At 42.4% G+C, this 280,091-nt stretch overlaps 23 protein-coding genes across 47 annotated transcripts in view; 12 read left to right on the top strand and 11 right to left on the bottom strand.

Annotated features, from left to right (window-relative positions):
• kif13a (kinesin family member 13A) overlaps positions 1-15,084 on the bottom strand; it is a 44,307-nt gene extending 29,223 nt beyond the window's left edge. Inside the window, exons 1-4 of the mRNA XM_071517491.1 lie at positions 14,868-15,084; positions 14,543-14,633; positions 2,213-2,225; positions 210-270 (exon numbers count right to left, since the gene is read on the bottom strand). Of these exons, the coding sequence (XP_071373592.1) occupies positions 210-270; positions 2,213-2,225; positions 14,543-14,633; positions 14,868-14,922 (220 nt within the window). The 5' untranslated portion in view covers positions 14,923-15,084. The remainder of the gene's footprint in view (positions 1-209; positions 271-2,212; positions 2,226-14,542; positions 14,634-14,867) is intronic.
• A 913-nt stretch (positions 15,085-15,997) lies between these two features.
• On the bottom strand, positions 15,998-17,245 carry LOC139642569 (E3 ubiquitin-protein ligase NHLRC1-like). The gene has a single exon (XM_071517450.1). It carries the CDS (start codon positions 17,243-17,245, stop codon positions 15,998-16,000), a length of 1,248 nt encoding a protein of 415 aa, XP_071373551.1.
• A 797-nt stretch (positions 17,246-18,042) lies between these two features.
• Positions 18,043-26,690, bottom strand: ptdss1a (phosphatidylserine synthase 1a). 3 transcript variants are annotated; one of them, XM_071517474.1, is made up of 13 exons: positions 26,349-26,690; positions 25,738-25,829; positions 25,096-25,140; positions 24,881-25,005; positions 24,597-24,755; positions 24,069-24,220; positions 22,982-23,123; positions 21,902-22,014; positions 21,707-21,772; positions 20,931-21,030; positions 20,605-20,673; positions 20,080-20,151; positions 18,043-19,873 (listed from the first exon to the last, which is right to left on the bottom strand). In XM_071517474.1, exons 1-13 carry the CDS (start codon positions 26,528-26,530, stop codon positions 19,784-19,786), a joined length of 1,407 nt encoding a protein of 468 aa, XP_071373575.1. In that variant the 5' UTR covers positions 26,531-26,690; the 3' UTR covers positions 18,043-19,783. The 3 variants fall into 3 exon arrangements, with proteins under 3 accessions (XP_071373575.1, XP_071373577.1, XP_071373574.1); XM_071517476.1 differs by having other exon boundaries at positions 18,043-19,867; XM_071517473.1 differs by having other exon boundaries at positions 18,043-19,884; positions 20,085-20,151.
• Positions 26,691-28,725: 2,035 nt separating this feature from the next.
• LOC139642593 (membrane-spanning 4-domains subfamily A member 4A) lies at positions 28,726-31,763 on the bottom strand. Of its 2 annotated transcripts, none has more exons than XM_071517502.1 (7): positions 31,627-31,763; positions 31,373-31,538; positions 31,072-31,182; positions 30,796-30,852; positions 29,378-29,476; positions 29,151-29,267; positions 28,726-29,066 (listed from the first exon to the last, which is right to left on the bottom strand). In XM_071517502.1, exons 2-7 carry the CDS (start codon positions 31,532-31,534, stop codon positions 29,028-29,030), a joined length of 585 nt encoding a protein of 194 aa, XP_071373603.1. In that variant the 5' UTR covers positions 31,535-31,538; positions 31,627-31,763; the 3' UTR covers positions 28,726-29,027. The 2 variants fall into 2 exon arrangements, with proteins under 2 accessions (XP_071373603.1, XP_071373604.1); XM_071517503.1 differs by having other exon boundaries at positions 29,191-29,267.
• Positions 31,764-31,798: 35 nt separating this feature from the next.
• LOC139642586 (uncharacterized) lies at positions 31,799-38,885 on the top strand. Of its 2 annotated transcripts, none has more exons than XM_071517487.1 (6): positions 31,799-31,915; positions 33,488-33,666; positions 38,044-38,163; positions 38,270-38,326; positions 38,420-38,527; positions 38,748-38,885. In XM_071517487.1, exons 2-6 carry the CDS (start codon positions 33,502-33,504, stop codon positions 38,844-38,846), a joined length of 549 nt encoding a protein of 182 aa, XP_071373588.1. In that variant the 5' UTR covers positions 31,799-31,915; positions 33,488-33,501; the 3' UTR covers positions 38,847-38,885. The 2 variants fall into 2 exon arrangements, with proteins under 2 accessions (XP_071373588.1, XP_071373590.1); XM_071517489.1 differs by lacking the exon at positions 31,799-31,915 and adding an exon at positions 32,252-32,334.
• An 850-nt stretch (positions 38,886-39,735) lies between these two features.
• On the bottom strand, positions 39,736-64,893 carry LOC139642570 (pleckstrin homology domain-containing family G member 4B). 2 transcript variants are annotated; one of them, XM_071517452.1, is made up of 24 exons: positions 64,675-64,893; positions 59,835-60,032; positions 57,382-58,663; positions 54,677-54,877; positions 53,850-53,973; positions 53,155-53,248; positions 52,542-52,628; positions 51,451-51,567; positions 50,612-50,710; positions 50,178-50,320; positions 49,903-50,041; positions 49,641-49,763; positions 49,312-49,476; positions 47,772-48,661; positions 46,918-47,167; positions 46,419-46,508; positions 45,950-46,174; positions 45,545-45,715; positions 45,268-45,445; positions 44,992-45,108; positions 44,058-44,330; positions 43,203-43,429; positions 41,867-41,937; positions 39,802-39,875 (listed from the first exon to the last, which is right to left on the bottom strand). In XM_071517452.1, exons 1-23 carry the CDS (start codon positions 64,741-64,743, stop codon positions 41,893-41,895), a joined length of 5,307 nt encoding a protein of 1,768 aa, XP_071373553.1. In that variant the 5' UTR covers positions 64,744-64,893; the 3' UTR covers positions 39,802-39,875; positions 41,867-41,892. The 2 variants fall into 2 exon arrangements, with proteins under 2 accessions (XP_071373554.1, XP_071373553.1); XM_071517453.1 differs by lacking the exon at positions 41,867-41,937 and having other exon boundaries at positions 39,736-39,875.
• A 12,753-nt stretch (positions 64,894-77,646) lies between these two features.
• nkd2b (NKD inhibitor of WNT signaling pathway 2b) lies at positions 77,647-100,598 on the bottom strand. Of its 3 annotated transcripts, none has more exons than XM_071517482.1 (10): positions 100,264-100,598; positions 100,115-100,141; positions 99,889-99,980; positions 82,127-82,187; positions 81,465-81,592; positions 80,003-80,098; positions 79,746-79,887; positions 79,384-79,468; positions 79,131-79,252; positions 77,647-78,933 (listed from the first exon to the last, which is right to left on the bottom strand). In XM_071517482.1, exons 1-10 carry the CDS (start codon positions 100,286-100,288, stop codon positions 78,311-78,313), a joined length of 1,401 nt encoding a protein of 466 aa, XP_071373583.1. In that variant the 5' UTR covers positions 100,289-100,598; the 3' UTR covers positions 77,647-78,310. The 3 variants fall into 3 exon arrangements, with proteins under 3 accessions (XP_071373583.1, XP_071373582.1, XP_071373584.1); XM_071517481.1 differs by having other exon boundaries at positions 79,399-79,468; XM_071517483.1 differs by lacking the exons at positions 81,465-81,592; positions 82,127-82,187 and having other exon boundaries at positions 79,399-79,468.
• A 3,970-nt stretch (positions 100,599-104,568) lies between these two features.
• Positions 104,569-110,490, bottom strand: trip13 (thyroid hormone receptor interactor 13). Of its 2 annotated transcripts, none has more exons than XM_071517484.1 (14): positions 110,398-110,490; positions 110,040-110,123; positions 108,362-108,512; positions 108,129-108,255; positions 107,805-107,860; positions 107,627-107,717; positions 107,289-107,361; positions 107,137-107,200; positions 106,957-107,043; positions 106,564-106,670; positions 105,968-106,121; positions 105,585-105,697; positions 105,388-105,457; positions 104,569-105,294 (listed from the first exon to the last, which is right to left on the bottom strand). In XM_071517484.1, the coding sequence occupies exons 2-14, from the start codon at positions 110,111-110,113 to the stop codon at positions 105,199-105,201; spliced, it is 1,263 nt and encodes a 420-aa protein (XP_071373585.1). In that variant the 5' UTR covers positions 110,114-110,123; positions 110,398-110,490; the 3' UTR covers positions 104,569-105,198. The 2 variants fall into 2 exon arrangements, with proteins under 2 accessions (XP_071373585.1, XP_071373586.1); XM_071517485.1 differs by having other exon boundaries at positions 110,040-110,115; positions 110,398-110,488.
• A 45-nt stretch (positions 110,491-110,535) lies between these two features.
• Positions 110,536-116,747, top strand: brd9 (bromodomain containing 9). 8 transcript variants are annotated; one of them, XM_071517456.1, is made up of 17 exons: positions 110,536-110,676; positions 111,197-111,417; positions 111,499-111,627; positions 111,713-111,842; positions 111,960-112,017; positions 112,208-112,352; positions 112,492-112,602; positions 113,195-113,319; positions 113,482-113,614; positions 114,444-114,519; positions 114,662-114,757; positions 114,908-115,040; positions 115,144-115,255; positions 115,408-115,464; positions 115,586-115,691; positions 115,780-115,950; positions 116,421-116,747. In XM_071517456.1, the coding sequence occupies exons 1-17, from the start codon at positions 110,628-110,630 to the stop codon at positions 116,519-116,521; spliced, it is 1,953 nt and encodes a 650-aa protein (XP_071373557.1). In that variant the 5' UTR covers positions 110,536-110,627; the 3' UTR covers positions 116,522-116,747. The 8 variants fall into 8 exon arrangements, with proteins under 8 accessions (XP_071373557.1, XP_071373556.1, XP_071373555.1 ...); XM_071517455.1 differs by having other exon boundaries at positions 113,192-113,319; XM_071517454.1 differs by having other exon boundaries at positions 113,132-113,319.
• A 747-nt stretch (positions 116,748-117,494) lies between these two features.
• On the top strand, positions 117,495-121,812 carry zdhhc11 (zinc finger DHHC-type containing 11). The gene is made up of 10 exons (XM_071517501.1): positions 117,495-117,677; positions 118,743-118,961; positions 119,549-119,727; positions 119,850-119,951; positions 120,070-120,194; positions 120,349-120,504; positions 120,644-120,806; positions 120,898-120,961; positions 121,051-121,129; positions 121,389-121,812. Exons 2-10 carry the CDS (start codon positions 118,743-118,745, stop codon positions 121,544-121,546), a joined length of 1,245 nt encoding a protein of 414 aa, XP_071373602.1. The 5' UTR covers positions 117,495-117,677; the 3' UTR covers positions 121,547-121,812.
• Positions 121,813-122,906: 1,094 nt separating this feature from the next.
• On the top strand, positions 122,907-137,271 carry LOC139642579 (tubulin polymerization-promoting protein). 2 transcript variants are annotated; one of them, XM_071517478.1, is made up of 5 exons: positions 122,907-122,962; positions 128,418-128,498; positions 129,345-129,680; positions 134,731-134,884; positions 134,999-137,271. In XM_071517478.1, the coding sequence occupies exons 2-5, from the start codon at positions 128,485-128,487 to the stop codon at positions 135,206-135,208; spliced, it is 714 nt and encodes a 237-aa protein (XP_071373579.1). In that variant the 5' UTR covers positions 122,907-122,962; positions 128,418-128,484; the 3' UTR covers positions 135,209-137,271. The 2 variants fall into 2 exon arrangements, with proteins under 2 accessions (XP_071373579.1, XP_071373578.1); XM_071517477.1 differs by lacking the exon at positions 122,907-122,962 and adding an exon at positions 127,799-127,815.
• An 810-nt stretch (positions 137,272-138,081) lies between these two features.
• cep72 (centrosomal protein 72) lies at positions 138,082-142,368 on the bottom strand. The gene is made up of 14 exons (XM_071517504.1): positions 142,263-142,368; positions 141,849-141,976; positions 141,579-141,771; positions 141,362-141,470; positions 140,702-140,862; positions 140,511-140,560; positions 140,377-140,419; positions 139,666-139,860; positions 139,375-139,550; positions 139,124-139,217; positions 138,824-139,002; positions 138,601-138,727; positions 138,384-138,495; positions 138,082-138,165 (listed from the first exon to the last, which is right to left on the bottom strand). Exons 1-14 carry the CDS (start codon positions 142,336-142,338, stop codon positions 138,102-138,104), a joined length of 1,707 nt encoding a protein of 568 aa, XP_071373605.1. The 5' UTR covers positions 142,339-142,368; the 3' UTR covers positions 138,082-138,101.
• A 3,846-nt stretch (positions 142,369-146,214) lies between these two features.
• On the top strand, positions 146,215-156,275 carry LOC139642581 (kinesin-like protein KIFC3). Its single transcript, XM_071517480.1, has 19 exons — positions 146,215-146,310; positions 146,559-146,655; positions 146,815-146,972; positions 147,131-147,383; positions 150,062-150,234; positions 150,628-150,693; positions 150,977-151,114; positions 151,247-151,444; positions 151,676-151,849; positions 152,678-152,825; positions 153,358-153,488; positions 153,614-153,725; positions 153,821-154,002; positions 154,091-154,195; positions 154,838-154,968; positions 155,069-155,189; positions 155,308-155,437; positions 155,680-155,909; positions 156,034-156,275. Exons 1-19 carry the CDS (start codon positions 146,215-146,217, stop codon positions 156,166-156,168), a joined length of 2,778 nt encoding a protein of 925 aa, XP_071373581.1. The 3' UTR covers positions 156,169-156,275.
• Positions 156,276-157,373: 1,098 nt separating this feature from the next.
• Positions 157,374-166,155, bottom strand: ccdc12 (coiled-coil domain containing 12). 2 transcript variants are annotated; one of them, XM_071517500.1, is made up of 8 exons: positions 166,031-166,115; positions 164,154-164,161; positions 163,055-163,128; positions 159,315-159,394; positions 158,995-159,056; positions 158,878-158,912; positions 158,675-158,751; positions 157,374-157,769 (listed from the first exon to the last, which is right to left on the bottom strand). In XM_071517500.1, exons 1-8 carry the CDS (start codon positions 166,098-166,100, stop codon positions 157,690-157,692), a joined length of 486 nt encoding a protein of 161 aa, XP_071373601.1. In that variant the 5' UTR covers positions 166,101-166,115; the 3' UTR covers positions 157,374-157,689. The 2 variants fall into 2 exon arrangements, with proteins under 2 accessions (XP_071373601.1, XP_071373600.1); XM_071517499.1 differs by lacking the exon at positions 164,154-164,161 and having other exon boundaries at positions 166,017-166,155.
• A 1,327-nt stretch (positions 166,156-167,482) lies between these two features.
• Positions 167,483-207,032, top strand: nbeal2 (neurobeachin-like 2). 4 transcript variants are annotated; one of them, XM_071517495.1, is made up of 55 exons: positions 167,483-168,072; positions 175,474-175,562; positions 175,793-175,954; positions 176,783-176,864; positions 177,285-177,397; positions 177,719-177,801; positions 178,432-178,517; positions 178,653-178,956; positions 179,284-179,390; positions 179,797-179,883; positions 180,881-180,964; positions 181,228-181,326; positions 181,598-182,256; positions 182,386-182,518; positions 182,892-183,011; positions 183,244-183,571; positions 183,859-183,941; positions 184,059-184,151; positions 184,597-184,768; positions 185,390-185,523; positions 186,802-186,961; positions 187,506-187,608; positions 187,792-187,942; positions 188,226-188,381; positions 188,605-188,764; positions 188,875-188,963; positions 189,101-189,817; positions 190,411-190,592; positions 190,762-190,918; positions 192,641-192,784; positions 193,668-193,991; positions 194,985-195,134; positions 195,369-195,526; positions 196,470-196,594; positions 196,695-196,812; positions 197,187-197,344; positions 197,445-197,578; positions 197,716-197,823; positions 197,920-198,015; positions 198,155-198,279; positions 198,409-198,549; positions 198,637-198,767; positions 198,916-199,025; positions 199,142-199,259; positions 199,438-199,535; positions 199,770-199,883; positions 199,992-200,078; positions 200,189-200,298; positions 201,172-201,344; positions 201,464-201,558; positions 201,987-202,103; positions 202,998-203,159; positions 203,275-203,423; positions 203,950-204,085; positions 204,267-207,032. In XM_071517495.1, the coding sequence occupies exons 1-55, from the start codon at positions 167,998-168,000 to the stop codon at positions 204,372-204,374; spliced, it is 8,457 nt and encodes a 2,818-aa protein (XP_071373596.1). In that variant the 5' UTR covers positions 167,483-167,997; the 3' UTR covers positions 204,375-207,032. The 4 variants fall into 4 exon arrangements, with proteins under 4 accessions (XP_071373596.1, XP_071373595.1, XP_071373599.1 ...); XM_071517494.1 differs by having other exon boundaries at positions 190,408-190,592; XM_071517496.1 differs by lacking the exon at positions 167,483-168,072 and adding an exon at positions 173,674-173,808 and having other exon boundaries at positions 190,408-190,592.
• Positions 207,033-208,890: 1,858 nt separating this feature from the next.
• On the top strand, positions 208,891-218,492 carry nradd (neurotrophin receptor associated death domain). The gene is made up of 6 exons (XM_071517486.1): positions 208,891-209,330; positions 214,131-214,263; positions 214,470-214,835; positions 215,945-216,167; positions 216,600-216,742; positions 216,902-218,492. Exons 1-6 carry the CDS (start codon positions 209,292-209,294, stop codon positions 217,213-217,215), a joined length of 1,218 nt encoding a protein of 405 aa, XP_071373587.1. The 5' UTR covers positions 208,891-209,291; the 3' UTR covers positions 217,216-218,492.
• Positions 218,493-219,694: 1,202 nt separating this feature from the next.
• On the bottom strand, positions 219,695-239,384 carry setd2 (SET domain containing 2, histone lysine methyltransferase). 2 transcript variants are annotated; one of them, XM_071517464.1, is made up of 21 exons: positions 239,059-239,384; positions 235,922-235,943; positions 231,596-235,758; positions 231,340-231,471; positions 230,844-230,972; positions 230,316-230,439; positions 230,130-230,207; positions 229,939-230,036; positions 229,587-229,731; positions 228,890-229,024; positions 228,409-228,537; positions 227,216-228,295; positions 227,024-227,072; positions 226,580-226,946; positions 225,296-226,037; positions 224,978-225,103; positions 224,352-224,488; positions 224,100-224,211; positions 222,541-222,615; positions 222,213-222,314; positions 219,695-221,541 (listed from the first exon to the last, which is right to left on the bottom strand). In XM_071517464.1, exons 1-21 carry the CDS (start codon positions 239,091-239,093, stop codon positions 221,380-221,382), a joined length of 8,142 nt encoding a protein of 2,713 aa, XP_071373565.1. In that variant the 5' UTR covers positions 239,094-239,384; the 3' UTR covers positions 219,695-221,379. The 2 variants fall into 2 exon arrangements, with proteins under 2 accessions (XP_071373565.1, XP_071373566.1); XM_071517465.1 differs by lacking the exon at positions 239,059-239,384 and adding an exon at positions 237,390-237,468.
• A 370-nt stretch (positions 239,385-239,754) lies between these two features.
• On the top strand, positions 239,755-242,281 carry LOC139642595 (tubulin delta chain-like). Its single transcript, XM_071517505.1, has 10 exons — positions 239,755-239,850; positions 239,945-240,042; positions 240,144-240,202; positions 240,293-240,430; positions 240,573-240,714; positions 240,823-241,017; positions 241,193-241,279; positions 241,378-241,453; positions 241,613-241,748; positions 241,850-242,281. Exons 1-10 carry the CDS (start codon positions 239,755-239,757, stop codon positions 242,074-242,076), a joined length of 1,254 nt encoding a protein of 417 aa, XP_071373606.1. The 3' UTR covers positions 242,077-242,281.
• A 174-nt stretch (positions 242,282-242,455) lies between these two features.
• rbm12bb (RNA binding motif protein 12Bb) lies at positions 242,456-248,138 on the top strand. The gene is made up of 2 exons (XM_071517479.1): positions 242,456-242,570; positions 245,753-248,138. The coding sequence occupies exon 2, from the start codon at positions 245,775-245,777 to the stop codon at positions 247,710-247,712; it is 1,938 nt and encodes a 645-aa protein (XP_071373580.1). The 5' UTR covers positions 242,456-242,570; positions 245,753-245,774; the 3' UTR covers positions 247,713-248,138.
• Positions 248,139-251,397: 3,259 nt separating this feature from the next.
• On the top strand, positions 251,398-258,164 carry gra (granulito). Of its 2 annotated transcripts, none has more exons than XM_071517470.1 (7): positions 251,398-251,466; positions 252,575-252,657; positions 252,798-252,856; positions 253,022-253,079; positions 256,738-256,844; positions 256,970-257,028; positions 257,383-258,164. In XM_071517470.1, the coding sequence occupies exons 2-7, from the start codon at positions 252,576-252,578 to the stop codon at positions 257,390-257,392; spliced, it is 375 nt and encodes a 124-aa protein (XP_071373571.1). In that variant the 5' UTR covers positions 251,398-251,466; position 252,575; the 3' UTR covers positions 257,393-258,164. The 2 variants fall into 2 exon arrangements, with proteins under 2 accessions (XP_071373571.1, XP_071373572.1); XM_071517471.1 differs by having other exon boundaries at positions 251,438-251,472.
• A 1,143-nt stretch (positions 258,165-259,307) lies between these two features.
• On the top strand, positions 259,308-263,591 carry upp1 (uridine phosphorylase 1). 2 transcript variants are annotated; one of them, XM_071517466.1, is made up of 8 exons: positions 259,308-259,416; positions 259,894-259,932; positions 260,402-260,513; positions 260,613-260,771; positions 261,090-261,204; positions 261,831-262,040; positions 262,387-262,533; positions 262,659-263,591. In XM_071517466.1, exons 2-8 carry the CDS (start codon positions 259,898-259,900, stop codon positions 262,805-262,807), a joined length of 927 nt encoding a protein of 308 aa, XP_071373567.1. In that variant the 5' UTR covers positions 259,308-259,416; positions 259,894-259,897; the 3' UTR covers positions 262,808-263,591. The 2 variants fall into 2 exon arrangements, with proteins under 2 accessions (XP_071373567.1, XP_071373568.1); XM_071517467.1 differs by having other exon boundaries at positions 259,312-259,412.
• A 1,472-nt stretch (positions 263,592-265,063) lies between these two features.
• On the top strand, positions 265,064-268,034 carry stmn2a (stathmin 2a). Of its 2 annotated transcripts, none has more exons than XM_071517469.1 (5): positions 265,064-265,082; positions 267,101-267,193; positions 267,370-267,542; positions 267,616-267,807; positions 267,975-268,034. In XM_071517469.1, the coding sequence occupies exons 1-5, from the start codon at positions 265,064-265,066 to the stop codon at positions 268,032-268,034; spliced, it is 537 nt and encodes a 178-aa protein (XP_071373570.1). The 2 variants fall into 2 exon arrangements, with proteins under 2 accessions (XP_071373570.1, XP_071373569.1); XM_071517468.1 differs by having other exon boundaries at positions 267,101-267,232.
• A 2,764-nt stretch (positions 268,035-270,798) lies between these two features.
• On the bottom strand, positions 270,799-272,765 carry LOC139642587 (hairy/enhancer-of-split related with YRPW motif protein 1-like). Its single transcript, XM_071517490.1, has 5 exons — positions 272,656-272,765; positions 272,372-272,447; positions 272,176-272,259; positions 271,948-272,029; positions 270,799-271,836 (listed from the first exon to the last, which is right to left on the bottom strand). The coding sequence occupies exons 1-5, from the start codon at positions 272,739-272,741 to the stop codon at positions 271,232-271,234; spliced, it is 933 nt and encodes a 310-aa protein (XP_071373591.1). The 5' UTR covers positions 272,742-272,765; the 3' UTR covers positions 270,799-271,231.
• Positions 272,766-280,091: the final 7,326 nt, after the last annotated feature.

Raw genomic sequence — 280,091 nt, 5'->3', positions numbered from 1 at the left:
TTCACTCAAAATGCAAATCATCTTACAAGGTGCTTTGCATAATGCAAAATTGCAGATTTCCATCAAGGAGGGACTTTCCTTACAGTATTAGAGTAGTAGAGTTGTAGCATTAAGCTCACCCGGCAGGTTCCTCACAAACCTGGGACATGTTTTGAGTTCTTTGGTGATGAGGGGAGGATTAGTTTCAACATTAACACTTCATGACTCACCAGCATACTTAGGAACGTTGGACTCATCCATGGACCAGAAACAGTGGTCGAAGGCAAACACCTGCAGAAGAGAAAGGACAGGCACAGGGAGTAAACACACACTTCACACACCTGTCCAAGCATGTGAAGTGCCGCACAACCTGAGCCTGCTTACCAGCTCCTGCTGTGGTTAGACACCTAAAGGCACAAAGCTAGGCTTATTGTGCTGTATCACGCCACCCTACAGTAAATCAGCAGGATGGAGCTTGTCTGTGTGAGTAAGATGAAGTCTAACTAAGTACTGTTGGAGGTAATGGTTGTTAGGACTGTGCCATGACTGCCTGCGCAAATCCACTGTTAGTTGCCCCATGTTTTGTCATAGCGGTCAGAGTTAAATGAATTCATAAATCAGGGTCAGTGCTCCCCAGTAGAAATTCCAGCTCCCAGTGACCCTGGTCTCCAAGGAAACAGGGCTGGAGCTGTTCCTGGTAGTGCAGGCTGGCCCTCTGCCCTCAGCCCCGGGTCTCACAACAGAGACTTTACTAGCACAGACCCCTTGTGTCACACAGGCACCTGCATGTGCTCTGGGCCCTGGATGGATAACATAGAAAGGATGCTCCCTGGGGAAGAGCAGTGGCCTCATTTACCAAGGCTCCCCTATTCCTTACAGATAGAATAGGATTGTGGCTCCTGCTGTGTACAGCATATATTTAATTCAACATATATTTTTTTCTTTGTTTTTTTCACTTAACACTCAAATTTCATAAAATTTATATTTTATCCCAGCCCAACCGCATCTCTTTTCAAGACTTCTTCCAAAATGCTGAAAGAATGGGAATCACTACTGCACTGTCATCCTGCAGTGCAAGCACAGCACTGCTGCACATGTTGCTACTGCTGGCTTTCACTGCACTGCTGGTCTGCCAAAGCGGCTTTCCCTCCACGAATGTCCCAAAATGATTGAACTCTTTTCTAATCATAATAAAGGGCATCGGCCGGGGAACCACTGGTTGCATAGTCAGCATGGGAAGGACTGAGATCACTGAATGCTTTGAAAGCAAGACCTCCTCTTGTGACTTTAGACAAGTGAGTGGGTGCCATTCAAAGAAACAAAAGTGCCATCATTCTCAATTAGGGCAGGCTTGGTAACTAGGGCTTAAATCTCCCCTGGTCTGTCCCTGTCCAGCCTCTGGGTGTGAGTGAGCAACAAATTGTTCTTGATTGGACAATTACTATTAATCAGCAGCACAAATAATGATGAAGGTGGGTTGAAAAGTGCAACGCTCTGTTTGTCATTTCTATGATGAAAACAGGTCAAACGTGATCAGACTGTGACCTCCACTTCCCCTTTAAAATGCAGGGAGGCTAACTTCAGTGCCATAATAACTTAGCAGACAGTCATGTGTTTTCGGCCGTCTAGCTGAAGGCTATAGGGGTAGCTGAGGTTCACAGACCCCAGGGACCGCGGACGCTCGCGGCCCCACTCACTGAGCACAAAGCCCCGTCGCTGGTGTGTGAGGCCTGAGCGTCTCTGAGCTAGTCACCAGTGTGTCGTCAAGGGGGGAGGTGGGGGTGCACTCCAACAATGCTGCTTTGAATGCACACACACACTGCCCCAGTGTCCGTGCTCATCCCTCTCTCATTGTAGAGCCTTTGTGGGTGTTCACGAGATCTTAGAGCGCTGACACATTCACACGGACATCTATCCGGCTCCTGCTGACCGACCAAACTACTAAAACACTCTCAATCATGCCCCTAGAAACCATGCCCCGACAGTACAGCGCCCTCTGTGCTGTGCTTCTCAGGGCTTCAAAAGGTATAGGGGGATACTGTTGCTTGTGCTGCATCCTGCTACTGAATTACTGCAGTATCTGTGACAATGCCAGGAGGGTGTTTGAGCAGTCACTACAGAGGGCTTCTTGCACTGAAAATAACTCCTGACTGTTTCTGCTGACACTGCACGTCAGTTATGTTGATGCTAGCCAGTTCTGGTGTAGCAACGGAGACAGAAGAAGCATACATACCTTAGGCTGTTTCCTGTTGAATGGGATGAGCAAACCGTAGCGGAATAAAGAGAAGAAACCCAGGGGTACATCAGCAATACAGAGAGAGAGAGAGAGAGAGAGAGAGAGAGAGAGAGAGAGAGAGAGAGAGAGAGAGAGAGAAGAAATAACATGGTGAGCATTAATACAATTTAACAGTCTGAACATGTTCACTCTCAGTAAAAAGCAGCTGCACTCCTCACAGTAGGAAACCTCCTATTGTCTCTGTTGACACAATTGGTTTTAGCTGAATTTGAAATGTTTGCATTGAAAATAAAAACTTTATTGGTCACAATATTAGTAACTAATCAACTTTTCTTATGATACCGCTTCGTAACTCTCTACACATCATAAATTCCTGGTGTGACTTCTTCATTCATTCATTCCTTCCTTCATTCCTCCCATTTATTCACTCACTCATTCACTTCCACACAGTGGTATTTCCTGGTGGTGGTGGCTGCTGTGATTGGGTTCATAATTGGGCCAGTGGAGCGTGAGGAAGGGAAGAGATTTAGGATTCAATGTCCCACTGACTCTGTTGAGTAAACAGCCCTTATGCCTGTGGACTTAACAGAGAGGCCAGGTTGGGGAGGCCGGACTCAGCATTACCCACCGCCGGAACTAAAGACAAAGGGCAGTATATGGGCCAAAGTTATGTAGGAGTATTCTCTGAAATGGAGGGGGACTTCCTTAAAGCAGAAAAATGAGAACATAATTTGAGACACTAAAAAAAAATGTTATTAATACCACTTGATAACACGTGTGGCTGAGAAATAATGTCTTACCTTGCATTAATAATAACCATCTCAAGCATAACTCAGCAAAAACATGACATCTAATGACTCTTTGCACTTGCCTGTTATGTTATCTCTGTGACTGTGAACATACCCCACTCCCAACCCCAGCACCACTCTGTGCCTCTACATCTGGCACAGTCACGTCCTTCAACAATCAGCAGATCCCTCCTGCAGGCGTCTCCTGGCAGAGCGACAGAGGTGGGCATCACCTTCACACAGTAACTAATACTGTGCAGGTTGCTTTGATAAGACTGAAACACTGCACCGGAGTGTCTCACACAAACTGAGCTGAGCCGCCCACGCTCGCACGCCCGGGAAGCTGTATGACAATACCCAAGGATGTCTCACAAGGACTGCTCTTTCATTACTCTCCTGCACTTTCAATTTACATTTTAAGCATTTAAAATGCGTACTGCTATTATGGCTTCTATGTGATGAGAAAAAATAGGACCAAAAAGCAAGGTGATCTCCGTAAAAGAAGCAAAGTAAAAACTGACAGAGGAGAAGTAATGGACACCAACTGCTGTCCTCTGAAGAGCTGTCAACATATTCCCATCTGCAGACTATATACAGGCCATTAACTGGGCTCAAGCTCATTATAATGAGTGGCAGAGAGAGAGTGAGGGGTAGAAGAATAAAATGAAGAGGGCCTAGTTTGGGTTCATACTCTGTCTGAATCTGGGCCACTGACAACCACGGTGACTAGGTCTTAATCAGAGCTGACAAAGACTGCAGGGCCCTGTCTGCTGGTCTGGCCCTCTACACTGGAGTTCAGAGAGGGAATGTCCATGGGGAGATATGGGATATGGACCAGGAGCAGACACCAGGGAGCAAAGATCTGAGACTTCCAGGGGAGAAAGTAGGAGCGCTGATCAAGTACCACTGACCAGCTCCCAGTGTCTGCCTCATCCATAATGACTGAATATGAATGAATAAAGGTAAAACTGATCCTAGAGCAGATCCAACCATCAAACTACAGTGTTGCCCAAAAGTAGAGGAGATGTTTATTGTTATATTACATTTAGGGCTTCATGATTAGCACAAAAAATCCCATTACTTTGCTTGATATTGTGGCCCAATTTATTAATCAAGATTATCATCTTTTTTTATATGTACATCATGACTATTTTCAACAACAGTGGGTGTTGTACATGAAAGAAACATCTGAGAGATCTTTGACAACAAACACAAACAGTCTCTTGAGGAAACAGAAATGGGTAGAGGAGGAGTACCAATGTATCACTATGGAGAACAAAGAGAAGAGTAGAAAGAGAGAGCCAGACACACACACACCACAATGTGGAGACAAAAAGATAGTAAGTTATGGCAGGCATGCAGTGTAGCCACTCTATAGATCATAGGTAAACATTCACTGACATTCTACCTACATCTGAAAGATAGATTATGTAATTACAATCATACATCAGAAGCAAATCAGAGTTACTGCTGCAGTTTGCTTTGTGTCTCATCATATGCGTACAGTATATGCAACCAAATTTGGTATGCTGGGTATGCTGAACCAGACAATGGGGGGAATTGTATGTAACTAGCTATATTTGGGCCTTCATAAACCTCTATTTTCCATGGAAATAATTTTCCAGCCAATTAACATTACATTTATCTCAGAAAACTATCTGTCCTTAGTTCTTCCCCCTATTGTAATATTGAGGACTCCCCTCAATAAGGTGAAGAATATTAAGCTCCAATTCTCCCACTTTAAGCCCAATTGCTCCCTAGATTGTCTCCCCAGAAATCTGTGCCTCTCTAAGCGATTCTGCACCTGTCTCCCTCACTTTGCTTGTAGAGACCATCTTTGTCCTCTCATTTAATGATTCTGTAAAGCACTTTATTGACTCTGTAAAGCACTTTGCAACTTTGGTTTGAAAAGTACTAGGGCTGAACAATTAATAGAAATTTTATCGAAATCGCAATATGGCCTACTGCAATTTTCAAATCGCAGGAGGCGCAACATTTGTTAAAGGCGAAATGTGTGTTAAAATGCCATTTTAAATGAAATATTGTCGTGCTGCAGAGATGTCCTGGCCTACACATCATATTCTACAGACTTAAGAAAACAACAACTTTGTTTGGTACAGATCCCCACAAAAATCACACCATAATCATTTTAATACGTTTTTCAATGAAAATGAGACTAATGATGTAAAAATTATCATTCCCTCTAATATTGCAAATCATATCGCAATTGTAATATCAGTCAAAATAATCGCAATTAGATATTTTTTCAAAATCGTTCAGCCCTAAAAAGTACTATAAAGTTTATTGTTATATTACATTTAGGGCTTCATGATTAGCACAAAAAATCCCATTACTTTGCTTGATATTGTGGCCCAATTTATTAATCAAGATTATCATCAACTGCAATTTTATTGCACTTTTCTTACATGTACGTCATGAATATTTTCAAATACAGTGGGTGTTGTACATGAAATGAAATGTTTAAATACTGCCAATATGGCAATATTCTACAATTATAAATTGTAAAATCTAAAATCATGATACATAATTATACATGATTATTGTTTAGCCCTTATTACGATATGTTTATTCATGTCATTCTAATTAAGAAATGCTAAAAGAGGCAGCATGGTCCAGAATTCTGTACTGTACAGTTCCAAACTATTCAAGCATGAAGCCCACAGGCCATTTGAACTGCAGTGTGCATGTCAAGTCGATGCCTGAGGGCTACTTACAGGCTGTGCTGTAGTTGTATGAGTGTGTGCACATGTATGACACAGAAGTGCCAGGCGGCATCAGAGTCTTCCCCCCTCAAGAGGCCGATGCAGGCAGACACCACAGCCCCAGCAGGGCATGGCTGCGGTCTCCAAGTCCCCACGGGAGCTGGTTCTATGTGCCTTAATGTGTGTGTCATCAAGGGAGCACTCAGGTTCACGCGCCTGGAGCTACCTGGTGCCAAGTCATCCATGAATGAGTTCAACTTGGCCAAGGGTGAAAATTGGCCTCTCACACTACTATGATTCACTCTGTACTGATACCATGCTGTGGCAGAGTTTAGAAGGGCACATTTTGATCTTCCATACTGAATCAATATTTTTATTTAATTAGAGGGGGATGACATGTGACAGAGGTTCTGGGCCATATTCGAACAGGACATCATGACCACATGGTACCACTGAGCCACCAGGATGACCATTGCAACCATTTTTAAGTTAATTGTTGAGGCTCAGATACGGGAAGCTCAAACACTGATGGTGGAAACGTGACATCTTTAGGTTCCCTCCAGCTAGGAGATGTGCTGGTGCCCAAGAGGAAGGTATGAAGAGAGGAGAGCACCAGTGGAATCTCCCCTCTGGTTGTGGAGCAGGATTAAGGCCACTGGGTTATTATGCCACAGAAAACTGCACTCTACTGGTCCTGCAGACAACGGCACAGCTGCCTAGATTAATCTACTGTATCATCCATCCCACTGATGCATCCGTCTACTCTTAAAAAAATGATATGGCATGCCCACACTCACACTTGTGTGTGCATTAACACAGTCACCCACAAATACATATCACAAAACTTCATGTGTCATTCAAGTTTTAATACCTCTTAAACTGACAGACTGGGAACAGACTGGCTCAAAACAGCTGCCAAAAATCATATAACTGGTATTATCTGTTTAACAGCCCAGAAAATGAGTTTTAAATCACAATGAAAAGTCATAAATCCAAATGTAGTAACGCACATGTTTTGCTCCCAATTTGCCATGGCATGAAGGAGACAGTGTCAAATTCATCACTGTGATTTAGCAGGCTTTGCGAGGCTCAAGCCGCCTCTCTAGCATTTACTACAGAGTTTGTGATGATGACATAATCCTGCATTTCCAGCCTGCTCAAATCGAATATGTAAATCACATGGATGAGGTTCACCCCCCATGGAGCTGACATGCTGCACACGAGTACATTCATCTGGCTTGTACATACAAACACATGCACTTGCACATTCACATCCACAATCATACGAAGAAGCACACAGACACTCACTCTCACACTCTCTCTCTCTCTCTCTCTCTCTCTCACACACACACACACACACATTGATACACACAGGTATGCTGGCACAGCACACATTAGTGATTGAAAGTAGCAAGGGCGTACCACAGTATGCCGTCTCTGGCTCTGGCATACCCTTCCCCCCCATATGTACTAATTCTTCTCCCTCATCTGTCGCTGAAACTATGTATCCCCCACCCTGTTAACTTCCATTCAACCGCACACATGATTCTTTCCCCTGTTTGACTGTCGACATGGTTCAAACAATTACAATTCAATAAGCTTCGGAGCCAACCACAACATCCAGAGCTCTCTGTGTGTAGGTGTTGGGTTACACGGCACTGTGCTCTCATAGGCTTCAAGCTAACATTTCAAATGGTCTTTCAGTATGTTTAGAACAGAACACGCTGGTCCCCACCCACTCAAAGCAGAGGTCACCCTGCGTAATGCTGTACAGACAGGAGAGCAGGAAAATGCCAAACAGAATTACAGTAGGGGGTGGGTCTCTTGTCTAACCAATAACACTCAAGTTGGGTCCAAGGAATCATACAGTCTTTTGACAAAGCTGCCACTTTTATTAGCCTAAATGATCCAAAAATAAACATGTAAAGTGGTTAAAGTCAGAGGTTTACATACATACATACAACAGTACGTTCTATTTCCAACACAGCACTAAAGGATGGCTGGTTGACGCTAATGACAGAAACAGACCTGCAGGATCCATCCAAGCTGCTAAGACAGCTAGCGGTGATTCCCACCATTCAACACCTTTGAATCAACAACATATTGAAATATAACTTCACATTTTAGTGGAACTTGTTGAGTCAGCCAGTGACCTCTAGTATACAAGATCTCTCAATATGCAACGTCTTGGCTTATTAAGCTATTTTGAAATAGTGTCCAAAGCAAATGTGCCCGAAGGCCGTTGTTCTACATGCTAAAATTAGCTTCCTATGAAAAAAACAAAACAAAACCACTGAAAAATGTTTGGGGTGGCTGGGGGATATCACATAATGGGTCATCATAATTCCAGAACTTTTCTGTATCCTGGCAACTGCTGTCACCAGGCAACTGTTGTAAACATGGAGCCAAGACAACCTACCAGCCTCATGAGTCAAAGTTCCAATATGAAAGCCAAGCTCGAGATCTCAAAACAGCCTTAATGAATAGCATTGCCATGAGCAATGCACATGATGCCTACATGGGCCTGGAAGATTTCTAAGTTTCCCCAACAAAATGTAAATAACACAACATATGACATAATCAGGTTCTACTTTAATCTTCTCTGGCATTTCTAACACCACTACTACAAGCTGGGTCAGTAGGCTATAGGCCAAGTTGTGTGTGCTAAACACAGGGACACTGAGAACATCTGCTCTAAGCCTTAAATCTGGTGAGTACCAAAGGCAAGAAACAAGCCAAAAAGAAGTGAAGTTCATCAATTTGTTCAATATGGCGCTGCTTCCTCCCCAAGGGAAATGAAGTGACACATTTACTGCCAGACCACACCTCCTTTGACCCTGTCTGCTCGGTAGATGTCACTTAAGTGAATAGATGCGCCATGTGGCTGGTAAGGACAAGGGACAACAAAAGCCAGAAACTAGCCATGTATAACATCATTATTAGGCCATGTTATGACGTGCAAAACATATGATCATATTCTTAAATTGCAGGGAGAAATCTGTCAAATATATTTTCAATTACATGCTTAAACATAGTGAAATCTAATAAGGGAATTATTTCTTCCCAGACAGAGAGACAACTTTTGTTAATGCTGCCTGGCTCCACTCCCCCTGAATGAGCCTGAAAGTGATGTAAACGCCTGCAATAAACTTATCCCACCATGAAATAAAACCCATGTAAACACAACAGCCAACTTCAAAAGTAAGGCCTCATTTAAGAGAATCATGTGAGAAGGAAAACCAGAGTCATTATGGCAGAAAACTCTGTGACAAATACACTGAGAAATGGATTTTACATAGACTGCCTTCAGAATGTGAAGCCACATCTGAGATTAACAAGACGCAGACTTGACATCACTGGAATCCCATCTAGTCTTAGGAACCTAGAGAGAGGGAGGACACCATCTTTTCTAATTTCCACATCACGATGTAAACATTGTCCCACCCCCTAAACAAACAGGGGGAGCAGACCTCAAGGGAAAACAATCATTTTATCAGTAACACACTATGCTTTCCCTTAATAGGATGTGTGAATAACGTGTTGTGGAGAAAGGTTGAGCTGATAGCGCAGGCCAACTCTGAGAACAACCTCTTACTGAATGGAAAGGTTGATTATTTGCACATAGCTAAGGGAGCAAAACGGAAAGACAAAAGGAACATTCCTGAGGGCAGCCATTGGACAGGGCCGCATTGTCATTTGGAGAAGGCTTGTTTGGAAAGCATGATGACACTTGGTCATATGTGTGACTCTTGACAAATGCGACCAACTTTTCCAGCACAGAGAAACTACAACTGTCATGTCTACTCAACAGCTTTACTTAGCAGGGGAAAGTTTAGTGTCTTTGACATCTACGTATCATAAGAGCCAGCACAGAAACAGAGATCATTAGAGGCTATCTGCAAAGGGCTTTAAAAAACACATGTTGACCACATTGGGTTGGGCTTTGGCAGTCACACAGGGCAGACACAGCCTCTTACCAATCTGCTCTGGAGAATGGAAGCAGCCTGGCCAACAGCACTCACCAATATTCAGAATATCTTTCTTAGTATTTTTAGACGGTGGGAAAGTAGAGCTGGAGGTAGAGCAGGGGAGACACAGGAGAGAAAGTTATGGCAGGACTGACCCCAGACCAGTGAGGCACGTGTGACTCCAGACGCAGGGGAACCTAATGACTCGGCTATATCTGGGCACACTTTCAAAAAAACAAAAACATAGGCTAGGAATCCAGCAAGCTTAACAAACAGTTTAGAATTCCAGGAGTGGAGATGTAAATTACAGTGAACATTACTTCACAGGATACAGTGGGCCCTTTTTTGATTGAGCCCCCTCTCCACACTACTTCATTCAGATTGCAATACCCAAGTAAGCAAGATAACACGTTCAAGTGGAGATAAGGGAGGAACCCCCTGGGCTCTTGAAGCCCTTAGTGATAAGAAAGAGATTAGAGGGGAAATTACAAGCTTGGTTACAGACATTATCAGATACAGACATACTTCCACTGATCATCCTGAAACGCTGGACCATGGAGCTAGCAGAGAGGACAAGAAAACAAAAGTTGCATCGTCACCCCGACAAAGACATGTCAGGTAACTACTGGGAAAGAGGATAAAAGGCAGCACCTTCCTCTAACATTAACCAGTCTGCAGTCTAAAGAAAGTGTTGTTATTAACACTATTTGTGGTTGACATGGCATTTGCAACATGCTTGTGTATGTAGAATAAGAAATACTGAAAAAGGGTTTATATGCAAGACATTTTCCTACTCGATGGCCTTGTTGCATGTTGATGGACACGTTGGGGCATGATAGATGTAATACGGCCCCATTGTGTGAGTTGAAGGGTATTTTCCTGTCATGATGCTCCACCACTGATCCCCTCTGTAGACTGCAGCCTCAGGTATTTCTCTGCCTCTCCACCCCCACCTTCATTGTGTCTAAACCCCAAAGGATAGCAGACTGGCGCTTGAAAACCAAACTGCTTTCCCAGATTCACGTTTCAAATATGCCATTCGTGCCAGCTCAAGACAGACGTAAGATGAAACTAGAAAATGTGATTACGAACATAAGGAAACTCAACCTGTCGCCCTGAAGTCACCATCCATGTTTCATTCGCCCATCATTGTGATTATAGTTAATTTCTCAGGGAAAAGTGAGAGGGGGGAGGGGGGTCACGAGTCTTGCCACAATGAGACATGGTGCAAAGAACGAGGATTAGCCATCAAAGGAAAACCCTTATACTTTCTTCACATTCTTTACATGTTTTCATGGTGCTGTGTGGTCTGTGCACAAAACAGATGCAATCTGCAACGCTTTCCATGCCAAATTAATGAGCCAACATGAAATTGAATAATGCAACATGTGGCTCCAAGTTCAACCCACTAGTGACTGTGTTCATGTATTTCATTAAATTGTGGTCATTTTTCTGAAAGTATTGACAGTATGTAACTTGGAGCAAAATTATTGAAGCAAAATGAGTTCAACAATCCAAATAGTCATTGTTTTCCTTTGTCACGTTCTTTGCTTCAAAATATACAGCCTAAGACTTTAATTAGATGGCATAAGTAGTTTCATTTAACCAAAATATGTCTACATGAAAATATCTATTACTGCTCTGCCTTTCATGAGGTTGTGCCTGAGCATTCCCATGAGAGAGAAAAGGTTCCCATGATCTTGGCCCTGGAGCCATATTTGGCATGCTAATACCCACTAAGCCTAAATCTGACACATTTCCAACACATATGAGCAGGTGTCCTCAAAACAAGGCAAAGTGTTAGTGATCAGGGTATCCCCCCTTCTGTGGCTCCACAAAGTGCAGAGAGGAAAATTATATGGTTTAGGAAAACCATGGCAATCTAAACACAGAGACCCTCAGCCTTTCCAAGTTCAATTCAATTTGCTTTCATGAACAGTACTAGCACTAACTGAGATGTTTAAGAGTTATTATTAGCCTTGAGAGAGAAAATAAAAGCATCAAACATTGGTACTCAAATGGTGACATAATAAAATAAACTGAATCATATGATACCTGTCAAGCTCAAGGTCATGGCCCTTTAAATATGCTGTGTACTGTATTATCTTGAGAAATACAAATGACACAATTGTTTGTAGAGAAGGTAAGTCATGCATAGCTATGGCAGAAGGAAAAAATGACTAAGTATCCACTGTGACCTTGGATAAAACTTGGATAAACCCAGTCCAGCTGTTAGAGTGAAAATGAACCCAGCCACAATGCAGCAGTTTTCCTACTCAACCATACAGATCATAGTAGTATAGAGGTGACAGTGTAGACGTTGTTGTAATTAGGGATGCACCAATATATCAGCAGACTCTAGTCCAATATCAGCTTTAAAAAGCAATATCGGTATCAGTCCGATATTACTTTTACTGACGATATTTGGCCGGTTGTGGAATTGTCATTTTTGTGACCTTTTTTTCTAGGAGTGTGTCAACAATTCAAGTCAGTTGGCAACAGAATAAAACCAACATGGTCTTTTGTTTACAAACCACTTAATTATGTTAAGATAGGTATGTCTGAAAAGCTTAACCTTTTTTGCACCAGCATATGTACTAAGATTCTTACAAAAATGCTAATTGGTATCAGTAACAGTATTGGTATCAGTGTCAACAGATATGGGTGGGAAAATATCGGATATCGGCCTCAAAAAACCATATCGGTGCATCCCTTGTTGTAGCCATTTTATAAAGGATAAAGACATCAAAGTCCATGAAAGGAATCTCTGTATTAATGTAATGCTAGAGGTGCCAAGTTGTTACAACATTCAGATATGGAAACTTCTACTGAATCAAAATGTGCCTTGAGCTTGTGAGTCTGCATATGGCTCGCTTGAAAATATGGCAGCAGGTAGAAATGGAAACATCCAGCATCAGATCCAAAGACTAATCAGCTACCTTAGAGAATATTGCAGACAGACTCATTCAGAATGGCTGTAGTGTCTGCACAGTTATTGTCATTTATTTGACCTCTCACCCACAACAGCCTTTTGTTCTATTGTCATGCATTCTGTTCCATGAATGTTAGCTTTGAGCGTGATTTGTTAAATTGCCTGGAACGGAGCTGTTGTGTGGCAATTTCTGTTCCGATAATTGCCTTAAATATAGGTTAATGTGTGGGCCCTAGCTGCTTGAGGAGCAAGCTCATTACCACTTAACGTTGACTGCTGATTACATGGAACAACAGATAAACTGTTACAGTTTAACAGGACTGGCTCTGGGCCATGAGAAAAGCCTTGGCTGTGGCATGTATATTGGTTACATTGACTTCATTTTCAGTCGTCAGTAGGGTCTGGTCAAACTGTATGGACCTTCACATACTGTGGCTGGAAGAGCTTCTTGTCCATATGAAATACTCAGTAAGTGAGAAAACAAGGACAAATACAATAATCCTAGATTCTTTTTCCCAATTGAGCATCCTTGAAGATTTCATTTGCATCCATGGGTAATCAGGTCAGCTGTCTAATCATGGGTGACAAAGGACAACGGTGGAAGAGAGCAACCAAACCAAGCATAACACTGTAGCAAATGCAGTCTGCAACTATGATGGGTGACTTATAATTATGATCTCTGATCATCGCTAACAGGCACAAGATTTAACTGACTTCCCAAGCTTACAGCCATTATTAGCCTACATGCTATGTGACTGGAGAGATCCCCTCATTACAATCTGAAAGCAAATCACATCTCTAGCCAGCAGAAACATGGGCATTTTTGCTGACCTTTAATACGCCGCCGGAGTATGAAACATTAGAGGATGCTTAGCTTTCCTTTCCCTGGAGCGTTCTGTACACTTTTCTCCACTTTTAGCCATGATGATAACGCCTGCTACAGTGTGCAATGTACTGCCATGCCCATTCAAAAAAGCCTGAATTCTGAAAACTGCATGACAAAGCAAACCGCTTGACATGTAACTAAAGTTCTGACTACTAAGACTTAAATAGTCCTTGCTGTCTGGTAGGTGCCAAACACCTTCATGTGTCAAACATGCTCTACTCCCTCCCCTGGCCTTTTTGTTTAACAGCAGATGAGTGTTATGATGTTGAGATGAATATTACTGGAGAGTTCACATTAATTATATAGTATAATAATGTAATATAATATTGGGCACTGAAAGATCATGTTTCAAGGAGCGGTTGCAAAGCAGGTGGGTTACAGCCATCATGTCCTTAGCAGCAGAAGGTCACTATTCCTATTAGTCCATTGCACTGGCATTACGCACAAAAAAAATGTTTGTTCTGTTTGAATTCAGGAGGAAATTCTGATGAGTTGATTAAGTTAAATCTTTATTTCTTAATCTGCACTGTAAGTACAACTATGTATGGAGCTATAATGTTATAATGCAGCTTTGTGCCTTTAGTCATCTGAGCTGGACCGGTCAGCAAATTGCTGGATAGATATTACATGCTAACATTGCATGCTAATGTTACTGTATTATGACCTGGGTGAGATAAAGTTATTACAGTGAGTCACAAACAGTGAGAGTGCCATCTGTCTTCTTCTGATCTTTAACTGAGCCCAACAACAAGCTTCCAGACATTTCCAAAAGACCCAGAATCCCCTGTTCCATTAAAAAAAAAACATATGTACACTAGTGGAGGAGTCTTCTTGCAGAACCCAAAGACAACTCTCCATCATAAACACTAAACACAGAGAGGCTAGAGGTGCAATACATACACTGAGCTTACTGCACTATACATGGGTGGGTATAATGTTATGACACAATGTAGGACAATGCCTATATTAACTGATACATTTGTTGCAAACACAAACTGCTGGCAACAATGAATGTTTTAGCTTTGTTTACCTGTTATCTCCTTTTGCATTTGAAGGTGGTGGGTGTAGAACAGTTTGGTTGTCCTCCATATCCACGACACATTTTGTATTCAGTTCAATTTCTGCAGAGACAAGTTGGGTTTGGGGAAAGTAACGTATTGTGGAGGAAAAAGTAAAATCCTACTTAACTTTGAACGTATCTTAAACTGTTCTCAAGTGTTACTCCGGGGCTCATAATTCAGGTTGAAGGCAGCAATGGCGATGAAATCAAAACTTTCATCAGGCAGTGAGAATGTAGCGCAAATCAAAGGCGAATAAAACAAATTTGCAAGCAGAAATCATCGTAACACACTTACCCCTGCGGTTCATGGGCCGAACTCTCACTGCAACTTTCACCTTTGTATCCGACATTTTCGGCCACTTTTTTTTACTCCCACCCTGTCTATGCGCGGAGCTATCAATGTATACTTGTAGCCTGTGAAATCCCCGAGAAGAAGCCCGGATTTCTGCCGGATAAAAGGCAGCAGACTCTAATCAAACAACCCCAAACGAGTCCAGGCCTCGCGGATAAGAGATAGAAATATGTTCATTTTTACTTTATATCCATCCGAGTTCGCTTCTTGTGCAAATCCAGCACTCGGTTCCAGCCCCAGACAGCATCCCCACCGCCATCTTCCACTGGGAGCACGACTGCTATCCTCTTGCAGACTGGAGACGGCTATGCCAAAGGGGGAAAAATGGATTTGTCTTAATACGGACCGCCGTACTTTGCGGGGGAAACCCGTGGACGTGAGATTTGAGGCACCGTGACAAGTTGTCTGCGTGCACCAGCAATAAGCATATAGCCTACAGATAGTTTGGAGCAGATAACGGAGAGGATAGTGTTCACGAGAAAGGAACTTTTAATTAGACTTGTGAACCATATCACCCGCTGTCTGTCTGTCTGTCTGTCTCTCTCTCTCTCTCTCTCTCTCTCACACACACACACACACACACACGCGCGCGCGCATTGAATTCTTGTGTTAAAATAGGTTTTATTATATTCTATAGGTTATATTTAACATTTGCAAAATTTGGAAATAGACAATAGCATTACCATTTCTTTGACATTTATGATTATTTGCATGAGAAATAGTCAATATAAAACATGTGATATCATTTCATTTTATGTTAAACAAAACTTTATCATGTGAGGCATACATACATCATGTGGCCTATATACAGTATACACACACAGTATATGTATATAGTATCATACTATAAACTATTTAGCAAGTGATAAACTATTTGACATACTGTTAGTGTGTCAAATATAGTTTATCACATGCTAATGTTTTATTTATATAAAATTACATTATATATACATTTACTAATACACAGAATTTGATATTGCAATAAACAACTTTAAAAAATCTTGTATATAAAACAAAATTTTATCATGTAATAAACTAGAGCAGACATACTTTAGACCTGATCATACATTATATTATGCCATGGCCATAGCATCAGATTTAGCAGAATAAATCTTCACTGCATGGTCTCCGCTGTCCAGAACAAGGAGTGTGTTGTTCTGAGCCATACACACCAGCCCCACTGGGTGGATCAGGTGGTCTCTTACAAGGGGAGTTAGGGCTGGGCCACTCTGGAGCTTCCCCAAACTCCAAATCATCCCCTGCTTGGAGTCAATCACAATCATGTCTCCCTCTCTGTCAAAAGCCACAGCAGACATGCACAGCCAGGCCGTGGACCCCAGGGTCAGACTGAAACTGTCTGTCTGATACAGGAGGTGGAAGTCTTTTGCAAACACTCTCAACATTGTATGTTGGTGCTTCCCAGGCAGATGTGTGTCATCAACAAGATGTTCCACCACCGCTATGTTCCCCGTCACCCGACAGCAGGCCACTGCTTTGGGATGCTGGAGGTCAGGAATGGCTGTCAGGTGCTGCAGCGTCACACCGCGAGCAAAGTCCACTTTGACCTGGGACAGTGTGCCGGCCTGCAGGTCTGAGACCAGGATGTGCCCACAGCTGTCTACGTCCACACCCCATGGCAGCTGGAAGGGCTCCTTGATCGTCAACACGTGGCTCCCCCTGGAGGTGAACACCTTCACAGCATTGTCCCCTGCGTCAGTCACCACCACGTAGCCACTGGGAGTCACCGTCACATCCAGTGGGTAACAAATTTCCCCATGGGCTCGTCCTCTCCGCCCAAAACTATGCAGCTTCCTGCCCTGAGGACTGAAGACCACCACCCTCCGGTCTCCATCATGCACAACCACTACTGTTCCCGATGACCCAAACACTGCCATCCCAGTGGGGTTGATCAGTGTCCCCCAACCACCAAATGCTGTGCAGAGCTGCAGAGCCCCGGACCTCAGACCTCCGACCCAGCCAACGCCTCCCTTTGCCCTGTGAGCAACAGGGGATCTGGGACTGCTGGACAACAGCAGCTCCTGGAGGTCAGTCAGGGCCTGGCAGGGGGAGGTGCTGTCTGCGCTGCACAGCTGTCGACAGAACGGGCACTCCAGCTTCTTCAGGAGAGGGTGGGACACAGCCGTGATGCATTCCAGACAGAGTACATGTCCGCAGGAAAGGTTCTGCGGCCTGCGCTCCCTCTGCTGGGTGCTGAACTTCTCAAAGCAGACTTTACACTCCAGCAAGTTGACCTGGATCTCTCTTAGAATCGCCTCAGGCCTCGGGCTGCCATGACTTGGGGAACCAGGAGTCTCAGCCATGACTGAAATATCCTGATGTATTCTTCAGCTACTGAGACTGTTTGAGCAACTGCTGCAGTCAGCATGAAGCTTAAGAACACAAGAAAGACAGACAGGGAAATTAGGAGAGATGGAGAGAGGGAGGAAAAGGGAGGTATGAAAGCACAGCACTGCAACGTTTTTTTTTTTTGACAACACACTCACGTCCAGTAGGCCCAGAAGGTCATGTGACAGTTTGCACACCACCAAGGCTCTTTGCTGCCCTCCTTTGGAAATCAGGTTACACACAAGTTGCAGAAGCAAGCACTCATGTTTGGACCATGTAGACTTTTCAGAACACAGCACTGTTTTTTGTCATAGCTACAATCAGGGAAAATAGAGAGTAGCAATAAGATTAATCACTATATAAACCATATTGACTAATTTGTTATTTATGTGATGATCAAAATTACATTATATTTTTAGGATTGTATGACCACATTTATTGCTGTTATTTTCAAAAGGAACATCAACCATTTCTTTAAATATATCTTGTTATAGGTCAGTACAAGGCAGCTATTTTAGTCTCAGTTCCGTGGTGTGCAGACTGAGTGAAATCCGATCCTTTAGAAACAGAAGGGCAGAGCTTGAGTCAGCCAATCCTGCTTTGCTTTGCTGCAGCACAGCGCTCTACAGAGGTCAAGCAAGGTGATTCCAATTTTCCTATTGTAAAGTACACAAATCGTTTGCTAGGAATATGTACTCAATAACAAATGACTAGTAGTAAAGAAATTGATTTGATGTGTAATGAAGAATCATTTATTGTTGAAAGTGGGGTAACTGACAGTATCAAGCATGTGTAGCACACTTCAACACTCAATATCTCAACAGTGTTTAATCTGGAGGAACAAGTGAGGGTAACGCTGCCTATCCCAGCCCTTCTAATTCAAAAACTAAAACATGGATAATCCCTTGAGAACAATAACATCACAAAGATTTTAAGAGGAAATGTAAAACATTTTAATATGTTTCATTAATTCACAGTGAAAAAATAACAACACAAGTCTTTTTTTTTTTTTTCAACAGAATTGTTTTGGCAAATGACATCTAAATCCAGCGACAATGTACCATTTATATTGTGTAGCATGGGAGCCTGGTCCATTCCACAGAGGTCAGCGTCTGGATTGTCTAGGGTTATGCGGGACATATCTGTGCTGAGATGATACTGACAGAGCAAAACAAACTAACTCTTCAATAAAGCACTCTGAGAGCACAAGAACAAAACAAACAACCCCAAATTTAGTCTCAATACAAACTGCAAAATGTTAGGAATAAAAAACAGAACATGCATACAGGCACGAGGGGTGAATTAAAATGTTACGATGACAGTGAAAGACATAAAAATAACAATACTGGCGTCCTGGTGTGCAGTGCGACACAAAGATCCTTTTTACGACTAGTGTAACATGTTCCTACTAAAACACTTGGGTTGATTTGACACAGCCATGCAAATGCAATGTAGGCAATTACAAGAATGTCGACACTTAAAACGAAGCCACCTGCACACAGACAGGTACAGCCTGAACACATGCAGAAATCTGAATGATTGCCCTCTGTTATCAGTACAGTAAAAAAAAAATGATAGCAGCCACAGATGTACAGGGAGAGTAAAATCACTCAAGGTCACAATGATTCACAAAATACTCAAACATTACAAATGTACAGTATTTCAGAGAAAACAAAACTTAACTGCCCGTCTAGGATATCCTAAAAAGTGCTTCAACTGTGTGCTTTGCTTCAATCCAGGCCAAACACAAACCTCAGAGAATCATCCTACAACACTAAAGCTGGTTTGCATTGAATTCCTGTTCACATTCCACTCTCTGTTCAAGTTATAAACACAAAAAAATGTGAACACCAACATCTGTGAAAACGTAAATTGACAACAGATGATTGAAACTACTGAAAAGACTGACAATAGATATTTGCCCACTCTGAGAGAATATAAGCCTTTCTGTGCTATAAACATACAGGCTCTGATTTATGTGATATATTCTACATAGCCTCTTTTAATATTGAAATGTGTTGAACCAATTACATACAGTAGATTAATTATAGGACCTAACCCGTCAAATTTACATTAACAATAAATGATATATTGTATAGTAGGATAAATGTAATTTGTAAATTACAGTTTACCAACTACAATGATCATGCGTTCAAATCTAGGATGGGCAGTCCTGTATTGCCATCTCTCATCTCTCTCTCTCACACATACACACAACACACACACAGTCAAACACCTGTGATCAGTGGGCTAGGAGCCATTTCTGTGACTACAGCCCACAAATAAGCGTGCATCTCTGTAGTCCAAGCCTCTCTGTACTCCTAACACTGCATGGACCTGCTCATCCACCTAGCCTCTCCTCTGTCTCCACTCCCTCTATTGTAGGTGAGGGTTTCTCTAGAGTTGAAATGCACCAGGAAGTGATCATATCTTTACCCCTTTCAACCTCATCCTTCTCTCCTGGCTCCTTGGTATGAGTTCAGGAGGGGCCCACCAGCCTCTGGCTCCCATTCCTACTGGCTATCCAGGCCATTGACGGATTTGGTCTTTCCTGTGTCCTTCCATCTCCGCCGGGTTGTAGGGCTGTCACCGTCCACCTCCATCTCCATCTCCCCTGAAAAACGAGGATCAAATGCTTTGAAATGAGATAGGAGTTTTTAAAAAGAAGTACTTGTGTACATCTATGGATAAAAAAGCCCAGCCAACCACTAGGGGTCAGCCATTTACAAGAAAATGGCTGAAGATACATATGTACTTTTATAAGTCCCATTTATTTTACATGGTTGATGATCAACAGAAAAACACAAACTGTACCTTTAAATCCTTCTGACACTTGGTCACCAGATTCTGTGTAATTACTGTCCTCACATTCTGAGAGGCTCTGTGAGAGGAGAAGAGGTCGAGACGCATTACACACATTCCTTTAACGGGACAGGGAACATATAGTAGCCAGCTGACCCGCTGCAGCCTACATGGTAACCTGAACGATAGGAATCTTTGAAGGGAAAAGGCCTGTGAGTTAATATTCACTGAGGCTCCTCAACGGTAAAGTCAGCTGACTCTTTGTTTTAACCTTAAACACTTGTCCAGGTGTGTAAACCAGCGTTACTTTGAAGTTTTTGGTAAACATGCCACATACTCAAACACTGGCTTGCATAAATAGAGCTTCCTGGTAATGCAATAATACACCCCCCCTGACAAGGTTTATTGAGTGTAAATACTGCAGGAAAAACCTGTGACTGTCAATCTGAAGGCAAAGTCGGTTTGTTAATGCTGCATTACACATTTTACACGGCCAAAGGGTACAAAAGTATACCTAAAGCGATGCACTTACCTTTTCTCTTGGACCATAATTTTCTGCATACCACACCATTCCATATAGGCAGAGGAATGTAATGAAGGCCTAAGAAGAGATCAAATGCAACAGAAACCAGTTAATGATTAATTGAGGATCTACAAACAACAAGGTTTATGAGTTACAGCATAATATGAGTGAGACATAGTGCAGAATCATTAAAACAGTAAAAAAGTCAAATGTGAAAAATTATGCTTATGGGTAGGATCTCATGTATATTAAGTCATGAAGTGCTACTAACTGCTATAGATCATAGAGATTCATTTGCGCACAGAAACACAACAGTACTCAGATCCTGATCTTACCACACACAGTAGCCAGAGGATCACATAGAGGATCTGTGTTTTCGAGAACAAGTCCTGTCCAAACTTAACACACGCCAAGGCCTCCAGGAAGGCTATTGCCCTGTGAGTGGGAGGGGGAAAAAATGCAAACACCTCACAACACACTCTGAGCCTGATGGGTATTCTGCTCCATGACCCACCCGCCGCCAAGGTGGTGACATGAGTGAAAGAGGGAATGTGAGAGCTTCTGAGGGGTGATGCAAACAAAAGCATATGTCGTTTATAGCACTGTAACTATCATTTGGAAACGTACACAACAGAGATTGCCTGGTGAAAACTGTATACCAAAAAACTAGGCTTTGCGGCAATGAACAAAATAATTAAAATTATACAATGTCTGTTTAAAGGGTCATGAAAGCTAGTCCACACATAAATGATCAGCGATATGCTTACTGACCTGAGCATGTTAATGTACACATAACAAGATTTTTAACTTTTGTGGATAATAACAACCCTAATATAGAGGTTGACTGCCAGACAGTTTGGGCCTGGAGGGAGGGAGTTAAATGCCTGGCCAACTACCGTGTCTCACCCCACTCAGCAGATCAGTTAACATCCACAACAGCACAGCTTTTATCTTCCCTCATCTGCTCTGCCTCACTCGCTCTATCACACACACACCACACCTACACTGGAGTTTATATACAAATATAAGGTGTAGTGCAACTGTGGGCACTTTTGAGGGGCTCACTTGAAAAATTTAATTTTATCAGGGCTAGGTTTTAGGTTTCACTTACCCAAACACCCAGCACTGGGTCCCAACTCTTTTGCACTGGGTATCTGTAAGGTATGCATAATACTGCCTATAGCAGAAAGAAAAACGACAATGCAAATGTTAGCAAATACTACCTATAACTGTCATCAGTTATTCACTTGACTGAATCGTAATAAAGGAGTTTTATGAGTTAGAGTATGTCCGTTGAGGTTCCTACCTCACTGTTGGAGCTGTGATGATACCAATGAACAGGATCCGACACCAGCTCAGAGCATGGCATGCAGGAAAGACGAAGATGTGCTTCAGGAAGAATGTGTTCAACTCTGTCAGCTATGAGCAAAGAAGGAGACAGACAGAAGAGAATAAAGATTATCGTATGTGTAACTGGTACATCCCACTTACTCCTGTTCATTGGTGCAAATAAGATTTAAACAAGCTTTCCTTGAAGATGAAACATTGATTCAAGGGGGAACAGTAAATGCCCTTGGGTTTAAGCATTATGTATTGTTGATTTTACCAAAATGTAGCTCTCATCACAACCAGTGGAGGTTGGGACACACACAGACAAAGATTCCTTTAACAATGTCACGCATGGATTAACACACATTGGCAACAATAATAACAGTGCATTTTGAGGGTCAAGGGGTTTAGATTAGAGGCTCGCACTGTGTCCAAGTTCCTCTCATCCACACTGGAACATAATGAGAGAGGGGGCCTGCTGCCTTGTTATTCCCTCATTTGGCCCGCAGCCTGTGTGGATGGACCCAGTGGAAAGCAGCTAAACTGTGGCCACTCCGAACAGACTGTGCCTTCCCCCCATCTCCAACTAACTCTCAAAGACTGGTAATTACTATTTAAAGCCTCCAGAGTGTTGGGAACTGCCTGAGTGAGGGAGGGGAGAGGACGGTTCTATTTCATCACCACACAAAAACGAGAGAAGCAGCCGCTTTCATCGCCATGGCAGCCAGTGACCGGAGTTTTGGCAGCCATGCTAGACTCTCCAGTGGAGAGCACTGGAGCTTACTCAAGTTCTCCATCCATGGTTTCCCCATCGCCATAAATTGCACCCAAGTCATCCAGCTTGTCTTTCACTCTTATGGGATTAGCTGTTAATGTGGAGACAGCGGGTCACTCATGCATTATGACACATGGATCCATCTGAGACAGGTTTCACATTTCAACAAAAGAGGAGGCAATAAGATTAGCCAGGACTTAACATGCAACACGCCGGATCATCCCTGACTAGTCAGCACTTAGTCACTGTGAGACGGCAAGAGAGGATTTCTCTCTGACCCACCTGCCAGATGATCATGAACAGATAGACTCCCGTCACTCGCTGCAGGGAAGACTTAGGGTCGAACCAGCGTACGTAGGTCCAGCTGGCCGGGGTGAACTGCAGCGCTGCTCGTTTGATCTTCCCTGTGGTGGTGTGGATGTCCCTGGACGGGAAGGCACAGGAGAAGGGTTACAAAGACTTGCAGACTGATTTACAATGAGTGTATGTTAGTACAACAGAGAAAGACAGATGAAAATAATACCATGACATTAATCATTTAAGTCTACTACACCCCTTCCTGAACAACACCTTGGATCATATTTCAAAACAGCAACAGCAAAGAGTTTAAGCATCTTAAAATGTAAAGTAATCAGAAAAACTTACTGACGGTTTGAGTATGTATATGTATATGTATATCTATATTATATAATCATAATTTGTATAAGTCCTCACAGAGACACTTTGAGGATGCTAGGAAAATACCTTATTTGGATATTTTTTGAGCTAGAAAAGGTGTTTGCATGCCTCTCACAAATTTAGGTCATCTAATTTTTTTCCCCAAGCATATATTTTGTTCAGAGACGTTCTGTGTCCAAAACTAATTTAATTTTGATGCTGCAAAATTGCCAAGATAAATTCAATACATCAGACAATGCCTGCTTGGCTTATCCTAATTAACACTTGCCAGACTTACACTGACGCTTACCCTACATTCTCTGACTTTCTTAATCATCACACATGAAGTTACACTTCAAGCAGGGATAAAAATAATCTCCCCTCATGTAAAATGGTTCCAAAATGGTTGTGATTAGTTTAATCAAAGCCCACTCAAATAGGTTGATAGCTTATTATTGCCAACGTATTAGGTATATTATTATTGGTGCAGGTATTGACTCATGAAATATATGTACCGAGCTTACAATGTGAACAACCCATTCCTTGTAATACACTATAAATGACTTAGAAAAGGCGACTGACAAAAGCTAGATTTTTCCTTTGGCATGGATTTGGATTCACACACATTGGCAAATAACATGTTGAAACACCAGAAGTACTCAACAATTTAATATCATCATAAATAAATACTTTCCAGACTACAAGGACATACTTAATACTGGCCCAGTGGTAGGTCCTCATCTCCAAAAAACGGCAGACAGTCATGCCAAGCCAGATTCCCCCTCCATTACACAGCAGAATGTCCAGAATCACCTGGTCCCACCAGCACTCAGCAAAGTTAGGCAGCAGATGCATGAAGAATAGCTGAAGTAGAAGGGAAGAGGAGATGAAGAGGGTATGAGACTGTGTGCCATACAAGGTCACCTGGATTACATTAGCATTACAATTAGAGTAGAGTTAATAGTAAACATTTAAGCCTACACTTCAAAATTCTAACATATATAATGCAAAATTCTTCAGGGTGGCACAACCCATCAGTTTCCGCTAGATGGCCACTTGCATGAATTGCTTGTTCAACCTTGCAATTTCACTCCAACCGGTTTCTCCATTATAATCAGAGAGAGGAGGGAGGGAGAGAGAAGCGAGAGAGAGGGAGAGGCTGGCAGACAGACAGAAAGACAGAGTGAAATGCCACATGATGCTGCAGGAAATGTGAAAACAGCCTTCATCTGGAGTGTACCTCAGTGAGCTCCCAAGTAATACTGATGGTCCAGCAGAGACCGTAGCTGCGAATGAGCAAGGCCTTCATGCCCCAGCCCCAGAAATGGCTGAATGCAAAAATGTCAAAGTGGCTCATGATCCTCTCCCAGGTGATCACATGGCAGTTCACTGCATACTCCTGCAGAGAGCAACACAGGTGGTTTGAGCTCAAAAGGATTGTTAATCCACATAGCAAACAGTAACTGGTGCATGTAAACCACTCTGAAAATTATTTTCTCAGTAAGCCGTTCTATGCGCGCTCACCATTATGTCTGCCTCGCGCTTGGCATAGCGCAGGTTTGGGTCCAACCAATACATTAGCCGCTTCACCTGCTCCCAGTTCTGGAAGATGATGAAAACCAGGAACAGGAAGTAGAGGACACTCAGACCTTAATAGCGGAGGGAGGAGACACGACATGAAGAATCAAGGGAAATCTAAGGTTCAAACAAACATAGCTTTGACTTTAAGCAATACTCACCGAAAACCATACGCCATATTGCCGGATGCGGTCTGGTGAATGGACCTAAAGTGAGGCATGTAATGAGAACTAAATCAGAGATGCAGTCCAAAAGGAGTGAGAGAATGGACACAGGCTACTCAGTAGTACGCCAGTCAACAGATAAAACCACATTTCTTCGTATCATTGTGGACATAAATTGTCCCTCTAACCCAAATGCTGTCATAACAGGACTCTTCCCTCCTAATGCCCGATAGTAGTTGTGGTTTGTGGTGACCGAGACAGCTGACATCACTGTGCAGGGTGTCATTCTCAAGATGGCAATTATGATGACAAAGATGACACATCTGGATGCTGACCCCAGCTTACATATTCTGTCGATTCAGTGTATTTTGTTTTGTTGTCAATATTTAACCTTTGTTTATCTACTCAGGGCATCCACTGAATGTCTGACTGCCCTGGTCACCTCTGAGGCCCTTCCAAAGGTTTCTTCTACATTTTTTCTAGTGAGGTTTTAATGGGAGTTTTTCCTTGTGCTCACTGAGGGTCTAAGGTTGGGGGGGTATTAGTATGAAGCACTTTGAGATTGTAACTGTAATTAAGGGCTATACAAATAAACTTGACTAAAACATAAGAATAGCTTCAGTGTGCCTTTTTGCTCACCATTGGGAAATGCCAAGACACTGATAACAAGGAAGAAGGAGGTGACCAGGATGAGCCCCACCCAGAGATTGCTGTCAGGATTCCCATCATCTCTGCAGATACAGTAAAAGGGAAGTGTCATCGTTGAATTTGTGGTAGACGTTAAAAACAAGAACAGCCCAGTTTATTTTGCTCCATCTCCCCTCCACAACTGAATGGATGTGCCTCACATATCTAAACAGCAAATGGCAAGCATTAGGCTACATTCGATTTGTTATTGAAGATAAACAGTGAGTTTGTAAAGCAGAAAGATGGAGGAACGAATAAGTTCCCTTGCTAGTTACATTGTTGTAGCTAATATCAGGAAGAAAGAGTGTCCATCACTGGACTAACGTTATATAACGCAACAACAATTCATTTCATTAGCGATAATCTTCAATGTTAAGCATACGATCGTCACCAGTGACACGAGTTTGCTCACTGTTTCTATGTATTTTCATAAAGACGAGAACATAAAAAGGAAAAGATAACCACTGTATACCTGGCGCTGTGTTGTCAGAGCATCATCTGCCCCTGTTAGCCAAGCGCTAGCTAAGCTAACCAACCTAGCTAACGTTAGCTGACCGACTTACCTTGTAAACGCAAAATACATCAAACTGAGCACTGTACATGTCAACAGCGTTATCGTGTGCGACTTGTAGAAAAAGTCAATCGTAATATCTTCAACTTGCTGTTCGTTAATCATTCGGAAATGCACTCTGTAATTCACATCATCCTTGCTCAAGGTATGGGATCCGCTATACACGGACGCCATAGCTGGACACAGGAGTGCACCTCCTCCTCCTCTAGAGTAGCATTAGAAAGCGACAACAACCACTACAACAGACAGAAATAAATAGAGTCAATGTCAGAAAATGTAAAATTACGTAGCAGCATAAACGTTGAGAGACGTGATGTGTCGACTGCTGGCGAGAGGGCGCAGCAGAGGGTTAAAAAGAGGGCAGACAGTTTTAGGGAAATTCTTAACTTTGAATTTTGATTGGCGTAAAACAGTAGGGAGTGTCCCAAGAGCGGAAAAGTCAATCATGTGCCTGTCCTGTGCTAATATTATTACCTGGTTTTCGCTATGACCTTAATACAAGGACTTATAAAACCACGACATAACTTTGACCTCTTGATTTACCTAATCGTTATAATCATTACTTTCAACTCTAAATAGTCACCTGCTAACCCCACCGTGTCCATTAAACAGCGTAAGGCGCTGGGAAAGGTAAGGTTACAGCATGGATGAGTCATTTGCATTTTGAATGAATGAAAGAGCACGTCCTCCACTCGGATACGCACGTCACTTTACTTGAGACTTGGTGTGTGTGCATCTCCCTCATGTGGTCGCTGATGTGATGGCTTCACATGATATTCAACCCAAAACAGAGCTACATAGCCCAACGGCTCCCTATATATTTATATATAGAGGGCAACCAAGAAGAGAGCTTTACACCACAGACACCCATTGGACCCCCACCTTCAGAAGATGTTTGTTGTCTTGTCTACTGTAGTTGGGAAGATAACACCGAAGAGATAACCTTTATTGTACATCCCCCATATTGATATGGGATAGGGGAGATTGGGGTAAACTGAGCCTGTAGGTAAGATGCAGACCCCTTGTATGCAGGCAACCTTACACGAAATGAATCATGTGACTTAGGGAGAGAAATTAATTTCCCTGTGACCCACACTGAACAAACATTCTGTTGACAGTTGTGTTGAGCCAAGTTTTGCATTAACATTTTGAAAATAAGAAATTATCACAATGATCTAAACGTATATTTAAGTAAACCTAAATTATGTTGTTTGAATTTGAAATGGACCCTGAAACTGAACTTGTGGCATGCTGGTAAGGCCCTAGTCAGAAGTTTTAAGTTGTGTAACATTTTATCCCCATGGGGTAAGTTGCCAAAAGATCAACTATATTAACGTGTCTTGTTGTTTCTAACTGTATAAGCTACAGAAAATACTTTAAGTATATACATAGCAATTATTGTTTGAAATAAATACACATTTATTTTGCTGCAGTAGCATAAAAAAGCTAATTTTACCTTGTTTGCAATGGAATGGAGGCACACCGTTATTTACTACTAGGCTACCTGTTTTTCTGCCTAAATTAAGCAGTTTTCAATTTCTTTGTAGTCCATGAGAAATTTCATTCTTGAAAAAAGACGACAGTAATTAGCAAACTGTATCACAGGTCCTACTGTTATCCATCAGAAATTACAGTGTGTTGGTCTGAAAACAAAGCAATTTTTTTCACGTAATGTTGTCTAAAGCAGACAGGTGTTTTGTTGGGGGAGATATTGTCCTGTCTCTTCATTTTGGCCTTTAAGAACACCAAAGAGCCATTCTGTTTTTGGTTTAGTCAGGTAAACAAAGCATTGTAGTAGTCAAGGCACAATTAAATAAAAACATGTAAAATCCTTTCTGTGTCGCTGAAATTTGGGACAAATCAATTTTTTGCAATGCTCTTTAGATGAAAAAAGCATGACTGAACAAGTCTTTAAGTATGTTTGCTCAAAGTTAAGGCACAGAGTCAAAAACAGCTCCTAAGATCTTGGAGGCAGACTTAATATGTTGATTTAGCAGACCGAGGACAGGTCAAATTAGGCTGGATGTGCACTCAGGACCTATAAGAAGAACTTAATTTTTGACCCAAATTGAATTGTAAAAAGAAAAATTGGACACCCAGACTTTGACATCTGTTAAACAGCTATGCAGAGAGGCCAACTTATTTAGTTCACTCAGCTTGTCTGAGAGGTACAGCTGGGTATCATTGGCATAACAATGGAAGGAGATGCTATGCCGTCTTAATTAAGTGATCTAGAGGGAGCATATACAAGGAAAAAAGAACTTCAATATGAATAAGCTTCATGTTATTATAGAATGATGAAATGATGCAATATAAGAAGGAATGTGTTCCTTTATTTTGGAAATTTGATATACAAAAATTATAGGCAATTTATTTCCAAAAAGTAGCTTTTTATATTCACATGCAATGTGTTGTTTGCATATTTATAAAGCTAAGACAATATTCATCAGAATTAACAACGCATTCTTAGTAGGTAGTATGATGAAGACTACATACTAATAATAATACTAAAGTTTATTTACATAGCACTTTTCAAAACAAGGTTACAAAGTGCTTTATAAAACAAGATATGTCATTGATATTATGCACTTTTTGATACTATTGTGAAATTAAAAGTAGCAAAAATAGGCTATGTAAAATAGCTGGCTGGTCGCTGGTCTGTTGAGCTCCATCAAGCCGTTCTGACCTCCTGTCTCAGCATTATAATGGGCTGCAAAAAAGAATGAGTACTATTAGTTATGTAACATTAAGTTACTCTCATATATAGCTATGTATGAGAAATGTACTGACATACCAGAGTGTTGAAATGTTGTCTGCATACTGTTTTACTCAACCAGTAGATCAAGAATAAGGCAATTATCATTTCAACAACCAGGAGAACTGCAATCATTCCCTTGATTCCATCAGACACCTAATAAAAAAAGTTGAGAAACTGCTTGAATATATATTTGTCACTGTTTTGTATTTCAGAGAGTTATGGGGTCGGGTCACCCAACCAAGTCTAATGGTATTTTTTCTTACCTTGACACCATGTGGGTCATGAAAAAGGAGAGCGCAGAGAGAAACAGCCACAACTGACCAGAAGAAGCTGATGATGTTCAGAGAGAATGACAGCTTTGTCTGTAGGGTGAAAAAGGCAACAACCAGTTTTGACTCAGCAACGCAGGAGCCTTTCAGAGTCACCTGGGCACAATTTGTCAAAACTATCTGGATCAGAATTATAAGGATTCTATAGTCCCCCTTTTTTGCAATCCAGGTTCAGACTGATCTTGCTGATTTTGAGTCAGTTTTTAAATTATCAGATAGGATCATATTAATCCAGATACCACAAGATCAAAATTACAGAATTCAGATTTGAGATAGAACTCTGTCTCACCATCTGTTGGGCAAATGACGTTATGACATAACATGTTATGGCAAAAAGAACTAGATGAAAAAGTATAAAAGACAGTTTGTATGTTACTTTTATGCACTTTTTGGGGTGTGTACGATGAATAAAAACTTTAAGACAAAATTGAAAGTCTCATTGGATTCATTAATTCAAGAAGAAAGAGCATCTCTCACTGACCATTATTGACATTTAATAGAATGTAAACATTCACACATTACTATTTCTAATCCATATTCAAGATGTATGCTATATTTTCCCCACATCCTGATCACAATTTCTTGGTAAAATGACCCTGATTTTTGCCATCAAAACTATCTAATCCTAATCTTCCTAATCTCTGTCTTTTAGTTTTGACACAACATTTAAGATTGATTAAAGGTAGAATTGGATTACCAAATCCAAATCCCAGTGTGAATGATCAGAATTTATTATTATTTATTGTTCTATCTGCCTTCAGGATAGTTCTGAGATATTGAGCTTCAAAGTTTTTAGCATCCATTGAGTTAAATGGAGATGGGTCCTTGTTTTAGAAATTACAGACTCAGTTTATGTATGTATGTATTTGCACATGTACATCTTTCTGTATACATTTTTATTTTGCCAATATTATTATTATTATTAGAATTGTATAATTTATTTATTTTAATTTCTGTCTATTAATATTTTTAATTTGTTATTTTTATTTATTTATTTATTTTTTCTAAGATGAACTTAGTATAAAATGTCAACCTCTTTTGCACATCATATTTCTGCTATGTTATGTTTACCTTTTTAACTGATTGTATGTCTTTTTTGTTGAAATTTAATAAAAATAAAATAATTAAATAAAATAAAAAAATAAAAAAGAAATTACAGACTCAAAAATCATTATTTTCAAAAGATAGCACCGCACATATGTCAACAGGCACTCTTAGAATAGGTTCATGCGACTAACTCAGTTTTGACAAAAAGGTCAGATAGAACCTTATAATACCAAGGTCACGTAATGCCAGTCGGTGGATATTTCATTTGGGAACACACTCTTCATTTTTAATTGAAGTTTACTTACCACATGCATGTTTGGAGAATGTCCCGCAGCATAGGACACCACACCAGAGATCACAAACTAAGATATTTAAAAAATATTTCTTCAAGTTATTATTTTATACTGAAATATAACAGTTATCATTTACATTACAGGATGACATTAAACAACACAAGCAATATGATGTAAACAGAACTTTACATTTAATTATTGTTTATTAATCATTCAGACATTTCAAAGAATCATCCAGAACAATAATTTAGTTTGAACAGTAAATTATTCATTTGAATTTCTCTTTACCAGAACACTGGGTATAGTGTAGAGCCAATCTAAGCCATTTCTTCTTGGGCAAGACTGGGCAAGAAGCAGGCCGAGACTGAAGACAAAGACACCAGCGATGGCTTGGGCTGCCTTGTAAAAAGAAGAAAATAGACAGAAAATAAATCAACAGAAAATACAACAATGCTAAATTTTTGGTGTAAACCAGATGCCAAAAAGGAAACCATAGAGCTGTCCAGGACAATATCTCTGTGCATGTGATAACTGGCTGTGTCACTATTTGTAAAAAAAAATAAAAAAAAATAAAAATATGTGAACCTACCCCAAAAGGTTTAGGTTTTCCCTTAACAACAAAGACCTTGTAGGTATCTTTGAACACACAGTGGAATTTCTCCGGGAGCAGCTGACCCTCTTGGGCCTCCTTGAGACTCCCAATGGGTATGGTGATGACCATAGATTCATCAGATTTAAATGTGTGCTTCATTCTCCTGTGAAGAAGCAATGAGCAGAGAATGCTAGATGAAAGCAAATAAAAACAGTGATGCTCTAAAGTTTAAAGGTTTTAGTGATACCTACCCGTTTTTCTTCTCTCAACTTGTAGACGGAGTCAGACCTCAAATTCTATGCTTTGTGAAATGAGCTTAAGGAAATGATCTAGCATGCCAATACACTACCACCCTCTCTCTCTCTCTGTCTCTCTCTCTCTCTCTCTCTCTCTCACCTCTCTCACACCTTTCTCACTGTCCCACGTACACACACGTGCATGACATGCATGCATGTGTACTCTATGTGTATGCATGCAAAGAGTATATGTGGGTCTGGTGAGGCAGGAGAGTGCAAAAGAAGAGCAAGAAAACTGTAGCAGGCAAGTTTATTACATGAGATTTTAATGTATTCATGCTTACAGTTAACAAGCCATACATCTTGTCTTAAAAACAAGTAAAAAACATTAAAATAAAATGAATACTATGGTATTTAACACTGATTCACTAATCAGCAAAATGTGATTTCAGCAAATCAGAAATACCACGCATATCTTAATATCATATATTAAGTGCATATCCCAAACATACTGTATATTCAAATTTGTAGTGAAAAATTGAAATTGAAATTAAATGCTCATAGTTGCAGTGTTGATATGGTCGCACCCACTGATAGAAGTTAGGCTGATGACCTCAACTTTCAAACTAATCTCAGGAAAGAGGAACTGATGCCTAAAGAGAGGTGCAGTTGTTTGAGACAGATACAAAGGGTGTAAAATAGATATCGATCGAGCCAAACATGGTAAGAATCACAATCTAAGAATTTACTGAATTGCACTGAAAAAAAAAGCTTTGATAAATGTATCTGCAATGCAGAGCTTGATTTCCCTCAGGGTCTCAAAATACAAACAAGAAAGAAAGTGTATATTCTTGTTTTTGTATTACGCCTGTGCATCATGATCTGTGTGTATGTTGTATGTGCAGTATGTGGATCTATTGTGTGTAGATCCACATTTCACATTAGTCTGCATATGTGTACATACTGTATGTATAGAATTGGATGTTTCTATGCTTGTTTGTTACATATGTCATTTGAGATAAACAAAAAGTCTGTTAAGTGGATGAGGACCAGAATGCGGGGACAGGCTGTTGACATACTGTATCATAACTTAAATTAAAAGCTACATCTTGCTTGTCAGTGCCTAACATAATGTTTGTTTATTGTTATGCACAAATTGCAGAAGGAGAAAACATCTGAAATACTTGGCATTTACATAAGGGTTAAAAAGTACATTGTTAAACTAGGTTAAATATACAATAAAAAGAGCTAAAAACAAAAGACAATTTTCTCTTCCAGGATGTTAAAGAACTGGGAAAGTCCTACCTTGCTTAGAATTATGTTGCACTTATTTGTTGTACCTGTTGATCATAATTAAAAACGTTCAACTATGAAAACAGAGGAAATTTGTATAATAAATTAGTATATTAAATTCAAATGTAATTAGTAATTATCCACTATGCTTAATGAAGACTATGCTGATGTGAACATACATCTGCTTTGTAAACCTGATAAATATGAAAAGCCAGTGATGCACTTTTCCACACCCTGCATATATGACCTTGCAATGGATTATACATTTCTAAAGCTGTAAACTGATTGCTGATCCAATGACCTAATGTCCCCTATTTTTGAAGTTTCACTGTTATTTATTGTATATTTATCTCTTTCCTATTTGTTGCTGATCCAATGACCTAATATCCCCTCAGGAATCAATAAAGTTAATTATAATCTTAAACTTCATTTTACATGCTTTTTATGGCTAATTACACTACTGTACAATACTGTACATTATTTTAAGGCTAATGGAGAAAGGATTTACAATAAAAGGTGAAGGGAATACGACGATGTTTAAATGAATCATTAAACAACATGAGGGAAACCATCATCATCCTAGGTCAGAGAGGCACCATGGCTTGTGCTGATATCGACATGGAGATCCAGGGAGCCGAGGAGGCGCCGGGCCCAGAGGACAAGATGGAACCTCTGATCGGTTATTACCAAGCTTCAGAGATCATGCTGGATGCCAAAGGACCGCTGCACGATCTGCTGCAGAAGCAACCCGCTGTGTTGGGGGTAAGAGAGTCGCTACAATCAGTCAAAACATACTGTAGGAGCCTTTAATAGCGGTGTGAATGTATAGCTCCACAGTTTATAATTTGCATCAAGTTTGTATATCAGTCATAGACAGTTTAAATTCTACTAAGATTTGGGATTTTTTTTCTTTTTTCTCTTCAGTCCCACACGCCTGACTATAATGGATATAAATTATTCTTTGTCTTAAATAGTAACTTTGTATTCCGGGATAGCAACTTATCCACTGGGGTAGTTGGGAAAGGGGTTATATTGTTTTTTAACAAAAATCCTCAGCTGTAAATATCGAAAGAAATGAGCACATGACAGCTTGTGTTTTATTGCTAGTTGCTCGAAAGATGCAAATATGCCATCCATATAGAGATCCCTAATAAAATGGATCCCGTTCCTGTGCCAAGCACAAAAGGCCAAATCTATCATAGCTGCAGTAAAGAGGTGGTTAGACATAATGGGTGCCATGACAGAGTCTTGTTTATATTTATTTATCAAGGGTGTTAAATTAAGTTTAAGAAGATGATTGAAGGCTCTAGGAACAATTATACCAAGGTATTTAAGATGAGAGCTTTCTCTCCTGAAAGGGAAGGCAGAGTGAGGAATATTTTTGAACAGGTAAATTGACAGGGAACAATAAATAAAATTTTGTCCAAAATCAAATCTTTCCAGAGTTTCAAAGAGGAAGCCCCACTCCACTCGGTCAAATGCTTTTTCTGTGTCCAGAGATATTACAAATTCAGGGGTAGCATACTGTGGGTCAGTATAAATGATATTGAAAAGCTTGCGAGTGTTAAAGAAGGAGCGCCTCCCTTGCACAAATCCTGTCTGGTCTGGGGATATAATGTGTGGGAGCACTTTTTCTAGGCATTTAGCGAGGCATTTAGGCTTGTCTCAGAGTGGGAGATAACTGACCCTCTAACAATGTATCGGAATACATAGCCAAAAGCAGAGGTGCAAACTTTTTATAAAATTCTACTACAAATCCGTCAGGGCCAGGGGCCTTTCCTGTCTGCATGCATTTTATGGCTTCCTGGACCTCCTCAATTGATAGAGGTTAGATCTGTCAAAATTATCTAATTGAGGTAGGATTAGACCTTCAAAGAAAGAGTCAGTCATACTTAAGTTGTTGCTGCATTCTGAGGTGTACAGTTTTTTTTTTTTATAAAACTCAAAGAACATATTTATCTGTTTATGGTCTGTGACAATGGAACCATAAGAGGTCTGGATTTGTATGATTTGCCTCAAAACCAAAGACTGGCGTGCCTAATGAGCACGGAGTTTAACGGATTTATCACCATACTCATACATCGAATGGCGAGCCTTAAGGATTAATTGTTCAGCTTTAGCTGTAGAGGCCAAATTGAATTCTGACTGATTCCTTTTTTTTTTATAAAGCTCTGGGTTTGGGGAGATGGCATAGGCTACTGTGCATCTACCTCTTCAATACCATCTGAAAGCTCTTTAAGTTTAGCAGCACTTTCCTTTTTATTCTTTGATCCATAGCTGATGATGTAACCACGCAGATAGGCTTTCAGAGTTTCCCATAGAACACCCTGGGATGTTTCTGAGGAGGTGTTAGTCTCACTAAAAAACTTGATTTGATCTCCCATAAGTGCAATAAATTTAGGTTCCGAAAGCAGGAGAGAATTCAGACGCCAAGATCTGCAAGGGGTGGGTTGTCCTGGAAAAGTCAGTTCAAGGGAAAGGGGGGCATGGTGAGATATTACTATGCTATGGTACGTAACCTGGTTGATGAGGGGAATAAACCCAGTGTATAGGGCATAATCTCACGGATCTATGATACTATTGGTGAGCTGAACCCCCAGTCTTTAAATATAATTAGAACACAACAGGATTTAGGCCCCTCGCTTTCTAATGAAACTTGGAATGCAATTCTTGAACAAATACACACCTCATCTCCTTGCAGCAGATATGGGCTTATTCAGTGCATCATATACATTTTACGAAAGTCAGATTGGCCAAAATATCTGTATCCCACTTGTGATAGATGTAAATTAGCACCAGCCACTCTATTCCACATGTTTTGGTCATGCCCGTGCCTGCATGGATTTTGGGGGTCAGTCTTTAAATCTCTGAATGAAGCCTACAGCATACAAGCTGAACCAGATCCTTTGACCGCTATTTTCAGTGTTAAAATGGGAAATTCTGTCTGGTCAACAAATACTTATAATGCTGTTGCTTTTACTTGTTTACTAGACCGCCAGCTTATCCTGTTTCACTGGAAAGATCCTAAACCCCCATCTCATGCTAGATGGATGAAAGAAAATCGAATTTACTTTAAATATATTGTGAGGAAAAGGATTTTTTATTTATTTTTCTTTTTTTCGGATTAAAGTGTTATAGAATGTAATTGTATGATGAGGAACTGAATGCCACCTGGAAAAGAAGTGAAGTGTTTTTCTCTTTTCTCTTTTTTTCTCTTCTGTATTCTTTTTCTAAATTTTATCTATTTATTTATTTTGTCCTCAAAAACCCACTGATGTGTGTAACCGAAAAGACTTGCTGACATAGACACTCCCACATGCTCTTTTCAATGCATACCCTGCCAATGTGTTGACCAAGGTAGTCTTTGTTTCTTTCTCAATAAAAACAAAAGGAAAAAAATAAAATAAATAGTAACTTTGGTCCAATCTAAATTGATCACAATATTCTACAATCTTCTGTTTGAATATGTACTTTACCTGTAATGTCAAACATTCTTTATCACAGTGGGGGCACAGAAATTAACTGGAGCTTATGTAATCAATATCAAAATCATTTTTACAGTTGTGAACCCTTTGGAATTACCTGGATTTCTGCATTAATTGGTCCTAAAATGTGGTCTGATTTTCATCTCAGTCATAACAATAGATGAACACAATCTGAAAAGACAACACACAAACAACTATACTTTTTCATGTTGTAATTGAAGACATTGTTTAAGCATTCACAGTCTAGGCTGGGAAAAGTATGTGAACCTCGAGGAGTCAGGTAATCCAATCAACGTGAACACATTCAGATATGGGTTAGAGGTGCCTTGTCCACAGTTTGGATACCAACAGAGTCTGCTCTTCACAGCAGAGATCTGTTAAAGTGAAACATGCCCCTGTCAAAAGAGATTTCAGAGGATCTCAGAAGAAGAGTTGATGCTCATAAGGCTGGAAAGGGCTACAGAAGCATTTCTAAAAACTTGGGCCTCCATCAACCGACAGCCAGACTGATAAATGGAACAAATGGAAGAAATTCAGACCCGTTGCTACTCTCTGTAGGCCAGGCCGTCTTGTAAAGATCACAGCAAGAGTGCCGGAACTCTAGGGTAACAGTGAATGAATTAATCTGCAGACATCTCTTACACTTGCTAATGTCTGTTTTCATGAGTCCACAGTAAGAAAAACATTGAAGAAGAGTGGTGTTAATGGAAGGATACCACAGAGGAAACCACTGTTCTCGAAAACAAAAACATGGCTGCCCGTCTCAGGTTTGCTGAAGCCCACCTGGCTGTTCCACAATGCCACTGGTTGCTACAATGTTCAATTGAAACAAAAGTTGACCTTTTTGGCAAAAAGACAACCTTATGTTTGGAGAGAAACGGTGGAGGGAGCATCATAGTTTGGGGCAGCTTTGCTGCTTCAGGACCTGGACAGCTGGCAATGATCGAGGGATCAAGGAATTCCAAATTATAGTATGAAATTCTACAGAGAGTATCAGAGTAATTGTTTTCAATCTGAAACTTAACACGGCTTGGGTCACACAGCGTCCGGACCTTAAGCCTATTGAGATGCTGTGGCGTGACCTGAAGCGAGCCGTTCATGCAAGACATCCCAAAAATATCAATGAACTGAAACTGTTCTGCAAAGAGGAAAGGTCCAAAATACATCTTAGGTCTGTTGAGCAGCTACAGGAAACATTTGGTTGACATTATTGCTGTTAAGGAGGTTCTACCATTTCCTAGCTCTAAAGGTTCACATGTGTTTTCCATCCCACACAGTGAATGCTAAGACAATGTCTTGACATGAAAAAGTACAATCGTTTGTGTATTTATTGTTTATTCAGATTGTGTTTATCTATTGTTATGACTTGATGAAAATCACAACTGCATAAAAATAATGTTGTAAACATAGGTGAATGAATGAATGAAAACAAAATTCATACTACATTATACAATAATACACATGGAAATAGTAGAACAATCTTACAAATCTTCACATGACATTAATATATATGTTATTAGCGGTGTGTGCTTCCTTGCTGATGTGAGTATGCTCGCTAGGAGGCTTGTACAATTTTATTTAAAAATTCCTATCAACTACATTACTTTCATTGGCAGATCAGTGCATCAGTCATTTATTTGTTTTCCTCTCTCAGTCTCTGCAGATGATGAGTGGCCTCCTCAGTGTCGGAGTGGGAGTTATTTTCGCTCTGACCCAGGAGATGGCTCAGTCCCTTTTCACTTTGTTCAGACTCTCACTTCTGACTGGGTCACTTGTAAGTTTTGCTCTAACCCTAACCCAACAGGAAATAAATTAAATGTTAAAAATCAATATTAATATAACTTATTGCTCAACACACGCATGCTCATCTTCCTCTTCAGTTCATCATTGCTGGACTACTATCCAACCTGTTGTTCAAATATCCAAGATTGCTACCTGTAAGTACAACACAATAGGCCTGCCAAGAATTATGTTACACAGGTTGCAAGTCAATAGAAATCAGTGTTGTATAATTTTCGTTTTCATTCCAGGTGTGCTTCTTCGTCAACTGCGGCTGTATTACTGTAGCAGCAGTTGCAGCTGCATTGATATGCACTGACTTGGCTTACTGGAATTCGCAAGATGAACATCATTTGAAGGTAGGGACAAATAAAGGCCATGCTGAACATATGACAACATCAACAGAGATCATGTTCTAATGAAATGTTCAGAGATGAGCTTACTGAGCATTTCATTTCTGCTAATGTAAAACTAATGCTGTGCCTTGTTGAAAGCCACACTGAAGATTAGATTAGATGAAGTCTGTAAGCAATTGTGAGTAATTTTTTCAATAATCGATGCTCTGTTTGTTTCTAACAGATTGAGGGGCTGCAGCTTCTTGTGCTGGGGCTTGAGGCGATTCTCTCCGTAGTGCTCTGCTTCTGGTTCTGCAAAGAGAGATCTACTAAGGGAGAATAGATCAGTGCTTAAATAAATTAAAATAAAGTCGCTGTATTAATAACACCTTCAAATGTATTTTTCTAAACCAACTATGTGGTTCTGTGTTCCCTCTCAGCTTCCTGTATCAGAGTTATACCCCTGCTGAATAGGTTGTGGTCTGCGTCTGATGTTTAACTCGGACTGAGAACACAAGGCTTGTGGTAAATAAATGTCACCTTTTCTGGTGTGCAGTAGAAACCATTCTTCATTACTATTTCCTACTCAAGTTCTGCTTCCCTTTGTGTAACGGCAGTAGTGGTTCTCATAGGGCTGCTCTATCTGTGCAGAGAGCAGGCTGGGCTCTATGTGGGTTGGCTGTTGTGCTTTGGTATCAGTGGAAATTATCTGCAGCTTGTTTTAAACCACATTTTGACAAACACAGGTGGTTTCACACAGACAGCTTTACCGAACTGTAGAGGATTTGCATCAACTGTAACATCAGACACCAGGAGAAGATACTGTACTTGATTTCATGTCAAATTTAACTGTGGCAAAGTCAATGAATATGGCAAAAAATGAATACAACAAAATGTTTAAAACATTTTAATACTCTGTACAGACTTGCCATACACACAGGACTGGTGACAACAAAAGAAAAAGACAGTACAACATTGCTGGTGCTTTATCCACAGAATATCTGGCAGTTTGTCTGGATTTGTGTGTCTGCTGTGGTTTTTCCAATTGTTTGTTTTGCTGTAAAATACATAATAAAAAGCTCATCTACAATATAAACACTGATTCATACCTAGTTCATTAAAACAAATGTACAGGGTGACGTACCATTATGACAGTGTTTAATATTATGCATCGGTTTCCATTTTACAGTATCATAATGAATGCCATATGATGGTTTTGAGGGCTGTGAGTCTCAGCCATGAGAGTCTTAGTGCTCCACAGTGGAGTCCACTTCTGCTGGACTCTCCTCTTCACGTCTTCTCCTCTCATCTCTTGTCCTGAATTAAATAACTGATGTGGCATCAAGAAACGTTCGGCTGGAGGACTTCAGAGCTACAGAGAAAGAAATAAGAAAAGGGTACTTAGAAAAAATATTTCAGAGTCAGTATGCAATATTGAGAATGTAACTTAAGTGTTTAAACCCCTTAGAATGTACAACCCATATACACACCATCAGATCATTTTAAAGATTAAAAATTCTGTCAATTTCTATTCTAAAAACAAATGAATTCCACAAAAAAAATCCCTCAGTAATGCAAGGACACCAGTGTTGCGTGTAAAATTAAAGAGGTGAACAGACTGTAGCTCTGACTATAAATATCACAAAATGTGTGACAGAAGAAGTTAGAAGTAGCCTGTCAGAGCCACACCAAATTTCTGGTAGGGGATTTTGAGGTGATTATCAACTAGGTGTTAAACTGATTTTTTTTATTTTTATTTTTTTATTAGATTTCGTGGGAAAACTAAAGCTGAACTAAAATGATCTTGTCTATTTTTAAAAGTAACAAATAAAATACAAATATACGTCAAATGTTTTTAATTTTTGTCTTTTTGTGTATGTGCAGGGTACAAAACAGAATGCATTTTGGGTGGAGAATTTTGAACTGGTCCCAAAAGAAATGTATGATTTATTGTTTGTATCAGTCATTATACCTTTATAAAATACCCCCACCCCTTAAAAAAAACTACTTAAAACTAGAGCTGAAACTAACTTAAACTAAACTGAAACTGAAATAAAAATTAAATTAAATAAAAACGAATAAAAAAAACACTAATGAAAAATCGAACACTATAATGACCCTGGTGATTATTTTATTTCAAGATTAGCTAAAACACTGCCACATTCCATATATTTTTGGAACAACTGACATTTGATTATTTTCCAAGGCTTAGTGAATGTCATTAGCACATTTTGAAAACTTTAAGATCATTTTCATTGCTGTAAAAATACAACTGCAATGATGATATTTGCTTTATCTGCCTAAAACGTGGCAACTTCAAATACATGGTGGAGCAAACAAACTTTTCTGTGGCTGACATGATATAATATGATTTAACATGATTAATATGTTTCTCCCTCAATTTAGTCAATATTTGAATCGATGGGGCCTTTAAGCCAAAAGGTTGGGACCTGTAATAGCCACAATGCAAAATTTTTAACAGTCAAAATCTTCCAGCTCTTTTGTATTGGGCAGTGCCACATTCTCCCATGGGGTCCCGATGGTTAAAAGTTAGTCATATATTTACTAAAGGTGTAACAAACCTGGCTGAAAAGTGGAAGTGAAGTGGGTTTTAAGTGTTTTGCTGCCATCTAGTGGCGAGAACAAACTGAAGCTGCATCACTGAAGTTATCATTTATCCCACATGCCCTAAACTTGCTAAACTGCGACTATACACCCCATTCCCCCCAATCTCCAAGTCATTCAATCTACTGCTGTTTCCACTTTTCCACTTAATATGTCTGTATGTTTCTGTATTTCATCTCTTTATTTACTGTGATCATGTATTGTGTTTTCAATCCAATTTTCTCTGTTAGGTACAATAAAATCTTGAACTTGAACATTTGAGAGAACAATATGGATATGGAGTTAAATATTTGGTTCAAATATCAGCCAACCATGGCATCTCAAAAAACAAACAACAACAACAAAATCTAAATGCATTCCACAGCCAACAAACAAGGTTTTAACATACCATGCATGGGTTCATTCACACACAGAACTATTACGGATATGCGGTATTTCCAACACAGACTTCATCCACATGTCAAAGGGACACACAGAGGAACATGAGGGGAGAACACCCAGGGGGGAAACGTGAGAACACCCAGAAGCTTGACAAAACACAGCACCCATCGGAGGGAGAGAGCCCTGTAACCCCGTCAGGACACTGCCATGCAGCACAGCACAGGCACACAGAGCCGCCGGGCCAAAGCACAGTTTCACACAGATTAGTAGTCAGGCCACGGATAGTTCCTCACAGTTGTTAATGAGGCTGTGAAGGGAACAACACAGATGTCCACTCTGGTGAGACCAATTACTTACTGAGCTAAAAACCCCTCAGCTCTGAGTCAGACCACTGTAGAGAGGCCTACTGCTATATGAGAGGTCTTGCTCTGGCAAAAACAAAACAGCAAAAAGGTGGTGAGTGAAACTGGAGCTGCCATGTTGCTCTCCACTCCGCTGAAGCGACATCACTGTTGGAGAGGATGGTGTGAATGGCTTGGGATTGGTTAGATCAGTGGTTCTCAGCCATGAGCCATCGAGGCCCAAGAGTCAGCAGTAAAAGTAACACTTGATTTGGATAGTCTAATGTTGATACTCAACTATCAGGTGGCAAAAAGTAGATGTTCAACAAAGTGTCACTTGCCTATTTGCTGAATCTCTACAGACTATGGCAACCCTAACCCTGACCTAATCCTAGTTTAACTCCAATTTTAACCTTAACCCTGACCCCATTTTTAATCCTAACCTGACCCTAGATCTAACTCAAACTCCAACCCTAAGATTAACCCTATCCCAGACACTGAATATCTATAGACTGCTTTTCAAACTATTGTGAGTCAACTCGGTAAACTTTTTAGTGACACATTATAGTCACTTGTTGAGTATCAGCACTGGACTATCCAAATAAAGAGTGACAGCGGATTTTCATTCCGACCAAAGTCAACACCAGGTGTTCTCAATTAATAATTAGTTCTCCCTCCCTGGCCCTGTGCTACTCAGTGAAATCACCTGCTATAGTTAGCTGGGACTTGCATGGGATGCAAGGTGAATGTAATTAACCTGGTAGGACAGAAAACCAGCGGTAAGCTTCTTTGGGTCCTGAGGACTTATATTGAGAACCACTGGGTTAGATCAATGTGTGAATGAAAAGAACTATATAGTATGGTCTTATAAGGTCTCTTACAACTAATCCATTTGAAGCCTGTAGACAAATAACCACCTTAGTTTTTTTGTTTAAACAGCCAAAATACTTGCTTTTGAGTGTGAATGTTATACATGAAAGTAAACAACTTCTATGGTCTTTTTGAATGAAGTCAATTCCCAAAACAGTCTTTAGATCAGGGATAGGCAACTGTGTGCCATGGAGAGCCGAGAGTCTGCAGGTTTTCATTCCAACCAGACGTTACAGCAAGTAATTTCACTGATTACTTCTTCCTCTCTGGTTGAAGTTGTGCTACTCAGTGAAATCACCTGGTGTAATGTCTGGTTGGAATGCAAACCTGCAGAATCTCGACCCTCCATGGCACATGGTTGTCTATCCCTGCTTTAGATAATAAGGTTTGAAAACATCACTCATTTGAAAGATTATTATAAACGCTCCCATGAATCATCATTGTTTTAGTACTTTAATGCAGGAAGATAATCAAACACTCACTGCTGTGATGAACTTGGTGCCCTGGGGTTGGAGGTCCTCGTCCTTCTGGAACATCGAAGGAGACGCTATGGAGGAGGGAGGTGTGGAGGAGCACAGGAAGGAAGAGGGCTCGTTGTTGTTGTAGGAGTCCATGGCTATGCTGGGATGTCCCGGTATGGTGAGGGTGCTCAGCCCTGTTACACTGTCACTGGAGGTGCACTGGGAGGACGTCTCCGAGCTCTCAGTAACTGTCACGCAACACACAACAGGATACAACAGGAACAGTGTTAATATTTGCTATGTGATGCTGAAAATGTACATACTCATGGATGCTTTGGCCAATTCTGGAACATTTACATGTAAATGTGAGTACAAAGTGCAAATTGTGCATTGTCCCTGTTAAATAAAGGAAAAAAAAAATACAGGTCACCGGATATCCATTCATTTCCTATCGAGCTGAGTGATCAGGGACATTTAGCCAATGTGTGGACAGCCAACAAGCTTGGCGGGGACTTTGGGTACTCTAACAGCAGTGGGTCTCAACCTGGGAGTTGGGACCCCCAGGTGGTCGCAAGATAATTTTGGGGAATCGTGAGATGATTTATGGGATAGGAAAACAACATATTTCTACTATACACATTTATTATCATATCTATTTCTGACTCTACTTTTTGCTTTTTTCCTTGTGAAATGCTGAATAGTTTCCAGCCTCTAATAATCACATGAAACAACCTGAAAAGGGAAAATCATTCTTTGGTTGAACTGTTCACCACTCTGCACATGCAGCCTGTGACAGGGGGGTTGGGACTAGGCATGGCTTTGTTGTTAGGAGTCATGAGCCAAAAAGATTGAGAACCGCAGAGGAATGTCACTCACTCATGGAGGGCTGGCTCCCCGTGTCCTGCTCCAGCTCGTCTTCCTCTATGCAGTCGTAGGGCCACTGGCTAAAGGAGGGGACGCTGCCCATTGGGTAGGGGTGAGGGTGAGAGGGTGAGGAGTACAGGTGGAGGTTGAGCGAGCCCAGCAGGGAGGAGGAGGACTGGCTGCTGGAGGAGGAGGTGCTGCTGTTGGAGATGGTGGAGTGGGGCCTCTTGAACGAAGTGGAGTGGTCAAACGAGGACACGGCGATGGACGCCCTGGTCCTCGACTCTGTCAGCAGAGAAAGTGAAATCACTGTGAGCATAAGTGGAGATCACATGAAGGGGGAAAGGGAAGAGATAGGATTCTCTGAAAATTCCTGTGGTTCTTAATGGCAGTTATTAAAGCATGAATCACTTTTTTTCAGAGGATCACTGGTTCCTCATGAAAGAGAGGTAATGTCATTTGCAAATTAGTTTACTGCGGTGGGAATGCCACTTCAAAAATCAGTACGGCTCCGATTACATCTAGTGTTGACTTAACAAAACCCTCAAAATATTTGCATTAAAACACCTGTGAGCGAGACAAGCCAAGACAATATCTTACTTTCAACAAAGTAGAATGCCAAGTAAGTGAATTAGATCTGCATGAATTTGAAGGTGAAATCATGCAGAAGATGAGTCTCATGAGCATGCCTGCATATTCCCAGAAGGACACAAAATAGACATGTAACTGCTTCAGACAGAATCAAAGGGAACATCGCCTGGTATATGCTGACATGTTTTGTCTTTTGCTGTATTTACACAACCATGCACCTCTATTTGAGATACATGTGTGTGTGCGTGTAGGCATTTTCATACTTTGGAAAGAAAAGAGTAAATAGAAGAGAGAGAGAGAGAGAGAGAGAGAGAGAGAGAGACTGAAATACATAATGTGTACAGAGATAGCTCACCTGACCCCTTCATGATATAGTCAATGGCTCTGTCACTGATAGCTGCATCACTAGGCTTGATGTCCATGAAAGGCTTGCTTCCAATCCCCATGGAAACCATCTCCTGCATGCGCAACTCTGCAGTTCAAATAAATATATCTTTTGATGGACAAAATGTCTGAGCTGGGTAAAAAAAGGATCTGAATGTGATCTCTGACAAAAACCAGGAATGCTATTTTTACTGAGTGGTGCAGGATTATTTTTATAAAGCTATAAAACCCCAAAATAGAAACATACCCCTGTTTCTGAGCGCCTGCCTCCAGAGGATCTTGCCAATGATCGCTGTCCACACAGCCTTGACCTCCGCAGAGCTGGCCTGGAGTATGAACGTGTCCTGGGACTTCCTCCGACGGAACCAGATCTCAAAACGCAGGCCGCTGTCCCCAACACTCTCAGTCATACCTATCTCTGCTGTCTAAATAGAAAAGGAGAAAGAAAACATAACATTCATCTAAGCTGTAATAGATATTGTCAAAAAATCCAATGTTAATCCTCAAACATAAAAAGTTCTTACTTTGAAGGATTGTTTGTAGATGTAAATGTCATATCCTCCCTCTATCTTTTTGGTCTTGCTGAAGAGGATGAGGTCTTCAAACAAGAAGACATGGCGGAGGTATTTCCTCCGTCCGCACCAGACAATGAACTCATCCTGGCAGCGGAGCTGACCCTGCTCTTTTAGGTTCACCTGGAGAGGAAGCAAGGCCATTTACATGCGTCAGACAGAACAATACAATGCTTGGTAGGATCCTGAGCTTAATATACTGTATGCAGGACAAGATGACAAAAATAGTGTTTTAATGGTGATTGCTGTTCCGCATTGCTAACCCATATCGTAACAATGGTATGTGATATTTAACTTTTTATGCTGACAATCAATGTCCCTAACACAGCCACCCAGTATTTGTGAATCACCGCTTACATCACAGCCCCGGATGGCGTCCATAGCCAGCAGGTCGTTGCCATGGCGAAGCTGAAACTTGACCATTTCCTCTGCGGTGCGCAGGTCACTGAGCTCCTGCTCCTGGGTCTGGCTGCACTCCTTGATCAGGTCTTTGAGCAGCAGGGCATATTTACTCATCCTTTGGATTGGCTTCAGCAAGTAGGACGCTAGGTCCATCTTGTCCCCCAGCTCCACCTGCTTATTCTGGGGGACAGAGAGATCAGTGAGGATCTCATGGTGGCATTATTATTATTTCATAAATCTATAATATTCTGAATATGATATAGTCATAGGGCTACTCATGCAATTGTCACAGATGTGGCTAGTCATGCGTACTGTAGGTCAATTCTATTCTGTTTCATTGTTTACTGCAGAGTTGAGCTGGGACTGATGACCCTGGGACCTGTCGTTCTCGGTGGAATGTAACCAGAGCCGTTTCCAGACGCACCTTAAAGAATCCGTTCCCATGGCTGGTGAGCAGAGCGTCTGACTGCGGCTTATTCTTGCTGTACAGAGCATACATTCCAAACTGATCCTCCTGCACACAAGAATAACAAGTTACAACACTGACTACAGTAAAAGGTACACTCACATTTCAGCATGCTCTACCAAACACTGTGAATGATTCAGCTCCCCAGAGATAGTACATGTAATTGTCTTGTTTCCCTCAAGAGCTATGTTCATCATACTTTTGGCTACAACATCTACAGTGAGGTAACATACATGAGTACAGTGGAATTCAAATCGTAACAGGACAGTGGGATATTGGGACCATGACAGTATCGCACCAAGCTCTGATTTCACAGTTGTTTTGGGAAAAGTCAGCAACCACAGTTCAACACTTCACTACAATCAGTGTAGAGGAGAGTCATTGGGCTTGAGTGCTGCATTTAGGCTGTCAGCATGCAGCCTCGGGGCACAGTGAGTGTCTGGGCGTCTGGACTCACATGTCTGAGAAAACAGCTACTGATGGACAGGGGGGAGTGGGCACACGACTCCAGCTCTTTCAGGAAGTACTGGCTGTGGAAGTCGCACAGTTTCTCCACATTCCCGAAAATGATGCTGCGCTTCCCACGCAGGTCCTGGGGCAAGTCCAGGCGCTCCATCTCTGGGAAATAGTGCTCTATAATGTAGTTGAGAGATCGCACATACTCCCTCTCTGTGGCAATCATCTCATCCATGATGTGCTGCACTTTACTGTGGAGCAGAAAGACATCGTAAGGTATCAGGGAGAGTCAGTGTCATTTTGGGTTTTATCAGACCCATACTATGATATTTACAATATCTGACTATACTAGTTATGACTCATTATACTATTGTATGCACAGTAGTATAATGATTAATGTAATACTAATAAACTACGAGACTAATACTAGTATAATGACTATAGTATCATATTGCATGGTATTATGATATGGTATAAAGTACAAGGGCTGGACAGAATAACAGACACACCACATGTGAAGGGAATTTCACTTTGAAGTAACTAAATCACAATTACCAGGCAAGATTACACAGGCAGGATTTATTGAACTGAATACCAAATAGCAGTGTGCCAGCTGTAAAGTTATGAAAAAAAACTTTTATATGTGAGTTTTCAAAGCAACATGAGGCAATGTTCCAACTGACAGATAGTCAGTGCCCAAATTGCAGGTGCATTGGTTACAAAAACTGCTAAATTATTTAACGTGGCAAGGGGAACAGTCTCGAAAATCATGACAACATATGCCAAACATATTCATGGGCAAGGATGAACGGTGGTTATGAGTTCAAGTTTAGTGTCACTGATCCGCTCTCTCACCTGCTCTGTTTCTTGCCGTCCCCCTCAGTGTGTCTGTTATGGGTCCTGGAGGGAGTGGACATGCTGCGGCTGCGCCCCAACGCGGGGCTCAACACATCCGGTCTCTGCAGCTTCTTCTCCGCAGACACGTTATTGGCCACCTCCAGACCCTTGATGTATACGCCTGTATAGCCATGGAGGTGACTGGCATCAGAGTGGCCGCTGTCCCTTGGCGTCAGCTCATAGCTCATGGTCTTCTTCATGATCTTCTTCAGCGGCTGCTTGCGGTGGCGGGCGGCCCCGGAGTAGACCGGCTCAGAGTGGCAGGAGACGGACGAGTCGATGGTGCAGTCACTGTCCGTGTCATCAAACATGGACGGACTCTGTCTCAGTTTGATGTCACAGTCCGGAGGGAAAGGGAAGTGTGAGGAGGAGATTGAACTGGAGGGGCTCTTGGAGAAAGGCCCAGCAGAGTGAGGCTTGGTTTCCTCATAATCCAACGGTGTAACCACCCTGTTGGAGTAAGCGGGCAGGTCGGGCAAAGTGAGACATCCGTTAGCACCGTGTTGCTCCGTGGCAGCGCTCTGTCTTTCCACAGCCTCCAAAGAGACCGGCGTGTCGACAGCTGCGGGGTTAGAGGCTGCAGCCACGGCCTCGGCCAGAGTCTCCTCCAGCTGCTGCTTGGTCTGCTGACACTTGTGCCACAGCGTGTTCCACTGCTGCAGCTGCCGCGGGCTGTCCAGGGAAAGCACCATCTCATTGAGGGTGCTGAAGTTGTCCACGGAGAACTTGGACGCCTCTGTGTGGTAATCCTGGAGGATCTGCACCACGGCAGGCGGGAGGCTGACACCGCTGCTCTCCAGGCTCAGCTGGCGGAAGTAGTCCTGGCAGTGCTCCATCCACTGGTTGGCCTACAGAGGAGACAGGCAGAGGGGTTGAACTATATCACAGGTTAAAAACACAGTACATGAACTATGAATACATCTAAGTCTTAGATGGCATCTGAATCAACCTGCTGAGATATTTATTTATTAATATTCTGTAACACTGTGTAATTCCTGACCCTTGCTCTACTACATGTAATGTTGGCAATCTACAAATTTAAAGTCACACTGAAATTAAAAATGAATTTTTGGCCTTTTTGGCTCATTCTAACCATCATACCATACACAATTTATGCCAAAAATAATACAGAACATGTTTTATTCTATTTTTATATTCTAATATTATATTAGAATCTCATTCATTTTACTTCCTGGAAAATTGAAAATCTTTAGTCGTGACTTCATCGTGTCCTTAACTGATATCGGTTTACACTTTTGAATGATCCCTCCCTGCATTATGTCCCGCAACAATATCCTGCTTCAACAGGAAATGCATCACATTATGGAAGCAAGATGCTCTCAAAAATGCTGTTTCATTGTGACTTTAAGCTTGGTCTTCTGCTGCTCTCATTGTAAGCCACTCTGGATAAGAGCATTTGCTTAATCCTAAAATATACATTTAGAATCTAGCATCACTTTTAACAGGATGGATATGTTAATACTATGTTAATACTTACCGAGTCATAGAACTCATACAGATTGGTGAGGATGTCCAGCTGGGCCTTCCTCCTCTCCACTCTGCTTAAGATGGAGCCCAGATGCTGCTTAAAGTCGAGGAGGACAGAACTGGGGAGCGACTCTGGAGACTCTTTCACCAGCTGCAGGCCGTGCCTCTGCTGGTGCTGTCAGGATAAGGACACGACTGATCAATTTAGCACTGACTCTCATCTTAGAATTAGACACATATGAGCCAGGCCACAAGCTATGTGTTTAAAAATAGATGCGATGGAAATGTATTGTGGTGATAAAGTGGTGAAACATTTTCTGTTTGTGTCAGAGCATTTACCACTGACTCCTCCAGAAACTGATCCAAGCTCTGCTTCATTTCTTTTATTGTGGCCGCAGAGAAAGTTAGCGAGTCCAGAGGTGTAAGATGCTTCTCTCCCTCCACACTGAACCATACTTTGATCTGGGAAGAGAAGAAGATCAAATTGTAACTACAATATGACCAAAAGTGAAGAGCGGTAGGTATTTTGTAGAGAGAACAGAGAGAATCTGCTGCACAGACTGAAATGCCTAAAGTAAAACAAAGTAAAGTTTGAGCCCACCTGTTGTGTTTGCTCCTCAAACTTGCGCACCTCCAGCTGGCTCTCTAACTGCTTCTGAGACTTGTTGGATAAAATCACAAGCTTATGGACCTCCTCATCTACTTGGTTGTACAGTGCATTCACCATGTCAATAGCATCCCTGAATTAACAAAGAAAAGGAACACAGAAAAAGGGCAAACAAATGATGAATAGTTGATTTTTCATAACTAAAGGTACTACTAATCCTCACCCCATTCCAATATGTTTGAGAGCCCGCCCCCTTACTCCTGCAGTACCTGTAGTTCTCATTCTCACAGGCCTCTTCCTTCCTGATGCGGGCCAGGACAGTGCCTCCCTCTAGTCGCAGTCTGTTCAGGCGGGTGTCATCTAGCACACACTTCATGAGATGCTTCTGCTGTTCCATCACCTCAGATACCTCCTGAATTAAACACACAGTGACATTAAAATGACATGAATTAATGACTTTTAAAAGTGAACCAAATTATAAATGGTAAAAGTGAAATGTGGGTTTTTTTTTACTCCAATGGCAACAGAAATCATGGAAGTGGAAGTTGCTGAAGTTTAACCATAAAAACAAACTCCTGAGCTGTTTACTCCAGTGAAGTTAAGATATGCAGCAAGAGGAAAGAGGCCAGCGGGGAGCTTATTGTGTGTCAGTAGAGACACATAAATCAGAGGGCCAGACTGGCTGCCGGGGGGCGGGTCTGACCTTGGAGGTCTCCAGGTTGCCACTGTTGTTCAGTGTGCTGATAGACTCCTGAAGGGAGGAGATGGCTGCACTGCAGCTGCTGGCAAATGGTTCAATTTTCTGTGAGAAGCAGAGAGAGAGACATAGACAGAGACAAAACGAGAGAGAGAGGGGAGCATGGAGCTGATAAGTAGTGTCAAAACATCACCAGTATACTGATTCACAACACAAGTACATTCACATTTGCAGAAATGCAGCTTGCAAAGAGGGTTTCAACAAGACATGAAAGGGGGGGTAATTTTTTGCTTTTACTACAATATTATATCATTAGCTTAAGTCTAAGAAACTGTTTTTTCATGTGAAAATACTTTGGAAATATTTTTAGTTGTTTATTCTCTATTGCCCCTCCTTCACCTAAAGAGCTACAGGCTGTTTTGGGAACAAAGCGACTGGGACTTTGCTGCTTGCCTTTCAGTCGTCACTCAGGGAATTCAGCCCCTGCGCCTGTTTCTAATAACCGAAAAGAACTGCTCTGATTGGCTGTCGTTACTAAAGGGTCCACCCCTCCCCCTGCCTCAAATATAAGATGATTGGTAGACTTTCCACATCACAAACCGACCATGTTCTGACTGGCCCGTTTCAGACGAGCCATTTCTTCTAAATTGGCAAAACAACAATTAGTACAATTTTCACTTTTTTTTTTTTTACTGTGAACAAGGAACATCCAAGAGTGTAGATCCATGAAAAACAGATTATCCATTTCTAAAGACCCCCCCCCCCCCCTTTAATTGAGATTACAAAGCTGGTTACTGTTAACTACGCTCCAGCCTCCTCCATCACATACAGTAAGTGACTCCCACCTGTCTGAAGTGGATCCAGTGGTTGTGGTCATAGTGGAAGGTGCCCTCCAGGTCTCGTGTGAGCTGAGTGGGGTCGATGTGCTTCAGCAGGGCCTTCAGAGATGACAGCATCTCAGTCTGCGGCAAGACAAACACAACAAACTCAGGTCTCTGTGTACCTCATTTCCTGCTTCAAAGCTACAGCAACATTAATTACCCATAGGCCACTTCCTGCTCGACTCCAATTTCTGTCATCATGGCCATGAATAAACATACATTTCCAATTGCCTGGAAACTAAGTATACACTAGACAAACAGATTGTTATGAAATGGCTGGTGGATATCATGAATGTGCAGAATATAACCCCGAGACAAGAGTATGAGCAGCCTTTCGTTCTCCACCAGCCAGACATTATGTGGCTTCATGCAGACACAGTTCATAATGACTATCCACCAGTATAATGACTCGTGGCAGAGCAGCAGCATCAACAGCAGTTTTAGATAAGATTGTCCTTCCTAATATTTTGTTAGCGGAATGGGAAAAACAAAACTTTTCTGTTGTCACTGATGATTACTGGTTGAAGGTATCAATTCACTTCATTTCAGTTCGATTTAATTTAATTTGATTTAGTTCATTTTCGATTCAATTAATTTTCAATTAAATTAAATTCAATAAGTTATGGCATGCTGTGGTATCGATTAAGAGATGCTGGCTGGTCCTAAACTGGTTTGATACTTCAGGTTTAATGTACTGTTGATATGCCAAGGGAGATCGTAATATCATCATATGTACTTTTCATTGATTCATTGATTATCAGTTGAATTTCAATGATTATATATAATGGCACGTCATTCATTCATTCCTTAACTTGCTGCTGTGGATATTTTAAGACATATTCCATATTCTGATTACTTATTCAGTGGATATATCTTTTGTGTATGTGGTTTAACACTTGCTGGCTGCAAGACAAATTGCACATTGGAGATATTAGAGTCTACTGTACTCTCTACTCTCCTTTCCAGAGTTCAACACACTATGTGAACATTGCAGAGGTTGAGGTTGTCTTTTGAAACTCATTTTACCCCACCAACAGAACAAAGTGTTTAATCACCTGTACATTGATGTCTCTCTCAGGCTTGGCCGCTGCCTCCTTGTCCACCAGGAACAGAACTGAGTAAAGTGCATCTGGTGCTAATGCCTGAGAAAAAAATACACATGGCAGTTTTGTAGCCAGTTAAAATGAAAATAATAAATTACAACACATGTAGAATTTTTAAAATAAACAGGGAAACAATGTGACATATGTATTTAAAGTGACTTATATGTGTTGTGGTTTACAGAATTATCATTCTTACATCAGTAAGTAACTCATCATCATAGCATGATGATATGTCTCTTGCAAGAAGGCTGCAGCCAACCCGGGCCCAGTGTGTGGTTAAAAACAGACAAGTAAGCACAGGTCTCTCCACACAGGCCCCGAGGCCAGCCTTTCTCACAAAAATGTCTTGGAACTATACTATCACTAGAAATTTAAGGTGTGCCTCTTTGAAAATCAAACTTTGTCAGAGAATGAGAGGGAGAACAATAGGAAATGTGTAAGGAATGCCATAGTGTAATAACAGTGAGAGAGCTTTACAGCTTAGAAGACAACGGAGATTCAGCATGACCTGAAAGCTCCTTGGGCGTGTGGGAAGGTAATTACATATTTTCCACTGTGGGCTCACCTGCAGTTCAGACAGAGATGACAACAGAGCTGGAACAGGCTGCTGCCTCCTGCTGTCTATCAGAACAGTCAGGCCTTGATCACGCCTCTCTCTCCTAAAACCAAAGACTTACAGTTACTATACAGTCCATGACGGACGATTGCAGGTAATACAGAGATTCCCGAATTTCCCCTAGGGAATCAACAAAGTGCGATCTTATCTTATCTCATCTTAGTATATAGTTCTGTAATTTCATTTATATCATTTTGACAGCTACAGGAACAGAACTGCATGATAAATGAGGAAGAGCTGATTATCCAAGTTAAACATTATTTTTATGACATTTATAGCGAACGTACTGTATATACATTTTTAAACATTTCAAATACATCTGAAATACATGGGTGTGAAGGATTTAGTTGTAATCTGGTACAACCTTAGTGAAAAAGGAATGTATTTTCAAGTGATTGGCTCCATCAGTAATCTAAACATGAACAAATGTCTAGCAAAGCCAACGACTTTTTAATGTATTTTGAAGCTCTAAACAGTTTGTTAACACTTGCAGCGTTAATGAACACTGGAAAAATTTAGAATGTTTGAAAAAAATCTGGATTGGGGCTGCAGTCGAGTTCACCTCGGGGATTACAGGGGCAGGTGTGAAAGTTACTGGGGTCATACTTAACACAGAAAACCCTGAGTGTGTGTGTGAGACTTACCGCAGTGTGGAATAGTAGTAGCCCAGTAAACAGGTGAGGTCACTGGCCGTGCAGCTCTCACCTGCCCACACCTGAGCCCTGGTGCACACCTGCAGCACTGCCCGCCCACTGCGATCTCTGGTTCCTGGAAGAGAGAAGGCCAGCGGGGGGTCACCACTCAAATATTAACGCTTGAATGTGACATGTGATGTATTTTCTGTGGGATCCTGTGACTGGGGAATTCTTTCCAGTGCATTCTGGCGAGAAAAATGGAGAAAACAAGCAAGAACGCAGCCCAAGTACTAGAAAATGTTGGCATCACGCAGCCAACAGTAGAAGAAAATGAAGACCCAACACAAACCACTGCGTCAACAAAAAATAAAACAACTAATATCGTAAAAAACTCAACAATGAAAGACTGGAAGATGGACTGGTTGGGGATGTGCGGTATATTATGATTTAGACATAAAACAAATTTGTAGTATAAATTGAGTGTTTAATTGCCAATATGCAGTACAAATCTATTATTTTATAGTTTAAAAAATGCCACCAAACAGGACCAAAATGCCCCTAAAAATCAGATCATGGGGGCAAAAAAATGTCCTCTGAAAAAATAAAAAGTTAATTTCTTACCCTGCCCCCTACATATGACACACCAAGCATGTTTTTGAACTTCGTGAAATAAGAATGTGTGACAGTTATGTTTGATTCAAGGAAGATATGAAGCTACTGAATGACTTGCCCAGATCAAATGTGTGTAAGAGGAGAACATATGCTAATCTGTGAGATAACCTGCGGGGCGGAAACAACAACTAATAACAGATGTGTCCGACTCACTCATCACCTACCGGGTAAGACCACGGCACCCGATGCCAGTAGCTCTTGATTGACCTCTGACACCAGTTTGGGAAGGTGTGACTGAGAGTCGTAGGAAGGGCTCGACGCTGAGCCCGGCCTGATGGCCGTCCCATTGGCGGGTTTGGGAGAGTGAGGCTCTTCTCCTCCATGCCTGTGCCGCCTGGTCTCACTGCTGATGCAAACATGTTGTCCTGTAGAGGTAATTATAAACAGTGAATGCAATTCTGACTGATAAGTGATATTTACTGAGCCAACTACTGCAGGTAGATACAGTACAGTCAATAAAATTCAGAAGCTTCCTTTCACCTCAGTACTTTCTTAGCTAATAGTAATGCCTCATGAAACCAATGTTCATTAGTGGTGAGGTAGGTGTGCTCTAGTAGTGACTTCACACTGACTCATCATGGAGACCAGGTGTTTAGTCAGTCTGACTCATGGGTTCTGCAGGGTGACTCTGGCGTTATTAGACTCTCATATCTCAGCCTCCTCCTCCTCCTCCTCCTCAGCTCTCCAGCCCTCAAGGCTCTGTTTACAGGAATGCTGCTCCTGACATTCCCAAGTGGTACCACTGTTTACAGACTTGATCCTATGCCTGGGGCCGCCCGACAGCCTGCCAGTTCTCACACTGAGTATCTCGCTATCTCTTTCTGCAGACTTGACTGTGCCATGGCCAAGGTAACACCGCAACGACTGGGGTAAAATGGACAGCACAGGTACATAGGATATACAGCAGATATCTAGGCATGAAAAGACAGGTCCTCATAGTTTTAGAAATATGCACCATGACCCTAGGTGGTTCATGGTGCATATCTCTAAAATTACAACTAAAATGTAACATGAATGTTAACATCAACAAAGTATGATAACATTGAAAATACTATTCAAAAAAGAAAAAAATGACAGCCATACGCTGATGACATGGGTCTTCCTTTTTAAAAAGATTATGTCATCTTATTATGTGAACAAACGAGAACTGACTCTGGAGATATTATAGATCTTCATAATGGTGACATTGGACTATAATATAAAGAGAAACTATGTTGGATGGACACCTTTTGGGTGTTGTCTTTTTAAACAGTTTCTGGCCTCTTGTATTGTATTGTCCTGCTCTGCTCTGTGACAGTAAACCCTCCCAGCTCAACCTCTATTGTCTTCCAACAGTCAGTGCATTTCCTGTGTGACTGTGTGGCCGTGCTCGTGTTTGGTCCATGTTTCCTAAATTGCTTTGTTTTCAGAGGAAGTGACAAATGTAGAGCAAAGCCTCCTGTGCATTGTGCTGTGTAAAAGTGTGTTTTGTGTACTTTGTTTGACACCATTTTAAGCCTTCAAAGACAGGCCAAATCTGTGCAGGTTGTTGTGGCTTGGATTTATTGATGGAAAAGCAAACATAGATCACATAAATCACAGAGGATGTGTTTTGATAGTGCAGTGTTTGCAGTCTCACATCATGGGTAATTCAATCCTTCTTCAGTATTTTTTTCAGAGCAGTGTGAGTCAGTGCAAGTTAAGTCTCATGTTTCTGGAGTGAATGGACCCTGTACAGACACAGGCAGAGTTTGAAAGGCTTTTGCTTGGATCCCTGGTGGCTGATTGGTTCACAAAGGAAACTTTTGTAAATGAGGCAACCCATGGGACCAGTGCAGCCCCCAGCCCCAATAACACTGGAAGGCCATCTCACTTGGGCCATCTCACTGTGGGATGCTGGGGTCCCTCTGGTTGGTTTACAGGGTTTACAGGATCCTTTGTTGCCTTTGAATTGTCATTGTGGGAAACCTGCTTTGCAATAGCTGAAATACAATCCCCACTGAGGTAATCTCAGGAACGCAACAGTGATGTGATTTGACTACTGTAGTTTAGCTGACTGGTCAGTGGAGTGATCTCATTAATGCATTAAAATAAGTAAGATAAAATCATATGATCATTCTCATTTAGAATTAAGAGAATGCACAGCCTAGCTACAGTCTGACATTGTCTGAGGCTACGGCACATAGATTTAAATAAACTCATTCAATGTTCACCTCACATTTCAATACACGGAAGAGGCTGTGCTTTGTAAAACAGCATGATTCCCTGGGCGGTACTCTCACATTGCCACTTTCCTGAACTACCCTGTATGAACCAACACAAAAGAAAACAGACAGACTGGGTTGGGATTAAAGTCCTGTTTCCAGGGTAGGGCCATACCTGTACCCCGAACATGCCAAAGAACACACAACGTGGGCTTTTAAAAAGCAATCTGTCACCAATGATAGCGTCAGAACAATTATGAGCCCTCTCATCATAGCAACTCACACTTCAACTCCAGCCAAGTGATGGACTATCTTAGCCAATCCCCTGCTGCAGGTTATTATTACACACCATGTTGAGAAGCCGCCACTTGGAGCGAAACCTGGTTTTCAAGCCCTCAGGTTGTATCATTTAATATGTGAGAACTGACGAGCCTTGGCCTTGTTATGATTCAACCACCGCTGGAGAAAGATGTACTTGTCGATACTGAGGAGGTCTGAGCTGAGAAAACATATTACTACTACAAAATTCAATAATATTGCCAAGATTAAAATAAATTAATTCAAAAAAATAAAAACTTGTAATTTCCCTGTAATAAGTTAGATTTATAGCCATCTGTAGTGGTCTGTTTAGTGATTTATCTACGCTGTAATAGCAACAGGTTGAGCAACAGTAGACCAGCACCTACCTGGCTCCTCTTTGCTGCTTCTCCTCTCAGAACCAGGAAAAGCTGCCTCCAGGTCCAGCTTCCCAAAGCGGAGGGTGTAGCCATTCATCAACTTCTTGGGGGAGATGCTGGCCGAGCCCCCAGAGGAGGAGCGCTCCCGGTGACCTTTAACCTGACCTGCCTTGTTAGTCCTCTCCAGTGACTTGGAACGCCTTTCTGCCCGTCTCTCGGCACTCCGCAGGCCCCTCTGTAAGTAAAGCAAGGGAGTGCTGGGCCTGGAGTCGTCTCCGCTAAGCCAGCCCCTGGCACCCAACCTTCGAGATATGTGTTCTCTCGAGGAGATGTGGGTGTCGGGGCTGCTGCCTGGCGTCACCGCTCTCTCTCTGGGGCTGAGGCCGGCACCGTGCTCTGGACTCTCCTCCAGGATGGACTCAGAGCTGGAGCCGAGGCTCATTGGGTTCTGCAGGGCCTCCATATAAGATTTCCTGAAAAGTCTCCTGCTCTCAAAGGACACTGAGTCCCTGGGGAGGCGGCGGCGAGGGCCCGGGTTACTGAGGTCCGTGCTAAAGGACAGCATCTTTGACCCTGGCCCTCTCTCTCTGCCACCACACTCCTCACCCACCTGTCCCATCCCACTCTCCTCAGTGGGTCTGTCTGTCTTAGTGCTGGGTGTAGCAGCGTCGGCTGCTCTGAGGCTGTGGCTCTCCGTTAGGTGGAGGCCTGAGTCCTGCAGGGCCCTGGTACTGCTAGGGTCCATGTGGGTTCTGTTGGGGGTGGTGGGCTCAGAGAAGATGGAGTCCGCTCCCTGAGAGTGCAGGGACTCTCTGGAGCTGCGGTGGCTGTCCAGGGTCCCTGTGGATCCGCTGGTGCTGCAGGCGCTGAGGTGGCCACGGAAGCCGCCTCCGCTGCGGCGGGCCTGCATGATGGCGTCCGCCGTGCTGCTGACAAACAGAGGGTTCACCACGTTCTTCCACGGCGTCCTGTACACGGCTGTGCCGGTGGTAAGCAGACAGTTCTGTAGTGGGTGCAGGTTTCGGTCGCGCGTTACATTCTGCAAGAACTCAGCAGAGAAGACGCTGCCATACATGCTCTCTGCGATGGGGATTTCTGCGATGGCCTGCCCACTGGCGGACAGACATTTTATCACCAGCTTGGCAGTCTTGCGGCCTAGAGGAACTATCTGTAGGTAGAAGTCTCCTTGCTTTAGTCGCACTTTGTGCAGAGGGGCAAGCTGCAGGACCACCTTCTCATGGATGCACAGCGGCCAACCCTCATGATAGAACAGCAAGCCTCGAAACCTCACCTGAGAGAAACAGAGAACTCACAGTCAATGCCCACTCCCATAAAACATTATTATCGTCTGTGTGTCATAGTTGAGCTGCGGTATGATTTGCAACATTTCAACTGACATCTGCAAGGCTGTGTTCAAACACATGTTTAACTTTAATGGAGAGGCAAGATGTTTTCATGGGACCCACTGGATGAATCACTGTCAACAATCATTCTACCAAGAGGAAAACCTGTCTGATCAGGCCTGGTTTCTTAGCAACCACAACACAAATCTTCACTGTGACACTATAAAAAACAGACCCTACGAGCAAAAAGACAGCGCTCTAGGCTTGGCTTTTTTTCATCTCTTTTCCACTGGCTTCCTATGAAAGTGAAGGCGAGCATTGAGAATGTGATCTTCCACTGAAGCCTCTCATATTGCTTGCGATACAAAGACTCTCATGCACAGCTAGCTGTTCTCAGGGGCTAGGCTTAGGTGAAACTATTGCTCTATGGCTATCGTCACAGTGTAATCACAGCAGAGATGAATAAGGAGGAATAAGGTTTCAGTACTTTGGTCATGGAGCCCTAACCCACAGCAATCAAAGCTTGTGAGAGCGAATATTGAGTTTCAGTTTGGACCAAAGAGCCTATGGCAGCCTCTCAAGCAGACCACAGTTTCTCTCTGTTTCCCTATTCAGAGCGAGATGGCTGGTTTTCAGCTTGTTTTCTGAACAATAATCAACTCTGTCTCAGTCTGATGCTCCCCCCTCCTACTCAGCAAAGATATTCACACTCATCAGCACTGTTCTCAAATTCTCTTTGTTTTCTCACAAACATTTTGTCTAATCACTTCAATGCCCCATCTATCAAGATGTGTATTATTCCAGATTTGAAGTGTTTAGGGAAGTAAATGGGTTAACATGGCCTGATATAGTGAAACACGCTTTTGTGGTGCTTTTGGTTTATTTTCTCTTCATCTTGTCCTCGTTGCCCTTTTCTCAGCCTTTTCTCTCATGCAGAACAGGAGCCAAAAAAAGATCTAAGTTGAACATCACAGCTCTAGCAGTCCTGCAGGAAATCACTGAGGTTAGTACCAGGCAAATATCTGTGTTGCTACCCAAAGGCAATTCCAAAACAAATCATAAGAGGAATTGTTGAATTCTTTGATTTAACATCAGATCCCATGTCTCCCAGCCACTCACACAAGTTTCTTGCTGGATGATCTGCAGGATCCTCTTGGCAGGGAGCAGAAAGTCAATGAGGCAGCGGAGACCGTCTCCGCGGTACTGCCTTTCCACCACGCTGAAGAGCTGCCACAGGACGGTGGCAGCAGTGGCACTGAAGGGGGGGTACAGGGCCGACAAGGTGCTCTGGATACAGTTGTCCAAAGACTCAGAGTCCTGAGGGAAAGAGAGCTGGGTGAGGATGGATATTCACATATTTTATCAAGTGAAGCCTGTGCCACTGAGGGCATGTTACCAAGATTGCCCGAGGTCTCTGTTCCACATATAAGGCTATTATTTTCACAAAATAGAACATAACATTTGAACATATGCCACAGAAAAACAGAAGTCTCTGAATCGAGACAGAATCTGTAATGCAAACTTATAACATTTCACAAAACAGCAAACAAATGATGCACAAATATGGGCAAAGTGTCCTTGCCATATTCTTATTTTTATTATGTAGTGGAACACAAATGTATGCAAGGGAACAAGTATCAGTGTATTGTGCATAAGCACAACTACATAAACACATATGCTCGTATACGCACATCCATTGCTGTGCATGAGCACACATAGCCACACAGTCAGGAAGTTTGAACATCACAGGAAATGTCAGCCATGATAGTCTTTCCATCAGAGAGAGGGGAAACACCTGGAGGGAGTGACGTCACTATCTGCGGACACAAACAGCAGAACTGGAAAGTCCAGACTGGACTCCAGTTGTGTTCCCTTGGCCAGGATGGTGGAACGCTACCCTCTAATAACAATCATGTCAACGCTGACTATTATCTGACCCTCACCTGACCCGGGCCACCACACCAGTGTCCCCAGCAGACATGTCCTACACCATGATAGGGGACGGTTACAACTTGTCCATGACTGAGACGGGACATTAGGGATTACAGTGGTCCTGGATGAGGTTGACCTGGTCTAGCAGTCATGTTCATAGTTCAGGCTGTGACCTTCCTCTCAGCAGCCACAGCCAAGGCCAAACATCCCTCTGCTATCTGTCTTTCCCGAATGGAACACAACAGTAGAATAGAGACATCTGTCTCCGATGATAACCACACAGATAGATACCACTGCCAGGGAACGTCCAGCACACTGACAACAGTGTACTGCATTGAGGAAGGTGGGGGCTGAGGACGCAGCAGGTCTGTTTTGGGACTTTTACTGTTGAATGTCAATGCCAAATTTGAATTTACATGACAATAAAAAGTGTGTATAAAAAGTATGCCTAGAAATCAAGGCATTGCCTCCTTTTCAGTGAATTTAGCCTGCCAGGTGCAGAATCCGTGTTTCATTCATTGTAGAAACTGTCCTGTTGATCTATGCAGTTCAGCACCATCAATTAGAGGAGAGTGACTAGAGTTCAGTGCATTGGTCCACATGCCACAGCTCTACTACAAGGCGTCCATTGTGCACTCCGCCTCTCTAAGTGCTATGTACTGTACAGTGTTGGTGCCCTGAAACAAAACGCCCACCTCCATTAGCAGCCAGCCTCTTAGTGAGACAAAAATGTCTCTGGGCATTAGTCACTGTTGCACCAGGGAGGAGAAGAATAACATGGGGTTTTATTGGAGGAAAGCTAACAATGGGAGGAAAGCCCTCACTTCATAGTTAAGGACAGCCCAACAAGTTGCTCCTCAGGTTCCCAAGGCAGAAAGAGCAGTGGTCATGACAAAAGTAGTGTTTTGAACAACAATTAATCAGCACAGCATAGACTTCTGTTTGAGCTCAACTATAAATCAACTGCTCATTCAACCTGCTGCACAGAACTGGCTGACCAGGGGTTCCAATCCTACAATGTGAATACAAAAACTGCACTAGTCCAAACAATGACTGCTTTACACAATATTTACATTTAAAGTAGTGGTTATATAGTGCATCAACACCCTGTACATAATAGCTTACATAAGATACAATGTATATTGCCATCCTTTGTCAAGGAGAATTTGAAACCATTCAGAAAGTTGTGTCACCTGGCTAGTGGGAGGCATATCTGCATGTCTCAGCAGAACGACTGAGCTTAGCCACCAGAGCTGAGCTTCCCATCCGCTCTGAGCCAGAGAGGAATGCAGTGTGTGGTTGTGTATGTCTAGCTTCAGACCCTCATCCAGGACAGCAGTAGACTGGGACGTCCCACCCTTTCTGATGCCAGGTATTTATAACCGGCTGGCTGTGTGGGCTAGAGGTGGAGGACTGGGTTGGTAATTAATGGCTTCAAGATCCAGGTGGGACACTGTTGTCCCTGCTGTCGGTAAACCAGCTGTTCCAGAGGTACAATGAATAAGTATAGTAAGTAGGCTAAACCACACAGAATACGTCTCTATGAAGCGAGCAAACTGTGAGACTTGATTCTCTGTAATATTCACATATCGCTGAGTTTGAGTTTTAATTGCTAAAGAGAAAATATTGCTAAATAACTGAGCAATATTAGAACAAATATAGAAACATCAAATGCACGTTGGTCAAATGTTGTATCAGCTACTATACAATGTTGTGACTCTAAAATTACAGCACCCTGTAAAATATGTGTCGGAAGGCATAGTGGGGAAAAGAAAAGAATCAGAGTCAGAGAGAGAGAGAAAGAGAGAAGGGGGCGTCACATAGAAAGAAAGAGACAGAGAGAGAGACAGAGAGAGAGAGAGGTGGTCACAGACACATTTAGTGGGTCAGGGACACAAAAGAAGCTGCCTACCAGGCCTCCAGTGGAGCATGAAGCCACCAGGGGAGTGTAACAGGAGCCCTGGAGCCCCCATACAGGCGGCTCACTAACCAACCTGCTAACAGCCTCAAAGGCAGCGGGCTGACAAAGGCCACAGGTTGCTCAGACCTGCCCCGCTGCCAGGTGCCAGCAGGCCAACAAAGGCCCAGTGAGACCTTACCATCAAACCCGCTGTTTGATTCTGCTTTTGATCTGAACCAATAGAAATCCTATCTCATGAGAGAGGGATAGGTGAAGAGAGGGGCTGCCAGGGCGAGGTGGCCATAGAGTGATTGTGTTTTGGCCAAATTTTTTGTGGCGTCTAAGGGCTGAGAGTGCTGAAGTAGAGAAATTGAATATGACACAAAACATTGAGGGGCTTCAGTTAAATCAAGATGTGGCACCATGGCATCCTGCCTACCTCTGTAACTTGAATTACATTGTTTGACAAACTCTCTTTCTCTTTCTCTCTCACACACACACACAAGTGTATGCACACCACAGCACACCACTCTTTAGTGGACTACAGCATAATAATGCGGCGTTGTAAAAAGACACCGCTGTCAATGTTATCTCAGCAGATAAACTTTAACCCTAGAAGCCCACACCAATTGTGTGACAAACACAACCAGGCCTGACAGCAAAATCAACAGTAATGGAGGTGATAAACTGGCCCACCCATCAATATCAAGATAGATGGATAATGTATATCAACCCAAAAGAATTTAAATATGATAAAGTGAGAAATAAATAATGCAACCTATGGTATATAGGTTGCATTATTCATTTCTCACCTATAATTAATAAAACCCACAGAGCTGTAAAGCTTCTGTACATTTTAGATAAGACAAAATGAAACTTTAATGTTCCCTGTGGGGAAATGAGGGAAAGGTTTGCAGATTCCCACATTAGTTATCAGAGTGACTTGATTCTTGTCATCGCCAGGCAACTAATGACTTTGTTCTACAGGATGTAAACAACACTGACAGGATATTGTTCCTGAGCAGCCACTGACAGACCCTGCTTACCCTATAGAAAGTCAGATTCATGTTGTACAGTATACAATACACACGCACATGCACACACACACACACACACATGCGCACACACACACACGCACACACACACACACACACACACACACACACACACACACACTTGAATGTGCATGTGCATAAAGGGAAGCCCAACACGAGAAAAAAGTGAATGGAGGTCTTTTAACCAATCAGAGCAGGGATGAGGAATGACAGTAGAGACTAACAAAGTCTGTGGATGTCTCTGCAGGGTAAATATAGAACGGGTGCATACCAAAACAAGTGGAAAGGTGATAAAGGGACCCGATTTGTCCAAAAGGATATAATCTTGTGGCTGAAGTTAGTGTACTTCACTGGCCGCTGGTCAATTGTCAGTCAATGGATGGAGAAAATGTTGAGGGGCGATCATTTGCAACAAAGAAATACACTCCCAGTGGCCTTCAAAGTGAACACAGAGAGTTCTACAAACAGGCAAATATCTGATAGGAGCAGACAAAATTCAGCTGAAAATGAAAAAGTTTACAAAGGCTAATGTTAAAAAATGAGAAAAAGTCCTGAAATATCTGAAAATGACTGAATATAATGAAATCTGGCTTATTAGTGAATCAATAAAGCAATAATGTAATACTAAATCAGCGTTCACCTCGTGCGCCCTATGTCAGCTCAGCTCACTCCTCTTGTATAATAAAAAACTACCTGCTTTGTTTGGGCTATAGAGCAAGACGCCAAAATATCAGCTGTCTAGAAGCTGTAAAGTGAAGGGCATTTATCTCTCTAATGTGCAGCAGGCGTAGCACAACATACTGACTCCTGAAAACAACACAGCTGCTGAGACTTTCCAAGAAACCAGGTTAACATCCAATACAAAAGCAAAAGGGAAAAAAAAAAGCTGAAAATGAAAACACACAAGCACAGCACAGCATATACACACACACACACACACACACACACACAGACACACACACACATAAACATGGCTAAACCTCACTAGAAAGAAAAACAGCACAACTGCAAAAATAGTCACAGTCAAACCATAATGGAGAGAAAAAGTTCAGTGCTTATTTCTCGCTCGTACCTTAATGCTCAGGTAGTTGTCACAACTCCGGGACTTCGCTCTGGAGTGCATTTTGCCCAGTGACAGCATTTAGGTTGCCAGACAAAATCCCGAACTTTAATAAATAAATAAAGCGTCATCAACCGCACAAGATAAAATCCAGCGTAAAATCCTCTCTGTAAGTGCTGTAAGTCATTGCTGTGGTGTCAACATGTCCAGTGCCAGGCCATTTTCCCCCCTCTGTGTCTCTCTCTGTGCGGTGGTGTGGGCAGCTTGAGCAGACTAAACTTCTGTTGGAGCGTGAGAGAGGCAGTGCGCTGGCTTCCCCGTCACCCCCCTCTCTCCCTCCCTCCCCCCTTCCCCTCCTCCCTCCCTCCCTCCCTCCTGCCCCCACCAGCGAAACCTCCCCCGCCCTGCTGCTCTGCTGCTGAAGCCTCTTCCAGCTGTATAATGCATACTGATGCAACTTCCCTCACCATTCAGAAAACACACTACCTGACCTGCACACCCACAATAACACCCCCACCCCCCACCCCCACTGCCGCCCCAAGCCCCACCGCTCGACCCAGCAGGGGTAGCACTCTGCCTAACTCCACTCCACCCCCCCTTGACCCCTCGCACCCCTACCTCCACCCGCACCCCTCCTCCTCCCTCAGTGTCTCTCTTTGTCCTGACAATACAAATGGACTAGGGTTTCAGCTTATTCTGCTGCTTTTCAAAAGGAAAAAAAAGAAAAGAAGACATCAGCATAGGATTGGTGGTTCGGGTCACTCACTACAATGGTGTCCCCTTAAATATTGTCAGGGGGATTCCCAATCCTTAACCTGCCCTTACACACCACTGACATATGGGACATCCTCCTGTTACAGAAGACAGATATGACATCTTTAAAACAGATTGTCCTTAAAAAAAGACATCAGCTACTCTACTCTGTCATGCTTTTTAATAGGGTGACGTGTATTTGAACAGGTGACATGAAAGAATTCTACTGTTAACATTCCTTGACAATAACATCTGTAAACTTGACTGGCATGTTGTGAATTCTTCATCACCAAAAACCTCTGCAAGACACAAAAACAGAAGCCAGCATGTTTTCAGCACTGGAATGCGGCGACTGACAGTTTGTCAGAGCTGCACATTGCCTTCCCATCTCTTCATATTAATCCAGAACCTAAACATAGGAAATCCTTGTTCGGGAAAACATGCCCCGTGAGAATGGGATCTTTGTGTGAAAATGTGAAGATCATATTAAGCCGGCCTGTGTAAACAGAGAAGGTAGTGAGGATGGGTAATTAGGTTGGGTTATATTTAGAGAGAGAGAGGCACTGGACTCTTCTCAGACGGTATTAGAGCCAGACAGCACAATGACCCAACACAGACAAGAAAACATGAGGCCTGTCGTTGGCCACAGTCACACACCACACTCCATTAAAGGTCAGTTACATGGGCTCACACAAACACATGCTGGAGTGGATGATCAAACAATTCAGAGAAATGTCTGCTTTGATGATTACATTTCTGTCAGGCAAATAAGCAAAGAAATGTTAAGAATGTAAAGTGAGTAGTGAGTATATATCACTGTATATTTTATGTATTCTTATATATAGATCTATAATCTTATGTACATATCTAGTGTATAATCTTATATATACACAGACACAGACATATATCACATACTGTACACACTACACACACATACACTCCTCTCTGTTTCTTTCTCTCTCCAGCTCACGCAATGTTTGTGCCACTGCTGCCCCTATAATTTTTGGTGCCCTGGCTTATCCACTGGGCTGCTTTAAATGTGAGGGTTGACTTTCTTCTTCTTCTTTTTTGCCTCTTCCCTCCCTTTTTTCCCCTTTTTTCCTTCTTTTTAATTCTTACTTTCGTAATTGGGTTGAAATTATTGTATATGGACAATTCTACCGAAACGGTTCAAATTGCAGTCCCTCTCTAACAAAATGGTTTAAAAAACAATTAAGTGTTCAGATTTTCAACATTTAATTAAGACCATGTTAGAGTCTATTTACGTCCAAGGCATTGATTGAGATAGTAATAAATTAAATAAATACAAAATCAGCATTTAGATGCTTTGTATTGGGAGGTGGCTGTGCCTACCTTTAACATCTACATTTCTGTTGATGAAAATCATGCTTAAAACATTTTTGCCTAATTTTACATTCTTTTTTCAATAGAGCTCTTTTATTTCTTCTGGAGTGAAGTTGAAAGATTCAGATCCATTTGTAAAAAAATTCTAAATCAAGAAACTTATCTTAAGACTACAAGATGCTGTCCCCAACTTTCGGATCACTACCAAAACACAGTCTGCACAGTGAGCCTGAGTTTAGTCTCACCCCTATAATTTTGACCAAAGAAGTGAGGCTGCAGTCCGTCCATCATGGCCACATGGTGAGTAGTTATGTCCCAACATTTTGGAGTAAATGTGCTCCATGTTCCATGCATGCTAGCTGTTTTTTTGTGTATGCTCAAATTAGCTAAGATTGTCACTCACTACCAATACAGTCACTCACTCTGGGTGGTCATTTGTCATGGACCAACACATGACCACACAGTGTAGCTCGAAGTCTACTATTCTGTACCTTACATACTGTATATCCCTATCTTCCTCCTGTAACTTGTACTATGATCCCTCAGTTTGTACTACAAGTTGTACTACTGTTGCAAATACGCCCAATGAAAGATTGATCACAAATCTTACATAGCGTGATTCTCATGTTCTAATTGAAGGATTACATGCTCCTCCCCCTTGGGCTTGTGAAACCTTTTCAAAATCAATTAGACAAACTCAAATATGCATGGTCATCAAGCTAAACACAAGGCTTTTTGTCCTTAGTTCCTGAAAAGTTGATATTTTGGTGATACAAAGTTTTCACAACAGTGATATATGGAGATCCAAACCCTCTCAATCAGTTGTGATTGGTGGGCTATGGAACAAGAACAACTCCTTCCCTCTATATTTTTCCCCTCTTTCCTAAGCCTGCCTCCCATTTGGGAGTGTGGACATCCGGCTCCTCTGTGACCGCTAGAGGAGGCTTCTGTCTGTATTTATACTCCTGGTGATTTAGGTCAGGAGCATGCCCTACTGCACTGGGACAAACAGCAAACAACAGCACATCACGGCCCCAAGATTTATATCAAAACTCAAGAAATGACCAAACACAAACTAGGACTAGAGTATGATATATTTCCCCATGTCACAGTGCTAAAGACAAAAAAAATACATACGTGGGCAAATGTCCTCGAATGTCCTAATCTTCTCTATCCTTCAACTTGAGACAGCGGTAAAGTTATGGACAGTGAAGCATGTGTTGCATTTACGCTAATATGTTTGTACAACTGCAAGAATTAAACTTTCCTGTTGTTTTTCCACGAGCAACCCCAGGTTTAAAAATAGCCACATTTGCGCAGGCTTTCTGGTAAACAATATTTATGTGATCTGAAACAGCAGATAGGGCAGTCCCAGGGGCGGCACACCATCTGATAGGGCTATCAAGGGACAAATTAGCCAGATGACATGAGAGCTGCAGTTTCATCATTTTTCATCATCATAACTTACGGTAATTCCACAGATAAAAATATAAGACAGATTTAAGGGGAGGATGGATACAGGAGTTGTTTGGATTAAGATGTTTTGGTAGATTTCTTCTCTCTATTTCACACACACACACACACACACACACACACACACACACACACACACATACACACAGACACACACACTCACACACACACGCTCACACTCTTCAGCCAAACTTTGCCCAGTACACGACAGGATGAACTGCTGAAAAGTGTTTGAACACACTTTCATTACTAAGATCAAGTATGTCTATGTACTGTTGTAGGTGGATGGGTGGTCATTTGTCATGGACCAGCCACACACACACACACACACACACACACACACACACATACACACCAAACTGTGGAATGTGACACCTTGGTCTACCTCACTTAGTACCAACCTCTTAGTGCCACACAGGCCACCCAGCCACAATTGTTATGAAGACTCAACTTTCAACTTCACCCCTCTTCTTTGTCCTACAAAGCAGGGCTCAACCTAAACTCCTGCACTGTATGTTATGTAAGATACCCCAAACTGTCACAAATTATGGCAGATCTTATCAATAATGGTTGCGTTGTAGTCATTTTAATGTGCATGCATCTTTACAGCAACAGAATGTCATGTTATTATATTCAGCTACTTTTTGATGATAAAACTGATTACACTGCAACAGCTGAGGAAACACATACCACAACTGTGTCTTGAGGTTTGAGGTACACTCTCTTACATTGCTCTCAACAGTCTCTGAATCAACTCTGTGTGTGCATCGCATGAGAATTACAAATTACATTCGACAATCAAAGCGGAGAATTCGACAATTCACATACCTCGCATTCCTAACAGGATGCAGTGAAGTAAATGACAAAATCACTGTTGCATGGGCAGACACCGCATCAAGTGAGAGCTGCGTAACTCAATGTAAGAAAATGACTGTCTTGTACTTACAGGTTCGGTTTTGGACAGCGGACATCCTTACGGCAGAGGAGCTCACTCCATATAGAAGACCAAGTGAATGAGTTATCTCTTGCTATCCCCCCAATCTGCCTCACACACCCTTGAGAACACACATCACATCGCCATCCAGGCTGGAGGCAACAGTCCAGCCTGAGCCACTGCCCCCTCTGCCCCCTCCCAACCAGGGTAAAAGGGGTAAAACAGTTAGCTGTGACTCTATCGGACTCTTCCTCCTCTCAGACATTTTAGGCACCAGGATCTTCAGATTGATGACCTCGTTACTCGAATGCACACAGCTATGCAAACACAAGCATGTACACCCACACAGCACCGCACCTTCCAGCCTCCCACCGCCAGAGACATGCAAGTGTGCACATATACATTTAGACACAAATGCATTTTCACGCATACATACACTTTACTAACAATTTCAAAATATCTCAAATATCCATTGAAATTAGTCTTTCTCTGATGGCTTTGTTAGGAATTAGATTTACCCCCCACCCCCAGCCTCCCATAACCCCTCCAGGGCAGAGCGCAGCTGTCCCACAAACAGCCCCACCATATTCATGTTCTTTACTGTGGGGAAACACAGGAAGAGTATGCCACCTGTCATAGCCCCCTAATGTACCTTGCCCCCCTGCTGTGCGGACGTCTCACTCCAGCACAAAAGCCACTGTTTTCTCTGAGCGCGCGAGCACAGGTGGCTGGAGGAGGCAAGGTCGAGTTACAGCAGCAGCTCCCGCAGTTCAGACCGTCAGCTCTCCCTCGGAGTCAAGGAGAGGACACTCACAGTCCGGCTGATTATATATGAGATATATTATGAGCTGGGAATTATGAGGTTCTATCTGACTTTTTTTTTTTAATCAAAATTATCCACATATTTATGATTGATGCTTGTGTAGTATTATCTTTTTCTTTTGGGTTACATATTTAAAAAGATAGAAGGTACATAAGAGTTTTGGCAGCTGGTACATCAAATCTTTGATGGTCAATATCTCAGAACTGCACTCAACCCAGATAGATAACTAATCATTCCAAGCTCACAATATACACATACTGTGTATGTAAGGGAACTATACTGTAGTACAAAATACTCTTCATACTGTAGATTCTAGTGTCCTCAATAGAGAATATAGAGTATTCTATCAGGAGCTTTGTATTTGGCACCATTAATAAATGTAATGCTATGTAACAGTAATCACTGTTGTATTACTGTATTATTGAAAGTTGTGGAAAATATTTTCCTCAATAATCTAATCTAATCTAATTTAATCTAATCTATACTGCAGGGCAAAATAACAGGCATCCAAAAATCTTTCCTATATCAAATACACCTATATTAGATTTTACTATCCTTGCGCAGACTTGCCTGGTACTAACGCAACCTTGAATCTGTTTCAACAGGAATTTAAAACTTACATGCAACTACATACTGTGGACTGTGGATATGTGCTGTGTATGACACAGAATACACACTGTGTCGTTTTCAGCCAAATGAGTCGTGTGTATTTATACAAGTAGATCATGAGATGTTTGTACATTACATTTCGATTAGTCTATAATTTGTCATGCAACGTGTGATCAAATTCTCTTCTCTCTTATCTAAGAGAAGCAGCAAGGGCACAGAGGCCAATGATATCCTGTTCTTTAGTAGCTGTTAGTTGACCCATTAGGGAACACAGAGGTTCGTTCCTATGTTCCAAAACGTGATTGATAAGTCATACAGGCATAGAGGGTCATTCCTATGCTGGAATGCGGTAAATCATAGGTATGGAGGTTCGTTCCTATACTGGAGTACGATAAAAGAATATTTATATTTTTTATTTTTACCCTTACTTACCTATTTTTATCTTTCTTTCTTTTATAATGCCATTTTACTAGACAAATTATGTATTTTATGTGTTTTATGTTAAGCACATTAAATTTGCCTTGTGTAAGAAATGTGCTATATATAAACTCACAAATCTCTACTTCACGAGTCAGAATTTCAAAAGTTTAAACTGCCATCCTCTCGATTAGATGTAATACCATAGCGCAACAAAAAGATATCACTCCCAGAGGCTTTGCCTGTGACAAACAATGGCTGCTTTTCTACTTCTCGCTGCGCTAGATGAATTTAATATTTCTTTGATCCCGAATGCAAACAACAGGCCTCAGCCTCAGAGATCTGACAACGATGAATGAATCTCAATGACCAATGAGACCAGCTTGACTCCACAACCCAATACTGAAGCCGAAGCAATCCGACAAAAGCTGTTCAATTGTTTTTGAAAATCACCACTCACCTTAGTGCGCTCTCCTGCCTTGAGCTCTCGGCCTAAAACAACACATGGGGGAGTCGCTGGCTCTCTGCGCTCTGTTGAGCTGACAGCTGTCTAACCAGAGAGGACCGGCCCCCAAGTCCTGGAGGAACCTGACATGTTCCATCAGACGCATTGCTTTGTTGACTGAGGAGAATCACAATATTAAGGCTAGCCAGGCACAAAGTTTCCCAGCCCCTCCAGGCATCCCAATTCCTCGGTGGGGCGTAACCCAGCCGTTTTATCTTCACCCATCTCCTCCTGTGTGTACACTGTCAGGGGAACCGAGAGCAGTGCAGCTCAGCCACCAGCATGTCAACAGAAAGTCTAGACAACTACACTTTACCTGGGCTTTCTGTTTCCCAGTTTAGAATGTATTTCATGTAGGCAAAGGGGTTGAATCCAAAACCGTTCCACATTCTCACCTGCACATTTTTTGCACTTGCCAATTTAAGTGATTCTGATCATATAAACTCCACAGTCAGTCATAACAATAAAGGGTTCAAGGCAAATGCCACAATAAAGTGATGAACAGCATCACAGATACTGTAGCAGACACACTGATCTGCAGAGACAATGCTGAGCCTGTCAGATTGCAAACTGCCCCAAGTCCTTCTGATGGCACCAGATGTCAGCCTGCATTGTTACATGGATTACCAGAGCCGCTCAGCAAACACCTCCAGGTGTGCATTCCACACCAGGAAGGGGAAAAGGTGGAAGCCACTCCTCTGAATCAATAAAAATGCTGACTTTTCTCTCTCTTGAACTCGGTGTGCCTGAGTAGAAGGAAAGGCTGCTGGAACTGGGTTAAGTGCTGCTGCATCACTCTTTTCTTGCTGTGAATGGAGAGCGAGGAGAAGGGGCCCCCTCTCTAAAAATGTAACTCACACTAATCTGTGCAACTTCACAGAGGCAGAATACGGAGCACGAGCGAGCCATTTATGTGGTGTAAGATGAAGGGGAGTGAGACGGGTGCCTAATCTTGGGTCTGAACTGTACACCTGGTCTCGGCAGGCTCTTTAATCTTTGGAGGAAGGAGCAGAAATTAGAGGCCCTCTCTCAGATCCTTCACGTTGGACTAACTACCGAGGGTGTGTAAACATTCACCACAAATGAATCACTGGCACTCAAAGTGAACGAAGGCAGGGTCATGTGATGGCGGTGGAAGAGTTTGGGAACGCTACGGTTTAGGCATCTCAGTTGAAATTATATGGCATATTAGTGCTTGATTGACATCATGAAGACTAAAGAGAATAAACATTTGCCAAAATGAGCGTATTTGCTTACATCTCTTACATTTATCACATTCATCACAGGGTGGAAACTGACTTCATTACAGACAACCGCCAACAGATGCAGGCCATGGTAGCCAGATTTTGCAAACTTGTCCAAACTTAATGTGTAGCTTGTTAATTGCTTTCAGGCAAATAAAATCCAAGTCAACTGCTGTTAGCTGGGCTGAAACTGAAACAAGTCAGCAGACAGTTTACGATTAAAGAAAAAAAATAATTTGCCTAACTACAGCCAGCCATCTCATCATTTCCAGTAAACCGAAGGATGCAAGACACAGTGAAAGCCATCACGGGACTTATTATGGGACATACTTCTCTGCACTTTACAACTTGTATAAATAAATGCACACGTGAGGAGAAAGGGAGAGAGAGAGAGAGAGAGAGAGAGAGAGAGAGGGAGGGAGAGAGAGATAGGGAGGGCGAGGTGTTTCCTGTTTCCATAGCTCTAATTATACCCCTCTCCTGAGGATAGGGGCTATCGGGAAGGGCTCCTGGAGACAGTCAGAGATCAACTCCTCAATGGCAAAATGCTGAGTTTCAACATTTCACTATGTCAACTTCTACATATCTGGCTTCGATATCACACAAATGAGCATAACTTTATGGATAATGCAAGAATCTAAGGCATTGATGAGCTACGGCAAATCCACAGTGAGCTTGACATGGAGCAAAAAGTGTAAAATAAAGAAAAAATTGTTTTGCTATTTGAATCTATCCAATGCAAGTGGACTTGGGCAAATCATTTACTTTGAGGAAATAATGTTTTGTGACGTAGGTGTTTATCTTTTTCATCAGAAAGTCAGTGAGTTCAATGAGTTTGACCAGTTCTGTGGGAACCTGGCAAACTGCCTTGATTCGCATTTAAAAGGACAAATGAATAAGACTAAAAATAAACAGTAGAATTTTATTGTCACTAGTTGACCATGATGTGATATTTCAATATGCCAACTGTTGGTGTATGAGACTCGCTTTGCAATTAAGAGCGCCTGTTCTTGTGTAAACTAAACTCTCACTCGATCTGGTTGTGAGTTGTTGTCGGAGTAATGACTCTTTCCTGTTTAAAGATGCAGTGGAGATAGATTCCTGAAATTATTATTTCAAAGATGCTGAGTCTGGGGCAAAGCTCTCTTAGAGCCCAAAGGCATTCCTCTACCATTTTATCAGAACACAAAACAGTTCACTGGGTCTACTGGTGTCTCAACAGCACTTGCACATTTGCAAGCAGGAGAAATCAGGAGAAGGCCCTCCTCTAGTGGACAACACATATATTTATAAAAAGTATTTATTGCCAACATAATAGAAGGGAACTACATGTATCCTATAATAACTGTGGACTGATAGAGTCGTTGTTTTGTCCAAGCAGCCCTACTGTACATCACAGTGCATTAGTAAAACTACAAATATTAAAAACAACAATAAACGGAGTGAGTTCCCAAACGTCTGTCCCGGTAAGCAGACTCCCAAAGTGTAGGATATTAATAATCAGTTTGACAGGCCTGGTTTGTAATCAGCTTTTATTCCATCTATTAGTATGCAGAGAGGGAGAGGCAAGCTGAGAGGAGAGGTGGGGGTGGGAGAGAGAGAGAGATGGAGAGAGACGCTTGAAGGGGAAAGAGCCATCTCTCTAACCCAGCAGCCTTCATCAACCGGCCCACATTGCCTGGCAACCTCACCATGAGGCAGGGAATGTGTACAGTGGTCTGGGGGCTGCTTTTGCTTTGTCTCACTAATAGCGATAATTGCTTACAAATACTTGAAAAAACAATCTTGAGAAGTGGATTCCACCATCTGCAATAATAACAGTATTTAGATTTGCAAAAAGGGAATTGAAATAGAATAAATATCGGTAGCGCTAGCAGGTTTTAAAGCTGTAATAAAGGGCCAATCAAAGTGGAGTTGTCAGAGTTTTTTGCTCTATTGTAAAATCCTGTCATAAACCACACTGGTGGTATTCACACCAATCCCAGAACATTAGTGTCCACCTCTAAATAAAGAAATTGTCCCATCATCAATGCATCTATATTGATTGCTTCATGCATAATGTAGGCTTCACAATAAACATAGATCTGTTCAATTACATTGTGATTTTAGTATAATCTAACACTGATAAAATAACTTATACCATATGCTCTTATTATGATAATGCCAAACTTGGTCATTACTCATTAGTTGACAACTTGTTATCAGGTACGTTGATTTACCAGTGATGCATAAGAACTATGTCATCAAGTTATAAACAACCTGTTGGATGGAGCTAGTGAAATTGAGGATGACTTCTACTGTAGATGCAACAATACACTGGGCACCCTAAGGAGTCAGTCCTTGCACCCAGGTCAAAGGTTTGTCTCTCTTCACTTGGAATAACCAAGCAGGACCAGCATGAACACACTGAAAGAATAAAACACACTCCTGAATTAGTTTGTTCTCTCTCTCCTTTCTCGCCTCTTCTCCCTCACATTCACCAAGCCTTGGTCTGTCTATTTCCCAACAATGTGGCTGTCGATAAACAGCGCAGAGAAAACTCTTGTCCGCCTGTTGAACCTGACTCAAGTGAGAGCAGATAGAATAGTCTTCCTCTTTTTGTGTCAGACTTGAGTCTTGGAATTAGTGGACCATTTTCCCTCCAGATTCAACTCTGGAGCTTAGGGCTTAATCAAGTGGAAATTGGGGAATAGGGGGTGTGGGGGTGGCCGGGGTTGGGGTTGGGGTGCGGGGTAGAATGGAGCAATTGTTCAGATAAAGGCCTCATGTTGAGTCTGCTTTGATGTCTCTCTGGGGGGATATGCTGAGATTTTACAGTAGCATTTCACCCAGATTAGTTTTTGATCAGCACTGGCAAAAATTGCAGACTGCATACATGATGCCAAGTGAGAGCTCAGACTTGACTTACAAGATCTGAGTGGATAGCTGGTGAAATTTTACCAAATGTTTTCAGAGACCTTGCTAAATAACCCACTTTTGAGCTAACACCAATGGGCCAGTCTAACATTTGGGGTTTAATATTTCTCATTACATGTTGTCTCTTTCTCTCACATGGACATCTGGCCAAGCTCTGCCCGACAATATCAACATTCAAGTGAGATTCCTCTGCGTTTGCCCCATGCCTATACAAGCAGACAGGCTCCCACTGATCTATTGTGTTGCAAAGCCTTTCTCATGCATGTCTTGAATGAAAGCCAGCGTATCGATGGTCTGGGGATAATCACGTTTTCCTAAGACAGGCTTAGCTGCACTAAATAAGCCGCACGAAAAAAAAAAAAGTGAGGCGAACAAAAATGTTGTACTGGTGAAAAACCTTGCGTCCCCGATAAGATGCTGGGAAAGCTACGTACACACAAATGAAAGTTGTCTCTTGAAGATAGCCTAAATATTGCGGAAAATAGACCGTGGCACTGGATGGGCAGGAGAGAGTAAAGGCTATAAATACACTTTTCTAAACTTTATAATGTTACATTTGCATTTTGTCACATGGTACCTTGCCTACCTCTCTGTTTTGTCCTTCAGCAGGTGCACATTTTACATTTCAGTGATGCACCGAGGCGTCCTGTCTCCGGGACTCTCCGCCGGTTGTCACCAAAGTCCCGACCTCGAACTTTTCCACTTGTTGCGGCTAAATCAATGCAGCCTCCCCATAAGAACTTGGTCCGCAAGTTATGGAAGTTTGCGATATTATAGTAAAAACCGAAACTGCTTTACGGTCAACTTCCACAGCAGTTAACTTACTTTAGGTGGAAATTGCCAGTTGTCAGTGTTGGAGGAGGTTCTCCGAGGCGCACAAAGTGGATATTTGCATTAGACCGACCCTCCCCTCGCTTTTCATAGCTGCCATTGTTTGTCCCAGTCGGGGCTCTGATTCAGTTCTTGCCTAAATCCTTGATGGCCGGAGCAGGGAATGCTTTCTGAGCCGCGCTGGTAATTACCAACAGCGTGTTGATATGAAGCGCCACAAAGAAACAATTATGCCAACAGATTTATCCTCATAATATATTAAAAATTAGTAGTTATAAAACAGTAGCCTAACATAACTGTGCATTACAGCAGTGCTTAAGTACCTTACAAACTTTGCTGTAGGAATAAGCCTCTTTTCAAAGTTTTATTTGAATGGATTGCACCTTTAAGGTCATGGGAAACACGTGTTCAGCAAAGTAACAGATCAGTGTATTTGAATTGAGCTCACAGAAAATAGTCTTATCTATGGAAAACTGGAGGACTGTTGGTTGGGACAGTTCTGGCTCTTCATCTTCAAAGGTTCTCTGTTATTTTCATGTGATATTAAAAGGCTCTGTGGCCTGAGAGTAAAGTATAAGGACCAGGTGAAACTGGTACATACATAGCCTACATGGTTTGGGTTTCTGGTAATTATAATAAAAACAGCAACTAACAGTTGCGTCATAGGCATGACCTTAACATGTCATGCTGCTCCTGATCAAAAGCACCTAAAATCACATTAAATCAACGGCCACACATTGTTGTACTATGATAATTTAACAAATTAGAGAAATCACAGCCCTATGACTCCTATATTTGTTTAGTATTAGCAGTGTTGAATTTGGCAAAGACCAGAAAACCAAAACATGCAGTTTAACCAGGTTGTTAGCCACCTAACCATCTGAACATCACCTGCAAATTACAGCAATTATCCTTTATCAGCCTGTAGTGTTGAGTGGTTTTGTAATGTTTGTTCTATTTCTAACCACACTGTGGCAATAGACACACCATTATCAAATGTAGCACTGACTGACTAGAAATGACGAGTATGAGTAGAAATAAACAACCTGTTGGCTGCAAGAATATGAATGAACTATATAACGTTTATTAAAATATATAAAAGACAAAATACATATATGCATAATTATATCCATGATGAAATATGCATATACAGTATAATAATTATACAGTAAAATGTGTTTACATATATAGATTTTTTTTATACATATAGCGAGATATTTTTGCATTAAAACTGGCAGTGGTGATTTCATATTTTTCCTCAGACAGGAAGCCCCTCAGTCCACAGCGGGGCTCCCAGAGGAAGTAGCCTTTGTGAAAAGCTCAAGAGCAGCAGCACCTTTACACCTGAGATCCATGGTTTAGAAAGGTCTCACACAGAGCAACACACCCACTCTGACACATAGCTTCTAGGGACGAGCACATCAACCAACAGCATCAAGAGGGAGAGGATGGTACATCAAAAGGCCTCTGATCTGTTCCTTTGAGGTGTCCCTTTCTGAATATGAGTAACGAGCAGAGCGGTCCAGCAGAAAATCTAACAACAATCAATTCAAAACTGTGCCACACATCTTTCATTGTTACACAATAACTTCAGAGAAACTCCCTCCATCAGCAGTCACACTACAAGATTCCTCAATACGTCTAATCTCAGGATATATCTGTATAGCTTGAAAGAGGAGGAGAACAAAAAAAAAGATCCTGGACAGAGGTGGAGACACTCCCGTGGGATGAGGTTAGGTCCTTCAGACTGGTGTGGTGGTTGGTCCTGTGCGGTCTCAGTCACTGTACTCTGAAGGCGGTCATGTCTGATGGTAATGGTGGTAGTGGTGGTGGTGGTGGTGTTCGTGGTGGTGGTGGTGCTCGTGCCGCTGGACCAGAGGAACCACAAACCCGGGGCTCCCCGGCGGGCCGGACGCATGCTCTCTCTCCAGGCTGGGCAGTACAGAGGGCACCGGGGGCTGCTGCTGGGGGTGGGAGGGGGGGGACAGAGGAGTTTTGGACGGGGACAGGGCCTCTCTGGCTTTGGCCCTTAGACGTTTGCTGTGGCTGTATTGCAGGGGGTGCTGGTGGTGGCCCGAGGACGGGGTCTGGTGCGGCAGGTGGTACACATCCTGACCCCCGTGGCTCGCTGCGTTGCCACCATGCAGCACGGACTGCAGAGGCGGGTGGTAGCCGTGACATTTGCTGGACTTGCCTCCTCCGCTGCCCCCGTTGTTCCCTCCGCCTCCCTTGTAGGTTCCTTTGGGAGATTTGAGGAATTGCGTGCCTTTGCTTCGAGCCTCTGCAGGGTTGTAGTTATCGCTGATGACCTGCGAGCGGCGATGGTGAATGACTTGGGGTTCAGGTTCCTGGGAGCGTGAGCGGCTCTGGGACTGGGAGCTCCGACCATGGGACTCCTGGGGGGGGAAGGGAGGGGTGGTACCTGAAAGGCAGGTGAGAGACAGCGGGTCAAAGGTTTGTCTAAGGATGATTTATGACACTGCACTTAGAATTACTGCTGTTTCCCCTCGCCCTCTCCAAGTTCACTTTTCAACTTCCCACTGTGTTATAATGTTGTGAATTTGAATGTTTTAACTTCTGCAACAAGCAGACTGTAATACAGAACAAAGAGGCACTAACCTTCAAATCTGGAGGTGTAGTTCTCTATTCCGGCCAGGTCCAGGTAGTGATTCCTCCTCTCCGTGTTTTCATCCACACAGTAATGTTGACCCTCTGCGGCCGGTGCCTCACTGCTCTGCCCTCTGATACGACAAATGAGCAACACCCTCATGATTAGTGGACAATGGAGAATACTAAGAACACCATCAATTAGTTAATTTGTAGGAATTAGAATCACTACAATGAACACAGTCCAGCCCCAACGCATGTATACTTGGTGTGTACTGACTTGATGTAGGAGGAGAGCCGTTTGTCAGCCGAGCGTCCGTCCTCCTGGTGACAGCGACCCTGCTCACGTTCTGAGGAGGGGAGGCACAACAGTTTAGTACTAAACCAGCATAAAGTGTGCACAGACATCCATACTGTATAGACTGAAACATTAGTTGGCAGTCTTTACATTAATTTAGCTGACGTGCTAGAACTGATCCTGGAATGGGCCCAGGACCAAACCCTGGTCTTAGAACCAAAATTACCCCCCACACCTTCCAAAAAAAATCTACAGGAAACACTGAGTTGATGCACTGAGTATTGGGATCAATGATAGATAGTATAATGAAATGCTGTTTTTTTTTTTACCTGTCCCTGTATCTCTTCTGTGGGACCTCGGCTCTGGAGTGACAGTCAGTTTGACACGCAGAGTCTTACTCTTATTGTGACAGGAGTGATTCACAGATGCATCCACCACATCATAAATGGTATGCATCAGGCTGGACATGTCCTAAAGTAGTGGGGGAAAAAAGTAGTTTGTACTGCACCTTTGACAAAATAGTATGGCATCTCACATTTTTGTAAAAAGGACAGAATATCAGGATCACAAGAATGATAATCATTACCTCTTTTGTAACTTTCCCGCTGTTGTCGAAGTCATAGAGGGTGAAGATCCACTCCTGTCGGTTGTCATCCTCCACAGAAACATCACACTCCAAGTCCTGTAAACACATTAAAATACACAAATATGTAAAAATTATGATACCGCACTTAATACACATCAACAATATGATGTTGTCAACATGCATCTTTTCACATAGTGAAGTATAGTAAGTAGGAGAACAGTAATTCTGTGTCGAAGCCCAAAGACAGTCATGCTTATGACAACAGGGGGCAGCAAAGCACAGCAAATTCAACCATTGTAGTGCTGCCATCAGTGTTCATTAAAATTTGTCAGCTGTGTGATGTGAGTGTTGGTTTTCCTCATGTATGCGGATCCATTACACCATCCCTTCTCATCTCCCTTTAAAATCACCCCTGGGTCAGTATTATATACAGGTAACTTTCACGCCATTCAAAGCAAAAAAAAAAAAAAAAAAAATCTGTCTGATTGAGCAGGGAGCTTGAAATGCCACATGTTTGGGTCTTAATGAATTCATACACCTTGGGAGCAATTTGCAGCGGACTACTTTTGTTCTAGGCCTTTCAAAGCAAAATACAAATTGGTAAACAAATCACATTTCAGCAGAAGCCATTTAGTTGCCTTTGCCTGGTGTGGGGGGAACAAAAAGAAAGGAGAGCGGGGGTGGCGGGCCCTACCACTATGACCTTGTCTTCCAGGAAAAAGAGTTTAACCACAATTCTCAGTTACAGCTCTTTGGCAGTGACTTTGATTCAGATGTATCTAGTAACATGGCTGTAATTGGAAAAATAAACGTTTGGAACATGGGCCCTGCTGCAGGCATGTAGGAGAGCCGACACTCTGTGAAAGGCGGTGCGTTTACGAGGGAGGAGACCCCAGGGAGAAAAGCAGCCCTTTATGGTTCTATAATATCTCCTCAGCTTACATAACCAGGAGTGATTACCAAGGAGTAGATCTAAGCAGTTCTTTAAAACATGCAGGTCCAAACATTACAATCTATTTATTCTATTTATTGGTCCCTAAATTCAATCAGGATATGGTCTGGAGCAGTGTCAACATACAGACAGATGTTCTGTACACATAGTGAAGGAATACAGTTGTAGCTAGCATAAAATTCCCCCCATCATGCATTTCATCGTCTATTCTCAGTTAACGCAGTGGATGCTGCAGCTAATTCTTACTCAGTGAAAAGCAAAACCGTTTCAACACCCAGATATTTTTTTAAGCCAAGTTGTGATGGCTTAAGAGAGATTTTTTCGCCCTAAAAATTCCTCTCAGGGGTGGTGCAACAGTAGTTCAATGGTGCATGTATTCATTTCATTCATTGTCTTTAACAGCTTATTCCTATTCAGGGTCACTGGGGGCTGGAGCCTATCCCAGCGTGCATGTATGGCTATAAATAAGAATGAAACTGAAGGACTGGGACTGTGTAGTGGGTTGCGTACATCCAGACTGATGCGTTTCTTCCCTGGAGCTTTGGTCGCATCCCTAGGCGGCTCCCGCTCCCCGTCCTCTGAGTGCAGGTACTGCAGGTAGCTTTCACAGCCCTCCGCCTTCTCTGGAGGGAGTACCACTGTCAACACAACACCACACACTTCAGAAAACCTGATTTCTCATACAGTAATTAGGCAATATTCTGCACGGTACCTACACTCCAAAAGAAAATCACGAAGTCTTCACAATATCATAAGCCTAACTTAGATGTTTACTTTGCCTTTGTTTGGAAAAGAGGCAGGCGCAAATGAAAGCCTGAAAATAGGCCAAAACGTCTGCACTGCACTTTTTTTGCACATCAGACTTAAGAATATGATCTTGAAGACCTACTGGATCTACCTTACCTATGCACCCACCAAACAGAAATTAGACTCATCCAGAAATTAGATATAGGACGGCATCTTGAAATAGTAAATGCACCCAGTACTAACATACAAGTCTATATATACTACCCTTCAAGTTATATTGTTTATGTCAGTGTACAACACACTTGCTCATACATTGCCTATCAATCATAGTACTTTAGATCTGTGGTCTACAGATAAGATGATGCAAGAATTGTTGTCATGCAAAGCTTATCAATGAGTGCTAAAACTTGTGCTTCTCTACCTACCCTCTAGGGGACAGTGATGATCTACAAATTGTCCTTCCTTCAGCTCACCATTTGGAAACTCCTGGGACAAGGAAAGAAACAGAGAGAGAAGAGAGAAAGAGGGGGGGGGGGGGGTGTAAGTGAATCTACAGTTCTTTGACCACAGACATAGAGAAAACAAACAGTTCCAGCTAAAGCATTTCCTACTCAGATGAGAGGGAGAGGGCTGGAGGCTCCACCACGGCCAAACACTTTGAACATCTGCACGCTTATTGTGTTTCACTGTCTGGGACAGCGTGAGCACTGCCACTGCCAAGCTTTCAAGATTCCTCCAACCCCTTCAAACGGACCCTCGCATCCATCAAAAAAGCCATAATGCACTCCATCATCTGAGCTCTCTCTCAGCCAACCTGTTTGTTCTCATCCTACTTGACAGGGAACGCAGTGAGGGGAGTCTGATGGAGGCCCAGGCTTCAGTAAAGGTTTACTACATTGCTCATTGTGAACTTTACTTAAGTAAAGTAAGTTTGCATTTGATTTATGTAAAACAAACTTCGTGATGAGCTCTCAGCAACATGCATGTATTTATTTTGAATTGAGTAAAACTGCCAGATGGAAAATTCCTTGCGGATAGGATGGGACTGATTAAATACACCATTCCATAGCCATAAAACAAAAGAGGGAGGGAAATAAAGGGGTGGGAAAAGGGAAGAAAAAATGTGAAACCTCTGCTGTCACATGTGAATAATCTATATCCTGCGTAAAACAGAACCACAATGATTTCATAACCATCCCACACATGTGCTAATGCACAGACACACAGAGGCAGACACAGAGTCTGTCACACACACACAAGCACACGCACATGCATGCACACACACCAACATGACGCACATAAATACACACAAACACATATACATACACGCAAATACACACACACACACAACTGTTCTTTAATTACGATTGGATTGTGGAAACAATGAAAATTAAGTGCAGCACAGGCCCTAAACCACAAGTATTTAAACAACAAATGATTCATCTCATTTACGTCATTCCCAGTCCATTTAGCTGGTCCACACACACTTTGAAATAAAATCTCACCAGATTGAATAAAGGAGGCACACTGAAACGAGACAAATAAAAAACAGATAGATGCTAGAAAACAAAAGAACTCCATGTACCTTCAACAGAGCCGAGGCTCAACTGGAGTCTGCACATCTGCATGCGTTTAGGTGAACGAGCCCCTCTCTCTCTCTCTCTCTCTCTCTTTCCCTCCCCTCCCCTCGCCTCGCCTCTCTCTCAGTAATGACAGTGCCAGGGCCTGTGGTGCTATTTAACAATCTCAGAGCCCGTGATTATTCCTCACTTCAGAGGATGATACCTCAGCCTGTAATCTGGCCCTGACCTTCACCGCTGAGGGGGAGCCGGTTGTGTGTCAGGGTCAAGGCTCGGACACCCTGCAAATTGGCCACCGGAGACATTGAGAGAAAACAGGGAAAAGAATGGGAGCCAAGCCTTGGGGAGAGGAGGGGGGCGGCGTGATTGGAAAGAGAGGGGTTAGCGATGGGGGGAAAAAATAGGAGGAACAGAAGAGGGTCAGTCAGGAAGTAAGTGGGAGAAATGCAGGAGAAAGGAACAGAGGAAAATAGGGCACAAAGGGTAGAGAGAAGAGAGGAAAAAGATAAGAAGAACGGAAGATGGGAGAAGAGAGAGGCAGATAAGTGTGTGTGGAGCAGAGGAGGAGACGGTTTGTTAGAGGGGAGATAGGGCCTATCTGCAGCTTATTCCCGTCACTGGGAGCTCAGTGGGAGAGTTGGAGGTGGAGGTGGGTTTTTAGCAGACTATGGAAGGCTTCTGGGAGAGGTGGAGACAACCGGTACCGCTCCCTGGGCCCCAAACAAGCAGCTGTCTTTAATCAGGACACACAAAATACACACACACACAGATATACACTCACTAGACAGTAGTGTGTGCATCTGTACACAGACACACACATATAAACACACACAGTTTCTATCTTTTGTGGTTTCTGTAGCCAAGTTGTTGTTTCCTTTCTGTGCTGGATGCTTTTATCTCTCCTCTTTGTACTACAGTCCCTTAATGAAGGGCAGTGTGTAAGGGAGAGGGAGTTCACACAGACACACTGTTCTGCTGCTCGGAGGAACATCAAAGACAACCATTGATTCTTCTCATCCTCATTCCCATAGGGGCGCAGAGCAAGGTAAGCACCCCTAAATGAAAGACAGAATTCACAATTAAATCTAATGAAACGGATCAATCAACCAACTGGCACCGGCGGATCTTGTCCCTAATTAAAATTCAGATATCATGAGACGTCTTGCTGAGCGTGCGGGGGACCGGCGGGACCGGCGCTGAAACACATGGCATCTCAAGAGAAAAGTCAGCCCTCCCTCCGTGCTCATTACATCCAGTGGGGGAGCTAATGAGAGAGCAGGCTGGGTCCGACCGCAGTCTGCAGTTTAACGTCTAAACACATGGCATCTCCATCCACATCGCCCACGGTGTCGGGCTTAAATCTGCCCGCCACATGTGTAATTAACTGCTATCTGGCATCTAGCCACTCTCATTCCTTCACTATCAGATCATGAACTGCTCTGTAGGCTATAAGAATGTGTTAGCATTTTAGAGCAAACAGTTCCTGTTTTTCCAATAGTGGCATACACCTGAAACCTGTGATGTAGTTATGGGGAAGAAAGATGAAAAACCGCATGTGTGGGACAGGCACCTCAACAAGAATGACAAGCAGACGATGAGGTATTAGATCTCCATTGTCTTATAAAGCAGTGCATTGGATATATGCACTGACAGTGTTCCATGTAAACAGGATCTGTCTCCCAGACGCCCTGACATAAGAGACAGACAGAGAGGTGTGTGATGTTTGTTCCTGCTTAATGCAGCAGTTCTGCCAAGCTTCCCTAAAGCCTCAGCCTACTGCCAGACTTTTATGTGGGATAGGGTAACCAGGGGAAGCTTTCATAGCTCCCTACCAGGTGACATCAGACATCCCCCAGCAGTCTCTCCGCCTGCCTGCCTACCACCCATCCTCCCACTAGAAAACACTGCACATCTTTGTTCTCCTATCCCCCCCCTGCTCTTACTCACCCCCTAAATATAAGCACGCACACTGCTTTTAGTCTATTCTTCAAACCATACGATACACAACTGATTTTGAAAATCGCATCTTCAAAAACAGAAGAGGCTAACATGAAGCTTGTTGACACGGTTCCCCTGGCCTCAGGGTATGAAATATGGCAACTTGATCAGATGTCTGGATGTGTATCCAAGTCCAAACATATGCTGGAAAAAAAGGATACTTTCTGGAAACCTACTCATATAATTTTGAAGCTATGTGGTTTTCTGAAATACTTCAGATAGCTTATTTTTACATAAAGATGTAATTAGCTTAAAAACAACTTAGTTGGCTATAGAGAAGGCGCTACTATATTTAATTATCTGTTTGGGTCTTTTTTCCTTTTTTTCAAACCTGATACTTCTGTATATTGTACTATGCAGTTCCTTGTCCAAACCAGACCAACAATCTCAGTTATTTCCTTAATTTGACTCTGAGAGTACCTTTGGAGACAAATACTGAGTGGCGAACAGTGGGAGTTCTCCAGGATGTACACAGTTTCTAGAAATACAAAGTCACCTGTAACTGACACTTAAGAAGGCGCCACAGGAAAGCCTTGGTGACCACCAGCCAACCAGTAACCCGGCATTCCTGCTCCCACTGCCCATTAATTGGGGATGATTGTGGGATTTCCCAATGATGAAAATGAAGATTGAGTAGTATCAATATAATGAAAGGAACACCACTTTGTAAACAAACTGCATACTCTTCACCACAGTATGAAACTGGAGAGGGAGTGGGGCCATTGAGAAATAAAAGCCCTCCATTCCACAAGAAACCAACCTGGCCTTGACTCAAAACCAGATGTGAGCTGTTATATTGAAGGGAGAGGGAGAAAAAGAGAGTGAGACGAGGGGTGGAGAGAGGGGGAAAGGGGTTGTGGCTGAAAATATGGGGAGCTAAAGACATGAGGCCTGTTGCACAACTTCTGTCTCTTCTCTTGCAAGAGAGTAAAAAAACAATATGTGGGTCTCTTGATGGTTGAACAGCAAGCTCTCTCCCACTGGTTGATCAAGCTTCAGCTCTCAGTCCAAGTCAGGGTGATTATGGTGCTCAGAGCCAACAGGCCAGATTGGCCACAGCCAGCGGATAATACTACAGAGTAGCCATATTAAAACAAACAGTGCTGCATATACTGCTGGATTTGAGCTAGTCTTCCTAAGAATATTCATCATTATCACAGCACAAAACCATGCCAACAGCACATTTCTATGATTCACTATAACCATGTGCCTGAAAGTGTATAGCAAGAATGAAACTGATAAATTCAGAGACGTAAAATCACTGAGGCGAGGACCTACAACATTATATAGTGGTCATACAGTATTGAGCTATAAAAACATGATGACTGTAGGTATTTGAAACAAATCCTCATTTATGAAGGCATCATTGTCAAGTCCAGCCTTAAAGATAGACCTCTTTCAATCCTTGCCATTGCTGGACAGCTGAGAATTTAGTTTTGTCCATTAATTGGGACATTTTATCTACGTATCACTGTGCCATGACATGTCTCTCTATGAATGGCGATGAGATAAGAGCAGAATGCCATCCTGTCATCTGGACGGGCCCATGTGGCCCAGATGGCCCAGATATGTCTCTTTCAGGGCAGCGGGACACTCTCTCTCTCTCTCTCTCTGAGGTCAAACAAGAGGCAGAACCTCTCTCTTGGCAGGACATGAATCGTCGGGGCGAAGCCTCTTCGGCCGCAGTGTTACAACAGCTGTGGGGAGAGATGAGCATGCTTGCCTGTCTACGTCAGGCGGCCTGCGGACCACTGAAAGTCACCCGTGCCCCTTCAATCAGGAGAGAACATCTCCTGAACTCTGCACGCTCCCTCCAACCCCCTCCCCACCCTATCACTGATCTTCCCCTCACTTTGATTATGACCTGCTGGATGTCATAAACAAAGATTAGTATCGCCGGCTGACCACCCTGCATCTGTCACCAGTGCTGTAATCAGCCTGCCTTCATTAAAGCGGGCTTTGATAGGAGTCTGATGTAATGGAGTGCCCTCCTCTCAGCTGTCACACAGGCAGCTACTGTAGGAACTTGGAAACCATATGCTTCATACCAGTGACTAGAATCACATTTATGGATCTGGGTTAGGCAAATGTATTAAATTATAGACGTATTTCCTACCATCATCCTTGATGTATTTGATCAATTATAGGCCCAGAGAAAAAGACCTAGTGGCTGTCGTGGTTCACTAGAAGAGAGCCACAAAAAACGGACTAGTCTGAAGTTCGGTGCCATATACAGTATGGCTGTGCCGCAGAGCATGTTGGATTAATTCAAAGATCTCAGGGCTTGGTGGTGTAATGCAATATTCTCTGGGTGGACTTTTATATGACCAACGCCATGTACAAGTGCACTCAAACATTTAATGGTCTACTCAAACAAAAGTGTAGCAAAATGGCTTATTTTAGCAGGCAGAAGTAGTAAGAAATACATTTGATAAAACACAGAGCAGTGTGAAACAATGTTTACTCAGTTTACTAAATGTAAACAAACTGCGGTGTAGCACCAGACATCAAAAGAAAACATAAGATGTACACAGGGGCTAGACAGAGCACACACAGACACACACACACACCCTGGCAAACAAGAGAGCAAAGAGAGAGAGCACAAGGCGACGGCATATCAAAGCCAGTGTGGGACAGGCGGTTAGACTCAAACAGGATGTTCCTCTGTTTCTGGCCTCCATGTGAAATTCTGTAAGCTCCCGCGCAGGCCCCTGGCTCTTAAGCCTGGCCAATGGAGAGCGCGCCCAGGCCGATAAAGCTGAGGGGATTTGTTCCACATTCCACAGGCCCTTTAAACAACACAGTGGATCTCAGAATGCCAGGTTGTGGGTCAGGTGGCCGGGACACGGATCCCATTATGGCCCAATGCAACCGCACCTCTCATGCAGCGGGGTGGATACTCTCAACAAGTGTCCAGCTGAGCGGTATTCGAAACTGGTCAACTGCAATGATCACATGTAGTTTAGTATGAATTGACTCTTCAACCAGTTGTCTGTCAATTACAGTCAACAAGGTTTCTACATTTACCACAATGCAAACAGTTTGTAAGCACCTTTCCACCTTGTCTACTTGCTATAAACAAAGGGTGACTTACTGCTGGGTGAAAGCCATTTAAACACAAACAATCACTCTCACCTGTAAGGGTGTATTTGGAACTGTAGTGCGTGTCGGCTTCCCAACCGCTTGTTTAGTATTGAGATGTCAGTTATCATCCGTCACCTGTGAGATAACCGCCAACACCACTGTTTTAACTGCTCTTTTTGTTAAGCTGGCTTTGAAAAGCAGGCCCGGCAGTTCATAGGGGCGAGGCTCTGTGGTTGGAGGCTGGTGGAGCTACAGGCATTACACTGCTCCTGCGGGTGACTGAGAAATGTAAACAAACCATGTTGGGAAGGAGAGCTGTGCACCAGGGCCAGTGTGGAAGATTAGCAGCATCGCCCCAGCTATATATGTTATATCACACATGCCTGATGATGTCTATCTAATCCTATGCGTACACTGACTTTACAGCTGCCCCCTTCATACATTCATACCTAAATCTGTGACACACGCACTGTAAAGGGCTAGTGGGTTGGTGGAGGAGCAGCCTGTTGCCGTGAGGCTTCCTCAGCATGTCTTCCAGCAGGACAGGCAGAAGGTCAGGGTTCGACCGCAGCTCTACAGTCCACTAGTTACTGCTCCCCATGGGCAACTCAGAACTTCCACAGAGAAGTGTAGATCCACATGACTGCCCACGATAAGGGGAGCTTATGCAGCCGTGACCAATCAGCCAGTAATGTAGCGTGAACTCTCAACACATCCATCTGGGAGGCATATTGGGCAAACAGAGACGGACGGCTGTTGTACTGTACTATTATTGCATTCAGCCCTCAGGGGGAATCCGGCTTGCCAGTCAGAGACAGCCAAAATACAGAGTACAGTACAGGAGGATGCAACGAAAAACCAAGATAGGCAGCCGAGCAGACAGGCAGAGCCTCTAACAACTCATAGTAAAGCCTAACTATTCTCAACACTTGCCAAACCTCAGGTCCCAGGAGACATCACTTTTTTGCATAATTGGTAGTGTTGCTCCTTACTATGAAATATGTAAGACTTGAGGCTATCATGCCAAGATAGTTTGGGTAAGACATTGCAAAAATGTCTTGGCTTTGTAAACTGCTGCACAGCTTTTGACACACTAAACATAATATCTGATTTAATTTGACATACTGTAAAAAAAAAGGAGCTTCTCAGTGTTCAATGTGGCTGCATCCTATTTATCTATTAACTCTCTCTGGACTGTTCTGTAACTCTCTCTCTCTCTCTCTCTCTCTCTCTCTCTCTCTCTCTCTCTCTCTCTCTCTCTCTCTCTCTCTCTCTCTCTCTCTCTCTCTCTCTCTCTCTCTGACTGTCCAACGCTGCTGTCTCCTCCAGCCTGTAGGGATTGCCAGTCTCAGAGACCACGGGAATTCTTGACACTGGTGCAAGAACAGGCTTAATTCCAAGCTGTGAAGTTCCTCACAGGCCTGGAACTGGACAGGGGGTCATCCCAGGGTCAACACCAAGCGTTTTCCTGAGGATTCCTAAAAATACTCTCCTGCTGGGCACAGGAAGTAGAGGAGACTACGTGATCTTCAGACGATGTGAAGGAAGCCTGGATATGTAAAATGGACCCTTGCCAATGGGCCACTGACTGCAATACTTTGGCATGTTACGCAACTTCCCATGAAATAAAAGGGATAAATTTGAGATTTGAAGATGAGCAGATGAGACACAGAAAAAAAAAAGTAGCACATGGACCAATTACTGATGCTGCGAATACCAAATCATGGCAAGCTCATTCATCCTTCTTGAATTATTCTCAAAGAAAATTACTGGTCGACAAAAATTGATATGAGGGTATCTGTATGATGAATTACATCTGAAATATCAGCTTCGAGACAAGAATTTCAAAACCTCGCGGCGTAAACCATGAATTAGAGGTTTTGCTAGTGACACAGCATAAACTAACGCCAATCTGAGATTAAAAGGCTGTAGTCGGTGAGGCCGTAACTGCTGTGGTTCTTCCTTTTGGACTCAGCCTGCCATGTGTGCACCTTAGTGACCTGACAGACTAGCTGTGTGTGTCTGAAACACTGTTCCCCAGTGTGAAATTCTGGAACGTAATTCATCCATGGCACAAGCAGAGATCAAAAGGCTATGGTGCAGAGGGCAGCTCAGCTCAGCTCCACCTCCTTCTCCAGCTCAGCTTTTGCAGCAGAGCGCACAGAGAGCGGCTGCTTTCACAGTCATAATTACTGTAAACCACGGCTGTGAGGCTGTGAAAGAGTATGCACTAAAACATGAGCTCAGTTCCTTCAGACTGCTTACTTAGACTGCATTAGCAATGAGTCTGCTTATATGTTCTTATCTTATCTCAGGTATTCAAAGGTACAAGCCTTCATACTGATGGGGTTGTGCTGTGTATCACAGCAGGGAATGAGGGTAGAGGTTAAGTCCAGGGGAATAAGCCCACTTAAAGGCACTTAGTGTGACACTCAATGTTTGATAAAAGTTTTTGAAAGTGGATTTGTGCTTCACAAAGTAGAGGGTGGTGATGTGTAATAACAGCATGAAAGCCATGAGACAATCAAGTGTTACCAGGATAGAGCGGTTCTCAAAGCTGAGCACATGACACTGGGGGTAAGAGTTCAGATATCCTGATACACTGGCATTCTTTAACTGATAGGATCAGTCAGGCCCTTATCAACATCAACAAGTAGGTGCTGCTTGTAGAGCAAGCTCCTTTTGAGATGGACTACATGTGAGAACTTTGTTGAAGCTCTGCAAATCTAAAGGTAGTTTTTAGTTTTCAGCATTTTCCTAGTTTGGGTTACTACAATAGTTTTTTTTTTTTTATATCTGACACTTATGTGATGATTTCACTTAGAACTTCCTGCAAAACCACTGAGGTATCAATAAATAAAATCCAGATCGAGGAGAATGCGGTTTCTCTGTGAAGCACCTCATGTGAGCAGATGGTGTCTCTCTGAAAGGCCCTCAGTGACGGGGGCAGGCATCTCAAGGAGAACTGCTGTTTATTTGAAATGAGCCTTTAGGTAAACATGTTACATGGCACACAGGGCCAGGTCAGCTTTTGAAGTGGACGGGCTCGGGGAAGAAACGGGTGGGGGAAGAAAAGAAGGCTGCCTTCAGAGGAAATGAGAACAGTGGCCTCTTTCAGCACTGTTTCATCCTCTCCCTCCCTTTTTGTCACATATAGAAGGAGCACAAAAGGGTGTATGGGTATATAAATACGTCAGCTCAGAATGTGAGAGCCTCTGAATTCTTAGTTCTACAGAATAAACCCTAATAACCATATTCCTAAGTTAACAGTCTTATTTCCCAAACTAAATTCCCACCAAAAATTCCCACCCATGACAAAAATCAACCGCCTACTTTTTCGAGGAGACCCATTGAGGGTTTTGATGAGGGGAGCAGGTTTGTGTAACAAAAGCAAGTTAGCAGCCATTCCCCATCGGAGAGGAATGTGATGTGCAGAAGGAGGGCCAGGCCTACACTGTCTGCGGAGCCCCGTTCCAAGCTTTGAAGCCGCTAGTATGTTTCAACAGCTAACCACTTTCAGATGGGACCATGGCGTTTTATGAGCTGAATAATAGCGATACCTACACATGTGCAGGCTTGGGGTCCAAAAGAGGGGGAGGCTCAGCTCAGAGCAGGGAGAAAGATGCCTAACTCTTCGGGGGTCGGGGGTTTGGGTGTGTTTGATAAATCTCATGCTATGGGCGTTCTGTAGATGAAACCGGAGGACGGGAACACAGAGGACAAAGATGAATATTGTTGAAAATCTATTAGCATACTCTCTATTCCACCTTTGTCTTTCAGGGTTACCTCCACCATCAAATAAACTTGTGCTTCACATTTTAAGGTACTGGTTCTTTGTGTGAAATAAACGAAAACCAGTGTAATACCCCTGAATCTCAAGGGACTTCTGGGCCATTATCAATGCATTATAAGTATACCAGCAGCCTAAGCAGAATGCTGGATCTATGTAAAGTCTACATTGGGACATGGAGAGTTTCACTCCCGCTGAGGCTGCCCACTGTTTTCAGAAGTGCTTCAAGCAGCATAGTATCAAAACAATGAGTAACAATCAGGGCCAGCAGCCCTCCTCTGGGCTTTTCGGACCTGTGTTGTGTTGTTTTTTTTTTCAAGCATACAGGAAGCCAGGGTTTGTGGTGTGTGTGGTGTTTCACTCTCCAGCCCCAAACCTAGCAGGGCGTCAGGTTCAGGAATGTGGAGCAAGGATGAAGTTTCTAAAGCATTCAGGAGTGACTCTTAAAGCCTTTCACACAAGAATAACACAGAAAGTTAATGTAACCCAGTCTGCCAAAGAGAGATGCACATTACATCAGAATATTGTGCAGCGCTGATGAGTAGCTCAGCATGTAGTTCAACTGTCAGCTTCTTGACGTTTTGCAGTAGTTTGGCGTTGGTGTCTTGGTGTTAGATGGAAAAGTTACTATTTTTCCCAGTAGTTGAAAGCATTTTGATATGTAGATTAGGAAGTTGGTTACTGAAACTCCATGCTCAAATTTTAGAATTTTTTATTTTTGTCTTGTTATTGCATGACTGTTTCCACCTCAATCTTTGATTCCATTTCAGTCCTTCCCTATTCTTTTTTCTCTCCCAAATAACAAAAGCAGAGGTATTCATGCCGCAGCATTATGTTCCAAGTCATGTATTGTGCTGCACACTGCAACTTAGGTTCCCCAGCAGCAGTACTGTGGAATATATGTCAGGTCAGCATCTGACCTTTGTGAAGACAATCTCAAGTTTCCATTGGCTGAATTCAGAGGATAACAAACTCACGTCCAAAACAGGAATCCCCTTGTCTCTTTAAGAAAACAAGCAAAAGACTTGATCTCCCGCTCAATCTGAAAATATTTAGAATAACAAAATATAGAACAAAAATAGATCTACAACTTTTATTATAATCATGTAAAAGTTATGTGTGAGGTCTGCGGCTTACTGTGTCCCCACTCAGTTCAACACACGCGCTATCATCATTGAAGGTCTAATTAAAACAATGTATTCAATTAACAATGGCTATAATGACAGCATATAATAACACCAATAACAACCATAACTGAAAAAATATAATATTCCCTTGGCTGCTCTAAGGCTTGCGAAATGAAGTCCACTTGGAAAAGAACTAAAGCTTTCTAAGGGGGAACAGGGGTTTATGTGGAAACATACCTTACACACTAAAATGTAATAACCTTTGAGTCTCCCGGTGTTTTACTTGGCTGGGAGAAGCACAAGATCAAACACAGACTTGGATCCAGCAGCCTTAGCCAAAAATGTCAGCGCTAAGCACTGGGCTCCAGCTCCAGGTATTTTCTTTCCTCTGGCAGGGAGAGAGCAGAGAGACAGACCAGTGTTAACCCTCGGCGGGGCTGCCCCAAACAGCCACCAGCACACTGCCTCACTCTGCTGCACTAACCATGCAGGGGAAGTGAGGTCTCCCTGCTGCCAGGCGCTTGTCAGTGACCACTCATGTCCCACTCACACACTGTCGCTGAAAGCCTGGGACGGTTTCATCCGAGGGAAATCAAAAGGGAAGAGAGGAGATCTTCACGTACGATTACATGTGTGACGACTTCCACACAATTCAGCCCATTGTACGACAAAACCGGACTGATCGCTTTGAATTAAGTAAACAGGAACGTCATAAATCTCATGAAAAGCAGTGACAAGCAGTAAGTTATTTCAAACTGCCGATGATGAGACTGTGAGATAGCTCCGAAGGCGACAGAACTTCATTCCATACATCTGCAGATAAGAGCGCTAATATGAAGGGAGCGGAGCGACTTTCATTTCTCTTGTCTAAACTCATACAGCTCTCCCTTTGAACTGTAGGAAAATTTAGAATCTGTGTTTACGCCATCTATTTCAGCTTCCCATATGGCATTTCTATAGAGGACAAGTCTATATGGTGCGACAGCAGTTGTCACAACATTGTCTCCTTAAACTCGCTAGAATATTTTATAGACCAAGATTGATAAGCTTTTCAATACTCTCTGCAAAATATAGGCATGCATTATGCTACTGACTATGCTTATTACATATAAATATTACATAAATCCTTAGAGACAAAGTTTGGGTCTGCCAGTGATTGTGAACCATGTCTGATGGCTCCTTGGTTCCTCCTGATGGCCAGAGAGAGGCCTTGCTCCCTCACTAGCGCTGGTCACAGGGGAATTAGGCTGAAAGTGAGCAAACAGCTTCAAAGTGCTTCAGACAGTATAAATATCCTCAGATAAATAAACATTTAATCTGCCTGCAGTGTTCTAATGTCTTTTTCCATGAAGCGCAGGCCACATAAACTTCTCTTTCCCTCTCACCCATTCATTCACACACACACATAAAGAGAGAGAGAGAGAGAGAGAGAGAGAGAAAGAAAGAAAGAGAGAGAGGGACTCAACCTCTGACTCACAGGCAATGCCATGTGGTGATACACACTTCAACATAAAGAATGGATAAAACAAGCATCTCACACTTGCGACAAGCGTCGGAGCCAACCAGGTGATGATGTTTACACTGACAGAGAAGTGAGTGTTTGCTCTGGACAAATGGCGACCAAGACACAAAAAGAAGTAGCTGTTAAAAGTTAACATAGGAGGTAATGAGATCAATGGTCAACTCCTGCTTCCCCACACAATGCAATTGAAGGGGTGGATGAGGCTCTCTATTATTCCCCTTCCCCCCACTACCTTCAAAACCCCTCAAATATCTCCCCAAGAAAAAAAAACACCCCCAACCCTCCTCCTCCTCCTCTTTTCCTCTTCCCTGCCACCCCCCACTCACCCCCCACCCCCCACCCTTTCCCACCACAGCCCCTCTCCCTGCTCCAGAATTTTGCTGTACAAACCAGGAACAGATGTCTGCCGGGGCCGTGCTGAAAGACCCCGCTGTTCTGGATGCCAGCCACATGCTTTTCATTCAGAGATGAAGGCTCACAGCTCGCCTTCTTGTGAAGCCAATTTCAAAAAAAGAAGGGGTGGAAAAAAACAAACTCTCCAAATGCCTTCAAGTCCCTTCAAAACCAATACATATATGAGCACACCTTGTCGTCTCCTCTCCACCATGCAACTCTCCCTGATACTACTTCAAAGAGGTTTTTTTTTTTTTTGTCATTTGCGGTGCAGGTGAAGCGGAAGTGAAAAGTCATGGGATGTTACTGACAGAAATATTGTTTTAAATGATACAGTCCTGAAACAAGGCCAAGACATACTTGAAGTCTTGAGGAGTTAGTGGGTTGTATTCACTATGCACAGCGCAGTATACTCAAAACTGAAAGAATGACCTCAGTATCAAGCTGGTGGCTCGGTATACTGAAGAATAAAATGTCATTTAGGGCCACAGCATTAAGATTAGCCAGATATCCCTGCTACAGAGCCAAATCAAATACTGGTAACTCAAAATTAACATGGTGAGTAGAAGATGTATGCAAACGCCCAAAGGCAAAGGTGTCCAAACAAAACATCCCTTTTTGAGCCAGATTGCCAAAAGGTGATTTTTATATAAAGGGAAAGTCTTATTCACAGGTTGAAATTCCAAATGAACGTTAAAAACACATTAGTTTACAATTAGTTTCGCAAGTTGCTGAGGAACTTTGCTCTCAAACCTAATTCATTATTGAAGAGTGAGCGCTATATAGCACTCACTCTTCTCCGCAAGTCAAAATAAATGTGCGTCTTTAAGCTTTTGGCACATCGTAACATCCAAATGAATCCCTAAGCAAGCCTTACTGTAAGTGTGATACTATTAACCTTTCAAAGTGAGTAATAATGGTCTTTGTTGTGGAATTTAAAATGTTGACACACTCCCTCTTAACAGGCTAGGTCTCTGGGAAGTTTTGAGACAAAGATGGCGTTGAAAGGTTGAATTAGCCTGTCATTATTTGGGCATCCAAGCATGTCTGTTTGAAGCTCCCAAATGAAGCACTGTGTGTGTGTGTGTGTGTGTGTGTGTGTGTGTGCATGTGTGTGTGTGTGAGACATGGTCAAGACTGTTGACGTTTCCAGAGGTGAAACACAGTGAACCTTCACACAGCTCTTCTACTGATGAACACACAGGTCTGGGGAAGTAAAGGGTTGGGACGCACTGCCTTTCTATACTTTACATATTCATCATCTACACACTGTGGTCATTTTCAAGAGGGGTGTGTGTGTGTGTGTGTGTGTGTGTGTGTGTGTGTGTGTGTGTGTGGGGGGGGGGGGGGGGGGTGACTATACCTGCTCCCCCTATTTTGGCTCTGAATTTCGCCTGTCACTTTGATCTCGCCTCTAGTGATAATTCTACATTACACCAGGTGCTTGGACAGGTATGACTTGTCTTGAACACCTGCAGTGAAGTGTCAAAATCTGGTTGACTTTTCGCAGGTCGGGCCAAGTCATCTTGCTGAATCATCTCTCTTTGTTTCTTCTCTATTCTCAGCCTTTGGAGGCCTTGAGGAGACGATAGGCTTACATGCTCAGGGCAGCCTGCCAGCTACAATCTTGCATCCTGACATGCAGCAATATCAAGAATTAAAAAACGTCTTTGATATTTTCTGACTTCTCGCCATAACGCCATATAGGGCTGACTAATTTTTGGATACATCAAAAAAAGATTGCTTTTATTCAACAGATTCATCTGCACAGATTAATACTGACTGATGTTGGGGATGGGCAACATTACGTCCTGTTTTTTTTCCCTGCTCCATCCCTCAGCCCATCCCCCAGGACAGGACAGGGGGATAGAGGGGTGAGGGTTCGGAGGCTCCACTGATATCAGAGCCCTTTTATAACTCCCAGCTCTGCTCTTTGAAGTCCCAGCCAGACAGCTCAGGAATCCTACTCCCCCATTTGACAATGAGGAGGGGGATGGTGAGAGCTAAACAGTGCGTTTGGCCAATCTCCTCCCGATATGAAATCATAAGCACTTTTAACTGTCCCTGTAGCTCATTGGTCAAGTCAGAACGTCCAGGTCCAAAATATCTGAGGACTAAATGGTGAAAACTACTATCTGGCAAGAGCTACATTGAATCATTCACGAGGAGAAATGGAAAAGAAGAGACAATGAATACAGTCTAGCTCTAACACTCAAAATGTGGTTTAAATTGATCTGAAACACTTGAACCTCAATTCCCGTAAAAAAGAAATCATAATATAACTGCTCTATTATGGGGATTTTCTCTTTGACTTTGACACTTTGAAACCCCAGACATCTAAGAACCCATAATCCAGTAATTATATCAGGGGGGAAATGACAATGTAATTCAATCCTAGCAAAGAATTAAGTAACAATATATGGATTCAAAAGAGGAAATGGCATTATTGTCAATGCAGCCAAAAGATGAACTCTTTCTGGTGAAGCCCATGCTATTGGATGGGTAACTGTACAGCATGAAAGAGATGCCCAGGGATCATCTATCTCCATGCAGGTGTAGGCTTTTTTCAAACGTGAATAGAGCTGTCACTGTATGAGCAGCTAGTTACATATTCCCTCTTCAATACCAGTGTGTTTAGTGAGCTGAGCTGAACGCATCATGGAAGTATCTATTAATTCATAATCACATGCTATTTGATACTTTGCATCATTGCTTTTGGGCGCTGTTACAACAAAGTGACAACTGTAAGAAGCAAATACATCCTGCACATTATCAGTGCTTAGAACATCACATCCATTGAAAGTAATGCCTTACATTACAAATGTTACTTCAGTTACAAGCAACACATTACACTACTTGTGTTCTACCAATATAAAACCCTTCAGCAAATGACCTGATGTTGGCGGTCACTCAAAGAAATGCAATGCGACTGCTCTTGGAATTAAAAGGTATAGTAGATCATTACAATAACATTAGCCTAAATTATATATGGCAAGCTATTCAAACAGAGCATGAAACTGACAATTCCCTAACCACAAATCCATCTGACACAGAACTGGCATGTCTAATTACTTGAATGGAAAAATAAGTGCTTGTGTTCTTGTACTTGTTCCCACAAAAAAAGCAATCTTAGTAATCAAACTTAGTCGTTACTTAGCAATATGTTACCATCAACACATATTATGGCCAATATATGCAGTAACAGATGCAACTGCAGTTTGTTCTGTCCACCTATAATGCCAGCTCCTTCACAAATTAGTTCCAAAGTAAACAGGAAAAGCAAAGGGGCTGATTTCCTTAATACCGATCCTTACGTGTGAATGAGCCTCTAATATACCCAGCTAATGACACAAAATAAATCAGGGACATGACTTTGATAGAAGCGAGAGTGGGACCCACCTACTAATAAGCTCCAAGCTTAGGCCTTTGGTGGTTTCCCTTCGGGGGAGTGTGAACTAGAATTCCTCTGAAGTAGAGGAAAGTTCTCTTTTACTTTGGCACGAGTGGGCGGTTTATAACCCTGATATCATCCATAACTCTTCAGCTATTACAGCCACCCACCTCACATACTGTCAGTGCCTCTGTGTGAACCTCTGGTAATTTCTGTCTGAGAACTCGGGACTCTCGCACCCCTCAAAATGACATGCTAATTGAAGTGATGTAATGTTATGCCACAGAGGGCTGCCCACTGGGAGCAGCGCTAGAATAGGAGGCATTGAAAATAAGACACAGCCCTTTAGTCATGATGCCAGCAGCCACAAGAGCAATCTTTATATCCCTCCGTCTGAGAAACGACTACCTTTCCATCCAGTGCTGCCTTGGGATGTAACATAGCTTCTGTGTGTGTGTGTGTGTGTGTGTGTGTGTGTGTGACTGTGCATGTGTGTCTGCTCCATGTTTGTGTGCTGCTGTGCCAAGCCTCTTCACGCACCAGGCTCATGGCTGTCATAACCTATCCAGTGTGCAGGCAGGGGAATAACCACCGCACTGTTGTGCCGGTGCCAGAAATGACAGAAACAACAACAACCCTACAACTCTGCAAAGACATCAGCGTGTCTTTGCACATGCTTGTGAATAACAGCTTGTTTCCCCACGTGAGTCAAGTAGATATCATCTCATCTTTCAGGCAGAGGGAATGTAACAGCTTCGTCCAGACAACTTTGAAGTGCCTGACAGACTCTACATCCCATCAGCAAATGCAAACACACACCTGGACCATTTCTTTTTTTCCAATAATGAGTTTTGTCAATGCATTACAGAGCTGTCAGTAGATAATTTAAACAAACATATGATGTACATGATTATGCTGCATAATCACAGGAGATGGATAGATTAACCTTTTTAGGAGCTTTAAATATATGACTAGTCACCACAGTTTACCATTATTAGAGAATTTCTTTTGCCAAGATGCTTCAAACTGCTTCTTGTTAACAAATGAATGAAATCCTATGTTTTTATTCTAGGAAATGATTTATAGCCTATAATTAAATTCGATTCAATGACGTCTAAGTAATTACTCAACGTATGTGCACAGGAAGCCTCGTGATCTTTTAATTTGATTATCATCGTGCATCAACTATCAATAAACCAGGCAATCATGGACGTATGTTAAACCATCGTCATTTGTTTTTTTGTTATAACCTCAGGCTTGCTATCACCAGCGGTAAGAAATGTGAAATAAAAAGGCTGATACCTGCATGTTCTTCAGCTTGTGATCCGACGCGCTGTACCTCTCACATTCCTCCATCCCTCTCCGGAGGAAGGCATTCACAACAAAACTGTCTCCTGGAAAATTGAGAAAATACACCATCAGTGGGTATTGAGCTCGCGATGATCCAGCATGTGTGGTAAAGCAGATTATCATCAGTCATATTATGCTGAACTCTGATCATGCGAAGCTCATCTAGGTTTATCCTCACCTTCAGGGTTTTCTCTGCGCTTACACGCTAGATCCCATCAACACATGGACAGACACAGGGATGTAAAACAAGACGATCGTTAGTTTGTGTCATCAATGAAACACTTTCCATTTTAGTTATCCAATGCTTTCAGCAATAGCAGGTCTTACCATGTTTAGACTGAAGTTTCCCCATTCTTAAGTCCCTCTTCCCTGGATCTATATAGGTACTCCGCGATCCGTCAAGGATAAAACAATCACTGACTCAACATTGTCACATTGTGTTTGTTTTGCAGGAAGAAGAAAACTCCAACTTCATCCAAAGGCCGGCAATTAAATCGGTTGGACATTGAAACAACAATTTTCTATCTGCAGAAACAACACGATATGTGAACGTACAGGAAAAATAATCAACGAGACAGACAGTGCACACTCGCTCTCTGCCTCCAGACTCGCTTCAGTCCAACTGAATGTAAACGCGGCTGGAAGACAGCAGCGTACGCGGCACCAGTGTAAAGCTAGCCAGAATGAAAGATAAAACCTCCGGTTATGACTTTCAAAATAAAACACCTTATTGACGAACGTTGCAACGCTTTTCAAGTTGTAGGCCTACAAAATAACAAAGTGAAAATGTATTGGAGGAGGAGTCTGTAGCAAATGAAAAAAACAATTGTTTTAACGCCCTTTGGAGGACATACGCTGTGTAGACATCCTTCCAAGTTGGTAGGTTATATGTGCTGTAGTATTTGAGTCTTGTGAATTTAATGGCAAGCACATAGCATTTCAGTGGTGACCTATTCCAACTGACTTGACCCCACTGGAGCCTCCATTCTTCAGACGTTACTTCAAAAGTTTTTTGTCAACTAATATTAATATTTGGTCTGGAATTTACCCATCCTTAAAGCGTGTCTTCATCTGGAAATGGGCTACCATAACACAATGTACATTTTTAAAAAAAATCTATTTTACAGCTGTATTTTCACGCCATATTTAATACAAAAAAATCACAGAGTATGTTCATGCGATTTGTTGCTCTATATCCCCCTATACCTTTTTCCTTTTGCAAAAGTGCCTAATTCTGTACTTTTATTTTGAAAGCAAAATAATCTAACTTCCGGTCGTATTTAAGTTTTGTCTTGTCGCTTGACGCAGCCAGTTCACGACAGAGTGCGAAACCGCGTCCTCTGTTGGTCTGTAGAGCTCCATTCATGGTTTTCAAAGTAATGGGGATATTCCCTCTAACAAAGACAGTTTAAACAGATTAAGTGGGGTAGATTGCTTTGTGAAAAACAAACAAAGAAGCAAACAGATAATCCAGTTAAGAAATTAAAGATAACCCAACATATGAACCAGAATTTGGGTAAAATGATCAATGAATGTGTGGGTTTGATGCACAACCCAACTATTCTGTCATATATTTAGCAGTTTGTTAAAGGACTAACCTAATATTTTTAACCCAACATTTGTTGGTGTAAAGGGATAAATACAATAGGTGAGATTACTTGTCCAAGTACTAGCCTACATTATTATGCTACAACTCTGTGTGCTTACCACATACACTGATATAGTCCATATTTTTAATTCTCTTGTTGGTATGTACAGACAACAAGATGCCAGCCTATACATAAACCATTGTTCTTGAAAGAGAACCAGGAAGAACATACCGTACGCCAACCAGGCATCAAAAGGAGCTCCTTTTACTGCTTAGGAGATTTACTGTTTGTTTCTCTTGGCAAGGTGTTGAAACAGGCCCTGCTGGCCACAAGACAAATGCCAAGTGTTATGAGCATTAATTGGCTACAGCAACCTTTTGTTCAGTATGAAAACATAAATGTGATTTAAAAAAAGAAGAAGAAGTGTTTTGTAAATATTCCACTCCTGTGCAGATAATATTAAGAAGGTGGAAAGATGTTGCTTTGATCTGTGCATGTCATCAAGGCATAAACTGTTATTATATGCCTGATGTCACTCACTGCACCTCTCTGCCACTGCCACATGAGACATCATACTGCAGAAACCTTGTTATCTTTATTCTTCAGTAACCTAAAGAGAAGGCCTCTGCCTGGACAAACATGACAGAACGACGCTCTCTGTGCAGTTGGATAGAAAACATGATTTTCTCTGAGGGCGATACTGTATCACAGCGTCCTAGTTTCAGTTCCATATGTAGGCCTACCTTGATGAATATGGTGTGCAGCTATATAGCTCTTCCTGTCAATTTCTCTGTCATTTGACTCCTCACACACAGCCTGGCAGAGTGCGACTCTCAGATCACTCTCTATGGCTGACAGGATGAGCGGGCATTTGCATAGCTCATTGATGGCAGTTTTCTTTGATCCTACTTGCCGTGCCTAATTATCACCGTTTCTTTATGCAGCCTGACTCCCAGGCTTCTGTCTCTTTAGAAGGTATCTCTCTCCCTCCGCTGCATCCTCCCTCTCTCCCACTCATAGCTAACAACCTGCTTAAATGGATGACAAACATACGGGATGCAAAAACCTCAGAACTTGAGCAGAAACAACTGTTCACATAATCTGACAGAATGGTTTAAAACTGGCGACAGAGAGAAAGCATCAGTTGTTTTTTTAATATGAGCAAGTTTCACTAGGATGGGAAATCCTGTGTATTATCAAAGGCTGTCATGCAGATGAAAAACAGGAAGGAATGGCAGCTCTGACACAGCTCGGGCTTTATGGGTTCTCATTAGCTATTCTTACAGAGGATGTGGATCATTACTGGCAAGAGAGTGCGGGGTATGTCTGAACTTTGTCAATGGATGAAATATCACATACACATTTAAATCCATCTTAAAGATCATATCAGTGTAAACTCAAAAGCTGCTGTGAGTTTAAACTAATTGTTCAATCTGTGCTTCTCAACCCAAAGAAATGAGTGATAGTTTCCATCGTTTTGTGTGCAGCGCTGCTCAGTTTCCTCTTAACATGTCTATAAGTATGTGTGTAAGTTTATCCCCTCCCTATGTGAATCACTATTGGCACATGCAGTGATATTCCACTGCTTTCAGCCATGTACCTGAACAACGGTTGAGAGGATAAACACCAGGCTGTTTGTTTTGTTTGGAGTTTTCTGACATTTTCAAACTGCTTAGAACAGTGATAAAACCCTGTAACAATAAGGCTTTTGACTTTTTTCCCTCTCCGTCTTGATTGCATTTTAACAGCTGCCTGGTTTTTGGACTGACTACAGTCAAAAGAAAAAGGCCTCCAGACAGAGCAATTATGGTTTTATTTATCATGCCCATTCCTACAACTCTTTTTCTCTCTCTATAGTTCTCTTTGTAATCATTGATCACATTAGGAAAAAGTAGAGCATCCTCATGATTCATCTCACGTAACAAACTCTGCTGACAAATTATATTGTGCGCAAAAAATTAGATATAATAGATACTGTGGGATTAAAGGGATAATTCGCACAGACCTCAAAATTGTTTCCTTCATGAAATGTAAGGGGGAGCCTTTTGTGTATACAACCCAATACTTTTTTTTTTTAAATAAAAAAAAATGGCCCTTAGAAGTCTTGGTTAGACAGGGTTTAATTTTTTGTTCATGTGCTGGGGCTTGACAACTTTATAGTTTGGAAGGTAAAAAAGGGAATCAAAGGAAAGTTTAGACCCAGTAGCAATCAGTACCCAACTCTCCTAATATCAGCTTTCATGCCCAAAGTAGTGTGCAGTATCATCAATCAACAGATTAATTCTTTAAAGCCACTGGAAAATGATTTCAGCTGGCATGGAATATAAAGAAATATGTTCTGCTTCATAAAACACCCAAGGAAGGTCACTTTAAATGTGACATTCACTGATATGATTGAGCAGAAATGAGGCTACTGAATAAAGATGAACTCTACGTACTTCTCTTTTACATTCAGGACAGCCTACAAAATCCACCTTTGAAGTGGAGTGAAAAAGCTGTTGGCCAACAACAAACAAAGGGCACATTGTCTGAACCCTGCAGCTGACATGCAAAGCAGCACAGCATTCGCAGAATGCAAAACATGCTCATACTAGGAGTGGAACTACTGATCCACCCATGTAAACTCTGCTCTATATGACTGATACAATATTGGACCATTTCAAAACTGCACCATCTTTCAACTGTTTGTTGTTTTTAGGTTAATTTGGCAGCAAAAACAAGTAAAAAATCTGATTGAATCTCATGATTAAATGCAATCTAATCTGATTTTTTTTCATTGCTTGAAATTTTCAATTGTCCCCATTGTCATAGTCATCATAATCATCATGATCATGTACAGTGCAAAATACAGTAATAGAAATGAAACATGTTGTGTGTGCATGTGTAATACTAAAGTATGGTTGCATCCATGCGCCACCAAGTGGTGGCCCAGCATCTACTTCAACACAGCAGAGCATTTCACAAACCACCTAAAATTTAAACAATATAGTTTATTACAATGTTATATACAAAATAGAGGCATTATGAACATATGAATCCAGAGATTGAGTTTAAAGAGGATTTGTTGTTAGCATAAATATACCCTCTGAAAATGATAAAACAGAAGTGATAAATGAACATTTTCTTTGAACTAATGTTGGTCTATTAGGAACATCCTTTTTAAACACAAACACAATTTAACAGTGGAAAAAAAACATGTTAACCTGGGATCCAACAGAAGCTGGCAGTTTTAAAGCTGTGGATTTATAAAAAAAACAAAAAACACTTTGATTGTAAGAATGTAAGAAGGTAAACATTTGAGTTAATAGCACTTTAGAGAATTCAAGCATTGGTGACCCCATCTTCAAACCAAACTGCGTCCACACAATCTACTGACAATGACATGGACTTGGTCTTTTAAGGTAGCAGCACCAAACAAAAAAAAAACATCACAATACATCAAATCACCTGAAGGAAGGCTCTTACCTTAAAGTATTTAAGTATAGACAGTATTTGTTAAAACAATGTTATTTTCACAGCCTGAGCCAAAATTGCTAACACGGTTCAGCCAAATGCATTGATAAGGCTTCATAAAAAGATGGCAGGGTCGTATATTTACAAACCACAAACCATCATGACATGGGATTGATAGCTCAAGAACCAAATGCATCAGCCTTTGGGCGCTGTGTTAATTTCAGACACCGTTGACCAGGTTAGCTTTCTCCTCCCTCTGTTTGTCTACTGCTTGGTCCATAGCCTCCAGAAACCTCTCAAGAGTCACTGTTGGCGTCTACAGGCAAACAAAAAAATGAAATGAAAGAACAATAACCCAATAACAAAAACACCTTTTTCTACATTCTGCAGAGGGAAATCAAACACTTACCTTTACAAACAGTGCATGGGCCAGAAACGGCAACTTCCTGAGTGCTCTTCCACTCAAACCTTTGCTTTTTCTGGAAATGAAAAACAAAACATTAACTTCCAGCTGTTTAAATTCCCACTGGCATTGTATTGTATGTTATGATTAGCGCATGGAGAACCTGATTTGACTGTTATTGCATTATTGGAGCCTGTACTCACAGAGCAATGTTCCTTAGCGTCAGACTGTGTTCGGACACCTCACTCTTTGCAAAGCCCATAGTCTCAAGCTCCAACATGGTAAACAGCTGCTGCCGGGGGTAGATTATCTGGCACTGTGCACACAGTACATCATGAGGTTTAAACACACAGTACATTCAAATATATGAACTCATTCAATTCAATTGTCGTTTAAAAAAATATGTTACATGCTGCTTTACATTGTTGCTGTTGATTCTGTAATAATTTTAGGCGCATGTTATAATAAAATCTAGCTATTTTCTGCATTCTATCTTATTGTGATATACTTTCATACTTTTTACTGCAGCAATACAACACAAGTAATGAACAATATAATGTAAAGTGTAACTAGATTGTTTTCTCACCTTCATCAGCTCCTCCAGGCAGGAGAGGTAGATGTTATAGATGCCCTTCTCAGACGGGGGACCGATGTACTGCTTTATGTCGGCTCGGTCCACAAACGCCAGGTCGATCTTGTCTGTCACGTTGGAGGTAGTCAGAATCACGACGTTCGAATGTCTAAATTATGAGCACGGAATTACAATGCAACCAAAACTGTAAGTCAAACAAACGTGAGCAAGTGGGACAAAATGAAAGTCTCCTGGAGGGATTTTTCCAGTGAAAACTGACTGATTTTATGAATGTTAAATTGAGACGTTTCATATAACCTAAGAGAGAAGTTTTAATATAGTACATGCAATACTGAAGAAAACAGAATCTGCGTTCACATCTTGTCACTTGTTTATTCTTCTATTAAAAAGAAACAAAAAATGCAGCTGGCAAACCAAAAAGTGACAACGTTAAACAAGTGAAAAGATGCGAGTGCGGATTCTATTTTCTTCAGTATCTCAGTCATTATGGAATGAACGCAACAGTAGAGATAAGTAAAGTGAGCATTTTTTTTCAAAAGAGACTTGGCATTTATTCAGTTCATATAGTACATGCAATGCAACCGTCTGACCGTTTGATCTGGTCCAGCTGTGTGAGGACAGAGTTGACCACTCGGATGGCGTCAGACGGTTCTGTTCCCGCCTGGCAGGCGTTTCTGGCAGCCGTCAGACTCTCCACCTGTCCACCACAACACAGAGGGTGCAGCTTTGACATTTGGATTATGGCAGCACCACTCCAAAAAATAGAATAACTAAGCTACAACATTTAACAGGACAAGCAAGTCCTCTGTGTTATTCTAGTGAATCTGTGAATCACAGACAATATCAGACAGAAAAAACAGGAAAGAAACCAATTTATTCTGAACCAAAACTAGAAAAGTGAATTTTGAAATGTGCTTATTAAAACAATTTGGGGGCTTAGATTGATTACAATTCCAGGTTAATACCACAAAGCTGTTTTTTACCTCATCGATCAGAACAAACACAAGAGCATCTTTGTCATCTATCAGCTGCTGGATCTTCTGAAACATCTTTGTGACCAGCTTACCGCTCTGTAACAAAGAAGTGCAGTTAGCTATCAAAATAATACCAGTTCCAACAAGAATACGCAATAACTGCAATTAAGCAAAAGGAGCCAGCTGTACCTCTGAGAACCACTTTGAGAACAGGCTGTGGCTGTTTATCTCTACAAACTGCCCATAAGAATACCTGCAGGGAGAGGAGTGCAAGGTGAAATGAAAACAGCAGGTGTAGAGTTACCGCCGAAGCTATTTCCCCTAAATGAGGACTCTCTTACCGGCTTGATAGTCTGATTGACAGCTTCTGGGCAAGGGCTTTGCACAGTGACGTCTTCCCTGTGCCTGGGGGCCCTGAATGTGGGCACAAATAACAATATCAGTATCAGATAAGTCATCAATTATTTTGCATTTCAGCATTATCACCTCTGACAGATCCTGACATACAATTCAAGTCAAGATTGTCAAGATGCCAGATTTATTGTCATTCAACCATATACAGTGCTCAGCATATAGAAGAGCGAAATGTTGTTCCTTCTGGACAACCGTGCAACAGGACAATACAATACACAAGACTACAATACACAATCAAACAATAGATTCCTTATTAGTTAATTACCATGAAGCAGCACGACACGGTTCCATGAAATCAGGTTGCTGTCTACATTTTTGTCTGAGAAGTAAATTGTTGTTGAGACATAATCCAAGAGCTAAAGGAAAAAAGAAACAATCTGAAGTTTAGCAGGATGGAATGGTGATGCATAGTTATTTCACTCTCAACTGCCTTAATTTTTTACCTGGGTTTTGACCCCACTCTCATATACCAGACTCTCCCAAATCCCATGAAATTCAACTGTTAAAAAACAAACACAGGTCAAGTCATTTTAGGGAAATAAGATAAGATGAAACTTTAATGATCCTGATGGGAAATCTGGTCATTGCAGCAGGGCAGGATAGATGAAGATGCAGGATCTTCATCAGGCTAATACAGAGTCAATACCAATTGAATGAACTGAACCGAAAGAACTGAACTGAAAGAATTATCACTAGTTTATTATTATTATTATTATTATTGTTGATGTTATTGTTGTGGCTTATCCTCTGCAGTGTCAGCATCTCACCTGCTGGCAGCAACCAGTGATTGGCTGCTGAAAGCTCCTCCTCCTCCTCCAAATTGAGCGTGCTGGGTCCATCATGATTCAGAGTGAAGATGTGAAGGGAGACAGAGCAGCTCTTCAGGTCAATGGGCTGGATGGGGAAAATGTAACAAACACATTTATGAATAACACAATGCTGTAACTTACTGGAAAAATACTGACAGTTTCAGTACACCAGAATGCCAAACTTGTCTTACCCTTTTCTCTGTATCAACTATAGTCACAGATTCCACGTTTTTCCTGAGGAAATCTTCATCAAACTCTGTCCATTTGTAGTTTCCAAAAACCATGCTATGGCGGTTCAGCAGAGCCAGGACATGCGTCCCCACCTCAGACCGTTTGGCTGTGCTGAAATATGAACATGAACAGAAACAGGCAATATTGGGCAGGAAAGTATGTCTGCAAGAACTTAATTTAATGATCATTCCACCTGGCTCCCTTGGACAGTTTGTAGTGTGTGTGTGTGTGTGTGTGTGTGTGTGTGTGTGTGTGTGTATGTATGTATGTATGTATGTATGTATGTTTGTGTTCTGCATTCCTGAGAGGACCTGAGGCCTGTCTTATGAAGGAAGTTCAACAAAGTCAGGGTATCTTTGAGTTAGCAGGCTTCACTAAACCTAACATTGGCGATCCTGGATAACCGGTCTCACGTAGCTGGTTATCAACTGGCTCTGTCAACCCATGATTTACCGATCCAGCTATGAGCGCGTTCACATGAAAGAGGTGGGGTTTGTAACAAATAGCCAATCACATGCAACATGGACAGATCCAGATCAGAATTTGGATAAGATAAGATAAAACTATTGATCCCTATGGGGAAACTAGATTGTTGCACAGCAAAAGTAATATGATTCAGCAGGGAAAAGAATATAGAATATAAGCGCAAAACTGTAATAGAAATAGGCGAAAATAATAAAATAATCAAACAATAAAAGCCATAGACAATAGACCTAATTATAGGATGATATAAGCCCTAATATTTCCTGCTGACATTTTCAACTCATGGGTATCGGAAAAAAATAGATACTAACATTGGGTTCTTCTCTCAAGAAGAACAAATTCTTGTAATGATTAACTGTCAGCATTACAAAACATAACCGCAAAAAGTAAAGGTTGTTTCTGCTTTCAAGGCTAGAGGGGATTACTGGAGGAACTGCCCCGTCATTAGGACACAGTGGGCATATTTTTCATTGATAAAACATTTTGTTGACACACTGAGGCTGTAAAAAGATTTTCTCTTCATAAAGTAGGCCTCATGTTCTTTGGGGCTGCGGTAATGGAATATGAAATAGCTGACATTGAACCAAACACTGTCGGGAATCCAATTAAATAAAGTCAGCGCAATTCATATGTAACAGTAACTTGAATCCATTAATAATATGGTCAATTAAGTAGCCTACCTGCTATATCTCCGATATAATAAGTTATCATGGAAAACAACGTGATTCTACTGGTCTGTAAACACGTCACCCTGCGAACAGCACTTTTTACTGTGTGTTAATTCAATAGTAGCCTAATAGTTTTCAGTTTTTTATTGTGATTTTCATTTGAATGCAGTATATTTGTCCATATCGGGATCCTGTTGGAATGGTGACTCCCTGTTTCCAGAGAGCTGATTGGTCAGGAAGCGGGCCGGCCTTTCATACGATCCGATAGCCTGAACTTAACCTGCTCCGGAGCAGGTTAGCCGTGCAGCATAAGTTACCATAGTGATCTACGCCGGTTAAAATTGAACCACCTTCGTGAGACTGAAAAGCCAGGGTTAAACCCAAAGTTAGCTCGCTAACCCACTAATCTCGCTTCGTGAGACAGGCCTCTAGTCTGGCTTTTAACGTTACACACAATCAACATGATTGAACTACTCCTTAACGTTACCTGTGAGATTTAACGTGGACCTCCACATGGATGTTTTCTTTCTGATTTCCAGCCTCCATTCTGCCACCTTCCATTTCTGTGAAACTGTTGACAAGTCATTTTAACAGCAATATTCTGCACATAGTTAGCTAATGTTCAATATTATTATCAAACAGCTGAGTTTGCCATGCTAGCAAGCCCAAACTAAGAGCACTTCTCTATTTGCTAAAGTTAGCTAGCTAGCCTGCCAGTCAAACATGATGCTGATGCAGCTAACTAGCTAACATTCCCCCAACCAATTTAGCTAGCCAGTTAGCAATATCGATAAATGGGTTAAATGACGTCGGAACATTTAGCGAAGGTGGATTTTTGCTCCGACCTGGCGAAGTCCGGATACACAAGCCGTTATCGATGGTCAGCTGTCAATACTATGTTCAAAGTATAGTATTGAATTCAGCGCGCAGTTTTGTTCAACCGGAAAAACATTATTTGTTATTGATGGATCACTTCCGCTTGCCAGCTTTCTTGTCGCAGCGATTGTTATAACGCTAGCGATTAGCTAGATGACTGCAATAAACATACCTCTTTGTAAATTATAAATACGAAGAAATGGGGAAGAAACACAAGAAGCATAAACCGGAGTGGAGAACAGTTGATGGTATCTAACCGCGCACGGACTATTCGCTACAACACGAGCTTTTGTTCTGTTTTTGTTAGCGTTAGCTTTACCTTAGCTAGCTTAGCTGGCTAGCTGGCCGGTGGTAGCAAAGAGGGTTTTGTAAGTTTTCGTTAACGTTATCCCTCATTAACAACTGCTCAGTGCAAAAACCTTGGCTTGACCAGTTCGCTGTTTGGTTAGATCAGCATTTAGTGTATTGTTCTGCAGAAATGCCCAGTCAGGCAAATTTTCGGCAGTGAAAGAACAGGTTTCATCAGTTTGTTTCAATACAACTAATCTGCCGTTACTATATCAGTATTAATTAGCTAGATGAGGAGGCTCCATCACATCCATCAGTTAGGCCTTACAGCTCATTTTCATACTCACGATCATCACCCCACATGCCAACCTACTGCACCCAAACTCTTTCTCTTAATCACCTCACACACTGAGATTCATCATTCAAATATCATCAAGAGTGTGATTTTACCACTGATGATATTGTGTTTTTTGTTTGTAGACTATGAGGACAAGCCCCTTGAGAAGCCCCTGAAGCTTGTGCTCAAAGTTGGCGGAAGTGAGGTGACAGAGCTGTCTGGCTCGGGCCACGACTCCAGCTACTATGATGACCGATCAGACCATGAGCGAGAACGCCACAAAGAGAAAAAGAAGAAGAAGAAGAAAAAGTCTGAAAAGGATAAAGACAAGCACGTGGATGATGAGGAGAGAAGACGACGGAAGGTTAGTTCATGGAAGAAGGTTCTTTCATCCTAATAATGTGTTGTCCAGTGTAATGAGTTAAAACTGTCATTTTGCTCACAGGAGGAAAAGAGGAAGAAGAGAGAGCGAGAGCAGAATGAATCATTGGAGGCAGCAGCTCCAGCTGCTGCCAGTGGTGGTGTGCCAGTTGAACCTTTCACATTGCCAAAGAGTATTAGTATTGGAGTAGAGGTGAGCAAACATTGCTTTATCCTCAATAAAGCCCAGTAAATTTGTACTGATCATTTTGTCTCACATCATGCACGTATCTCATCAGCCAGAAGAGAAGAAACGGAAGAAAGAGAGATTTGAGATAGAGCCTGAAGTGGATGAGTTTCACCCCAATATAAAGGTGGAAGTAGAGCAGCAGGGAGACAGGCCGGTCCGAGCCTGCAGGACACAGCAAGGTAAGAAAAGCCCTTCTACAGGCTCAGTATCAGATTCTTCTCCCAAGCAAACATTACATTTTATGTTAACCCAAATGTGTTAAAGAACCAGTTTATTTTTTGTCTGTCCCAACGCAGAGAATGAGTCGACTCCTCGTCAGCAACTCCTGGAGCACTTTCTGCGCCAGCTCCAGAGGTGAGGCATGCTGACTAAGTCTAATAGCAGTGTCCACCTGTAATGTCATGCTGCTGCTGTTTGTTGCAACAGGGCAGTCACTGGAGAGTTTTTAGTAATATTATAATGACCCAGAAGCATAAGAAAGACTAAGGCGGGTGCTATAGTGAAACATTTTGTCACATCAATGGTGCATCCCTTGTCTTCACAGGAAAGACCCGCATGGATTCTTCTCCTTTCCAGTGACGGATGCGATTGCTCCTGGCTACTCCATGATCATCAAACATCCTATGGACTTCAGCACCATGAAAGACAAGATAACAACCAATGAGTACAAGACTATTACAGAATTCAAGGTGAGGATACTTTTCACCACATACTCATCTCAAGATTTTGAGTTAGGATAGTGAATATTTATGATGTGTAAGAAAGCAATGTTTGTAAGCCTTCATGCCTGTTTGAACAACTCAAATTCTTTCATTTTCCCCCCTCCAGGCGGACTTTAAACTGATGTGTGACAATGCCATGGTGTACAACCGACCAGAAACTGTCTACTACAAGGCTGCCAAGAAGCTGCTCCATACAGGCTTCAAAATGATGAGCAAAGTAATGTGGTCATATGGAGGGAATGAATAGATTTCTGATAGTATTATAAGTTTACTATAACTTGTCTGTTTTTATTTTTTATCCATTTGACAGGAGCTTTTGCCAGCATCAGTTGTCTTGTGGTCTGACTTTATTGATAAGTTATTTATTGATACACTTCTATTAGTGCTGCAGTTCCTGTCTTATCAGCTTTTGATCACAGATTTTTCACTGGTTACTTTTTCTCTAAAAATGAGTATTTTGACTTCAGCTTCAATGCTTACACAATTAAATGGAATGGATCGATCTTATGGGCAGAGTAATATAATATACCAAATTATATGAGCATGGGCATATCAGTGACTTAAGTTATTTGCTTTGTGTCAATCCTTTAAATGTAAAGCATCATTATCATTACCATAGTCATCGCCATCATCCATTCTCCACCATCCCTTCCCATCCCACTTGGCCATCTTATCCCTCATTTGCCAGTTATGCAGATGAAGTAAAGTGTTGCCCTGTGGCTCTCATATCTCTGCTGTGCTTGCAGGAGCGTCTGTTAGCTTTGAAGCGCAGCATGTCTTTCATGCAGGACATGGATTTCACCCAGCAGGCAGCCATTTTGGGAGATGAAGACGTTGCAGCTGATATACCTCCGCCAGAGATCATCCCTATCCCCGTGGAATCAGCCAAGAAGTCCAAAAAGCAGCCGGTCAAAGACATGAAGGAAGTCATCAGGTATACCACACACGTGTAATGTCTAGATTAAATGTGACTTTTCTTTGTGACCTCTGAACGAATAAGATATGGTGTGAAAAGCCTAGCCTTGTGATTTTGTGATCTAGTGCACTTTCAGTATAATGCTCTGGTGTAATAACATTGTTGCTTCTCTGATCTCAGCTACCTGTATGAACCAGAGGGAAACGCTTGCAGTTTGACCGACAGTACAGCGGAGGAGCATGTTCTGGCCCTGGTAGAACATGCTGCAGATGAAGCCCGGGATCGCATCAACCGTTACATGTCCAACTCTAAGGTCTTCCACTTAACTGATAGCAATATTATATACTGACAAGTTTGGTCTGTTTAGACCTATACTTTTTTTTTCTACCAGCTTCTTCCCATGTTTAACAGGAGTACATGTTTGAGAGGCCCATTGTAGCTCATAAGTGGGTTTGACCTTTGAGATGTTTAATTAACTATCATGTTAAACTGTGTAGGTAGATGTATTGTGTCCCCATGGTGCTTTTATGACTCAAAATTAAATGGATGAATTAGGTCAGACTTGCAAAAATGTAGAGTACACAAAAGTTAAAAGTTAGTAATGGGGGGAAAAACAACCAGAGATAAAAAGACATGTATGCATGATTGGACTTTGAATGACACTTATACATGGGGTCATCTGGAGGATTAATTAGCCTCTTTATAGAGTGACTTTTATGATCCCATTTGTACACTCTGGTGATGGTGTTTTTTGGGTTTTTTTGCGAGGTGGCTACACTAGTTGTGTAGTGAGCCACAGCTGACATGAATCACAATTTTCTCAGTTACTACAGGCAGGTCTGTAAGTGAGGGAGACACTGGTGGATAAGTCCAAAAATGCTGCAATGGTCCTTTTAAGTAACTCCTTAAGCGCATCACTTTGTATTTACTGTTGGATTACACTATTGACTTCTGGGCTCAAAGTTGAAATACAATGATTCAGTAGAAATCGGGCGTGCACAAGTTTGACCTGACCCAGAGTCTTTGGGCTGGGAACATGAAGGTGTTGTTGGAGCAACTGGGTGTGTGGGCTCTATGTCTTTTCAGACATTTTCAGTGTAGTTTGTGTTGACTGCATGCTGTCTCTGTTCCTATGTTTTCAGATGGGCTACTTGCGTAAAGAGACAGACAGTTCTCTACTGTATACTGTTGTAAATCAGCTTGACCCTGATGCAGAAGGTTTGGTATCCTTTCTTCTTGTGGTTTAAAAGGCTGTTATAAAAGCTCCGCTAAAAACTCTGTAGTCTCAGGACCGACACCAGGTGACTTTAATCTTTGGTATCTTGGAGAGAAGTACATTTTTCTGTCTTGTGTGTTGCAGAAGAGGAGACCCATACTGTTGACCTGAGTTCCCTGTCAAATAAGCTACTGCCTGGATTGACAACCTTGGGTTTCAAAGATGACAGGAGACACAAGGGTACGTTATTGCAGTGAAGTACATTTTTTAACTTAAGTCGAATTAGATATTTGTTCAAATTTGAGTCCAGTTTCATCAACAATTACTGAAGAAAGCCAGGCCAATGTCTATAGTTTGTTATGGATTATGCTCTGTTCTTGTCCTGTGTAGTGACTTTCCTGAGCAGCGCCTACAACACTCAGAGCCTTCAGAAGAACACTATCTTCCCAGACCTGCTGCCTGATGAGATGGACACGTTATATTCAGCCTATGGAGATGACACAGGAGTACAGTGTGCTCTCAGGTAGGGTACGTTTCCGTCATAGGACACAGTTACATTTGAAATGCTGTAGTGATAAAATTATGTTTCCAATTTCAGTTTGTGATTTGTTTACTTTGGCTCTCAGCATACAAGAGTTTGTCAAGGGCTGTGGAAGTGTCACCAAGCGTTTGGTTGATGGGCTTCTGGATAAGATGACAGCAGGCGATCACGTTAAAGCCGTCAATCAGATTCGACAGGTATCCTACCAGTGACTCAGCTATTTACATTATTACACACATTACTTCTCATCATATTAATCATTCATCCACTCCAGGGTAAGATTTTGCGGACCATTTCTACCATGTTTTGTTTCCAGTGGTTTATAGATGATGCTTATTTTACATTTCAGAAAAGAAATTTGCCACTGAAACCTGATGAAACCAAGACTAACATTTGTGACATGCAGGTACGCTATAACTGGTTGAAGATAACACAACATTGTTAGTAATGGTTGTAGTAAATAATGCTGTGCTTGTGTTGTCCAATTATGCTTGACTGACTGATTCAGGCTGTGTGTGTTTGTCCAGATGGCAGATGGCTCTGGTCTGGGAGAGAGCAGTTCAGTGCTGGACTTCATGTCAATGAAGAACTACCCTGATATGTCTCTGGATATATCCATGCTGAACTCCTTAGGTGATTACCCTTATCAGCACTCTTCAATGTTTTCAGCATTGTCTCCATTACATTTACCAAATTGATCTGACCTTCTCTCCTCCCTTAGGTAAAACAGTCAAGAAAGAACCGGGGAACGACGAGAGCCAGCAGCACTTTGACGATGCAGACAAACTGCTGCAGGAGTTCCAGGAGGCTCAGGTGGACAGGGTTGGCTCCAGACCCTCTTCCAACCTGTCCTCCCTCTCCAACGCCTCAGAGAGGGACCAGCACCACCTAGGTACTGGTAACAGGAGCAACACACAAATGTGTTTGTTTATTAGGTGCTTGGGACGGAGCACCTTAGTAACAGCTGGTCTCTGTGTGTTCGGCAGTGTGTGTCTGTGAGGATGTTACGCACAGGATTAGTCCCAATGAGATGCTAGATGGTGTTGCGATTGGACGCACAAGCATGCCGCTCCAATAATGCATGCCCCCTGAGCTCCTAAAAAATGTTAGCGCACTTGTTGGTTTAGGGCACAATTTAGAGTCGTTTGTCTCTTGTGCCTTTCTTATATCAGTACAATTACTGTGTTAACAAGCTATGCGACTATAGTTACATGCTCTAATCTAATGCATGCCGCTAGTGCATCACTATCTCATAAATATCAACTAAATGTTAGGCATCCACTTTTTTTGGTCTGCTCAATGTTCTCAAGAGTCTTGACACCATTGCAGCAGCCTCAGAACCATGTCCTGTTTTGTCCACAGGGAGCCCGTCACACCTGGGTGTCGGAGACCAGTCTGAGATGGTTCACGATCCCTACGAGTTCCTGCAGTCTCCAGAGCCGGGGTCCACAGCCAACAGCTGATCACACACACTGCCGCTCTGTTGTCCTGGTGTTAACAACACTTGACACTTGGTGTTAGACTGTTTAAATACTGTGGGGACAGCAGGAGCCTCTGACCCTTTTTTGAAGGATGATCATGATTGTACAGACTGTTTGTATTGTATAAGTTTAGACTGTATTTTAAGTTTATGGTTTTGTATGAGTGCAACACTTTGAAAAATAAATGCTTGCACATGTTTTTTATGAATATATGTAACTTACAATGTTGCCTCACCTGCTTTATTTGTGGTTCAAGAAGCACAATTACAGTTTATGGATGCTGTAAGATTGCTTGGATAGTTTATGCAGCCACTGTGGAAATGTGATGCCAATTCCCGTTTCAGATTTCTACAGCTTTAAACTCCCAGACTGTAACATAAAAGTCTGCAATCTTTACAATTCATTTCAGTCTCGGGTTTGTGGAGAAACCATATAAAGGGAAGTGAAATAAATGGAGTTACATGATGGCCTGCAGCATACCAAGAATCGCCATTATGCAACATCTATGAAACCCAACAAAATGAGAGCAAACGCATAGCTCAACAAAGAAAGTATAGGCTTTATTTTCGAAAGCAGAAGTTTCATATGCATATTTCCCCTCTATTTGAAGTTCCCTCTTGTTCTCTGGGGAAACAACACTTGTTATCTTGGTGGGGTTTATATTCCCCAGGGACTAAAAGTAAAACAACTGAAATTCTGAGTTTGAAAGGATCGTGTGAGTTGACACCTTGCATAAAACTGTATGCGTGTTAATTGAGTCAGAAAACGCCAGCAACAAAACGCTGGGTGTCTTCATGACTGCTTCAATACACATGCGCATCAGGACAGTTTCCATAGCGCTGCTGCGACCTGCTAGAGTTGATACTTCAACTTCTGACTCCCGTCCCTCGATGGCATGGAAATCGAGGAACATTTGACGACTTTTATTTATATTTATGGAGGCTCTCAACTGATTTGTTTTCTCTGGCCGGTCTTTTTTTTTTTCATGCGGTATGTGAGCGTTGCCTATTGAAGACACCTGCCCCGCTGCCAAACTAATTATGGGCAATCAAGCGGGATAAATCTACGTCTTAATCTGAACAAGAATACAGACTGTTGTTTTAATTTAACAGTCGCTGGTCGGCATCCACTGACAACAGTAAGTGACTTTTGATTGATTTAAACTTTTACTTTTTATTCTGTCATCGGTCTTTGCTTTCTTGTGATTTGTCATTTGTTCTAAACTGCAAAATAGACAAAAAAAATCGTAGCCATTAGCCTAGGTAACAAACTAAATGCCGGATGGGTTAATCATTGGTTAGTCATTGGTTGCCAAAGGAGAAACAAAGCCTTCGTTAACAGTTGTCTCTGTCTTATTCCACCAATGTGGGAGCTATGGCTACGTTATTTGTTAAGCAAAACGGTGGACGCAGCAAAACCATCTGCCAGCAGCGCAAATAAGGAGCCTGGGATTTATTACGGTATTTGCTAGGCAACTGAATTTCACCCATAGGTCTGATGAGTAAAACGCCTCAACTCCCTGTGTGTTATGGTTTATCATTCAGTTGACAGAGACAGCGACAATGGCCGTTCGATGTCATAGTAGTAGCAGCAAAAGCCATTTTGACATCAGTAGACAAGGGACTGATTCTGGGTTCTTTCATAGCCTGCAATTTCTTAGTACCTTTATTGGCTTCCTTCGTTATTTTAATGTGAAAGTGGAGCCCGTGGACAGACATTTCTTAAACAGAGTTTTAGAACTGCTCGATTACTGTGAGAAGAGTCTAGTGGCAAGAAAGAAATACAGGTAACTGTGCTGGCTAGAATGAATCACCTGCTATTTTTTCCTGTCACTTTATTTCTTTCAGTCTAAAGTGATGTTGTGTACTTGGGTTAAAATGCTGCAACTCTGCATTAGGTAATGAATTTCTTGCTGTACATGGCAATATCCTCCTTGTGTAACATACAGTATATGCAGTTATGTTTATTTGATCTGTCAAGACAGATGCCCTTAGTACTACTGGACATGAGGGCGGCAGCTTCTACTGCCCTTATCATAGCATGGGGGAGGGAGAAGAGTCATCATGCCTAACTCATTTCCCTAACTCATTTCCCCGGCAAATGTGGCCACACTCTGCTGGAGCCACACTTACTTGTAGTATTATGTATGGATGTTTGAGGAATCCTCAAGGAAGATTCTGCCCCCCCACTGTGTGTTGTCCAGATGAACTGCTTTGGTCGGGGGCTGAGACGCACAGCGCCCATGCACGGCAGCAGCAGGAATGAGCTGGTTCCTTCCAAGCCCCCCAGGATCAACGGATGGTCGTGGCCCCCTCAAGCCTTCCAGGTGGTCGGCTGGTTGGTGTACAGCTACCTCGCCATAGTCAGCTTTGGCATCTACATCCCTCTTCTGCCTCCACCGTGGAGCCACGCTGCCTATGCTGTATCCTTTAACTTACACAGCTGAAACCTCACTGTCATCCGCATCACATCTTTTAAGTAGAAAGGTGTATTGCTTAATTTGTCATGTAATATGCATTCATGCAGCCGCAAGTCTTCAAGATTTGAATGTGGAGCAAGTTTCATGGCTCCTCAAACATTAGTCTTGGCTGTGGTCTCGTGTGTACCACTGGACAAGACAAGGATTTTGTTGTGTGGGCTTTCTGTATAGGCTCCAGTCACACCAGACATGACTCCCTTTCTCTCTGTTAGGCCTACTATCCTCTCCATTAAGCCCAAAAGACATTATCACTGCCGTTTTTGTCATAAATTGAATGCTGCTTGACGTCAGCAGTAGTTCATATTGCTGAAGGAGGCTGCTGTGTGTCCTTCAGCTATAAGAACAGTTGATTTTCTTCAGACTTGACTCTTTTACTCACATAACTGATACTTTTGTGTACAGCAGTGGTAAGTTTCTTGTTAATGCAAGCTTGTTGGCACTCAACATTTGTCAGGTTTTTTTTTTTTACACATGTATAGCAATATTTCCCTGATTTTAGCACTTTATTCCTTGACCCTTGCTGTATGCAGGTGACGGGCATATCCTTTATTGCACACTTTATAACCCATATTGCTGCACTGACTATAGATCCAGCAGATGCCAGTGTCAGGGCCAAACAGAACTATTCCAATCCAATGCCATTTTTTGACCGGACTAAGCAACCCCATGTCATCCAGGACCTACACTGTCACCTGTGTGATGTCAAAGTGTATGTATTCAAGCAGTAGTCCCTAATGTGATTTTTAATTCATTCATTGAAATAATATAATTTGGTAATTAATTATGAAAACGTTGCGTTTAATGGTGTCACTGTAATCCATCTTCATGTAGTGGCCCCAAAGTGAAACACTGTGGAGTTTGCAACAAGTGTGTGGCAGACTTTGATCACCACTGCAAATGGCTGAACACCTGCGTGGGTGGCAGGAACTATTGGTAAGAGGAAGTTTTGGATGATCGATTTTGACCCAGTGTTCTGCATCTGACTCCATAGGTTTTGTTCCACATGGGCCTGACATTTGAATTAATAACCCTTTTTGTATCTTGCCTTCAGGTGCTTCTTTGTGGCGCTAATCTCTGCTACACTAGGCGTCTTCCTGCTGGTTGTAGTTATCTTGTTCATATTCATTCAGCACTACCTGGATCCAAGCAGCCTGCGGACAGCCCCGCAGTTTGACAGTGAGAATGAACACTGTATTGGACTTGCTTGATCTGCCTGGATAGAACACCCAATACACAAGTTAATTTCATCATTAAAAATCAAGTGTGTAACCTTATATTCTGTCGGCGCTGATGATATTGTGTGTGTCGTCTTTGCTCCTTGTTTCTGCAGGTGTGCTGGGCAATGGGACTTGGCTGGTGTTCTTACCATTAGCGCCCATACAGACCAGTTCAGCTGGTCTCCTTGTGTTAGCCTTCATAACAGTCATGTTGAGCATCACCTGCCTGCTGCTGCTCAGTCATCTGCTGGGCTTCCACTTTTACCTCTGTGAGTCACAGGCAGTCCACACAGAATCTCTCACTTAGGGGATCATACCTAGATTTGATATGGCTTTTTTTTTTTAACCCCTGCCTTCATTAATCCTCATAATTTCCCTTTGGTCTTTGTTCTCTTCTGTGCTATGCAGTTTACAAAGGCATGAGCACGTTTGACTATGTAAAGATGCAGCGTCAGAAAGAAGCTAGAAGCCGAGACATTGAGGCAGGAATCCCTCATGCTGCTAAAATCAATAACAAGGCAACACAAGAGAGCTCGATTGACTGTGAGCCAACGTTATCACAGAGCCCAAGGTACTTTTGATTCCTCATGGCTATATATGGTAATATTTCAAGTTAACTTTCGTACAATAGGATAACTAATGCCAGTTTGCTTTTTCTGCAGTACCTGCAAATTTGATGATAAAGGACCGCTCGCCAGTCGACTTTCAGAGTCCATCTGCACTGAGGTAAGCGTGTCTTCTTACGCCTCCATCGAGTCTGTTACATTTTTCACCAGATGGGTAATGTTGTATCAAAATAATTGTTTTTGGTCTAGTTGGAAAACTTTACGAAGTCAGCAGAAAAGGAGAATAGTTTTCGTTACGGCACAGAAAATCCCACAGAGAACAAAACAGGTATGTGACTTCACTCACCACTATTGGTATACCTTGTTTGGTGTTTTTTTTCTAGTCATTTAAGTGAGCTGCTTTCAATTTTTTATGTATAAAATATGTATAAATCCATTAAAGATGGAGTAATGGGACCACAATGAAGGTTATTAGTAAGGCTTACCACAGTAAAAATGTTAATCCATGCAGTAATTGAGCAGCATCCTCATTTGTATGTAAATACCAAACGCAGTGTTATGCTTCATAATGTTTTCATGTCTGAAAGGGGAAATGCCTATGAGCAACTCCAAAAGCTGGAAGCCAGAAGCAGATGAGGAGGCTCACAGTACGGAGCGATCCAGTGTGAAGTCTGCCGACGGGGTTCCTGGGGTGCAGAACCCCCTCGGGAGCTCGGTTATGACCCCGGACGATACGCTGCAGTAGCTGATGCACAGCAGGGCACCAGGATGTTCAACTCTCAGGAACTATTTATGAAAACTGAGCCACATTACAGACCTATTGCTCATAGGGAGCAGTGGATGGATGCTGATGGAGGATGACTTGGACTTGATATCACAGTTTTGACGTACATCATGGAGTGTTACATATTTTTTTGTTTGTCAACTGGACACTTTCTATGCAATCTGAATTCCTGTGGAATAGGTCAGTGTGTTTTGTTTGTTTTTAAAAATACCGTGTGGTTTTATGAGAAATGTAAAATTGTTTTTGATTCTTTTAAAAATATTTAATCAGTTTTTGATTTGTATTACTGTTTTAATAACTGTTTATTTCACAATGCTGGCATGGTTCAGCAACCCTTTTAAATTTAATAGTAAAGCATATAAATCCATGATGTCTGTCTGCCCCGTCACTGTTTTCTTCTATACTACTTGACCACACAGTGGCGCTGTTGAAGCAGCTTAAGGAACTAACAGTATTATGTCACCAGGTGATTATTGAGTGCACTTTCATTTTGATGAACCATCGCGGTAATAAGCCTTTTACTTTGCTTTTTCCTCCTAGCTCAGAGGCATGCAGTTTGCCATTATCTTTGAGCCGTGCATCTGAAAGCTTGGCCCTATCAGTCTTAACATCAGCCAGGCCCCAGTGGGCTCAGAGTTACGTAATGTCCATCCATGTCCATCCATGTCCAGTCATTACTACGGGTTGTGTAACACTTTCAAATAGTTCATGCACTGGACATCAGAAGTTTCAGGTTCAGAAGGCAGATAAACAATCGCTCCTGAGAGGAAATCTGGCCGCCCACAGTCCAAGCCACCATCAGGACCTCAAGACATCCTGTGCTTGGACTAGAGCCAGGGTGCACTTGGTGGAAAATATTTGGATTATATATATATTTTTTATCATCAGCCATCGGCCTCTCACTAGCTCACGATGACACAGGACTGATGACTTGATTGTTCGATCAAATTGTAAATTGTATTGTTGATTAGGCTAATAAAGCCGTCATGTTGACATAGTTAAATAAGTAACTGACATCAGTGTAAGTAAAGCTCATGTTTAGGTCTTCCATCTCCGCCTCGCTCTCATACACTAACACCAACAACAAAGACGCTTCGAGCTTGAACTGCATTTGTCTGCGATCCAGTGAAGGCCGTGGCACCATCATTGATAAGTGGCACATACTGTATTTGGCTGCAACGAGGCAAGAAGAAAACAGTTCGCCGCACTAGTCTGCAGCCAATCAGCGGGCTCGTTTCGCTTCAGCATCTCTCGGGGATTGAACCATCAGGCATACCGGAGCTCAGGCAGCGCGAGGACAGTGTCTTCGCGGCTCCTCGACGAGCAATTATGGCTCTGTGAAACTGACAAGAAGACGGCGGAGAATTACGTCACCAGGTGATTTTTAAAATATAATATGGCAATATAAGCTCCTCAGTCGTGGAAACATATTGTCGCTTGTTTGTTTTGGTTCAAGGTAGATCGACGTGTTTAGAGACTACAGCTGCCTGCATCAAAGAAGAAGGGTTAGGATAGCTCAGTAAACAGCATTTGGCTGTTTACGGAAATTCAGTTGATGTTTCACTGGCTTATGGTTTCGTTTTTTCGTGTCTTTTTGAACTGCTTTAGTAGGGCTTTTGCTTTTGTTTTATTAGATGTGAGACATAATGACAGTGAGCTTTGACCTCTCGGTTGATCAGGCACATAGGTAAATCGGATTTAATGCCTGAAATGTTCTGCATTGAGAGATGTGCATTAGGGGCTGCCTGTAGACGGTGTGAGCGTGACAATAACAATGATCACGTGGACTCTTATTCCACCGCTTCAGTATGAATCCAGCATTTGCAAGTTTATGTAACACGTCTCGCGCAAGTAACACGCCGAGACACTGGTTTATCCAACAAGTCCACCACTGTCAAGTAAAATAAACATTAGCCTTTTCTCTCATTTTTTCTTTTAAACTTAACCAATGATGGCCAGGGTGAAGGGTTGTCCAATCATTACCGTCTAGAAGTGATGAATGACAATACATTTGCCCTGTGTCTGCAGCTGCCAGGATATGCAGGTAGTTATATAATTATGTGTGGAAAAACTGCTTTGGCCTCATTTATTAGCCTCCTGGAGCATGTAGCTCAGTGTTTTCTATTGTGAGGGATTTTTTTTAGATTCTATTGGATGAGTATGAATCATATTTCAGAAAGATGCTCAGATGGTGCACAAAATCTATTCAGTTTAATGATGGAAACATGGAGCAATATGGTGTACACTCATTATTTTGATGTATTGATTGATTAATAGCAAATGTGAATGATGAGTAATGCAAAGACTAACATTAGATTCTATTCTTGGCATTGGTCAATACCAGTACAGGAATAGTGATTCATACATTATGAATTGAGCAGTGCTGTTGAAAGACAGTACACCTCAGCCATAAGAAAGGTAATTTGTTTATTTGTGTTCAATTCATGGCTTTCTAGCCTTGTGCTCCCCATATGTTGAATTAGGTATGCATGAGAAGAAGATACAGTCATCGCCTGAGTTTGTCCCAGATTTCCCTGTTCTAGGTTGCAGTGCACTGGTCCAAGAGCCTTTGGGTTCTGTCATAAACAATTAACCTCAGTGTGTAAATTAGTCTATTTTGTTTGTGATGAGTGAACTCATATTCAGGTCAGGCTCACAAAAGAAAGGGTATGCTTCTGGGCAAAATGAAATACTGTAGTCTGACTCCATTTTCAACATTATTCTATACAAAACCATTTCACGCTGACCTTCAGATCAGGGAATAGTTGCCATTGTGTGCGTGAGCAATAGTTGAAATAGAGACACTATATGGCATTTACATAATTTTATGAACATTACAAAACGAGGTCTCTTAATTCCACATTCCTTAATGAGGTAAGGTGAAGACATTGTATAACACAGAGTCTGGACTTTGGCCAACAAAAAAAATCCTCAACAGCACTCTTTACTCAGAGCTAATGTGCTATTGGCTCAACAGGCCTTTCTCCATCTGAGCCATGTCAGGGACACTTCTGCTGTCCTGGGCATCATTTATTCATCACAAATCGCAGGGTTGCATGAGGACCCTCAGGCCTTCTTTACACTGCCTTATACCTCTGTTTGGCTTACTGTTGCTGCCAACAATAACCACTGTAGCTTGTTTTAAACATATTGTTTCTATAGCACAATGCTTGCCAAGATCTTGGTCCTTGACTAGGAGAGCTGTTAGCGGGTGGAGGGAGGCGAGGACTGTGGGAGACAGTGTGGTGACTTCAGACCTGGGGGCCAGCGTGGTGATGTAATGCCCTCTGTCCCTCTCTCTTTGGGGAGAGAGAAAGAGTGGGGGACAAGAAGTGGTACAGTGACAGACTGTGAAATGGTTGAGAGGTTGTATCTAGTGGAGTCAGGTCGGGCTAGTCGATGATGGTACAATGGTGAAACAAGTCTCCTGATTGACCCAGATCACCGTTAGGCAGTGCTTGTCCCATTCATTAGTATACTTAGCCTTCCCAGTCAATTGGCAGACATGGCATACTTGTCAGATGGAGGTCAGTCATGAGCAGACTGGGGGTTTTGGTGTGGTGATGATGGTCTCTCTATTATTATGATCGGCTGACGAGGTTGCATTCCAGAGCAGCTGCCCGGACAGGACAGTGATCTAGATAGAAAGCAGATGGGATCTCTGCATGCCCAGTCACCATGATGGCATGATGGGGGAGTAGGCTACAGCTCAACACGCTCCTCACACATACATCTCAAATCACTCTGTCAATGGTGTCATCATTTTGTGCGTTTAACACCATCTGCCAAACTAACAGTTGACCACAGAATTTAGTTTTTCAGTATTTCAGTCTGCATATTGTCTACTGGCTGATCTCCTCTCTTGAGAATGAATAGAATGTTCCAGCCATGGCAGCATCTTGTTGCTAGAAATAGATGCAGTTCAAAATGGGTCAATTTATAGTTAAAGCACTCATCTGTGCAATGTATCGCCAGAAGGCGAGTGTATGTAAGCACGCTGTCATCCAGTGACAGATTTGTCTCTTGAGATCTGCCCTTAACCAAATGGCTTCCCTTTTGTATTTGGCAAAGTGGGACAGAAAAATATGCACAGGACAAAACCATTCCAACCATTCCAGACCAAACCATGGTCATTCACTTAGTATAATTATCTTTTTTGTGTATCACAGTGGTAATGTAGCCAAAACCACATCAACCAGAATACATAGCTTTGAATTACACAGACATGCAATGTTAAATCAAACCTGGTGAGTAAGTGCGCTATGGCATATACTGTACCTACTAATGATGTCAGTCTCCACTGCATACTGTCTATACTCAGAAATGTCATTAATATAATCATTAAAAGAAGCTCTACTTTCAGAGAACTACATTTTTAATCATCTCAGTATGTTTTCCATTGCAATCCAAACCATTGAACTCTGTGCAGACTTAACACTATCTCACATGGTTAGCTCTTCATTAGTCTTGACCATGGTGTGATTTGAGGGGGCTTGTTGTATTGAGGACTTGAGGCACTTGAGACTACTGACTATAAATCGGAGGAGAGTGAAAAGATTCCTTTGTTGCACATTGATTTTGCTGCTCTCATTGAAGCACAAAGGATAACAGAGCAAGTACTCTATTGAAGGGTTGAGGATGGCCACTGAATATAAAGTCAATAAAGTACTCACTAAATCTCAGTATGCACATTACAGGAAGCTACTGTATGTATTACTATTGCAACTAGACTTCCAGTGAATGAGTGGGAGCTTGTGCAATAAAATGGGTGACATGTAATGCAAGTTAAGACAAGATTGCCCACAACATCTGACTTATCAAGAAAGGGTGGCACATTAAGTGTAGGTTCATTCATCAGATATAATATTTTGTAGTAATATCTATATAGTATGTCTATGTAATGATAACCAAGACCACTGCCGACCAACTGCAAAATGTAGTAAAGGTAATTTTGTGTATGTTTCTTTTGGCCCATATTACGATTTCTGTTCCTACATACTTTTGATATGAACGGCCAGTCTTCCAGAAACATTTTCTTAGATTTGAATGAAATTGAGCCCAAGAACTTTGAAACCTGCACCACATGAAACCACAAAGCAGATTTCAATAGCTACTGATTGTTATGACAGACATGTTTTCTTTCCCTTGCGTTAGAATATGCCACACATTTTAATGATATATAAATTTATATTAAATTAAATCCTTGTAAATCCTCCACATAGCATCTCTGGACTCATAGTTGCAGTCCATATAGTTGAACTACTCCCTCATACACACCCAGGTACATGATGATCTATGGAGAGTGTGATCACTTTGTCTTAAAGGCACAATACAAAAAATAAGCAGTGTCACTCTTGGTGTCACATTGCCCCACTATGGTATTGCTACCAGGGATGAGAGTGTGTGAATGCTTAAATGAGTTTTAAACGTAGCTTGGAAATGTTTTTTATTTGTATAGCTTGTAAGTATAGTTTTTAAGCATAATATTGAGTTATGAAAGTGTCTCATTGTTGCAAATGGATTACTTTCCACTAGCAACTAAAACCCCTCATGTGATTTACTCAATTTGCATGTGATATACTCAATAAATCAATGATCGGGGCTTTAACAACCTGAATCTGTCCATCTTGTCTGTCTTGGCCTAAGTCCTCGATGACATATGACTATCAAACCCCTGGCATCAATAGTGGTACTCTGCGATGTCACCATGTGTGTCTGTGTGAAGACATGGGCATGGGTCTGGGTCAGACAGAGGAGGATTGGACAATGGGTTCCCAGTGTGCATAGCTCTGAATGCCATTATTCATACAGATTAATAATCTCTTCTTTTTTCTAAGATTGACATGCCAAATATAATAGCCTTTTGCAGGGTCAATCTTGGGACTTTTGTACCCATGTAAGTGTTGCCTGTACTTTGCAAGTTCACATTTGTGATTGTTGGCAACTGTGTCTTGGAAACAAAACCCTTTGCTTTACATGGTGCCACTGGGTGTGAGTGAAAGCAGTATATTGGCAATGTGAAAATAAGAGGGACTCTGTTGAAACTGTGCTGGTTGGAGCAGAGGGTTTAGCTCATGGAATACGTCTCTCTGCAGTTTGCGTCTTATACTTGTTATCGAGAGCCAATACAACGACTGACAGATTGTTTTAGAGACTTTGTTGGGGTGTACTTTGCCATGGCAACACAGATCCTTGAACGATGCTGAGCTAACTATGGGAACAGCTGAAAGGTGAGCAGAGAATCATCATGTATTGCCACAAGTATAGTTCAGTGTTTCATTATCTTAATATAAATAGTAGAAGGGGCTTGTGTTTTTTTTCTTTTTACTAGTTTGACAGTAATGTGCAAATTCCTGTTTCTTACTTGATGAAGATTGACCAAATAAGCCCTTCAGATGTGATCCAAGTGTGAGACCAAGTTGAGAAGGTGAAATGCTGCTGGTCTGTATGTGGAGATGCAAATCAGGATGATGATGTCTTTACAGAGGAATCCCTGTCCTCAGACTGAATGAAATCATCAAGGCAAGAGAGAGTAGGGGAATCATTGCTCAAAAACACTCCCTTAACAGGAGAACGAGCAAAACCAGGCTTCAGTTTGCAGTTGTTGAATGCATGATATTATGAAATATTTAACATAGCTGCATGGAAGCAAGTTGTTATTAGTGATGATAATGAGTAAGAGGAGGAGCAGTGGAGATGTAGTTTGCTTTGAAGAACAACGCTTGCATTTTCAGTTCTCTTTTTCCCTCTACACTCTCTTACACATACATACATACATACATACAAACACATTGCCTCACAACATTCACCTTCATTCTCTTCTTTTCCACAGCACAAAGAGAAAACAAAAGTCAGCTAATCCAAACAGTGTACAGAGGGAGTCAAATTCCTACACCAGCATGGCAGACCACAAGTAAGTTTTAGTAGTGCTCTGTAAGATCTGTTTGTGTGTGTGTGTGTGTGTGTGTGTGAGAGCATATGCACAACATTGCATTGTGCGTGTGTGTGTGTGTGTGTGTGTGTGTGTGTGTGTGTGTGTCGGTTTGAAAGTCCATCTGCTTTGCTGGCACTTGATTAGCATGCTCCTGAATTCTACAAAGATCTATTTATAACTCTCACCTCTGTGCCAGAACACTTAAGACATCTGCCCATTCACAGGCAGCATTTGCACAGCAACACACCTCTGAAGACTGTCTAAGCTTGCCCGTAGCACAGAGCCACCTTACAACAGGGAGAGCCAAAGACAAATTAGCAAGCTGTGTGTTGGCCCTAGGGCAAGAGCCATTGCTTTCTTTCTGGAGAAGAGTTAGTTTGTTACAACAAATCTTGCAGAACAGGGTCAGATCAGATGGATATCTCTGCGGAAAGCTCTTGTTACTCAAACCCTTCCCCCCTTGTGTACAAGCTGTGATTTACAGGATAATATTCTGTCTCCTCTCTCTTTGTACCTCTATATTGTTTTTGATCAAATGCAGTGAGGTTTTAGGCTTTCCTGAAAATCTGGATAACTTGGACTAGAACTATTTTACCAGGTTGTACAGCTGCAACCTTAACTGCCTCACTGACTGCTTTTCTCACATAACTTGTACTTTCAGCACAACTTGTGCTCTGAGTATTCAGTTATACCAGAGAGGCTTCAGTAATTGCATGTAACATGATTCCCATGACATCAGCCCAAATTAAACTGTCATACCTACCTCTAATGTCAGTGTGATGGTTCACATACACAGGAAGGTGATGTCTGTTTCCTCCTTCTCAGAGACAACATAGATGACTTTAAGGTCCAGACAGCCAAACATCCCAACATCAGCAGCGCTCCCTTACGGCCGCCCAGTGACCACTCCAAGGACCGGGCGTCCAAAAGGCTCTCGACCGAGTCTAACGGCACCAGCGAAGGAGGCGCAGGGTCGTCCACACCGGTGGAGATCACCGCTTTGGAGGAGTCATTTCGGCGCTTTGCCATCCATGGTGACACACGCGCCACTGGCAAGGAGATGCATGGCAAGAACTGGTCCAAACTTTGCAAGGACTGCAGTGTCATTGATGGCAAAAACATCACCCTCACCGACGTGGACATTGTCTTCAGCAAAGTCAAGTAAGACAGACACCAACCTCACTGTGCTCTGACTAAATGCTAAATATTGCCAGGTCCATGTCTATCAGGGGCCACAAAGGCACATCTTTGAAGCCAGGTCTCAACAGAGGGGGCGATGTTGCAGCGGTAGCCAGACTCAACACACACCAGTGTAAATCTAATGCTGGTAAAAGTGGAAATTTATCTTCTTGATTATACTTTTTAAAATGTAGCTATAATGTATAGATTTGATCCTATTTGGGGTTTTACCTTTCATTGTTTCAGTTAAATAATTGAATTATTCAAAATGTGTTGTCAGTAGTCCATAATTATTATAATAATTCACTAACTGTGCCAACATCTTGGACCAAGCCAGCTGAGCCATGACTAATTCTCGTGTTAATAAATGGCTTCTGATAAGTGGAGCTGACCACAGGCTTGACACTAATGTTACATTACTACTTAGTGTTGCATTACTATTGTAGTGGCGGACTTGACTACAGGCTCTTGACTTGCATACCCAGAAGGCCACTGATGTGACAGCAACACGGTGGCGCGGTGCTTGCAAGAACACGGATGTAGTGATGACAGTTAGCTCCAGATTGCACTGTATGAATGAACAATGAAGGCTTCGTCTATTTGTTGTGTAAGATGTGAACCTGTAGCAACTGTCAAGCTATCAGTTGAGTGATGGGTAATTTCCCAAAGCATAGAACAGCATAGTAGAGACAACTCAACTGCACATATTTGGTAGTTGTTGAATTCCATACACTGGAATAATACATGCTATTCTTACTTACATTAAGGCCCTGTTGGAGTTGTCCATCAGTAACAGCAGCCAGAGCTAAGGGTCAGGATGGCTCATCCTGTCTCTCCTCGGGCCACATGGAGTCATCCTTTACTGCCTGGTTTAAGTGAAGTGGAGTCTAATAATAAGCAGTGACCTCAATATCATTTCACCACAGAAAACCCCTTTTTTGATGTATACAGCTCTGTTGAAGTGTACGAGAATGTCAGTGTGCTGAAAATATATGGACTTAGGACACCTTGAAAGACATGGCCAGATATCTTCCACTATATTGAGTGTTGTCCTATTAATGCAGCTAGAGCTGTTTCCTAGATGGCACAGAGCCAAATAATTCCATTGGTTTAAGAAGAAAGGACGGGGCTTTTATAATTTAGTATTGTGTGTTTTTTTCATTTCGGAGCTCTTCGCTCATACACGAACAAGCTTTGAATTTTTTTTTATCCTGGTTTAACGTTGTGAATAAAGATTATTCTGCTAGACAGCATCAGAATAGAACAGTGTGGCTGGAAGCCAGTCATCAGTCAACCTCTGCTGCAGGAGTGGAGAGGCCATGGAAGAGGTCTGCTTGGGAATCTCACATTGATTTAGTAGATTTTCCATCTTCTGCTTGTGTGTCGCTGCACTGCAATTTCAGTCACCATGTGTATACACTAAAAAGTTATGATTCCAAAATGGTTTTTAGTGGTATGTTTCTATTTAGAACTTTTTTAGTCCTGAGATTATCACAAAAGAGAGCTTGTTAAAGATACAGTATTCTATAAGGAAGCTTTTCTCATGTATTTTTTGAGTAAACAATTGGAGAAGAGGTGTAGTCCTTTCAGTTTATATATCCACAAAACTGGGACTGACTGACTGGGATCTTAAATCTCTGGCAGGTTTCTGTCTCATGCTAGGCTATCTAAGGGCATGCATGTGGCTCCAGATGCAGGAGACTTGACCACTTGACTATTTTTATGCATGCTTGTTTATAATTTTAAGGGTCGTCATGCATAAACAGCAAGTATAACCAAAAATGCACATCTTTCCACCAGAGTTTTGGGATTCATAAAAAGCAAACCTGACAGTGTACCACTGCACATTCATAACACCAACCACAAATTTTAAACAGGAGTTGGTTGTGGGATATAGCAATGCGGAATGGTAAAGGTCGGCTAATGCACTGTATGCCTCTCCTGACTGGCTTTATTTAGAGTAATTAAACCATGTTCAAATAGTGTTATGATGATGATATTTAGAGACGCAAATATTGCTTCAGTGCTCCATGGGATGACCTATATCTTATGATGTTAGATATCTGTTTGTAAATTCAAAACAGAAATCAGGGATGAAATTGAACAAGAAAATTGTTTATTTATATGTCTGATGCTTTATAAATCTTGATGGGCCAGAGGCTGTGGGAAGACAAGACATGAGACAATATCTTATTCCAAACAGTAGTTCTGGGTCCCAGGTGACTCAGTTGGCCAAGACATAGACCATGAACCTATCGTTTATGAAAGCCCTGATGAAGGTCTTGTGACTGAAACATTGGCAATTATTTCCAGATAAAGTGAAGTAGCAAGAATACCAGAGTGCTCGAGTATTTTTTTTTATGATTGAATGACAGATACCATGAACCTGCAAAGTCCTTGGTCTGAATCAGGCCTGAGACCTTTGCTGCATGTCATCCACTTCTCTCTCTCCCATCGTTCCTGTCTCTCTCTACTGTTGACTATCAGATAAAAGCAAAACCGCTAAAGAAATAATCTTGAAAAAACCCAAAAACAAAACAGTTGTTCTAATGCTCTTGCATGCAGTGCTGTCCTTTAGTTTAGATATCTCATTCCTCTAAGCATTTTCTCAAAAACTGTAGGAAAATTGAATTAAGCTCTAACATTTATGGCAGTACTGAAATTCTTGCCATTGTGGCACATAATTTTTGCACATAATGATGGACAATGACTGCTTTGGCAGTGCTGGAAGACAATCACCAGGCAAGAAAGCGAATTTAGAGGTCATGCCAATTTTCTGGCCCTTGATGATGAGCAAACTTCAGAACATTCCCTCATTACTTTTGCCATTACTTCTTAACATTTGACATATTTTTTTTTTCATTTGTAATGCCAGTAAGTATCCTCTTTTTTCTGGACTTTTAGTCAACCTCATCAACAGCTTCACAGTTGGCATAGCAATGGGTATTCAGGTTTACTGCTCTATACATTTTTCTATTTTCTTGGCAAGGACGACTTGAAAGGGATGTTAAATATTAGACAGAGAAATATGGGGCATTTCTAGAACAATAATTGCTGACTGGGGGAGTTGTGGTGTGGATATTAAGCTTGTTCATATATGCATAAATTCCCCTCTATTGATGAGCTATAATAAGAAAACACAATACACAGCATTTTATAAATCTAAGAATAAATGTGCATATACATGTTTCCGCCGTTTTTTCATGCACTTTTTTAATGTTGAAACTGCAACATTTTTTACATCAGGTCCCTGGACTCCTGTTTGCAGTCTTGCAGGTTCTAATCAGGATCCTGCACAGTCCACAATGCAGTTTGAAGGGGCTCCACAGCTCTGTATTGTCGGTGATGCTGTATTCAGCAGCACAGTACAGTAGAATCCTAACAAAGCGTGTGGTGTGTGTACATTTCGGAGCCAAACACAGGATAAGGAGAGGAATGGGCTGGGGGAGGGGCTCGTTTCTGAGCTGTTTCTGACTCCAGGCTGACCGAGCTGGGGAGGGCTGCCATGCCAGAGATGCAGATCTTGACTTTCCCTTTAATCAAGAGTCAAAGCTCTTTGCTAGCACATGAAGAATTAAACAGCTTAATGAGCACTGTCTAATGACAATATGGCAGAATAAATCCTTATTTCTTCTGGGTATGAAGGTCTACTGTAACACATTGAGTCTCTGCTGTGCTGTCTGCCTGCTTGGGGCAGAATACCACAGCATAAACTATGGATGAGACAGAAATCTGCCATGGACAAATTAATTACCAGCATGATCTTGTGCTGACTTTATACGCCAGGCTTTGGTTGTACTTCCTCATCACTGAACATGATCTGATAGGCTGGACAGAAGCATTCTCTACATGACCTGTATAGAAATACAGCTGTACCCAATACAGTACTGTATCACATCCATATTGACTATGTACTGTACAACATAGCTACTGCATTATCTGCGTCTATTGAGTTCTTACTATTCTAAGCTTAGTCTTTTTTTAACTTCATCACAGCCTCCTCGGGTGCTAATTTGTTGTTTATTTACCCATTTGCGTACTCCTGAGTTTAGTAGTTCAGTGGGGGGATTTGCTGAAGAGAGATAGTTGTCTTCCTTGGACAGAAGGCGGCATCTGGAAGTCCAGTTTCCCTTCTGACATTAGACAGCATGGAACAGGCGCAGAGGAATGAAGCTCTCAAATGTTCAACACTGACGGATAGCCCAAACAAAACCAGTCACTGAAGGAGTCAAATTAATAATAAACCCAAGCATCCCTGTTTACTCTAGCTGTTGCTATGACAGCAGGTTGCCCAGGGTGACTGCAGGCTTTATAGACTGTTGTTTGGGTGATTTATCACCACAGCAATGGCTGTTTGTGTTTGTTACTATGCACTTTAACATGGAAGTGAAATTGGCAAATGGCCAGTTAAACAACTGTAGCTCTCTCAGAGGGTGAAAGTGATTGATGAGGCTGATCTGGCTCATGACTGAGATACTGTACAGTGTTATGGTATTGTCATTAGTGACAACAATTAGAACTATGACCCAGTCCCAGAGTCCTGTTTTTCTATCCTACCAGGTCGTTGATTGCATTCACCAGGTCTAAATCAGTCTGCTGTTATATACAGTATGCAACAGAACACGACATAAAACATGATGTGAAGGGACGGTCATGTATACAGCCTACAGCCGTATGTGTAAGCCTGTGGAGCTGCTCAGATGACAATAAGGATCGGGACACACTGGGAGACAAGATCCAAACAGTGAAAGTTTTCTGTTTATCTCATCAGGATACCATCTCTGCGCTGTGTCCTTACATCTGCCATGTTGAAGTGATCACACATGGTTTTGTGTTATTATTACTGTCTGGTCTCCTTTCAGGCTCTCAAACTGTGTTGAGAGGCTATAGTAAAAGGCCTAACCCGACCACAGCACATTTATTATGGTCCCTGGAGGCACTGATCAGCGTTAACCACAGCCGATTCATCTTTTACATGCTATACTGTGACAAGTGTTATCCCATACTTAAGTTCCCCCCCCTCACATTTCAGGAAGAAATCCTGTCGCACCATCACATTTGACGAGTTCAAGGCCGCACTTGGAGAGTTGGCCAGGAAGAAATATAAAGAGAAGCCTGCAGAGGAGGCTGAGGCGGAGGTCTTCAAGCTGATTGAGGGGAAGGCACCCATCATAGCAGGAGTCACGGTAAGACTCAAGAAAACATCATTCCAGTGAATATTAGTGACTTCATTAGAAATCAAATCCATTTGACCCAAGAATTGTAGAATAAACTCAAATGTTTTGTACACTTCCTCGCAGAGAGCCGTGGCTTCTCCGACTGTGAGCCGTCTGACGGACACCACCAAGTTTACAGGGTCGCACAAGGAGCGTTTTGACGACACCGGCCGCGGGAAGGGTAAGGCGGGACGAGTAGACATGGTCGACACGTCTGGATACGTCTCGGGATACAAACATGCAGGGTCATATGAAAAAAAAGTCACCAAACCCCCCCTCACCAAACCGATGTGAGGGCGAAGATAAGGAAATAAACATTCGATCAACTACTAGGATAATTTTCTATTAAAAAAAAAATACTCAACGAAAGCACAAAAGAATAGGATTTCATATATTTTCCCACCCATCTATTTTGTGTGTGTGTGTGAGAGAGAGAGATGTTTTGAGTTCCTCTCTTTGTGAAGTGTGAGAACTGGAAAACTGTTTACATCTATTTTTACAAAGTCATCACCAGCTGGTACATTCCTATCTGATAGCAAGTTACTGCCAAACACTGAAGAGAACAAACGAGAGAAAGTGTTATGCTATGAATACTGAAGCTTTGATGTTATGATAGGGCCTTATAATATTTATTAAGCACAATGAACAACATGCCAAGAAAAACAAAAAAGTGGGACAACAGTTTGATGAATTAACAACATTGCACTTTTTCATGGAAATTATTCTATTCATATTCAAGAAGAAATAGAAGAAATGCATTCTTAATTTATTTTGCTGAGTTTCAATGTTATTTGGCACAAATTATTGACACAGATATTATCAATGTATATAGTAAGACCAAGATTGATAATTCCATCGTCAACACTGTCTGTCGTCCATTGGTCATGAATTTCAGTGTCTTAATCGAATCTGCTGTTCATTTTCTTAATTTTTTAAGTTTACACATATTGTCATTTCAAAATAGTTTGCCTTCAGCTAAAACCTGAATAGGATATTAAAATTTTTCTGTCTACTTGTTTTGGAATGCTTAGAAAAATACAATTTAGTTAATTCTGTCAGACTGAACGTGTGTTACCTCTGTCTTAACATCCCTCTTGCTTTTTTGAATATGTAAAAACCAAAAGTCTTACCATACCAATTTTTTAAATGGGCCTGCTTGTAAGTTACAAATTTCATTTCAATAAGATATACTGTATGTATTTTATCCTTTTTGATTATTCAGATCTTATTGTTCAAACATGAACCTGTATGCAAACCGTTTTGATAACATGCATTCTGCAAGAACACTAAATTGATGAATTCAGCTGAAGGAGGAAACTCTTACAATAGAAGATGAGCTCAGTTGTTTAAGATTGTATTTTTAACATTTTACTTATATTTCCTTGTCAGATTTATATAGTTCTAATATATTTGTGGTAAGACTGTGTATATTTCTAAAAATTTATAGCCGCATGGCTTAATTTATGACACTGGCTTTGTATGTTTTCTGTGTAATTGCTGTACTTTGTGCATGTTGTGTGTACTGCATTTGATTCAGAAGCATATAGACTATAGTAGGAATTAGCCTAACATCTGTCATGTCTTCTTTGAACTGCTGTGCCTGTACTGAGGACAGACTACTGGATGGACTAAATTATCTTCACTGAAAATATTAAGTCTATAAATTGTGGGATCATGGAAGATTTAACTTTTCAGGTATGTAAAGGACATTGTTGGACACTGAACATTACTAAACAAAACCAATGTAAACCGAAGTTAGTCCTAGAATATCCAATTGCTTCAAATCAATGCGTATCAACTTATGCATCTACAAAGTTAGCCACCCTCCAATGCTATTATATTTGTCTGTATATAAGATTTTGAGTACCTTTTATGCGTGGTACTGTTAAGTAATCTGAGGCACAAATTCAACTAAATAAAAAAACAGGGTGTCATATCATTAGATACTATATGAGGGAAAGGGAAAATTGCAAACAAGATATATACTTTTGTAGGACATTATTTTTCCAGTATAGTGGCATGGTGTTCATGTCACACTATCTGTAGCCTCAGCTGATGAAGAATCATGCATCGAGTGGAAAACTAGCAGCCATCAATGTATTAGTTTTAGTCTACTTTAGAGTCTGCTGTAGTATCTCCAGTACGATCTGTCTTGTGTGCTTAATGCCAAATACTGTGCACCTTTAATGTGGAGGAACGATATTGTCTTATTTTTTTCAAATAACTTTTAATGTACTATTGTGCCCTGGTGCATGCAGTGTGTTTTTGTTTCTTGTTCTTTAGACCTTTTAATGTGTGTTCATGATTTGTAGTGCATTATTGAAAATAAAAAAAAAAACACCCCAGAGCCTCTGCTGGGTAGGTTAGGGGGTGCCAATCAAAACTTTGGTATTTGCTATTCTTATGGATCTCAGTAGTAGCCACATAACTTAGGTAACAAAACAAAACATAAAAATCACATACACATTCAATTTATCGTCCACATTATTTGTGCTGTTCTGGTATTAGCGTAGAGTGTTTGTGTGTGAGTGAGAGTGTGTAGCTGTCCAGCCCTAAGGCAGAGGTATAAATAAAGTCATAGTGCAGCTGGAATCTAGATGCATTCATTCCATTGCAGTGTATGAGGCAGATGGAGATGGAGACACACAACTGACCTAAAAAAAAAAAAAAAAAAAAAGCCTGAGAGACACAATCTTGCCACTGATCCAGGAAATACATTCTGAGATTCTGACCCTCTCATTAACATTTCCTCCCCAAAAAATCATTTGTTAACATAACAGTCCTGTCACATACACATAAACAGCATTTCTTGAATGAATTGCCCTTCCCCTACTACTGTTTACATCACCAAGCCAACAGAGCATATACATATTTTTTTGAAATAATAAACACTATATTTTTCAACATAACTAGAAACTTAATAAATACAAAAATGTAAATGTACACTGCAGTGACTTATAAATAATTTAAAATCATGATAACAACAGAGATAAATCTGCCAGGAAAGGGAGAAGGGGGGTAGAGGGGACAAGTTAAAAAGGTCAATCGTAAAAGCAAAAAGAACGAAAATAACCATTTGTTATTGCTGGAGCTCATGCAGCTATTGCATTGCTGATATGTTGCTCAGCATCGGCCCGGCTGTGCTCTTCTATACTCATGCCAGTGTGCTTCTTCTTCCCCAAAACCCTCAGTAATGTTCCCCACTTGCCTTCAGTTCACCTAGCAAGCGCTCGTTGGTAGCCACCAGGGACCTGCAGCACACAAACACAAGTCGGATTACATAAACGAGTACAAGTGAGTCGGTCTTTGTAGGGAAACACAGACGCCTAAAGAAGCAGGACTGATATTTATATAACATTAGCTATGATTATCAATCCGATTCATTGCAGATACAGTAAAAAAACAAAAAAAAACAAAAGGGGTATTACTATCATCTAACCATTGTCTCCATATGGTAGCATCCTCTTACCTGTGGCTTTCTTGCAGCATATTTGCCAACTCCTTCACTTTCTCAGCCTCCTGCACTTTCTCCCTCAGCCCCTCTATCTCCTTCCTCAGCTCCTCCACTTCTGTCTGAGCCTCTATGGATGTGCAAGCAGAAAGTATCATAGAGGGGAAAAAACCAGCAGCTGGATGAATACTCATATCTGCCATTGTTGTTCTGTCTTAAAGTGCTTTTCACTCACCCTTAATCTGAGTAATAGGAGAACTTTTCATCATAGACTTGAGATACTGTTGTTCTAACTTGATCAGCTGTTTCTGTAGAGCCACATTCTCCTCCAAGACAATCCTCAACTGCTCATTCAATTTGCCCTGTATCGAAGTAAACACAATGAAGACGTTATGTACATCACATTTATCTTGAGTGATGCATTTACTGCACATTGTTGCTACTGTAGCTCCACTCACAACCGTGCTGTGAGCCTCCTCCAGTTCAGATGACAGATGATGGACTTCGGTTTTATGCTTCTCCTCTCGTTCAGCCGCTTGATGGTTCAGTGCATCAGCTTCCCTTCTCAAGGTCCTGACCTCAGCTTCTCGGCTGCAGATATCACTTTCCATCATGGAGAGGATCTGGACTGCCTGAGCTGGAAACAGAAGTGGTGAAATGTCCTGAGACTGAACTACAAATAGACACGACGAGATGGCATTCGTCATCTCGGGCTCAGATTGCCAGATACCGCATACCCAGACCAGGCTGCAACTCACAGAGGAAGTTGTTGTTATGATGGAGTGATCTCTCTCCTGTCCAGTGTTTGTCCACGAGGTTGAGGAGCATCTCCAGTGGTTTTCTGTAACTACCCTGGGACACAGATTCAGGGATAAGGTGACGTGACAAAAGAAACCTTGCAAAAAGTCAAATGTGATTTGTACAGGTAGGAAGAATGAGTGAATGGATGAATGAAATGATTGATTCAATAAGTGAATAATAAAAGAAGACTTTATTTCCTATTTCCTACCCTTTTCTTCTGTTCATCTTTTTGTGGCAGGCTGAAGCCCCCTGCTGTCTTGTTGAAGCTTGAGTAGGAGAGTCTCGGAGGATGCAAGATGGGGTTGGAGGGGTCAGACAGATTCAAGCCAGGACTTCTTGGACTGGGAGGCCGAATATTCATTAATGGGGAACTGTGGCGGTGATCTTGATCTTACAAAATGTTGAAGACACACATTCAGCATCATGTAAACAAAGTGAAATTCATTCTATATGCATTATATAAATCCTAAACAAGGGATTCTGTGTGGTCTAGATGTACAGTTCTTACCAGGATTAGCAGTAAAATGTCCCTTGGCTGCCAGTCTGATTTGCTTGGGGAGATCCTTTTGCTTCTGTCTGCGTTTCTCTACGTAGGGACCAAAGGACACCTTTGGTCTTTCAGTCACTTTTAATGAGGTAGAACTTTTTTTCTGAGACGGCTCTTTCATTTGTGGCACTTTGGACTGGGTACAATCTGGTTAATAACAAATGACAATAAATAAATAATATAAATTGCCCCCCAATAACCTGATCTGAGTTCATGAGCCAAAACAAACAAGTATTGACCTCTGTCTCCATCTAGTGGTGGTTTTACACACAGTCAACAACTGAAAAGAGATGGAGATTACCATTGGCCCTGTGTGTGTGTGTGTGTGTGTGTGTGTGTGTGTGTGTGTGTGTGTGTGTGTGTGTGTGTGTGTGTGTGTGTGTGTGTGTGTGCTAGACAGCAGCACTCCATGAGGGCAAAAACTAAAACCCAGGTTGAAAATAACCAGAATTATCCTTTAAGATGATAACTGAAGATGTTCTGTCTGCATTTCATGAAAATTTGTATTTTATCCTGTTTTTTTAAAAGGCCATGAAATGTGTCCTCATTGCACCACAAAGTCTCACTCCTGTGGTGTCAATGTCTCCTACTTATATATCACTCTATATCACCAATTCATTCTCAGTACAGCAGATTGCTAAAATGACACATCACACAACTTACCATATTTTGTCTGGGTATACCTGAGGATGGATTTAGCAGTTTCCTAAAAGCAAAGAGCAGATTTATACAATAATGTACTACTGCATTTCAAATCTGTGGATATAAATCTGTGACCTAAAATAACTAAAAATCACCTGTTTTGGAGGGGAACTCTCCAGATCTGAAACATCTTTTGATTCTTCCTCTCTGGGTTCTGGGACAGAAGACAGATGCAGATGAATTGCTATTTGAAAACAAAACAGAACCCAGTAGGCCTGCAAGATGCTTTATTTTTGATTAGTGAAATAGCATGTGGACTTTGAAATCTTACCTTGCTGTAGGTGACTAAACTGTGACTCTGTGTCCTTGTGGAACGAGCCAGAGAGAGCCTGAGTTTCACTTTGGCCTCCATTAGCGACAAAGTTCAACACAATATCATCAGTGTCATCAAGGAGAGAGAGCTTCTTGGTTAAGCGGCCAATTGAAGCCAATCTCTGATCACTGCTTCTGCAAACCACAAACAAGATAGCAAAGATGTCACTCAAGCAGACAGCTGCAAGGAATAAAATTTGCATGTAGGAAAAAAAAAATTCCCGTTTGAAGTTTCTTTCACACAGGGCTCTAACATTTTTGACATTTCAAAACTACACTTCTCCTTATAAGGCTACTTTCATCAAAATTAAGTGCACTCATGCCATTCCCATCATTTATTTGAAAGCTAGTAATGGTATTATTAAATCTCATTATTTAAAGAATATAATACAATGGAGAGGAGTACCGTTCATGAAGCAGTGTGCACAGTGTGGAGGAAAATTAGCAATTACAAAACAATTTCCAAACCTTCCCTTGGTTACTTTTGTCTTTCTCCATACTTTTCTACACCCAGAAAGACCAATTCCGATGTGTTTTCAATGTGTTCCAGATCTGTAGTGGAACCCTCTATCTAGTAAAATGAAAGCTGAAACATATAAACCCATTGAAGTTGAGCATTTGACAATCCATATACCTCTGGTAAGTAGCCCGATTCAGAGTGGGGCTCTTCTGCTGAGGCACAACTGCAGAGGAGAACTGCATTATGGCAACTTTCCGCTCTGTGTCTCTAACTGGACAGTTATCTAGAAAGCAATGGAAGACAGTTAGTAGGGTTGAGAATTGACCTGAGATGTGACACAATCTTTAAAACCCTAATGTGGGGGAATACTTCATGTGGCTATATAGCTTACCTAGCTTGCGTAAATTGGGCATAGCATGCACCAGGTGAGGACGGTAGTGTGGATAACTTTTCGTCAGAGGGTTGAGCCTGAGGTCCAGCTCTCTCAAAGCTGGCAGCTGGTAGACCACTTTGACCTCTTCAAAGGAGGGGATGCAGTTGTGGTACAGGTTCAGCCTCTCTAGCATTTTCAAGTGCTGCACCCCCTTAGAAGGACAGAGTAAAGTTTCAGTAATAAACAATTTACTTCATCATTATATTAACAGTTCAGGGCGGCGCTTACCTCAATTGAGACCAGTACATTATAGGAGAGATCAAGGGACTTCAGACGGACGAAGTTCTTCAGTGCGGTTCCAAGATGTCTGATCTTCTCCTCGTGCGTTCCAGGAAGGCTTAGTGACCTGACATCTCCTGTTAAAGAGCATAACATTAGCGTTAGGTAGGTGGAAAGGAAGCACATTACATAAGTTTGATCCTGCAGATTTGGTGTACAGTAGGTGGTGGTATTGTAGGTGGTTTAGGTAGCTAACGTTAGTTTAGCTAGGCCCATCATTCCCTTCCCCTTTGGTTAGCTAGTACACTAGCTAGCTACGACAGTTTATAACAGCAAAAGTTTTGAACGTGACGTCTTGAACCTCAATATATTAGATTTTATTATTGTTTACATCTTAAGGTATGTTCACGGGAGCAGCATTACCAAGACATGGATGTTTTAATTGCAGTCTGTCCCGTATCCATTGCTCTGTTATTGTTGTCAAGCACTCCGCCGCCATACTTTTCGAACTTGTGCTGCCTTCACGTGCTGTCGGAATAGTAGGCTGTATAATGTAATACGACTGTACCGGAGGTGCCGAGATGTGACGCAAGAGGCGGAGCCCGAGCCGTGTCAACAATCGATGGTAAAAGTGATGGATAAAATGACTTATGCTAATAAAGTATGGGCAAATTTCACATACACACAAATAAATATTCCAATAGCAAACCTCAATGTGCATGCACACATGCTGGAAACGTTGCTGTTATTGTCTGTCTCTAATAATATGATCATTAAATAGTCTATCTCTGGTCTCTACGATCTGGTTCCTTTTCTGAATTGGTGATTTTCTGTATACTTATTGTATCTTTATTCCAGTAAATAAATAAATAAACAAATAAATGAAGTAAATAAATAAGTATTTAGAACAGCAAGAACGTGTAAAGTCCAAAGTAGGAGCTTACGAGGACCACCTGAAGGCAGCATTGTGAGCATGCGCTCTATCCATATCCTGCTTCGTCACGTGTCAAAACAAACATGCAGCGGTCTAGGTCGGTGTTTCTTTACTTCAAGTTTGGTGCTGTCCTCTGTGTTCAGTATTGTCCACCGACTAGCTTAAACATTCAACGAAATTCAGACAAATAGTACACTTTTACTCCATAACTTTATACAGGTTAGTTTGAACCTGTCCAACTTTGGCTGTTTGCTGCTGCTACTAAGCACCGCCAACATCCTGACTGTGTTCATGAATTGAATTGTCTTCTTCGTGTTACTTGACTTCAAGATCAATGGCCTCCTGTATTACAGAATGGATAACAGCATGTTCCAACATCATTTTGTCTGCCACAGCGCTGTACTCATCATATCAACTCTTCAAGGTAGGGAGATTCAGATTGTTGGCCAGATCCTTCAAATAGCATAGCCAATTTAACACAGAAAATGTTTACATTATAACTGTTTATGTTCAGCCTCCTGTACATCTTGGTTTGAGGTTTTTCCTATTGGATATTCTTGAGCTAAAACAGCACTAATTTGGATATGTTACTCATGTTAAATATGACAATTCTGGACATTGAGCCTATAGCTGACATGTCTGTGTTTGAAGCATGAAAGTTGGGCTTAAACTTTCAATGAAAAGTTAGGTAAACACTGAATCCAGCCATGTATTACATTTGGCAATCTCACCTCGTGGTTTCGGTACTGCTTCTGCATTTACTGCCCCGCCTCTCTCTGCTTTCTCTCTGTAGGATCACAGGGCTCCTTCATTAGGTCTCTTCCTGCTCGGGCTCTCTGCAGGACTTTGCCTTCTGCGTCCCCCCAGCTCAGACCTGACCTCCCTCCAGAACGACACACAGTGGGCCAGTGAGGTTCTGGCTCCGGCTCTGGTCTCCTTTGGCTTCCTGTGGCTCAGCGAAGACCACAACACGGCCCATATTCTTCTGTGCGGCTCCTGCCTCCTCGTGGGACTTTGTGATTGGCTGTCAGCAGACGCACTGACACTGATGACTCGCTGCCTGGCCCTATCATCCCTGTCCTGCTCCCTGACGGTGTGCCTGTTTGCTGGTAATGCTTTAGGGGCCCTCGGCAGTGTGGCCCTCAGCCTCCCGTTGCTTGTGGCTCCCAGGGTTGGAACCAAGTCTTTTGCTCCACTCATCTCTCCAGCTGCCACTGAAGGACTTATGGAGTGGCTTTTGAAAGGATTCATGTCTGCAGGCTGCTGGGCTTCCACACAGGCCCTTAACAAGTTTCTGTTGGAAGTCAGGGTGTGGGACTGACTGACCAATGTACTGTAAGAATTTCATAAATCAACAGAGACTTGTGTGATTAGTCATGATCTGTGTTAACTTATGCACTGTGTCAGGAGCTACTAACTGTCAGAGCGAACAAAGTCAGAAATGTCATGTGTCTAATTTGACTCAGGAGCATTTTGTGATATTTGTGGCGGAGATTTAACCTATATGTTGATGTCAGTTTCTAAACTGGAGGTCCCATGCACCAGAGGATAAGATACTTTTGTACAAGGACTGAATACAAGCCATTGTTAAGTGAACAAAGCAGTTTATTATTCAGGGAGCCCAATAGACATACTCTTAGTGCAGCCTATGAAGTACACATGTCAGCAAATATTATTGACATATGTACAGGAGTGTGTAATAAACAGCGATACATGGATTGCATGTACCTTAATATTTTTGCATGTTGCATATTTAAAGCAGTAGCATAGCTACAGACTGACCACAGAAAACTGTGCAAACACTGTGCAACAATGATCTTTCTAAACATGACAGAAGTGCCTTGGTGATATTTATTAGGGCATTTTATTTGGCTGTGGTGAAGCTGGCATGTGGCCACTCCTTTATGCACATTTCCATGTCAGCAGCCTGTACTCACTTTAGGCCATTGACACATTACTGTAGGACACATCTCTGCTAATAGTTTTAGTGTGTGAATACGCTCTGGTTTTCAAAACAGCCAGTCACCTCAGACTCTGGATCCTGCTCATTCTGCAGCCTCAGCAGTATTACTATCTAAATGTCTGCAGTCGCCCAGACTCTGACCTCATCACGCCTATTGATACTTATCAGCATACTGCTGTGTTGACGTTAAATGACTATGTCTGTTTCACTAAAATGAAGTGTTTATAATTTTGTATATGTTCCATTCATCCTTGCAAGATGTTAATATTCTTCAGAGAGATTCTGATTGGACACTGCAGATTCTGTGTCCCAGGATTCAAGAGTTGTGAGCAACTGCTTCAGCACTACTGCAGTATACAAGCATCCGTGGCTCTTTGCCCATCTCTGGGACAAAGCCTTGGTCAAACTTCAGGGCAACGTTGACTAAGGGCTTTCTGAACATCATTTATAGTTTTATAGATGTTTGTGACAAGATTTGATCATTATGTCTTTGCTTGGTATTCATGGAATGTATTGTTTTACTGACTATGTATTTAATTGCATTTTGTTAACAAACACTACAACCTATAATATTCACTGAAAAAAAAACATGGAACTTGAATAAATTATCTCATTGTTTATCAGATAAATCACTCCAGTTATGTAACTTTACAAATCTCCTGGATCATATCAAACTGTCTTATTGTTGTGCCACTTATCAGATTAAGGTATTTGCAAACACTGGTTACTGGTCCCTTCCATGTGAGTACGCATCAGATGTGGAACCTGGCTCCTCTCCTCCGGCTCTGGCTCAGGCTGCTGGTGTCGGTGTGAACCCCCAAACCAATCAATCTCCATATCTACCGCTTCACCACTGCAGAGGGTCAGGAAGCTGCACTGAGCATGCCCACTGCAGATGCAGCCTGTGGATGAAGCAGAGCGGAGAGGAGGAGGAGGAGGAAAAGGAGGAGAAAGGGGAGGAGAGAGACAGGCGGCGAGGGAGTCACACAGGAGCTGCACAGTGCTGGGATGCTGTTGCAGCTCTGAGAACAAGGGCTGCATGGGAGGATTTGTCATTGACAACACAGATGGAGTGTGAGCGGAGAACACAAATTGCTGAAATGTCAGATTGTCATCATCTAAGAAAGGAGGATATGTGATGGTAAGGAGTAGGAGATAAGGCGATGATGGAAAGGAGTGGCGGTTAAACTAGGGAAAAATAAAAGGGGTTAGCCTCAGTGGAAAAGTCCTGGTGTAAGCAGACCAATACAAACAGTTATGCTTAATTGGCCTGTCACATTTAAGTGGGTTTATTGCTATTTGTTTAATATTCATTCAGAATTTGGCACTGTAATAATAGCAGGGTGAAAAACAGCGATTGCATTTTTTTTCCTCTCCATTTTTCTGCAGCGTGAGTGGAGGTGTGAGACCGTGACTCTATCCTTTTGTTTATTCAGTTGAGCTGACGTTTACAGTGACTCTTGGACCGGGTGGAGGAGATGTATGCCTTCTACTCCCTTTTAGTCTACATCTTCTACACTGTCTTTAAGAAGGAGGAAGAGGAAGAGGAGGGGGCGTGTGGAGCTGCCTCAGAGGTAAGTCTAGCCACATCATGTCCAGCCTCAGGGGTCTTCTGTCAGGAAAAGGTTTTTTCAGGGAATGTGCATGCGCCTTCCCTACCCATCCCCTGACAGTCCGAAAAAATGACTACAGTCTCCCTCATAGAGGCTCTGCAAAGTGGTATCATTGCCATGTAGCTGTGTGCATGTCTGTGTCATATGTGATGTGTAAATATTTTGTCGATGTATCACCGTCTCACCCTCATGTCTGTTGCTGTGCTCAGGAGCCAGGACGTGTTTCCATGGAAACAGGGAGCAGGAGGAGAAATGGCCACACCCCCAAGATGGGAAAAAAGGCTTGTGCCAGGCTTAGTGATTCAAGTGAGTGGTCAGGTAGATCTGTTGAATATTTATAGTCCAACATAATGGCTGTAGTATTGAATAATATAAGGGTTACAATGTGGAGTGTTTCTGCTAACTGAGGAATGACTATACAGATTCCTTCACTGTTTGTTGTGTATGCATTTCATTGTCACCCAGGCAGTAGCAGTGACAGTGATGACCCGTCTCTGAGCGATGAGGATGAGGAAGATGGCCCGGACATCCCAGCATGCACTCCTCTGGCTGCCTTTCTGTCTTTCAAGCAGGAGGCTGAGAAGAGGAGGGCGTCTCAAGTGCAACTGGAAACAGCAGGAAAGGTAGCAGAGCAGTTTCATCAGCTTGACTGAGCCGCTCACCTGACTTGGGAATAGCTGCATATATTAGCAGTTCCCCAGACAGAAGCGTCTGCAGTATTACTCAACTTTGATTGTGTGTATGCAACAGTGCGCAAACACATACTTCTTTTCTTGCCCAGCTGACAGAGTCTCCCTTGGTGGCGGTGATGTCCCACTTGCTGAGTTTTCTGGAGCAGTACTCCCACTTCCAGCAGCTGCAGCAGCAAGCTGACCAGTACCGGGTCCAGCTGAAGAGGCACCGCGTCCAGCACCGCCGCCAGATGAAGGCCCTGCGAGCCTCCTACCGCCTGCGCCTCAGGGACAAAAACAGCGTCATCAGCAGCCTGGAGGAGGCCATCAGCCAGCAGCCGACCCCCAGCCCACTGAGCGAGGGTGAGGGAGAGAGAAGGGACAGGGAGGAGGGGGGAGAGAGGGGCTGGGGGAGGAGGAAATTGAGGTGTGACAGGAATGGATTTACATTTCCAGGCGGTGGGCTAGAGGATAATGAAGAAAAACAGAGAGGGGAGAGGTAGAGGGCATGGAGCTATTGTATTAACAGCACAGCTATTCTATATGTAAAGTCCAGTCAAGTCTGTTTATTGATCATACACACAGCATACACAAGGTAAACAGTACAATGAAATACTATAATATATTCATAAAGATAAATAAGAATTAAAAATAAAATAAGAATCTAATTAAAAATAGAAAAACACAAGAAAAAACAGCATAAAAACGAAATACTGTGGTGCAAAGTGACGTAATGCAAAGTGACATAAAGATACAGGGCAGGGAGGAGGGATGTGTGAAATGGAAGGAGAGAGAGAGAAGGGGTGAAAGGCTGGTGTGAAAACAGGAGCAGAGAATGGCACAAGGGAATAATTGTAGGTGGATTTATGATATAAGGCCTCAGACTGGGTGAGATCATTTGATGGGTGGAGGAGGATGGAGGAAAAATGGAAGCCACTCTTATATGGATGAGATATTAGGTGTATATCCAGTGTATTATTCATTATAGATGATAAAGCTTTGTGCACTAAGTTATATCATTGACAGTTGCTGTAGAAATCCAGGATTTTTCCACTACTATGTAAAGAAACTAACTCAGAGATGATTCATAGGGAGTGGAGGGAGTGATTTTTTATTATTTCATGGGAGTGATGTTTTGGAAGACATCTTGAAGACAAAGTATTACATAATATAATTCAGTGTGCTATGATGTGGTTGTTTCACTGTTGGCCCATCTGGGTTGGGAACGAGATTTTGTCAACCGGGGACATACAGCATGTCTTTTTATAGGAGGAGAAAATCAGCAGAGGAGTAGATTGATTAGATTTAAGAGGTTGTTGGTGTAAATCAAGTTGGCATTAACGATGACATCAGGCCAGACTGAGGCTGTACAGCTGTGACTGACCTCAGAGCTTTAGATGTTGGTATCTGCTGTGTTTCACAATTGACCAGATGGTTCTTTGAGTGTGGAACCGAAGGGCAGACCCACCAACTCCACTCTGTTACATCACTTTGCTGTGTCGTGTGTGTGTGTGTGTGTGTGTGTGTGTGTGTGTGTGTGTATGAATGTTAACAAGTGTGTGTGACATGGAGGACTCCGTGAAGCTATACATAGACTCCAGTCCTTCAGTTGAGTGATATAGCCTGAGAGAAATATGTCAGATAACCAGACGAGGCTCTGGGCAGCTCAGTGTGTGGGTGTGTTAAGTGGAGGACCTTGCCTCTCATTAGACGCAGGGTAAAGATACACAGTTATGTGGCGATAGTGTTTGGCACTTGGCTAGTGACTCTCTGGCTGCCATGAATAAAATATCTGAGTGCTGCTTTCTTCTCTGCAAATGCACTTACAAGGCCTGGCACATGCTAGCCCCCACGTGTGCTCGTGTTGGACTATAAATAGCCCAGGGAGCACGTCCCAATGTTATGAGGTAAACACCGTTAGGTTTGTTTGTTTACTGTGATGGGATGTGCAGGTCTGGGTGTTGGAGCATTGGTCTGCCTCTTTGATGCGCTGTGTGGAGCCAGTGCATTATTCTCCACGAGTACCATTGGTTGTATTGTGATCTTCTATTCAGTTTATGATCTGTTAGAGTGAATGGTTGCATTCAATTCAATGGTCATTCAGCCAGAATGTAACATACTCTGCAATTGCACAAGAAGACTCATGAGCTTGTTGTTTTTTATTATTCTACATCAAGTCTGTTTTTCTCATGGAGGAAACAAGTTTTCTTGCACTATTTCAAGCTACTATTTTAAAATGTACAAGGCTATCCCAGTTCCTGTGCAGACTGTGAAAGCTCATATCCCCCCTCACGTTTCCTGCGAACACGTTTATATCAGCCGCTCTGGTGCACAGATGTAGCCTCTCCTCCACCTCTGTAGCACTTTCCCCCTCCCTGGTATCGCCAGTCTCCGCCTCCTGCACCATTGTGACACAGCAAACCTGACATGGCTTGTTGGTGTAATTAGTATAAAGCCCTGCCTTGGAAATCCAACGTGACAGAGCCTGATAAATCATTTAGAGGGGAGAAACTGATTAAAATGCTCTTGGGCATGTTGCTCAGGTCTCTGTTGAACATTAGAGGGGTTTAGCAGGTGATTGCTTCTTGTAAATGTGAATCCTGGTCCTCCACTTGGTCGAGGCTGGAGAGATCCCATGCTAACGTGAAGAGGTCTGTAATGTTGCTCTGGGGAATTGAGAATGGGAACATGGCAACAATAACGCTAGCTTCACTGCAATGTTCTGTGACTACATGGTGTGTGAAAGAGTTTTAAGTGCATACTGAATGTCCTTCATTAATATTTACTCATGCAAGCCTTCAAGCGTCCTGTGGTATTAAGCCTAAACTGAAGAGGCCTACATATAGAAAACAGGTCAAAGGATGTTCAAAGGATATAGGCTGACACTATTTCTGGGTGGCCTAATATGAAAATGAGTCCAGAAATAACAATGAAATATGGTTAAGGTTATTCTGCTGACTCTGCTGGTGATGCTGTCACTGGTACTGATGATGATGATGCAGAGGTTGATGATACTGTTGTTTTTTCTTTATGTCCCCTAGGTGAGTCTAGTGGTGATGCAGGGACACAAGCTGGGGTTCACCGGCTGGTGGAGTCTCTGTATGGCCTGCAAGGTGAGAGGAGCAAACTGAGAGGAGAGCTGCGCCTGCTGCACTCCCAGCTGGAGCAGAAGGAACAAGACCGACACTCGCGCATACAGGCTTTCCAACAGCAGGTATAATGCTGCATATCAAGAGTTTCATTCCAAAACACTATATATTCATTTTTGAAAAAGTTCGCTGCCTGAAATCCATAAGTCAATTTTTCAAAAACACAGGTGATTCTGTTGACAAAACATAACAAAAAAATGTAAGATGGTAATTCATAATATGCTTTATTTTCATAGAGAAGGAAATGTATGTATGCAAAACATGTAATTACACACATCCTCATACAAGGAAATGCAAAACATGTAATTACATTACTTAATCATTGCACTACAAATGATGGAATGAAGAATTGTTAGTTCAACATATCTGCTTTCTCAAATCATCTAGTTTTTAATTTGTGTGATGAGTTTTAAACCTATGTCAGTAAACTTTCAACCCTTCTAATGTTTTTTGCACAGATTGATGAGCTCAAGAGTTGCATTGAGGAGCGCGAGGAGGAGCTGTCCAGATTGAGAACCGCCTCGGTAAGCACTGCACACTGTTGGTTTCATTCATCGTCGCTGCACTTTTCCATGTGCAAGTGTTTTTCACTTATGAAGTCATCAGCAAAGCTGCCACAATGCATGTCCACGCCCACATTCTCCTACTGAAGAAATGCTGCTCTGTGAAAAGGCCAGGAGGGTCAGCATGTCCTATACTGCACCTTAATTAGTAGTACATTAGTAGTAAACTAGTACTCACACAGCAAAGCATTTTGGTTGTGATGCATCTCTCAATGAAACTCATTCTTATGCTATATGTCCTCAGGGGGCCACAGACTCAGAGAAACGGGTGCTGTGTCTGTCGGCGGAGAACGAGAGTCTCAAGCAGAACCTGAGCGTCACCCAGGGCCTCCTGCAGCAGCTGTCAGCCATCCCCTCCCAGTCCAGTTCCATGCTCATCAAGGTGAGACGCACCAGCACCACTGAACTAATGTTTTGACAGACAATGGATACGCTACCAAGGCCCGCACTACTGACTGCAAATAGAAACACTAGCATATTATTGTAAGTTATATTGTTCTGTATCCTCTTCTAGGAGAATGAGAACCTCCGGAGCAGAGTGCAGCAGCTTGAGATCTCCCTACAACAGCGCGCTGAGCAGCTGTCACAACTGGAGCGACACAGTGAACAAAGCGAGTGGAGGAGAGGAGAGGAGCTGAGGAAACGAGAGGAAAGAGTGAGGGAGCTGCAGCTGGAGTTGGATAAAGAGAGAGGCAGGGAGCCAGTGGTTAAGGTAATTATTATCCGCAAGAGCTTTTGAAATGGGTTTGAATAGTGGAACAACTTTCAATTTGATCATATAACAGCTTTATGATGCAAGTGAGATAAAAATAAAAATCGCTGTTGATTATACAGCAGGAACATGGGTCATTTTGGGGAAATTGCCCATGCACACACTCGATGTTGTCCGTGTATCATGGCTTTTAGAATTGATGACCCTAACTAGATGTTTCTTCTCTCCCAGTATGTCACCCAGACTGTGGAGGTGGAATCGCCTGCCACAGTAAAGCAGCTGTCTAAGGCCAGACACAGGAATGAGCTATTGTCCGAAAAGCTGTCCAATCAGAACGAGCGGTGCAAACAGTTGGAGGAACAAATCAGGAAGTCAGATGAATACAGCTGTAATCTGCAGCACAAGGTATCAAGACACAAAATTGGGTATAACATTGTTCATGTTTCTCACTTGATTAGGGATGAAATGGATGTATGTAATCCAAAAATGTGTGCAGTGAAAAACTGGTATTTCTTGCATTATCAGCCACACAGCCACCAGTTTAGCATGTATCCTTATCAGATGTGCACTGGAATGCACATACACACCCACACAGGCAGATAAAAGATGGGACTGATGCTGACATCCATTATGACTGCCTACAACAAACAGCTTATACTAACTCTACTCAGCTAAAAACTTTATGTGATGATAAACTGGTTAAATCCAATGCAAAAATAATCATTCTCATCATTACACGCTTCCTCATTTCACAATTTTCCATATAAAAAAGTCTTGCCTGTGTGTGATACAGGTGACCGGTTTGTTTTTTATGTGTGAGCCAATTATTTTCTGGGCTGCCAGTTTTTGAATGTGTTCCAGGCATTAACAAGCTGTGCATAAATCTTAGGCTCAGGCTGCATCTGTGCTTTTGACAATAATGCTCCATAATAATGCTTAAGATCCATCAGCGCCCAAATTACTTCTGTTGGCTGCTGGCCGCTAAGGAGCTCGGAGACTGACAGTAGATTCATGGTGGTCCTGACGCCTTCAGCTTTGATTTAAAATAAAGTAGATCAAATTAACCGAAAGTCCAGAAGGGAAGATAAACAACAACCCCATCAGAAAATACATTTTATAATCAAAGGAGTGGGTATCAAAAGCATTAGGGGAAAATTTCCATTTTGCTCCTGGCAATTCACAACCCAGATCAATGTAGTTGACAGATGAACTCATAGTGCTGAACCTTCACAGATCGCGGCGTACGAGCGAGAGATCAGTAAACTGAGAGAGGAGCTGCTGAAGGAGATCGGTCACTTGGAGGAGAGGAAGGAGGAGGCTGTGAAGGCAGCGGCCACCTGCTCAGCAGAACACTTCCAGAGCCTGCAGGACCAGTTCTTCAGTGAGTTACACCAATGATTTAAAGGTCCAGTGCAATGAGAGTTGCATTTCTTAATATGAGAAATGTAAGGTTACCCAAATTATTATAACTGCATTTTCAACGCCCTTTGAAAAACTTTCAACGCCCTTTAAAACAGATTTACAGTTCCAATCTACTTCCTGGTGTAAATGATGTCACCTACACCCAGGTTTTTCTGAATGCTCTGGTTGGTTGACAGCATGCATAGTTAATCACGTGTCCCATAGTCTGTCAATAGCCAGCCAGCTACTTGCCAAACTAGCCGAAATCTCCATGCCTCCATTGTTGCTGAGTGCTGAAGTTCCAACACTGGATATTTGTTCCCCAAAGATGGAAATACTGACATTCAGTGGAGGCACAATCATAGCTTTATACCATCTAACCATGAAAAACTGAAACAAATGATGCTCATTGTGTTTCTGCACTGAGAAAAAATATGTCTTGGCATAGTGTAATATATTAAGCTGAAACTCTATTTGAACATGATGCTACATGTGTTTTTTACTTTGGGCAGGCTTGCAGAAGCGTCTGACAGCGCTCCCTCCAACCCTGCGCTCCATGAAGACAGACTATGCCAGCCTGAGGAGCCAGGTCCGAAACTTCTCAGACTTCTATGGAGCAGCTATCAGCGACGCCAAGAAGCAGGTCAGCACCTCCATGTTGCTTCATGCCTCGGTCCCCTGTGTTTAGGGGAATGACAAACTGACAAATCTGTAGTAACACAAACAGCACAACATGTTGCCCAAGAATTTTCATTTTCTCAATGACAGATTTCCGCGGCTATCAGTGAGATGTCCGAGGCGAACAAAGACCTTCTGGAGAAATACAGGAAGGAGGTTGCATTGCGTAGGAAGTACCACGAGCAGCTGGTAGAGCTCAAAGGTATGGAGAAGAGAAGAGATGAAATCCGTTGTCGTATGCAGTACGTAAACTCTGTGCCACTAACTGATCCGGCGACCGGGCCCTTCTGTTTCCAGGCAACATCCGTGTGCTGTGTCGTGTGAAGCCTGTGCTGAAGGAGGACCAGCATGAGGAGGGCCAGTCTGTGGCGGTGACGACGGACCCCAACAACGAGTCCTCCCTCACCGTGATGAGCAAGGGGAAGGGTCGCGCCTTTGAACTGGACAAGGTCTTCCACCCTCAGGCCACACAGGAAGAGGTAGGGAAATCAAACAGCATATTAAGATGATAATAGTATTACATTAATATTAGACCAGAACTCTAACCTTTTTGTTTATTGCCATCAGGTCTTTCAGGAAATCGAGCCTCTTGTGACTTCTTGCATTGACGGCTATCATGTCTGCATATTTGCCTATGGACAGACCGGCTCCGGGAAGACCTACACCATGGAGGTATACTCTAGAGTTACAGCCACATGTGGCATTATTGTAGCCATATAGCGTTAACCAGCGGTGGGGACACATGACTTGGACTCGAGTCAGATTTGAGTCACAATTTTACTCGCTTGAGACTTGACTTGATGCATGAAGAGGATACTTGAGACTTGACTTGCGTTCTGGTGACTTGGGACTTGACTTTGACTTGTACTTGACTGATGACTTGAAAAGGTTTCTAAAGTCTTAGATTGAAATATAACTTCAATAACTTAGATTGAAAGTGATGAGATTTGTTCCACCAGACAACTGAATTTATATTCTGTTTTAAGAATTTGTATGGAATTACTGAATGAATTGAAGTTGAAACTGATTATAGAAATGAAACTTGTGATGCACTTACCAAGTTTTTATCCTATTAAAACCATATATTGCATTGAAAAGTCGTAGATATTTACTTTTCTATTAGATATTAAATTGATACTGGACTCTTTGATTTGTTCTCTACATTTAGACTTGGGACTTGACTTGAGACTTGTGCCTCAGGACTTGAGACTGACTTGGGACTCGAGCAAAATTAACTTGGTCCCACCTCTGGTGTTAACTGAAATTGGTTGATCTATAATGTATCATATTAACTCCTCCCACTTTGACTTCCAGGGCAGTGTAGAGAACCCAGGCATCAACCAGCGAGCCCTGAAACACCTCTTCAGTGAGATTGAGGACCGGAAGGACATGTGGTCTTACACTGTCACTGTCAGCTCTGTGGAGATCTACAACGAGGTGCTAAGGTATGGGCCGCTTCCCTTTGGATTCCATTTTAGTGTAGTGTCTGAATTTATAGCCACTGGACAGCTTGTTTGATTGTTTGAGTTGCATTTTGTTTTACAGAGACCTTCTCAGTAAAGATGGAGAGAAACTGGACATAAAGATCAACCCAGACGGAACAGGACAGCTGCATGTGCCGGGCCTCAGGGTCATCGAGGTCAAGAGCTTTCAGCACATCAAGAAGGTGATGCATGTTTGTCCACTGTGTTTTAAACAATTCAGTCTAGAGTAATAAAATTAATTATTGTTCACTATAAGAGCAATCATTAAACTTTAATCTGATTATTCTTGTGTTTGTCAAGATTTTAGCCATGGCCCGTCGGAACAGGATCACCTTCGGCACTCAGATGAACCAGCACAGCTCCCGCTCCCACGCTCTGCTCTGTATCACTGTGCTCGGCACTGATCTGGCCAGCGGGGCCAAAACCACAGGTCAGTCATGCACACATGGTCAGATTTGGCTCAGTGAATCAGTTTCTTTTTAAAGGAGTGGGCAGTCAAAAAGCTACCAGTTGAATAAAAAATAACCCTCCCCAAGGGATATAACTATGAATATCTGCATTCTTTAGACAGTAGCAAAGCTGAGAAAGAGTAGGGAAAACACAGGAGAGAAGTTTCTGGCAGGGTTTAATCCTAGTTTCACCATCACTGGGAACTTCCCTTTCTTTTCTCAGGCAAGTTGAACTTGGTGGATCTGGCTGGTTCAGAGAGGGTATGGAAGTCTGGTGCAGAGGGAGAGAGGCTGAAGGAGGCCCAGAACATCAACCGCTCCCTGCTGGCACTGGGGGATGTAATCCAGGCACTGAGGGGCCGGCAGACTCACATCCCTTTCAGGAACTCCCGCCTTACATACCTGTTACAAGACTCCCTGGGCAAAGGCAACAAGACTGCCATGGTGGTGCAGGTACGTTTAGCACTCAAATAAATATAGAGACTCATAACCTTCTGGTGTTTGCAGTAAATTTTGTCTAAAAGGTTTTGTCGATTCTTGTTTTGACCCTTATTTTGTTTTGATTTTCGTACTCAAGGTGTCTGCTCTGGAAAGTAACGTGGGAGAGACGTTGTGCTCGCTGAAGTTTGCCCAGAGGGTGTGCAAGGTGGAACTGGGTCCCGCAGCCAGGAAGATTGAATCTGGTGGAGGACAGTGCGACTCACAGACTTGAATCAGCCACTTCCCGTTCCCAACAATCACCAATACTCCATGGACGCACACATTGCCAACCAAAACCAGCCAGAGATTAACACCTACCGCCCTACCAACCAGTCATAAAGCTACCAACTGAATCAAACCAATCCTGCTCAAGGGCTATAACAGTGGAGGTCTGTGAAATCAGGATTGCCATTCCAAACAGGCATAATTGAGATCAAGTATTGAGAATATTGCATTTTCTGCTCCTGCAAAATAATTGCCCTTTATCATTAGCTTATCTGCATGCAGCAGTATTTATTCTTCCACACTGAGTGCCAAGACAACCTCTGCCTCACCCATGACATAACATTTGATACTTCCTTGAACTACAATAACTGCTGTTTGATTGAAATAGCAAAATTCAGGAGTTATCATATCAGGCTCTTGAGGCATCACAATGCTTAAAACAGCTTCTTGTTCAAATACCACAATACCAACACTTCAGTTTGTGCTTTTGCAGTATTAATCATCTTGCTATGTCTGTGGTTTGTGAGCTTCAACTCCACTATCGTATATTTTTGAAGGCTGTAGTGTGTAGGAGGATCTGATTGTTGTGTAGCGAGAGTATAGGCTTATAACCATTTCATTGACACTTAGGTCACATATTTTATGTGTAGTTTTTGTGAAGTTCAGAAGAGTAATGACTGAATGTTTTCTCTTTCTCTCTTAAGAGCCTTGGTAATATGCCTTTTGAGAAAAGAGGAAAGCTGTTGAAGGGAGCTGGTGGCCTTGTGTTACAGTGGTAATATCTATGATAAACTGTGCAATATCCTCCTTGGTGGGGAGACAGTTTGGGCCTATGTGGACAGAGGATGCACTTTATTGTGAAAGAGTAGTGTGCGTTTGTTTAGAACAGATATTTAGGTGCTTACAATAGATGTCACTAGTGAATATCATACCAAAAACAGCTTTATTGTTATCTGTTCATCATTGTTGTTCCTCTATTTATCATCTAAATCTGGTCAGCTATTGGATCAAAGCTAACTTTTGATTCAATAGAGTAGCGAGAAATTAATGTTGCAGTAACTACTACGAGTGGATAGGGGTCACTTGATGAATGATGATAGGTAGTGAATTTTCAGATAATTTTCTGAATAAATATGTATAAAAAATGTCTTTTCTCTTACAGGATGCTCAATGACAAAACTACCTAATGATAAAAATCATTGGAGGCATTGGGGAAATCCAAATCATTTTACTTGAAAATATAAAACGTTATAACAATAAGATATAAATGGTTTACAATGTGTGTCAATCAACCACATATACAGTCTGTGCCACATGCAGTGCTACAATGATACCTTTTGGTATGACTCACAAAGGGAATACAAAGATCTGGTTAATTTACTCCCTATGGCCATCAAAGCAACTGTTACTGTCTTTCTTCACACAATGTAGATGGAAGTGTACAGTGGGAAGCCGATGGATCCAAGCCATCAGCACGGCGTTACGCTCATACACAGTAGTCTTCTTTCTTTACAGTCGCATCCTGGGTTCAGTCTGAGTCTCCCTCTGTTACTCCTACTGCTCCCACCGCTCCAGCCAACTCTTCCTCACTCCCTCGCAGACGGTCCCCTGGACACACACAAACACTCACTGTAAATCTGATTCATTACTGTGTTAATCCTTCAGTCACTGGCTACATTTATATGCATGGAGTAACCTGGCTTTTGGCCATACTCTGGTTTAAGGTCTTTTTCGAGTTAGGCTGTTTACATGAACCATTGCTGCCCTGCAATTTAGTATCCCTGTTGCCATGAATAAACCAATTAACAGAATATTCCTGTCCATCTGTGGTGTCCTGCCCACAAATAGAACAGTCCACTAGCAAAAAAGTATGAAAAGGTGCAGCTGACAGCTACCCCCTCCCTATGTGACTGAGGTTACTTCCAAGACCCTACAGTAATAGTAAATATTGCTCAGCACCATGTTTTTTGTTGACATCAGAATGTCCCGATAACACTCTGTGAGTCTGAGTTTGCACAGACGGCTAAAACCAAAAGTGAAAGGAGTAAGATGTTTACATGCCACTCTAACCTCTTTAATGTGGCAGTAAACCAGGAATCTTAACTGGGTTATTCTAGCAGAGTTATGACGTTTACATGTGTCAACCCAAAACAACATTACCTGAGTAACCGGGTTAAAAAAACAGAACTCTTAGTGCATGTAAACGTAGCCAATATGACTGAAATGAATGAATAGTGATTGTCACAGCATTGTAACGGAGGGATAACACAACCTCATTTTACAGTTCACCCCGTTTTGATTTCTGCTGAAAGCGCAGGCCTATTTTTAGGATGTGGATCATACATCAATAGAGGAATCACATCATTGATGTTATCAGGTGGCTTCCAGCCTCCTTGGAGTCGGGAATCCACAAAGCAATTAGCCTAATAATTGATGCCTAGCTCAGACACACTGATAGTGGCGTCAGGGAAAGCCAACGATAACACGCTAAACATGAAGTAGACAATACTAACGGATGACTTCAGCGATGGCCCTCTGTGTTCTCCTCTCCAGCTTCTCCAGTTTCTTTGCCACATCACGCTTTAGATCCCTATATCCAGAATCAGAATGTCAAGACAAACATCGATAGCAAAATGTACAGAATTAAATTAGGACTTTATGCACAATACAGTTTTGGTACATAAAAAATGAGTAAAAATCTTCAGCAAGGTCTTACCAGTCTGGTTTTCTTGGGGCAAGGTTGGCCAAATCCTGAAGAAAGAAAACAGCTGAGCATGGCAAACACTGGCACTACAACAAAGGAAATCACATTTAATCACAAGGGAGTACTTACCACTTCTTCAATGATGGGCTCCGGATTAGCTGCCTCTAACTGGTCTTTTACTTTATCTTCCACTGAAAACAAAGAAGAGTCAAACAATCAAATGAATGATATATGACTAGGGCAGCGGGTGGCCTTGAGCAATAACTAACAGCTGTTCTGTACTCTGATCTCCCTGGAGGCGAGGTCGATAAAGTATGACATTATTATTACTATTATTACACCCATAGACCTTAATAGCAAACTTGGTAAGAGCACTCCAACACCAAGCCATTGTAAAAGCCAGCGCCTTCTGTGTTTTTATACAGGACTTGTTTATGATGGATTCTCACCTGATGCAGGTTTGGCTTTGGGCACCTGTCTCTCCTTCAGCTCTTTGTCCTCTGGGGTGTAGTTCCTTAGCTTCAGCTCTCTGAGGACAGAGGGAGAGAGAAAGATCAGTGTCTACTTAACTTCTGTTGGCCTGAGTGATGCCTATACAGAGGTGATAAATGATATATTAATATCATCAACAATGCTGAAAGCCTCTCTCTCTCTTTCATACACACACACACACACACACACACACACAGGTTAAACTCCAGAAGGTGGCAGTGTAGGCAAATGTATTCCAGCATAGGTTAAGGGACAGAAAAGACCATCTGCAAACCCTACACAGCTGCACGTCTGGTGTCTAGGGGGGGCTGTTAGTACTTGGAAACTGGGAATAATGTCCCCCTTTATTCGTATGAACACATCTGATTAGCATGTTCCACCTGCTCCAAGGGATAGACTTGAGGAGAGCAGCAAACAGCTGAGGAATGCTTTCCTTGGAGTTCAATTTTGCAATCTTTCAGCACGTCTCTCCACACAGTGGAATTCTTGGCAAGCTTGGTTGACGTCTCTGTAGCTTGTACCCGCAGTCCAGAGACAGAGGTAAACTGTTGTCGCAGGGCAAACTGTGAGGCGGACCAAGGGAGTGATCAGCTGTTCTGAGCTGAGCGTGGATTTGTGATGAAGCTACAGAGGGTATGCTCTAGATACATTTATCACACCCACACTGCCCAACAGCAGACAGACCAATGCCTTGTATGGGTATGGGCAGGCATGCTAGTCATGTTCAGCCTTGGGCCGAGTGCAGTCCGGCCTTACTCCACACATCTCCCTCTAGCCTGCTAAATCTCTCATAGAGAGGCAATTTTATTGGAGGAATCTGTCCTTCTACCCACATCACCTCAAATTAAATTCTTATGCCACTTAGGCTGCTCTTGAAAATGTCTGCAATCTATTTTCTGCATGCCCTCTGAGCTCTGAAATGGTTTCACTATATCGCAGTTTTTGACAAATACTACTGCTGTCACAATGGACACACTACACCTCTTAAATGGGGAAAAAATGTGCTGAAAAATTGTTTAAATAATAAAATGGTAATTTTTATTTATATAGCACTTATAAACCATGAAACAGAAAATTAAAACCAAGTAATATAAATGTCAGGCATGAATTAAAACAATGTTACATTACAATAAAACAAACAAGAATTAGATAAATACAAGGAAATTATATAAACAATTGTTTTTAAAAATGTGTTTTGAGAAATGAATAAAAATATGTCACTGATTTTGTAAACCTAAGCTCCTCAGACAGGGTGTTCCATAGTCTAGGGGACCTGACAGCAAACGCCCAGACCCATTGAGTATTTCAGCTTAGGATGCGGACTGTCCAGGAGGGCGCTATGTGAGGATCTTAGGCTGTGCTCCGGCTCATTTGGAGGTCTGAGGTGTAGTTCAGTATTATTGTTTATCATATTGTGATGAAATAATGATATTGAGTTATCATGATACACAATTCTGTTGTCTAAATTAATGATAAAAATCTAATACTAATTAAAATCTCTCACAAAATGAGATCTGAAACAAATTGGGGAATAGTATTTGAAAATTACAGAATTCGATTTTACTTTTCATTACCATGCAGTTCAATGCAATGAATATCAATTTGATTATTTAACGTGATTTTGCATGTTAACAGATATTGATAATCAAAATAATTTCTTAAGATTATCATATTATTAACAACAGTCCACTTTGTAGTGAGCAGCATTCCTCAAAAAAATAGGATGAACAGACCATGTGTTTATAACGTTTCTGGCTTCCAAGGCTGACATCATTACTTTATTCATAACTGTCCCTTGGTTTGATGCGTCCAAACCATGAGTGTGTTTATAAATTTCCACTTCAAGCGCACTGTGGCATCAAAGGGGACCATTCATAAATTCAGAGCACTGACACAAGCATTTACCCTCTCAAAATGTTTAGAGTGTACTGTGACTGAGGAGGAGGTGCAGCACAGTGTTCAAATGTTTACACTGGTATCAAGCTATCTATCTATCTATCTATCTCTTTTCAAAGATACCTATCAGATGTTTTTTCCCCCCAAATAGCACCTAATGAGACTCAAAAGGAAAAGCTGCATGGTGCCTGTTGTGTGCCTGCTGGGTGTAATCTATGCTATCACCCAGGAGGCTGACAAGCTTTATGCACAGGGTCTATTGGGCCTCATTCAGCAATATCTTCCTAAGTTTTTTCTTAAATTTGTTCTTGAGAAAGGTCCTAAGAAAAGTCCACGTCAGATTCATGACATGTTCTTAAACCGCAGAATTGTTCGCACCTGTGTTCTTATAATGATGAATCCCATTGTCCTCGTAAATTGAAAGTGCATGCCAGGTGATCCTAATTAGCATAGGTAAACGCCCCGCCAATCCCCATAAAAGGGCATGAGACTGCAGGGCCGTGTGCACACATAAATCACACACAGAAATTGAAAAGAAAAGTTGAGAGAAGTCAAGAATGCCCAAACAAAAGTCTAAAGAGGGTCGAGCACCGGACTCCAAACGTAAAAAAAACTTCAATAGTTCTGAAGTGGAGGTACTGCTGCAGGAAGTGAACACCAAACGAGCTGTCATATTTAGTTGCATCAGTAGTGCATATAAAATAACAGAAAAAAAAGATGCATGGGATCCAAATTAACATAATTGATATTAATTGAAGTGTTAGTGTAGTGTTTATTTATTTTAAAAGACCATAATACTTTGTAAAATAATTATTAAAAAATATTATAAATTATAAAAATATTATTGTAATTTAAATCCTATAATATTATACAACTGTAGAATTGAAGGAATCGCAATAACCACTTATTTTGCACAAACATGTCAGCACTCAAATGTGCGTAAGTGTGCTCTTGAGTGTGCGTAGATTCTGTTCTTACCTAAGAACAAATCCCAAATAAGAAAACATTGGTGAATGTCAGAATCTTCGTGAAAACTGCGTAAGTGGCTTTTAAGAAGAAATTTCTTCTTAAGAACGGTTGGTGAATGAGGCCCATTGTTTTGACTTCTTGACTCTGTGACTTCTTGACTCATTCATACATTTAAATGTTCATGTTCTTTTACGTCATGGTTTGGCAATCGGATCTCCCATGCAATTTTAATTCTTGTCACAAGATACATTACACTCACACTCTGCTACAGATGTGTGCCTTGAATTAGCAAAGCGTCTCTAACGACTAACCAGAACACACCCAACACTGATCCATTCTCTTCACAGACAAACTTCTCAATTAGGCCTACAAACTCTGTAGCAATCTCTATTCTCATGAGAGAGTCTTATCCTGTTAGACTAGAGGGAGTTCCCCTGAGTGTCGTTAGTGCACAGTCATTAAACATAAACAATGGAAAAAAGGTCCTGCAGGACAGGAAAGATGGCTGCTCTTTCCTACTGACTAAAATGAAGTCGAATAACCTGCAGGATATTTGAGCAGCTAATAGCACAGGGCTGTGATCCAGCCCAGTGTAAACACTGCATCTTGAGACCTGCACTGGGAAACTCACTTTGTTACTAGGAGATGGTGTTCAGATAGAGGCTAGATAAATGTTCTGGTGATGCACTTTCATATCAGTTTCCGTTCCTCTTTTGTAGCTTAAAAAAAATCAGCTTATAGGGCAAGCAGTAAGCAACGGTTCCAGTAAACATGTTTGAATAAGATGAAAAACATAACAACCACTTCTGCGTCTGTGGTATCATGAACCAACCTGTGTCTCTCTTCCTCAGCCTCCTCTCCCAGGGCTTTCTTCCTCTCAGGCTCCCCATCTTCCGTGTCTCGCCCCTGTCACAATATCATCACACCATCATTAAAATAACTCACATTTACAGAACATTATTCTCACAGTAAAGACATCATTCTTTAGCCAGTTGGACTGCACACAATTAGCATGGATTAACAATCTGTATTCTGCCATAAGGAATCATTCATCAAAACTGCTGAAAAAGAAATGGGCTGCACTGCTCAAAACAACCCCTGGTTAAAATGAAGATACGCGGCAGCCATGTTTACAGTCCTGGGTTACACTTACACACTACGCTAATATTTGCATAGCTAAACAAAAAAACAAAAACAAAAAAAAACAAAATCAAACCTCTGTGTACAGTGTGGGTGCGTCATTTGGGAGTCAAATAGCAATTTTACATTTTGAACTTGCACATTTCTCTCATTGTGCTACTCAAGAAGAATGCCAACTTTGGTTACTGGGTCTAATAAATTAGGCAAATCAGATCAGTACCTCCTCCAGAACTTGTTTTGGATGTTGAGAAAAATCTGAGTTGAGCATTATGTCTCAAAGTAGTCGTAAATTAAGATGAGATTAAATGTAAATATGCCTGGGACTTTTATCCAGTTGTTATCCTAGTTATTTAAGGCTGGCTATTCCAAATGTCAGGTGGGAAAACTGCATGGTGAGCTCTTCTGTCTCAGACCCACTGTGATGGAGAGCTAAAAGCTAAGGGTTCCCTGTACAGCCGTAGCATTTCAGACCTCAGGCCAACGCTAAGCTATTCGCTTGTAAACAATGGGGAAAATGGATTACGAAATGCCTGTAGAAATTAAGAAAAAAAAAATACTGGCCCCAAGTGAGAAGCTCTAACAAAGGATATTGAACCCCTCCCATCTTGCATTTTCCTGAAGAGGCTTCCTGTCCACCTGCTAGAACAATTCAGGGGACTGACTCATTCTTGAAGTACAGTACGAAAGGAAAACAATCCAATGCTTCAGGAATGTCAACAGTCGTTTATCAAACACCAGCCAGGCCAACATACTTCTGTTCAGCACCAGCTTAGTCAAACACTGTTAAGGACAGTCTGGTCTAACTGCCAAAACAGTGGCTTGCACATGGAACAAGGTTTCCTGTTGCAGGGAGGATGCATAATCAAATTTGGAGGATTCTCAAGGTGGAGCAGAATAATACTGTGAAATGTATCCACTGAGAAGGTTTAGCCACTTCTACACAACAACACAGACAGAGGACCTAGTGAGGACCAACTGTAACGGTGTGGTGTGGCACCCTGCTCTCAGGGCACAAAAATATTTCAATCAAGAATCAACACCAAAAACGAATGTATGGTATAAGTAAACAGGTTACCAAAGTTGCTAAACTTGATCCAGTGGTTTGAAAAGAGTAAATGGCTCCAGGTTTAATTACTGTAATGCATGCAAGGACATGATGATGGCAATTTTCCACGCATGTTCTGCAAAGAGCTGAGCATGAAAAGACCTATACACAGGGTTTCCACTGTGGCCCTGATGTAAAATTCTATGGCTTTTCCATGACTGTCCATAACTAAATTGGAGTGCTTCCATGACCTAAAAATATTAATCTTTCCTGGTTTGTCGACATTGTTTTTCAGCTCAGAAATGTTCTAGAGGGGTAAGAAGTCTGGCTTTCCACTACAGTCGGGTTTGCTGTGGAGAAAAACAGCTGAAAACAACCATCTAATGCAAAGACTGTGTGAAACAAGTTGCAAAATACATTCTGGTATATTCCCTAATAATCTCACACTTCCCCAGAGAATTTATCAAATTCTCTGACTTTCCCTGTCTGGAATGCACCTCTCAAAACACCATGATACTCCAGAGATTCCATGATCAATGCCTAGTGGTTAAGGAAGGAGTCCATCTCATAACCAGGGGCTTACAAGTTGGATCCCTGCAACAGTAATGTGTCCTGTAGAAGTGTCCCTGAACAAGACACTGACCGCTCTACCTGACTAAATTCAATGTAAGTCGCTCTAGATGAGTGTCAGCTAAATGCCTACTGCATTGTAGGCATTTAGCTGACAGGAAATGCAGCTGTTGGATCTCCTAGATGCCTCTGGTTACACCAGCCTGTAGAATGAGGATAGGGTTTCGCCTATGGACCTCAAAACACTATCTCAAGTCATAGTCTTAGAAGTTGAAAGACCAGTGCTGTTGCTAGTTTTACATAGGTTTGTGTCCATCACAACAGTAAAAAGAAAAAGTTAGAAAGTAGTATCTTAAAGGTTTTAACCTACAGTATCTGCCAAATAAATAAAGTATTTATAAGTTAAACAATTTTAGAGATCTAACTATGTAATTTAATATCTGGTTAGTTAATCTGAGGGGAAGGGGGTGAAGCTGATTAAATATGCCTAGCAGAATCATTTCAATCCGACCAGAGATGCCTTCTTCATTCTCCTGTCACGTGGCACGTGTTGAACAACGACCACTGCTATAAACCACTGGGTATGAAACAATGGTTGTATGAAACAGAGGCCCGAGTTTGTAAACTTGCCACGAATCGTCATTCTCCTGCGCTCCTGCTTCACAACTTCAGGAGGGAATACGTGCCTTCATTCACTGAGATAGTGACGCTAGCTAGCGAGATAAACCACATAAGCTAACTTTGGAAACGAGCTGCTACAGTAAACCAGACAAACTTTAACTACAAAATGATTGACTGTGTTCATGCACTGTACCTAATAAGTATTTAAGTCAGCTACAGCATGTAGGTTAAATACTGAAATCTTGTGCATCCCCCAGAGCACAACAACAAAGCCAAGGACCATGTTTAGGATGGGTTAGCTAAGTTAGCTAACGTAACAAGCTAGCTACCTTGATAACCGACTCATTTGTTCTCTTCCTAGCTACGTGTCGTTTATAGGACATATAATCACCAAATACAGACCAAATAGGATATTTACCTGAATCTGTCTACTTTTTAATGCTTTTAGCCTCTCTTTTCTCTTCAGGGCTTGCTCCTGTAATGAACCAACATTTTTCTCCATGTTTATCTCTAAACGTTGCTCCGTTCTCTCTGAAATCCATTAATGTTCCTGTCAAGGCTGTACAGGCGAACGTTGAGGACATCGATTGCAGTGGCCTGTTGCCTGATCTTGTGATATAATTATGCTTTGTTTGAAATTTTGCTTTAAGAATTAAATTATTAGATTAATTGAATCTAAAATCTCGCTACTTCACACATCCTCTGGAAGTTTTTCATTATTATCCAAATTGTAAATTTACACAAGCAAACAGGGCCTGCCTATGTAGGGTACACAGACAGTTGAAGGCGTGTTCTCCTCGAATCGAATTTACTTGTCAATAGCTTACATTCATGAATTTATAAATATACATATGTGCCATTAATATTAATTAATAGGAGTAAAGCTAACACATAGGACAGAGTGGCGCGCTGTCATCTCGCCAGTCGCACACAGAGGGCCACACACTGCTGGTCCTGGTCCTGGTATGGAATGTAGGCCATTGCCATGGCAATACAGCTGCCTCGAGCTTCTGTGTCCATCCTCCTGTTGATCAACATGAGTCTGTAACAAAACAAACCTGGGATAAAGATGCACTAAAAAACAAACTTTTAATCAATAAATGAGCCATGCAATCCTATAATGAATGTTAGAGGGACACAAATATCACAGGAAAACTATAAGTCCTGTTCATTTTTTGGAATATTATATAGGCCTAGTGAAACTACAGGAGATAGAAAAAATACAAAAAAGTAAGCTCACTATAAACTCACTATTGATTAGGGCAGAGTCTTTATAGGATTATTGATTATAATGATTAATCGTCAGGGATAGGCCTACGAAATCATGTGCATGGAATATGGAATATTGAATATTGCTTACTAAGACTTCATGAATCAGATTCAGTAGTGTGTGTGTGTGTGTGTGTGTGTGTGTGAGTGTGTGTGTGTGTGTGTGTGCAGGACCACAGTACACAGATGAGTCACGGGTTGGAGTTGGAACTTGTGTTATGTGTAGGTCTGTCTTTATGTTGCTTGCAGTAGACATCTGACAGTCTACACAATTTGCACAATACACGCTTTTATTCAACTGAATGATTTGCGTCAGTTTCTTCCACAGTATGTGTGTGGCCATAGGCTATCTTTTTCTGTTCCATGGTTATAGCATTTTAGTTCTTGCTGATTATTTTGGAAGGCTGATTTTTGACCACGTTATTTATTTGTTTATTTGTTTTTAATGCATGCAGACAGACTTCATATGATTCTTTATCAGTTAGGCTATAAGACTCCTAGAGGAGCCTTTATCTGGTGTGTGTGTGTGTGTGTGTGTGTGTGTATGTGTGCGTGTGTGCCTGTGCGTGTGTGTGTGTGTGTCTTTAAGAATATCAGCCTACCTGTGAGCATAATCTACAGTCAACTCTATGGTGCGTTTCTTCGCTTGTTAATAATGTCAGAGATGAGTTGGTGATCTGCTCCCGGTAGCGCTCATCACACACACTTCTACTGACATAAATCCATATGGCAAGATCGAGAGCTCGAGCTCTAGTCATTTGGCGTTGAGCGGATGGCATCTGTCGCTTCCGTGGGAACTCTCTCCAATAGGAATAGGCTACAGTAAGGCTCGGGCTCAACGCGGACATGGGTGTTCCTCCAGACATGGATTTCAACGCAGTATGGTTATGATTTCGACAGTGACCACACCATGATCAGACTGTCACGTTTTCCTTTATTGATATCACTCTGAGAACTCTGAGAAGCGCGTGGACGAAGCTTTATTTTGGATTGTGCTGGAATTTGAAAAAAAAAAAAAAAAAATGGTTCACAAGAGCATATTGCGTCCTCCTGTCTTCTGGAAACAACTTCAAACAGCCGTGTTGGTGCGCGAGCGTGGAAGTTCAATGATTTTCTAATAAGAAAGATCAATGAGCAACCACACGGGCGGTGGAATGGCTTCGAAGGAAAGGCTGTATGAGCTGTGGATGTTATATTACACGAAGGTGAGTGGAAGTGCGGAAGAGCTGACGCTGACACCTGTTGTTGGGCCAGGTCTTATATGCCTCAAGTTAAAAACAATGCCCATGATAGAGTGTGTAGCGTATTACTTTTAAACGGCAGGCAGGTTGTCGGTCTATCCTACCTCGTTTGCTGCCAATATTTAATTACTATGAGGAAGTAGCCTGTTCGTAGTTGTGTATCTTGTGGTGGAAGGTGCCATAATTACACTTGAAAGGTCTCTCTCATATGACTATTCCATTATACCATTTCACTTTTGTTGAAGGCTGTAAGTAATATGGATTTTTGAAGGAGAATACTTTAAGAAATGCGTTTGCTCCTCGGAGTGTCGCCTACCTGCTGCAGGTGTCACCAGCTACTTCCTGTATATCCTACCACATTCCTCTCTTTAAGCGTGTAACCTCGGTGCTATGCTGCCTCATTTTTAAACCATAATGGGCTCTTTTGTGTTATGGAGTTTATTTTACAGTTTAGGTGAGAGTTGCATCCCTCTTCCTACCTGAGACTTGGTATGTTTTGGTTTTGCTGCCAGTTTGACCTACATAGGCCACTGCACGGCTCTATTAGCCACTTCCAACAAAAATGTTACATGCCCTTAGTAACAATGGTTAAAAAAAAAAAAAAATTGGCACTGGCTGAAATTCAGTGTTCAGTTGCTTGGTAAATGACTTGTGTGTGACATAGTTGTGGGTGTGCCTGTAGCTCCATCAAGGTGCAAAATGTTGGTCAGTATGAAACTATTCTCAGATCAAAAGGATATTGCACATGTTTTTATGCCACACTGCCTCTTGAAAGAGGAAGATTGTTTGCCTGTGAATAAATTAATTAGGTATCATTATTTAATGGGTTTGCAATCTGCTTCCATGCCTGAGGACAGGGAAAAGTTGCTCCAGAGCAGGAAGCATTTTTTTTTTCCCAGTTTGGATGTATGTTTACTCTTGTGCATGTAAGGACTCCTCTCTTCACCTCCTCTCAGCAGATCTAAAGGGTTTAAACAGGGTGGGACTCAAAGCTGGAATAGTTGCAAAATGCGTCTGAAATGCAATGTGGGTCATATGGGTGAAAAAAGTGAACAAAAAGTGTATCCCCACCCTCAACATTCACCATCGAAGTAGCCTTGAGCAATTCACCGAGTCCACCAATGGCCAACATTACAAGGTTGTGGTTCTGCTGGGCAGCTCCCAGGTGGGAGTGTGTTCATATGTAAAAATCCTCCCTGCTCCTGTGATTTCTACCTTGTCTTTTTTTTTTTAACACCGTTTTGATCACCAGATGGCATCATGAAGTTTTCCAAGTTTTTACAGAAGTAGTTTTTGCATGCCAAAATTAGCAAATTACCTACTTTATTTGCCAAGCTGTAGTAAAAAGATGCCAGAGAAGGAAGGGGATTTCATTGAATCCTCTGTAAAATGTCATCACCTTATGTGACTTGGAACACAATAGGCTGCAGTCAATGGGATGAAGGCTTGGCTGTAAAACCACTTCACACAACAATCACCTGCCTTATAGACTTTCAAAATGGTATGTAATTCTTTTGTTGTCTGCTGGTGAGTCAAGTTAGCACCAACAATATCAGGCTTTAACATGGACACCTCCTATCTCCTACTGACAGGCCCTGTGTACCTTTCACATGCTTTCAGGTTAGTCACACATAAACACAAGTTCTGACTGATGCTAATCAATCGAGTTGAAAAAGAGGTCTGGAGTTGTATTTAATCAGACTTTTTGTTAGTGCTGTAAACAAGCCTTCACTCACTAGCAGCAAAGCCCTGAAACTCTCTGTTTGAGTCACAAACAAACACACCCAGGCAGTTGGCTTTACACCCTGTAAAGATCTCACCATGAAAAATTATTTTAGAGAGCCCTGACTGTCCTGCAGTCTCTCTTTAAACTGGACTCTACTGATGCCACTGTTTTCCCCCCAGATTTATTCATATATTTGTTTCACATTTTTTCATGAAAGATTCCTCTGAATTTATTTAGCCTCGATATGCAGGTGAAGTCCTGCAGTTCTAAGTAAAAAAGGGATTAAATGCAACACAGTCTTTAGCAAGCAACACAGGCAATGCACTACTTGTAAACTAATCACTGATCACATATTAATAATGATGTAATACCAATACAAAGGAATATCTGCCAATACAAGTTGGCTGTTAATGCTCGATATAAACATTCAGTAAACAGATATTAGTGGATAGCATGTTATAACTGTGATGAGTAACATTTGATTCCAGCATGTCTGAGTTCATATCTTAGCCATCTCTCTCTGTATTTGCAATAAGAAGGCAAAACTTGCTCAGGCTTGTCAGTGATAAAGGAGCTTTGCTTCCTCTGATTGTGCAAGAAATCACACACCCCTTGGCAGATTTTTAGATCAGCTGAGGTTCAAGCCTCATGAGAAACACTGTAAGGCCATTGTGGTATAGAAATATCATGGAATAAAATTGATGTGAGCTGGGTGATTTTATACAAAATAAACAAACAAGCAAACAAACAAATGGGCAGGCACGAAGATAGATGAACAAACCAACAATTTTCTGGAAATAAAATCCATGCAACCATCATGTCTACACACATTAGTGGCATTATTGTGGCACAATAGTATATGGCTATATTAATATCGGCGTCAATATGATTTTGTTTTCTCTTCAGCTGTTTTTCCTTTTTAATCAAGTTCAAGTAATCAACTATTGAATAAGTAGGTCATAAGTAGGTCAACATATACACAAATGTTTATTCAGTAAATGCTTCTTACAGTTATCAGGTTTTTGCAATCACTGTTTACTGTTGTGCTGTTTTGAATGATTCATAATGTTTTAAGAGCAGGTTAAGCCGAGCCATGCTCAGTCCCAGTCCCTGCATCAAGCCCTTCATGCAATGGGCTGTAGATACTCGCCTTTTGTCTGGTGGAGTTTCACCAGCCTTATTGGCAGTATTTCAGAGCTCCATATCTCAAATCTCACAATTTTTTCCAGGCCATTATAAAAGGTTCATGCCTGACAGGTATGGACATATACAGCAGAGTCTGATCTAATCACTCAGGGAGACAGTTGACTTCACTTGCCAGATCGTGTCTGAAGTCACCTAAAAGGCAATGTTACTGGAGCTGCTTGTTTGTTCCCTTTTCCAGCTTCATATAACAGTAAAACTATGAAACATTTGTTGAACAACAATTTGATGATTTTTGTGTTTTTTCTGTTTAATGGCATGGCAGTGATGGTTGTAAGTAATAGCTGGTTTCATGTTATTACAAAAGCATCATGTGTCAACATGCAGTATTCAGGCTAAAGCAATCACTGCCTTGTTAGAGAGACACCAGGATAAGACTTTGTGAGAGAACCTAACCGCTGAGCTCATGTGGTCAATGCAGCATCCATTGCCTAGAGCAGAGATACATCACAAAAACACTGTGGACCCTCCAGAAGTCGTAATGCTAAGGAACTGGATGGAAGCCTGGAACAAAAAACACCCTTTCTAGACAATAAGGAACAATGACAGCCAAGTAAGGGTGCAGTAAGATGCCAGGCTGGCAGATAAATTGTGTGTGATTATCATGTGATAATTAGCTTGAAAGACAGTTATGTGGATTAATTAAAGCCTGCAGTGTGGTAGAGATGAACCACAGTGACAGCCCGACTGCCACTGCATTTACACAGCTGTGAAACCTCTTTTCATGCCCTTTTGTTAAGAGCAAGCAAGGCAGATTTTCTGGCTTTTGTTACTACCCTGTCACCTACTGTATATTCTTCTCAATTTATTTATCTCTTGTGCTGTTACTGAACAAGCTATGATGCAGGTGAATATACTGGAAAGATACAACAACCTACCCTGCAGCTCAGTTTGACCGTCCTATGAGCCCTGTGATTGCAATCCCTAATGTCCCCTAATCTCCCCTGTTTACCAACAGAAGGGCCAATCAGGAAGCTCAAAGTGCTCTTTGCTTTCACTTGTGCAGGAAGCTGGAGCGAAGCAGAATGCCAAGCAGCAGAGAGCTGCACAGCTGCTTGGCCCAGCTTGGCCATGTGTAGAGAAAACAGAGATAAATGATACAATTAATAGGCAATGATGACACATGGTTGGTCTTTGACAATAATCCTTTAAGGTCAAATTGTGATTTGCCATTTTCTAAATGTACCAAAACATACAATGAATGATTCAATGAGCTAATTGCTCTGGTCAATGTCAGTGTCAAGTGTTTCATAGAATGTTGAAGTGCAAGAGCAGGGTGTGTGTTTCTGGAGAGGTGTTGATCAATACTAATTTCGTAAGGGAAGGATTTTTTTTTTTTAGAGATTTCTCACATCATTTCTAAAGGGTGGGGCTTTGCCAGGTGCCTGACCCCATTTAGCTTTATCAGTACCTTCATGTATTTCCCTTGGTTTTACTTCTCATTATATAACAAACCAGTCTTGCTTCCTATCTGTGAGGTGCTGCTCACACAGTCCATGTTTTCTCATGACTTCAGTCACTCTCTCTCTGGTGAACTTAATTTTTATTGTACTATACAAAAAAAAACCTACATGTTCTAGTTTCTGCTGTAGCCAACCTCAGCATGCCTAAACAACAACCATCCCTGCTCCCCAGGGAACAAGAAAAATTCAACCTCCTCTCATATAAAACAATAAGTGAGTCTGTCAAGGCTGTCATCATATCATATAGAATCGTATACTCTTAAATTCTCAGCCATGCATTGCTGTTGCTTAATAAGCCCTTGCTACTATATGTCTTATTAGATTATGAATTCCGGTAGACTGAGATAAATGATGACATATCCCATGCAGGGTGTTATCTTCGGCAGCATTATGTGTTTATATGTCATCGTAAGTTAACTTATAATTGCATACAACTGCAGTCAAGCTGAAGAAGGGGTGTTGCAAATATTTCCGCCTGGCATTGCCTGTCCTATTTAAGTCTCAACAGTACCTGATTTGTCCAGATGCTGGCGGCATGAAACAATAGGTTGTTCACAATTTCCTGTTTTCACAGTGTATGTGGAGGATTTTATGTATTTGTGTGATTACAATCATTTCAATGAAAATATTGCAATAAGTTTCAATCAGATTGTGTGTTGAAACTTACAGTGATAAGGGTAAAGGCATATGAACTAAGCTGCCTGTAATTGTAAATACAGTATTCTTAACATAGTGGGATCCATTGCTTTATTTGGATCAAGAATGTACGCTCAAATCGCATTCTAGTCTGTTTGCACTTTCACTTAGTATTTCCTCATGCAAATGCATCTTTCATGTCAGTCAACAGCAGGTGCAGGTAGTGACACGGTTCCAACGGTGAGACCTGTATTTCAGTGTAGCAATAGCTGTTTCTTCTAAAACATTTTTTTTTTTGGTCTTTTAAATTTAGAAAGTATAAACACAGCTCTGAGTCTGTAATTGTGGGAAGTTGTCGTTGAGACCTCCCTGACATCTGCTCTCAACTAGTGGTAGAAACAAAAGAGGAAGGGGCTTGAGTAGGCAGAGTCTGAGTATGAAGGAAATAGGCTTCGGTTGAAGTGACTTGGCATTTCCTGGTTGCTTGCTTGACACTGGGAGAAAAGGAACAAGCGAGTCAGACGCTAGTGCTGGTTAGGAGTGATGTGCGACTAGTGAGCTGTGCTGTGGACTAGACTGAAGGCTCTTCTGAGACTGGGTTCGCATGAACCCGGCTCCCTGCTCAGCTACATACAATGAGAGATGGACTGGCTCGCAAGTGAACAGCAGCTGGTAATGTACATTTCAAATGAATGCAAGAATTGAAAATAAGTGGTGATGCAGTGTTTTCAGAGTTAATTACATTAGTCTTGGTTCCATTTTGCTGTTACTGTAAATAAAGGAATTGTGATAATTAGTTGCACATTAGACCTGCTCTTTTAAAAGTGCTTCTCTAACCTTGACATACGTGTTAGACCTCTATACTTGGAGTCTTCTTCATTAGTGCTGCTGTTGAAGTGACCTACACTATGAGGCTGCATCAGTTACAGTATACATTGCTCATTTGAGAAGTAGTTGCTTGGCAGCTTAGGGGAAGTGACTGATGGATTGTTGTATCATGTGCTGTTTATGTTATTTGTGTACCAGTCTGAGTAAGTCACACTGTCCCCTGATGGGAAACACTCATGTCCTCCATCACAAAGGCTGTTCTGAGGAAGTCAACAGTCATTCTACCTTGAAATTAATTAACAGTGACTGCATGCATGCTAAACTAAGTTGAAAAGTTCATGTTGCTTTTCACACATTTCTAGATGTCCTCTCTTTTGTAATTTTATTTTGAAACACTGGATGTGCATCAATGTCACCACTGCTGTCTATCCCCAGTGTTTAATAATTAGCATTTGCCTTTGTATAAGACTCAGTATCTTGGTAGGGTGATATTATAGTAATTTGACCTTTGGTGGTCTGTATGATATTTCCGTGTCATTTAGACCAGCGATTCTCAACCTTTTTCATATCAAGGACCCTAATTGAGTCCACATTAGAGACACGGACCCCCGTTTTATGAGATTTTGTCTCTTGGACCCAAATCTGAGAATATTTTTATTGTTAGATATGATTTTGTCCAGAATTCCTTGACTATGTGTATTGTAGGTAGAGAAATGACAGTGAAACTATGATCAAAACAGTCATTCCTCTGCATTCTCTAATTGTGTTAACCTCTTGTAAATGAAATAATGCTGAAGTTTAACAATTGATGAATTGAACTTCAGCATGGAACCCCCTCAAGGACCACTGGTGGTCCCTGGACCCCATGTTGAGAACCATTGATTTAGACTGTTGTGAAATGGGGAGACTGATGTGAGGAGGGAAGAGTGGCAGGATATGCTGCACTGCTGAGGCAGATAAAAGCTGCGATAATAACAGATAAAAAAAAAAACATCCTTGTACAATTGAAACCATCTAACATGCCATTACACAAATGCAATAACACAACAATCAGCTCTTGCTTAAAACAATTGGAGGCAGACGTTGAAAAGTGTACACACATGCTGCTTATGAGTGATATGGACTTTCAAGAAAGGAATACATTGCTTGGGATTGATTTTTGTTTATTTAACTTTAACTTCACTATTTTTAAAAAGGACAGAATTGGCTCATGTGTTCCTCTCTGTGTGACTGACATCTCTGTGCAACATCCTGTTTCAGAAACAGGTCCTCAGGTTTAGTCAGCGCTGTGTTTTGACTGTTTTGAGTGTGTCAGTATAAAATCTTTTTAAACGGTAGTAAGAAAAAAAAGATCACAAACAGGGCAGATTCCGTTGAGGGAGTGTTCTATGCAACCACGCACATTTTTCCCATACGTTGTTTACTCACGACATGCATGTGACTGCAGAACTGGAGGCATGAGGACAAGTTTATCTATTGCTTCACATCTGCTTTTCCTCCCTCCTGCAGAAAGACGTGGGTTATCTGCAACAGTGGCTAGAGGCGTTTGTTGCCTCCTTTGAGAAGCTCATTGATGTGCAGTCACTGGAGCCTCGGAGGTGAGTGGGTTAACACTTATTTATGTTATACAAACTTGCATATCCAGAAGGCACCGGTTGGTGGTTGGTATCTCACAGAGAAGCATGAACTCTGACCCCCTGTGGAGATTTGACATGTTTATGCTATAGTAAACAAGGCCGGTGTAACATCGCCCTTTGCCTCTGTTTCTCTGCTGTTGCCTCCTCCGCTCTCTTCCCACCTCGCTCCACTTCCTCCTCTCCTCTCCCAGGCCGGAGGAGTGCAGCTCAGAGGTGCCCCTGATCCCCAGAGAGGTCCTCGTGCTCCTCAGCACCCAGCTATGGCACAGTGCGCTGCACCTCTCCGGCGCCGAGCAGAACAGCAGCACCCCGCACCCCCTGCTGCTCATCAAGTTCTTCATCATCATATGCAGGTGAAGGCCAAGTATAGATGTCTTTATCATAATATGTAATAAGCAGCAGAGTAGGGCTGAAACTAACGATTATTTTCATTGTCGATTAATCTGTCGATTATTTTCTTGATTAATCGATTAGTTGTTTGGTCTATAAAATGTCAGAAAATGGTGAAAAATGTCGATCAGTGTTTCCCAAAGCCCAAGATGACATCCTCAAATGTCTTGTTTTGTCCACAACCCAAAGATATTCAGTTTACTGTCATAGAGGAGTAAAGAAACCAGAAAATATTCACATTTAAGAAGCTAGAATCAGAGAATTTTGACTTATTTTTCTTAAAAAATTACTCAAACCGATTAATCGATTATCAAAATAGTTGGCAATTAATTTAATAGTTGACAACTAATCGATTAATCGTTGCAGCTCTACAGCAGAGGATGATTTGGTGTTGTAGCATTCTACACCTGGTGCACTGACATCTTAATGACCGTCGTCTTAACGCTTAATGAAACACACACTGACTGTACAAAATATTCAGGAGACCTACTCTTTTCATGAAGCACACTGATGAAGTGAATCCAGGTAAAAGCCGTTATCCCTTATAGATTTCCTTTATTAAATCTACGCCAGTCACAAGGGAGGAGATGTAGAAGAAGAGAAGCAGACGAGTTAGAGAAGGATTTTGAGATGTGGTTTGTGCAGAAGCTGGCTACACCTCAATATAAGGAAGATGTGCCTATTATTTTGTAAATTCAGTGTATTTGTCTTTTTACCCAAGATGGAAATGAAAAGAGCATAAGGCAGATTTATTTTAGGTTTTAATGCCTTGATTTTCTCTCCACTTTTAGGAATATGGAAAACATCGACCCAGACAAGACTCCTGGCTTTGTTTTCGAAACTATCAAGCTTTTAAATTTCTGTTTGAACCAGGTAAGGCCCAGCACTGGCAATATGAACTGTAACTCAAACAAGGATTTCAATGATTTATTAAAGGGGATTGGCTCCGCAGCCTGCGGACTATATCATGCATGCATAGATTATTTAGGGCCCATTCAGCTGAACTACGCAGAGATATGATATAGAGTGTGGAGACAGAGAGCTTACTTGGTCTAAATGCTATTTATATTTTGCGTGACATCTTCACAGACAGAAGTAACAGAACTAGTTTACTGTGAAAAGAGTGGGTGTGTGGTTGACCTTCTGTTCATTGTATTGGAATGTGTTGTCTTTGTTGCCTGTTAAAAGAATGTCAGAAATAGGTGTATGTGTGCTATGGTTCAAAAGTCAAAAAGATGATGTGTATAAATTATGTGTGTGTGCGTGTGTGTGTGTGTGTGTCCTCTATGTCAGCTAAAGAAGGGAGTTGAGGACCAGTCATCTCTTCAGTTGGTCGTGCAGTACGGACTCGTGCTGTGTGAGAGCTTATTTGACCCTTATCAGACATGGAGGAGACACCTGGCAGGGTGAGTGTGTGTGTGTTGTGGCCTCCAAATGGGATACTGTAAGAATGCCTGTAAGAATGTGTGGGGGTGGAATATACAGACACGCACACACACACACACACACACACACACATATGTGTCTTCCATCACCACTTCAGACATCATACACACTGGCTAACTTGTTGCCCAACCCTGTCAGAAATTGTAACACCTCGTCCCGTTGCCTCTAAGCCTCGATGCCACGCCTCATTAGTGCCAACAGTATCTGTGGCAATCACACTCTGACTTGGCATGATGTAATGTGAGTGGGAGTGCAGTGACTCCTGCCTTTGTGTGTTGCAGGGAGGAGGTGAGCTTGCTGGAGAGGAACAAGTATAAGTTCTCCCCTCTATCCTTGCCAGAGGAGCTGCCTGCTCTCTTCCACGGTGAGACACTTCCTCTACTCCGCTCTACCGATCTGATCTCCGTTACACCCGACATACCAGAGGAATCTTCCCCTAAACCGTTTCCATCACTGCCCAAACACAGCTTAATACTGTCATGTTGGACTTCCAAACATTGCCCTTTTGTTTTCCCCTCTTCTCCTAGTGCATTGCACTCCTCTCTTACCTCTTGGTCTCTTTGATTGAAAAATAAGTGGTCAGTGCAGTCAGTCGATATGTTTGGTCTCGGTTAAAAAAGTAATTATGCAGTGTCTAATTATCAGGCTTCTATCACGAGAGTCCAAGCGTTTGTAATTATAGTGACCCGTTTGATCAGCAAGTGCTAATCTATAAACCATGGGGGAAATCTCAGTCTGGGCAAGTTTCAGTATGTCTAAAGATTAGGAAGATTATACCGTAAGACTCAACAGCACGCCTTAATTGGGAATGTTAAGAGGTAATTGTGTAATACCTGGCCAATTAGCAAGGCTTACACTTATCTGTTTGAAATAACCCTGAATGACACCAGTGGTATTGCGGTGTTGTAATGCTGTAATGTTTTTATATCTCTAGGAAACCAGTTCTTGCATATTCATGTCTCTTTGGCTGACTCTACCCACTACATACCCACAGAAAGCCTACAGGACAGTGAGCAGATCCCAGAGCTCCTCACACTCAGATTGGTTCATCTTCAAGGGGCTGTCATCAGCGGAGGAAAGGTGCGCTTCCCCGTCTTCCATCTGCGTCTGTCTTTAATTGCTGTGATTCATTCAGCCGTCTAAAACAATAAAAATGCAAATGAAAACTGTATGAGTCAGAGTGGCTGTAAGTGTCCGTGTGTCATTATTTTTCAGAAGAACGGCCTCCTCTCCATCACCCCTCACTCTGTCGAGGACCTGTTCTCCGTTCTGCGAGCCTGGTGTGGCCGGACCGCCGCTGAAACCAAGGACTCCAGGCTGCTGCGGCTCACTTTACAGTGTCTGACCGCAATGATCCACATCCTGCACTCCAGCAGTCCCGCAGAGCGACAGGTGGAGATCAGGACTATACTGGAGGGCTTCTTCCAGCTCCTCAACTGGAACCGCCCGCCTGGCAGTGAGCAGGAAGATGGGCAGAGCTGGGAGGACAGCCTGATCTCCCTCCAGAGCCATATGCTGAGTAAGAGTACTTGAACGCCACACAAGCACCTCATTATCAGTTCCAGCTACCCCATTTTTTTTTATTCAGTACTGTTTTGAGCACAGGTGCTTTTGTATGGATCGGTATAGGTACAAATGTGATGTTAATTGATGGTTACTTGTGTTCAATTGTTGTATAACAGCTGTAAAACCTTAAAAATATATTGGAATAATAATAATTCAGTACTGTTTTATCCATTTCAAATAGCATCAAACTTTTTTTCTGAGTGACAGATACATTTGCTATTAATAAGGGTGTCTGTCACGATGAGTCAGAGTTCAACTTGCTAGTGGTTGTCGTCTTCAGCTGCTGTGCCGGAGATCCTGCAGTGTGCTGACAGACCAGTCCTGCAGGCCATCTTCCTCAACAACAACTGCTTCGAACACATCCTCAGGCTCATTCAGAACAGCAAGGTCAGGCCCCTGTCCATCTAACTGTGTGTATCTGCTCTATATTCATCTTTCTGTCAGCTCTTTGTACTCATCTGTCTGCCAGTCAGTCTGTCAGATTTTTGTCAGGTGTATTACCGCATTTATTTGCCTGAATGCCACATCTGCTGGCGCCGTCTGTAGTGAGTCTAACCTCTGTCTGTGTGGTCAGTGTGAAACAACAAATCACAAAAATGTATATGCTTCCTGCTGATGTTGTGCTTACACAGCTGCACAAGTCCTGCTGTAGCCGTGGAGAGACCAGGATCAAACCTGGCTCTATTAACTCTCAAAGATAACTTTTTGTCTAATTGTCTTGTCTTCTTGTCTGTGTGTGTGTGTGTGTGTGTGTGTGTGTGTGTGTGTGTGTGTGTGTGTACATGCTCTGTAGCTCTATCAGAGCAACAGGCGTAGGCCGGAGCGTGAGGTTGTATGTGACCTCACTACACGTTTACTCACAGAGGTCGAAGTGGACCAGGTACTTTCCCCCATGGTGTTGATATGGGTCTGTCAGCAGGAAACTCAGCCTCCTCCTCTCCACTTGCTCGCTGCTCTGAGCTCTTTAAACAGGAAGCCTTAGACAGGAAGTCTGAGCTGTCACGCTCATTTGTAAATAATGCAGGTAGTGCAGCTATACATGACTGTTTTCCTCTATTTATGTCTATCTGTCTTATCTGTCTAATCTGTCCATCTAGAATGGTTGATTTTGCTGTTGTCTTGTTCTACTTAAATCCCACGTGTAATAAATATGAGGACAAGCTGGCATAGTGCCTTGTGCATGTCTGACAGTTAAGATTTGGATATGAAGTTGGAGAATGCATCTTTGCTCGGTGCGGGAGAGTTGGTTTACGTCACGTTCAGAGTTAGAAGCTGAATTTCCTGTTGACAACACCGGGCAAGAAGAGCATGTTGTGTGTTTTGTAGTGCATGAGGTGGTCATTTTTCCATGCATGTCTACCCTTGTTCCCTTCTTAAAGCTCCTGTTTTGGCTTCTCTGTCGTATAACTGGTGGTGTTTGCAATGAATATCTGTCTTATTATAAGTAGTATATGTAGTGTTTTCATACAGGATTCACATTTTTCATGGGCTGGGGTTTCATGTTACCTAAATTCTAGCAATAGACAGGGCTTGCCTCATTCCTCGTTTGGCTTTGGTTTTGCATGCTGGGACCTATCAGTAATTAACAAAGGGGAGATTGTTTGGTAACTGGTGCAACAGCTTTCTTTGACCCAATCTGCTCCAACAATTGTGGTGTGGTAAAGAAATGCGCTTACTCTTGGAAGCTGCATTTAATGGAAAATTGAACAGAAATCCCCTTTCCTTTTGGTGACCAAGATTTGGTCAGAAGTTACCTGTTTCCTTTTTGCTTATGTGCAGTTTAAATATTCACCTTTTTCAGGTTTTGGTGTCACACGGTGCACACATCTTCAGTTCTGAGATACCACATGCAATTATACCTGCCTCTGTTTATGTAGGTTTGGGAGAGAGGATCAGACACTATCACAGTCCATGCCTTAGGAGTCCTCACAGCTATTATGAGTAACTCTCCCTCTGCTAAGGTAAGGGCCTTTGTGATCTACCATGGTCAAATATTACACTCCTTTCCTCTGGTATCCTTCATGCTTCTCTGCATATGTCATTAAGCATATAATACTTGAATGCCTACAATACCGCTAACAAAAATGAGAGCCTGATGAGCAGGGCTGTTTTTCCGTTCATTTAGGAAATTTCATTGTGTTCCCTTCCACTGTGTGGAAGTGTGCCAACTAGTTATCCCCTGAGCAGCTTTCTGCAGCCTATTTCTGTCTCCTTCCCCCCCCAGGAGGTTTTCAAGGAGAGGATTGGCTACTCCCAGCTGTTTGATGTGCTAAAGAGTCAAGGTCAACCCACCAAGAGGCTGTTGCAGGAGCTGATGAACATGGTGAAAACAGCACATTTCCTCATTATCCCCACTGAGCACTGATATTATTCAGAGACAATGGACATCATGCATTTGTTCTAACTGGCTGTCCTGTTCCTATCCAAATTGTGTTACAGAGTTAGTTTTACCTGAAATTATTGACCATGTAGTCCTTGATGAATAATCCATACGTTGTCTTCATTCTATTGAGTTTGCATTCCCTCTGTTCCCACCAGCTCCTCCTCACTGTCTCCCTTCTCTGTCTCATCTCTCTATGCGTCTCTGTCTCCAGGCAGTGGAGGGTGAGCACGCCCACGCCCATCACCTGGGCATTAGTAACGACCAGCCGTTGCTGCTGCTGCTGCAGTGGCTGCCTGATCTGTCAGGTCAGAGGGACCTTCAGCTGCTGGTGGCCCAGTGGCTGGCTACTGTATGCGGGGGCTCCTTGTCCTGCCGCACCGTGGCCGTGGAGGCGGGCATGGTAGGGGCTTTGCTGCAGGTCTTCTCCCAGCCACAGAGTCTGGACAGGCAGTGTGCGGATGCCCTGCTGGGCCTCCTCCAGGACTTGGGCTCCCTGTGTCTGAGGCCGGAGGAGCTGAAGAGCCTGCTCAGACTGCTGAGGGTGGATCAGGACAGTGGCACTGGGGTGGGCAGGGGGATGCACCCCTACTGCACTCGCATCATCAGGGTGCTGTCGGCCATGGCTGCCAGGGAAGGCCAGGACAGCGCCTTGCAGTACTTTGATCTCACGCCCCCCATGGCAGGCATCATGGTGCCCACTGTCCAGCGCTGGCCAGGCAATGGGTTTGCCTTTCACGCTTGGCTCTGCCTCAACATGGAGTTCCCCTCCTGTTACTCTGACTTCTCCAACCCCCATAAACCCCCCACCAACTGTGGCACAGGTGTTCAGTATGACATGGGCAAAGGACCACGCAGGAAACAGCTCTACAGGTACTGCAGACCAGAGGGACACAGAGTGGATTAGATATGATGGATATGCATGAAGAGTTGAAGCTTTTGTACATATGTAACTTGATTTTCCAATAGTAACCTAAACCCCAAACTGTTTCTTCCATAAAGTTTCTTCACAGCGAGTGGAACTGGGCTGGAAGCCTTCTTCACCATGGAGGGTGTGCTGGTGGTGGCTGTTTGCACTAAGAAAGACTACATGGCCGTCCCACTGCCGGAGTACCCACTAACCGACTCTTGCTGGGTAAGATTTTGGTCAACTTTAGCCCCATTTAGGCTGTCCCAAGCAAATGTAGACCAGATCAAGGAGAAAATCACAAATCATAGTTTTTCTCTGAGGTTCTGTCTGAGAACCCTTATCTCTTAATTTGCCTGGGCATGAAACTTAAGAGTATATTTAATGTAAGAAATTGAAGAATGTGCCTCCTGAAGCTGTGAACTGTACCAGTGTACCTTTCCTGTTTTCTTATAATGAATATAAAAAAAAGTTACCTACTGTATGTGTGAACAGTAACCTTTCAAAACTCCAGGAGATCCAGCTCTGTATATGCATTATTTTAGTGTAGATACCGACAGAAATCTCTCTGCTCTTTAACACCCATCCGTCCTCATCACAGCATTCAGTGGCCATAGTCCACATCCCTGGCCGTCGTCCATTTGGTCAGAACCTGGTCACCATCTACATCGATGGAGAGCAGCGTAAAACTGCTCAGCTTCGCTTCCCTTCTTTCAATGAGGTAACTGACAAAACGAGAAACCATAGAAACACAATGAGGGCCATTTAATTTAGCATGAAATGCAAATAATGTGGCCTCATTATCACTTCCCTATTACTGTTCCATTTTTTTAAGGTAAATGTGACTAAATTGTTGACTAGTATCTGTTGTGGCATGGCACAGTTCTCCTCTATCAGTCTAACTTCCTCTATCCCCCCCCCCCTTCCCTCATCACACCCAACACACCCTCTAGCCTTTTACCTCCTGCTGCATCGGCTCTGCGGGCCACCGGACCACTACCACCACCACCTCCCCCACTCTGCCCACAGCCCCCTCCCTCCTGCCGGCAGAGTTTGCCTTCCCCGCCCACGGCCCTTACCTCACCCGTTCCCAGTCCTTCCCAGCGTCCTTTGCGGGAGGCCACTGGGGGTCTCTGCGCGACGCCCCGGTGCACACCATCCCGGCGGGGCTGCAGGACACAGAGTGGGGAACGCCCACGTCTCTGGATGGCCTCCTGGGCACGGCCTTCATCTGCCATGAGGCTCTGCAGCCAACCCAGACGAGAGCTCTGTATGCTGCAGGTACGCCACATGTGTTATTATGCAAATGTTATTATACACATTTTATATTTTATGTATGTAGCTGATGCTCTTATCTAGAATGACTTACAATGAGTGTAAGCTTAAATTCTTAGATCGACGACTTTATAGTAAACCAGTAGTACGGAATGCAATGGTCAAAATCACAGTACTCCGACAACAGAAGTAACAAATACTCCTGTGTCCCTTAAAATCACCCCTTGTTCAAGGTAAATCAGGTAATGTTTGGATGTTTTATGGCTGACATTACTTTCCTCTCTCCAACACAGGCCCCAATCATGTGTCCTTATTCAAAGTGGATGGAGAACTATCTGACCTCAACAGCAAGCTCCTGCTCTACTACACTCCACAGGTGACTGAACAACACAGGGAAAACATAAAATACTGCAGCACACTGTTGCTGATAACAGTTACAAACCATACCACTACAATATTGTTGTTTGAATGTGTGTGTGTATGTGTGCTTCAGGCCTTCAAGAGTCAGATCTGTCAGGACCTGTCTCCGAACCACCACTATGACGGGAGGCTGACAGGACACAGGGTGGTGAACTGGGACATCAAGGTTGGCAATTTTATTTGAATGATTCTCTTTTTATCTGCTTTGTCTTCTTTTGTATGACTTGTATGATAAACTATTTAATGTGAATAAATTGAGTGAAAGAGCTGCGATGAAGTCAAGTACATAAGGTCTTTGGCCTTCATAGATGCTCTGTCAGTGGGTGCTGTGTGTGTACAAGTACTACTGCTGACTGGTTAAATACTTGATATTTTCACAACTGAACTCCTGTTTCTTCTATCTCTATCTTGCACCTCTCTTTATATCTCCTTTTCGTCTTCACTTTTTCTGAGATTATCTATTATTTATTATGAATTGTGAATTTGTTTATCTTGCTGCTGCCATCTTGGCCTGGTCTCCCTTGTAAAAGCGATCCTTGATCACAGCAGCACTAATCTGGATAAATGAACGTGAACAAAACATATCTGTGTATATGTCCTTTCCCCCGTAGGATGTGGTGAACGTGGTGGGGGGCATAGGGGTCTTGCTGCCCCTGCTGGAGCAGGTGTGCGAGGCTGAGCATGTGGATAACGGGGCTCAGGAACCCTCAGACTTGCTGGGACCAGAGCTCACCTCCTCCCGAGGCCCTGCTGCCATGCTGCTGCCTCTGAGCAAGTCCTCCGGTCAGTAAGGTTTTGGTTAAACTGCATGGGTGTGCTGTGGACGAAGAGATTCACGTTATATACTATAGCTTCTTTTCCAGCACTGTATGTTTGGTATGATGTGATAGTATAATGAATGAGGGGAGTTGTTGCGTTGTTGACGTGTTCCTGCATCCTTGTGTTCCTAAGATATTGTAATGCTAAGGATGATTTCCGATGCAGTTCAGGCTCTAGAGACACTGTGAAGAGCAGTGAGTCTGCATCCTGTACAAGGACGTACAGGATGTGCTAGTCAGACAGCTAGACAGTAGATTAAACATAAACAAATGTAGTAATAATTATACACTCAATGCCAGAAGCGGTACTGGCATACTGAGTGATAACAGCTGTTAGAAAGATTGTAGTGAGTAGTAGTGCAGTAGTTCAGTAGTTCAGTGCACCATAGTGAGCAGAAAAACTGAATAGACATAAACAGAATGAGATAAATGGAATAAATAATCTTGCAGAGGTGAGGCAGATCCCATGAGATATGACTGATGACTCATCCTGAGACATGGCTACGTCAGTAAAGTTCTGTGTAATGCATAAATGCTGCCTGCGGGTACTGAGGTTTTGATTGCCCTTCTGTTCTGTGTCTATCAGAGGGCCGACTCGAGAGAAACAGCATTGCTGCCTTCCTGCTGTTGATGAAGAACCTAATTCGTCACCACCCTGTCAATCAGGAGAGCCTGCTGCACTGCCATGGGCCGAGCATCATGGGAGCCATGCTCAGCAAAGTAAGAAGCATGCACATCAATATGCTACAGGCTAGTAAGAACAGAAGTGCAGAAAGAACTGATCTGCATTTGAAAGCTCAGGACCAAGCTTCTTCATTTTTGACCTTTTCTATTGTGTTGCGCTTTGTAATTCATGTATAATGAAGGGGCGTACTATTGATGACACAGCAATGATTTGTTTATATCTACAGTTTCACATGCTTGTGTGTGTTTATGCAGAGTTTGCTAGAAGCATGGTTGTTCAGTCTGAAGTCAACTGGGGTCCAAAATATTATGACAAAATTATATGAAATATGGAAATGTATGAATATCTATGTATGAATATCTATGTGTAAGCCATCCTGTTAGCTTACTGTTATTGAATAGTGAGTTCAGAAATGACCAAGAAATGTTGGGAACTAGGGATAAGCCTAAGCATAGGTACAAGGTAGTGTAGGTGACTTTAGCTGTACTTGGTGTTGAGAGCAGTTGTTGAGGGGGCGGTGGTTCTGGGATGCCAGAAATCACTGTTGAGTCTTCTGGGGGTGTCGTGGGCCTAATTCAATGAAACATCGGTAATGGGATGAGCCCCCTTGATAACCCCAGTGACAGACCCGCACTCACACACTCAACGCTGTAACATTTAGATTTGGTGACTGCCCGTCTGATCATTCTGTTGATTTATGACAGCAGAGCCTGATGTCCTCTATAGTCACCATTTGTGGGTTAGCACATCATTCTTTTTGACATCTGATTGGGCTTCTGTGTGGGCTCACCCCGGATTATGGCACAAAGGATCACAACATCAAATCCTGTGTAATTGTAAATGTGCTATTGTTGACACAGCAATGACTCATTCATATCCGCAGTATCACATGCTTGTGCTTTTTACATTGCCGTACAGTGTTTATATAGTGGATGTTTGAGGGGTGAAAGCACAGCGTGCAGCCCAGTTCCAGTGTTCCAGTGGTGCATTATGGGAGCACAAGACAGGCTGGTGGACTGACAGGACATGCTGGTATATATGACTACAAGGTGGAGCATCCTGTGAGGAAGCTCTGTCCTAACAATCACATGAAATTGTTTGGCAGAGACGCACTAGGCACACTATATGCTCTTCAATCGAGCGCATGACACACCCCGAACGGCAAGTCACATTAACCACCTCAACTAGAAATACATGCTGCAGAAACCCTTGTAGACAAATAAAGCCAGATGAGTGGAAACATATATACACAAGCACACTTTAAATGTCAGTAAACCATCCTCTGCCTCCCCTCTCTCTCCATCTGCCTGCAGGTTCCAGGCAGCATGATGGACATGAATGTTTTGGTGGCGTGTCAGCTGCTGCTGGAGCAGGTCTTCAGCGAGGGCAACAGCCCCCTGCTACAGCAACTCTACCAGCACCTGCTCTTCGATTTCCGCATCTGGACTAAAAGCCACTTTGCTGTCCGTCTGGGTAAGGCATCAGCAGCCCTCTTGTTGTCTTGAGTGATGCACCTGTGAACCTTTTCATGTCTGTCATAGCTGTTTGTGTCGCTTTTATATGTATATGCACCCAAAGACCCAAGGGAGCAAGCGGGGGCTGAAAGCACTGTGGAGCAGAGATGGAATACATTAATGTTTGCAGTTCAGGCCGTGGCAAGGATTAAAAGTGACTCTCTGCCTCAAGGGCTGCACTTGTACAGTTGTGTTATAAATTAATGCAGTTCTTTGGTATAACATATTGCTGTTGGTTGATGAAAACCTTGAAAACCAGCCTTGTTTGTAGCTTGACGACCATGCATTTTTCAGTTTATCCAATTAGCTTTGGAAGGGATTCATAAACCCAAGGGTTGTAGAATTTTCTCAATCCACAAAGGGCCATGTAATCCTTCAATTGACGTGAAAATCACCAAAATTAGGAGGTACGAGGTTTTCGCCCAACAACGACGGTATGAGTCAATTCAAATGTTATTAAAGTTATTAAAAGAGATGACAAAAATATTATTTTCCTTCTAAAGCTCATGTCCAGTACCTGTCATCTGTGATAAAGAATGGCAAGCAGCGCATGAGGAGGAAGTACGGGGTGCAGTACATCCTGGATACCATCCGGACATACTACAGGTGAACGATATGGCATCACAATTAAATATTAACTCAATGCAAGACAAAGATTTTACCAAACGTGGTATAGATGAGTGGAGATGAATCCTAATGTATTCATAGATCCAGTCTGTTTTATATAATTTATTCATATGTGTGTGTTCATCTTTTTACTAATCTCTATGGTCATGTGACTGACCTTAGCGTGGAGAAAGACGGCAGTGCTCTGTCCGACGAGAAGCAGACCATTCAGACCTCTCTGTTCTCTTTGCTGAAAGACTTCCTCAAGTCTCCTACGCCCGAGGAGCTTCACAGTGTCCTCGCCCACATTCTGACTGTGGGAGAGGAGCAGCAGGTACTACTCACACGTATACGACTTTTCTTATCTCTGTTTGTCTCTAGGGAGTTCACAGCTGTTATCATCTAACCTTTTCAGCTCACTATTTCACTCCCAACCCTCCAAGTACACTCCCTGACCATCAGCATCTTCATTTTAAACCTCTCTGTTCTTCCAAACTCTTGTGACCACTTAAACCTTTTTCCTCCCTAATCCTTATTTCTTTCTATTTTATCGTCCTCTTCTTCTTTCTTTCACCTCTTCCCTGCTCTCCCTCATCATTCGCTCCTCTCTCCATCAGGTGGTCAGTGCCTTGGACGTGCTGTATGAGCTCTTGCGGAGCAGCCCTCCCCGTGAGCAGGTGCAGACCGTGCTGCTGGACTGGGGCGTGGAGCAGCTTTACTGCCTGCTGCTCACACCCAGCTTTGGAGATGAGGCCAGGGAGAGGGTCTTCAGGGTGAGAAAACCTGACTGGACCTCCTCACCATAGCTCAACTTATTGCTGTACAATGACTCGTCTTTTGTTGCAAACTCCCATGCGATATATTGTATTGATTTATTGTGGGTTTTTAACAGCAGTGATGAGCGATGAATTTCAGTAGGTGGTCAATTTTGTGTTTAAAAAGGCCTAATGTGATTGCGAATAAAAACGGTTTCCTTTTTTGTCCATTATGGCGCAGGTTTTGTACAAAATCCTCAAGAGTGAGCGAGTATCCGAGCGCAATAAGCAGCGCATCAAGCTGAAGGATTTTGGCTATCTTGGCCTGGTGTGTTTCCTTGGAGACGTTCCTGTATCCATGGTCACCGTGCGCTGTCTGTACGAGCAGGTCCTTGCTACAGGTAACTGGGGGACTGGGGACCACTGAGCGGAAAATACATGACACAGTGTTGTTGTAAAGAGAGAGCTTATATGTTAAATCAAATATTATGTTTGGTCCATTTCCCTTCAGATGCCACTCCTAACTTCAGAGACCTGCTGGCTGTGGCCTATCTGTCCCATAGAGCTGAACTCACTGTCCGTTTGGATGTCTGTCGCAAGGTCAGTCCGCCCACATAATCCATTAACTCTACTTAATCTTCCATAGTGCATCTTTGATTCAAGTATGCTTGAATCTGTCTCATTAATGAACACATGCTCTCTCTTTACCCCCTCGGTCCCCTCTGTTATTCCCCCAGCTCTTTCATCTGATCTACACCAACGAGGACTATGTGAGGCAGCTGGCGAAGCAGCCCGGCTGGCAGGACGTTCTGACCAAGTTGTATGTGAAAGAGTCCTATGAGTCCCGTGGTGCCAGCCTGGCAGGCTCCAGCACCCACAGTTCCCTGGAGCCCACCTACCGGCCCCCGCTGCGCAGGGACCCGTGCCTGGTCATAGAGGACGCACGAGCCGATGTATTCCTGAACTACCCCTCGCGGGATGAGGAAGACGAGGAGGAGGACGAAGGTGGCCAGCGGGACATCTCAGAGGGTTTCTCCGATCTATCCCAGTCGCCCCCTAGTGGAGGTGGAGGCCCCCTGAAAAACTACACCGACTCCCTCCATTTTAAATCGTTTGATTCAGTGGACCAGGGGAGCCACTCGTCGTCCCTCTCCAACACGATCGACATCGCCTCGCCTCGCCCCGACGAAGAGGGACTCTACCACCCGCTCTCCCCCTTCGGTACATCGCCGTTTGATTTGGACCTGGGGGGCATGGGTGAGGCTGGCGCTGGGACAGGCACAAACACACCTGCAGGCAGTCAGACAGAAACGCCATCTCCTCTGGACCACAGCAAGCCCTTCCCCCCGCTCAGACCCAGGAAGAGCTCAAGTCTGTCCAACGTGCTGGACGACACCAGCTATGGGACAGACCCTCCTACAGGAGACACCATCTCCAACACGTCCAACCCACAGGTATGGCTGCGTCCCTCGCCTGGTCTGAAAGATGAGCATCGTTGACTCCTGATTCACTGAATCGTTCTGATATATCAAGCCAAATCGTGACTTGGGAGCCTATCAAAGACATTTCTGATCTGATTATAATTATGTAATTTGTGTTAGATGAGATTTTCTTCATGTAATCTACACTACCAGTCAAAAGTTTGCACACACCACATTTTTCTTTATTTTGCACTATTTTCCACATTTTAGAATAGTAGTAAAGTAATCAAAACTATGAAATAACGCAAATGGAATTATGCAGTGACTACAAAAGTGTTAAACAAATCAAAACTATCTTATATTTTAGATTCTTTAAAGTAGCTGCCCTTTGCCTTCATGGAGAGGCAAAGGCTTTGGAAAGAATTCATATACAGGCATCAACTTCACTATTTATATTTGTCTAATAAGCAAATTTCAAGCATTTAAGTATAAGCCTTCAGATCAAAATGGGTTTAAGATAATGAAAAACATAGTACATTCAATCAGGTGTGTCCAAACGTTTGACTGGTAGTGTATAGTTTCAGTGCTTTGCTGTTCAAGGCTAAATGTAGCTTGTGTTACAGCAGACCCCTGAGGAGGAGCTGTGTAACCTGCTGACCAACATCGTGTTCTCGGTGCTGTGGAGCGGCAGTGGGGCAGAGGGGGGAGAGGATGTGGTGTGGAGAGAGAGAGGCCAGGTCTTTTCTGTCCTCACCAAACTGGGCTCCTCCTGCCAACTGGTCCGCCCGCCCGATGACATCAAGCGCAGGTCAGCGTTAGTCATTTTGTGCCAATTGAATGAAAGCGAGACAATGCCGTATTCAAGTGAGCCAACTGAATGACAAATGGAACCACACCTTCAACTGTATCTAAATGCTCACCTTTTATCTACAAATCCGGTACTGTAATAACAGCCTGCTTGCCTCTGTGTGTGCCAGTCTGTTGGAGATGATGCTGGAGTCGTCTCTGTCGGACCTGAGGGACTCCCAGGGAGTGGCTCTGCCTTTCTGCCCAAGCCTGGTGCGGCTCCTCAGGCTGCTGCAAGACTTCCTCTTTGCCGAGGGAACAGACAACCACGCACTATGGAGTGAAAAGGTATATCACACACCCCAGCTAGCACATTGCTCACCAGTGACGTAACCCTATTTGGACTTTTTGGTAATTCCATGACTTACCAACTGATGATGAGGAAATCTCCATATACAGTGCCGCAAGAAGTGGCTGATCACAAACAGGATCTGATGCGATGGCTTCCTCCGGGAGCATACACATAAAACAGATATCTGTGAAAAATAGTCACTCAAAAGTCTCAGAAACGGACCACTCCAAGTTCACTCTTTGTTCTATTGCACAAGCGCAAGACCAAAGCAGTAGTGTGCCTTCGCTGGCTGTGTATGTATGACTTTACTATACAGTATATGCATATGTAAGGGAGTCCAAGTGAAAGCTAAATTAGTGGAAATTTAAATTAAAGGTGCTACGTGTAGCATTTTTAAACATCAGTGCATTATTGTCAAAATAATTGTGATAACTTGGTATAAGTGAGAACATGGTTGAGACGATTGGTCGCCTCCATTTCATGCCATTGGTATTGTTGGTATTGTTGAAGTGTTAAAAACATTAAGACCATATTTCCCATGAACCCTGTTGCCTCCTATCACAATGATGATGTTGTCTCCCCCTCCCCTCCCTGGCGTCACTCCACATGTGTTTATTTTGAAAAGCAAGACATTCAGTTTACTGAAGGGAATAAACATGTTGAAGTGATTTTTCCATTGTTCGCCCATCTGCTGCTGGGAGAAACTCTGAAAGCTTTAGCTCCCTTTGCACTGAAAGAACAGCAGCCCTCTTCCTGTTTTGTGCCGTAAAGCAATCTGCCTTTGTGCCATAAAGCAATCCAGCAGATTTCCTGTGATAGCCGACCTGGCGGCACACAATATAAAATGCAGTGTGGAGGCCAGTAGAGGCTGACAATCTTCCCAGCAATGGTCTCATTTGTTCATGATAATTATACGTATATTAACATGGTAATGATTTATTCATGTTAAAATGCTACACCTAACACCTTTAAGAAAAAAGCTCTATTGATGTCAGTGTATTAAAACTGAAAATGCAATTTCATTCATCATTTAATTTCTGTTGTTGTTTATTACAACTATATTATAATTAATGGACTGGCAATTATAATGTTGGTTGCAACAGTAACAATATGGTAGTAAATATATGGTAGGCCTATCAAATAATAAATATAATATGTCAATATATCTTTAGATGTGGTCCTCCCCTATTGCATTGCCATGACATGTAGACTGCAAACTGACAACCAAGTTACTACCAACCTGTTACCAAGTTTTGTTGTAGCAACGGACGCTTGAATTTAACTTGATTGTCACATCTCTATGATGAATCTGATTACATTATTGCAATGACATGGGTACATAATTTGGGTAGCAGGGACCTTAGATGAATGGAAACAGAAATACTGTCAGTCATGTTTACAGTAACAAGTATTCCCTCTTAAAGCATCAGTGATTGAAGTTGCATCATTGTTAAGCAGGAAATACTGAGCCGGGTCATCTGGGTGTTTTTCTTGTTACTATGTTTAATGTCAGGGAAACTTTTCCTGTCCTGTGTCACTGTAGGGTGGAGATTTTATGGGTGGGTGTAGCTGGTATCTGAATAACCTGGGCTTTGAAGTGCAGGTTGAGGTGCATTTAATGTATTGAAAGGCCCTAAGTTGTCGGGGATGCTGCAAGGTGTGGAAACAGGTCTTGCCTTTTGTTGAGTGTTTTGTTGACAGACGTTGCTGTATTGCAGATCTTCGAGGGGGTGGTGAACCTGCTGGACAAGTTGAAGGCCTGGCACAGCACCCCTGGCAGCCCCGGCAACACCGAACTAAAGGAAATGGCCCAGATTGGCCTGCGTATCATCACCGGCTATATCCAACAGCAGCACTCACAGGTCAGCCGCACCCAGCAAGTATTTATCTAGTGCTGTCTGTCTCCCACTCAACTATCAGAACAGTAAAAACACAAAGGCAAACATTTTACACGTCTTTCACAACCCAGCCACCTGTATAACTGAATGTTGTGGAAAATAAATTTTAAGGGTTTACAGTATTTCTTTAATCTGACATGCACATTCAGATAAAGCCTGTTTTGAAATACCAGGCCTTCTATGGGTTTCTTTTCAAAGACATTGCGGGCATTCCTGTTAGGGAGTGTTCTGTATGAAAGGGCAGCTCCGCTCAGAGTTATGACTGCTGCCGCTGCTGCTGTAGGATTGTGGGATCAAGTGGCCATAAATAATCGGTCCATAACATTTTCCATCACTTGCTGTGTTTGTCTCCAAAGTAGAACAACTCCCCCTAAAACCATTTCTTTTCAAAATGTCAAGTCCAAAATAAATTAACTTAATTGCAGTCTGACATTGTAAGTGTGGGTGTCTCTTGGAAAGGGAAAATCCAAGAGCTCTTTTAGCTGAGTGGATATGCTGGGTAAGATAAAAATAAAAGAAACACTAACATAAAGCCATTAAACTCTCCACAACAAAGAGCTCTGGTGGTTCTCTACTGATGAAGGGTGCAGATCCTAACATGGAATGAAATTAATCTTCTCTAAGAGGGTTCGGCAAATGCGTAAACCAACACACATACTGTAATTTTGTAAAACATATTGTAAAACATTTGTAAAACATATTGTAATTTTTCATTTATTTTTCTTGAACTGTATGAAGAGGCTTCCAGGTACAACCATACATAGCATTCTGCCAATAATGCAAAAGGCCCTCCTTCAGGAGTGTGTTGAAGACCCATAAAACAAAATTGCCTCTTGCCTCTCTCCAGGTGTGTGTGATGGCCTGTGTGAAGCTCCACAGCCTGCTGCAGACGGTGCTGTGTCTGAGCTGGGAGGAGGTGTGTTTCCTGCTGGGGCGTCTGGGCGCCCCCCTGTGGCCGGGAGGAGTAATGGACGGCACCAACTGCGGACACGCGGAGACCTTCACCCAGCTGGTGCCCATTGTGCGCACCCTCCTCGACCAGCACGCCGACCCCGTTGCCCTCCAGAGCCTGCTGCCCAACCTGCCCATCACCAACGGCAGCGCCACCTTCGCCCAGGACCTGCAGACGTATTGCCACACGCTGGAGTGGCAAGGCTTCTACCACCACCAGGTCAGCACTCAATAATAGATGTCAGTGGTCAATATGTGTGAAAGACGATGTTTAGAGAGTCTACAGAGTCTCCTTTTCAGTCTTTTGTATTATTAAACAGGCATGATCAACCATTCGCTCTCAGCTCCCGATTAACTTGGCCTTGTTTAGTTTTACTGCCCGGCCTGTTCTTTGTCATCTTAGCAAACACTCAGGACATGTGCAATCTTGCCTCCTGGTCTATCCAGTTAACTCCTGGTGGCTGGCTGATAAATCTAATGGAAATATTCTCATGTTTAAAAATAATAAAATACTATCACAAGTTCAGAAAGAAAAAACACACCCCTAAACTCTCAATCTTTTTTAGCTGACCTGCAGTGTATTTTAGGGAAAGATCAGTTTATGCTTGAACTTGAAGCTAAGAGAGTTTGTGAATTTAAGCCAAACACACACGTTCCCCACTAGTTTAGCAGGAGATTTATCACTGGTCTGTGTGACAGTGCATGCTCATAAATCTGTTTTGTTTAGATTACTTGTGTATACAGATCCCACAATACATTAGCCAGCATGGCATAACTTTGGCGGACACCACAGTTTTGACTTACACCCCAGCCTGCTTTCTCAGACACTATTCATACATGTACAGTATGTCTGTGTGTGTGTGTGTGTGTGTGTGTTTAGAGCTTATTCAGAGAGCTTGTGTATTTGCTATAGATTTATGTATACGGTGATGCTATCAATGTATGTATTTTAAATGCAACTGTATCTATAATATGTATAATAAATAAATAAGTATAAAATAATAAGACAGCAAGAACAAAGAAATAATGAAAAAACGGCAGCAGTTGTATCACTTAAAACAAAGAAGTCAAACAAGACCAAACAAGTCCGTTAGATAACACAAACTCAAAGTACTCTCTGTGTGTGCTGTACTCTCCATTCCTGTTTCTCATTCAGTACATTGAGAATTGCTCTGTTTCAGACATCTAACATATAGTGTGACTCTGTGTTTAGGTTCAGCCTACCATGGAGCAATATGAGCTGGACATGTTTGGGAGGAGCCATGACATCATGTCCAATTTCTGGAATTCCTGCTTTGATGACCTGATGAGCACAGCGTTTAAACGGGATAAAGACAGATCAGACAGCAAAAACAAGTTTCAGGTTATGGGAACTTTCAGGCTTCTTACACTACAAACTATATGGCATAAATGTTAACGTGCAATGTTAACTTTTCAGATTACTCATCTGATGGTGTGTGTGTGTGTGTGTGTGTGTGTGTGTGTGTGTGTGTGTGTGTGTGTGTGTGTGTGTGTGTGTGTGTGTGTGTGTGTGTGTGTGTGTGTGTGTGTGTGTGTGTGTGTGTGTGTGTGTGTGTGTGTGTGTGTGTGAAAGCAGGAAGTGATAGTGGACCCCTATCTGAAGCGAGTGCGCAGTGAGAACAACAGGTACCTCAGCTGGCAGAAGCAGAGCTCCAGCCAGCAGGGGGTGGTGTGGCACCACTGGAAATCCCTCTGCAGGCTTCTGACCAGTGAGAGAGGAGCTTGGGCAGAAAAGTATGAAAACCTCTGGCTCTTAACCTGCATGTTTTTTAATTCTCGCGGGACAAGAATTCACACTTCACTCCATCTGAGTGGAAATTGTGAATCGCCAATTTTCTTTTTACCCTAGAAAAAAATCTATAGTATCAGTAAATATATAGCAACAATCTGTGTGAGGTTATGGTATAATAATAATAATTATAAATAAATAATAAAACTTCATTTATATAGCACTTTTCTTAACAAAGTTACAAAGTGCTTAACAAAAAGAATTAAAAAACAACAATTAAAAACAAAAGAAAAACAAACAGAGATCATGAAACAGAGGGGAATAAAATGAAGTTACCCAAAAATATAGAGTGTCAAAAGTGGGATAATAAAACACAGCAACATATCAAACATTCATAAAAGCTTTCTGATAAAATAATGTTTTAAGAAGAGATTTAAAAGACACTAAAGTTCCACAGTTTGGGGGCTCTAACAGCAAAGGCCCGGTCACCTTTGGTCACTAGCCGAGACCTAGGAATAACCAGCAGAGCCCTATTCACCGATCTAAGTGAATGCCCAGGCACATAGGCGGTTAATAAGTTCTTAATGCAATTTGGAGCAAGGCCATTTAATGCTTTAAAAGTGATAAGTAGAATTTTAAAATCAATGTGGAATGTAACAGACAGCCAGTGTAAGTTGGCAAGTACCGGAGTAATATGTTCATATCTCTTAGTGCCAGTTAAAATCTGGGCAGCAGCGTTCTGTACCAGTTGGAGTCGGTATGATACACATATAAAGAAAGAGGGTTCTGCACACACCCGGCCTCTTTTTCTATATATGGATTTTGGGATTTGATTCCCTGCTGTATGAAGCAGAACACTGTGTTGTGCCTGTTCTTCCTCTCTGTTGCTGTACCTTGCTACCCAGGACATGCTGGGTTGTAATTGTTCCCATTGATTTTTGACTTCAGGGTTCAGCCAGAGGTGAAGTGGAAATTGTCCAATGCTGAGACCTATTCAAAGATGCGTCTCAAACTTGTGCCCAACTACAACTATGACACTCACAGTGAGGCCAGCGCCTTCAGGGACAACATGGGTATGTCACTACGTCTGAATACATGAACAAGCAAGGTGTAACGGTGCATTTGTCCAACTGAGGATGTTTTCATTGCTTCTTGTGCTCTTCCCAACCACAGGAGCTGACAGCCCTCGTAGCTCTGAACCGCTCCCATTGGCTGTGGCCAAGGAAGCGAAAGTGAGTGACATGGAGGATGATCAGTTAGGAGAGGAAGACCTCGTCTTTTTGGATAACAAGTGAGTCTCTCTCTCATCCTTTGCCAATTCCCATAACATTTGTGCCAATTACAACATATTTCAGGGGCTCCCACAGGCCTCTCTGGACCTCTCTCTAGGATCAACACTTCTTATGCTGAAGAAACCCAGCTGATGCACATTAGTTTTGATATAGCACCAGTTTTAAAATGAATGAATGAATGAATGAATGAATGAATGAGGCCTCTATGATGTCTTGACCAATGTCATGTCTCACTCCTAAACACACCGAGTCCTTTGAAAAGTCCTTGAATTTGTGAGTCCAAGTGAATGTGGGAGGCCTGATATTTGTAAATAGATTGTGCCGATAAATTGAAAGGATTCCTGATCCAGGCATTATTTTTCTTTGACTTTAGGGCGGAGGGAGAGGATGAGAGTCAAAGGGAGAAGCTGGTTCTGTCAGAGGACTGTGAGCTCATCACCATCGTGGCCGTCGTTCCTGGTCGTCTGGAGGTTACAACACACCACCTTTACTTCTATGATGGCAGCAGTGAGAAAGAGGAGACAGAGGAAGGTAGGGAACACATCTGATTATGAACATACACTGTGAGGACGTTTTGATTTAATGTATTTGAAATGGTTCTATCAGTAGTGAATAATATCTGTCCCTTCAGGAATAGGGTTTGATTTCAAGAGACCTCTGTCCCAGCTAAGAGAAGTCCATTTGAGGCGCTATAACCTGCGGCGCTCGGCTCTGGAGCTCTTCTTCATAGACCAGGCTCACTACTTCATCAACTTCAGGAAGAAGGTGATGCTCAAATCCAGCTAAAATCGAAGTATTTCTGCTTGCTTTACTAGAATGAAATAGATGTTGTGGAAATGATTGTGTGGTGCGATACAAAAGTCCTCTTTTAAGAACTAATTTTCTTATGTCTGACTTCCTAGGTGCGGAACAAGGTGTATTCCAGGATCCTGGGGCTGCGGCCTCCCAACCTCTTCTACTTTGGCTCCCGCTCCCCCCAAGAGCTACTGAAGGCATCTGGGCTCACACAGGTGCTTTATTGAGTCCACTCTACGCAGCTGAGAAATTATTGTTTGAATGGACTTAAAAAGTATTTGAGACCAGTCTAATGTTGATGTTTTCAACAGAAATGGGTATGCAGAGAAATCTCCAATTTTGAGTATCTGATGCAACTGAACACCATCGCTGGACGCACGTACAACGACCTGTCCCAGTACCCTGTGGTGAGTGTGTGCTACTCCCATTATCATCAGCAGTATGAATGAAAAAGACAAGTGCAACTCAACCTTATATGCCCACTGTGTATGATGGACTTACAGTATGAGGAGGCTTCATGTTGCTGTTGTGTCCGTCTCTCTCCAGTTCCCTTGGATTCTGTGTGACTACTCCTCTCCAGTTCTGGATCTTGAGGACCCAGCGGTGTTCAGAGACTTGTCCAAACCCATCGGTGTGGTCAACCCCCGCCACGCACAGAATGTCAGAGAGAAGTAAGTGGTACTCACCAGTTCTGGTAATGGTGAGAAAATTACAATTCATATTCACCGTAATGTGGTGTTAGTATTATTCTTTGTGTAGCGTGTACTTTTTAAGCATTTTTTTTTCCTCTCGATCACTAGGTATGAGAGCTTTGAAGATCCGACAGGCACCATCGACAAGTTCCACTACGGCACACACTACTCTAACGCAGCGGGAGTCATGCACTACATGATCCGCATGGAGCCGTTCACCACCCTGCACATCCAGCTGCAGAGCGGCAGGTGGGTATGGTGACTGGTGCAAGAAATTTCATTGAGTTTGTTGGCATTCTCTTTTGGCTTCATACTGCCACCCGTGTCTTTGTTTAGGTTTGACTGTGCAGACAGGCAGTTCCACTCTGTGGCAGCAGCCTGGCTGGCTCGCATGGAGAGCCCCGCCGACGTCAAAGAGCTCATCCCAGAGTTCTTCTACTTCCCAGAGTTCCTGCAGAACATGAACGGTGAGGAAGCTTACTTAAAAAGCTATCAGGGGGAAAATTGGCTGTTGGAAAGCAAATTCATCTGATTTATTTTAGCCCTAAGAGGAATGGGTGATACTGTCTTTATATATTTGTGATCTAATGCTTGTTTGCTGTATGCTTGTTGCAGGCTTTGACCTGGGCTGCCTGCAGATGTCTCAGGACTCTGTGACGGATGTTCTGCTGCCTCGCTGGGCCACATCGAGAGAAGACTTCATCAGGAAGCATAGGAAAGCTCTGGTGAGACACACAAACACACAAAGCTGTGAATCATGCTCACTTTACTTAAAGCTATATACAAATGCATTTGTCTTGTGTTGTTAATATATAATGACAAAAACTATCCATGCTGCTAGGAGTGTGAGCATGTGTCCAGTCACCTCCATGAGTGGATTGACCTGATCTTTGGCTACAAGCAGAGAGGTGAAGAAGCAGTGGAAGCCCTCAATGTCTTCTACTACTGTACTTACGAGGGTAAGACTAACACGTTTCTCATGAGTGAGGGAAGGAACCCACAAACTTGTGAACAAGATTCATTCAATTGTCTTCTCTTCAGCTCCTCAAGCCCAATATCAGGTTTCTGGCTGTGTTTTTCTGTGCTCTTATATCAGACTCTCTCTCCTCTCTTGGTTCTTGTTTGGCCCTTCTGTAGGTGCAGTAGATCTGGATGCCATAGCCAATGAGACGGAGCGCAAGGCCCTGGAAGGCATCATCAGTAACTTTGGCCAGACCCCCTGTCAGCTACTGAAGGTGTGACTCCCACTGGACTAATTCACAGCTCCAATACTCCAGGCTTTGATTATTTGTGTATTTCTGCCTGATTTGTGGCTAACCAGAGTTTCATAAATTCCTACCATTCACCTCTATTTTGTTTGATAGAGGCATTTGTGAAGCTTACTGTGTAGCTCAGTTTCTGTAGAGTTCTATTTTGACTTCGGATGTGAATGACTGACAGTTTTGGGGCCTGTTCTCATTTCCTAACAGGAGCCTCACCCTCCTCGTATGTCAGCTGAGAACGCAGTTAGGCGGCAGGCCCGCTTGGACACTCTGCCCCCCAATATCTTTGAGCAGCTTGATAAACTACGTTCATTTGTGGAGGTAGTGCTTTCAAGTCCAGTAGAACTATATTGTATTGTCATTTCCCCACCGACCCTCTAAATTCATAATTGTTTATGTTTGTGTGTGTGTGTGCTTGTCATGTCTCAGGTGGTGAGTGATGGCCTTCCTCTGGTCCAGGCAGTGGTACCTAAGAACCAGACTCGCTCCTTCATCATCCAGGGCTCAGATATACTGGTATGGTCCAGTTGGGACACTCAGCACAACATCAGAACAATAAAGTGATTCAGCTTGAATAGCTGAGAGTGTCTTTTCACACACATGCATACGCTGCTGTTTCTCTCCAGGTGACTGTGAGTGCAAACGGTTTGATAGGAACACACAGCTGGCTGCCATATGACAAAAGCATTGCCAACTACTTCACCTTCACTAAGGATCCCACTGTGACCAATCTCAAGTGAGTGCCTTCAGAGAGCTTTCCATATAAGTGAACCCAATGTTAAAGAGAACACAGTTTTTTGTAGATTAAGAAACTATGTGTATAAATAGCAATGGAAACAAATGTTGAATAAATAATGATGCAGGCTTGGCATGATCGAGCTGATGAATGTCAAACATGACTTTGGACATTGTGGTATACTGTCTGCAAAATATCTGTCCACCACAACCTCCCACGGATGTCATAACCACTGTCGCTCTCATGTATAAGGTCCCTATTGTGGTTGCATGGCCATTAGTTGGTACAGCAGAATATTGCCATGTGTGTTTCTTTCTTTACGTCTTTGGTTGAAAGCATGAAATATGACAAATATTAGCTGACACTAAAGAACAGAAACTACTTGCTCAATACGAATGTATTTGTCTCTTTCCATTTTTCTTGTGGATGTGCTTTTTGTACATTCAGTAATTCTCAACCCAGCTGATGGATTCTAATCACATTTCACACTAATCACTAATTCACATTTTACTTATTGCAACATTTCAAAAGTTTGCATGAAATTATTTTGACTGTTGGATGGAAGCAAAACCTATATCTCTAGCTAGTTTTGTTTTTGTCTGTGAGACTTCAAAGCTGTATTTAATTAATTTAAAAATCTGTGAGTGGTTTAATGGACTTTAATTTAAACGTACCATGAACATAGATCACATAAACACTGACTAAATCAGGATAAGAACCATTTGAACATTGGGTTTCACACGGCTTGTAATTCACAAATGCCGTGATGGTTTAATGTGGCGATTATAAATCTCCTCCACGTTTTGCCGCAGCTCACTCTCACCTCTTGTGTCAAAATTCCTTTGATCCGTCCAACCCCGCTGTGCGGTGCAGAACACAGCGTTTCCTGAGTGGGCCCTTCTCGCCCGGCGTGGAGATCGGTGCCCAGGTGCTGGTGGTGTCCAACGACGGCCGTCTGCTGTTCAGCGGAGGCCACTGGGACTGCAGTCTGCGTGTCACCCAACTGGGCAAGGGCAAGCTGGTGGGCAGGATCTGCCGGCACATCGGTGAGCTCTTATAGTCATAGCTGATGAATGTCGAAGTCATAATGCTGACAATTGTTTGTGACACTTTGTTGTTGTTGTTAAATTTGTATGTCTTATTTATTTTTGTGTGTTATACGAAGATGTTGTCACTTGCTTGGCTCTGGATCTCTGTGGCATCTACCTCATCTCCGGTTCAAGGGACACATCCTGTATAGTGTGGCAGGTTCTACAGCAGGTAAATATCGTCATATTACTCTGTCTGCGTTTAAAGACCCAATGAAACGGCACCTTTACTTCCTCGATTTGATGTGTTCCCTGTTGAAACAGGATAATGGGGCGGGGCATAACGTAGCGAGGGATCATTCAAAAGTGTAAAGCAATGGGATATCAGTTAGGGAGATAAAGGCAGTTTTATTTGATGGGAGTGGCAGAGGGGTGGGATTGTTTAAAAATCTGTGATCATTTTATTGGTTGGAAATTATATTTACTCCTCCTGGTGCAGCATGAATTAAAGATACACTGTTTTCCAGGAAGTAAAGGTAATGGGAGTTCATTTCATGGAGACTTTAAGCTCATTCACACGGTTGTACAAGTATACATATTTTTGGGCTGGCAGGCTAAAAGTGGAAGCTACACATTTGGAATCTCCCTTCTGTCCTTCAGGGCGGCTTCTCCAGCGGCTTGTCTCCTCGGCCAGTGCAGGTTCTCTGTGGACACGACCAGGAGGTCACCTGTGTGGCCATCAGCACTGAACTGGACATGGCTATCTCAGGGTCAAAGGTGAGAGGACAGACGCCAGAAGAGTTGTTACTCAGTCTGTACACACATTAATAAGCTGGCTAAAAAACACTACAAAAACACTTGTTCATCAGGCAAGTCGTATAATAATGATTGATAGAGGCTGCTCTGATAGATCTGTCAAAAGTACTTTTTTACGCTTTGGGTGCGTTCACACCAAGCATGTGTTCGGAGTGGTTAATTTGAACTCTGGGGTGTTTACTCCCTGAATTTGGTTTGTTTGGGCAGCTGAGAACAATATCATTCCCACTTGGGTGCGCACCAAATAACCGCACTGAGACGTTTAAAGACACGGGTCTGGGTCGTCTTCCAAACGAACTGCGGTGTGGTTTGTTTGAAGTGAGAATGTAATCCGTAACAACCACAGGACACGACCCCAAAATGTGCAGTTTTATGGGCATAAGGAGACAGAGGTCGACATCTGATAGCCAGCGGTTCCTTATGCTTAGAAACCCTGGCATAACAAAATGAACCGAGGGCAAACCGCAGTCTTGACTGGTGCTCATATTCAACTATTTTTTCATGTGTTCCTACCTGGTATGAACACCACAGAAGGTAAATTACGTCAAACGGCACAGAAAAGTCCATCATGCTTAGCTAAAGTTACAGGGACTGGAGTTGGATTTGATTTTTACTCCCCTTCCTGCCAAAATCTGTTCACAGGACCAAACCTACAATAAACAATCTAGTTGCGAGTCCATGTGACTTTTATTTACAAGCCCTGGTTCACTTGTAATTGGACAGTGTGAACCTAAACAAACCAAATGCAAAAACACAACAAAGTAAACTTCTCCACTATGGTTGGGAACAAAGAAAACAAACTGTAGTTGTGATTGCACCCTGACTGCCCCTTACTTGCTGTTTACTGTGTGTCAGGACGGCACTGTGATCGTGCACAGTGTGCGTCGAGGCCAGTTCCTGCGAACGTTGCGGCCTCCTGATGAGAGCTGTGTGCCGGCCCACGTCTCTGAGCTCCAGGTGGGCATGGAGGGACACATCGTGGCACAGACGTCTCTGGAGGGACGCTCCACTGGGAAGGTACAGAGCATGCATGCATATGCAGTGCATATACAAACACAGACAAACACATACTCAAACAAGTTTCTCAGCCTGCTTATATCACTCACTATACACTTTCTGTTTATTCATACAGGGCAAGTACTCCCTCCATGTTTACTCAGTAAACGGCTGTCTGCTGTCCTCCTTCACCATGGAGGAGCAGGTGACTGCGCTGCACCTGGTGTCTGATTATGTCATCGTGGGCACCTTACAGGGCAACCTCCACATACGAGATTTATGCAGGTACAGGAACCCAGGGCATAGTTTGGAGTTCATTATAATGTTGCTGTGGTGGAAACTTCTGTATAATACAGAGACTTGAGATTGTAGAAGATGTCATTCTCTGTCTTTAATGCTTGCAAGCAGGTTCAATGACAGCACACAAGAGTGTGAGGCAAAGATCCCCGTTTACAGAGTACACGCATCTTATATAGCACATCAGAGGAAACAGCTGAGTTGTAAGAAGTCTGGCACTTCTTGTCTGCTCAACAGAGATAAGCGGACTAGAACCAGTTACAACTGGATGAAAAGCAGAAGTAGCTAATTGTCTATGTAACCATCTGCAAAGAGTACAGAGAGCACTCCAAGGAAAAATAAGACAGTGCTTAAAGTATGAATAGCGGGATAGTATAATTTCCACTACAGTTGCCCAAGTTGAATATGGAGTGATATCATGAGTTGATACAGACCTTAGAAACTTTTTGTCCTTCCAGTCTGGAAGTGAGGCCTGGGCTCTAAATGTTGTTTGAACTGTTCCTTTGTTTGACAGCCTGGATGCTGTGGTAGCGCCCCTGGCCTTGAAGGTGCCTGTGAGGAGTGTGTCTGTGACCAAAGAGTGCAGCCACATCCTGGTGGGCCTAGAGGATGGGAAGCTAATTGTGGTGGGGGCAGGGAAGCCGGAGGAGGTGAGAACTGGGGCATCGAGTGAGTGGGAGATGTGGGGGTGGGGTGGGGTGTAACCATGTGCTAACTACTTGTTGACAACAAGTTTATTCAGATTATAATTATGGCTCTTTATTGCGACATCTTTCCTCAGTGTTAGTGTCTCAGAAGTGAAGTTCAACATGTTTTTCCTCCTCATCTCAGGTGCGCTCAGGACAGTTCTCCCGCCGCCTGTGGCGCTCCACACGTCGCATCTCCCAGGTGTCCGCAGGTGAAACCGAGTACAATCCCACTGAGAACGCTGGCAAATGAGATGGACCTATATACTGCAATGGTGGAGGAATCCAAGGACTCTGTAGGTTGCAGAAAGATGGCACCGCCAAGATGCTCGCTAGACTCAACAAGGCCTTCAGCCTCCTCAGCCAGCTGGGAAACTATCATTCTCAGCCACCGATCTCTCTGAGAGAGCAACTATACACTGAGCACTTTTTTTCTTCTTAAGGGATTCAATATTTTAATGAATTTTTCAGTAACAGTTTTATACTCTGTTTTTAATCAGCATCATTCCAAAGAGTGGCCTTGTTTTGTGGATGGAGAAGAGTTCAGTCTTTATGGTTGTGAACTGCTGTGTGACAATATATGGAGTGAGTCACATTTCAGGGGCGTTGACTCACTCTGGTGCAGCCACAGCCTCAGACACAGTACAGACTCAGAGAGAGTAATGCTGTGAACTCCCATGCTCCCTATTCCTGACTCCTTCCTTATCAGAGGAACAGCCTGCCTTTCCTGTCGGTTGATTGTTCCAAAGCCGCTGTTTGGCAATGGCACCTTTTTAAAACTCCTTGAAACTTGAAAACTAAATGTTGCTTGAGATTTCCATATTGCAATACTGGTGAACACCACAAGAGGGTTGGCTCTGTCTGTGTACATGTATGAATGGAAGACACAGGGTTTAATTGTTCACTACTAGTGAACCAGCGCTGTGTTATTATCATTAGTGGTTAAAATCAGGATTTGCTGATCCGTGGTCAGTACCCAGGGAGATCCTTGCACCAGAAAACAGTGTATATTTCTGCATTCCTTAGACCCTAAGCAATGTTAAACTGTTACAATTAAAGCAATAATTGCTTTAATGGTCAAGTATGTGAAATACATTCACTTTTTATCACACGATTGTGGAGCTTGGATGCAATGAAACTCGAGAGAAGCCTTCTATTGCCTTACAGAATGGAGAAAAGGCCATCGTTTTACAAATACATAGTTGCTTCTATAATAGTTTTGTTACTACTCTACTCACCATATTACTATATCCCTGTTTTATTTGATCTGAAAAGTGCCTTTTGCTTGTATCTTGAGCCATGTACAAACACTGAATTCCAGTCATCTGTTTGTTCCCTTGCACCAACTCTGTTTAAGATCACTCTTTATCAGATTTGTTGCTAGTGATCTGGTTTTAACACCGCATTGTACTATAATTCAGATGTAGTTGAGATAAGATGCTGTCATGCCTGTATGTTGTTAATTAACTTAGTAAGCTGTTGGTTGTATGCACATACTTGCTTGTACTTGTTATCGTATTATTTCTGAAGCACTGAAAACGTTTGAGGAGACGATGACTGTGAAACACATGAGCAGAAAGTCTCTGAGTGAGCGGAGGAATTTACTTCCTGCCAGCTCCTCTGCTGTGGTTGGAGCAAGTTAGTTGTTATGCACTGTCATGATGGGAGAGACACAAAGGGAACTGTTTGGGCAAATGCAATAGCAACAAAATGGTGCACACATACAAACTACCAAGTCTTTGTAAGTGATGCTTATGATAACTTTAAGTAGAAAACATGCATAAAAACAACAGTTAAAACGTTGATTACTTACCATTTATTTGCTGTGCACCCTGGAAAAGTCACACACGCATTCGGGTTCTATAAAATCACGTTATTCAAATCACTAACTTGTCTTATTAAGCGGGTGTGTCTGAGACAGTGTGCATACACGTAAAAGACTGTTTGCATAAGCAGCTGTTCAAGTACATATTTGATATACAAATAAGTCGGTTTGCTCATTTGCATACTGATATCTGTTTATATAACACTGTCTTGGTTTGCTCTAAATGTTATGAATGTAATATGTCACTGAACTATGCAGCAACGCTCAGAGCCTTTGATCTCGTCAGTGGAGCTCATAATGCAGGCCTCTCCCTCTGGATATCACACAGCTCAGTCCTTTACCACAGACTAGGTAACTTCTGTTGTATACATTCTGTATATATCTGATATAAACTGTCAAGTGTCCTCATTTAGACCCTTCTTAATCCTACAGAAGCCTTAAGTTCAGGCCAGCACTGCCTTGAATTTGGACCTGTTCCACCTCTTTTTAACCACTAGCATTTAGCATTTCTATTGTTCTTTGAAGGTGTTTGAAAATACACTTGCTTTTTAAAAATCAAGCAGCCTGCATTCTTTGTAACTTAACCATGACAATGACAGTCATGCGATACCATTCATTTGTTTGCCGGTATGTCTGTCTATCTCTCTATCTCTCTATCTATCTGTCCACTTATCTGCCTGTGTATCTGTCTGTCTGTCTTTTGAACAGTGTGCAGTTGCATTCATAATGTTAGTGCTCTGAGAAGGCTCTTCAGACACTTCATTGAAATTGCCCTAATAAGGCCAAAATTGTGACGCGGACTCCACGGGCTTCGAATCAGCGACTCCTCTTTTCCATGAACCACAACCCATATCCTGAGGATGATTGCCCATTATTGAAAAATGAGCTCTGATTCGCCCGTGAACCGCAGTGGGAAGGAAACTGATACGCTGCCACAACACAGATCCAGCTCCTCTACTGTAATCCTGGGCTTGCATGTGTCTGTGATGTTAACCCTATTAGAGTTGAAAAGGTCACAGTGAGCAACGGCGCATTTACTTAAAGAGGAGACTTTGATCTCCTGGTGGGCCGAACATCCTGTCAGCCTCCCCATAAACACCTCCAGGGGTACAATTCACTGTGTCATGGAGGAAAGGGCCGGGGGAGGTGGGGGTGATAAAACCGGCCTGTAGACCCCCAGTCAATACAAGCCAGAATAAGGGAAGTGGAGCAGGAGGGGGGGGGGGATACAGTAACTGCTCTGCCTCTGATGTGGCCCCGCTGACAATGGTGGGAGGGGTTGACACCTCGCTCTCGGTTATTGGCGGCATCTCCCTCTGACCTCTCCAGACCCCAGGGCAGGCGGACGGGGCTGATGGGAGGGGACGGCTATCGTGAATTCCCGCAATTTCTGTGTTGTCCGAGTTGTTCCTGCCAAGAACCACAACAACCCTCAAACAGTCCTCCTTCAACGACCCCAGCCCTCCCCCTTCCCCCCTCTGGTCCTCTTTCCCCATTTCTCCTTGGCCCGAGGATGAGAAGATCATGTTTTTTTTATGGTTGCCTTACTCTGCGCTGCTAGTTCTCACCCATGTATGAGGAGCCGCTGGATGTAATGTCCACAGTTAAAGAGTTTGTATTGTTCCTTCAGGTGTTGAAAGAATTCACTTTGTGTGAAGGGAACTGTTTAGGGTCTGGCTGCAACTGAACTTGTGTGTTTTTTATCATTTGTTTGATTGTGCCATAGCCCTTTGTTCCAGTGAATGAAATAGACCATGCTTTTGTGTGTGTGTAACAGAAAGAGAGAGAGAGAGACAGAAAGAGAGATCTAATTGTGTGACTGCAACATGGCAACATGGTTTGTCAGAGCCAGAACAGGCTCTGTCTTAGACTGTCCTTTCTGTCTCCTCTCATCCCTCAGTAGTCTTTGAAGTGCAAATAGTATTGTGTCTGAGAGATCTCTCCATTTGTTTTCCTCTGAAGTCTCCAGACCCCCCTGTGATGCATTCTCTAGAATTTACAAGGTGTGTAATTCACCCTGTGTTGGTTTTCTAATCTTTTGAATTGCTGAGATCAAACATGAACTCCAAGAGTATCTCCTCTGATTCATGTCAAGTCTCTCTGATAACAGCTGATCACAGTTGTGTTTAGTGTGGCCCTGTATGTGTTGTATCAGGGGTTGTCAAAGGTTTTCATGTCACAGACCCCCAAATAGACACACATTAGAATCTTGGACCCCCATTTTATCCCATGGACCCACATATTAAAATTTAAAAAAAACTTTTGTTTTTGTTGATTCAGTATTGAAATAATTGATAATAATAGTGATGCAGGGAAACTGTCATCACTATGTTGTTAGACATCACTACATGTATTATTATACACAGAACTATGATTAGAAAAGCCACTCTTATACATTCTCTAACTGGGGTAATTTCTAGTGAATTAAATTATAGAGAAATCAAACTATTCCTAATTTTACATGGGGACCCCTAGAACCCCCTGAAGAACCACTGGAGGTCCCAGGACCCCGCTTTGGGAACCACTGCAATACAACAGACCACATACCAGTTAGTACTGGATAATAGTTTTTCATTACAAATGCCATATTTGCAGTTAATTAACACAATATCACCTTTATGTATTTCAGACATGTGATACTTTATTTATCCCCGGGGATATGTGGTACCAGCTAGTCTGTCGCCATTATTATATTTAGGCTACGGGGTAAAATAAATGCCAACCATTCGACCAAATAGTAAAATGTCAGAGTTTATTTACTACAATGTATCGAGGCACAGTTCTGTGTCTTATTATTGTTACCAATACCAGCACGTCGCAGGGATGCAGCCAATCATAAAGCCACTTGAAAGGCAGAGGAGGTGGGAGGAGAAAAGGCCCAGGAGAGCTCGCAGGACCTCGGAGCTACTTGGGCTCATCTGTTTCAAAGCTGCGGAGGGAGGAGGCGTGCATCCTGCAAGCTGAGGCAGAAGAAACTTTTTGTTCACTGAGATCAGTAGGGAATGCACGGAAGAAGCAGATGCGTGAGCCGTTACCGGGAAAAACTCGCGGATTGTAGGAAAGCTACTTTCTTCAGAGTAAAAAAAAGAAGATTTATTGGACTAGACTGAACTGTCCCGTCAGCAGAACCAGCACATTCTCCGAAAAGTTTTTTTTTTTTTTTGGTCCGAGTTGTGTAGATTACGCTGATTTCTCTCCATGGACTGGAAGTTTTGAAGAGGCCTTTCTATGCTATTTACTTTTTTGGGGGTGTAGAGGAAAATAGCCGCTGTGCGTATTTGAAGCGCACTGCACGAATCAAGAACTGACCGCTCGAAGTCAAGGAGGATTTGGGAGACTGAAGACATGAGTCCGTTTATGATCTGCACACTTCTTCTGTTAAAAGTAAGCATCACCGAGTTACTGCATAACTAACATACACACGTTTTCTCTATTTCTTATTTCACATATTTCAAATTCTGATCACAGTACACGCTATTGTAGCCATGCCATTGGCTGAAAATCTGAGTCTACTTTTATTTTACTTTTGTTTTACTTGCAAAAGGAACACTTGGGAATATTATACTTACTTATTATACTGGAATTATACTTTAATAAACTTACAAGTGGTCCAGTTAAGTCAAAAGAAGTTCAAATATACCTTAGTACACTTTTAGTATTTGTATGAGTCAACCTCAAGTAGCCTATACGAAAAGTATACAGATATAAACTTTAAGTATACCTACAAGTACACACAACTACACACAACCCTTTATAAACACAAATCTGGGCCAATGTAGTCCCAGCAAGTAATAAAATAGTTATATACTTAATACTTAAAAGTAAACTAATTGTTTAGTTAGTACACCTTCTTATAGTAAAAAATACACTTCAAGTTTAAGACTTTTTTTATAATTAACTCAATTATCAGTGGAGGGAGTGAAACCCCTCATCAGAAAAGTCTTTATTTTACATTCTCTCCTGACTGAAATACGAGGGAAATCAAAGTAATCCTCATTCCTGGAATCTCCCTAAAGGGCCCCTGGGGGTCCCTGGACCCCAGTTTAAGAACCACTGCTGTAGAGAAAAGGCAAGTTGTAGTGGCTCTATTAAACAAGACAAGACCATAATTTATTTTGTAACATACAAAACTGCTTGAAATTGCTGCTCAAATACATATCTTAGACTGTGGCCTACTTACATCTACCAAGATCAGACACATGAGCTGTTGTAGACCTCCATGCTGTCAAAACATCCTGAAAATATCCTTTCAGCTTGTAGTTATTTCATGTATTAACAAGGAAAGACAGGTAATTGTGTAATTAGTTTACATTTTTCCATCAATACAATCAAGTTAATTTTATACCACAACCATGTGGAGTGGCTAAGTGTGAGGTGAAAAACAAAAGAACATCAGAGAAGACAAACCTAAAACACAGGGAGACACAATTAACATAGACTATACACCTTTGCAGTAATAACTAATGCCTTTGATGGCCACATTGTAGTTTCAAAAGCGTTTGATAGCATATTATTAAGTGAAGCTAAGTGTGAAAAGAAACCCCTGCCTCCACAGTTGCAGACAACAATTTGACACTCATCTCCCTCAAAAGCCCATGGGGCTTGTAGTCCTGTCTCGACACGCTCTCATGAGTCAAATCTCTTCTACTAGATCAAAGCATTTAGATAAAACTTCAGCCCTAAAAAAGATGTGTATCTGTTTACCATTATAAGGGTATAATATCACCACGCTTTCTTAATGAAATATAAGCTGCAGTATTCTCCTGTATTTTGCAAAACACTTCACTATCAATTTCCATGTTTCTTCAGCCATACCCTCATACTGGTAAGATGACTTATTATTTGCACACTACAACGGTTTTGTCATAACTTGCAGGATGTTTTAGTTTAGTTCATTGTACCTAGTTTGTTAAGTGAGTGTACTCCTCAAGCTGGCCTACTGTTACTGTTAGCAACTCCCAGTTTACTGTAGATGTTGCCACATTCATTGCTCACGGCAGTTCCTGGTGAAAATGTGGCATAGTTTTAAGTATTGCTGGGGTCTGGATATCCGGAGCAAAGCAATTATCATCATTTTCTCCAAGTTTGTGGTGGGATGGGGGGTGGAGCGTGGGGGGTAGTTTTGTAACACAGTCATTTGAATTTCCATTTAACAGTAAAGCAGATTTCTTTGGGGGGCAGACTGCAGGACCATTTTCAACCTTTAACCGCTGCTCTGCTCTTGGACGAGGCAGCTGAACATCAGCAGATTCACAAAAATAATCACTCCATGCTATCTCATTTAATTTATAGGAGGGAGGAATATAAAGTAGAATGCACACATCCTGCCTGAAAAAAGAAGATCAATGCCCTTTTTAATTTATCCCTTATGAAGATGCAAAGAAAATCATCTAACATAAGATTAGCGGTGCCTGTTTTAGAAATGGCGATGCTCCCTGTATGCTAATGACAGTAATCAGTGCCGTTTGGGATGTGCAGGTTAGACAACTTTCCCTCTGCCTAGGGAACCTACAGCTTTCGTGGGCCAGAGTCCGCACACAGACAGAGAGAGAGAGTCCTGCTGGCCTTGTGTGCTTATCATCACTCAGACTAGATTTACTGTGGAAACTGCCGGCTGCTGCTCACTCCAGCCCACACCCACACATCATATCAAAAGTGCTCTCACTTCAAAAAGGCACAGGAATTGCTTCAGGCACAGTGAGGCCTGAAAAGAGGTGTGTGTGTGTGTGTGCGTGTGTGTGCGCGTGTGTGTGTGTGTGTGTGTGATGACTGAGTGACTGTGACAGCCGTAGAGTTGAGAGCCCCATTGAAAGCGGTGCTACTTGGTGGTCCCTCTGTTCTCACTAGGGAATCCCTTTAGATTGCAGCTCCTTACCTAAACGGAGGGAGCAACTGCAGCCCCCGTCCCTCTATCTATCCGCCCCGAAGGGACCAGATAAGATCTGAGTCACTGGTCTCAATAGCAGTGATTCTTAATGATTTTGGTGCCTCAGCAAAATACGCATGCTTGAAACTATGACACAAAGCCAAAGTATGATACTACAGGAACATCAGCGAATAAAATGAGCAGCTGGACATAACCTACATTGTAACTTAGAGGGTAAAGCCTATATAATGATTCTAAACTCATTAAGTAGAATTTGAGTTAAATAAATAAAATAATTGTACATGACACACAAAAACAACTTGTTTATTTTTAATATAAATATTTGTGCTTTGTAAGGGACTATGATGAGCTTTGGTGTAAAAAACACCATAATAAATGATTCCATACTCGTTTACTTTCATGTCCTTTGGAATTATACAATGTAAATCAGCCTAATTCTTTACAGTGTTAAATGCAGTGAATATATGATTGGATACTGAAATATTTCACACACCAATAAACATTAACTGCTCAATGGCACACATACTGTATAGTGCCATTCATTGTTCCCTTAGTCATTACGCTCCAGAGTGGGTCACTGCTCCCACTCTTTTCCAGTGGGACACGGACTAAATATTAATTTTATATTGGAGACCAGTGGGTGAAATGCCAAGCCAGCAAGTTGGCCCTCCAACCTGGCTTGGAGAGCTCAACCAGCCCACTCACACCGGGCTGTGTGAAATGACAGAGGGCCTGGCTGGAGATAAAAATAAAAACAGCCCCGCTGCCACCAAATATTTATCAAAGTATGGATTGAGGGCTAAGAGGTTAGCTAGTGTTAGCGGAGGAGCTCCATCTGTCATATGGAGCGGGCCAGCCAGAGTTAGCCAGATGCCTTTCTGCTCCAGGTTATTATGGTCCAGGCTCGGTCACAGTCTGCCAACTCCAAGCATCCTACTGGTTACTGCCTGCTGGAACCTACCGCCCCGTCACCCTAATACCTCTGATCTGGGCTCTGTGGCGGGTGTTCAGATATCATCTGGCTCCTCTGTAAGTGCTGCAGTAAAACTGGCTGTTGTTGTTGGAATGAGGCAAGCCCCCTTTGAAAGCTGTTTCCCCTCTAGTATCAGCGTGGTGGAAAGATTTCACTGTTTTGTGACTGGGGGCATGGCATGGCGTGGTGTATATGTGTGTGTGTGTGTGTGTGTGTGTTTCTGGTGGGCTTTTTGTTGGAGGCTCTGCAGGTTCGCACATGCTGCCTGTATTCCTTGGCAGACTTCAGAGACAAAGAGAGACATCAGTGGGTTGTTTAGCTGTTACTTTTCCCCTTTGTAGGAGGTTAGTTGTTAGACATCTGTTTGCTCTTGTCAGCCCTCGGGCGCAGTCGGCCAATCTCCCTTAAATGTGTGCATGTTTAAGATGCCGTTGTTTAGAGCCTGGAGAAGGGGAGGGAGCGCCGTACTGACCTTCATAGACACACCTGCAGGGCTGGGAGACTTCAAAGGCCCCTCTCACCCAAACAGACACTCACATGCTGGGCAGCCCCGGCTAACTGACACCCTCGCCTGGGGCTGGAACTGTCTCCTTTATATTACCTCCCCCTCTCTTTCTGATGACAAGGAATACACACACACACAGACACACACACACCCACTGTACGCAGACACAGTTACACACTGTCATTCACACTGATTTGGAATGAGTGGGAGGGAGGAAGCTCTTTTTACTTCTTCCTTCCTCCTCTTCTCTGAGTGTTTTCCTTCACCCCTTTATGTCTTATTCTTTCCACTGGTCTAAAGCCATCTGATTAAAGCCAGCCACTCCTGTTAGGCACCAACCCTGCTGTACAAGCCCTTAGGAATGTCTGATCTATCCCTCATGTCTTAACTCAAACTGGGCTCTCCATTACCCACTGCAGATAAGGCCTCGGAGCACTTTCAGGGTGAAAACTGAGGCAGATTAAAAGATAAAAAGGCCATTTTCAGTACACCCACTCCCCTCGTTCTCCGATGGCACGGGAGTGGGATGTGTGTGATTTCCTTCCCACATGTGGTCCAAGGCAGAAAAGTTCCTGAACAAAGCAAAACCTACCCTCGCATTTTTCTTGTGTGCTGTACTGTTAAAAACTTACGTAGAGTTAAATTTGAAGATCTAATAATTGTAGATTGAAAATAAAGGATGTTGATCCTACAATGGTCCAACTTACAACTTACAGTAGATGTTTTCTAGTCGTCTTCTATGTCCAAAAAGAGAATGCAAAACATAGTTGTCGTCGTTTTTTTTTAACCAACTAACTGTGTTGGTGTCCATCTACGTAGGTTGCTCTCGGAGACGCCTGTGCCAGCAGCCAGTTCACAGAATCGGGACAGTGTTGCAGTCTGTGTCCTGCAGGCTTTGGAGTGGAGGTAGAATGTGGGAAAGAGGACACCAAGTGCACGCCATGCCCAAAGGGTAAGTAATTATAATGTAAAGTTACTGTACCGATATAGAGTATGTTATACCTGCCTTATCATTATGTCTGTCATCTGCCTTTCACTGAACTTTACTTTCCAAGAGGCTGGAAGGTTTTAGACTTTATTTAGACTGATATTTGTAAGCGAGTCACGGATGCCATCTTCAGATAGACACCAGCGCTGATTTTGTAATCTGTTTCCCAGGAACATTTTCCCCATCTGAAGGCCTCTCCCCCTGCCTTCCCTGTGCCCGCTGCCCAGCTGGCATCCCTGAGCTGGCCTCCTGCTCTGCCACCCAGGACACAACCTGCGACTGTGGTGAAGACTTCTACCTTTGGCGGCAGGGTGAAAGCTCAGGGGGTCTGTGCGCCATTTGCTCCGTGTGTAGCCGCGGCGAGGGTGTTACCCGGCCATGTGACCCCCAGGGAAACACGCAGTGCCAAGTCTGCGGCCCGGGAACCTTCTCAGAGGAGCGTAGGCACACCAAACCCTGCCAGATCTGCTCCCAGTGCTCCGACAGTGAGGTGGAGATCCGAGCCTGCCAGCCCAACTCCGACACTCTCTGCATGGGTGAGTTGTACACAGAGAGCGGGGCAGATGAGACAAAAAAGACAAGGAGGAGTTGGATTGAAGGATTGAACATACTTTACCAGTCAAAAGCTTTTGTTTATTTTCCACATTTTAGATTAATAGTAAAGACATCAAAACTATGAAATAACACAACTTCAATTATGAAGTGACCGAAAAAGTGTTAAACAAATCAAAACTATCTTATATTTTAGATTCTTTAAAGTAGCCACCCTTTGCCTTGATGGAGAGGCAAAGGCTTTGGAAAGAAATTCATACATAGGCAACAACTTCACTGTTTATATTTGTCTAAAAAACAAATTTCAAGCATTTAAGCCTTTAGATCAAAATGGCTTTAAGAGAATGAAAAATATAGTACATTCAATCAGGTGTGTCCGAACTTTTGACTGGTAGTGTACATGGGATTTTGTAAAGACCATATGCAAGGGAAGGCAGCAATAGTGAAAGATTAAAAAAGAGGAGAGAGAGCTAGAAGGAGGGGGATGGAGAGCGGGAGGGAGAATGCTAGGACATGTGTTCAACACCTGCATCCACACCTCATCTGAACACTCAGCAACACTCTAAGCCTGGAAACATGAGCAGTGAGAAAACAGCCCACTTAAGTGCTGTAGTCCAATTGGTACGAGCTTGACAGGTCTTTAAGCTAACTGCCCCCACAACCCGAGGGCCAAGGGAGGCTGCCGACCCCGACAACGACTCGGCTTGCTCCCAAACGGCCCCGCTCGCTCTCCAGGAGTAAGGTCATCTGTACACACGCAGGGGCCGCATGTCACGACCCTCTGACCCCGCAGAGGTCAGCGCAGTACCCAGGAGTGTTTGATCCCAAAATAGGCAGGCCATAGGAGGGAGAATGAGGCTGGAAGAAGGGGCAGGGCCGGGTTTCAAAACCCCAGGGGATCTGGATGACTGATCCTTACATCAGGCGCACAGGCTTCTGTGGGATTATTTCTGGCCATAATTTACGCCGTCCAAATATGTTCATGATGTGCATCTGTGCCTATGTATTGATGCTGTTCCTGACATACCTCTCTCTCCCTCTCTCTCTCTCTCTCTCTCTCTCTCTCTTCCTCTCTCTCTCTCAATCTCAATAGATAAGAAGCTGCACATCCTGTCTCGTCCCTCTGAGTCTGATGGTCCTCGTGAAACTCCTCGCTGGCCGGGTGTGGAGAGGGACGAGGAAGGGAAGACCAGTCCCGCCCCTGGAACGCCCAGGTTAACTCCGCAGGAAGAGGGCGGCAGCAGCAACATTCTGGCCTACGTGTCTATTCTGGCTGCGGTGGTGCTGGGTCTGCTTCTCTATGTCGCTTACAAGTGGTGAGTGGTGACCAGGGACGCCCCTCGCCCTTTTGGGAGGCCTAAAGCATGACTAATTATAAGACAGTTATTTAATTTTAATTTGGGAACAATAATTAAAGAATATTACACACATGTGATCGGAAAATCAGAAATCGCAATCTAGTATGACACCAGACTTTAACAGAAAAACAGTTAGACAGTTATGGTTTGATTCCTTCATCGTGTTTGGATGAAAGATAGTTTCTTTTTCGTTCAATACAAACAATAGCTATGTGACGAGAACTGACTTCATGGTGTTGACGAGGTCCAGATGAATACACCCTATTGTGTAATTGACATCTTTGGCGAAGACTTTGTTCTGACTTCGCTTCCTTTTTGATTTTTTGCTGGGATGAAAAACAGTTCACTGTTCGTAGTTTAGCTGACAGTGTTTTCCTCTGTTCTGCTCAGTTGGACATCATGTAAACAGAAGAAGGCTCTGTCCAAGGCCCGAGCGGCTGAGCTGGGAACATCTCCAGAGGGAGAGAAGCTCCACAGTGACAGCGGTGTTTTTCTGGACTCTCACAGCCTACAGGACAGCCAGCCCAGCAAAGGTATGGTAGAAAGCTCTTCTGATGTTTAAAACTAACTCTACATACTAGACATCAGCAAAATCTGGACTTTTGATAAGACTCTTGAAAAGATCCTAATGTCTTGCTATTTCTTGATGATGCCAAACAGTGAGTGACCACTGATCTTTTGTGTTTCCACAGGTAGTAAGAGGGATAGCAAGCAGGACAGTCGTTTGTACGTCAATCTGGCCCCCCACAGACAGGAAGAGGTGGAGCGCCTCCTGCAGGAGGGCGGGGGCAGGGGCTGGAGGCAGCTGGGAGCAGTGCTGGGCTACGAGCCTGAACAGCTGGACCTGTTTGGGCGTGGAGAGGCTCCGGCTCACACGCTGCTCTCCAACTGGGCCCAACAGGAGGGCTCCTCTCTGGGACTGCTGTGCTCTGCGCTGGCCCGCATCGAGAGGCCTGATGTGGCAACCGTCCTTACCTGCCCCACGCAGGGGGTTTCTGTGGTCTGAGAGCCGCACCTATGAGACTAAGAGACTAAAGAGAGGAAGCCGAAACAACACCCAACTCCCACTGGAATAACTCGGGAGGCACTCTGACATCAACACCTCTGTGGCTTTTGAACACTGCCACCGTTCCTGATTCCTTTATTGGACTCCTCCACATTTTTTACAAAGAGAATGAAAAATTTACATTTCTTTTGACGCTTTCCTGTGCCCCAATTTATACCACCATTTCAGTTGGCATGGAGTCAACTGATTGAAAGTATCTTCTGCGATGTGTTTAAGTGGATTGGCTATCTCTGCAGTGCATATCACCACTTACCTGGGACAATTATCAGACTGAATCTAATTTTTTCAACCTATCACTCCCACCACTAAGTGGCATAAGGAGCAACCTTCTCCAATTTTTTGTTAAGCCTCAAAGAAAAAACATTCACCACTACAGGATCTGACATAATCAACCCTTGTTGAATTAAACCTGGCCAGAGCTGCACCTTTCTATACCTGCAATGATTATATCTACACCACATACACATAAAAGATAACAGTATAGTAGAATCAAGGGTAATGTCTTCTGAAGTCCCTATGATGCTTGTGGTTGCTACTTTCTTTATGAGAGCAGATGTCATCTGCATAGACTACTCACTCTAGATTTTTTAAACTTGTTGTCTTGTCCTGATTTCTTCTCTTTTGTTCTCCTGCAGCCACTAAGTAGCTCAAGGCCTTGGTATTTATTTGCATTGAAGATATATTACGCACCAGTGATGTTTCCAGCCCAGGCACAGGACGTGGAAATGGAGCATTCTGTGGAATATGAAAACATCTTTCTTAGCTCTTCCTAATAATCGTTGATATGATTGTAAATATCTTAAATATTGATTTGTTTTTTGATAGTTGTGGCTTAAAGAAAAATCATTTATGAATTGTGAAGACTGAAGAAAAGGAATGATAATCTATCCACTTCTCACAAATTAACACTTTCAGATGGCTCCATGTTTTGACACCTTTTTTCATCTGTTAGACCCAGATGAAATCCAAAGACATTGTAAGATCAACGCTTGCATCAAATTTCCCTCCTTGCTTTTGTATTTATTTCCGCACCATTTCAACACTCAAAACAAAACAAAAATCTATGGGAACCATGGAACCATGGTTGTGTTAGTTGCGCTAAGAGAAGGCTTCAGATGGGTTGACCATTATTTTTTTAATGCCAGTCACATATGGTTTTGTTTATATTCCTTGATGTGTTTTTGTAAGATTTTATTTCATTTAATAAATAACTTTGACAACCAGTCAGTGCATTTATCTTGTTATAAAAGAAAGACTTGATGACTTGATGCTCCCAAATCTGCATAGAACAACATGCAGGTGTCTGTGTGTATACTGCAGATAAGTAAATGTGATCATAATGTGTGTATAGTCTTGAACAAACATCACCAATTTGATATCTAAAGGTTTATATTGGGAAGTGTCATATTATTCACTGGTCCTGGGTCATTAGCAGCTCAGCATCAAATTTCACACTGCCTATATCATTTAGAAAGGCAGTGTGAGTTGTGTGTCTCAGTAGTTATAGCAACGCAAATGAAAGATTTTTCTTCAAGTGTCAGTTGTGTTTCTAACTTGCGAGGAATTTTGATAACGACATTGTTCCTGAATTGGACCACAAGCGCAGTCCTATGAGACATAGCTGTTACTCAGAGCAAAATATAAAAAACACTTGATGGATTGCACAGTGAGGAAGTTTGGACTTACTTGGCATATCCCATTCCTTATCAAGGGTTTTAGTGTATAAGAACATTTCCTATCCCAAGCCCTAGGGGAAATCAGTTAAGAGGTATTTAATGGTTTGAGGGTGAACGTAAAATAATAGCTCCATCCAAAATATTCTGCGAGTTTCTTCTTTCTCTCTGAGACGCGATCTGATTCCAGCTCCCCCTCTGCTCCGCTCTGAGCCGAAATCTGTTAATGATCTCTTTGCCTTCAGTTCTAAGTGGGAGCAGGCATGTTGCATGGCCCGGGGCAGCGTTACATGCCGTCACGCACTCCAGACGGGATTGCTTAACTGCGGTCTGGGGCGCGCAGGCATGGGGCTGCGGAATGCACATATACTGGGAGGGGGTTGGGACAGAGGAGAGGGGAAGCTCGGAGGCGTCTCTCTCTCCGCTCGTCACAGGCCTCCATATTTAGAGCGCGCTGAACGTCTCTAATGAAAGCAGTCGATCACTTTGATTCCCCTTACTGGGGCCAAACATCTGGCACAACACTGTCTGTGCGTACGCGCCGTAGTGGCAGTCGCACCATGCAGACCCCTTATTAGAGGAGTGAGCCAATCTAAACTGGGATTGGGTGTGCACTCAGTAGTTAATCATGCATGAGAGGTCACTTGGTTAGAGCTGTTTTGGGTCTGTTTAACCGACACCCATGGGTACTCAATACAATTACTCGGCAAGGAATGAGACTCTGTTTTACAAAAAAGTTTATTGTCTTTTAAAATGTTTGTACACTCGGTATGACAATGTGCTTACACAATACTTACAGAAGAGTAGGGTGAAACTTACTTTGTACATAGAAAAAAAATAATAATAAACAAAAAACTGAACTGAAAATCACCCCTACCACTGAAATAAAATAGAGGGCTGTGAGTCAGTGGGGTCCTAGGTTTGACTGACTGATGTGGGAACTGCAACAGGAGGGTTGAGCTGGTGAGGCTGGTTGGGCTCACTGCCCCCTGACCCGACCCCCCTGTGTACAGCTCTGTAATATTACACATATTTACACTTTCAATCATGGAACAATAGTCCTTTTACAAAGTATTTGCTTATTTAAACATTCCCAAAACTATTTTTCAATATATTCACATATAAAGCAATATACATATGTTGGAACATTGTTTAATGCAATGCAATGGGCTGAAACATGATGAATTAATGACCCAATGCTAATGAAACAGTAACCATGACACCGAGACAAATCTTGGACATTAATGAGCAAGAGTTTGCAGAGGAGGACAGTCCAAGCGTCTCTAATGTCTAACAAGGACTTACTATGGTAAAAAGAGCAATAACACACAAGATGTTAAGAAACTGTTAAAATCGCAATGCTACAACCATTCCTGTGAAAAGGGAACAGGGCAGGTACAAGCTGATGGGGGGGAGGGGGGGGGACTGAACAGGATATGGGGAAAACTGACACATAGCTAAACCACACGTCAAACATAGCATTCAAACCCTGCTCCCTTCATCATACATAAATTGATAAAAGACATGAAAACATTGATCGGTAATCCCGTTGCCAACCTGCTGTTCACTGGCTGATCCGCGAGTGTATTATGAGCACAAGCTCAATATAAAACAACTGAACTACGACTTAGGCTTCCCGTTCATGTGAAATATTCCCACTTGTTGGTGAGGACATACTACTTGGAGCAGGAGACCTGGAAAATGTAGGAATTTCCATAAGGATACCAACCTGACCTCAGCCTACATCATGCATTCATAAAACAACAGAGGCTCCAAAGTCTTGTGGTTAGAAGGCAGGGTTTGAGGAGTGGAAGCTTAGACCTCCACAGCCCAGCTAAAAGCAGCACCAGATACAGAGTCAGTGGTGAGGGGGGGATTTGAAGCACACACAAGAAAAAAGTCCTATGGAGGAAAAAAAAAAAAAAAAAAAAAGGACTTCTTTTTCTCACATTGATCCATTTTTAACAGCGGAAAGTAATGAAGAGCAATTCATGAACATGATTCCAATGTTGACTCCTTTCAGTAATCCTCAGTCAGGGGTAGAAGAGTTTAAAAAGTGGAATTGAGGTGATCAACTTGGGAACATTTAAGAGCCACAAACGGGTAAATGCTAAAAATCAAAACATGTCAGTGAAAACGTTAGTCTCTGTAGCACCCCTCAGTGTCGGCCTCTGCCAACACTTCACCTGGACTCTCCGGTCAGTCAGTGACACTTGAGTCTCTTGACAGTCTCTAGTTTAGGGCCCCTCCGCAGACCACAGGGCCCGGAGAGCTTTCTGGGCAGCAGTTCAGTCTTAGTCATAAATATGCGTATGAAACGACTTCACGGTCCAGGCTGGCTGATTCATACATGAAGGAGTGAGTGGAAAGGCAGATCTGTGCGTCTCTTGTGTTTAGCCCAGAGCAGGTGCATCTTCTGCGGCCTCGGAGGCTAGTCCAACTCTGTGTCTTCTTTGGGCCTGTACACGGAGCCAAACCTCTGCATGTACTTCTTGATGTACTCCTTGGTCTTGTGCTTCACATTTTCATTACACTCGAGGTCCTCGGGGTTCTTGCAAGCTTTCAACTCCTTATTCATAACACCGTGAGTTAGCTAGTGGGATTGACAGAGAGAAGAAAAGAGTTAGACATTTCTCCTGTCAACAGATTATAGTGAATACCATAACTAAGATGTATAACTAAGTGGTAGAGGGGTGGCTGGGTGGTTAATTCATCTCTTACAGTGACTTTGTCCTTTATAATGTGAGACAATGAAACTCAAGCTCTAAATGGGTGAAGCCAAAATCATCTCTCTGTTTATTGTGCCAATGCTCTCAGAGTCCTGGTATGTCCAAGTGGCACTCAATATAAACCAGTCCCCACAGAGCTGTGGTCGACGATCCATAGACCCACCAAGAACCATGGAAAAAAAAGACTGTTGTCCTTTGAAGAAATGCTGGCTGAAATGGCTTTTAGAAAGGAATGAGTAAAACAAAGAGAGGGAGATAATAGTCTACATGTACAATGTGTTCCAAGTCTCCTCCAAAAACAGAGTACAAAAACATTGTTTGGCTGGAGAAAGAAATCGTGGGAGCTCAACTATTTAGTTCTGGTCTGAGGGAAACTTTGAGAACTTTTCCTTTTAAGTTAAGAGCTGACCAATACTTTCATTCATGTGCTCTGACCACTGAGAGGCCAAGAAAAGATGAAAGGTTCCCCACATTAATGGAGAGTCTAAATGCATGTATAAACACCCAATTGTTTAACAAATGGGATCAGTCTTACCTTTCTAGCCAGGTGCTTGAAGTCATCCGTGTTGCTGATGCGTCCTAATTTGCAGTCTGGCTTTCGATAAGGGTTTAGACACTGCACTATGAACTGGGACATCTGAGTAACACACACATATACAGAAGACCATGTTAAAAACAGGATAATATGTAAAAACTTACATCCCTATCTCTGCAACCAATAAATACGACAGCGGCAGATTGTCGGAATGGCAAAGAGATGGAAGTAGTTGCATAGCTTGAATTGGATAAAGGTGGAGAAGATCAAACAGTGAAAAAGTCACATCATAGGACAGAGAACATTGCTTGCAGAGACTCTGGCTCACCTCTTTGCGAAATGTCTCTTTACTCTTTTTAGCCAGTTCACTGGAGGTGTCTGCTTCAGCTGTCTTAGTGGAGAACTGTAAAACATAATAGGAGAGAGGAATCGTATCATTAAGCCTTTTTTCTCTTTAAAGAAATGCCATTTGTTTCATGTTAAAAGCCTGGCTTTGCAAGTCTAACCTGACATAAAGTAACCCCCTCATCATATTCTACTCCTTTCACTACTTTGACAAAGACATTTTCTCAGCTGTAATGGCAGACGGCATCACCATTTCATATTGACAAAAATCCAGCTTTGGCATATGGACATTCTGCAGATGAAATAGTACAAGTAAGGTTGTGCTGGCCACACCCGTGCACCGGCTCAATCAAACATGGCAACTGGCTGCAGAACAGCAGCTATCAAGGTCAGTGGGGCAACAAACAGCACCTGGTCACCAGCCCTTCTACAGGAGCCACACAAAGCGGGGATATCCTGCCAGGACGCTCCCTCTGGCCCCAACCCTCAACAACAAAGGCAGACAGGCAACAGCTGACTGACTATGCCCATAACAGAGTGGTGAGGATCAAAGGCAAGCACAAAGGATTCACACATAGATCTCCAAACTCCCAGAGGGGCACTATGCCCGCAGAGTCGAGACAGTGCCATGGAGAGGAATCCAGAAAGGGTGAAACAGAATGGCTTACAAGTGGAGCACAGGGCATTATTTCGAGACCTGGACACGGACACAGTCTCTATCTAAGCACAAGCTGGGAAATGGTCCATGACCTTGTAGCGGCTCTTGGTGGGAAATATCCCATAATAAAAAAAAAGGATCTCTCCATCTCGATTTTGTTACATGCTTTTTCAATTCTGTTACATCTTTTAAAAATTGATCTCAGAGACAAAAGGGACACTTGCGTAGTTAGACTCTAAAACGAGAAACCGCAAATAAACGAATGCAAGGTCTCCCAGATGGTTTCCATTATCATCAAAGGAAGGATAAAGATGAAGAGGGAAAACAAACGAGGCAGAGGAAGAGGAGATGAGCTGAGCCATCCCTCCCCCTGACTGCCTTGGGGCTAAGGGACAGACAGCTGAGAGCGGGAGGGAGGAGGGGAGGGGGGCATGATGATCTTCGAGTTACAGTAGATTCTCCCCTCAAATCTTCATCTCCACATGTCTACTCTGATGAAGCCTTTTTACAAGTAGGATGAGTTGTCATCCAAGTCATAACATTCATTGAATACTATATGGTATCGTGCCGAATGTTTTTAATTTTTTTCTTCCAGACCTGAGCCACAGCTGAAAGTAATCACTTGTGCAGCATCTTCAATTACTTCAGGGAACAAACACTATAATCATGTTTTGCATCCAAGCATAAACATTCTGGGAACCGAACAAAAAAGTAAAGAGGATATTTTCACGTTGTCAAATGAGGTAACGTGGGTTTAGTTTACACAGTTGGTTCTTTACAAAAATATATTAGTGAAACACAAAAACATTACACCTATATTGCATAGACAATCATATATGAAGCACTGGCCAGTACCGAGAAAATGATCGCTGATAAAAGCTCACCTTGGAGGGGTTCTCATCGTAGGTGGGTGTTCCCAGATCCATCTCAGATTCATGGTCCACGCTAGCATTATCGCTGCTGCCCTCCCAGGTTGGAGGGTCCCACTGTGTTTGCCTGGTGTGCAGAGAGAGAGAGAGCGAGAAAGAGTGAGAGAGAGCGAGAGAGAGACAGACAGAGAATGTAAGTTAGAAATATGTACAGGGGCATTACAGATACACAGACAAACATACACGCAGACACACAGCAATACCAACCTTGTGACAATGTGGTAGTAGTAGATCTTGCCTTCAGGGTCCCGAGCCACTTTCCAACTTGGAGGTAGGACAATGGTTTTGGGCTTGGGTGGAGAGGGAGGAGGCAGGTCGATCACATTGTTGGGTACAATCATTTCCTGGAGAGGAGAAAGAGATTAGGAAACAAGGGATCAGCAGCAAATCAATTTAACTTCACTTCAAAATACTTACAATAGCTTCTGGGATTTTCTAGGAGAAGGAACCTAATTAACTTCAGCTACATGTTTGATACCAATTGTTGTTATATACCATTATTGTCGTTGTGATTGTTGTTTACAAAAGGCTACCCAAATACAAAATCCAAATAGATTAAGTCCAGTCCTTAATTGTACCCATGCTTAATCACATCTTAAATGCCAATTTGTCATTGCATGAGACTGGTCTCGGACTGATGTGGCGCTAATGAAATTCATAATTTTCATGTATACAACACTCACACCCCCTTGTGGCCAGACTGAGGTATAGGTTGTCTCAAATCCACATGTATCAGAACACTATATTCCTGAAAATCTTTATCTTTAGTTAGCTGTCAGAAATTTGGTGCAGCTTCTTCTTATTCCATAAGCTTCAGAGATAGGAGGGATTACCTGCTGGACAGTTTGGGATGTGACAATGGTGGTGACTGTGCCTCCCTGCTGCACCACCACTCCTTGTTGGTGGCCTGTATACACAGGCTGGCCATGCAGGTAGCTGGCAGTGGGCTCAGTGTATGCCTTCAGAAACAGAACAATCAGATCACATATGTCCTACAGAATTTACAGAAATCTATCAAGGTGTGTTTAGGGTTTTCAACATTTATGATACGACAACATAAATTGAGCTACTCTGCACACCACTTTAGTAATAAGAAAAGCAAAGTACATACATCAGAGGATAAGAATAGTGAATGGTGAGTGGGGCCGTACCTGTATGACAGGAGTGTTGGCCTGAGGGTAGGCAGTGGGGATGCTATAGATGGTTTGGCATGGCTGGCCCTGGTAATAGATGGCCGTCTGCGTCTGAGCCTGTGCTGGGGCTGCAGCGTACTGCTGCGCTGGCTGGGTCTGCACAGTGACTGCCTGCTGGGTGGTGGGGTCCCACAGGGTGGTGTAGCTCTGCTGGCCCTGCACCTGAGGGGCCGTCTGGGCAGGGACAGACAGGACGGCGACCCCTGCGTCCTGGGCTGCTACAGTTGGCTGGGAATACTGCTGGGGGGCGCCGGTGGCAAGTTCCAGTGGGTTGGTGGTGATGTGCTGAGAGAGGCTAGAGACTGGAGGGGCCTGGGAAGTGGAGGAAGGAGAGGTCAGTCCCAGCTCTGAGATAAGAGGCTGGGGAGGAGTCTGTTCATAGTTCAGGGTGGCAACCATGGGCTCCACTGAAGGGGTAGGTAGCAATACTTTTCCTGCGTTGGGGTTGGTGGGGTCCACGAAGGTCTGGATGGGGTATCCAGGAGGGTAGGTGATGAAGCCAGGGCTGGAGGCATAGGCCAGACTGGGGTCATAAGCCATAGTCTGGAGCTGCTGCTGCTGCTGTTGAAGCTGCTGTTTCTGGGCTTCCCGCTGAGCAACCTCCTGCTCAAACAGTTTCCTGCGTTCCTCTGTGGACAGCTTGTTACGCTCCTTCCCACCAACCACCCTTGGTGTCTTGTTGCTGTTCGATGGGTCAAACCTAAAAACACAGAAGAAAGAGACCCTGGTTGCATGACAAAACCTTTTTGCTGATTTGCAATTGTAAAAAGCACAGATCCTGTACAGACCCACAGCGCATGTGGTTCAATTACCCAATTCCATAATGTTACTTAAATACCACAAGGTAATAACGTTACCTACCGCTAAAGTTTGCAGGGCAGCAGAAGACATGTTGCTGTTTACAAATCCGTTACTAACACAGGCGAGTTTGGAGCAAATTGTGGAATGTTAAGTTTCACTTTTGTTTTCACAGCAGGAGACTCTGTGGATTGAGTACAATGCTGCTGGTCTGTGCATTTCCAATGACGTGATGTGCGCATCAGAGATCGATTTAGATACATTTCTATACACTGACCAACTTGACGCTGTACGGGAAACACTGCATCTCAGTCAAAGACGCCCTCTAGACGCCATCTGATGAAGCGCATCATCTCACCAAGTGTCCCTGACTGACTGACCTGAATTTGCCTCGTGATGCCCTGGAGGGCATGTACTATGCTGGAAGACAACAAGACTCCTTACCGTTCCTCAGTACGTCGGCTGCTCCTCTCATAGGATGAGGGCGGTGGAGAAGTGGAACGTCTCCTCCGTCGTTCCGTACTGCGGGGGGTTTTGTCAGAAGCTCGATCACGGTCACGGTCACGGTCCCGGTCCCGGTCCCGGTCCCGGTCCCTGTCCCTGTCCCTGTCCCTGTCCCTGTCCCTGTCCCTGTCCCGCTCCCGCTCTCGGTCTCTGTCCCAGTCTCGATCTCTGTCTCTGTCATAGTCCCGGTCTCGGTCTCGGTCTCGGTCGCGCTCCCTCTCCCTCTCCTTCTCTCGCTCCCTTTCACGCTCTCGGCTACCAGAAGGGGTGCGTGGCGTCAAAGCTGCATCTCGATCTCGGCTGCGATCTGTGTTGGGACAATCAAATTATTCAAAGACATACCAAAAGAATTTAAAGTGAAAAGAGACACTGTAATGATCTTACCATTTGCTTCCTTCTCCACCTGACTTTTCTTTGGTATTCTGTACACCTCCTAAAAAGGGTAATAGAACTTTAACTTCAAACTTAAGAATACAATAACATGCCAACAGCTGACAAACAGAAAAAGGGGGAAAAAAATACATTTGTGTATGTTTGTCTGTTGTTAAGCATGTGACCGCATTTGCTTGGACTTACCTTCAGGTCCTTCCAGCTTTCCAGGAGCCTGGCTGCCATACCACCAATGTCCACAGCACTGAGTTGGGGCTCCTGACTCCTCTCACTCTCCACATCTGAGACACCCTCCTCCTCATCCTGAGAAGGAGTTCCCACCACTGAGGGCTCCATTGGGACCACTGTGCTCTCAGAGGCTATACTGGCCTCTGGGGTCTCAGAGCTGGGGGGAACATCAGTGGTAGATTCACCAGGTTGCTCCTCACTGCCAGTAGCTTTCTCAGCCTCTTTTGTCTCTGCCTGGATCTCCATATGCTCTGCAGGCGGCTCAGACGGAGCATCAGTGACTTCCATTTGGGTGGACTCGCTCTCAGGCTCTTGAATATTAATGGTGGGCTGCTCTCCTTCAACCTCTACCTTCTCCTCCTCCACTGCCTGACTGGTCTGCTCCTCCCTACTCTCCTTCTGTTCGTCACAAGTCTCATTTGGCCCTTCAGTTGCATCCTGCAGAGCCTCACTCATATCCTCTTTCATGTCAACATCCTTCTTCTCTATCTCCAACTCCTCCATTTTGTCTTTCGCCTCCTGTGTTTGAGGTTGGAGCTCAATGCTTGGAGTTGTTTCTGCCTCTTCTTGTTTCTCCATTGTCAACTCTTTGACTGATTCTTCCGTTGGTTCCTTTGCTGGATTTGCAGCTTCATCTACTTGGTCTGCCTTCACCTGTTTTCCATCAGGCAGTCCAGCACGTGAAGATTCATCTTCCTCCTCCTCATCCTCCTCCTCCTCGTCCTCCTTCCCATCAGATGCTTTGCTGGCATCAGAGAGTGCACTGTCCAGACTGTTTTCACTGATGATTTTGAGGCGGCGGTACACAGCCCGTTTGGGGGTGTCACTGTCCAATTCTGGTCCCAGTTTGGTGGAGGAACCATCAGGGGTGTTGAGGGGTGTTTGAGCACGTGACGTGTTCTCACTGGAGTAGCCATCCATCTCAGGAGGCTGTGGGAGAGTGTGTATCTGGGCCCATCGCTGAATGAAGGTCAGGACTCTGCTCTCCTCCAACATGTTCTTAGTAGAGATGGGTAGCACAGCTAGGGTCTTCATAATCTGTTAACAGAATAGTAGATAACAGTTAATAGAAGATGGTTTATAAGATAATTAACAAAGTTATTTCAGTGTGATGTGAGATAATTTAATGGGAAATCAATTACAAATCTCACCGCAAACTGCAGTTTGATGTTGTTGGCACTGTTACCCTTAGCTTCAGACAGCTCAACCATGAAGATCCACAGCAACGACAAACCATGGTGGTCTAGGAACTGCTTCAGGCATGATGGATTCTGAGTATCCTGTGCAAGTTCAAGTTCAATACTTTATTGCCATGTCAACACAGTTGATAGGAATTTGCCTCAGTGCAGCTCTTAAGAACAGACAAAAAACACACATAAGTAAATAAAATATATAAAATAAGAAAAGCAAAAACAGTTATCACATTTATACATTCAAACATACATGATAAAGTGCTTTGTGCTGCTACATTCATTTTAAAGTGCTTGTTGCCTTGTGCAATACAACCTTAATATTACCTACTGCAAGTGGGAATACCAACACATATTTCATCATGCCGCCCAAATCATATCACAAAAATAGACAATCTATTAGACTATAAGACTTGACACATGAACAGCCCAGATGTTTTACTTGAATCAGTTTGAGACAGATGAGTTTCTGCTCCATGGTCTCCACTCGGACCATCAGTCTGCAGAGAGACACCACCTCTTTCTCATCATACAGTCCCTCTCCGTTCTCCAGTAGTGCCTCCAGCTCCTCGTCCACCTGAGGAAAAAAAACAATGGGACAACGGTGTAGAGACATATTGAGACAATTCATTACCATGGAGAGGACCCAAGATAATTAGTCAAAACATGTATCATCTTATAATTATGCAGTTTGTAATTACTTGCATTACATTGCATTGAGTGATTGCGAGCTATTTGACTTTCTCAAACAAACCTGCCCTGTATCTCATTCAAAATAGTGGACTGCCAGTTGAAATTAAGTTGAATGATTTGGCTATTAAGTAACATAGGCCCATAGATATCAGACAGACACCACTAGCATGGGAAGCAATCTTAAAATAACCCGTCTTTTGTGTTTCAACTGTGTTATTTATGGATGAGAACAGTCACTGGAGCTCTCAGAGCAATTAGCCTGATGCCTGTACAAACCTGACCAAGTTATGCCTGAACAACATCACTGCTGGTCATAGTGGTGCAGGAAATTTTTGCTCTTGCAAATACAGTAATTGCTGTTCAGAAAGATTTCAAAAATGATTGAGACACAAGAGATTCAAAAGAGACACCGGAAAAACATTTTCAAACATGAAACATGAACTGACCGTAGTAAGAGCGCTCACTGTATCCTTCTTTCGACTGCGGTCTTTCTTCATCTTCCCTCCAGCTGCTCGAACACTAACTCTGTTCTCCCCACCCAGGAAGCCTCTGCAGCTAGGAGCTCCACAGAAGCATTTCTGGGCCTCTTTGCTGTGGGTAAGAGAAAGAGAGAGGTGAAAACCAAGATGAAACCACCAGTTAAAAGGTTAAATAACCAATCTTTTGTTACATGTCAACTATGCTGGCTTAAATGTTTTCACGCATGGAACAAAAGGACAATGCAAAATTTGAGTGAAAAAACAACAACCAAAAAACAACAACAAATCTGCTGAAAACAAAGTGATGGGAAACACTAACCCGTATCGCTGGAATTGGTAATCAAAAGTCAGTTCAGTTCCTGCAGTGACTGCCTTGGTGGTGAAGAACCCAACTCTAAGTTGACCGTTGACAGTCCACTGAAATGGGATACAAATTATCAAGCTTGACAGCTTCCAACAAGGTAAACTGAACTGGTAAACTTGGAGGTGGCTGTTTTTTAGCCAATGTACCTTTTGGGTCTCACAGTTGGGCTCACAGCTATGGTTCATGAATCGAGAGCAATTACCCTTCAGTGTTGCATCAATGATCTGAGGAGAAATAATGGAAATATTTTGTCACCCACTTTAACTAGATGAAGCCCAATTACAAGTGAAATATTAACATTCATGTATAATGCATCATATATCCACGCTTACCTCATTATTCTTTAAAGACATGAAATAGTAGTGGATGTTCTTATTGCGAGCATACTCTTTCACCCTTGTTTTGAACTCCTTGTGGTCCAACACCTCACCGCAGTATTCTAGTACGAAGGTGTTTCTGAAATGGCAATCAAAAAGTGAGACTATCATCTTGGCAGTTTCCCCCCCATAACATTGTTTTAAGAACATCAATAATTGTCTCATATATGAAGGGTTTCATTCCAAAGTGTTATATTTTACATTTTGGAAAAAAAGAAAAATTCAACCTGAAATTCCTCAGTCAGTATACACACAGAAAGTACAGCCAGTACACACAGATGATTCTATCCTAAAAAACAACTATTTTGTGAGCCAAGGCTTTAAGATGACTCATAACTTCAATAGTAACCCATAATCTGCTTTACTTTCATTTTGGAAGAGTAGGTGTCAACTTGTTCAAATGGTGCATATTTCATTCTGGAATATAACTCTTTCCATGTTCTTTACATAGCATCATTTATTGAAGACTTTTAAGAAGCTTACGAAGACAAGTCTTTAGCTGCCCGTAATCCCCAGCCCTTGTCTTCTGTGAGGATAACCTCAAAGTCTGCATGCTGTTTCATCTGAAAGCGTCGGTTAGAGCAGTACACTCCATTCAGGCACCGTGATGAGCTAGGGAGAAAATATTTCAAGAAATAGTTTATTCACTGAGTGAACAAATTCAGAGTTCCTACGCAGTTTCAAATTCAAAATCCCATATTTTTTTATGTAAGGGGGTCTAAACAGACAATAAATAGACAGATAGATACAAAAGAACCATGTTTGTACTACTTGGGACTGAACAATATTTTTACATACTATTTTGTGCAATTTGTAAGCCTTTCAAGACCAAGAAATCATCATGTTATTTTTCCACACATTGCCAGATTTCCCAACCCATGTAGAAACCCTGCAAACTGTTTCATTCAGTAAATTTAATAAACCACATGTGGATGTCTTGTATGCTCTGTCACAGTTCTAGTGGTATGCAACAACTCACCACTCAATCATCAGCAGTCGGTTTAAGCAGTCCTCCCCGCAAGCCAATACTCCACGAGACCGCTCCTCTCTGGACAGCATTGAGCACTCACATTGCATTCTCTTGATATCTCGATGAGATTTGCTCTTTTTTCTGCAAATAACATTGAACAGTTTTCAAAGCTTAAGTCTGATAACAGTTTCATGTTTTATTATGGCGTAATTCAATGTACAAACAATAACTTATTTAATGTTAGCCACGCTGGACAACACCTTACCTCTCAGTTAGATACAGGTTCTCTTCAATCAAGTCAAAATAAGGGGGCATCTTTTTAATCTTGGACATCTCTCTCCATTTATTGGAATCTTGAAAGTCCTGCAGAGTGAGTAAAGGGCGGCTCACCTCAGCCTTAACAGGAGTTTCCTTAGAGACATCCGTTTCTCCTTGACGCTCCCTTTTGACCGCAGGCCCAGGTTCTGCCTCATTGTCTGAATCTGACTCAATCTCTGGACGCCTTTTCTTGGGAGGCCCCCTGCCTCTGTGGGGCCTAAGGTTGTCTTCTCTAGGGGGGTCAGGGATGGCAGAGCCTTCGTTGGCAGAGCCCCTGCTGTTGCTACTTATTTCATGACCTTGGACAAAGCTTGATGACCCTAGAGTGTTAGGTCCATTGCATTCGACTGCGGTTTCTCTAAGACTTAATGCTTTATCTCCACTGTCTTCCTCATGGTCATTAGTAAGAGAGTCAGGATGAACTTCACCTGCAGGATCCTGAAAATGTTCAAGCACATGGAGGTAGGGTGGTCTGCTGGTCTGCATGATTGGGGGTTGGTGGTTCCAGGAGGCATTACTCTGCCTGTACTCCTGTCCCGGGGGAGAGATTGCTGTCTGTTTAGGGTTCAGTAACTGTGGCCCATGACTGCTATCAGGCTGCTGGTATGTACTGCTGGGCTGCTCTGGTTGTGAGAAATCCCAACCCAGGCTGAATCCATTCTTGTTGTTGATATTGTCAGCACCAGAGAAGTCATCATGTTGGTAATGGGGGTGCATCCTTCCATCTCTGCCACTTACATAATTCTGTTTGTGCCCTTGCTCAGACTGCCTGGAATTCTCAAGGCTGTGGGCAGGAATCTGGTTCACTGTTGCACTTATCTTTGGTCTTTCATGGGCACTGTTATAAGGAGTCTTGTAAGGCTGGGCATTGATTGAGCTGGAACCCTCTGACTGACTAGTGCTATCAATCATATTACTCTGGGATTGACACAACATGCTGTCATGTGGTGACGCATTCACATTAGCACATGCACCACTGGTCTCCCCACATGCAGTAGAAGCGTTTTCCTGCCTTTGATTTGGGACTTCACTGATATTCAGGTCAGCTGCTGTATTAGCATGCTGCGGCTCTGAGCTATTCATTTGACTGGATGAAGAGGCTCCCGTGTCCTGTGTATTCAATGTTAGGGAAGAATTCTTTGGCACTACCACTACAGAGTGCAATCGTTTAATAGCCTCTCCGCAATCAGAGTCATACTCTGAGTCGTCACTGTCACTGGCCTCACTCTGTTCTCCTGATCCACCCTGATTCAGTAACTTTCTCTTAACCGGTTTGATCTTGTGAGCACCGTCCTTCGATTTTTCTTCATGACCATCACCATTCCAACTTTGCATCTCTATAACTATGTCAACTTGTGATGTATCATTTATGTGCAGAGGCTCGCCTATGTTTGTGTTTTGATTAACAGTGGGTTTAAAGTCAGAGTGGTCAGCACTGGTGCCTGCTTGTGAAGGCTCACTTTGGTCTTTGCGTGCACCTTTCATAGATATGTTGTCAGAGCTGATTTCCTGCTTAGTGGTCTCTGCCTGCTTCACCGTTTTGGAATGTATCTCAGCTTCTCGCCGAATATCATCTTTTATTCCAGATGACTCTTGTTGGCTGACTTCTTTAGAAAACTCTATTTTTTTTACCGAAATCACCTTTTTAACACTAGGCTTACTCTCTGCGCAAAGTACCTTCTGAGAATTATCACTGTCTGAGGTGTCCTGCCCAACAATATCCCAACGAGACTTTTTTGTATTACTGCTGCTTTTCTTAACTGAATCAGTGTTCTGCTGTCCACTTGTATGCGTCAGCTGATTCTCAGATTCAAGACGTAATGAATCAGATTTGAGAGCCATGCTTGTGCAAGATTGCATGTTGATAGTCACATATTTATTCAATTGAGCATTCTCTGGCATAGTGTTCTGCTGGACATGGTCTGCGACAGGTAAATCTGCTGTAGCAAGTAAGGATTTTGGCCCCAATGAAGACTGAACAACGTTGTTGTCCTGGCTGGATATTATACTATCATTACTACGGCATAAATGTAAGATAGCTGCATTAGAGTCCACATTTGGTAGATTATTAGAACACAGGCTATCCTTCACAATGGCCAAGGTTCCTGGGGCAGCATTTACATGCTGCAGGCTTCCACCATAAACGTTCTGAGAGGTTATAGGTGAGGCATTCATATTCTCAATTTCAGTACTTGACTTTGTTTCTTTTATTCTCTTGGGAGATGCTTCTTGCAAATTCTTATCAAGGGATGAGACCATCTCCTTGACATCCTTGTTGCCTTGTTCCTTTCTCTGGCATGTACCATCTAGTTGGGAATCTGACTTTTCTTTTTCGTTCTGAGAGTGGGATTCTGTGGGACTTAAATGTATTGGTATCTTATTAGGGCTGTGAAATAAGTCCTTTGATTGTCTATCAATTCCACTTGTTTTCACAGATGACTTAGAGGGGGTCACCTGCTTTGAGTCTGGCTTACTGCTTTTCTTTTGGGAGGTTTTACAGGTCTCCTCAGAGCCAGAGCTTCTGTCAGAGGCCTGTGACTTTCCTTTATGATCTGCCTCAGAGTCACTGGAGCTACTTTTTTGGCGTCTTCTTTCATATGTTTGAGAATGGGTGTGCAGACTTGAATAAGTGGATTTAACGTTGGTCTCTGACTTGTGATAGGTGCTAGATTTACGGTAATTAGACTCAAGTTCAGGAGAGCACTTGCGCTGGGACTCAGAGTCCAATGTTCGTTTTGAAGCTCTTTCAGACTTTGACGATTGTGTTCTTTTATCCATCTCTGAAGAGTGAGGAGAATCTACAGATTTAGAGTCTTTCTCAGATTTCAAGTAGGAAGATGATTTTGAGTCTTTCTGTGAGCTTGAATGGGTGGATGATCTACTGGAGTCACTTGTCCTTGTCCGATACTTTCTATGGTCATCTTCAGAGTCAGAACTGTCCCGGGTTCTGTCAGTACGGGAACGAGAGCCTCTTCTCTCTCTGCGTGGAGAGCTCCTGTGTGACCTCCGGTCAGAATCATGATAGTATGACCTATCAGAGCGCGACCCTCTCTCGCCTCTGGATCTGTCTGATCTGGAGTGGGATGAACTTGTCCGAGAGCCTCTTGATCTAGACCGTGATCTAGACTTGGACCTTCTGCGATCTTTGTCTGAACGAGATGAGCGTGATGATGTGTGTCTGGAATCACGGTCTGATTTTGAGTAACTAGAAGACCTTTCGCGGTTCTCTGACCACTTAGAGGAACTTTTTTCCTTTTCCTCGACATTTGACCCAGAGGAAGACTTTTTTACCTCCTTGCTTCTGCTGTCTGGCTTTGTTTTACTTTTGGATTCAACTGACTTGTGGCTGGAAGACATCTGGACTGAATCGCCATCAGATTCTGAGCCAGGGGGAGCACTATCAGATTGGGACCTGGTTTTCCTTTTGTATACCTTATTATCCTGCTCATTGTTGCTGGAACTCTCTCCATCTTTTCCTGAGGATTCAGTTGGCTTCTTGAGGCTAGGGGTTACCCTCGTCTCAGACGCTTCTGTGTGAGCATTCTCAGAAGGGCAGTCACTGATAATATTCTGAGGCTGGGGTGTGGGGAATTCCGTTCCACTTTTACTTGAGGATTTCATCAAAACCTGCAGTTCAGAAGAGTGTGGTTCCTGTGGCACGATGCTGGATGTCGGTTTCTCTTCAGTAACAGAGACACTGAGAATTTGCTTCTTGAAATGCATCTTTGCTAGGTCTGTTTTCGGTTTAGGGGCTGCGGAGACTGGCGTTTGAGGAGAAACAGTCTCTGCTATTGATGTTGGCACCGTGGGTGACTGTATTTGCTCAGTTATACTTTCTGTATTCTGCCCTACTTTGTCTTGAGGGACTGAGGTTGCCAGTGGCAAGGCAGAGGGAGGTTCAGCAAGAGACTTGTCAGGGCTGGGAGGGACGAAGAACAGGCTCTGCAGTGGCTTCTTTGTCTGCGAGAAACTGAAGGACACTTTCTGACGACCCTGCTCCTCGAGATTCACCTTCGTCTTGGTCCCTTTAGGCAAGAGATGGTTGGACAGCATGACTCTGGGAGAAAGGCTTTTGATAAGAGCTGCCTTGGAGAGGCCCTCCACCGTCACCTACAATAAAAGAAAAACCACAAAAAGGACTGTAAACCAAGCTCTCTGAACCATATAATGTGAAATTAGAAATACAGGCTGTATTATACAAAAAAACAGTTAATCAAAAGCTCAAGTGAAATTAGATATTTACGCTGATAAGCTTCTTTTAGTTAAGACTTACCGAGGTACCACTCCCCTCCTCTCTGCGGTTATGCAAGAACACCATGGCAAGACAAAAAAATAGGAAAGACAGAAATCAATTAACACAGAGGCATCTGACATAGCACTACATAGAACAATTTGCAGATGATCAGGAGGGACATAAAGTAGCCTAACCCAAATTCTCCAGTCAGCTTGTTGATGTGAACATTTCTGTGAGAAGTTTGTGTGTGCTCTCAATTACCAACAACTTCTTAGCACAATATCTACTAAGTATAGGAGGCCTGTTATACTGAAAATTAGCAGAATTGAGCTTTGTTTCATGAAGTTTGTTAAATCATTAAAAAAATATTGTCAGTAATAGGATGTTTTTTGGAGCTTGTTTTCAAAATGCCCTGACCTATTTTATGCTTGTTTGAACTTAGCTATATACACAACAAAAGCAAAGGAGGGTGGGATGATCCAATGATTAAACATTCTGAGGTTTCTCTTCTGCACACTTCTACACGCAATTCCAATTTAAAATTTAGTTGGACAGAGGACATGTAGCCTACTCTCACTAGGCTACCAGAACTTTCTCTTGGTCTGCCTTTGTCCAACTCATATAGCCTATGGCTGTGTGTAGTTTGCCAAAGCACACTCCTGTAATATCTCATAATTTGGTGTCAAAAATAACCTCAACCTCAAACCAAGACTGAAATAATATGCCCCTTTAGCACAGACTGAGAGTGCTGGTGTTACCAATAAAAAGGCTAAGACAATAAAAAAAAAAAAAAACATAGGAGAAAGAAGCATAGAGATGTGATTGCTCAACATAAGAAAGGTCATGGATATTAGGATTTTTGTTCTCCATTCTTGTTCTATTAAACGTTGTCTGTTTTCCTTAGGGTAGGCTACAATATGGGTGCTAGGCAACAACTGGGTCATTTATTCCTTTAGGATTTTTTTTTTCCTTTCCCTGTGACCTTCAAAACCAGACACTTGTACAATGACATTCAGTTACATGGGAAGAGCTATAACAAATAGCCTACAATGAAACAGCCTACTACATAGACTGTCAAACACAACTGATATTTGGTCACAGTAAAAAAAGAAAATTCTCTACAAAAAATCTCAACCTAATGATGTGCTCTCTTTTGTCACATCCAGTCATGAGAATGAAATGACAGGTCAACACTTTATATATATGGAGGCTGTCCATGAATAATGCTACCAACACCAGAGAGGGGGGGAGAGGGGGTGTTGCATGAGGAAAATAACCTGCACTGTGGAGCATAGTCTTCAATATTAGGGGACAAATGACAGGGCCCTGGGCTTAGGATGACCTTGCAATCAATAACACTCAAGAGATGCCATACAGATCAGCAGAGACTGCAAGCAAAGCAAAATAAAACTTGGGAACCAAATGGAATTTAATTCCCAAATTGATATTAAACTAGACTAAACAAGACATACATTGCAAGTTGCATTAAAAATGCATTGTCTAATACCTGATCTCTGACTTGAGCAGAGCGTCCATTGAGCAACACGTCTAGGGTTAGTAGGCCTGTAGAGGCTGCTGGCCAAGAATAATCCAATTCAGAGAAATGAGCCCTCCAAAGTGATGTCACACCTGACAAAAAGAAAGATAAGGTTGCCATGAACTGAGGCACTTTTGCCTATAGCAGCTTACAACTAAACTCCTAAAATATTGACATAATGGACATCTGATGCAAGTCCTACAAATGTAAAATAGACCTATAACTTTTGCTTGTTTCAGACAATTGAACCCACATACATTATGGTGTATCTTGCCTGTGCAAAGGGCATAGTCTCTACAGACTATGTAAGACCATAAATAGTGCCTCATGCCTTCAACGGTTAAACGACTTCAATCTAGAGCTCGTCATGAGATTCCTGTTATCTATTGTTTCAATGTGGCTGAGAACCGTTGCACGTCTTAATATTTTTGTCTGCGAGGGGATGGAAAGATAGAGCCTTTCCTGTGTTTGTTGGGTCATTAATCTCGCATGGTGTTGTTGCTGTGGTAAAAACAAAACCTAATATGCATCTAAGATTTAAAAATGGTACCATCATGGTCGACCACCTAGTACTTTCCTAGATGGAGGAGAAACATGGATACAGTGCAAGCAGAGAACAGATTCCATTATTGGACATGGAAGGATCAAACAAGCTGACCTACAGAGAACAAAGGGTGTCTGTAGAGCGATCATTGATTTCAAAGAGCTAACACATGGACGCTATTATAGAAAGCATATCAAAGTGATGGATTTGAAATAAATTGGAAAACTAAGTACAGCATGGCCTGTGCAGGAGGAGGAGGGCCAGCCAAAACAGGGCCTTTTAAAACGCCGAATCTTGCCTGGCTAATAAAACGCTGAGCTAAAGATACCTGGCAAACCTTGTTTGTTACAATATTTTATCAGAATTAGCTAGTTACAATGCACGCAATGTACCTGTAGTTAGCAAGTGAGTGAGATTGCATTAGCTATTCGAATGTAACGTTGGTTTACAAAACACAGCTAAGCTAACTTATATTTGCTAACATTAACTGCAAACAGTCGTAGGCCATCTTTAAATATAGCTCGTCCTGTGCTATGCGCGCTTTATGTCTCAGATCAGTGTTAATATTATCTGTTAAACATGCTCTGCTGGCAAAATGCTATCAATATGGGGTAACGCAATGTGTCTTAAACTATGAAACGGTGGCAAACAGTCCCGTTTGCTCCTGCAAACAGAAAAGCATCTATTCTCACAGCTAGCCGAGTAACTTAGCATCACTCCACTGGCATCGGGGGAAGCTAGTAATGTTACGAGCTAGCTAACTAACTATCGAACTGGAGCTAGCAGCAAGGAGGCTAACACTAACGTTAGTTATATTTTACTAACTGATGTTTGACTAATAGCAACTGTATAAAGTACATTTGTCTGGCATAGCCGTCTAAGTTTGCTGGATCGGTGGGGAGCTTGTTACTTTTGCCAATTTTATGAACATGGAGGAAGGATTTCAGATACGTTTCGGGAAATAATGGATCCGTGTACCCTGCACCCGGCTTCACTAGCATGCTAGCTAATGTTTTGTCTTGGTTGTGTGTAGCCAGGTGTTGTTGCCAAAATTAAGTAAAAAAAAAAAAACATAGCGGTTGACAATATACTCACTTTACGAGGTGCTTTAGGTCACAAGGGTCCCCCATCTTCAAAACCACCAGCAATCGGCCCTTTCAAAAACATCAAGCAGTGTATGCCGACGTCAAATCCATACGGGGTTGTCGGAAATGATCCTCGGCTCACTGGCTCTGCTGCTGCGCTTCAGCCTGGGTGAATGTTGGTGTTGAGCTAGCATGAGCTGATAAACTTAGCCAAGACCTGAATGGCAGATTGTAGACTCAAATGAGTAATGTAGCAAATCCAGAGTAAAGTGTCTGTAGTTGGCCAACGTATGCAGTGTGGTTGTTCGTCGAAAACTCGATCCGCTTGCAAGTTTATAAACATTTCTTTGAATAACTTATTCCACACTGAGCCCGTCGGTATCTTGCTGGCTGCGGCTGCTGTGTTCAACATCACATGATGAAGGAACACAGCTGGCGCGAACCCTGGAGTGTACAGCGGGTCCTTGGTCCGAGCTATCCGTAGAAGCTCTGCACATGCAACTAAAAAGTAAAATTAGACTTTTGATAACAATCTTGCTGACAAAATAACTATTTTGAGCTTCGTAGTGTTGACGTCAGACAAACTTGTTGGACTCCTTTTATAAAATGTTTTCTTTCGTATAGAGTGAGGCAGGAAAGACAAGACAGTGGCTCACTGGCAGCATAATTGGGTGTAGCCTGCATGGTTAGTGGGTACTGCAGGATCATGTCAACCGTCGTAATCCAGGTGGGTCAGTGTGGAAACCAGCTAGGCTTGGAGTGGTGGAGGCACATTGCCAGTGATCCAGGTCAAAGCAGAGACATCCTCGGGTGAGAATAAATGCCTTAAATCACTTGTGATATCACTTTTGATACCCCTTTGCGTGACAAAACTGAAGCATTGCGATTCTTTTCACAGGTGTCCATTCAGCAGCAGAGATGGGAAGCTTGCAGCAGTGTTTATTGACAGTGAGCCTAAAGTGTTACAGGGGGCAAAGCAGTTTCTAAAGAACAAGTAAGTAGGCTACTAGGTGCAGTAATTTATTGTTGAAAGTCTACACATCTCACCAAAATGACTGCTGTGCTTTGTGCTGTCCTTTTTGTTTTTTCCACCAGAGTGCTAGACTCCAGTATAGTTTTGGCGCAAGGTGGGAGGGGGAGCAACTGGGCTTATGGTGAGGGAAACATTTGTTGAAATGTGATTATTTTTAATAAGTCACAAAATGTGATGCGATTCCATTAAAACCTATGCAAATACCTGTTAGGCTACAACGGTCATTGGCATGAAGAGAGTAATGGATTACTGCATCGAGCAATAGAGGCTGTACGCAGAGCAGCTGAGAGAACAGACTACTATGGTGGAGTGATGCTCCTTCACAGCCTGAGTGGGGGTACAGGGTCTGGTATGTAGGACTGCAGTAAAAGACAATGCTTAGCTGTGCTCCATAGTTGAAATACATTACTAGTAGATGCCACAAACTGACTACACGTGCTCATTAGCATCGGTGTCACTGCCATGAGATCTGTCTCACCTTTCAATCCCAGGACTTGGCTCAAGGTTGTGTGAGGAGATCCGTGACACATTCCCTGCAGGTCACATATTAACTGTATCTGTGGCTCCGCATCAGAGTGGAGAAAGTCCCCTTCAGAACTACAATTCTCTGCTGAGTCTTGCGTCATTACACAGGTTGTAGCCATTACACTTGTTAAAAATGTATCAACTCAAAACAGAACATGTGACTTGTATGTTATGCTACAACACAGTTATCATGATGTTGTGCTCCTTTATTTGCAGGTCTGCTGATGGGTTGCTTCTGTTTCACAATGACAAGGCCTTGACCTTTGCTCAGACGCTGGAACGGGTGCCTAGGAGCACAGAATCCCTCTCTCCTGTGATGCCTACCGTAGGATCCCTCACAGTCATGAATACTCACATTGCATCTTGCATGGCAGGTCTTCTGCTGCCTGTCGAGAGCCTCACTCCTACAAGGTAAAAGTACTGTGCACACAGAGGGTGGGGGACCTCTATATTGTGATGGATGAGCAAAATAAGTTGCACTTTTGCTGATACCGTTGCTGCTGTGTGTGAATGTCAATACAACGGTCTCTGGAAGTCTAAATTGCTGATGCAAGTAGTTCCTTTCACACCCCTCTAGTGGCTGGAGTTTAGGTTCAGAGCCCTGGGAACTGATAAGGTCTGTGTGTCCCATACCTGCTGCCAAACTCCTACACACCACCCAGGCCTATTCCAGGTGTGATACAATACACATTGCGGTGTCTGTGGATTGTTCACACATATATCCATAGGATTTTGAGTATTTTACTGTAATTGATTACTTTATCATTTCAGTGTGAGGACACAGTGGGATCGCTTGGCTACCTCCAGTCTCCAATCAGTCCCACAGCTCTCATCAACTGGAAAGCCTGTATCCTTTTTCCTATCCTCTATCCTATCCTAATTTTTAATATTGTAGTATTCTTAACTTGCAGTGCGGCTTTGATCTAATAGATAGTTCTATTTCTTAAGTGTTGTAACAAATGGCTTAAAACAAAGGTCTGTATTTACCTTTGACAGTAAATTGCAGTATAGCAGTCGAGCTGTGTTGGCTGTTGCAAGAGGGAACAATGATAACTCTTTCCGTTTGTCCAATGTCCTTGAGAAGTTAAGAAAAGGACACCGCTGTGTCTCTTGGAACCCTTTTCCCATAGATCACTGGGCAGGTAAGCAAATAAGTTGCCCTCAGTTGTTTTGGATTTTGTATTCCCCTCCTGAGAACACTTGACTGAGTGCAATTCTATATGTTTCCAAAATTTGATTTCAGACACCAACAACAGGCTGGGAGATTCCCCTTCTTCACGCCTCCTTACAGTGTGTTCCAATCACAGTAGTGTTTCCAGTCTCCTGGACCATGTTGTGCAGCGATCTAAAGAGATGCTGCGAGTCAAGGCCTACTTGCATTGGTACCAGCGCTACGGTGTGGAGGAGTTGGACTTTGAACTGGCCCTGGAGACTTGCTCAGCTATCATACAGGAGTATGGCTGCCAATGATATGGTCAATCTTGTAGACTTGAATAAAAGCCTGCCACATCCCATAAGGTCTGTGGGGTTGACCAGAAAGAAATTATACTAGCCTATATACAGTATATGATAATATATATGATACAGGCTATGATCATGTATTTATTTATATGCACATAATTCTGTTGGGCTCCTCTAAAGTGTGGAGCATGGTTGTTGCTGTTACAGGTATATTGTGGAATAAAGTTTTAATGTCATCGACATCCATTTGGCTCGTTCTCCACTGGACAATCAAAGCACCACAGGCTGCACACTGACTTTACATCAGGCTGAGCACACTGGTGTGTGCCGCAGCAAACAACGCCCACAACGGACGGCCTTGCGTCTTAAAACGAGCGCACTTCTCCAATTCATCCTCCCAACCTTGGCGAGAGACACGAGGCCGAACCAACCCGATTCAACGTCCACTTTTCATTCAGTTTGCTTTTTGCCTGAGAAACGTTTTCTCTATACTAGTCCCTTGTGTAAGTTTTACCGTTAGCTAGGTATGGTGTGATTCATGATGAGTACATTTTCACTTCCTCAGATTAGAGCTAGTCGCTAAACGAGCTAACGCTAGAGGCCTAGCTAGCTGGATAGCTAACGTTAGCTAAGCTAGACAGTGACTGAGCTTTCTTTGTTGGTAGGCAAAGACGTCTTAACTGCAACGTTAGCCACTTAGCCAGCTAACTCTACGTTAGCCAAAATGCATGCAATGCTACAACTGTTGCAGATGGGTTCTGTTTTGTTACTTAACGTCACGGTTAGCAATAAACTGTATTTATGGCTTTTGTTTAGCATGTTAAACAGATTTACTAAGATTGCTTTTTATACTTGGGTCTACAGTATCTTTATTCTGAATAGGCGGCTACAGGGTTCTTTGGTTGTTGTATTGCCCATGGCAAGTTACAACATTGGAAGTTAGCTAACGTTACCCAATGTAACGTTACTTGCTAGCCTTAAGAATGTCATTATTAGTTGGCTAACCAGCTATAGCTATTTCTCTGTCTTCGCAGTGTTAACGTTGTGTGATCCGGTAGCCGTTAACGTCAAATGTTTCATTTTCAGGTTAACGTTGCGTGTCTCGTGGCGTAGTGCAATGCTGTGGTATTAACATAAACGTTAGTACCTTGAAATATGTAACGTCAATTAGGTCTGTTTTGCGATTAAAGCGCCAACGTTGACAGAGAAGTAACGTTTGTTGGTTTCACTTGTCACGGAAAGATTTAGGTCTTGAATGTTCCCCGTAATGACCCACCTAACCATGTCAAAACGATCGCCACATTGCGTTGATTGCTTTGTAAACCGTAATATAATATAATATAATATGAGGTTCTAATTCTTACTCCCACAGGCTACCAGTCTTGTCAAATATCTGAAAGGCTATTATTAGTCTTTAATAGAAGCCAAACTCAATTATAGTTCATTACCTGAATCTTTTCATAACAAAAATGAAGTGTGTGATTAATTTGTTGTTTTGATTGTGAAATTTTCAGTGGTTATACATATTGTATCGTAATTGTGCTACTGTTAGTTCTGTTCCACAATATGGGCTGGTGGTTCATTAGGTATAGCAGAGTTGGAGCTGGCTTGGTTGGATCACAGATGGTGCTGATATAGCTAATATAAATGTCTTGTTAAAGATGTTTAGTATTATGTGTCACCATAGCAGGGGTGTTGTGTCGTCCTAGCATGATGTGTGGGTGTTAGTGTTGTGTCCTGGCCTGGAAATAGTTTTGCAAAATGCTGTTGTCAAAAAGTTTATTGCTGTGCTGTATGGCTCTGCATATTGGCACTGTGTTGGTGAGGTATCAGGTTCTCTAAATCAGAAATCGTAACTGCTTTAAATGTCACAACAGATGGTTCAATACAATATCAAAGGTGTAGAACACATAAATATACGTTTACCTGTTCCTTGTCTGTAAAAAGTTATTTTAAAAAGTACTTATAAATGCCAATGGTGATATTTCTAAACCAGTGTCAACTATGTTAAATGGCATGTTAGTATGTTTATGTTAGTATGGTTAAATAGTATGTTATTTTCAATTTAACATTCATTTTAGGCTTATCATTTGAAATGAACCTACTTAACACAATACTAATTGAAGACAACAGCCAGGCACCTGTACAGTAAATTGATGTATTCATGTGCTCAGAGTTAGTTTGAAACCTCTGTTGTGACATTAGGAGTGTAGTCTTAAGTTGTCAGAAGTGAGAGGAATGGGCATCTTGCCACCATTTTAATAGTTAGTATGGAGATATCCATGGGATATGTTTTGATAGCAAACTGATTACTGTTGCTGGGTTATCTGTGATAAATGTGAATAGATAAAGAGGTGTGCACAGCTCTTTTCTCCTTAATGGCGCTTTTCCACTGCATGGTACCAGCTCGACTCGACTTGGCTCTACTCGCCTTTTTTGGTTTTCCACTGGCCAAGTACCAGGTACCAGGTACCACATTACGTAGTACCTGGTACTTTTTTTCGTAGCACCTCCGTCGAGGTTCCAAGCGAGCTGAGGCGATACCAAAAGGTGACGTGAAAACACTGCAGACTACTGATTGGTCAGAGAGAATCGTCATCGCGACACGGGACATAATGCTAACGTTAGCTACCAGGCTAGCTTACCCTCTTGCGTCGCCTTTGAGCAACCAGAGAGCAGTCTGCTGTCTCGCTGCCTTCAGCCTCTTCTGAAATAAAATCTGTTTCACATACCGAGAATCAAGAACACCATCCCTTCGATATCCTGCATTGTTGCTGTGTGTGTCGCGTTTCATGCAGCGTCGCGGCGTCGCTATGACGACCAGTTGTGGGGGGTGGGGCACATTGGGCACATTGAGGGGGTACTATCTGCAGTGGAAAACCTTACTACCAAAAGCGAGTCGAGTCGAGCCGAGGCGAGTTGAGCTGGTAACATGCGGTGGAAAAGCGGCACAAGTTAATTAATGATAAGAGAATATGCTTGTGATGTTATTGTTCCAATAATGTGATTGATTAAAAAAAAGGTGATTTAATATAATTCTGGAATCGGAAATCCCATATAAAGTTATGTAGCATGATCAAGGATCCAGGGATTGTGCTGGATTGACGATGGACAGCCTGCTTTTAATGATTTCAGTAGTTTGGCTATTTGTTAATTTAGGACTATTTCCAGCCATAGTGTCCTTTGTTGGCCAGTGACTGACTGCATTTTTGCATGTACTCGTGATTGTCATACTATTGGCTTTCTCAGAAATATCTGAATAATGATGAAATGTAAAAGACATGCATGGAACTTTTGGATGGAATTGTGTGTTGGGAATGTGGTTTGTAGTCCAGATTTTACTTGACTAATCTAACTGTCATTTCAACACATAAATGGCAGATGCTTTAAGTGTGTGTATTGAGTGAGACTATCAGCCTAGAGTGAGAGCTAGGCCTATATGTTGGTTTGTTACTTGTTCATCATCCTCATCTACTGAATTTTGCAGCCTAATCTAGTCTATTTTAAAGGCTGCTGCTCTGGCCATCGATGCATTTTAATGGTGTTCCCTGCCTCTCATGTCCTATGTTACGATCTGACATCACTGTTCAGGTTCAGTGGTGTTATGTTGGAATGCCAAGGAATTAAAGCTGAGCTAGAGTGGCTCTGTCGGCAATAATGTTATTCTGTACCCCTCTGTCTGCAGGTGCTGTTGTTTGTGCTTCGGCATGGCGGTGGTCATCCGTTTACAGGGACTCAGAATCACAGCAGGTTCTGAGGATATTCGCAATTTCTTCACTGGCCTCAAAATTCCAGATGGTGGGGTGCATATTATTGGTGGGGAGCAAGAGGAGGCTTTCATTATCTTTGCTTCTGATGAAGATGCAAGAAGAGCCATGATACGGTCAGGGGGGTGCATTAAGGGTTCCCCTGTTAACTTGCTGCTAAGCAGTAAATCGGAAATGCAGAGTATTCTTGAAGAAAGTACAAAAAATGCAGAGCTGGATCAAAAGAGGGCACTTAAGGAAAGTTCAAGACGGATTGAAATGGATGTTCCAGGGGGAGCTAGAAGAGCTGGCCACCCTGAGGCAGGTAGGAGATCAGGTAGCAGATCAGGTCATTCTCCTCCCCCTCGGCACCGGAGGGCTGCATCAACCTGTAATGATGACTTGTACTTGCTTCTGAAGGGAATGCCGTTCTCAGTGACTGAAAAGGAAGTCGGTCACTTTTTTCATGGTTTGCTTGTTGATGGCATAATCTTATTGAAAAACGCACGTGGCCAAAACAATGGGATAGGTCTAGTCAAATTTGCAACAAGACAGGATGCAAGGGATGGTCTGAAGAGGGATAGGGAATACATTGGGTCAAGGTTTGTGGAAGTTTACTCGGCAACAGAAGATCAATGGCGTGAGGCTGGTGGTAATGTGTCAATGGGTGTCAACAGTAATGGCAAGTTTGGAAGAGGGAAGTCACCAGTTCGCTCTCCGAGGCAAACACAACATCATGTGAGATCACGATCACCTTTGGCTCCTAGGTCCAACTCTCCTTCTACTGAGGAGTTCTGTGTTTTGTTGGAAAATCTGTCCTATGCAGTGGAGAAAAGGAACATAAAAGAACTTTTCCGTCATGCAAGACTTGAAGATGACCAGATCCTGTACCTACTTGACAATGAAGGGAGAAGAACAAGATCTGTATTCGTGCTGTTCAAGAGTCTGAGGGACTACTGTGCTGCCTTAACTCATCATAAAGAAGAATTTGTCAACCGATTTGTGCATATCTCCCCCATCTCAAGAGAGAAAATGATCTCCATTCTGGAATCGAGTAACATGAAGGATGAACCTCCTGGGAGGTTTGGTAGGTTTCAAGAGAGGCCTTCGGGTCAGCACGGTGATCCTTATGACTCTGAGAAAGTGTGTCTCTATGTGCGGAATATGCCATTTGATGTGCGTAAAGTTGAGATCATGGACTTCTTCCTTGGGTTTAATATCACCGAAGACAAAGTGATCTTGCTGCGTGACCATAAAGGTGCTGGGCTTGGAGAGGCTTTGGTTGTCTTTCGGGCTGAGGGAGAGGCTATGAGTGCACAATCTCTAAATGGGCAAAGGTTTCTTGGGTCAGAAGTCATGTTGAAATGCATTTCACGGTCTCAGATGCGGGAGTTTGGTATTGAGCCTCCAGCGGTGCAAGAGCCAATGCTAAGGGAGGAGAGGTACTCGGCCAGGAGCAGTGAGGCATCCTATCATCCTGGTGACATGGACTACCCAGACTTGAGAATACCTCCTGATGGTATGCCAATGACAAATCTACAGGTTCATATCCATGGAGGCAGCAGTTTCGATCCTTACGCGGTAGGCCCTTGTGCTCCGCATGATGCAGATAATGGATCAGTTCATGGAGGCTTTGGCCCCCCTGCGCAGCATTTTGATGGTCCCACCTGTCTGAAGCTAGTGAATCTACCTTCGCAAATCAAAATTGATGAAATCTATGACTTTTGCTATGGATATCGTGTTATCCCTGGATCTGTCTCACTGCAGTACGACAAGAATGGAATGCCTAAAGGCTCAGCAACTGTAGTGTTTGAATCCCGCCAGGAGGCATTAACGGCAGTAAAGGAACTGAGTGGAAGACCAATAGGCGCAAGAAAAATACAACTAGTGTTTGTGTGAAGATGAGATGGCTTTCCATGGCATCAAACATGACTCGACACTAACAGTGTGGTTTGGACATATCATGAACTTCTTCTGAAAAAGGGGTCGATTAAGGCGAGCGCTTTGCCAATTTTTTTTTTTTTTTTTTTTTTTATTGTGGCATGGCTCCAGGAATATGACATTTAATACAGTGAATTTACCAATTTTATATTTTTTCTTTTGCTAAAATTAGTTTTATTGTGATTAGGCGATATAGTTTGTCCAGTAAATTTGGTTTTTGTATCTGATACTTGTCCTTCAGTGAAATACTTGATGTTTGGACAGATATTTTTCTCGCTGGAATGCTAGGGTTTAGTTCAGCTTACATCATAGTGTTTAAAAATGAATGTAAATATAGTTTCATTAGTAATGTGGGCATTGTTGTAAAAATTGCAATTATTATAAAGATGCATACTTTTGAATTGTCACCTGACTCCTTTATTCACAGGTCTATTATTTCAAATGCAAATGATTCTTGTCCACCTGCATAACAACATTATTTTTGAACTGAGCATATTTCTCATAAAATGTGGGGTGATTAATCAAAGAAATCATTTACTGATCACGTTTAAGTTGTTTTTTTTTTTTAGGTTCCATGAGATGGTCTCAAGTGTTTTCTGTGTTTGATTGAAGTTTATAATTTAACCACCCATTTCTTGTCAATCTAAGAACCAAACTGTCTTTCACACCACTTTCAAATGATGTGGTGCTGCCTGTTGGAGTGAATACAGTGTAACAAGCAAAGTGGGTGCATCAGTTTCTTTTGACAGGGAAAGTATAGGGAAGAGCAACTTTTTTTTTTTTTTTTTTTTTACTCTGGCATGAAATTTTCTTTCCCTTGCTAATGCTGAGGTGATCTACCAGCAGCCAGTCAAGCAGGTTCACTTAAAACCATGACTATTTATAATCATACTTTTATTAGCATATTTCATATTCACAATTATGAATTCTGGCTATTTAATGGCACAAAGATTATGAAACTGGACAGACTTGTAAAATGAGTCATAGGACAAATGGGGCGAGTTCTTCAATAAATTACTGCTTCCAAAATGTATATAAAAGTTAAATGGTGGCAAACCAGTTTCAAAACCAGTCTCTTACTAACCATTATTTTTGTTTGATGTAAAAGACAATGCAATTTGTTTGCACACAAGTTGTTCTGGAAAAAGTGCACATACCTATTCACATTTAAACCCAATTTGTGCAGTATTTTGAGTCTTCTCAGCCCAGCAGTGGGAAAGTGTCCAAATGTTCAGTATATAATAATTGACCAGTGTGAGATGTAGTGAATCTGTTAAATTTAAGCAGTTCCAGTGTGCCCATTCTTTCCTCACCATCTCTTAACTTTTATTGTTGAATAGGTCCTTCTCACATCGTCATGGTAACAGCTAAACCGGTGCATTACAACTTCCTGTGGCAAGTCTCTTTTTGCAACTTCTTGACAAATCAATCCAACCAAAGCAACAAAATTGTAATGGTTAATAGCACTAGATACATACTATAATGTAACAAATTAAACATTTTGGGCAGGTTGTGGAGCAATTTAGTGAAGACCATAGCTGGCAACAGGAAATTGTAATGCACCGGTTTCTCAATGCATTGAGAAACAAAGTGAAAAGGGCCTATTGTAATAGAATTATTTATTTTAGGAATTATTTTGCAGGTTTGGCAGTCTGTGGGGATTTGAGTTTTCTGATCCTGAAAACAAAATCTATCTCTATAGCCAGTACTGTGTAAATTGATTTTGAGGCAGAACATGGCCATAGATGATTGGGCTTCTCACTTGTCAATAAACATCCTTTGTTGGTGTCGCATAGTAATCCACCCTCTCAAAATAAGCACATAAATGTCAGTAATTCATTTTGGTTTGCCACTACTTGACTGAAAATAATGTGTATGTCTGATTTATTCAAAAATTGTTAATACGGCAACCCATACTTGATGCACCCCAGTGAAAGAGGGAGTGCTATTGAGGAAATTTGAGGAAGGAGTGTCATTGGGTGACTGTTGAATTTGAATATATTTTACTAGTTTTTATCCCTAAACTATACCATGATATGAGATTAAGTCTCAGGTTGTTCATGTCTGGTTTAAAGTGACTAGGTAGCTCCAAGAGATGGTAGTTTGTTGAGAGAAGCTAAAAGGTCAAATGGACACAGCTTCCCTAGATACTTAGTGTTTACACCCACATGCCTGATGGGCATACTTGTGCTACAAGGAGACTGCCATGTTTTCTGCTTCAGAGGGTAACAGACAGCCAATCACAGCACACTTTCTGACAAAGAAATTTATGGACACAATGGCCCATCGCTTAGACTGGCCCGACTGTCACAACTAAATGAAACTTGAGTGCAGAAAAACGTACAGAGGAATTGTGTGTAGGGAATGAAGTTTGCTTGCTCCTTCAGATGTGTGTGCTCAGTTATGAAGATCTGTTTTCAAGTTGCAATATTGCACACAAAGGCTTGAAGTTCCCTCTTGCGCGAGAGCTGTTAGTGTGCTTGCTGGGAGTACCTGCGCGTGCTGCCACCTGCCATTCCCTTGCAGGGACTGTTGCGTGCACGTTCATTCTTCCGAGCTGTGTAATGGAAATGCCACCATAAACAGCCAGTTGCATGTGATTTTTAGTTCCTCTCTTCTAAAGAGGGTACAGTGGATCAGCTACTGTCAGTTTATATTATTATTATTCAAAATTGTATGTAATGAATATACTTATATTAATTTATTCACGGAGTAGCCTAATCAATAATAGCTTGTAGGCTACAGCACTTTTATTGGAATTACAAAATTCTGTAAAATAAAAGGAACGTCCATAAACTGCAGGGGCTATAATACGTGAAGACTTGCTGTTAGCGCCATAAAGGCCTATGTAAATTCTATCTTATAATAAGAATACAAATAAACTTTTAAAATTAGGCTACTATAGTATTAGAAGAGTCCCAACAGTTTTGGAAGTGCAAAGTATCATACTTGAATGGAAAGAACAACTGATAATGTAACTGCAATGTCCGATTAGGCCTTACTTTATTTTTTACAATTTGATTATCCAAGGATTATAAAAACGGGTTTACAAAACAAATTACATATTACAGATTACTAAATTATTACCCACACTGTCTACATGGGAAATATAGCCCCGCCTATCCCTCAGATTAAAGAGGGTTCCTTCGTGGAGCAACATCATCACATTTTGGGATTTGGGAAAGTGCAGCATCGTTTTGGATTAGTGACGAGAGAGAGTCAAGGTCGCCAGAGACAGCTAGAATAGTACCGGAAGTTGGACTATTGTCTCTTCAAAATAAAATCGTAAAACGTCACCCGAAAAGTGGTATTGGGTTTACCTAACAACAAGAATACATGTAATAAAAACTCAATGGACTCATTACATTCAACATGGAGTGAAACTCTCTAAATTAGATACTAGAAACAGTAATGTATTACGGTGCCTGGTACTTCCTAGTGCAAGAGTATTTACCTTTGAGTTTTCTTTTCTTTTTACATTTTAGGGGGGGGGGATGCGTATACATTTACTAGAGATTCCTAGAACATTCAATTTTCACTTTGGTACTTTCTATCACCATTGCTGTAATGTTACAAAATATATTCGTCAATATGGTTTTATTTTGAAAGCTGGGACCGGAAGTAGTATGATTATTCTGGCTGGCTTGACACTGGAGGGGCGAGCTCCAAGAGGAACCACGCTCGGGGAGTATAACAGAACTTGAGGATACAGGTGAATGTAATATAAATCAACTTTAACTTATTCTTTGAAATGTAAAATGACAGATAACAACAACACAGCTGGTAACTTTGCCTTTGAAACTAGTTATCATGTCAATGTTGCTAGTAGTACTATAGGATCGCTGAGTTGATATTTTTACATCAGCTCTTATTTTCAAAGTTAACGTTACATGTGCTAACAACCAGGTGAGGTTAGCAGATCGTGGTAATATGCGAAGTTGTGCGTGACTGCTAGCGAAACTAACCAGCTAGTGCTAAGCAGTGATTCATTCGTGAATATAGCTTTAATTTAAAGAGTTGTGCCGCTAATGTTAGCCGCCTGCCTTTTGAGTTCTTACCTTTACAACAGATGCCCACCATTTAACATTTTCGCCACCAATGGTACGAGAAGTTTCTACCTGTTTTCCAAGGTGCTTCCTTGGATGGATAACATAAGCTAACAGTTAACCACTGCTGTTACAGTAGTAATGAACGTAAACGGGACAACCTAACGTTACCTAAGCTAAAGAAGCTAGCTGGCATTTCAACTGAAATATGCAAAAGAACATAAAAACCCACTTTAGCTCACGTTAGCTTAGGAAATGCCACATAACAACTATGAAATCCTCAAATCAGGGATTCCCAAACTTTTTCCAAGTCAACGACCCCTAAATAGATAAGCAATAGACCACAGACTCGCACCTGTATAGTTTTCTGTCCTGTGGAGCCCCATCTAAGATTTTTTTTGTTGTTAGTAATGATTTAGTATGGAATTAAATAACAGTCTCCTGTGGATGGGGAGGGTGTAGTGAAACATATCTTTAAATATATCATATCTCATATCACATATACTATCTATTGTCTTTCCTATATAGTCTCAATTTGTTTCAACCTCTGTTCAGTGAAACAACAGTAAAATTAAATTATTGCTCACATGCTGGGGCACCCTGGAACCCTCTGGAGGACCCTTGATGGTCCCCGGACCCCACTTTGGGAAGCACTGCAAGATAGCAAACATTAGTACTGTTAGCAATAATATTACTCACTGATTCAATTTGAGGAGCAAGCCACCTACCATGTGTTATGTCTAAAACAACCTTTATTAACTTTATTGACTTAAGAATGGAAGTATCAAGGAGAAGGATCCTCCAAAAACATCTGGAGCCTGCGAGACCCCTGCGCCGCTGCAACCACATTGACCAGGGTAAGCAGTTGGCACAAGCTTGTATAAAACTTGTCAGGATTGTTCAAGGATGTCAACTTTGACTTTATTGTGCTCATATTTCATTGCAAATATATTATGGTAATCTAAGAACTATATCACCTTTATATTACTTCATTCAGAGCCCAAGAGAAATGCTGAGACATGTGCACAGGCGCTGATGGAGGCCGAGAACCAAGAGGTGAGCAACTGGTGTCCAAACAAGACAATATTATAGCCTCCCTTCACACTAGTAAATTATTCTGCATTCCAATGACTGCTGTGAATGAATCATGTGCTCGCTAATCGATTGCTTTAGACAAGTCCAAGTATTTCTCAAACCGTATTCTGATTTTCCTCTTCAAAGACAACTATTGATGTAGAGCAATTCTACAAGATTGTCCACCTCCACAAACAGAAAGAAGGTAATACAATCCAAACTTTTAATGAGACATTTGACAACTGAGAATTTATGCATCAGAGCTCATGGTTTTGTGAATGACAGACACTTTTATTGTAGTGCAGTTCTTACAATTTCTTACTTACGATGGTGGCTTGGCAAAAGGCCACTAGATGGAAAGTGGGGTAAAACTAAAATAATTAGACAGGCAGACAACATGGAAGGACATTACAGAAAGACAGCGAGAGGCTGAGACAAGATTCAGAAGACAATGCTAAACACAAGATACAGTTAAAATAAAATAATCACCAACATGAATATGTTAATAGGGCGTTGAAACACCTCAAACAGAACAGCGTCAGCCATTCTTCCACAAGAAACCATTTGGTGTCTGATTTAAAAAGATGAAAGATATTTTGTCTGGTGGCGGAAAACACTGTCTCAGGCCCTGCTGCAAAATATCCCAAAAGTGGGTTGACATCTGTTGATTAGGACAGCCATTGTGTATGATTTACAATGTAATCGTGGAAGACTCCACTCCCATCAGGGTGCAAATACTTCACTATAGGATGAACATGAACACTCAGAAGGCCTTCGTATGTACTGGCATGTACCTGGCCTGCTAAGAGGTTCGGTAGATCTAAACCATACCAGGAAAATGCATTCCATAGAGTAATAAATACAAATAAACTTTATTAGCACTTTTCTAAAACAGAGTTGACAATGTGCTTCACAGTAAATAAAATGAGACAAGATAAAATAATAAAACACTTACCTTGGGGCTAAACCCAGCTGTGCTTTAAAAAATAAAATCTTAAAATTAACTCTAAAACTAACAGGTTTACCATAACAGCAGCTTGAACCCTTCACTTTGGGAAACAAGCATTCAGGCTTGTAGACTATTTTTGCATCTGCTTGTTGGTAACAGTGTGAAGGATGACTCTTCTGACCACTTAAAGCTACGCTATGCAAGATCTTTATGTAAAAATCATTCATCACAAAGTGGGGCTGCAACAGAGAAAAGCATCCCATCCCCCTTAATTGTGACCTGTTAAATTTACCCTATTGGCCCAAATCTCACGAAACATCAGGCAGTTGAAGAGTCTTTGTCACAGAAAATCCTGTCAAACACCAGCCCTCTCTCTGAGCCACTGAGGTCTCCTCTTTGAGCCGTGGTAGCCAACATAATGGGCAACTGGGTCTGTCCAGCACTTTTTATACATGACCGGGTTTAATAGGATGTTAGTTGCTTAATTATCTTAGTGACCATTGTATCCCTTATTTACTCAAGTATTAATTTGTACACTGAACAAAAATATAAATGCAACACTTTTGTTTTTGCTCCCATTTTTCATGAGTTGAAATAAAAGATCTAAGACTTTCTATTCACACAAAAGGCTTATTTCTCTCAAATTTTGTTCACAATTTTTTTTAAATCCGTGTTAGTGAGCACTTCTCCTTTGCCAAGATAATCCATCCACCTGACAGGTGTGGCATATCAAGATGCTGATTAAACAGCATGATTATTGCACAGGTGTGCCTTGGGCTGGTCACAATAAAAGGCCACTCTAAAATGTGCAGTTTTATCTTGGAAAAAAGACATTTTTTAGGCACTGAACTATTGATCTCACATGACTAGGGCTACAGATATGCATTTTTTGAAAACCAGTCAGTATCTGGTGTGACCACCATTTGCAGTGCGACACATCTCCTTCACATAGAGTTGATCAGGTTGTTGATTGTGGCCTGTGGAATGTTGGTCCACTCCTCTTCAATGGCTGTGCCAAGTTGCTGGATATTGGCAGGAATTGGAATACGTTGTTGTACACACCGATCCAGAGCATCCCAAACATGCTCAATGGGTGACATGTCTGGTGAGTATGCAGGCTATGCAAGAACTGGGATGTTTTCAGCTTCCAGGAATTGTGTTCATTATCATGCTGCAACATGAGGTGATGGCGGTGGATGAATGGAACGACAATGGGCCTCAGGATCTCTGTGCATTCAAATTGCCATCAATAAAATGCACCTGTGTTCGTTGTCCGTAGCTTATGCCTGCCCATACCATAACCCCACCACCACCATGGGGCACTCTGTTCACAACGCTGACATCAGCAAACCGCTCGCCCACAGGACGCCATATACGCTGTCTGCCATCTGCCCGGTACAGTGAAAACCGGAATTCATCTGTGAAGAGAACACTTCTCCAAAGTGCCAGACGCCATCGAAGGTAAGCATTTGCCCACTCAAGTCGGTTACGACGACTAACTGCAGTCAGGTCAAGACCCTGGTGAGGACGACGAGCACGCACATGAGCTTCCCTGAGACGGTTTCTGACAGTTTGTGCAGAAATTCTTTGGTTATGCAAACCAACTGTTGCATCAGCCGTCCGGGTGGCTGGTCTCAGACGATCTCACAGGTGAAGAAGCCGGATGTGGAGGTCCTGGGCTGGCGTGGTTACACGTAGTCTGCGGTTGTGAGGCCGGTTGGATGTACTGCCAAATTCTCGGAAACGACATTGGAGATGGCTTATGGTAGTGAAATGAACATTCAATTCTCGAACAGCTCTGGTGGACATTCCTGCAGTCAGCATGCCAATTGCACGCTACCTCAAAACTTGCGACATCTGTGGCATTGTGTTGTGTGATAAAACTGCACATTTTAGAGTGGCCTTTTATTGTGACCAGCCCAAGGCACACCTGTGCAATAATCATGCTGTTTAATCAGCATCTTGATATGCCACACCTGTCAGGTGGATGGATTATCTTGGCAAAGGAGAAGTGCTCACTAAAGGCTCATTCATGCTCCCTTTACGTACGAAAATATGTCCGTTTCAAACGATGTAACCGTCACTGCCCACATACTTCCATGCGTCCTTTACATTGGTATGGATGTTAAACAATACATCCACTAGAGGGCAGTAGAGAGTCAAAAGTTTCTGTCCACCGTCGCCCTGTCCAATCTCCTCCCAGCTGTTCTGTATCAATTGTTTGTCCCTGTGCCCAGGCGAGGTACCATCATAGATATGTTTATAATTTCTCACCAACACACAACCTCTCCTCAAAGAGTTCCGCCATTTTTTAAATGTCTTTCTCATGTCTCGCTGGTCTCGCTGGTCTCGCTTGAACTATTGACTACACTGCCCCCACGATTTCCGGTGGTACTGCGGTGGTAGTGCTCCGTTTCGTCCATATCCGTAAGCTTTCAGAAAACGTGCACAAATACGGACGAAATGAACGCAGAGTACGGACAGAAGGCTCCGTCCGTATCCGTATATGTATTTAACGTTGAGCATAATTGAGCCTTAATACGGATTTAAACAAATTTGTGAACAAAAATTGAGAGAAATAAGCCTTTTGTGTGCATAGAAAAAGTCTTAGAACTTTTATTTCAACTCATGAAAAATGGGAGCAAAAACAAAAGTGTTGCGTTTATATTTTTGTTCAGTATAGTAATTGTGACACTAACCTGTTCTGTATACAACATAATGACAAACATCAAGTAGCAAAGCACACAAAGGAGCCATAGGAAGACATTTTTAGGGATAGGTAGCAGTAGCAAGTAAACAGCCTAAATGCCAGAAATGGAGGTTGTTATTTATAAACAAAACCAAACATGACAGGTTTTGGTATTTGCCTGATTTGATATTGCTATCAGGCTGATTTGAATATGTTTTTTTGTAGGAAGAATATCTTACACGAGAGATTTTTTAATCGAACTGGCAAGCTCTCCTGTGGCCAAGAGGAAGCCGGAATACTTGCCAGAGCATCCCATAGTCTTAGAAAAGGCAGTAAGTTGGGTGTTTGTGTTCAGCTTTACCTCAGTATCATCACTATCTGATCAAACAAGTAGCTGTTATGCTATTTGGATGGGCTTGAATTATGTTTTTTTTTTTTTTTTTGAACATCTTCACAGAGAGATCCTGGGCTCACGATCCTTCATGAAATGACATTGCACGAAAGAAATGAAGAAATGTGAGTATAATTTTAGAATGTCTACTTGGCATGAAAGCTAACTTTTGATATTCTAAAATAAGCCAAAGCACATGAAAATCCATGTTCATTATGCATATTATTGAAGTCCAAATGCCTATTTGAACACTTATAGCAGTATTTCACGTTGTTATGAAATCTACAGTCTCTTACATCATTGGCCTCATGTGCTCTGACTCATTACTGGCTGTCCTGGATATCAGTGTCATATGCTTGACTGTGGATGCCTTTACTATGTTGAATCCAGTGCATATGTTAACACAATCAAGTCACAGACATGAACAGTAAAAAAAAAAAAATCAGATTTTGTGTGTCAATACTTGTTTCTGTTTTTAGGATGGCGTAATATGAAAGTTTGGACAGTTGCTGGTTTTGCTGCAATGTAGCCACAATACTAAAGACTAAACCTCAAAGGTGCTGGCTGTCATAGTTAGATCCCTTTTTCTTACTAACAGTGCTGAGTTTTGATTTTGTTAATCAGGAAATTGCATGTTGATGCTCACTCACACACTATAGGTCTGTGTACTGTTTACAGTTATTCATTATATAGTGCAACTGTCCTATTACCCCAAAGAAATTTGCTGCTGTGCTTGAAAAGATGCGGTCAGTCTTTGAATGGGAAGATCCAACAAGTATGAAAGTACAGTTCAAAAAGCTCGACTCATCTTAAGAATTTTGCACGGGTGTTCACCCCAGAGTGTTTTTTTGTTGTTTAAATTAATATTTTCTTGCCTACAACTTGATATTTTGTGTTGATTTTTAGATTTTTTTGAAAGAGACAGTTTGAAGTTGCACAAATTCATAATACTAAAACTATCCACTTTTGTGTGCTAATGGGTATGGCATTTTGCTTGAATTTTCTGCTAATTATATAACAATAATAATATTTTTGGCTATATTGAAGTATTTATATTTTATTGTTTTTTAAACCTAACATTCACTGCAGCTTTTCAGTTTTGGTGGCAAGATTTCATTTAAAGAAATTGTTTGGACAATTTTTGCTATTTTACTCAGGACATGAACAGTATCACAGACTATTTTATTTGAGTAATGTAAAAAAAACAAAAAAAAACAACCATTATTGAAGTGAAGATGGCCGAATTGATGTTTGTCATCAGCTGTACATTTTGACTCAAGATGTCTTACTAAAACTTGTACATTTTTTCACTTATAAAGAACTATTTGACCCTCAATTTGGTCTGTTGTTTTCTGCGTTTCTGTTTTGTGTGTGTGATAGTGACTCATTAAAAATGGTACAGCATCCAACGTTGAATCCAAACCTAAGTGGTCTCTCTCAGCAAGAAATTAAGTTTACAAATCTCATATTACAGGTATTTCATCACTATAAAGCTGTATTTACCCCCCCACCCCAATATTGAACAATATTTTCATGCATGTTCTAGCTTTCCCTTTCAGACACATCTTTAATATGCAGTGAACGATGGTGAGCTAAATATTCTACACTGCAAGTATTTTGTTAGTTAACCATACACCATAATAGACCACTGTAAATCCCAATACCAAGAAAGACAGAACTATTAACAGTATTTCAAACTTTTTAGGCTATAAGAAACTAATGAAAAATCTATGTCATCAGAGTTTGTATGTGCTCTGGAGTAAATTTAGTCAAAATCAAATGAGGTATAAGATCTCACATTAAATTGTTCAAAAGTATTTGAATTCACCTTGTAGCACATAACATAGGCTTCTGGAAGGGTTGCAATGCTTCTTCTTGAGCGTGTCCACTAACTTGTGAATGGTCTTTCTCTTTGAAGGCCATAAGGTGTGCTTTTATTTGAACAGTACTCTGTATTTTGTTCTATTTGTTTTCATTAATTTGTATATTTGCCTTTTAGAATTCTTTAAATTTATCACATTTTTATTTATCTTTTACTACTTGTAGTAGTACTTCTAGGTTTTGAGAAATGCTCAGTAGCCTACATGAAGGTTTTAATATTATGATTATTATTATTATTAGGCCTAATATTGTTATATTATTCCTTATAATCAATGAAGGTCTCATTTAACCAGCTTTAGTGTTGTGGGATGTGTGTTTATGTAAAAATTGAATAACTATATATAATGCAGTAATATTATGATACTTCCATGTTTCCTCTCAGTGGCCATCGGTAAGTGTGGTAACTGCGCAGCTGCTGCCCAGTCACCGTAGTACGTGACGGAGGCACAGTAGTAGGGCAGGCTACCGCCGCTGCAGCTATGACGCCCGTGACGTGACTCGGTGTCACGTAGTTGTAGGCTGGAGCTCGAGCCTCACGTCCCGGTCTCGACGTCAGCAACATTGTCAGTTATTCAGAAATCAAAATTAATTTGGAAGAAACGGAGGGAATTACAGCTGATTACATCCAGTAGGTAAATGTATCTCTTGTTTAAAGAAGTAGGGCTTATTGGCTTCGGCTGTCTTATTGGCTTATGATGGAGATAAAGATGTTACATTTTCTCTTTCTGTTGTGTGGCGATGAAATGCTTTCACCTGATGACTGATAGAGAAACTAAGCTGGCTTTGAGACGAGCGCTCTTAACTGAAAAGTGTACGTTTTAATTGTATGAATTGGATTGCCAGTTGAGTTTTGGGTTTAGGCTTCACAACCTGTACATTGAAGTCAGTAATTGTAACGCTAACAAGTTATCAAATTTGTTTTTATTGCCTTCGATTTTAACTGAAATGTGTACGTTTTGATTGTATGAATTGGATTGCCAGTTGAGTTTTGGGTTTAGGCTTCACAACCTGTACATTGAAGTCAGTAATTGTAACGCTAACATGTTATCAAATTTGTTTTTATTGCCTTCGATTTAATAATTTTGGTCCGACAAATGTACTATTTTCAGGAAGATGGGCTCAAATGATGACAAGAAAAACTACAACAGGTGAGAAGTTTTGATCCCGTTTCAAGTAAACTACTTAAATCCGAATTTAATATCCCAATGTATGTAGAAAATACTTGTTTTTTCATTTTACAGGTTACATAGTTTAGGCTACAACTTAATAGCTTACCACACTTCAGGAGTGAGGAAACTAGAGGGCGTGTCAGGATAATAATACAATAACTTGCTTCCTGAAAGTACAGGCAGAAGACAAGTTTTTTTTTTTATTGTTACAAACTTTTTATAACTAAGTAATTACACCTTTACATTAATGTTAGCTATTTACCACATAAGAATATTTTTCTTTTATCAAACAATTCCAATAATTATGGAATTTGAATGTAACATTGTCAGTGCTCATTTTATATCTCCTTTACATTCAGCATTTGAACTCAAGCAATGTAATAGAAACTGTTATCTCTAGCTTTATTATGGAAGCCCATTAAACCTGGATTTTTTTTCCCCCCTCAAGCCCTGTTTATGTGCACAATCCACACCTGGACGAAATGAAAGATGACATTCTCTACCATTTCAATCTAGGAACCGCAACTCACAACCTGCCAGCTATGTTTGGCAATGTCAAAGTAATAATTTTAATTTCATTTTAAATTTGGTAAAATGATACCTTCATGGTCATCTATAATTCAACATTTACTTGTTATGTTTTTGTGTCTTTCTCTCAGTTTGTGTGTGTTGGTGGCAGTCCCTGGAGAATGAAGTCTTTCATTGAGTACATTGCTGCTGAGCTGGGTTTGGAAGACCCCAAATCAGAGTACCCAAATATCTGTGCTGGGACGGACCGCTATGCCATGTACAAAGTTGGCCCGGTGCTGTCTGTCAGTGTACGTAAGAGCAAAAGTCTCAAGATCACTGTATGCTATCACAAGAATATTGTAAACAAATAAGCCACCTAGACTAAACTGTATATGCCACACCTCCATTATAACATGGCAGCTTATGAAAGTTAATATTCATTTTGTTGCCTTTGAATGAAAACTGATAAATACTCACTGTTATACATGTAGCATAAGTCATACTATAGAATAAAAAAAGTCCCAATGAGAAGCCAGAGTACCAACAATCAATGTGAGTCTCCCTCCAGTGGAGAAACTAATTAGATGTGGAAAACTGTCTGTGATGTGTCTTTGCTTGTCTTCCAGCATGGGATGGGCATCCCATCCATTTCCATCATGTTGCATGAGCTGATAAAGCTCCTTCACCATGCACACTGCACAGATGTTACAATTTTTCGCATTGGGACTTCAGGCGGAATAGGTAAGCTTAAGGTTATTTGGAAATATTTTCTCAGTTACACATATGCCTAATTTCAGCCAACACATTGATTATACTGCAGTTGACTAATAAAACCACAAATACTGGCTGCACCTCCTAGGATATTAGCATCCCCATGATCCAGTGAATCAACTTACTGATAAGAATAAATTAATAGACTCCTTGGACTCCCTGCATGGCCACATCTCCTTAGCATCAGATGGCTTAGTGTGGAGGAGATACTTTCTTAGATTACACTTGTGTACATGGGACTGTCCATAAGGCTATATATTCTAATCTTGGGCTAGAGTTATGCCACAAGAGGGAGCTCAACTCAGTCGCTCTTACATTTGATTGCAACAACAGGAAAGACACCTTTCTATGTTCTGTGGCCATTGGGTGATGATAAAGTCTTTCTGCAATGGGGTTTCCTGAATAAGAGAAGAGTGACAGTATTTTTTCTTCTGAAGATTGTTATTGAAAATAATTCTGACCTACTTTGACCTTGACATCAGTGGAAATATGCCATACCCATACCTCTCACAGTATCAAAATGTGTTGCTGTCCACTGCTTTTGAGGCTCACTGTATCTCCTCTGCCCTTCTTTTTTTTTCTTTTTTGGTTTCCAGGGCTTGAGCCTGGCACTGTTGTCATTACCAAGCAGTCTGTGGATGCCGCCTTCCTGCCCAAGTTTGAGCAGGTGATCCTGGGGCAGACGGTGGTGCGCAGTACGGATCTGGACCAAGGCCTGACTGAGGAGCTGTTACAGTGTAGTAAGGAGCTGAACCAGTTTGAGACGGTCATAGCCAACACCATGTGTACCATGGATTTCTATGAAGGTATGAGCTCTGCTGCACTGATGTGTTAATCAAATAGTTAATTGACATATTGACAGATAAAGTGATTTAGTGGTAATATACAGTACTGTGCAAAAGTCTTAGGCACATGTAAAAGAAAAGTAAAGCGAAGATGCTTTCAAAAATAATTAAATGAAAAGTTTCTAAATATCAAAAAATGTACTATAAAGAGCAGTCTACTGACACACTAATGCAGAAAAAAATTAATAAACATCTAAGAAACAATTTATATAAAAACTCTTGGGTGCCTAAGACTTTTGCACAGTACTGTATACCTTCAGCCTTGTCTCTATCTGACATGTATGTCATCTATCTAACATTTACACAGGCCAAGCCCGTTTGGATGGAGCTTTCTGCTCCTACTCTGAGAAGGATAAGCAGGACTACCTGGCTAAAGCCTATGAAGCAGGAGTCCGCAACATCGAAATGGAGTCCTCAGTGTTTGCTGCCATGTGCAAGCTGAGCGGTTTACGATGTAAGACAAGACACGACATCAGCTTTTACTCATGTTTCAAAGCCTCAAAACACACAATTTCTTTTCCTGACACCTATTAAGTGTAGGAGTAGTTGTCCCTAACTTTCATTTCTTGTTGTGTGAAGCGGCTGTGGTGTGTGTGACATTACTGGACCGGTTGAAAGGAGATCAGCTGATCAGCTCTCATGAAGTTCTTCGCAGCTACCAGCAACGCCCTCAGATACTGGTCGGTGACTTCATTAAAAAGCAGCTGAGTGCCGCAGGCAGAACCTAGGTTGCAACTGTTACTACACTAGTAAACAAACATGAGTGAGGTTTTGGGGATCGTCTCTGGGAACTTATGTAACATTGAAAACATCTTGGAATGTAATAATTCAGCTCTAAATTATTGTTTTTGTATGAATTCTTTCCTGTTATACAATGGGCAGTAATGCCCATTGTATAACAGGAAAGCATGTGACTTGATGTGACTTGAATAATCATTGAGTTTTAAAGTTATGCACTTCATGCTGTTTATTCTGTCACAGTCAAATTTAGCTCATTACATTTCATCATTACTGTATACTTACATTCCTGACACTGTGCTTCTACTATTATGCTTTTCCTTAATTTGCCTAAGCACCATTTAATTGGACAGTAGATGTATTATAATCAATTTAGAAGACTATGGTCACTAAAATGCCTCTTCTTTAATGCTACCTCTATTTTTTATATACTGTGTCAAGTTACTTATCCTAAATCTTGAACCATTTCATGACTTTTGGTAAAATCTATGCTCACAACAGTGTTGTGACAAAATCAATATACACCCATTTTTAGCTGTGTCTCACAAGTTTGTAAAACCTTTAAGCAAACTTCTATAAACCTATATCCTACTGTATCTCTGAAGAGTTTTTTTTAATTTTTATTATGGATGCATATTAAGTTGTCTTTTCGGAATCTATTCTATTTTTTTTCTAGATGTGTCATTCAGAAACTCAAAACTCTGCATTGTCATGTCCCTCTCAGTTTGACGGAAAAATTGTCCATGGATGTCTTATCACTATTAAAATCCAAGAACAAACAGTCTGAAGCTTGTTTTGTCTATAAACTCATTAGAGTAGCATAAGTGCACTATATAGTTGTTTTTCACTATAAGAAGCACCCTGAAATATGTGTTAAGCAAGAGTTTGGTATCCTAACGTTAAGGTGTTAGGCTTACACAAGGTAGAAAATTGCCATACTTCCCCCAAAAGACACCAGAGAAGGGCAGCTTATGCAGCAGCAGCAGCCTTCACTGCACAAAACCATGAATATTGATGACTTATGGACAGTCCCATTCACATTCTGCATTTTTTGCACCTTAACTCACTTTTACATCAGTATTAAAACTATGCTTAGGCTATACAACGAGATTTAAACTTTCAAATTTTCTTCTGAGAAAGACTACCTTGCAGCTCTGATGATTATTCATGGAGCTCTTTGTGCCTTTTTTCCCCCCCTGTAAAGCACCTTGTGATGATTTTGTAAAAACACTTTACAGAGAATTTTTGTCTGTTTGAGATCCCAAGAGCAAAATCCAACCGTTTGCATAACAGTATATATAATTGCCTATTGGCCTCTTTCGACTATTTGGCTGATAAATGAATGCCTAAATGCTTGCCTCATTGTGCTTCCCCTAAGCTTGTGTGAGACTCTCAACCATCATTCCTTAGATTAGAATCATATCAGTTTGTGGACTTGAATACAGTGATGGTTTGAAGATTTTTTTTTGATTGGGCTGAACACTGCATTAGTCATACTCTAAAACAAAGGTGTGACTGTATAGCCATACTGTGTAAATCTAGCCTGAATTCCCACAAATGTGCATTGAGATCCAAGAAGTTGCAAGGTAAACTGTAGTGAATGTTAATGGCTCTGAAGTAATGAGTAGGCTTTGTCCCAAGAAATGCTCAGATGGAATGGGGTGGATTCATAACCATAGCCCTTTCTTATCATGTATTGACAAGTAAATAGTCACAATCCACACCACATAGTCTGTGATGTTGCCTTTGATAAGAAAAAAAACACGCAGGCCTGAAATGGCCCTATAATGTTCCTACATAGGGACTTAAAATGTGTCTGTGGTATGCTACTCAATAATGAGTTTATAGTTACCTTATGGTGTTCTTTATCTCTTATGGTATGATAAGGCCTACAGGCTTGTATTTTTTTTTTTTTACCAATAGTAGCAACACGATATTTATAGTTTTGCTAACATAGTTCACATGTTATCCTACTAAACTTTGTAGGATTTTTTATTTTATTTTATTTTATTGTGTCTCAGTGTGCAGTAAGTGCATATTTTAAGTATCATTAGTGGATGCTGAAAATCGTTCCGCTTAAGGTGCGCGTCAGAGGACAGAGGAGGGTCTGCTTGCGCGCTCCCGTGCCCACCTCCCGTCTCCCATCCGATCCCAGCCCGGTCTTATTCGCTGACTCAGTGCCTTAAGCAGCATTACCGTCCACTCGACCAGAGCTGCAGCATCCTCTGCTGAGAAATACAACAGCCATGGCTAAAACAGCAACCGGTAAGAATATTAAGATTATTCATGTTAAATCGTAAGGGATGGATGGATGTTTGGATGGATGTTTGGATGGATGGATGGACTGCGTGTCTGCAGGAGCATCGCCTCTGTAGAGCCCGTGTCGGCCCAGTGTAGCCTACCGGCTGGTGGACGTGCTGGTATAAAGACTCGAGTGAGAAATGCTCTCTCTAGTGAAAGGCTTGAATGGAAACTATTCCGAATAAGATCTATCTGCTTCTGATGTGTTTCTATCGGCTATAGGCCTATTGTCTCAGCAGGAGAGGCTGGTAATGACAGCAGGATTTTTTTTTTGCTTAAAAGCCAAGCATCCTTCCATCCTTCCTCATTAGGCTACCCAAATGTCTGCTTCATTATCCCATCCTATGTTTTTGTGTTATTTTACCATTGCTTTGATCTCACGTTGTGTCACATTTGATGATTACATGGATTGGCCCTGGTCTGTTTTATTTACAACGCTGCACCTGCGGTTCATGATACGGCGGCGGCCCCAACATGCAGCATAATGCAGAAAGACCCCACCCAAGACGCTGGGCTGCCAACCATTTAGCCCACAGCAGACCTGATAGGGCTTTATCATTCTGACTTTTCTCTCTCACCGCTTTACTTATAGGCCGACATGGGCGGATGGATTAAACGTTTTCTGTGCAGGTCTCCTGAACGTGATTGAAAAAGCATTGTTTCATCGGTTCATTTATTATGAGTTGTTCCTCCATCCAGTGTCTACAGCTTCCTCATTTCTTCTCATCCATTCTTCAAGGGTGCCAGGCTCCATCACAGGCGCAGTTTAGTGGCAGATGTAGCTCTATATATTTGGCAAAAATTACAGCATTGACATTTGAATGGAATAAGATGAAGTGAAAAGGCTCAGATCCCAATCATAACCGAGCGGAAACAATTAGCAATTAGCACTGTGAATGTTGCATTGTGAGATGAGAACTAAATTATAGCATACAATACATAATCATTCCTTCTGATAGACATATATAGGCCAAAGAAATAATTTAGGCTATCCATTTTCATGGGTTTATTCAGTTTTTGTATACAAATGTAATACATTAATGATGTCGTAAATAAGCACCTCATTTGACTGCACTAAAATACAATATGGTGGATAGCCCAGGCTTCATTATGGCATGTGTGGTGGCAGAGAAGTAACGGACAGGTGTATGGCAGTGTGGGAGACAGGCCAGCCCTGCAGCAAGGGGCCGCTTCACACACTGGCCTTTGCAGCAGAAGGCTTAGCAGTGCTGACAATCTGTAGTCCTCTCTGAGCAGAGAGCTCCCTCTCTCCTCCAGTCAGCTGGGCACCTTGACAAAAACACAAAGATCAGAGGAAAAAATGAAAGACCTTGCAGGTGAGAATAAAAAAGATCCAAGGAGCTAGTAAAAACGTCTCACCTCAGAACAATAAAAAAATCAAGATCAATGTTTGTTGAGTCCAGATACTGAGAATTTAACAGGAAATGGGATGACTTCTCTGGAGTGACACATAGGCCTGTTTTCCCTCATGATCTTCGATCGTATTATGCAGATGACTTAGGGCAGTTGGACAAGGCAATCTGATTTCTTGCTTGAAATGAACCTCAACAAAGTGACAAATGTCTTTGTTATAACAACATCCATTAAAGTACCATTAAGGCATGTTTTCATGCCTCCCTTTAAAGAAGTTTATGGTCCTGTTTTCACAATCACTCTTGCCTAATAAATTATTAAACAATATAGAACTTACATTTCAAAGACTCAATAGATCATTAACAAAATGCTCATCTGATGCGAATTGGGTTATTGAGTTAATGTGTTTTTTTTTTACTCTTAATCTCTTGATTTGGGAATATTCCCAATGCATTCATCTTTTGTGGCAGCTTTGCAATGTCTTGTTTTCTGATTAGTCAACTTCACCTGGGAACTAATTGGGAATCGTTTGTCAAGTTTTGTTTTACTGGGTGGCTTTGAGAAGGACACTACTGGATGCTAGCTATTGTGTGTTTATATTTCCACAGCATACAAAGAGAAGATGAAGGAGCTGTCTGTTCTCTCCCTCATCTGCTCCTGCTTCTACCCAGAGACACGCAAGCTAGTCTGTGAGTTTGAAGGTATGGATCAACTCTTACTTTGCTTTTCTTTTGGATCAAGTGAACAAACTCCTCCCTATGGAAGCTTTATCTTCTGTTTAAATACAGGCATTAGTAATAATAGACTGATACATTATTGAACTTTGATTTTTGAGGAGTTTTTTTTTAAATAATTTTTTATCATGTCTGATTTACAGACATGGAGGTGAAGCCCATAAACAAGCGAGCCTCTGGCCAGGCCTTTGAGGTGATCCTTAAGCCTCTATCCCCAGTATCAGATGTAGCCCACAGCCTGCCCTCGCCCCCTAAGAGGGATATCTCCCTGGACGACATCCAGAAGAAACTGGAGGCTGCTGAGGAACGGAGGAAGGTGAGTAGTTCACCTGTGGCAAATGGCTTTGGGTGTTAAAAAAACCCCATCCTGAATGAATCTGTGTTTTCAGTCCCAGGAGGCCCATGTGCTGAGGGCCCTTGCAGAGAAGCGAGAGCATGAGAGGGACGTGCTGCTGAAGGCCATGGAGGAGAACAGCAACTTCAGCAAGATGGCCGAGGAGAAGCTCCAGCAGAAGATGGATCAGATCAAGGAGAACCGCGATGCCCAGATGGCAGCCATGATGGAGCGTCTGCAAGAGAAGGTGAGAAATGCAGAATTCCGAAAATGTAAAAAAACCGAATTAAAGCGTCCACCTCTGAAGTAAGAGTTGTGATGTGTCAGTCAGAGATTAGGCATTGTCCTGATAACTGCTTATTCTGTGGCTTTGTTAAAACTCTCTTCTCTCACCGGCGGTTCTGGTGTTTTCAGGAGAGACACGCGGTCGGGGTCCGCAGGAACAAAGAGCTGAGGGAAGAGGTGACAGCATGAGCCACACCGAGACCTGACTTCCACGGTCCATCTACGTCCCTCCATCGAGCCCCCTCCCTAGCCCCACCCTCGCCCCCTCCAGAGCAGACACCCAGCGCTGGAGGCCGAGAGGCGGAGGACCTCACCATCACACCACACTGCCCCACACCACTATGCTCACCACCTCTATCAGTATTATCAGTGGATACAAACATGGATAACACTCCTCTGAGAATTGAATGGATTTCTTGATTTTAGAGAAAACATGAGAATATGGCTATTATTTTGTAAATACTTTTGTTTCTATCTATCTATCTCTCTATCTCTCTATCTATCTATCTATCTATCTATCTATCTATCTATCTATCTATCTATCTATCTGTCTGATGGTAGACAAGTGAAGTGCATACAAATCTCATGTACTGCACTGTACAATTTCAAACATTTTGTTTGTTATCGATTAATGTTTTGGTTCTTGAAATTTGATTCTACAATCATTTTCTTGTGAAAGCCTTTCCGTGTTGTGAGTTGGTTGTTAGACTGATGTTTGCGGTGTTTCCTGATGATGTCATGACGATGTTTCTGTGTCTTTGTGAAGAATGGTGGTTGGTGTACCTAGACTACAGACTCCTCGAGATATCAGCGTATCCCATCTGTATCTCCTCACACAAACATACTCACTCTCGACACGCACGCTTGGAATTCATGTTAACAATATGCCAAACCCACAGATTCAAAAGTGTCCACCTCTGAAATGAGCTTGATAATGAACTTGATAGGTGCTTTATTGTTATTAAGAATGTCTTTGCCCATCGGGAGCAACTGTTTATACACTTGCAGATTCCTACTTATCCCTGACAATGTCATTTCGTAATGAATCCATCTTTAGCTGAATCAATTGCTCTGTTATGTACACTGTATTTGGAGATGAATCTCTTGAATGTTATGACACCATACTGGAACCATACATAGTGTCTTGGACAGTGGAATGTGCTGTTGCTCCCACCTTGATATTGATAGTGTGAACATAAAGTATGTCTGTGTGGGTGTGTGTGAATGCGTACTTAAGGTGAGGCATCACTAGCGTCTTCTCTCTTTAGGGGGGGGTTAGATAGAGAATGGATGCAGGATGCTTTACATTCAGCACACTGAACTAGTCTCTTTTTAATATACAGTACCACAGATATCTGCCTGCATCCTCTGCTGCCTGTGTTTCTCTTCCATATTTCTCTGTGAAAGCTTTGCTCAATAAAGGTTTGGGGTTCTGTGAACATGGCATGCACCATCTAATACTTTTCTGTGCTAAAAGATGAGGAAAAATGTAAACTGCCAAATAAAAGAACCAATTACCTACACATTCTGAGAAGTATGGTCTTCCCCTAGTTGATTTTGTTTTTTACTCAGACTTGTTCCAATCTACTGTGTTAATGTAAATACTATGGTATATGCTAATTCATTTGGAACATCAACCTCTCATGTTTTGGTATAATTCAATATAAGGGTTCAGACTACATATAATATACGTGAAAATAAACCTAGAGTTAGTCATCAGGCATGGAGAAGCAGAATAAAAACTGCGAGGTTTCTCCAGTAGGTGGCAGTGAAAGATTTATTTGGGACATAGAAGCTAAGCTGGAGCCTACACCTAGTGAGGCGAAAACTTCACAATGTGGCAAATACAAATAATAAGAAACATGATTTCACTAATACTAACTGACAGAATGATGTTGAGTATTAATGTTTTATTATGAGGAAGTAGACTCCATGGTCTGGTATTGAAATAACAACCCAGACAGAAGGAGGAGGGTTTGTATCACACACCAGCTCTTGAAGGTTGTCAAATATAGATGTATTGGACAAATATTGGGCTTCAAACTGATTGATATTTCAGGTCATAAAAGGGGACAAGAAATGTAATTTGTTATTAAGACCATGAGGCTTAATCCTACAGGGCACTAGATCACTGACAGTGGGATCCTCTTATGGAAGCCTGATGAACCACAGGAGGATGAATAAAATTAAGTCAGTAAGTCAATTTATGAAAATCTGTGTCACGGAGATTTGGCCAAAAACAACACCTTGGAGCTGACCTGTGATTTATTGGCCCAGCTGTCTGTGTGCTGCCCACTTCTTACCCTTTTCCTCCATCTCCCCATCCTGTTCACACTATTGTCTCCGTTTCAGACCGACCCATGCTAGTGAGGTCAGGGGAACATTGTAAAGGATTTCCTCTGGCTCTTAATGATTTCCTGGGTATTCATGAGGGCAACAATGCCCTCGGATTTGGTTACTTACCTGGCACACAGTAAAGGGATTGCCTTTCAGTCAATAACTGAGTCATTAAGCTAGCTCATTATTAGCCGCTGAAGGATCGCTACAAAAGTGCAGCTGCAGATAGCTCCTTCCTTTGGGAAGGTATAGTACTGTAATCATCTGTACTTGGAGAGAATCTGGTCTGTTTGTGTACAGGAATGTGTAGCATGAATGTAGAATGGATTACAACGGGGAAAATACTCTGTTGTGCACTCAGCTTCTAAGGTTTATCAGATAAGATGTTATGAACAACAAACAAAAAAATCCAAAAGTCAAAGCAAACACGTTGGTGTAAATCCATATTTTATATCTTTTAAATTGAATTTATTGGTACAAAAATATTACAAATACATAAATGAATGCAAGTGTCCAACTGTCAAGTAGTTAGTTTTTCAATGTTGGCACATACAGTATATGATGCATATCCAAAATTCCCATGTAGTTCTGATACCACTAAATTAGCAGACCGAGTTAATGAGTACTACATTATGTTAAATACAGACATCCCTGCTCTACAAATGTAGAAGTTTCAGTATCATAAACTGGTCTACAAAATGCCTTATTACCTCTAACTCGGTGCATACAGTAAATCTATTGATGGCCCAAACATCTTATCACTCCTCAGCCTGGAGACAGTGCATGTTAGCTACATTTAAAAGTTATCAATTTTAATGAATAACATAAAATGATTTAGTATTCCTTGCTTGATACAGGAGTGCTGACATACAAGGAGGAAATTCAGCAACCCCTCCCACTCATTCTTTATACTTAATAAAATAAAATCAGTTGGTTTTGTTCCCCTATTTTTTTTTTTTATTGCTATAAAAACAGATGAGCCAGGTAGTCCTGCCTAGTCTGTGGGGTTGGGCACAGCTCAGCTGTTGCCTTCAGTCCAGTTGTGAGCTTCAGAAGGCTCCTATCTCTGTGCCCCAAGGCCTGTAAGGCTTTGACAGGGTGGAGGAGGGCCCCACCGGGCTGAGGGCCGTCGGGGAGACCAGAGGGAAAGCACCGAAGGAAAGGGGGAAGGCTGAAAGCGAGGAGAGGGATGAGAGGAGCGGCGGCGAGAGCTTGGAAGTTGGCACAGGCAGACTGAGGGGCAGGGAGCCGTTGGGAGGCACCCTGAGGGAGTCCGCAGGGGGCATCACACTCAGTCTGGATGTCACAGATGCCTCAGTGGAGGAGGAGGAAGACGTGGAGGAGGAAGAGGAGGAGGGTGGGCTACTGCTGCTTCTGGATGCAGGTGTCCTGCCTTGAGGGTGCTGTAGGAGGAGGGGGTGGGCTAGATGGGCGGGGGCAGTCCCATAGGCAGAGCCCCAGGCTAAGTGTCCGAGTCCAGTGTGCACCTCCCTCTGAGAGGCGTAGTTGCTGAGGTGGGAGACCAAGCGCACCCGGAGGGGGTCTGCACTGTCCCGGCCTTCTATGATACTCAGGTAGCGAGCCGTCTCTGCCAGACACTCCCTGAAGCCCAGGCTGCGGTAATCCTTGGCCAGAGCGTGAGCCTCAAAGTAACCTGTCAGGCAAGGAAGCAGGGTAAGAGTTAGGAAAAAATGCAATTTATAGCATATCCTGTGATTATGAATTAGAACATGAATGTAGTCTAGTACAAGAATAATTCAGTTACCTTTGCCACCAGAAGCATGAAGCATCTTCAGATGGTCCACAGTCATCTGCAATATTTCTGCCTTTTCCAATTTAGCTGATCCCTAAGAAGAGACAGATTATAGAACAATGTCACTTTCAGTGATATTAGTACTTTCCAAACCAGGCGGCCATCTAACAAAATTGTAGCAGTTAGGCAGACAATAAAGTGCCCATTACGCAAGGATTATTGGAAGCATAATCAATATACCTGTTTCTCAAAAGCACTTGGCACCAATCTTCTCAGCTCTGACAGGCTGTTGTTGATGCGGTCACGTCGCCGTTTCTCTATAATCTATGAATGGGGGAAAGAAGTGACGTTATTCGGGTCACAGGTGCTATGAAAACAGCAGGATGTACCAAACATCCGTGCGCAATTGCGCACCAGAGATAATAGGTTTACTTACCCCTCTGCGCCGTTTTCTAGCTTGAACTTGAGTGGTTGTGGAGGGTGACATCGAGTCGTGAGGAGAATCAAGTTGACTGAATGAAGATAAACAAACAATTCTTATTTTCATAAATTCTGAGATAATTATATTTTATTTAAACTACACATATATTTCTTCTTGGTTCATCAGCAATACAATCCAACAAGTGAAAAAGCTGAAATATGGCTGCCAGTGAATTACAAAAAAAGAATTAAAAACCAAGATTTAACACAAGATTAACATGTGTAGGATATTTAACTTACCCATTTTCGTCTCCACTATCTTTCTCCACCTCAACATTGTCGTCCAGGTCGCTATCGGATGAACTATAATTGTGGCTTCGTTTCATTTTGCTTCCCAGCACACGACGGTCAAAATAGTCCTTTCAGCGTAAGCTCCAGAGGCGCAGTGACAGCAGCGGGTCTGAGCAACAGTTTAAACGTCAGATCTGCTTCTCCTGTTATTATTTTCACACCATGCAGAGGGGAGGCGGGGCCCGAGGAATGATGTAGGCGGTCCTTGACAAGACTAAGCCTATTAAAGTCAAGCTGGCATTTGAGTGACATGTTTTTTTTAAATCAATGAACATGCCTAATGTCTCAAAGAGTGAAGCTCTAATGTAGATAACTGTGAAGTGATTCAAAACATGTTAGATTCATGAGTTATGAAGAATTATGTATTTAAAACATTAACTCCTATCACAAGAGACTGACATCCATAATGTGTCCTTGTGTGTTGAAGTAGCTCCTTTGTTCTGTGGCTGACATCACAGATTGACCGGTAGACTCCTGGCCTCAGGTCCCCAGTTTCCCCGCTGAGTCCCCAGTCCATGAGGAACAGGGACCATTAGAGCGGGAGCCCTCTTATTCAGTGTTGTGTTGGACACATGGCCTATTAGCAGAGTGTGTTGTTCATTGTCTGCTGTCAGCTGTGTGTCTCAACAACAGCATTGATCAGCCGGGAGGCCCAGCATTAGTCAGTCAGCGTTGCCAGGCTCTCCTAGGAAACCCCCCCCCACCCTCCATAGTCACTGCAAACAGGTCAACTGACTGGCGCAGGGAGACCTTCCCAGGGAATCATTCATCCACTATGGGTAATAACAGCCAACCACACTCTGCTGTGGAGTGGGAATGAGAAAAAGAAATGTTTTGAGAGGCCCGAGGTCCGTGTAACCACAGATGAATGCTTCGGTTATGAGCTACATTAAAATCAACACACAAATCTACTGAGCCATAAGTTATCGCAAAAAAAAAAAAAAGAGTCGTGCCTCGCTCATCGGATGATGGAAGTGGAGCAGGGGTGGTCTGCAGAAGGTGTGATCATTCTGACCCCACTAATACGCTTGGGTCAGAGGGCAAACTATATAAAACACGGGAACTTTCAATGTTTGTGTTCTACTGTGTAACTAATCCCTCCTGGGTGGTTTTTCTGGGGAATATCAGGGAGAAAGAGATGCACACAGAGAGAGAGAGAGAGAGAGAGAGAGAGAGAGAGAGAGAGAGAGAGAGAGAGAGAGAGAGAGAGAGAGGCATGACAGATAGATATTTTTGCCTATACATGCATGCAAATACAAGCCAAATATTTTTACAGAGTAAGTGTGACCTCAAAAAACGCAGACTTATTTTTTTTTTTTTATCATGTCTTAAATGTCAGTTTTTTCCTCCCTGCCACAGATGAGAAGTCTGGGAAACGATGGGACTGCAGACCGGGTTAATTCCTGCATTAACTCTGTGTGTATGACACGTCTGGAAAGGCCATCAGCGGGAGCGTGACCCCCCGCTGTCCCCCATTCCAGTACCTTGTAGAGGAGCAGCTGTTTCTCTGCTCTGTCCATCAGATCAGTTGTTAACTCGGTGCGCTGGGAGCGAGACAAGCGGGGATGAGAGCTTGATTCCGGGGAGCAACTGCGGGCCAACGCACACTGTTCCCAGAATGTCAGAGGGCTTTCGGGTGATGACAGATACAATGTGCAAGCTTCAGTCATTCACTTGATACAGTGTGGATGAACCTTCACACCGTCCCTGACACGCAGACACACATATATACACGCATACATGTAAGTATCCGCACATATATCTGCACAGAATAGATCCCCTCCCCTCCCCTCCCTCTCCTCAACACACACTTTCACTAAGTCCTGCCCGCCTTCACCCAGTTCATGCATTTCCACACTCTGCTCCCATGCGGCTGAATTATAGACCTTAACATGTGAATAATCTAGTGCTGAAAAACACCCAAAGCCTGCACGCTCCCTCCCTGGACAGTATCCTCTATGCAGGCGTCTGTGTTGCTTCTCACTGCAGAAAGCCTGTGGTGGGACAGAGTGCAGAGGCAGACCGGTGTGAGCCCTCTCCTTGCCCTTTAGCCCAGACTAAACCATACATGGCCTTTCCCTGACTCGCTGCCTGACTGACAGCCTGAGTATATTTTGGATCGCTTCAGTATTGTTTATGGTGCTATTAAGATAATGGGGTTCTACAGTGCCACCGCCTCTGTGGGGACAGGCGGGTTCATGTGGTCTCCATTACGCAGACACAAACCACTCTCCTCACACCTAACTGTCAAGGTCTTTCGCATTAGCGCTGACATTCCTCTGGCTCATTAAACATAATTGTGATTTTTTTTTTTTAAATACCACAAAACCCCCACATATCTCCTGTAGCATCACAACATTTTGACCACCTCCATTCCGTATTCTCACACAACATCAGTTGATTTTTGGTGGAGGTGGATTAGGACAGAATTGTGTGCTATTTGGTTGTATTTTACTTGATTTATGAAGATATATTTCCTTTTCTGTTTGAGCTTGTTTGTCTATGATTGTCATGCTTCTCTATGCATTTTGATGGTGAAGTACCTTTACATTTAATGAATTGAAGAGCATGCCAAACTGCCTGTTGACCACGGGCCCAACTCAGCACCAATTTGAAGAAACTGCTCTCAAACCAGTGCCAGGAAGCTAAGAGGTATAAGCAAGCATTTGTTTGAAACTGGCGTGTGCCCAGCTGCCTTCCTCAATCTTCCCTTAGGTTTCCCTTGGTGACTCTGTGTGTGCGAGAGTGCGCCCGAGTGTGTGCTGGTGCGTCTGCATGTGTTTATGTGTGTGTGAGTGAGAGTGTGTGTGTGTGTTTAGGAGGTGCTGTTTCCCACAGCCCTGATCTAATTCCGTGGTAACTCAATCTCCGTGTGAGCGCTTCCCGGCGAGTGTTCTCCCACCCGTCGACAGTCTCTCTCTGGCTGGCTGAGTGTGTCTGACAGAGGCCGGCTCAGTCTCACAGGACCCCCCCTCCCCCCCCGCCCCTCCTCCCCCATCAGGATTGATTTACTATGTCAACCGTTGGGGCTGTCGGCAGCAGCGACGCTCGCAGCCGTGCCTGCATCCTGTGTGCACACCATCCTGACATCTTATACCTGTCATTCAACAACTGCTGGAGTGAAGTGTGTGTGTGTGTGTGTGTGTGTGTGTGCGTGTTGAGGGAGGGGGGTACATTTGTGTCTGTGTGTGTGCATGTGTTATGAGATCTTCCGCTGCACGTCTTATTCAAACAGAGTGGAAGTAAATGTAAAGGGGTATGAAATGTATGACGTACTATATAAGAAAGAGAGAAACTGTCTTGAGTTTGTCTTCAGTGCCACCCAGGCTGGTCTTAAATAGCCGGTCTGACTGAGGGAAACGTCTCCCAGACGGCTTCCATTCAACAATGTTATCCTATGGGCCACAGCTTCCTGCCTGTCCCCTCTGGTTCCAGTCAGCACCCAGGCGCTATATTGGGCAGGGACCAGACCAAGCCTGAGACCCATTCCCACTGTTTGACTGTAATACGCCCGCCGTCTCATTCTTTACTTTCCTGCCTTTGTTGGCATCCATTCTTTTGGTGCTTTTTGGATAGGTAAAGCCAGGGAGGATATGTTCACTTCCTTGTTTCTTTGTTTAGCAGGAGTTTTGTTTTTTGTATTTTTATTTGAGGACAACTCCTCAGGTCATAACACTGACACCAGGATCTCAGCCATGTTTCTGTGCCTCTGGCCATGGTGGAATTACAAGACTTAGAGTCACAGCGAGCGGCAACTAGAAAAGATTCAAGGAATACTTTCAGTGCTGATTTGAAAAATAGCATTACTTGAAGTCAATGCCCTTTTGATTGCTGAACCTCAAAAGAAAATCTGGATGACCTGAGTCACTCCTGAATAAATAAAATAGATTTAATCAGTTTTTCACAATGGCGCACACTCCTTAACAATAGCCCCTAACAACTGTATTGTTCGTAGCGTCCACCAGTGTGCTCCCCATTACCAGTCAACTTATGCAATAGCACAATAGAGGGAAGGCAGACCACAAGACTGGCTCCCAAATAATCGCAACAGGAGACCGCACGTGATGTCCGCACAGAGAAATGAGGACCGTGGAGCGAGCAGCTTTTAAGGCCACACATTGTGTTGCCCCAGGAAAAACATTGTTTGCATATCAATGGGAGTGTGGGGGAAAAACAAGGCTCTAATTGAAACGTATCTCTTGGTGGTTAAGATCACGCAAGAGGTAGGAGCCTCATGGGCACTGGCTGTGTGAATTATTAGTCTGAAGTAGAGAATTATGATGACTTCTTTCTGCTGAGAGTCTGTGTCTGCACTGTCAGACAAGAGATAAGGAATCAGAGCCGGGGGGCATCTATATTTTTGAGCAGACAGCTCTCTGAAGGCCAGATATCATTATTACAAGTGTCTCCTTTACATTACCTCTTCTAGACATCTAGACCAGTTTTTGGGGGCTTGTGGAGAATGTTGTATTTGCCAAATCAAGCTTGGCATACAATCTGAAGCTAGCAGTGGCTACAAACACTAATATTTTTAGACAGAATAGAGAAACAGAAAAGAGCCAATTTATGGTGTGTCACAAGTTTATCGCAAAAATGCTGTCTTTTTTGCAAGCCGGCTCCTTTCCCAGTGGATGCTCTGTGCCAGCTGTCTGTGCTGCAGTAAAGTCCTGCTTTCCCAAGCTCCGACCTGTGGGAAAATCTGTTGTGGCCAGTAATTGATTCCGCCCTGCCAGCCCCATTACTCTCCACTGCAGTCAAACTGCCAGTGATCTGCAGAAAGCCTGTTAGCACAGCCCCTTTACTCATTCTCTCTCTCTCTCTCTCTGTCTCTCTCTCTCTCTCTCACATACACACACACACACTCACATACACACGCAAAAAAACACACCATCAAATTCCCACCCAGTCCCACTGTTAATTCTGTCGTTATTTCTATTTCTCTCTGTCTAGTAGTTTTCACTCTCATTCTGTCACATGCTTTCGGTTCATTTTTTTGGTTTTCCTTTTTAATATTTATTGTATTTCCATATCTATTTATCATTCCCTGGTTGGAAATATACAATTTGTATATACTTCAACATCATCTGTTGATATTAGATGTGTTTCATTAGTCTTTGAAATGCCAACAGTACTGCAATTGTGTTCTTTGTTATTATAGCAATGCTTCCTTGCTTATGTAGTAATATGCTGTTGTACAAAAACAGAGTATTTGCACTGTTGACCTAGATTTTATGCAGGTTTGTGGCATTTGTTATGAAAATGAAAATGCCACAAGTGAAAATGACGCATTACACTTGTTACATGCATCTATTGCTACTTGGTCCACTCCATTGTCATACTTACATTTGAGTTAAGGATGATTTGAGTTGACAGGAAAGGTTAGGGAGCGCTGGCCAGTTTGCCAGAGAGCTGTCATGGATATTAACCTTCTCTGTCATCGTCTTCAAAGGGAGGAGCACACCGTGTTATTTGGCTGCAGAGTTGCACCAGGGACCCCCTGGAAAACCCCTCCCTTACATTTGTTTGTCATGAAATATTAAGTGCAGTCATCTGCTGAGATGGTTGGGTTGCTTGTCACAGCCTAACACTTACCACATGTCCAAATAAAGGTAAGTGCTCCCCCTTCCACTTAATCTTCAATTAGGGGTTCTGCTCTGTGCCTTCGCATCTGTGTTTCCCACTCTCTACTCGGCAGGAGGGGTGTGGGGGGAGGAGTGTGTATTTGTGTGTGTGTGTGTGTGTGTGTGTGTGTGTGTGTGTGAGGGGTTATATGGGGATTAGCAGGCTCTGGGGGCAGACAGCGCAGGGATAAAGGGATGCTTTTTGACATGCATATTCACATGACGACCATCACACTGTCCTGCGACTATCACTCCGGTCACGTTGATTACATAGCAACGCTTTGAACACTGACACAACGCATGTAAAACTTGAGCAGCAACAGACACATGATATTGACCCATTGTAAGTAATCATTCTGTGTGAGATGCAGCGGGACATGAGAGGCCTCGAGCAGAGTGATTTATCAGGGATTCTCATGACTCTGGCAGGCTTTATATAACTACCAGCTGAGGGGTGCACTTTCCCATGTTGTAAGGGGTCAGGAGGCCGCCCTCTAAGCGCTGTGGCAGTTGTTTTTCACACAAGAATTCCAGCCCACTGTTGAGGATCTAAGAGAGCATGAAAGAGGAGCGGAGAACTGTACACTGCGCAACACTTTAGCTCCTGGTGAACCCTCCGCCCACTGCACTCTGCACCGGTTGCCTGTGCCCCGTGGGCAGCTCCCCCCGCACCTCTCCCAGTATTGACAGAACAAGCAGTGTCTCTGTGAGAGGCATCAGACATTCCCCCCCACCATCCCCCCACCCTGCGCCCTCTCCGAACCCCCTCCAACCCCCCCCCCCCCCCCCCCCCCCACCCGCCACCCCATCGGTGTGCCGCGAACCGGGAGCCTGAGGCGCAGGGAGCGTGTGGGATGAAGGGATGAGAGAGGAGATCAAAGCAGGAAGCATGAAAAAGCTCCCAGCACACAAGCATGGGCCACCTCTCTGACCTCCTCCCCCCCTACACACACACACACACACACACACACACACACACTGCCTTCATCCTGGCCACACAGAGCAGGCGTCGCCCACCCTGGCCTCTCGTTCCCCCCCTCATCCAGCAGCCGTGTAAAAAGGCAAAGAGGAGAGGGCAAGTCTCACAGGTCGTGTGAGCCTCTCAGCAGATGGTTGGGACCTACTGGGAGCCAGACCCGAAGAGGCGCCCCCTGCTGGTGTCCCAGGTGTGGCACACACACACACACACACACACACACACCTCTGGCTAGTTCCTTTCACTCACCAAGCTTTATCTCCATGACATTCATTCATATTTATCTTCTTTTTTTTTTCGTTTTTATAATGTGAAATGTGGTGATGTGTGCTGGGGGGCTTTTTGTGTGCATGTATGTGTGTTGGGAATCTGTATTCACTGCGAGGCTTGCTTATTTTGGTATTGTGAAGTGATATGTTTTCATGTGAAAATTAAATTTGAGGGCGTGAGAGAAGAAAATGTCAATAAAAGAAAATGTTTCAGACGTCAAACATAACTCTGTTGCATTAATTTACACATATTTTGAGCTACCTGACAAGCAGCTCTGAAGTGGTTAAATCATCTTTGGGTTCAAAAGGTAAACTGTACCTGACAGGGACATGCCTCAACTACAGTATATGAAAGGCGTCGCTGAAGGGTATTCAGTGATCTCAAAGTACTATGCGGCGGAGGCTTATCCTGTACCTCAGGCAAAGGCTTACCCTGTATAGAAGAGGCAGGTAAAGGTTAGGAGAGAATACAATGTCAGTTATAAAAAGGAAGGGAACAAAGACTTCACTGATTAGGAA

Source organism: Centroberyx affinis, unplaced genomic scaffold (genome assembly GCF_046629955.1).
Source record: "Centroberyx affinis isolate AG114_WGS23_722 - 3 ecotype Tasmania unplaced genomic scaffold, CSIRO-AGI_Caff_v1 ptg000498l_1, whole genome shotgun sequence".
NCBI classification, from domain to species: Eukaryota; Metazoa; Chordata; class Actinopteri; order Beryciformes; family Berycidae; genus Centroberyx; species Centroberyx affinis.
This window is presented reverse-complemented; position numbering and strand designations above follow the sequence as displayed.

What these genes read in the sequence shown, in the direction of transcription:
- LOC139642569 (XM_071517450.1), bottom strand. Translation starts at nt 17,245, where the DNA reads ATGGCTGAGACTCCTGGTTCCCCAAGTCATGGCAGCCCGAGGCCTGAG.
- ptdss1a (XM_071517473.1), bottom strand. Translation starts at nt 26,530, where the DNA reads ATGGCGTCCGTGTATAGCGGATCCCATACCTTGAGCAAGGATGATGTG. An exon ending in TGTCTTGGCATTTCCCAATG is followed by an intron (nt 25,141 to 25,737) that starts GTGAGCAAAAAG and finishes GCCTCACTTTAG; the next exon opens with GTCCATTCACCAGACCGCAT. An exon ending in TGTTCATGATCATCTGGCAG is followed by an intron (nt 22,015 to 22,981) that starts GTGGGTCAGAGA and finishes CTTTGCTCATAG; the next exon opens with CTGACAGAGTTGAACACATT.
- LOC139642593 (XM_071517502.1), bottom strand. Translation starts at nt 31,534, where the DNA reads ATGAAGCACACATTTAAATCTGATGAATCTATGGTCATCACCATACCC. An exon ending in ATGACCCACATGGTGTCAAG is followed by an intron (nt 29,268 to 29,377) that starts GTAAGAAAAAAT and finishes TTTTTTTATTAG; the next exon opens with GTGTCTGATGGAATCAAGGG. An exon ending in GACAACATTTCAACACTCTG is followed by an intron (nt 29,067 to 29,150) that starts GTATGTCAGTAC and finishes TCTTTTTTGCAG; the next exon opens with CCCATTATAATGCTGAGACA.
- LOC139642586 (XM_071517487.1), top strand. Translation starts at nt 33,502, where the DNA reads ATGGCTTGTGCTGATATCGACATGGAGATCCAGGGAGCCGAGGAGGCG. An exon ending in AGCAACCCGCTGTGTTGGGG is followed by an intron (nt 33,667 to 38,043) that starts GTAAGAGAGTCG and finishes TTCCTCTCTCAG; the next exon opens with TCTCTGCAGATGATGAGTGG. An exon ending in AAGATGAACATCATTTGAAG is followed by an intron (nt 38,528 to 38,747) that starts GTAGGGACAAAT and finishes TGTTTCTAACAG; the next exon opens with ATTGAGGGGCTGCAGCTTCT.
- LOC139642570 (XM_071517452.1), bottom strand. Translation starts at nt 64,743, where the DNA reads ATGCTGTCACTGGGCAAAATGCACTCCAGAGCGAAGTCCCGGAGTTGT. An exon ending in AAGCAGCAAAGAGGAGCCAG is followed by an intron (nt 54,878 to 57,381) that starts GTAGGTGCTGGT and finishes TTACCTCTACAG; the next exon opens with GACAACATGTTTGCATCAGC. An exon ending in AGAGAGACATCAATGTACAG is followed by an intron (nt 51,568 to 52,541) that starts GTGATTAAACAC and finishes GTCTTGCCGCAG; the next exon opens with ACTGAGATGCTGTCATCTCT.
- nkd2b (XM_071517482.1), bottom strand. Translation starts at nt 100,288, where the DNA reads ATGGGGAAACTTCAGTCTAAACATG. An exon ending in GAAACTTCAGTCTAAACATG is followed by an intron (nt 100,142 to 100,263) that starts GTAAGACCTGCT and finishes GATGGGATCTAG; the next exon opens with CGTGTAAGCGCAGAGAAAAC. An exon ending in ATCAAGTCAGTACACACCAA is followed by an intron (nt 79,253 to 79,383) that starts GTATACATGCGT and finishes TTGTCGTATCAG; the next exon opens with AGGGCAGAGCAGTGAGGCAC.
- trip13 (XM_071517484.1), bottom strand. Translation starts at nt 110,113, where the DNA reads ATGGAAGGTGGCAGAATGGAGGCTGGAAATCAGAAAGAAAACATCCAT. An exon ending in AGAGTGGGGTCAAAACCCAG is followed by an intron (nt 107,718 to 107,804) that starts GTAAAAAATTAA and finishes TTTTTCCTTTAG; the next exon opens with CTCTTGGATTATGTCTCAAC. An exon ending in TCTCAAAGTGGTTCTCAGAG is followed by an intron (nt 107,044 to 107,136) that starts GTACAGCTGGCT and finishes TCTTTGTTACAG; the next exon opens with AGCGGTAAGCTGGTCACAAA.
- brd9 (XM_071517454.1), top strand. Translation starts at nt 110,628, where the DNA reads ATGGGGAAGAAACACAAGAAGCATAAACCGGAGTGGAGAACAGTTGAT. An exon ending in TTTCTGCGCCAGCTCCAGAG is followed by an intron (nt 112,018 to 112,207) that starts GTGAGGCATGCT and finishes TTGTCTTCACAG; the next exon opens with GAAAGACCCGCATGGATTCT. An exon ending in GCTTCAAAATGATGAGCAAA is followed by an intron (nt 112,603 to 113,131) that starts GTAATGTGGTCA and finishes CTGTGCTTGCAG; the next exon opens with GAGCGTCTGTTAGCTTTGAA.
- zdhhc11 (XM_071517501.1), top strand. Translation starts at nt 118,743, where the DNA reads ATGAACTGCTTTGGTCGGGGGCTGAGACGCACAGCGCCCATGCACGGC. An exon ending in GGGCTTCCACTTTTACCTCT is followed by an intron (nt 120,505 to 120,643) that starts GTGAGTCACAGG and finishes TGTGCTATGCAG; the next exon opens with TTTACAAAGGCATGAGCACG. An exon ending in ACGTTATCACAGAGCCCAAG is followed by an intron (nt 120,807 to 120,897) that starts GTACTTTTGATT and finishes CTTTTTCTGCAG; the next exon opens with TACCTGCAAATTTGATGATA.
- LOC139642579 (XM_071517477.1), top strand. An exon ending in ACCAGCATGGCAGACCACAA is followed by an intron (nt 128,499 to 129,344) that starts GTAAGTTTTAGT and finishes CCTCCTTCTCAG; the next exon opens with AGACAACATAGATGACTTTA. An exon ending in ATTGTCTTCAGCAAAGTCAA is followed by an intron (nt 129,681 to 134,730) that starts GTAAGACAGACA and finishes CTCACATTTCAG; the next exon opens with GAAGAAATCCTGTCGCACCA.
- cep72 (XM_071517504.1), bottom strand. Translation starts at nt 142,338, where the DNA reads ATGGCGGCGGAGTGCTTGACAACAATAACAGAGCAATGGATACGGGAC. An exon ending in ATGTACTGGTCTCAATTGAG is followed by an intron (nt 141,772 to 141,848) that starts GTAAGCGCCGCC and finishes TGTCCTTCTAAG; the next exon opens with GGGGTGCAGCACTTGAAAAT. An exon ending in TCCTATTACTCAGATTAAGG is followed by an intron (nt 138,496 to 138,600) that starts GTGAGTGAAAAG and finishes GCACATCCATAG; the next exon opens with AGGCTCAGACAGAAGTGGAG.
- LOC139642581 (XM_071517480.1), top strand. Translation starts at nt 146,215, where the DNA reads ATGTATGCCTTCTACTCCCTTTTAGTCTACATCTTCTACACTGTCTTT. An exon ending in CTCAGGCCACACAGGAAGAG is followed by an intron (nt 154,003 to 154,090) that starts GTAGGGAAATCA and finishes TATTGCCATCAG; the next exon opens with GTCTTTCAGGAAATCGAGCC. An exon ending in GCTTTCAGCACATCAAGAAG is followed by an intron (nt 155,190 to 155,307) that starts GTGATGCATGTT and finishes GTGTTTGTCAAG; the next exon opens with ATTTTAGCCATGGCCCGTCG.
- ccdc12 (XM_071517499.1), bottom strand. Translation starts at nt 166,100, where the DNA reads ATGGAGAAAAATGTTGGTTCATTACAGGAGCAAGCCCTGAAGAGAAAA. An exon ending in CAAAGCCAAACCTGCATCAG is followed by an intron (nt 159,057 to 159,314) that starts GTGAGAATCCAT and finishes CTTTGTTTTCAG; the next exon opens with TGGAAGATAAAGTAAAAGAC. An exon ending in AGCCCATCATTGAAGAAGTG is followed by an intron (nt 158,913 to 158,994) that starts GTAAGTACTCCC and finishes TTCTTTCTTCAG; the next exon opens with GATTTGGCCAACCTTGCCCC.
- nbeal2 (XM_071517494.1), top strand. Translation starts at nt 167,998, where the DNA reads ATGAGCAACCACACGGGCGGTGGAATGGCTTCGAAGGAAAGGCTGTAT. An exon ending in CCTCCAGAGCCATATGCTGA is followed by an intron (nt 178,957 to 179,283) that starts GTAAGAGTACTT and finishes TGTCGTCTTCAG; the next exon opens with CTGCTGTGCCGGAGATCCTG. An exon ending in TGTGGCAGGTTCTACAGCAG is followed by an intron (nt 201,559 to 201,986) that starts GTAAATATCGTC and finishes TCTGTCCTTCAG; the next exon opens with GGCGGCTTCTCCAGCGGCTT.
- nradd (XM_071517486.1), top strand. Translation starts at nt 209,292, where the DNA reads ATGAGTCCGTTTATGATCTGCACACTTCTTCTGTTAAAA. An exon ending in GCACACTTCTTCTGTTAAAA is followed by an intron (nt 209,331 to 214,130) that starts GTAAGCATCACC and finishes CCATCTACGTAG; the next exon opens with GTTGCTCTCGGAGACGCCTG. An exon ending in CTCTATGTCGCTTACAAGTG is followed by an intron (nt 216,168 to 216,599) that starts GTGAGTGGTGAC and finishes TGTTCTGCTCAG; the next exon opens with TTGGACATCATGTAAACAGA.
- setd2 (XM_071517464.1), bottom strand. Translation starts at nt 239,093, where the DNA reads ATGGGGGACCCTTGTGACCTAAAGCACCTCGTAAA. An exon ending in GACCTAAAGCACCTCGTAAA is followed by an intron (nt 235,944 to 239,058) that starts GTGAGTATATTG and finishes GCATAACCGCAG; the next exon opens with AGAGGAGGGGAGTGGTACCT. An exon ending in CAGTGAGCGCTCTTACTACG is followed by an intron (nt 229,025 to 229,586) that starts GTCAGTTCATGT and finishes TTTTTTCCTCAG; the next exon opens with GTGGACGAGGAGCTGGAGGC.
- LOC139642595 (XM_071517505.1), top strand. Translation starts at nt 239,755, where the DNA reads ATGTCAACCGTCGTAATCCAGGTGGGTCAGTGTGGAAACCAGCTAGGC. An exon ending in ATCCAGGTCAAAGCAGAGAC is followed by an intron (nt 239,851 to 239,944) that starts ATCCTCGGGTGA and finishes GATTCTTTTCAC; the next exon opens with AGGTGTCCATTCAGCAGCAG. An exon ending in GAGAGCCTCACTCCTACAAG is followed by an intron (nt 241,018 to 241,192) that starts GTAAAAGTACTG and finishes TAGTGGCTGGAG; the next exon opens with TTTAGGTTCAGAGCCCTGGG.
- rbm12bb (XM_071517479.1), top strand. Translation starts at nt 245,775, where the DNA reads ATGGCGGTGGTCATCCGTTTACAGGGACTCAGAATCACAGCAGGTTCT.
- gra (XM_071517470.1), top strand. Translation starts at nt 252,576, where the DNA reads ATGGAAGTATCAAGGAGAAGGATCCTCCAAAAACATCTGGAGCCTGCG. An exon ending in CTGCAACCACATTGACCAGG is followed by an intron (nt 252,658 to 252,797) that starts GTAAGCAGTTGG and finishes TACTTCATTCAG; the next exon opens with AGCCCAAGAGAAATGCTGAG. An exon ending in CCATAGTCTTAGAAAAGGCA is followed by an intron (nt 256,845 to 256,969) that starts GTAAGTTGGGTG and finishes ACATCTTCACAG; the next exon opens with AGAGATCCTGGGCTCACGAT.
- upp1 (XM_071517466.1), top strand. Translation starts at nt 259,898, where the DNA reads ATGGGCTCAAATGATGACAAGAAAAACTACAACAG. An exon ending in CTATGTTTGGCAATGTCAAA is followed by an intron (nt 260,514 to 260,612) that starts GTAATAATTTTA and finishes TCTTTCTCTCAG; the next exon opens with TTTGTGTGTGTTGGTGGCAG. An exon ending in GCCCGGTGCTGTCTGTCAGT is followed by an intron (nt 260,772 to 261,089) that starts GTACGTAAGAGC and finishes CTTGTCTTCCAG; the next exon opens with CATGGGATGGGCATCCCATC.
- stmn2a (XM_071517468.1), top strand. An exon ending in CTGCTGAGGAACGGAGGAAG is followed by an intron (nt 267,543 to 267,615) that starts GTGAGTAGTTCA and finishes CTGTGTTTTCAG; the next exon opens with TCCCAGGAGGCCCATGTGCT. An exon ending in TGGAGCGTCTGCAAGAGAAG is followed by an intron (nt 267,808 to 267,974) that starts GTGAGAAATGCA and finishes TGGTGTTTTCAG; the next exon opens with GAGAGACACGCGGTCGGGGT.
- LOC139642587 (XM_071517490.1), bottom strand. Translation starts at nt 272,741, where the DNA reads ATGAAACGAAGCCACAATTATAGTTCATCCGATAGCGACCTGGACGAC. An exon ending in CTAGAAAACGGCGCAGAGGG is followed by an intron (nt 272,260 to 272,371) that starts GTAAGTAAACCT and finishes CCCCATTCATAG; the next exon opens with ATTATAGAGAAACGGCGACG. An exon ending in TCATGCTTCTGGTGGCAAAG is followed by an intron (nt 271,837 to 271,947) that starts GTAACTGAATTA and finishes CTTGCCTGACAG; the next exon opens with GTTACTTTGAGGCTCACGCT.